Source organism: Phaethon aethereus, assembly GCF_964289735.1.
Source record: "Phaethon aethereus genome assembly, chromosome: 3".
NCBI classification, from domain to species: Eukaryota; Metazoa; Chordata; class Aves; order Phaethontiformes; family Phaethontidae; genus Phaethon; species Phaethon aethereus.
Window position 1 is genome coordinate 65713000 of NC_138576.1, and position 288358 is coordinate 66001357.

The 288358-nt window shown below is 39.9% G+C and overlaps 3 protein-coding genes across 14 annotated transcripts; 1 reads left to right on the forward strand and 2 right to left on the reverse strand.

Annotated features, from left to right (window-relative positions):
- Nucleotides 1-47331: 47331 nt before the first annotated feature.
- PDE7B (phosphodiesterase 7B) lies at nucleotides 47332-224638 on the forward strand. Its single transcript, XM_081998225.1, has 13 exons — nucleotides 47332-48296; nucleotides 108698-108758; nucleotides 188496-188579; nucleotides 201786-201937; nucleotides 203208-203271; nucleotides 204920-205015; nucleotides 206709-206809; nucleotides 208327-208458; nucleotides 214733-214824; nucleotides 215893-216037; nucleotides 218041-218137; nucleotides 223775-223855; nucleotides 224400-224638. The coding sequence occupies exons 1-13, from the start codon at nucleotides 48276-48278 to the stop codon at nucleotides 224615-224617; spliced, it is 1344 nt and encodes a 447-aa protein (XP_081854351.1). The 5' UTR covers nucleotides 47332-48275; the 3' UTR covers nucleotides 224618-224638.
- A 28534-nt stretch (nucleotides 224639-253172) lies between these two features.
- On the reverse strand, nucleotides 253173-263818 carry MTFR2 (mitochondrial fission regulator 2; the record flags this gene model as incomplete). The annotated part of the gene is made up of 8 exons (XM_081997643.1): nucleotides 263125-263818; nucleotides 262351-262482; nucleotides 261859-261963; nucleotides 261506-261630; nucleotides 258696-258904; nucleotides 257234-257534; nucleotides 254779-254965; nucleotides 253173-253271 (listed from the first exon to the last, which is right to left on the reverse strand). The coding sequence occupies exons 1-8, from the start codon at nucleotides 263185-263187 to the stop codon at nucleotides 253173-253175; spliced, it is 1221 nt and encodes a 406-aa protein (XP_081853769.1). The 5' UTR covers nucleotides 263188-263818.
- Nucleotides 263819-270865: 7047 nt separating this feature from the next.
- BCLAF1 (BCL2 associated transcription factor 1) lies at nucleotides 270866-287125 on the reverse strand (the record flags this gene model as incomplete). 12 transcript variants are annotated; one of them, XM_081997274.1, is made up of 10 exons in its annotated part: nucleotides 270866-271140; nucleotides 272847-272993; nucleotides 276546-276726; nucleotides 277878-278053; nucleotides 278767-278851; nucleotides 279982-280087; nucleotides 282812-282981; nucleotides 283094-283240; nucleotides 285249-286148; nucleotides 287022-287125. In XM_081997274.1, the coding sequence occupies 10 exons, from the start codon at nucleotides 287123-287125 to the stop codon at nucleotides 270877-270879; spliced, it is 2280 nt and encodes a 759-aa protein (XP_081853400.1). In that variant the 3' UTR covers nucleotides 270866-270876. The 12 variants fall into 12 exon arrangements, with proteins under 12 accessions (XP_081853400.1, XP_081853394.1, XP_081853399.1 ...); XM_081997268.1 differs by having other exon boundaries at nucleotides 283094-283765; XM_081997273.1 differs by having other exon boundaries at nucleotides 278767-278848; nucleotides 285249-286154.
- Between the last annotated feature and the right edge of the window lie 1233 nt (nucleotides 287126-288358).

Below are 288358 nucleotides of genomic sequence, written 5' to 3' on the forward strand. Positions count from 1 at the left end.
CCCCAAATGTTCAGCCCGCTGTGTGCAAGCTGGGTGTTTACAGTTCAGGACTATGGAGGAGGAGGAAATATTTTGCCTATTGTTCAGTGACGTCAATGGCTTCGCTCCCAGTCACTTGAGGGATGCTGGTGCTTAGCAAATGTCAGAACACTGCTGCTACTGCGTGTGCCTTACAGTCTGCTTGCAGGAATTTAAGGTCTCTCCTTCAAGATAGATCCAGTTGGTAGATGAGGTGGGTGTGAAAGGCAAAGAGCAACAGCCATGGAAAGCTGTCTGCTGCTTTTTGCATGGGAAAGCATTACATGCTAGTTTTTATTGTGGCGTTAATACGGCATATTTATTAGCATAAAATGCTGAATTTAGTATAAAACTCTCTTTTGTCCTGCACCAAGTTCTTCCTTCTCACGCTCTCTTCCTCTGTATTAAATCAAGGTTCTAAAAATAACACAGAAGACACTGACAATTTTGTAATTCATGAGGCTATATAGTTAACTCAACATCTGACCATATTCTGTGTTTTTCTGGTGTGCTCTCGTCATGTATTTTTGTTACCAGATATTGATTACTGATTTGCAAATGTATTTTGCTGAAAATTTTTTAAGCTCAGGGCTGATGTTTTTTTTAATGCATGTTTTGTGAAAGTATGCCACAGTTGATGTTCCTAAAGGGGCTGCAATTGGAAAGCCATGCTTCAACCACTTTATTTGCAATAAAACACATCAGAAATTATTTTTGGCAAACTTTGCTGCCTATATTTGTGACTGAAAAATGGATATCTGCAGCTTTTGTGTATGTGTGCAGGAAACTGGGTTTTTAGAAAACACTGAGAAATTGTTCCTTGGTGTTAGTGTTTTATGTTAAGTTTCTGTAGTTGAAATTGAAGAGGTTAGTTTCCAAAAAAAAATCCATAATATGTCTGAACAGAGCTGTGACTCTGGATGGGACCAAAAGTTCAGCCTACTAATTATCTTGATGTGAGACCCCAGATTTGTTTCATACGAATGAAATAAGCACCACGAGATTCTGAGGGTTTATTAAAGCTTATAGTATAGTGTAGCACTGATACTTTCAGATCAAGGGAGAATTAAATTAAATTAAACTGATACTGCCATTTTGTAGGGCAAAAGGGGGAAGGCTAAGAGCAAACAACAGTGAATACAGAGACTAGCACTGGGGTTGTAGTGGGAAATAAAAGGGTGAGACAGTATCAGTGCCTTCCAGGTCTTGACTTAGCCACTGATCATCATCCATTGCCTACAGGGATATATAGAGTCACAGAAAAGAGGCCGTAAGTAGCCTGCTTTCTGTGCTAAGAAATAACTTGTAGATCATTTGAGTTGATATGAACTTAAATCTGTACACTTTACTTTTAAGTTGCTTATATGTATGAGTCATTCCTCAATCAACAGAAGAGGGCCTTACCCCATAACACTTCTACACTGAAAGCAGTAAGAATTTTTCTTGTAGACAAATGAAGAATGAAATTTTTTTTTTTAATAACATCTATTCAAAAAGTGTCAAAAGAATGTAAGATTTCAGAAAAGATGCTCAAAGGTAAGGAACAACACTAAAGTACAGATTTCCCATAATTTGCTTGCTTCTGCATACGTTTTATAGTAAGACTTTAATTATAGGATCAGATGATTCCTTTTTTTACTTCTCCTGCAAAGTGGTTAATTTTTCCTCCAACCAGCCTGGACGTCAGCAAAGGGAAGAGGCTAAGAATGCAGCTATTTTCCTTGATCTCAGTCCTAGAGTCTGGTCCTACAACAATCTGCAGAAATTCAGAGAAAGTGTTGCTTTGGGTATGCTCAAGGCAGGCAGAAGTTTTAGAAACTTAAGCTAAAGAGCTCTGTCTAGTCTATTTTAAGCATACATGAACTGCAATTTTTCAGATGTTTTCAGCTTGTCCAGTTGAAGTGGTTATTTCTTGAGGAATAAAAAGACACCAAGAGAATTAATCTACCATCTTATTGCAAAGCGTGGAGGACAAAAAGATTCTGAACAAAGCTGTTGTAAGAAGTTTTAAATACAGGAGGAGACCATTTGGTTTCCCACATAATTTTATTACTTAAAACCTCAGTCCAGAGATAATAGTCAGCAGAGAAAATTTCAGCCCAAACGCTTAAAGATGGAGAGATTATGACAAAGAAAGTGTTAAAAAGCCAGACTGCATACTGTATTATTAAAGTTAAGGTTTAAGAGGCTGAGGTACAAGCACAAGATGAGGTAGGGTAAGGGAGGGGAGTTTAGAGTCTCTCTTTACAGTTTAGGTATAAAGCGGGATGGAATGTAAGGAAGGATTTTTTCCTCTTGGTTAGAACACTTTCAGAATGGTAAGTGATAGAATAACTAAGAACAAGTGTTTGGACAAGATTTTTCTCAGTTTCTGGATGTGCAAATATTGCCCAAAGCATCACTTCTAAAAACTAGTCTCCTGAGGGCTTTATTATCTGGGTACAGAGTTTAACTGTATTTTTGTTCAGCTGTAGGTGTCACATTGTGTTTATACAACAATTTTGTGCACAAGATAGGGGAAAAGAAGGGGAGGGGGGAGGGCACGGTGGTTTCATTTTTATGCCAGAATCCTTGCAAAAGATCAGAACTGCAATATTGTTTTCTTTTGTCAAACAACATCTTTTCCCATAAGATTTACAGTTCCAGTTACATGTAGTAGATATTATGAATGGTGTTTTTTATACACATGAATTTATAGGAGCAAATATCTTCTGAAAAAAAAATATACCTGCTTTATTTGTTTGCTTGCACAATCTAAATCACCACTCTTCTGACTTTCTCAGATCCCAGGTGTTTTGGTTTTGCTTCATTGATGTATGCTGTGTTTTTAAGCAGCACACAACTGCAGAATATGGCCCAACAGACAGCTGTTACTAAAGGGGTTGTCAAGCCACCCAGACCAGAATCCTTAGTGAAGAGGAGGATAATCAAAAGATCAAATATAAATTATTTCTTCTGATTGACTGTACTGGGTGTGGTCAAGATGATAAATACCTAGCAAGATTTCCAAGTATTCTGGGAAACCTGTTTCAAATCAGTTGAATGTTGGCTTCACTATCCAGATACAGAGTAAGGGAAGCCTGCAGTAGTTTCCTGCTGTTATTCCAATCTTTAAAAATGAAAACAACTCCTACAGGCAAATTTGTCAGCATCTATCGAGGTGGTGTCACCACCACCTCTTTTTCAAGAATTGAGTGAGTAGATTATGCCTGATGAAGAATGGTTGGTATATCTTCTACAAAGTGCTGCCCATTTATTCGTGAATCCTTCATCAGCTTTTGTACCAAAGGCAATAAGTCCTAGAATTCTGCTTTCTCTGTTAATCACAGAACACCCTGGCACTTCACTTAAGAAGCATTTGTTACAATACTCAAATATACTCAATTTTTTTTATAATACTCAAATAAAACTCAAACAAATAATCTTTTTGTAGACCAAAGGCTCACCTTTTTTTTTTTTTCTACATGGTCATCTTACCTCATGGATAGTTCTTAGCTTTGGACAGAAATAGGAGATTAAAAGTCTTTCTGAATTTGAATCGTCACTGAATTAACATTACCACAGTCCCCCAGTAATTGTTTCCTGACTTTTCAAGACGTTTTCAGGAACAGGGCATCATCTAACCAGAAGGAATGTAGTATCAAAGATTATGAACCATAATATAAAGCATGAAATGTAATACTTACTCATCCCTAGAGGCTTTTACATAGATGCAAATATATAAAAATATCAAATTAATGTAAAATATGCCATATCAAATTAACATAAAATACTGCTATGGTATATATAGTTATAATTATGTTCTTCTCACAGGTAGGGACTATAAGACCCAAGAGATCAAAGCCCAAACTATGCTTTGCATTTAGAAATCTTTTCTTAACAGCCATGTACAGAGACACGCTCAAAATTATTAGTATAAATAAGAAACAGGTGAATGTTGAAATACTCTTCACTTAACCTTGATTTGTTGTCCCCCACTAACCTGCAAACAGACATCTGTCTGCCTTTCATCTTCTAAAGGAGTTTCTAAATCAGACTTACATTTCCTTTACTTGTCTTAAAGATTTTTTTCTAACAGCATCAAATAGCTGTTTGCCAGATCTCAACTGTAACAGGGAGGAGACCTGTCATCACCCATAGGAAAACGATGAATTGTGTCTAGCCAGAAAATGAAGTGAGCATTTTCTTCACATGATAAACTAGTTCTTGGCAGAGGTAGTTTTTCAAATAGACAATATAGAATGAAGAGTATGTCAAGAATTCTGTTGTTATGATAACACTGTCCCCTGTACACCAGGTTTACGAGTTTTTGGAAGCAAAATGTATCGCAAGCCTTTTGGAAAAAAAAAAAAGAAGAAAAAAGGTGATTACATCACTTTCTGCTTCAGTAGGGGTGGGTAGGGACAGAAATGAAGAGTTTTGTTTCCTCCCTTCTTTCCCCCCTCCCTCTGCCACCTTCACTTTTTTGCCTTCCCTTCCCTTCCCTTCCCTTCCCTTCCCTTCCCTTCTCCCCTCTCTCCCCTTCCAGCAAGACTCCTGTCTAGTGCTGTTCCTCCATGTACTGTGGTTCCTTCGTTTTAAACTACTGCAAAAATATTAAGAAAATCCATTTTAAAATAACATATAATGGCTAGCTCAATTAGTTGTTAGGATAATATTCATATTGTTAGAAAAATAATTTTGAAGTACGTGAAACATATGGAATGTGAAAATCTCATCTGTTGGCAATACTGTTAAGTTAGGTGGTCACTTTGGTGGTTCCTGTGATTGTAGCCCATGTTTTGGAGAAAATCTGGGAATGTGACATTAGATTCCTCATAGTATTTATCTACATCCACCTCTTGACCTGTTGTAATGGCCTGGGCTTTACTTTTCAGGCCCCTTGAGAATTGCTTGAGGGTAGTTTTTTCCAAGAAGATCTTTTGTAAGCTCCACTACATCATGTGTAGAGATGGCTCACAGACTGGACTTGCCAGGAAAGCAGAGGACCATTCTAAGGTGGGCATTTCTCTCACTTGAGCTCAGATTGAAGACGAGCTTTGCCTTTCAGAACAATTTCTTCAGTAAGAGAGTGGTCACTAAGGAATAAGCAGCAAGCTATTTTCATGAAAAACAAATGGACATGAAATAAAAACATAGTGAACCTCTTCAAATAAAGGAGGCCAGTACAGTCCTTATGGGGAGAAATAATGTCACTATTTAATGTCATATATGATTCTTAAACAAGCATTATCATAGGTTATTAACATTAAATATATTTATAATAGTGTCTCAGATCTTCTGGGAGTCCCACTGTATTTTACAGGCTATTTCTCCATCACAACTGCAATGCAGTGGGTGGAACATTACAGCTTTCTGCATCCAAAAAGGTACACAGAAGCTTTCAGCAGAATACTGTGTGCAAGGAGGACAAAAAACCCCAAGCTAACAATCAGATTGGAAGCTGGCAAGGAAATATGGAGGGGGAAGGGAATAAAATATGCTTTTTAATTTCTAAATAGTAAGATGTAGTTTTACTCCTCCTCTGCAAGGTAGCAGCATGTCAGCATGACATGCAGGTTTCATGTCAGCACACTAGCCAGGGGATCTTCAAGTAACTGGGTTATTTGAGGGGGAAGAAAAGGGAGAGAGATAAAAGGAGACTGGAGGAGGGGAAATTTGGCATGTTGCTAATCCAGAAAAAAGCTTGGGAGAATGGTGCACGTTGGAAAGTACCTCCCCCCCTTTCCAGGATAGCGTGGGGAATGGGATAAACACCAGATGCAACACAAAGGAGGGAAGCTAATGCCTGGAGGGAATGGTGTCAGTTGATACTTGAAGGGGGTAACTGGTCCAGAAGGGAGCGAGCGGGGAGAAGTAAGACACAATACCACACACAAAAGAGAAGCTGTTAGAGTTTGGGTCTACCTCTTGGCGAGAAGACTTGCTAGAGCATAGGGACAGGGAAGGTTCTCATGCCTCGGGTAGGGAAGTTTATCATAAGAAAGGGTGTTACTCCAGGCTTGGCATAGGAAATGTCCCCTAATATGGAAATGGGTGCAGACAATTGTGTCCAGGCTCAGCCTGGTTTGAATGATGAGACCACTGTCAGCATGATGGAAACTCAACTTTGGAGGGACAAAAAGGTACCCCAAATTTGTGACTGATTGGGACTCTGCTCTATCAATTTTGGCATGAGTGATCAGTGACAGGCTGCAATGCTGAACCACTTGGAGATGCTGGAAATGCAAAAAGTGGAACGAGGCCACGCTAAAGACCAGATATTCATACAATCCCAAAGCTGGGGAACCTTTTCCCCTCACACTCCCAAGGCTGTATGCAAGGCTAAGGGGAAGACACCAGGACTGCACTGGGAATTGGGAGATGACTTTGCCATCTATGCCAGATGTAGCATGTAAGCCCAAGCTGAATAGATCTCTACTGGCTGCCATAATTTAAATTCTTTCTGTAAAAAACTGGATGATGCAGCTCTCATGTTAACAGGATCAAAATTTTACGTCAGCCCCTTTACTTGCCATCCTAAGCTTAATTCAGCAATGGTCCAAAGGAGAGAGGAACCATAAACTGCCAAGTGCTGTAATCTCAGTAATTTACAGCCATTTTTAAATTTCATTTTTCTTTGCAGAAGATTTTTATCAGTTTTATGTTTCTTATACATGTTTTTGTAGCATTTACTGCCATAGAAGTAGTAGTAGCAGCAATAATATTTGTATTATACTAGTGCCCAGAAACTGCAGTGGGGGTTGGAATATGTGTAAATACCAAAAAAAGCCCCCACATTATCTTTTCCCTGAGAAATTTACATACTGAATCTTATCGCAGCTGAATTATATTTCATCCATTCTCCTAAATCAAAATGCTTAATAACAAGTAAAGAAGTTATCCCATAGTTACAACAGGATCCCTGTAGTGCTTCACTCTCTTTTTCAACTCTTTTTCTCCTGTTCATTTGTTGTCTGCAGCTGAATTACATTGCTTTTTTCAGCCCATCCCAAGAACAGGTAGGATTCTCTTGCCACATATAACCAGATCAGCACAGAAATCCTTTTTTTTTTTTTTTTCTGTGTGAAAGCTCTTTTTCCTGACTGGTGAATGAAAAAACATCTTACACTTAAACAGCACTTTCAAGTTCTTCCCTACACATATGATACACTGCTGTTTCTTGATAGCCTAACATGGGAATTGGCACAGAAATACTTTGTTCTATTCCCCTTGGTGAATTATTGCCTTTGAATATTATCTTATTTTCCAATGGAAGGGTGGCTGGGTATGATGCACCCCCAAAACGTTATTTCACACAGGATCTTTATGCAGGTTTTTTACGTAGGAAGCCAGGCTGTGGCATATAAGCCTGTCAAGTTCTCACAGAGGATTAGCAGAGCTGTCACATGTGTAGAAAAGATTGATGAACTATGTCAACATGAAAGGTATATCAGTCCTCCTGCCTCCTAAGCTGCCACATAATCAATATTCTCCTAGTCCCCTCTTCCTTTTCTGATGGCCGTTTAAGGCAGCACTGTCTGCTCAGCTGTCTGCTGCTTCCCTTTGGTGACTTTAACAAGGTGCATCAGGATGATTTTCTCTGGATAATTGAACTCTTCTCTTACTGCATCTACTTGTGGTGAATGTGTGAGTGGCACAATTTTTCTGCATCTCCCATCAGTATTTGTGATTGAAGAAAGGACAAGAATGAGGCAAGGTAAAGATGAAATTTCACAGACCTATAATGACTACAGGAGTGTTCAAGAAAGGGAGAAGAATCTCTGCCATTTCACCTCATTTCTCTTGCTGCTCTGAAGAGGCAGCAGAGGTGAATGATGCTGGTGGGCAAATATCCGCCCGATTGCATCTACATGCAGGAATTTCTTACACTAAAATAAGTCCATTGAAACAGTGACCAAATCAAACTGAAGGCAGGACTAGCATCAGTTAGCAATGAGATTGAAAGATGAGGAGGAACAGGTATTAAGGATGGAGGGCAACACAGAGAAGCATAGACCAGCTCTCAGGTGAAGCTCTGAGCAAAGCAGCGAACTTGACTGAGTTAATGAGGTGTTTATTTTGCAAATAAACTCTTTTAGTTAAATTTAAAAACAAGGAAGCTAGGTATATTCAAGATCCATCACACCTCAGCAAACATGTGTGTGCCGTTAATGACAATGACGTAACTGTTGGGCTGAAAAGGTTGGGCTTGGTGGCCTGGTGAGCCTGAGGAGCTGGTTTGGACAAACAGAGGCCAAACCTGTGAATGAATAGAGCAGAGGAACTTCAGCCCGGTGAATATAATCTCTCTTACTGAGGAACTGCTCAGAGAAATCTAACAAATAAATTTAAGCAGGGTGTTAGTAGATGGAATAAAACCAGCATGCTATTAATTTATTGTCTTCCTGTAAATACTTCATTTTTAATTTTAGAAATTAACCATATTTCAGCAACATTGAACAATAAGACTGTCAATTTGCCACATTCACCTCTTTCATACCTCCCAAAACCAGATGGAAAGAGCAGAACCCAGCGGGTGTGCTAGTTAAGCGTAGTGGACAGATGTTGCGGTCTAACCTTAAGACGTACAAGAACCACACTGTTCCAGCTCCTGGAGAGGCACAAGGCTGGAAAGCAGAGAGGTTCTTATAGCAAGATCAGCCGTAGGAAGGTGGAAAAGCTACACCTATAGCAGATGAACTAAAAGGATGTGTTCTATAGCTGTTACAATTTAAAGAGGATCATGTACTTAAATATTCTTTGAACGCCCATCCAAAAATCAGCATGCCCTTGGCTGTACCTTGTGGCAGGATTTGTTTCTGAAAACACCCTTAATCCCTAGTGAGCTTGATTTGATTCTGAGTTAAGTATAAAGGGTCCTAGGATCATACAATATACTTTGGCTGTTGAATAAAATTAGGATTCTCTGTATTTTTTATTTTACTGGTGTGTAGGTGGTAGACAGACTTTCTGACAGCATTGATTCAATGGCTTTTTCTAATCCTACAGGTGTACATATTACGTTTCTAAAACAAGTATTTCTACATGTATGCACTAATAGTGATTTTTTTTAAGTTTCTCTCTGAAATATGTGTAGATAGACTATAGTGGTAACTCTCTTTATTACAAATCTTTTTTGACAGCAAGAGTCTGAAGGAAGTATGACTGGACAACACTTTGTCTTGTTAGGCATGTACAAATTTGTTTGGTTGCTATGACAAACGCTCCAAAGCCACATGCGATGCTGAGCTCGCATAGTGCAAATGATAGAGAGCAAGGTTGAATAAAATGAAGGAAGTGTTTATTAGTCTTCAGTGTCTTTCCAAAGCAGCCTATCCTCACTTTGCCTGTTTTCTCCATCCTCTAAGATTTCTTCATCTGACCACTGTGGAACAAAACTGGAAAATGTCTAGTGTGTAATACAGAATGAGCCAATATAAATTTAAGTTAATGCATAAAACCAGGCATGCTGTCCTTTCTCTCCCCACAACCTGGTGCTTTTTTTTTCCAGCACTGCTGGAAGAAGAATATTTTTTGTTCGTCGGAGAGACTTTTTGGTCCATTCCCATTTCAAAGTACTGAGTGTATCTTTTCGAATAGTCAAGTGAGTCAACTTGTACAGATAGTTAACTATTTTCTTATGCTCTACGAAAACGTAGAAAGAGTCTGAAGACCAATTTACATATTCACATTCTCAATAAGCACAAGTTTGTTGTATTAATAGAAGCTGGAGAAAAAATCCAGTAACTTCATTTAGAAAGAAGGTGGCCCATGAATTGAAATGAAAATAAATTGAGGAAAATTGGTTTTCTAGGAGGCAAAGTTAACTATGCAGTAGCAATCCTTCACAATGAGCAGATACTCATAGCTTTTGTGTATAAAAAGAAAGGTGCAAAGGAAAACATGCCAGAAAACCCAACAAGTCATCAAGTCTATAGGGTGCAAATATTCCAAAACTTGCAGACTGAGTTGGCAATTTCTGCTCGTAAGGTAATTCAAGAGTGGAATATCATATGGTGTTAACTGTCAGGACTGAAGTGCTTTGGTAGCAATGTGTGTGGGAAGCCTGCACAGAGCCTGCTTGCAATGTGCCTAACAACCAAAATTGTTTTGCATTACATTCACCCGCAAATTGAAAATATATGCAATATTTATTCTAGTATAGTTTTTGGCATAGTTTATGCCTCTAACACTTTGAACAATTTAAGCAAGCCTGGGGATCTTATCGAGGGCAGTAAATTAGAACATTTTGTTTGTAGAAAAAGGATTTGCTGTACTCCACTGCAAAAGCCAAGCCAAAGTTGAACTATGTCCTTTAAAAAACAAAATAAAACCTTTTCATAAGATAAACTGTCTCCATCTAGAAAATAGTTAAATAACGACCTTATTGACAGCAGCTGAACAAACTTGCCATAGAAAAAAACGTAATTTTCAATGCGTTTGCATTAAGATTTTTACCCCTATTTTACTACATTATATAAATATATTTCTAAAATGTATACAGACCCTCACTGGTGTTTGAAAAAACAAACACAAATCTTGGAAACATCTTATAATGATTTCAAGTTTTTCAGAAGTTTACTTTTACAAAATCTTGAAGTATATATAAACCTTTCTGTCCTTTTAAAATAATATGTATCTGGAGGTATGGGCTATGTTTTAGACTGTGAAAATAAAAAAGATTTTGGCATGACTAAAACCTTTTCGCAGTTTGGGTGGACATGGCCGTTTGAAGCTATTGACAACAAGCACTGCAAGCTACAGAAATCCTCACTGAGGCTTTTAAAATAATGAAATTAAGTTCAACCTACTTCTGAATATAATTCACTGAGGCCCTTTGGCGCTATCACAGAAATAGCTTTTTTCTCCTCTAGTTTTTGTCCAAGCTGTTGTCTATCTTTTCTCTACTGTAATTTACATTACCCCCGTTATTTGATGTGTTGATTTTTATGAAGCCCCTGTGAGATAGAGAAATACTTTTATACTGTCATTATGAGGGAACAGAAGCATTGTAGAGCCAGGCTACTTGCTGGGTTTTTACAATATGTTTTGTAGTACATCAAGTTCACTCAGCATTAACTAAATCCCAAATGGAGTAAGTCAAACATTGCACGATTTAGGGTAATCTAAGGAAAAAGCCCTTTTTTTTCAGGAATACACAAAACTTTCTCATTCAAAACCCTGTTTGGCAAAAGCTACTATGAGTTTGTAGTAAAACAAACAACAACAACAAAAAAAACCCAACAAAAAAATAAAAAAATAAACAGCTAAAAACTACAGCTCAAACACAAATCACCACTTTTGTAGTATAAATTGGTCATCCCTAATGTTAAAATTCAGAGCAAAAGCTGGGAAAGCAGGATCTCCAGCAGATCAAATTGTGAGCATTTGTTCCTGGCAAAGAGACCTTCTCAAGTGGAAGCAGACACCCAACAGAAGATGTAGTCTTTAATATTTTTATCCTGACCTAAGGCTGTGTTAAGTTTACATTCCATGAAAGGAAAAGCTAAGTAATGTAAGAGAAAAAGGCTGGTATGTTCTGGCTTCGTATTCAATTTAAGGAAACATCATCCTCAGTATTTAATTTGTATCCCTACTTCACGTGGTTCTAGATATTAATATAAAGATTTCTATTTTCTGCATTTGTTTTCCATTAAACATCTGTTGATATCCAGTGGCAGAAATTGAGGGTGGTGTTGCTCTCTGTAGCACCCAGCAAGAGCCTTCTTCTGCGGATGTTGCTTCATCTTTTAAATTAAGTCCAGTCAGAAGAAGCAAATGGCAGTGCTTCTCTCCAATAATATGGAAATCAGGATGAATATTTCAAATGTATTTGGATTTATTAGACTGTATTTTATTTATTTGGTTGACCAGCATTTCCACGTAGAAAACCCAGCAGGACATCAAATAGCTCAAAACTGTGGTGCTTCCTTCCAAAGCTAGTTTATACTGCTACCATCCAGCCATAGAGAAACCTAGACAGAATGAGAAAAGAAAAATGGAGAAGCTAGCAGCAAATTAAACCTGATCTTTCTTTGCATGTTTCAAACAAGAGTGCCACAGAGAAAAAATCACTCACGCATTCTTGTTTAGTTGTTCTTTTTCTACATTTTCAAACATCTGTGAAACATTGTTTCTCTGTGTTATTACTATGATTAAATGTGTTAAGCAAAAAAATAAGTTTAAAGTGCATAGTAAGGAGCGACAGACATTTGGAAGCCACTGGAGTCAATATCTATCCTTAAGCTGATGTGTTTTGAGATTTAGAATAGTTTGAATCATTTATTGTAAATGGTTTATTTAGACAAGGCGGCAGCAACTTGGAGAAGTACCCAAGCTACTTTGATGTGACGTAGCTTGAAGACCAGTGGAAGCTCAGCTATGGCACTACGGTGCTCTGCATGGGCTAATTTATCTTGTTCTTGGCTGTTTTTTTCTTTAACACCTTCTGCAATGATCCAGATTTTGTTTTAATGTTCTTGTTAGTCATAATTATTCACCAAATAATTTATGCAAACAAATTTCAGCTTTTGGATAGCTTTTTCTGTGCTTGCTTGCATGAAATACAGTATCGCATACTGAGTCACATTATTGTTTTTGTCCTCTGAGTCGATACATGACATTGCTACAAGAAAGCCTTAATAAATAATGAATAACAAGACAAAATGCAACCAATGCTCATTTATGTAAACTTTTGAATTGGTTTTGGGACTCACAACTCTTCTATGAATAAAGTACCAAGCCTCTGAATAGCACTACACTATAAATACATAATAAATACTAAATAAATAACGACAAAATATTCTGTTTCGGTGAAACCTTGTCACGCTGAATGGTAAAACTCTCACTGATTTCCGTGAGGTGCGGCTTTTAGTGTGATTCATAAAATACTCACTAGGCCTTTTTGTACCATTTTGCCAATTTAATGACATCATGATTCACTGGATTTTTATGATTTGATGGTATAGCACAACAGTGTTAGCTGTAATACTTTTACTTCTAATGAAAATTAAGAACATGCTAAGAGACCTTATTCTTCTAAAAATTTCAGTTGCCGTTAATAATATATAGGACTGGATCCTCTAAAATCCAGTCTGGAGTTGTTTCTTTATAGGCTTGTTTGCTTACTTAACTGTCTTTTATTGACAACAATGGCAAAATCTCAATGTAAAGAAAAATCTAACCTGACCTGATCTAGGTCTTTCAAAACCCTATAAGGAATGCTCAGCTGTTTTGTTATATATTATTGCAGATAGAAGATTAACATAGCTAAGCATTTGCTATCAGAGCTAGCAAAAAACTTTCTTCTTTTTTGCATTTTAAAAGGTTCCAATTTGAGCTCTAAAATCATAAGCCAAACTGAGAACTGTTTTTTTAGCAAAGTAAGACAAATTACCAAAGTGCTAAGCCTTAACTAACATTTAAGCTAAATCAAAATGCCAGGGCTTTCCTATCAGCAGCGCAAAGCCAAGGATGGAAAAGTGGCTCATACTGAGGAGTGGGATGTCAAGTTCTGCTTTGGAGTCAAACCAAGTTCTCTTTCATACCGTAAATGCCAGCAGTTCTGCCCCTTTCCATCATGTGGTTTGGGGACAGCCAAGATGGGTTTTCACTCCCTCTGCAGAAACAAACACTTCCTCTAAAGGCAGGAATCACGGTATCCCTGCTTCCTAGCATCAGGAGCCAGTTCTGTCTTGGAGCGTTGTGTCTCCACTTAATTAGCAAAGTCAGAAAGGCCCAATGATACCTGGACCGCTACAGACTTCCAGGTGAAAATCCAGAAGATGAGGCTATCTGTTGAAACATAATCCTCTCTATTTCCCAGTGCTCTGTCAGGAGGATGTCTAAGTAGTCTGGAGTCTAAACAAGATGACTGAGTAGCAGATACATGCCAGGAGATGATCTGCCCACCTGTCCACAAAATGAAAGGTTTACACATAGTGGGAGAGATCTCTGAAGGTACAGATATGGCTATAAATGCCTAAATCAGTGGTCTTCAATGAAACTCCTTTATGCTTTGTAAGTTTCCAGGAGTTAAAACTAAGCGAACTTAGAGAACCAAAGAATATGGCAAAATATTATTTTTTTTCTCAATGCTAAATACAGATCATGCACTTGCATTTTCTTAAATCGTGGCAAAACATCTGTAGATATAATTTATCTGTGACACCAGATGTTATCTATACTCTGAGTATTAGGTTTCAGTGACACCAACTGAAATAGTTGGTTGTAAGAAAATGCTGATTCCTGGTGCAAAGAGAAGCAGTCCTGTTTCTGAGTAGTAAGCAGCAGTTAGAGTGGTGAGAGAGCTGGGTTCTGTCTGGATCTGCATCTTTGTGGTCCTTACTCACAGATCCTACTTTCCAGGAGAAAGCCTTCGCACCCAGGCTATGGGATAGCTTGCTGCTCCTTCTGCATCGTGCCGTGGTGCGGCCAGAACACAAAAAGAAGGGGTCTGGCAGGGAAGCAGCCAATGTCAAAGCCTGACACCGGTCTTGCAGTCTGAGCACACAGCTGGCAAGGAAAGAGTCCTCTCGTATGTCCTCGTCCTCATCCTCGTCCCTCTCTAGTATGTGGAAGACCGTGACGGTAATCACACGTTTCTAGCTGTGCTAGACTGAGGCGTGTTCTGAGCATAGGCAGCAAACTGAAGTCTTCAGAAAACTTGGGCACGGAGATGTCTGGGTTTTTTTCCATCCACCAGAGATTTTTGTTTGAAATCCTTAGCACCTAAGGCATTTTTGCTGACTTGGTCTGGACAACAGTCTTAGTTATACGGTTTATTTTTAGGTAGTCCTGCAAGGCGCAGGGAGTTGGACTCAATGGTCCTTATGGGTCCCTTCCCACTCAAGATATTCTATGATTCTATGACTTCAGATGCCTGAAATGGCTTTTTAGCTCCTCAGCTCACTGTTGGATCTGTCCCTAATGTCTAATTTGATAATACAACAGTAGGTTCTCACATCTGAGATTTCCATGTACTTAACATATTGGCTTGACAATAGGTCAAGAAGACATAACTTCTGTAAGAAGCTTGGGAAAAGAGAAGATAACTGAAAAATTCCTTAGGCGATTTGGCTTCAACGTAACTTACTGATTATAGTCAAACAAGTAAGAAGTTAACTCATTATTAGCGTAATATAGTAACAGATAAGCAAGGACGTTATAATCAGCCCACAAATATTCTTAAATAAAAAGTGTTTGGAAAGCATTTTGAAAGTCTCTGATGTTAAAAGTTAATTAGTCATTCCTTATTAAAATATGCAAATTAAATGTTAAAATAATTATTTAAAATCACATGTTAGGAACAGAAGGTGAGGCTAGAGACCATATTTCATCTGCAAAGCCTCGTCAGTGGATGAAAAATACTGCAGGAAGGCTTACTCACTGTCTAAAAATCAGCTTGAGAGAAATAGACTGACAAGTATGGGAAATTAAAATCTTAAGTCAACTTGAGGCAGATCTACCAGATCAGTCTAGACTAAAACAAGAGTAGCACTAGTCCTCTTCTCTCCAGCTGTGTAGACATCACTGCAGCAAGCCTGGCTCCTGCCAAGTCTGTGGTGCAGAAATGACACTCGGAGCTTGAAAATGTTCCCTTACTGGTTCAAGCCAAAAGTGCCTCGGGAGCCACTGTGACATTCGGAGGGAAGCATCTTGCCTGTGCACAAGTTTGGCTGGACAAGCTGTGAGTCAGGCTTAACCAGTTTTTAATGGTATATCTTGCGTTTTGCCCCAGGCACCTGAAAAAACCTTGAAGCTCACACTGTCCAGGTCAAACCTGTAAGTCTGGAAAATCTTTTTCACTTGTCTGAACTGTTAGCAATAGTGATGGTATAAATTCCCACTTTTCATTGGGGAAAGTAACTGACAAGAAATCATTTTAATGAGGGAGTTTGAAAAGACTGCTACTGCTTTTGAGGGCTTTGATCTACTCCTCTTACTAGGTTACTAATAGATTAACTGAGGACAAAGAAAGTGACTGTAAAAGTTGTGATTGATTAAATGTTACAAATATCATTTGCTATAAATTGTGAACACACATCATTTAAACTTTTGGTGTTTTATTCCCATTTTCACTGCAGAATTCCCTTAGTAGTCATGTTTTTTAGTGCTTCATCCAGAGTGCAACGTCTTCGTCCAGTGTCTTAAGTGTGCAACGACATACTATGAACTGGATATAGAGAGTGCTCCAGAGTAAAATAAAAGAGGATTATCATGATGTTCAGCAGACACCTGCCTTTCTTTAAATGTAAGCTTCATTCTCTCCTTTTATCTCTGAGCAATTCCTCTTGTTGACGATCTTTATGCCCTTCTATTCCTTTTATTAAATACTGCTTCCGAAGAGTTGGCACTCAGCCTTATTACCTGCCCTAAGTCCTGTATCTTCTTTGATGTCTCTGCCTATAGTTTCTAAGTTCTTGTTGTAGCAGACTTTATAGTTTTCTCAAAGTCTAGAAAGCCTTTGATTGCAGCAATATAAATCCAAGATAACTTCACTAACATTATGTGTAGTCTAAATTCTCACCCAAGCGCAAGCTAACCTGATGCACACAACTGTCAGGAAGACTGATAGGGTTGAAAAGATGCATCAGGTACTGTGCAGCTTCCCTTCTCATCCTGTCACGTGTGGCATGAAATTTCGGGGGAGGGTTGGCATTTGCATTCGTCCTCTGCATGTAAAAGCTATATGATTTCTTTCCAAAGGGTGGAGATGGGCTGTAGACACATGCACACATGGTTTTTTGTTTGGAAGTCTGCTGGCTGGATTTGTAATTTGACTAGCATTTTTGTATTAGAGCAAACTTGGAAGGAGAGAAAAGTATTTGCTTATTTTCTAGAGCAAAAACATTCAGTGACTTGGTCCAGTTATATCCTGTGTTAACCTGTCTTCTTTTAGCTTTTTGTACTAAAACACATGCTTTTCTGTCTGTCTCACCCCAGAGCCCAGTGACATCAGTAGAATTGTTCTGGATTTACAGCAGTATAACTGAGAACAGAACTTGGATCTGTATCTAGTTCATTCAGTCTCTCATTGTAACAAACTTCCAAGTTCATAAATAACCACTGTTCTTCAAATCCTCTTTCGCTAATCCTCACCGCTCTGTTTATTGAAGTATCCAGAACTATACTTAAAGCAAAATTAATGTGTGGGATATTACTAACTTTGAATGCAACTGAATGAGTTAAACTGTGTGGAATTATTCAGATACCTAAAATGTAGCAGTGTTTAAGTAGCCTGGTGTGTTAAATTGTTTGACTTTGCATGCATGATTATTTTAAGGGAATGTTGAGTATTAATACTGCTGAAGTTATTGGAAAGTAAGATTCTCAACACTTCTATCTGTTGGAGCACTGGATGCAGATACTTTGTTGTATTTTTGACCCCAGTACCTAACATGTGAAGTCAAGCTGGAGATGTTTAATAAGGCCAGTTTCACATTATCTGTCAAATAATCCAGATCATCTGTTCACTTATGATTAATAGCAGAAATCTGCAGTCATACTGTCCTTGTTGTTCATTTCTATATTAATTTCTAACATACTGTTGGTTACTATTTTCAATAGATATATTTTGTGTTTCTCTCTCTGCTGTATGTGGCAAGTTGCTTTTTTCTTCTCAAAATTTATTGTATTTTCTTCTTTGCATTTATGTGTTTCTAATTACCCTGCCCCTATATATTATTTATCTGTCCTTGTAATAATCATAATAGTTGAGTGTCCACTGTACGAATTTTTCCTTTCTCTGTCACCAAAATCACTTTTGACTTATTTTTATGCTAATTTTATTTTAACATCCCTTATCCATTTCAAACATCCTTACCTGAGCTTAAATAAATAAGAATATAAAAATTGCCCTGCTGGGTCAGATCAATCGTCACCCATCCTAATACTCTAACGGCAGCAGGATGAGGGAGAGCACCTGAGCCTGGCCACATCCAGCCATCCGCTCCCCTTCTACTCCACCATTACCCTCAGCTGTTGTATTAGGGACGTTAGAGGTCACAACGTTGCCTCTTTCTCATGTTGTTTACAGACCTGTTGTCCATTAATTTGTCTAATCCTTTCTTATACCTGCTGAAAGTGTCTGCCTCTGCAACCTGATTATGTGGCATCTTGAAACAAATGTTATTTACTACTTGATCTTGTAAGAAAAGGATAAATCTGTGGTTTGCTGTTGGTCTCAATCTTGCTGATTTGATTTGATCAGAAGAGACGTCACTCCACTTTAAGGAGGATACCAACGAGTAACAGGTCATATTTGGTCCTTACACATGAAAGTTATCTTGACGTTAATTACAATAACAGAGAAAAGCAGTGATATCAAAAACATGAATTATGATTTCACAAAAGCAGAAACATAGTGAGTTTGAAGAGTGATTATGTGAGCATGAGACTCTACATAATACCAGCGTGACTAGCCAAAGTATATTATTAATAACAATCTTGCCTTGTTTCAAGACTTGCTCCATTGTGAAAGCCTCAATCTAATTAGATTATTAACCAGTAAATTTTAAAATCATCAGCACATGTGTATTCCTTCTCCAGCCTTTAAAAATTATCCAGCCTTTACACTCCTGTAAAGAATTCAAATGGCACAGGGAATTGAAATCTCACAGCATCTAGAACAGGAAAAAAGGCAATTATTGTATATATTTCTGACATTTAACCACTTATACAGTCCTTCCAGTATAGTTTCTGCCATTATATGCTCATTCTTTGCATATAGGTGTTGTGTCAAACCCAATCAGGATTTCATATATTTGACAATATAATCCTGTCACCTCTTGACACTCCATTAATGGGACTTCAGTTACAAAGCCCAGCATTTATAGCTCATATACCAATTTTAAAGGCACTCTAGAATTGCATATACATTCCTAATCATTACTGTTACACTTTCTTTGGTGTATGGTGTAAACATAGAGTTGTATCAACCCCTTGGTAACTGTGTAGCCTGTTGGCATTTCCAGTGCAAACCAAGACTTGCAGTGTTCCATCATACTGCCTTTTTAATAGTTTTGGAAATGTACCCTTATAATTTTCAATTACAATGAAGACAAAATCCTTGCTCCATGTTCTTTGGACACTTAGTTCAGAGGCCAGAATTGTATTCATTAAATGACTAGTTAAATGCAAGGTAGAGAATTAAAGACAAGCAAGGTACATTCATCAAAAAAAAAAAAAAAAAAAAAAAAAATTTAAAAAATTGGAGTCATTATAGACAGAAGGGAGTAGCATGTGTTCAAACATCAAAGCAACATTCCAAAAATTTCTGTAGAAGAATTTGTGCTTCTTGAGCCACAATAAATGATTATTACAACCAAAATGAACTGCAATCTCCAATATTTGAGGCCATGTATTTTTATTATTCATTTTATTAAGAATCTCCTCATAGTACATGGTTCACACAGGTATTCTGACAGTTAGTTGTCAGAGCTAATAGGACATTCTGGGATCTGAGCCCCTTCAAATAGGAACAGTTTGATATGGCTCAAGGATCTACCTAAGATGAACAGTTCATAGGAGTGGAGCGTTAGATTAATCTCTTCTTTGTCTTCAAAGTACTGTTTTTAGATTAAAGATCATGAATGACATTGTGAGAGTAAGTCTGAAGAGAAACAATAACCAAAGTTATCCAGTACATACATTTTTTCTGTCTAGGTTTACCTCAGAGGCAAAAAAATGTTTGCATGTTACACAGAAAAAATACCACTTTCATAGTACCTTCTGATTTCCAAGAACAGCAGCTGCTGTGCTTCCTTCTCTGAAGTGTTTATTAAATGTTTGGATGTGTGGACCAACACCTGGTTCCTAGAAGATCCAGAGCAACTTCTGTTTTCAGTGTTAGATTAAAGAGGTAGGAATGGGGCAGTGACTCATTTCTGTGCTTGTGGGAGCTGATAACAACGGCAGCAGAGGAAAATAGAAAGAAATGTTAAGGAAAAGAACATTATTTCCAGCAGTGGGGAGGGGAGCCTGAACCTTTACATCACTTCGCACTGCTGATGGAAGGGAAGTGTCCAACTCTTTCATTACTGTTGTTGATGGTAATTTCCAGCTGTCTCTGTTAGCGTCCCAACAGAGCAGAGAATCATCAGAAAAGGCTGGTTACAGGTTGCAAGAAGCCCTTTCAGTCACCAACAAAGAGGATCTAGAAGTTGTCTTGGAATGCTACAGAACCCCAACAAGACAGGAAGAAAAATGAAGCCAGCATTTAAAGGAGTGAAAAAAATAATTCAGGCAATAATAGGTCTGGCAGACTAACATCAATCCTGGGAAAAACAGTGGGAAAGCTGACACAAAACTCAATTAAAAGAGGCTTATATAAATTATACTCATTTATATAAAATGATATTAAAATTATAAATTATATAAATGGTATAAAATTCATAAAGAGAGTATCTGGACAACAGGACTTGTCAAATTAAGTGTTTTAATGAGCTGTTAAGTTTAGCTCATAAAGGTAATGCTGTTGACTGAGTATGCTTATGTTTCTGTGAAACATGAGACCTGATGTAGAATAACACTTTCTGCTAAGAAGCTATGAGGATGCAAAGTTAATGTTTTACATGTTAAATGCATTAGAACGTGTGTGTTAAATGCATTTGTGTAAAATGCATTAGGTGTGTGTTAAAATGGAGTTGTAAAACCCGTCTTTTTCATACACTGGTTTTCAAAACAATTCTGATTCAAAAACCATGCATGAATTTAAAGAGCAAAAGGACCTTATGTCAAAATCACCACAGATATGTGGCTTGGTGTTTCTGCTTTTGATTATATGTCTATAACAGTACAGCAGGCACCCTTCCAGTCAGATGTATGTCACGTGTGTCCAAAACATACGTCTAAAACCATGCAGCTCTGTATAAGGGATGAAAAAGAAATGACCACATTTTAGTTAATGCACTCAAGGAGTGCTGCAAAATAGTTTGGTCCAGTCCTAATGTTGCTTATCCCTGGGTTTTTCTGTTTCAGAGAAAGGAGATGCCATAGTTACTGCTTAAGATGGCAGCTAAATACCTATACTAAAAAGATATGAAAATTACGTTGTCTCTTAGTCCTTATGAACTTTCCTGCAATAGTATTACAGGGTGATGAATATATAATATGGCTTTAAGGAGATGTGATTAAATAAGTTAAAGAGATGGGGCTGAAGCAGAAAACTCTCCTCATACTGGTCCTTTACTGTCAGTGGGTTCAACTTATTGAAGTGCTTTTTTTTCTTTTCTCCTCAAACCACAGTATTAAAAGAAGAAACTCCAGAAGGGAATTCCAAGAAGTACAAGCTAGGAAAGAACAAATTTGGTCTTGGAAAATTTGCAAGTCATCCTTTTTCAGCAAAAGCAAAAGGCTGCAACTGTCTTTTAGCAATAACAGAAGTCACAATAGATAGTGGGAAGTACGAATGGAAAATCAGTTTTAAGATGCCTGTGTGCAAGTCCATTGGTACAGCAGTTTCTATATTCCACAGTGAGATTGACTTGACTGTGCCTTACATAGCATAATATTCAAAAAGATTTATGCATTGCACGGTACAGAATGCAGCAAATATTGATATTTAGCCAGTGATGATGGTGAAGCCTAAGGTAAATCATGCCAGATCTAAGCCAGGCTTCGCATGGTGCCTGGCTTTACATTAAGTTTGTGTATGTGAAGCAATAAGATTGTCCTGGCATTACTGCTTGGCAGTTGCAGTAACTTTAGGTATCACATTATGTATTTTCTTTTTCTTATATGTGCAGTTGGTTCCATTGGGCTGGATTTGCCTTTTTCATCCCTTACAGTTCAGCCAAGCCAGACCCTGGCTTTAGCTCACTCTAGTTTATTTTGGCTACAGAGATCTTTATCACCCTGCTCAGGTAGCTGGCTTGTGTTACCCAAGGGAATGGCCACTTCTAAAGTAACAGCCTGTAACTATTGCTGGGACAAATGTGACAGAAGCCACCAGAGCCACAGTAAGGACGCAAGGACTGGCTGTGATTTTGTCACGACACACACGTGGCTGACCTGTGAAGACCCTATAGGAGTGAACAACCAGGTACGAGTAGTTACGATGTAAGAACAGTTTTCATTTTTTGTATAAACCAAGTTACAGATCAACTTGCAAGTTTAGGCTTTTCGTCGTCATTTGTTTTTTTCTTTTTACAGAAAAAGTTCCACTTTATGTATACGAAGGGTGATTAACTATTATAGATGTTTGCCTTTATGCAGACAAGACCCATTGAAATGATACAGATAGAACTAAGCTATAATGTAGAAGTCACACTAGAGAATTTAAGGCCCATCAAATTATAGATACTAGAAATAAGTAACAAGTAAGTTAATAATCACATTGCTGATTTATTCGGAACAAGAATATAACACCCACCACAGACTGCCAGACGGTATTTGAAGACCTACCAGTTAAGGACTTTAAAATGCAGCTCCCTAGTCAGAAGGGCCCAAATTTATAAAGGGTAGAGCAGTTCAAATACAAAGACATGAAATACATTCCTTGGTTCTGAGTTGCTCAAATAGAAGGAGCTGCAAAATTCCTGCTGCAGAAGGGGCTGCAGTTTGCCTTCAGTGCATGTCGATAGCCTCGAATATATCGACATGTCACCTAGCACATAACCAAGGGAAGTAACCTCGTATGTCTCCGAAGATAGTGAGGGCGTAGTCGTTCTAGTTTCATCTACACCGAGGCTCAGTTTGGCTCCAAAAGGTATCAGAGAAGAAACGAAATGGAGGTAGAGAATTAAGCTGTCAGGACAGCAATGGACTCCCTCTTCTTTTGGTCTGGCTGAGCCAGTTCCAGGTCTCGGACTGCTGAGCGATCCCTATGTTATTCGTGTGCCGGCGTTGCAACGCTATGCCTGTCACAGCCCCCACCCACGGGGCCGGGAAGGGGCCGTTGGTGCAGCGTTGCCAGCCAGGCAGCCCGGCCGGGCCGCTCGGCTCAGCTGGAAAGGCACCGGGTTCCCTCTGCGGAGCTGGGAGCAGGCACAGCACCTCCTGCCGTGCCTGGCACCCTGCCTGCCCGAGCTCCCGAGAGGTGGCACAGGGAACTTGTGCCCGGTCTGCTTTGGCTGCCTATGGGAAACAGACAAGATCCCAGCAACAGGTAGCACATTTTGAAAGCTGGCTCTTATTTCTTTAGAAGAACCTAAAAATAAATAAGAATAAGATTTCTCCTTTTACTGTGTGTTGTTAAAAGCCTTTCTCAAACGAGCAGTTCTCAGAGCACATTGCGTAAGTCTTCATATTGTACTTCCCGTCTGTTCTTACATGTTTTCTGTAACAAAATAGTTAAGAGCGCTGATATTTTAAAATACTATTTACATGAGGTAACAGTCTTGCAATGAATGGGTCTGTTCACGCCTCAGACCACGGTTTCTTTTTTTAATCTCTCTGCATATTCAAGAAATTAGTTATGTTGGATATACTTGGATCACACTGGAAGCGTTTCATTTGAAAACCCAAGAGGTACAAGCTTTTTCTTTATTAGTAGAAGCTGAGACAATAGAGAATAATGAAAAGGCTTGTATATATAATCATTCTGTCCTTTGCCAAACAACCTTCCTTGCTCCTTACATGGGGTACTGGGAAAAGTTGAGAACAGTCTGTGAAAAAACCAAAACCAAACCCAAAACAAACACCAAATGAAGTGAAGGCTATCTATACATTTTGCTGATACAGAAATACATTCATAGATGCCAGTAGACCATCTGCAAATTATTAACCAGCCATCTTATGCACTTGATTTCCATCTATTACAGTTTAGCAACTAATCCAAAAGTCATCATTCTCAGCTACAGTTCAGGAAGAGCTGAAGAGCAATCCTATCTGCCAAATCAAAACAACAGGAACACTAAATCCTTACCTCTCCTCCAGGAAGCAAAGCAGCACTCATGCAGAGCTCTGATGCTCAGCCAAGTTCCTTATATCGAGATTTTATCTGGTAGACAGGCAATGGAGGAATGTTCAGATGTAATCAAAGACATTTGCTCAAGTCATAAGCTTGTCTTAGTATTGCTGGTTCTGCTCTTAAGTAAGCAAGGTTAATTTTCAGTGTAGAAAACAGTTTGTTTCCCCATCAGAAAGACTTAACACTATTGACAGGCTTTATAGCATAACTGCCAGACTGAACAGAAAGATAAAACCTGTGCTGGCATGGCCCTGCTGGTTATGTTGGAAAACATTACCTGGAGAGACTGACCCATAAAAAGTATCATGAACTTCATATTGAAGATGTGGTGTTTGCAACTAACTATTCTGAAATGTTTGTCAGAATAAATTTCAAGCTAATACAAAGCGAGGAATAATGCTTTAAAAATTGGGTAGTACTGTACTGTTACTGAGAGTTTGTGGTCTTAAGCAGTATGGATGACCAGGCAGTCAGCTTGGGAACATTAATTACTTTTTTGGTGCAAATTTTTTTAGAGATAAGCATGTAGCCCATAAGTTTTGTTCAAACCTGAATCTGTGGCTGAAGTGACATGTGTGGCATGAAACAGTATATTAGAGCTATTACTTCTAGTAGAATGTCTTTCAAAACAATTATCGTAATATGTATGCCAAAATATTATATCCTTTATCAATCACAATTTGTTTACAGTAGTAAATAATGGGAGAAAATACATTTTTTCTGTAAAGAGTATAAGAAGACTAAGGTAGGCTTTTTGGGTGATCAGGTGTTATCAAGCTCTTGATGACCAAAAGTTTTTGTAATTTACACAGCTATTAAAAGCAGCAAAAATGACAGAATTTGACTTTCCTATGAGAAATAACAGCATCTAGCATCATGATATAATGGAGGTACAGGGGGAGGGTTTTGGGGAAGAAATGGTATTATGCAGTCAGAAAGTAACCTTATTATTTCTCCTATAAGACCAGGTCTGGAATGTTGATATCTGAATAGAAGTATTCAAAACAAAGACTTAAGTAAGATAAGTAGTAAGATAAGTGCTGCACAAAAGCATAATATAAAAATCAGCCTACAGAAATTTTCTTTAAAAAGCTGTTTGTGGCAAGTTAATTAGTTTAAAGCTTCATTAAGCCATATAAAGCATTCCAACAACTCCTTGCACGTCCTTTTCTACAAAGAGTTTTATATTCCTACTAGATCCCAGAACAACAGATTATCCTCAGCCTCTGTGCCAAGTGATTGATTTATGTTCCATTGAGTTAATTAGCATACAAGGCACCTAGGTTGAAGTCAGAATTGAGTACTATTCTGCCTATATTGTGATTTACTAGATATTTGACAATATACTAAAGTACACAAAGTTAAGCAAAAAAAAAAGGTAGTTTCATTTAAGATGATACATTTCATTTAATATACAAATAGCAGACATAAAGAAAACTTCTTTTTTTACTAAGAACAGCTGTTCTAAGTTAGATCAAAGTGCCATCTACCTAAATTAGTATTTTGAAACATAGGAAAAAGTAGCCTATTGACTGATGCAGAAGAAACAGTGACCAGGTTAAGCAGTGAGTCTGTAGACATTTGGAGACACAAAAGTTCTCTATCACTTGAGCAGCAGTACACATTTTACCCAGTCAAAATCTCTTTTTGTTAAGAAAACAGAAACCAATACCCGGTAACATATCTATCATATTCCTTCAAGTGTCAAGTTACTTACATCTTTAAAATAACATCTACTGATTTGCCCAATAGAGACATAAACTTACCAATCTGTAACCTTCTCCTAGATCACCCCTAAAACCACTTCATTAAATAGCTGCCATGCTGGTTACCTTCCAGTCATCAGGCACAAAGCAGTTCTAAGCAAGAGATTACACATCACAGTTAGCTTCAGCTGTTTCTTGAGTTTCTTCAAAACTCTCAAGCACTACCACCTGGGTCTTGTGATTTGACAAAATAAGTGTTAATAGTTTGCTCTGTAATCTCCTTTAATGAGTTTTCAATTTACATCAGATAATCTGGTATTTCTGCTGTATAGAAGCCCTGCAGTATGGGAACTCTCTCAAGCTCCTCCATAGTAAACCCAGAAGCAAAAATTTCCTTTAGTTTTTTTTGCTATGGCTTCATTCTCTGTGAGCACTTTAGGAAATTTTACAAAAAGTAAGTTTTATTAATTGTATGTTTTTTGCAAGCTGTTTTTCAAACTGCTTTTTGGCTTAATCATTTCACAGCTGAACATAACGTAGTTGCTCCTAAAAACATACAGGTATGTGGTCTTTTCAACAAATAGCATGTTCATCTGAAGCTGCTTAGATATTTATAAAACTGTTGTTTAACTGCCAAACATTAATACATGCTAGGGGTTTCACGCACTATCAACAAGAGGAAATTTTTCATGGCATATGTCCATTTATAAAACATTGGAAAAAAATTAAAAACTGGATTCTGATGGTACAGAGAATAGTTACCATAGCTTGATGTTTCAGTCCCTTCAGAAAATGATACCTGGCTGAAAACAAGGTTAACTTACAAGCTAAAACACTTGGACATTGAAGGAATTTCCGACTGCCCCAGGTTATTTTTTTTTGTGCAGACTGAATATTATTCAGAGCTAGACTCCTACTAATCAGTGACCAGCCAGGATGCATCTTGTCTGACCTTGTGTCACAGCATGGCTGATGGCCAGCATACGGCCACTAACAAGCCTCATAAGCAAAAAAGCCAACAGGAAGTCCAGACTTCTTCCTTTTCTTTGTTTTTGTTTTGTTTTCTGGTTTGGTTTGGGGGGGAATGTTTTTTAAGAACAAAGCCTAGCTAGTTCCTCTTCCCTGGAGCTTCTCCATTGTTGCTTTTCTGATGAATAAGTATGGGCCATCCCTGTTTGAGGTCACTGGCATTGCCCACTGAGCTCCACTTAAATCACTTTTGTGAGTAAGAAAAAAAGTCACAATTTTCCTCTGTCCAAAATTCTAGTAATCTGGGGCAAAGAAAGTATGTATATCCCAAAATATATCCAGACAGTAAGCCAGCATATCTGTAAGAATTGGAGACATTTGGAAGGTCATGAGGAGGAGCATCACTCATGCACTCCAAGAGAGCCGTAAGTCCCACTTAAAGAAGTTTTAAATAAGGCAAGGCTAGCAAATATTAACCCTGCAATAAGAAGTAAAGACCAATCCTATATTAGTTTCAAAATAGGCACAAACCTAGTTCCTTACTCTTCGGTTTTGTCCATAGATGTATTCAGAGGCTCCATTTGTTCAGAAAAACATGTTACTGGAGACATGTTAGATTTTTAACTCTAAAGAGGGAAATAAATATTTTCTTCCTGAAATTACAGTTTGGTGTCGGCATTGTGTCCTATCAAGGCCAAATTATGATCAAACATCACTTTGACAGTTAAAAAGGTCTTCCCAAGTGAAACTGGTAGGGAGGTAAAGGGGAAAACCTCAAAGATGAGCACGATGCACAGCATAGAGTAGACTATTCTAATTCTTGCTTTTAAACCTACCTTAAAATCATCTAGTCATCATCCTATCAGCCACAAGAGAAGTTTTTATTTAAAAGTATTTTTCACCGGTTCATATTATTACTTGTATTGTTACAGGATGCAGGGTTACCGCTGTTCTAATAAATTTAACAGAGGCAGGGCTCAAGCCTGTGGGATACCTGTGCTATCTACCTGAGCGCGTGCTCCCCAGCACGATTTGACCCGTGACAGCTGCTGCCCTCATTGACAGCGCACAGACACGGTTAAGGTGACAGCGCAGACCGCAGATTGTTTCCGCGAAGCCCGCAGGCTACCGCGCTCTCGTATTTAACAAGGCGAAGGGTGAAGAGTGTTGCTGTCAGCACATGCTGTGCTTGCTGCCTGCACCAGGGAATGGGCTCCTGCCTTGCTTCGTCTACAAGCATACCAGTAGCCCAGGGGCCTTAGTCTCAAACCAGTATCTTTACAGGTTGAATGTAAAGATGGTTTCTCCACCACAGAGCTACATTTTAGCACCATGCTCATGATCTACTAATAACTGGTACACAACAGGGCAACAGAAGTTGAAGTATCACTCTTCCATCACTTCTGTATGACCTATGGTATTTCTTTTGGAAAACCCATCTAATGCCTATTTGAAGACTGCAGATGATAGAGAACCTTATATGTACTTAGCCAACTACTGATCCCACATCTAGATGGGAACCTGAATCCAGAAAACCGCTAAATTTAATTTTCTCTGAAGCAGTTCAGGCATTCCCTGCTCATTGTAGGGGTTTGGACTAGATGGCCTTTAAAGGTCCCTTCTGACCCAAACCATTCTAAAATTCTGTGATTTACTTTCAGAAATGTCTCTTCTGTAGAGGTGCTTACCAATCAAGAACAAATTGCATCTTAACCCAGCTAGTTGATATAGGAAAGACTGGGCTTTTTGAGCCATGGCTTCCAGACCTGAAATAATTCTTGTAGAACTATTCTGAATTCTTTTCAGTTCGTGAATCTTTTGTGTCAGTTAAAGGCCAAAAGCCTTTATACACAATAACACAACAATCCAAGAGATTAAATGTGTTCTCAGGTAAACCAGAGCGGTTTGAAAAATATATGCTACTTCAATAACTACAAATATTTTATATTTCTATTCATTTGCTGGTGCTATTAGTGAAGTGGTTGAAATCTGATAAATTTCTTTTTACTTCATTTGAAATAGTTTTTCCCCAGTCTCCCCACAGATTCCCATTTAGCAAAGCATTTATACTGTATTTAGGCGTAGGTCTTGTATTCAGATGTTTTGGGGGTTTTGTTCATTTTCAGATGTGTTAGTCCGTTTTTTTTAATAATGATGTTTTGGCTTTGTATCAGTGTTTCCTAGACAGGTTCATTTCTGATTTCAGTATTTCTTTGTTTGTGAAATGTATCACTTTGTGCCTGTGTGTTGCAAACAATGTAATTTCCTGGACAGAACACTCATCTGTATGTCTCACCTTGTTCACTGTTTTGGATAAATCACTGCACCGCTGTGCCTCTTCCCCAACCTGTAAAACACAAAGCCAGTCAGAAAGATAATGTTTAGATACAAGCATCTCTGCATAGCTTGGAATAAAAGCAGTATACAAAAACTAGATATGATGTACACCAGGGAAAAGAGCATAGACTTATTTACAGGGATTTAAAACAGACCGTGGTAGTCAGAACACCAGAGCACCTCAGATTTAGGGATGCTATGAACGCCCATGAGTTCCTAGTTGAACTGGCTTTCTTTCTGTAACAAAGTTGAAACTGGCACTTTTGGCATTAAGAATACATTCTTTTTGTAGTTATCTCTCCAATATGTTGTTTTTCACTAGGAGCTTTGCTGATTTAACGAAAATGTATTAACTATTTCTCATTGTAAAGATCAGCTCAGTTCAGCATCTGATAACTCTAATTTCTACATGAGCATGTCTCATCATCAGGAGCCATAACCTCATGAATTACGGGTTGACTGAATGGCTTAGGCTGTGAGATAAAGAAAGGAAAAATTTCCCTCGTGATTTTCCTCAGAGACAGGATAAAATCACAAGGTTTGCAGCTGTATTCTACAAGCTGTGTTCAGAGTTGCCAATTCCAAGGAAGGATTCCTCTGGTGCTGTGGGTATAGTCACAAATGCAACTCTAAATTAAAAGCTCTTGAATACAAAACTCTAGACTTGGTTTTGGTGATGCAGGGTGATTGCTGTATGTTGGGGCAGCCAGTGCATTAGATATAAATGGAAGGATTTATTCACTTTGCCTTGAGGGGAGTGGGTGGGATTTTTCTTTTTTCCTTTTTTTTTCAGAGGTTTTACAGAGTGATTGGCTTAGTTACGCGTATTAACTATTGGCCAACGCTTAGACACTGCCAGTCTGCCCTTCCCAGCGCATGATATGTATGGTATTATGTTCAGAGAGAGTATTATATGCAAAAGCAGCAAGCTTTCTGCTGCCTCGTGATTTAAATTCTCAGCTATGGTCTTCCTGCTTCATTGCTGCTTTCTTGAAAATGATACTCAGGATGCTCACAGAAAGCAGGTTTCATGCTCAGATAACATCGCTAACTGCCATGATGGTTGACCCGGATACAGAGTTTACGAGGGGTATGGGAAGATCGTCCTGTGCTCCCTGGTTTGCTCACCTGTGCAAGGGAGGCATTTGTTTTGCACATATGCAATTGTTCGATCGTCAGATACATCGTAAGGAAGGGACAGAAAGAAAAGCTGTGGTTATCATCTGACATTGTCGATTGATCTAATTACAGCTTTCAGTTGCATACCTGACGATATGTACTTTTGTTAAGAAAGGTACCTGATTCGGGTACAAAACATAATGAAAATACGTCTGTTTCTAGTTAGCTTAAAAATCCTACCTTTAGTGTAAAAAATGGAGCGTAGAGGGTATATTAATTAGCAAGCTCATCTCAGAAATGTGATTGTATTTCTTGGAGAAAAACAGCTTACCTAATCAGAGAGTGTCAGGAAAAAAAACAACCAACCAACAGTTCAGAAGGTTGGTTGATTGTACTCCTTGCTCTGTCTAGAGGCTGCCAAGTGTGAGTCATGGCACCCATGAAGTTGAGTGCATTGCATTTGAAAATTAAACTGCTGTCAGGCAAATCGTGCACTAGCTCGGTACTAACAAACTTCTACTAAGCGTGCACTGACAACACTCAATTTAAAACTGGACAACCTCTCAAGACATGATGGTACATAAGGAGTAATATGAGCAGTTGATATGAGCTCCATGAACATACTGCAGTCACGCATAGAAAAGGGAGAGAGAAAGGACACCATTCCATTCTCTGTGTTTCTTCCCTTACAAAACATGGTTGGAATCTGCATCTTACAGTTTCCCCTGGCAACTCTCTACTATCACAGAATACAGTGTCCCAAGGCTACACTCCATTACACTGCACCATCTTTTCCTTTTCTCTTGCTCTGCAAGCTTTAATGAAACCCATCAAATTTGCACAAGTGCCCTATTTACTGTACAGAGATTATGTCAAAAGAAACAATATTGGCTTGCTATTAATGCCTAAAGATTGGCAAACTATCATGAAAGTCAGTTGCTGTGCAGCTTGCTAAGTGATGGCATGTATTGCTGCCTTCCCTAATTACAGCAAATCAGATGTTTCCTGCTGTGGAAAACAATACTAATAAATTACTAACTTTTGAGTTTTTAAGGGGAATAGCATATATTGAGGATCAATTGAAATAGAGCATTGGAACATGAATTTCTGTAGATGTTTTATCATCAGTTTATTATAATGTGTATTTATGGATAGATAAAGAAGGATTTGGGTGAAATATTCAATCTTTTAAGTATACATGACTGATCAATTGCACAGTAGTAGCTTTTTTTCAACCAATTCAGAGCTGAACTATATTCAGAGCTGAACTTGTACACTGTTTTTTTTCATAGGCTTTTCTCCAAGACTGGTCTGTTGATGAGTTACAAAGAAAAAGGAACATGTGATAAGCAGTGCAGTAAGGACTAGTATACAGAGTGGTAGAGATAATCTACAAATAATTTGCTGGGTGCACACAGATAAAAGGAGTTGACATTACCACAAGAAAACCAGCACGAGCTTACCTCTATGTGAGATCTCAGAACTCCCACTGAAGACAGTAAGAATATAAGCCGTTTCTGTGTGCATGCATATTCTCTTTCTGAGCCAGTAGTTCCCTAAGACATGTTCTTACACTGAGGGATTGTTAGGACATCATGATAACACCCACGCACACTTTTTGCCTAACTTCTGCATGTAATTTCAATGGCTCTAGCTTTACATCGAACAACTCCATGGTCAGTGTGACAGCCTTTGGCTCTTTATAAAGGATGTCACTGATTTCCTTCACTTGTCACTTAAGTAAGAAGAAGGGTGGATCAATCAATCACATCTTTACAGAGTAACATTAAACAAGATAACTGTTGTTTAAACTCCTTTACAGTGTGGAATTCAGCCTGAAGAAGTGTCTTCTAACAAAAATCCAACCGGAAAACTAAAAAAAACTAAAAAAAAAATTAAAAATCTCCTGCTTTTTATTTTCCTGAGGCTGAATTGAAAAAGTGAAATACAAATCATGCTTGTGACTGCATGCTTGAGAGATTGCCTATTAAATCATGACTTTGCCCACACAGCTCTGATTTTGGTCTTGCAGCTCAGGGAAGGAAACAGAATTCCATGAAAAAAACTTCAAGGAAGTTTCTTTAATACATATGCCAGCAGCAAATCATTGCTACATAAGAATATAGTGAATACTGATTTCAGGCTGTGTCAAAACACATATCCACTTCTGCTGGAAGTTTCTAGGCAGAGGCCTCCCCCGGCCTCTCTGGAAATTTCCAGCCAGATGCAGCAGTGGGTGAGTTGAGGAGAACCTCAGTACGCCAGGCTCAGCGCTGTACTGAGCTTCTGCTGTGCTCTGCTGATCAGAAACTGCTCAGGAACTACAGGAGGAGGGAAACCTTCAGGCCTGTCTGGGAAAACATCAAAAGAAAAAGATTCCCTTTGAGCCTGAGGGGAGGATTTCTTGGAGGTTTTGTTGGAGCATATCAAGGAAGACTCCTCTAACTGCTGAGCAGTCTCGTTTATAGCCAGGCTGATGCAAAGTCCCTAGAAGGACCAGGAGATATTTATTCAGAGGGATTTGTAGTGACAAAATCACATCTGTTCAGTTCATTTTGTTCCCATCAGTTTCCTGTTCTGTCACCATCTTTATGATCAAGTCCTATGTGTTTGATCTCAAATATCTGTGGTTTACTTTAAAACCAAATGATTGTAAGATTCTTTACAAACTTCATACATAAATTATTTCAGTACCATCAGCATGGAAGAAGTCTGAAATATCTTCCTGGCTGCTTTTATTTAAGGCAGTTTTGACGTAAATGACATAGACTTGCCTTCTTTTGCAAAATTCTGTCTCACGTTTCCTTCCTTTGCATTCCCCTTTAACGTTTTCTCCCATCTCTTTCTCTGTCCTCTGTCGAGAGAAGTCAGGGTGTCTCATATCCTGTTCTCTGAACAATGTTCATTTGCATGACCTCTACCACTCTTGATTGCTGTAATGAGTGTCTTTAGTAATTATCATCATCCTGTTCTATTTTTCCAGAGCAATACCCACTTTAGTGAGTTTCAGATTTATAAAACATGTGTTTTACTAGCAAAAGCTTAAATACTTCCTCTCGTCCTGAGTAATGCTTGTACACACCTCCTAGTAAACCAGTAGCTTTCTCCAATGGTCCTGAATAAACTTATAGTTGACCGGATGGAAGTGACTCAGCTGAACTGAGCACATCAGTCAAAGTGAAGCATGTCTTACCATCAAAGGGGTTCACACTTTTGTTGAGCTGATGTATAAGGAATTTCCCTGTGCCTTGCAGCCATTGACTTTACAGCCACTCTACAGCCACTGACATGATCACCTCTGCTTTACTTAATAGGTATATTCAGTAAAATGTTGAGTGGCCAAAGAATTAATAGAGTGTTGAATGTGCATGCCTACTACACTTTCAAATGCTTTCTAACTACTAATTGTGTAAGAAATCCTTATCCACTCAGAAAGCTCATAGTGCAATAAGAGAATGTAGTAGGGAAGTGCAAGAAGAAATGACTGCTTCTTACTGCTGTTTTGTGAGTTGCGGACCAGGATATTACAGTGATAGGTGCTGAGCAAAGAGAAGTAAAATGTGTGACCCTATTTTTGAGACAGCAAGCAGTTTCATGTTGTTGGTGGTGTGAATGGGACATGCTTTTGTTTTGAAACTATTTTTCAGTATTTTAGTAAATTATAGACAAAAAATTATAACTCTGTTCCAGCCTTTTGACATTACTAGTACACACTGAGTGTAGTTATGGCTGGGTCCAACAGTTCTTTCCAGAAAGCAGTTGTCTACAACAATGTGGATGTATTGTCTGCAAGAACTTCAAAGGAGCCACTGGTTCCCCAGCTGAATCCTGCCACTCTGGAAGATGATGGCTCCTGCCAAGCTGCAGCTAGTGCCATCATTCAGAAAAACAGCCACTTGCTCTATAGACAGCTACATGGTGTTCTTCCAATACCTAAGTGGCTTTATGACTCATCACAGTATGTCATAAAGTCCCACTTCACATGTTGCATATAGATCTTGTCTCCCTGGATGCATTTCTGTGATTCTCGTGTCTAAGGCGGCCCATTCTTCAACAGGAGAAACCATGGGCAAAACCATTGTGGGCAGTTTGAATCTGTCTCTGTTGACATGGCCTAGCACACATGACAGCACTCACTTTCCAAACTGTGGTGACTTGTAAATTCCTTTTTTCTCTAGATTGGAAGTCAGGGAGAACCAGAAAATGTTATGCTTCTGCTGGAGAAGGAGACAGCAAGCCCGTGTTTGGCAAACTCATGATTTGGAAATGTTGCCTCTGGTTCTTGAGACCTCCAGGAATTACTTGTGTTTCAGAGAACAGAGACTAGCTCTAATTTCAGATCTATATAGAAATCAGGGAGACCTGACTGTCCACTTCTTCCCATCATACTTCGCTATTTGTCCTAGAATTCCTTTCCACCCAATTCCATTTCCTACAGAGCTCTGGATCTGAAGGTGGAAAGGCAATTACAAAGTTATGCAGACAAGTGTGAGCAGCAGGCCCCTGAGGGCTTGGGAGGTGTTCCACCAGTTGTTCTACAATGTGTGGGAAGCCTGGGAAAGCACCATAGCATCCGAAGAAAGGGAACCAAGCAGTGGTATGAACAGATACATCTGGTAGGAGTAGGAGAAAAGTGGCACGGTGAGCAACAAGGTGGGACCTTCCTGTAGTCATGTAATGGACAAATTCAACTCCTAGGCTGAATCCAACACATGAGCCAGATTTTGCCTCCTCTGTCTGCTGATTGGTCTTATTGCTCCTCTCCTTTGTCCATTTACTACAATAATCAAAGACACTTTTATTGTCCCCGAATAGCAACTACATAAGAGATTCATTGTACGCAATGCAACTAAAAAAGTTCAAGCACAATACATGAGCACAACTTCTGATACAGGGATGGTGGCAAATCCTGGACAGATTCTTTTGCTCCTATAGCTCTTCAGTAGCATAGAGATGAATGACATGCAGCAAACCTCAGAATTCAGCATTGTTTCTCAGAAATACGCTCATTATTTATAATGCTGTATCCAAGTTCAGCAAGGCAAGTCTCTCAGGCTTTTCGTGTTTGGGCAGAAGATGCTTTCTCATGAGATTTCTACTGCTTCTGCACTCAGTCACAGTGGAAACTCTGTCTCATAACTTTTCAGTCCCAACAAATAATAAACACAAACTGTCTGATATTGCTTCACATTGTGACTAAAATATAAGGCCCTGAGTCAGAATTCCTATTTTTTATACAAACCCAATCTTCAGTTCTCTTCTTTAACATCAGTGTTTCATCCAGTACCACTTTTATTCCTTAATACTAGTTTGAATAATAATTGTAATTGTTTATTGCCTCTATCAGTGTTTATGTGGTAATTACAAATGAATCTAAGCAAGACAGCAGTGAAAATAAAAAATGCAGATAAAGACATGTTGGCATACAATATACAGGTATAACACTGTCTTGTTTTAAAGAATCGCTCCTTCAGTCGATGTCAAATATTTTTAAAGGAAGTTTAATTTTGAACTAATTCTCTTTAAACATGTTCTAACTTTGTGAGAAATTATCGTGCTGTCCTCTGACCTTGAAATTCCAGGGATGGGATGGTGCAGCTGACTAAAAACTAAACAAGAAGACTTTCACAAAACAATGCTTCCGCAGGATGACTAACCAATGTAAAAAGGAATCGTTACTTTTATGCATGCCTAACATATTGTCCTTTCTTAGGAATATGTAAAGATCCCTTGGATTTTACAATGGTGAATAATGTCATTTTGAACAAGAATAAGAAATACATGGATGTGTGTGTTCGTGTGTCTGTGAGTATACAGAGATGCAGTCCAGAGAGGTCTTTGTGTGTAGGTAAGGAAGTCTAAATTGGAACTTCAGAAGTAAAAATCACTGTTCGTGTTAAGAGATCAGCCAGGTTGATTAGACCAATGTTTCACAATCCTCATCAGACAACTGGATATCTCAGTGTGAGAGTGGTTTGGTTGCTGCTGTTGTTTTAACAAGGCATCAGCTATCAGATCTGATCCTCATTGTGTAGCCGAGTTAATCTCTGAGCATCATTGAGCTCATCTCCTTCTGTGCGCCAGTGCAGGCCACGTGCTCGATTTTTCCCTTAATCTGGGTCATATTTAGCCTGTTTATGTATCTCATGGGTAAGATGTTTTGCCTTTAGGATTTAAAGTTAGACACACTGGAAAGATTTAGGACCATGTGAAAATATGTCTCTCTTCTCCTTAATGCCTGTTGTTGATGAAATTTTCTCTCGTTTCTGCTCATTTTTGTTCTTCAGTAGTTTCCATTCATGTCAAGTTTGCCCTTATTAGAGATTGGTTTGTTTCATGGTACTGAGTGATCTCAGTCATCACAGAAAAATATCACTTAGAAAAATATCTTAGATAAAGGGCAAATTGCACTTCAGTGCAAGTGGCTGGGGTTCTTTAAGCATGACAGCTGCAATTCCTAGCATTTTGATTCCGTGTTTTCTCTTATCTACACAATAACCTGGAGTTTCAAATGCAAACCAATCTGCAGAAGCACAGGATATGTAGCCATACCTGGCAGTTGCATAGAAGAGAAATTACTTTTAATAGTTTCTATTTAGCTACTATTTTAATATGTATCGACTTTTTGGAAATGGATTAAATCCCCTAGCTTGGTTTGACCTTCATTCCTAATAGTTACTCCTGGATAATAGTCAAAAAAACATATTTTCAGGTGTTCAGCAAACTTTGTGTCTCTGAAAATGAAATTCAGACAGAAGGACCATGAGAGACAGAAATCAGAGAGTACAGTACACTGTGCATACCTGAGCATTGTAGGAATCTGGGAAGGGGATTGCATATTTTAAGAGTGCAAAGCAGGGACACCAAGTGCCTGGTTTGTGGGCTGGATCTGCAGAAGTCACAGGGAAAGAGTTCTGCTCATAAAACAAAAGTGTGTGTGCAGGAGGAGGGTGGGTCAGATGCAGTAACATGGAGCATTAATTGAGGTCCTGTTTGATGCCCTTAAAAATTCAGCCTAAACTACTCTAAAGGAGAGCCCTTTACTCCAAAATCTAGGGGCCCTTGGTAGCTGTGTCCTATATTTAATGTAGTTCAGTGGCTGGGTGCCACAGTAACTTTGTAATTATTGCTGTGCTAAAAAATGCCTCTAAGGCTAGTTAACAGCAATATTTGTATTGTCAGATTCAGTGTGTTACTGTAGTAGTTGTTATTCTACCCTATTTTGGACCACATTTGTGTCATCAGAAATTTAGATTGAATGCATAATGCACTGCACATAGTCCTGGAGAAAGCATACTACTTATTATTTCTTACATCTAATGTTATATACTGCCTTTAAATTTTTGGAGTTTACTTTTGTGATGTCCTCCCAGCATTATCCACTGATAACTTTTCTACATGAAAAGATGGAAAAGCTGGGTCCTAAGATTTGTAACATTTTATAGGAAAGGAACCAACTTTTCAAATCATCATTTACGTTTTTGTTTTCAAGTCTGGAATAGATGTATAAATAAGATAGAATTAACATAAATAAAATATAAGCATTAGGTAAGTTAATCTGTGCCTATAAAAGCCCATTGACACATGAAAGCAAATATTCAATATTATATGTAGTCCCCCATAATTTCCAGTAACCTGGGTTTTTACTTATCCTGGGATTTAAATCAACATAACTTATTGATGCATGATATAGGTGAAGGCAGACTGCTGGAGGAAATGCTTCTCCTGGAGGTCACTCTTTTCACATCAAGAGCAACTGGATTGTATATGAAGCAGCTCCAAAAAGCACATCAGTGCAAGGGAGGCAGCCTCCAGGTGGTAGGTAGGCTGAAGAGCTAAGAGAATAATGACTTCCATCACCCAACTTCATCAGCTGGTCACAACACCAGGGGGAAGTTATGGTCTTCGTTAAGGTCTGTGAAGAAGTGGATCAGAGATGCTTGGAAAAGAGGTCTGAAAAAGGAGGAAGGCAGCTGACAGAAAATCAATGATTTGTCCTCTGTCAATGTTGCCAAGGCAAGTTGTCTCAAAATATATTCTGTAATTTACAAAATTGCAGATGCTTGGCACAACATCAAAGCAACCTGTATTTGTCCTTAATGGGTATGCCTTCACAACAGGGGCTGAGCATGTACATGTTTTGTGTCTGTGGTGGGTTGACCTTGGGTGGACTCCAGGTGCCCACCAAAGCTGCCCTATCCCTCCCCTCCTCAGCAGGACAGGGGAGAGGAAGAATAACAAAAGGTTCCTGGGTCGAGATAAGGACAGGGAGAGATCACTCACCAATTACCAATATGGGCAAAACAGACTCGACTTGGGGAAGTTCATTTAATTTATTACCAGTCAAATCAGAGTAGGATAATGAGAAATAAAACAAAATCTTAAAAACACCCTTCCCCCTCACCCCTCCCTTCTTCTTGGGCTTAACTTTACTTCCTATTTCTCTACCTCCTCCCCGCTTCAGTGGCACAGGGGGACGGGGAATGGGGGCTGCGATCAGTTCGTCACACGTTGTCTCTGCCACACCTTCCTCCCCAGGGGGAGGACTCCTCACACTCTTCCCCTGCTCCAGCATGGGGAGACAGTCCTCCATGAACTTCTCCCACGTGAGTCCTTCCCACGGGCTGCAGTTCTTCACAGACTGCTCCAGCCTGGGTCCGTTCCCCGAGGTGCCGTCCTTCAGGAACAGACTGCTCCAGCCTGGGTCCCCCACGGGGCCACAGGTCCTGCCAGGAGCCTGCTCCAGCCTGGGCTTCTCACAGGGTCACAGCCTCCTTCGGGCATCCCCCTGCTCCAGCGTGGTGTCCTCCCTGGGCTGCAGGGGCACAGCCGGCCCCACCAGGGTCTTCACCAGGGGCTGCCGGGGAATCTCTGCTCCAACGCCTGGAGCATCTCCTGCACCTTCTTCTTCACTGACCTGGGGGTCTGCAGGGCTGTTCTCTCACATATTCTCGCTCCTCTCTCTGTCTGCAGTTGCCATTGCGCAGTTTCCCACTCCCCTCCTCCCCGCCCCGCCCCAGCCTTTTTAACTCTGCTCTCCCAGAGGCGCTACCACCGTTGCCGATGGGCTCGGCCTTGGCCAGCGGTGGGTCCGCCTTGGAGCCGGCTGGCACTGGCTCTGCCGGCCACAGGGGAAGCTTCTGGCAGCTTCTCACAGAATCCACCCCCGCAGCTGCCCCGCTACCAAAACCCGGCCACACAAACCCCATACTGTGTCTTACATAACTATTTTGCTTGTTTATCAAGATTCTGAACCTATGTAAGGAAAATGTGAAGATTAGCGTGACTGAAGTGTCTCTACACTGTTGACACTGAATGTATTCTCCGTAAGTACATCATCATAAAGTATAGCAGGTGTAATGCATTCAAGTGAATGGTGAACTCCCATTGACTTCAATCAAACAAAGATTTTATCCACTATCATCAATACATTTTGACTGTTTTCATTATTTTTACCTACCTACCTACCTACCAGAGGACCTGTGGCCCCGTGGAGAGAGGAGCCCAGGCTGGAGCAGGTTTGCTGGCAGGACTTGTGACCCCATGGGGGACCCAGGCTGGAGCCGTCTGTTCCTGCAGGATGGCTTCCACTACCTTCCCCCCTTTTTTTTTTATATATTGTATATTATTGTATAAATGTTATTGATTGTACATTGCTACATATGCTTTTAAGTTTGCAGACTGTTTTACATGGATATGATGGTAGCGTAGTTAGGGATGTTTTGTGTAAGATGCTAAGGAAATGGAATTTTGTGACCCCAATAGTGTCCTTCCTCTGTGTAGAGAAGTTAAAAAGAGTAGGTTAAAAAAAAAAAGGTGAAAAATTGAGACTCAAACCTTGCAGTCTGGAAGAGATTGAGATCTTAGATCTGCGGAGAATTTATGACTCTTATGTTTGTAAGAGAATTTGTCCCTTTTGCTTGGCTTGGGAGTGTTTTCCTGTTTCTTCTGACTATACTACTTTTACCACTACATTGGCTAATTTCAAGTAATGAAACAAAATGATGAAATGCTTGAAGACTTCAGTGAGTTAGGATTACTACTCAGTCTGTGTAGTCATTGTGCTGGCGAGGGGCACCAGCCATGGCAATGGCGCTTTACACCGTACACTTACTCTTCTTTCACTTTTTCTGATAAGCACACAAAACAGAGGAATGATTTGTGTTCAGTTCTGCATATTAAAGACATAACCTATCATGAAATAATTACAACTTTGTGGAGCACACAGGGTGTTTGAAGAGAGCCCATTTAATGTTTGCAGACTCTATGTGAACCCCGAAACACTGGGGTGGTGCAGGCTCTAGAGCAAGATGAGGAGGAAGAAAATAAGTAGACAGTTATACAACTGACTGGCCAAAGCATCATTCATTTAAAGCAAGTACTAGTTGATGAGCAAAACCAAATGATTTTCACTAATTTTTATTTGCACGTCTCAAGGTACTTTTCACCTTAAAGGCCCATACCTGCTGGCTTACACTACCACATTTCAATTCAACAGGGTAAGAAAGTAAATCATTAATAGCTTCATGTGAAAGCTAAAATTCCCTTCAATAGATTAAATAATTTTGTTCCAAAAATGTTGGCCTCAGTTTCATGCAAAATAAAATTGAAATAAGAAAAAAAATCTTCAAATTCTGAAAAACATAATGAAATGCCAAAGTGATAAAATTGTTAAAATAGATTGAAATTCACTTTATTCTACAAAATCCCCTCTACAATATAATTTCAACTTTTGCTCAAAGATTTTCTTAAGCAATAGTCAAGTCCTTCTGTACCTAAAATTTTATAGAAGGCAGGAAATAAACAGAGAAAAAACAAGAATGAAGCTCTTTGTAGTTTATGTATGTTGAAGTGAAAATTTAGGAGCTATGTACCATTTTCCCCAGTATTTTTCTAGAAAACATATATCTCTCTGTTTATCTGTATAAAACAGTGGTGCAGTACAAATTTTTAAATATTAAAAAAGAGGTTTTGAATAGGAAACCACCATATTATTATTTTTCCTACCTCTCCTTACTTGTTGGCCACAGTGTATAAGATACTCAACTGAACAAACAAGGATTTTATTTTTTTTTCTTGCAATACTCTTTCACTTCCATAGTTTCGCTGGTTGATACCTTTCTGAAACTTTTTTTAACGCTTTATGCAGAATTGCATCTGGTTTGTTTTTCTGCTGTTTCAACTTCCTTTCTGGCGTAGAAAAACATTGCTTTTCATTTATCTCTCCTTTTTCAACTGTCTTAGACACCAGGAGCCCCATGAAAGAATCCACTGGCTGAAAAGGAACAGATAAACAAAAAAATTTCTTGCACAAATTAAGGATAGAAGAATCTGGAGAAGTATCAGCAGAAGTAGTATTAAAAAGATAAAGTTTTGGATATGCTGATCTTTCTGCTTTTTAAGACTGCAAATTTTCTCTGAACATGTTTGGATTTTAGGGGGAAGTTGTGCCACCTGCCTATGAGTGATCAGGGTGAAGACAAAAGTACTCTGTGCTGGCCAAAATAAAAGAAAGTTTGTCACCTTTCAGGTAAGGGAAAACACTAAACTTTTCACCTTTCTGTTCTGAGTTTTCCTGGGTTTGAAATCAAATGTCATATTAGGAAGCAAACAAATGTTTTTGCATATGGTCTGATCACTAAAGCAAATATGAGTCATTCACCATGAGCTTTTCTCACCCTTCTTTTTCCGTGCCTGGGAACTGCATGTCAGCTTCATCATTCCAGATAGTGAAGTCCTTTGTGCCTATATACAGCTCTAAACAGAAACCAGACTATGACTAGACCCCAAATTAGTTCATTATATTCATGTATACAGTTATTTTTTCATTAATTCTGGAGTCATGACTGCTGAAAATCAAGGTCCACGCTGTATTCTAGCTCAGTGCGCCAAGGTAATGAGCATTTCAAACTCTCTTCCTCATGCTTTCACCCTCCTTATATGATGCTTGTTGATCTTATCCAATGCTGTTTATGTGAACTACCTAATCCATAGATGAGAAATTATTTCCATGCTCTTATGATAGAAATCCATTTTATTAGAGATCTTTCCCATTACTGAAGTCTATAAACAAGTATATAGAAGTAAGTAGAGATGTTTTCTAAAAATCTCATCACATTATATAACTCCAAATGTTCTTAGATTAAATGAAACCAAGTTAAAGTTCTAGAACATTATTCCTTTTCTATGGATTTTAATATACTGGCTAATACAAATTTTATAGAGCAGTAATGTAATGTATTAAATCTTTCTAAACCACAGAAGTAGCCTTCTATCTAGGTACTTTCTCCCTGGCCTTGATAGAAAAAGTACCAGTAATACATAGATAGTCATAACTTGTTAATCTATTGTTACTTAGGGACTTTCATGTCCCCAGATCAGAAAGCACTCTTTACCTCTCCTCCTGTGTAAATATCCTTCTTCCTTCAGTACACTACTTGCCTAAACCCTAAAGGCACCTAAAGCTCTGTAGATACCTAGTTTTCCTTTTCTGCCCTGTGAAACAGGAGGCTGTTCACAAATCCACAGGGCTGACCCTCTGCCCAAACGGCCTTGTGTTCTCCCTTGTCAGGGAAATGTCTGAGGTCAGCCCGTATTTCCTGGGAATCCACTATCATAGCTGGGCTCAGATCATAACTGTTTTCCACAACTGTTTTCCAAACAGGTTCCTGAACTGTATTTGAGTTGCAGCAAATATTATGAGAGGGACCTTTCTCCCTTGCATATGTCCTTAGCTTTGTACTGTCCAGGGAGAGAGGAAGCTAAAAGAAACACAAATATATAGAAAGATTTTTTTTTTTTTTTAACTCAGCATTTCAAATTAGAGCAGATGCTGAATAGAAAGGAGTTTGGGAATGCTGATAGGGCATAGGGGACAGTTTGAGGAAAGTTACTTCCCAGAAACAACTGAATTTCCAGATCATATTGGAAAAGATTTCTGACAATAGGTAGGTAGGGTCAAGGCTAGAAAGTCAGACAGAATAATACATGGATAAGTTTGTGGGAGCTGGAAAGTGTACCCTTGTTGCAGACCTCTTTCTCAGGAACAGTGTAATCTTGTTATGACAGCACTTTGTCAGATGAAGACAAGCCCAGAAGTCTAAACCAACACACCAGCTTTTTGGTTCAGATAAATGAGGTCTACAGTCATATCAGCAATCTGTGTCCTCCTTTTGGGACCACCTCACTCTGAATAACATCATGCACTTACCTATCTCCACGCTTGTGTGAGTTAGATTGCCCTCTGCATCCTGGCCTTGGGTCATCCCAGGCCACCCTGAACCTCATCTGATCACCAGCATCTTCTGACAGTTACACAGGCTGTCTATAAATACACTGAAAACAGTGCACAGACCCCAGGTGAAGAACAGAACCATAAGGGAGTCTGTTCCACAGGCGGTGCACCAAGGGTGCTTCCAGCCATTTATTGCGTCTGCAACGAGATTAAAAAGTTAGCTGAGGGCATTAATTTGTAAATAAACAGGCATAGGACATCCACATGTAGTCACTATCCATCCATTTCACATGATTCAACCTGGAGAAATCTGCCTTAAAAATTTCCCAACAGCAATATATCCAGTGTAACATATAAACTCACCTTCATGAGTAGTATATCTGTCATCCTGGGGTGATGACAGATATACTACTCATGAAGGTGAGTTTATATGCTACAGTTCCTTGACACTATGCTTCCTTGACTGTGGTTGTCCACTCGCTCCTTCCTCTCTTTACATAACTACAGAAGGTTGTGTTTCTGCGCTAGTTCTTCACCTTTATTGTCCCCCGACAAAGAAAGATGCAATAGACTTAGCAAAGGACGAGTTTCATCACAGAGTCTTCAGCATCCTCAGACTTACCTGTTCATGCCCTAAGGAAAAGTAGCAATACCTTTGGGAATTACTGTAACATCTACAATCTTGCATTTCAGAGCATTATCAGGGGCAGCTGAAGGATGTGGAAAGGAAGAATCGGTCAGGCATGAACTCATTCAGCAGTGGCAGCAGCTTACAAAGTATGCATCTTTTTCCACTCCTTATTCCCACACTCTAAAACTACTATACTGCCTCAGATGCCATTGACAGCAATATGAAGAGCGATATAAGGTCCCGTGCTAGAGTCCTGCCGAAAGATTGCCAGGGTAGAAATTAAGGAGGTGGCAATAAAGTGAGAGGTACCTTAGGAAGGAGGCATCTTTTTGCCTGTCTGTGCGCAGTGCCTGACATTCTATCATGTGCAAACACAATTTTCACTGGCACTCAGATGAAATTTTTTCTTTTTTAGGTTTCAGGGAGTATGTCTGGGTATAAGGAGTATGGTTTGGGTGAGGCAGATTAAACAGTCTCTCTAATATCCAAGTTCCCTTCCAAAGACCACAACGGAAGGGTTGAAGATTTGAGAAGGGGAATGCCATCCTGCAGTAGGAGACAGCATGTCTTGGTGTGCTACCTATGTTGAGAAGGGAAAGTAGCTAAAGACAAATAATAAAGTGCCTCCAGTGCTGAGCCAAGACTATAAAAAGAAGTCAGATGAACTACGTAGTCAAGCTGGACTGCTCAAAAAGGCAGGCTCATAAATTTGAGGGATTCCCAAATGTACTCTGAATGCTGATTCTGGAGAGAGTGAACAAAGGTGTGAGTCCAGCTCAGCCCTTTTTCCAAGTGCTGCATGACAAAAATCTCCCTTTATGGCCAAGTTCTGTGCTTCAGACAATCCTGTTATTTGCTAACAAAGAGAGTTATCCCCTTGATCTGCCTGGATCTGCAGCTGATCCCCCAACAATACCTATATTCTTTTCCTTTGTGTTATCATTCGGACTTTCAATATGTGTTTCCTGCTGCATTCTGAAGTTTTGAGTGAGATATGTGGCATAATCTCCTTCACCTTTTTCCCTCCTGTTGTTCCTGAACAAGCTGTGCTCTTTGGTATTAGTATTCCAGTCACATATTCACATGCCTGTACCCTACCAAGTTTCTGTTACGTCAATTAATTTGTAATTTTGATGTTGCATTATGTTTTCCAGCTCCTTCTATTATTTTCAATACATTTTACATCAGAATAGAAAAATCAAGGCTGAGCATCAGTTGGTTTGCTTTCTTCTTCTTCTTCCTCCAATGACACTTTTTAAAGAATCATAGAGTTTTAATTTTTTCAGCTTTTTGTCTAGGCCACCGTCGGTCATGTTTATTTGGACACTCATGTCACCAGCCTGACAGGATATTTTAGCACTTATCTGATCAGATTAGCAAATAAATAAAATTTTTCCTTCTCTCTCGGTTACATGGAGCCCATTTCTTTTCATCAGTCTTTCCCATCCCATCATGGAAGCACATGGTTATGCTGAGGAAACCAAGGTCTTCCCTGTAACACTGTGCACAGCCATGCATTCTCTTTCCCATCGTTACAAGCATATACTCATTTGAGATTATCTTTGTCCAAGTAGAAACTGCAATCATAAGTGCTTGTAGGTCTTTCCATCTTATCACCCAAGAAGCACCTACATCACAAAAACCACAGTGACCACTTATTGTCCCAGAGGCTGAAGTAACCTATAGATTATTTAGGAGAGACACAATACCTATCTAGGGCTTTGTGCAGAAATTGAATGCACCAGGACCCTAAATCATGAAACACAGTGTAATATTATTAATAAAAGATTGATGCTAAAATGCAGAAAATTGAAAAAATTGCATCGGAAGAGACATTCAGAAATACCCAACTCATACCTCTGTACTCCAGTGTAGGAGTATATCACCTATATCAAAACTGCTCATGAATGATGGTTGCCTAACCATACTTTTAAAAATAGCCAGTAATAGGACACTACAGACTATCACAGCATATCTATTTCAGTATTTCACTCTCCTACCTTTAGTTTATCCTATGTCAAACAATTTTTGTCTGTTGCAGTTTACTTGTTCTAACCACAATGAATTGGAGAAAAATCTATTCTCCTCTTCTTTGCAATTTGCCTATGACTATACTGGTGAAATAAACAAAGCCAGAACACAGACCCAAATGGTGGACCTTGATTATCTACAATGTCATGTTCCTAGAACAGGCCCTCACAGAGTTTGGGCATTGCTTTTATCACTTCCCAAACACAGTCTGAGGCTTATTACCAGCTCAGAAGCAGCTATGTCATCGTGAAGGCTGTAGAAGACCTTAAAGGCCAGATAATGTCTCCATGGCAAAGAATAAACTCTAGAATTGTTTTTTTGTTTGTTTGTTAGACAAATGTACCCTTTATATAGCTAATAACTTATCAACTCTCCTTTTTTGGACTACACCATGTCAGTCTCCACCTTTTTTCACAGATTCCAGATCACTCTCACTGTAACCAATTTTCAGCTGACATCCCCATAACTGGTCCCTGAAGTGCAATTCCCAAAGTGCAATACTCAGCTGCCCCCTCATAACGATGCGTGAAGACGAACACGATGATTTTCTGTATACTACAAATAATATTCCTATTTATGCATTCCAGATTGCTTCATACAGTTCTCTAAGTACAGCCAGATGAACTTAATGAGCTCTAATTGATTTTGAAAATCTCTAACTTATTTAATATTTCAAATACATTATTCCAGGATTTACAACACCATAACTCTTTGCCTTTGTTGCTGAAGCTGATTACATTAGTAGTGATAGCCCAGGCAGACTTTTCATTGAGAAAAAAATCATTAACTATTTTGGCCTCTCTGGAGTAACATTTCAGTGGCATTAGCTGGTGGTCATGGAGAAACTCCTATTACTTCTACTGTTTTTGTACATGTTCTGTGCATCATTGAGAAATTTCTTTCTGAAGAGTTGTCAGCATATCCACCTTCGAAGGCACATATATGTGTTTTAAAATTAAATGTTAGGCTGTTGAGACTCTTTAGGCATGAACTGTGCCTCGCAAACCAGTGTCTTTGAAAGGAATCCCTAGAAGAGCAAATCGGTAAAATTAAAATTATGGAGGTAACTGAACAGTTATCACTGTCAACGGACCTCCTATCAATTATCTTGTGCTGTTGTGGCCTCTGTTGCCCATGCCTAATTGACCTTGACATACGTTACTTGTTTTTTAAAGCTTCAGCTGCATAGCTTCTCTGTTGACAAAGATGTGGTGCTACGGGAAGCCAGGCTTTGCCATTGCCCCCTGCCTTTTGACATGGACTTTGGTATGAAATAAAACCGTGGGTGGTGGTCCACAGCAGAGCTCGTAGGCGAGCACCACTGGGCTGTGCTCTGGTGGTGGAACGGGTGTTTGCCTGGAGCAGCAGGCCGTCAGGGTGACTGCATTGGTGACTGACACGGTGATGAAAGAAGTTTGCTAATTTGCAGTCTAGCTAGTGCTGACTGATAAAGGGATGTGTACAGTAGTCTCGGCCTTATCTCTTTCACCAGGTTTACACTGGTGTGACACCACTGAATTTAGAGAAGCAGTTCCTGATTTACTTCAGGGCAAGGGCAGACTCGGGTCTGATTTTGCACCACAACCCTTACAGATAACAGCTCTCACTGGGAAACATATTTGGCATATTTAGGAACACTTCAATATATATAAGCATATTTACAGCCTTTCCCTCCCATTTTGTGAGGATATTTCAGATCTTTCTGGTACCGCTCATTATAAAATATTTCTAAGCTAATTCCAGGATAGATAAATCATGACTCCGCTTTCTTCCGAGTAGGGTAGCCTGCCTAAATCACTGCCACATTCTTCCCATAGCAGTCGTTTAAAATTAATAGCACATGCAGAGGAAAAACCGAACCCTTTGACGTCACTCCTGAAATGAGGAAACATAAACAGAGGAGGCTTCACTCCAGCGAGCCGGCAGTGCGGGCGCGGATTGGTCTGCTCGCCCGCGCCCGTGGCAGTTGACAGCACCTCCCAGCCCTGCGCGGCCTTCGGCTGGCTCGCGCAGGCAGGCAGGCTGCAGCGAGCGCGGCTCTACCCCAGCCCTGACACTGGCAGAAAAGTGCACTCTCTCCCCGAGTCTTTTTGCTCCTTAAGGTGGTTTTGTTGGCTGGGTTGGGGGACTTGGGGAGGTTTTCTTCTCTTTTTTCTTTTCTCTCCTTTTTTTTTTTTTTTTTCATTTTATTTTTATTTTTGTTTGCTGTCGTTACTTAATTCTATTCCTAACCCTGGATGCAGTTACTGGATTCTGCAGTACAAGTCTTCATGAACAAGCTGCACCGCTTAGAGATTTCACGGCATTCAAAGGTCACAGAACTGCCACTATGGTTAAATGTCTTGTTTAATGGTTGAGGTATGTACAGCAAATCTAAAAGAGGCAGCATGATTATTTTTGAAGGGGAACTAAAATTGTGAGGGGGAGAGGGAGATAATACTATTATTTAGTGGAAAAGATTTTTACTGGTGATTGTTACTACAGCAACCGGTTTTTGAATTTCCTCCCTTTTTCTCTTTATTCAAACTAGATGAAAATTTTAACTTATGTTGATTTAACCATTTGATGGCGAAAGAAGACTGCAGAAAGAATCTGTTGTTGTAGTCCTTTCTGACCCCACTGAGGAAAGCGTGATTGCTTTTTCTCTGTGTTTTCCCACTGCTCTGGCAGGAGAGGAGACCTGGCACTTGGTTGGCTTAGATGAAGGGAAAAGAAAGCAGAAACTCGTTCTTATCCTGAGGGGGCTGTGAGTTTCTCTGAGAGTTAGAGCAGAGACAGAAAGAGTTGGAAATAAACAGATCAAGCAGAAAAAAAAAATCAGACTCATTTCTAGGACTACACGTACCACATAATTTTTTCTTACTACATGCTAAGATTGCTTTACTTGATTTGGGTTCAGAAGTTCAAAATTAAGAAGCAGCCTGCACTTTGACTTAGAAGCAGATCCTCAGTGGGAAGGGAGGGAGCTGATCATCTTACATCAACGCCAGTGTTCAGATAGCTTTTGCTGCTTAAACTGAGAAAAGTGGAAATTTGCTTGGAAGTTGAGGTAATGTAGCCTGACATCTGTTTGATGGCATACAGGTTCAATTCATATTCAAGCTGGTGATCTGCCTTGAATGAGTATTGCAGCATTACAGTGGACCTTGTGTGCTGCAGGAAATGAAAGAAACTGCTAGCATAAAACTAACATTGTTTTCAGGAGTGTGATTCTAAAATACAAGAGGAGGAGCCACTTGTCAGAGCTTGTGTGTGTGTGTGTGTGTGTGTGTGTGAGTGGTCTTAAAAATAATTTCAGCCAACACGGCCGATTTCTATTCTTAATTGGATTAATATACAGGTGTGCTCAATGATTAGCAATCTTCATATTTTCTCATTTTATGAAACAAGACTTTTTACAGCTCTCTTTGAGGTGTTGCTGTAGATATTAACGCTCTGCAATTCAAAAATCTTTTAGTTTAACTTTAAAAATTATACCCCAAAAAAACAATTCATGTAACAAGGAACAGAACATGAGCACACCCACCTCATCCAATGCACCTCAAAGGGTTACAAAAATTAACTACACTAGGCTGAAGCACGCTAGCTTGAGGACTGCAAAAATATTAGCTCTGAAATGCAGAGGATGTGATATGTGCTGTGAATGGACAATTGCTATTCTGCAGTGCCTAGTGGGAAAACAAGGACTTTGTGTATTGCAAATGCATAACTGCAGCTCCTCCATTTCCTTCGCTGTATCTTCACCGATGACTGCAGAAACAAAGAGGCTTGTCACAGATAAACTCTTTAGTGCCCCATCTCTTTTGAGATACTGGAGGATATTTTTTCATATCATCCAACAACCCGAAGTCCAGCTTCGTTAGTTGAGCTGTTATTCTGTAATCTACATGCCATTCTGTCCTCCTCAAAGTCCTGCGACGTGAACTGCCAGCTGTTTTCAAAAACTAAAGCACTGCTTTTCTAGCCCCAAGTTTAGAAAGGCTAATATAGTATTTGTTAGATGATTAATTAGTAAATTGGACTAAGGGGAAGCCTCAGTCTAAAAGGGACTACAGCCTGTTCTGTAAGGAATAACCCTGTAACTACATGAAGACATTCAAGTTTCCAAGAGACAATCTGTAAGACATTTGTTTATATTAATTTCCTAGAATTAAATTATTCATTTCTTTTGATAAACCTTTTTTAGAGAAGCCTAGTTTTTAAGCTCTGTAATCTACATTCTGCTCTACCTGTGCTTTGCAGCAACTGCTACAGCTCACACTACTAGTAAATATGCTAAGTGGACTTCAGCTGAGGAAATGACAGTGTTTTTCTACTTTAGTAAGAAAAGTTTATCTATCTGCAATGCTTTCTCTGAACATTCTCAATTCAGCATCAAGAACAAAATGCAATTTAAGGCTGGCCTCTTTGCACTGGATGAAACACTTACTGACATTTGCAGTCAAACTGTCTCTAAAAAAAGTCCGTATTGCAGAAGTTTCATGTGATATGAATGGCTGCTCATTCTGAGTTTATTCCTGTAGAGTTGTCACCAGTGAAGTTCCAGTGATTCCAGCAGAGTAAGGCATACTCTGCTGAGTCTGATCCAATGTATTGCCAATCACTTTTTTAAATTATGAAATGTTTAATTTTGTAAACCAGTATATAAATATACCATTCAAACAGCAGCTGTTTCCTCCCCTTCCTCCTGTTTATGTGCTTTTCCCTTCTGAAATCCAGCCCTCTGCTTGCCCTTACCAGACCTCTAGGTAGGTCATTGAAGCAGACCGATTTTCCAGTGTCTTCATTGCAATTATCAAGTGTAATTGAGACATTCAATCATACGTAATCCCTTTTCACTCACCCCTTGGTTCTTCTACCAATAGTTAAAGCATATTTTAATGAGAAACAGTCTGAAATTTGTTATTTTATGATGTATATATGGTTTTCTTGTAATTTTTCAGTCTCACAGGGAAAAAACTTCTCTTGTACTGGTAATTTCCTTTCTAGGAGCTGTTTGAAGCAGAAATACCAGCTACTAACCAAGCCATTACTGTCAGCAGACTAAAATCTGACACCTCTTCATTTAATCGTAAGAAATGTTTGAGACCTAATCTGTCCTGTAATCAAGCTCAATATATGGCCAAAGCTCTTGATGCAGTTGGCTAGCAGAAAAGCAAGTAATTTGGGGCAGCCAGGAAGACATTCCATCTAAATGAACATTCTTAGCAACTCACTATTGTTCATCTTTTCTCCATTTTCATGCTTGAAATTATTACAGCGCTCCATGTGTTTGTGACAGGGTGAAAGTGAAAGGGACAGCTGGGGTCCTACCAGCTGCCAGAACAAAATTAAGTGTTTTGTAATGAAATGATGGTTCAGTATTCCTCCTCCCACACTCATATCGGGTGGAAGATGGGACTCTCTCTGTTGGAATTATAGCATTCATTTTTGTTGTTCCTCAGCCAGAAAGCAGGCTTACCCTTGCCGGGACATCAGTTTTTACACTTTCAGGGAAATGTTGGCCTTACATCTAGCATGAATATTGCACTTTTCAGTCACAAGTTTCAGGATGTGAAACTGATGTTATTTAGAGTTTATTCCCTGGGGGCACTGGGACACAGAAGCGCAGCCTAAGTGTCCAAAAACAGTTCAGAAGTTCTGATGCTACTTCTTTCTCTGGCCAACACAAGGCACTTCAATTTAGGCAGCTGAAGATGAGCAATGGTAGCTGAAAAGCTGGGCCACAAAGCTGGGCACCACATATGCAAGCACGTGAGGGTGGCTGGTAAACTTTTTCTGTGGTTTGAGAGTAAAGAAGTGGAAATCAAATAATGTGTGTTCTGATAGCAGTAGGAATTTGTCAGGTCTGAAGTATTGGCTTTGTGTCAACTCTAGAGAGATAGAACATATTTGTTGTATTTAAGACAATTTATATAATTAATTTATAGAAATTTAAAATGCAAAGTCAAATTCTCAAAGATGTTTTAGCAAAAAGAACTCTTCTGCATCTTCCTGAAAATTGGTTAGAGCACTTCTTAATTTTATTTTTACTGTTCTTACTACAGCACCACTCCAAGAAAATGGCATTAGAAAACAATATTTGAACTGCTGAACTTATAACTTCTGTTTTCCTGTAACAGACTGTGGGATTCAGGAGATATATTGCTAGGGTTCACACTGCTTAGATCTGGGCTAGTGATAGCTATCTGTTTTAAAGCCTCCAATTTTAAAGTAGAAAATTAACAAATCAGAGCCAGATCAGATAGAAGAGAGAGCAGCTCCAGAAGCCAGATTTCAGTGGCAAAACTGTAAGTGAAAAGTTTGGGACAGAAACAATTGTCAAAAAACAACAATCAAATTATTTTAAGCATTTCTTTTGCACCCATTTAATAGTGTGGTATCTGCAGTCCCTCGATGCTGTAATTTTGGTGTACATTTTTCACTTGTTCTCTTCTTAAAAAGTGAAAAATCTATAGCTATCATTTTATTATGTAAACAGTGTTGAACTATAGAAATTAAAGTAATGAAAGGGGCCTATTGAGTTTGATTTTCTTATTCTGTTCTTCCTCCCAGTGGAAGCTGTGAGTGAGGAGGGATGAGAACTCAGTTTAGCTACTTATTTAAGCCACATAGTCTTGTGGTGGTATATGATATGCTTCTGCTAGCTTACTATCCAGCCAAATAAGACATCCAGGTTGCCTGGATGGATAAACACAGCTGATGATCTCTCCATCTTAATAGGTGAGGATGAGCAGTTAGGGTTCTCCCAGTCACACACAGAGACAAATTTGCTACAGTTTAGCTAAAGAAGAATTGCATGCAGCCACAAACAGCAAGATTTATTTCTCTTTGAGTAGCTTATTTTAAAAATAAGAAACAAATATTTAGAAGAAGATAGTTGCAGAGGGTTGGTTGTTTTTTTCTGTAGCTGGTAGGTTTATATTAGTTACCCACAAAAATTTCTGGTATGAGAAAACTCACCAACTAATGTCTCACTATAGTGTCTGTTAATGCCAGCAGTGTAAGATTTTTAAAAGTAGAGCCAGAATCTCCTGTCAAACTAAGTTTAGCTAATTGTCACAGAGAAATAAAAACACACTTGTGGAACAACTGCTGTCAGGACCTGTATATAATTTTCTACATGGTTGTTCATAGCAGAGTCCATGATACTAACCCATCTGCATGTAGGAAAGATGTTTTGGAAAGGACGATCATTACCTTTCCAAGAATAAAGTGGGAGGTAGGCATGTTTTGACTGAATATGCAGCAACTGGGAGATGGCTCAGAGAAATACACATCTGTAAAAGTGAAATTAAGAAACCTCAACTTCAACTAGAGAATTCATGGAGGATGATATTGAGCTACTGTATAATCACTTCTGCTCCCTTTGGAAATTGCCCTTTGTTCCTTCTGAAAGAAAGGGCCTGTACTTTCATGTTCTTGTTCTCTTTCTTTGCCCCTACCCAACCTTTTTCCCATAGTACACTTCCTACAGTGCTTTTGAGGGCTGGCTAAGCTCTGAGGCTTGTGCTAATATGCGGTGGCAGAGCTACCATTAGTGTGCAAGGACTCATCCCTTGGAAAGAGAGATGATTCCCAGGTGGTTGCTGTGCTTTAGAACCGAACACATACTGACATGAGATGCCTTAGTACTTTCCCAAGAATTCAGCTCTCTGGATCCAAAGGGTGTAGCTATTTTCCCCTTTATGTATGATGATCCTGGCACAGAGTGAGAACCGGGACCTCTGCTTAGAGAGCCCCAGAGGACGGCATCTGCTTAATGTTTCTGTAGAAGAGCACCAGTTTCCACAAGAAACTGAGGGTGTAGCAGTGCTGTGAGCTTCACTTCTGTATGCTGCTGCACACTGAAGTACAAGAAATATGGGCAACACCTGACATTTGGTTCTGCCTTTCCCTCAACTTACCCCTTATACGTGGCTTTAAACCTCTGAGAAGGTTAGATAGAATGAGGACTTGCTGCGTACCAGTCTTCTGGGAAGGAGGAGAAGACCTCACATAGACACCCCGAGAGAGATGAAAGCAGATGCATGAGGTCTTCATGCAGGAAGCACACTTCTGGCTTTGCGCTAACTGACAACCATGTTGAAACAGGCTACTGCCCTTCTCTGTTTCAAATGCTGGGATATGACTTGGCTCTGTAGTCCTTATTCATAGGCATTTCTGTTTCACACACTGCCATAATATCTCAGTGTCTATTAATAACAATGTTCAAGTGGCATCAGAACGGCCATCATAAATTTAATTAGGCAGTGCATCTCTAGTTTAATCAATATGGTCATTAGAAGACTGTAAGACAGCCAGGAAAACAATAATTACTCCTGATTAATACAGAAGAACTTGCATACATCAGCAAAGAAGAGGGAGCTTAGCCTGTTCAAGGCTTGGGAGGACAGAGAGTTGCTTTCTGCTTTAGCAGATCTGAGGACACTGTTACAAAAAAAAAAACCTCTTGAAAATGTCCTTACAGTACTAAGTGGAAAATAATATACTGTAGAGAGAGAACTACTATACTGAATGTATATTTTCCAAATTCTAAAATTCTGTTATTAAAAAAACCTTCATTTTCTTGAACAAACTGTAAGTGCCAGCTAGAAAGATAGAACTGGAATGTATTTCTTCACCAAGCAAATTCCTTAGGTGCACAGTTGCTTTGTTTTTGTAGGACTGCTTTAAAAAGCAGGACGGTTGAAAGGTAGAAAGAAGACTCAAATTGGATTGGTGTGTGAGAGTGTAAAATGGCATGGTTCCACTGAGATTAATAGGAATCCATCAATTTATATCTGTGAAAGATCAGATCTGCTGAGCTTTCAGGTCTTACAAGCAGCCCTTCTCTTCACCACTTAGATCAAATTTTAGGCTCATCAGCCCTTCGCCATACCTATTTCATACCAGTTTTCCACGACTTCCTTGGCATTGCAGTAGCATCAGGCTGCTTTTGATGGCTCCTCAGAAGCTGCGATGCATTGTTTCCCTTCCACCAGCCCCTAAACCTCCCTTCTCCCCTTCCCTTTAACATAGAAAAAAAAATGTTTACCAGATTTTATTTGAAATTACAACCTCACGGTTAACTTTTAGCTTATGTGCTAGTATCTACAAAACCGTATATATTTGTAATACAGAGGGGGCTGATTTTGCTTGTTTTCAGTATAGACCATGATCTGCTTCAATGACACAGCTGTGTAAGTAATAATTTTAAAAGCTGAGGAATAGAAAGGAAATAGTAATTTTGTTTGGGGGCCAACATGTACTGCACTGTATCACAATATGTTTTTCATGTAGTAAAGCTGTAACATCCCGTGTCTTTGAACCACGAAACTATATCTATAATAATAATATGCACTACCAAACTATAACCTCTGTAATAGCATGGTAACAAAAACCAGTGCAACATGAAGATGTTGAATGAAGTTTGTGCTATATATCGTCATGAAGGCTGAGACAATTGGTCAAGCTTTCAAAAAAGCTCAAATTCACTTTAGTCTCTGGACGAAACAGCTGGATCTGCTGTGCACGAGAGCTTGCCGGGGAGATGTTTTCCCATTCTACCTCAGATAGAAGTAGCCAACAGCCTGTGGTTAGCGCTCTCGAGAGAGCATGGGAGAAAAACACTCAAGCTCCCTCTCTGCTTGTGTTGGCCTTCCTAGGGTGAATTCCCACTGCAGTGTCCCCCAGGGTTCGAACCCTGTGCTCAGGGGGCCTGGCAGAGCCCACCGCCCGCTGACCCAGGCTGAGCCCAGCATGAACCAGAGCTTCCCCGCTTGCTACCGGCACGTGAACCAGAGCTTCCCCGCTCGCTGCTGGCGTGGCACACAAAGGTTACTGCAGGCAGATCTCCACCTGCAGCTCCAGGAGTTCTGCCCTGAACCCGAGAAACCTTTCTAATGGGCGTTTGCTCCAAATAAGCACCTCCTCCTGAGCAGCTTTTGTTCCAACACATTGTTGATTACAAGAGGAAAGCCCGGGTATATTTCCAGGGAAAAAAAATCTCACCGCTACTGCAGGACTCCCACCCTCCTTGTGAGGACTGAGGGGCGCAAAGACTTTGCTTGCTTTGGGTGCCTGCTAGTGGGCAGAGGTGACAGGAAATCTGGTTCCAATCCAGACACTATTTTGAAAAGTCTGCTTAGATCTCTTTGGTTTTTAGTGCCTGAATTGAAAGCTCAAAGGTCCTGAAGCCTTGAATTTCTAAATCTTTCAGCAATCCTCTTCTCACCCTCCTCCCAATAGACCTAGTACTACTTTTGTTTCTTATTTTGAAAATAAGCATGCTTTATTTATGTGATAACTATATAGTGCTGAAGAGGTTATTTCTTCGTGTTAAGATTTCCTTGTAGTGGTTACAGTTTTTTGTCTGTGAAACACACTTGTTTTAAAAAGAGGCTTGCACATGCACCACAGATGCATTATTCTTCTTCTCATCCTTCCCCCAGATTTAGCCCTTTAGGGCTTCTCTAGCAGAGTAAAGGAGTGTGGGATTCTGCTTCTTTTTTATTTTTTGTTTAAACACCATAACAAATATTCTGTTAAATCCAATAATATGAGAAAGGGAGGATTATAATATTTAAACATGTCAGCTGTCAGCAAGCCTCTTGAGGGACAGCCTCACATTCGTCTGGACCACCTAATACGCAACTGCCTCTTGGTCTCACTACGTTAGAATTTTTAAGTTGTTATTCACAGTTCAGTTTTAAAACCTGCAGAGCATCACTTGGCTAATCCTTTTTTAACTTTTAATCATGTTTACTACTAATGTGAACAAGCCTGAGTTGACTTCTGTTGTTTTCTAAGTATTAGTAAAAACTATTACACATTTCATAAAAGAATAAAGCAAAAAACATTTAATGTCAACCTGTGTTTGACATTGCACCTTTTTATGATAGCTCATGAACATTAGTTTGCAAATAAACAAACCATTCTCTAAAAAAAATCTAAAGGTCCAGATGTTTAAAACATAGAAAAAAATTAGCAGGGAGGTCTCACTGCTATGTAGCCACCCTTTGTCATCCGTTGGCAGTACTTTGACAGTTGACCTTCTTCAGCTCTGATTTTAGGAGAACTTCGAAAGTATCTGAGCTACTTTCTCAATTTCTGGAGACATTTTTTGAAAGATTATATTAAAGGGGCATTTCTCCTTTTTGACTCTCCATTAGCCTCATTTTCTCCTGAGAACACTTGTCTAAAAATTACCTTTTCACCACACTGATTTATAGGTTCTGGCACGGGAACTAACGCTGTTTCTCCTAGTAGCAGACAGAAAATTAGTCACAATCTGATGTTAACAACTTCTACATTACCTAAACTGTGTTACACTTTATTAAGTTCAACACAAGCAAATCTAATGCCCTTGAACAAACCAGGGAGTCCTTATCCATGTTGCAAATATACAAGACAGTAATTAATTTTTAAAGGCACTATGGCAAGTCAGCCTCTGTGGCAAACTAGGATCTGAATTGTGATACCACTGAATTCTGCAGAGAAGTGCCACTTGAGTGCAGCAGAGAGAAAAAATTGTTTTAGCTAATTTACATAAGAAGACAAATATGAATAACACTGTCAACACAGTTGCTCTTGTGGTTCCTGTTGGGAGATGAGATTCAACATATTCTACCCTCACATTTGACACACTACAGATTTGTCTATGCTGACAACAAATAATCTGCACTTTACAGAGTGAGTGATAAGGTGGTTCTGAGGTATAGGATACCTGTAGATTTTAGCAACAAGATCAGGAAAGCTTTTATGAAGAGTCAGTCTACCACTAGATGTTTCTACCAAAATCACCAGTGGTGGTGTAATCTTCAGCTGGTCCCTTGAATTGCCCTCACTGCCTTTCAGAGTCAAGCACTTGCTGAGCACGCAGGTGGTTTGCTAATTCATGTTCCTCTGCATCTTGCTCTTGAACCTCAGGCAGTGTTCCTGCGGTCCTTCTGGGCCGGAAGAGGAGCTCATTGGAAAGTCCATCATGTAAAAGGGATCGGCCTTGGTCTTAGCCCAAAACTGATGAAATTGAGTCAATCTAAGTTGTGACATTATCATGTATGGTATAAGAAGTGATAAGACATTTTTCATGTGCGCAATGGCATTCACTGCTCTAGAAGAGTCTAGTATAAATGGGTATGTTAATGAAAACTATAATTTAGAATGTTTCTGAACACATTGATGAATAAAGAAAAAGCTGGTTTTTTTTAAGAGGGGCTTTACAGTTACTATTTTTACAAATAGAGGCATAGAAACAAAGCTTTAGTTTGACTTGGTCACTCCAATACTTTTCCTTTAAATGATGATTCTGTTAAGGACCAAACTCAGAATTTGCAAAATTATCCACTTCTTTAAAATGCTTTTGGGATCTCATTTTGGAACCTTGGTCTTGCTGGAGCACCTAATGCTCCCGTTGGCCTTGCTGTATTTGTGAGGTCCTCAGAAATTTTTGAAGCAAAATGTCAAATATGTTGCCTCAGCCATGCTATGGTAGACATCAGCAGAATAGTAGGACAGAGTTTTCAAAAGGGTTGGACATTGTAATACTAGAAATACCCAAATGGTTACTGGCAATAATTTTATTATACTATTAATTTAAATTAAAAATAAAATTAATGCTATTTGCACTTTGCTAGGAGAGGTAAAGTTATCTTCAGATAACCCTCTACTCTGTAGAAGAACTGGAGGATACATGCTGGGGCAAACAATTTACATCCACCGCTGTTCAGGAATGTAACATAATTTTGTCTAACTCATAAGCATATGTGGTTTTTTCTCCCTTAAACTCTCGAGCTTTTACTTAATGCAGTATTTCCTCTTCTGTCCATATTTTATATTACATTTACAGCAGCTGCTTGCTACTTTACTAACTTCCCATTCTTTTCTCACTTTTTTTGAAATTCTCTTTTTTTCTTTAGAGAGTAGAAAACCAAAGACCAGAAAACTGACTTATTACTACATTTAGGGATAAAGGATTTTATAGCTAACTAAATAATTTTTTAAAATAAAAATATCAAAGGAAAGAGAATCTTTTGTCTTCTGATTGTGGACCATTACAACCACACTGTCCTTCTGAACTCTGAGCAGACCCTTACAGGAAGCCGATGCATCTTAAGGCATCTTAAGGCAGACTGTAGGCAGGCATTTGGGGAAGGTATATCCGCAGCTCTCACAAAACATCAGAAACATTTCTGATTATGACAGATAACAGAGCAAAAGGGAGAAAGGCAAGCAGAGATGGTCTCAGAGGCTTTGGATCCCAAATAGGAACATGATATCATGTTCAGACTCATACCAAATGAAATGCTAACCTAGGAAAAATTGTATTGAGCTAAGAGATTATTTAAGGCTATTGCTCTATGTTGTGTGTTGCAGTACCAGCAGAGTATGAAAATGTTGTATCCAACACATTAGTCAGACCAGTAAGGCTCATTTAAGTAAGACATCTCCATTGCCCACAGATAGAAACTCAGGAAACACAAATATATTAAAGGCTACTTCTTTGAAATGGCTTCTCTATCTGTGCATAAATATCTTTTAAGAGTTGGAGATGGAAACTTTTGTCACTCCAGATTTTCTCTGACAATTATTTTTTATTAACTCAGAAATTATTTAGTGCTTAAATATTATATTTAGGTCTTCTATTCTCTGTGTATGAATCTAGTTATTTGACTGCAGAACAACCAAACATTTGTATAAGCAGTTTATGTTTCCATAGTCTTCCACTATGGAAATTTGCCATTTCATAGAATAAATAATTTGTTATGGAAAATTGCTCTGTGTCCTAGGGATTTGGAGTTCTTCCTAAACTAAGGATAGAATGACTTCAAGCATGTATTTGATTTTTTTTTTTAATGATAAAAATCGAGGGTTCAGTTCACCTACCATATGCACACTGAATGCTAACTGTACCCTCCTCCCGCTGAACCCAAAGTTCAGACCCTTTGCAGGGTGGAATCCTTACATACCCTGGAGCTATGTTCCCTATAGGCACCCCCACAGCAGAAAGTGCTAAACGGTCTGATCCCATAGCTCTGCTAACAGCGCACCTTTCCTCAGCTCACTGGCTACATCCAAGGCTGCATGGATTTTGTCATCTCTGACCCAAAAGCCCCGGCTCTGCTTCACATTGTGTGGGCAGGGCGTGGGCAGATAGCGAGCAAAAAGGTGGAGGAGGAAGAAACAGGAAAGGGTGGATAGAGAGAATGACGGGGGGAAATTGCACTGTGTCTTGCTATCTTAAACATCTGTAATAATGCACCTTCCTCCATCCAATACGGACTATAAAATTGCTGATATAAAGTCTATTCCATCACTGTTTCTCCTTGTTTCCATCAAGTCTTGATCTTTTGACCACCAGTATTTCTATATTGGCTGCCTATAGAAATATTTAATTTGTTCAGTGTCATGGTACCCAGGGGCTTGGGTTCAGCTTTACACAGATTTCTTTACAATTGTTGACTGCACAATTCTGGTGATGTAAAGACTGTTTCCAGCATCAGGATAAAAATTGCATAGGAGACATCTCTGTGAAATTCCAAAATGAGCTGCTAAGAAACTGAGGATTATCATATTCCTCAACACTTCTTTTTCCAAGTGCAGGGTATATTTCTTCCAATTTTTCAAAGAAATCATCACGTATTTAAAAGAGAATAATTAAGACAACAGGTACTATAGTCCTCATTTATGCAATACTGGAAAGTATTCACCCTTGAGGATGAGGAATAAAATAGAAAAAAATCTGAGAAAAGTGTCAGAAATTTAAAGATTTGACTTTTAGAAACAAGAAGAAATGAGGATCGTTATTTATTTACTCCAGAACATTTATTAACCTTACTAGCTCACCCTGTGACATCTCATTACGTGTGAATATAAAATTATGGCAATTTTACTCAATATGTGAAAGAAAAATCATGATGGTTGTACCTGCAAATAATGTGTTCCACAAAAACAATAACATGGCCATGCATCTTTTTTCTTATACAGAATGGTGATTTTAAATACTCTGAATGTTTTAGATCTCTAACGATGTATTTAATCATGTGAATAGTTTTGCCTATGGGAGTGTTTGAATACTGAGCAAATTCCAATGTCTCTGCAGGTCTTGACAATACCAGTTCAGAGTACCAGCAATTGATTATTCAATTATTATAACATTTTTAGAAATTCTATAAAATATTTATTCAATGGTTGTTTTGGAAAACTGGCAGAATATATGTGTCGATTAGAAATATTTGTATATTCTTCTGAATTTTATAACAGTATAAAAAATTCTAATTATGAATTTTTTGTGAGTCATTATATACAGATGTGCAAAAAAAATTAGGATCTGTCAGAAACTCACAAGATGAAAGATCAGATCTATGACTGGATGTTTAACCTGTCAAGTGGTCCTGAAAAACTGGATGGTATCAAAAACTTAGTAGATATAAACCAAATTCCCTTGTTATACGTGCAAGGACAAGTCTGCTTGGCTTTGTGGTAATCTTCCATGTATGGAAGAGGGTTGTGTATTTTACATAAAGAAAGTAATGTTGTTTCCAGTTTTTTATTCAGTTTATGTCTGAGTCATAACAAGAAAAGTCCTGCTCTCCTGTTTTATCAACTGGCCTTGCTGGTTTATGTGTTTTACGTAAGTTCTATGTTAATATTCTGGCAACTAATCCCTACTGCATTTTATTTTGAAGAGCCAAACCATCGAACAGTTCACGTCTTTCTGGGATCTGCCTCATTCTTAATGTCTTCCCTTGCTATCTTTTATTCTGATAGAACAAGGTTAACACTGCAGTTACGTAGCCTTCACCAGACCTCCCAACAAACGTTTGTTCAGATATAAATGAGTTTGGCAAAATTATGTCATCTTCTTGTCACTAGCACATCAGCAAATCAGGCTACACCTCTGTGTAGAGTCCAGCTTCTTGATCATTCTGAAGAAATCAGTACAGATTTAAAATAAATTTGCCCACAGGCACCTGAAATTATTGTAACTAATGAAATGAGTTCTAGAAACTGCAGCGGTTGCTTTGCAATTGTCACTTAGCTCTCACTTGAAATACATACATTCCTCCCTCACCGCTGCTGTAGCCTTTTTATGCTCGTGTTAACTCCTCTGATGGCATCTTTAGCTTTAAGTGATTGCCCTTTGCATCTTCTTGGCACCAAGTTATTTTCAGCAAGCTGTACTCACGGTGCTGGCAGCCATCCCGGGGAAGCTGCTCTGCCTCGGTGGCATTTGGTACATGGGAATTCCAGAGTAAGGAATGGGCAAAGGTTACCCTGTGTTTTACATCGCTCTCAGAAGCATCAAACTAGACTATTAGTGTTTGACAACAAACATCGTACGAGGCCTCTAGGCGTTGCGGTCTGTCTCATTCCGTATTTTCCCTGTTGTACCTCCGCTCATACCAGCCACGTTGAAGTATTACCTGTGCGTTATGCTTGAAATATCGCCCTGCGATGTAGGAAGTCTTGATAAAAGATGCAGTTTGACATAGAATAGTTTAAATGCTAGGAAATAGTTTAACTGCTAGGAAATGGTTTAACTGCTAGGAAACAAACCAAACCTCGATAAGATTCGGATAGTCGTATCCTCAGGCCTTTGCTGTTCCTGTATCTCAAGAGACCGGTTTCAGCCTGGAAGTTAGTCTCACTGTCTGTTCCAAAAGCAGACAAGCAGCAGCTTTTTTTGCACAGCAAAACTTGTCATTCTTCATAAACAGAACTATCCTCTCAAGAAGCAATAAATACACAGAATAAATACGCACATGTATCTGTTGCCACACAAGAAAAAAGGCAGGCAACTCAGTTTCCACCGTTTCATTTTTGTAGTGAAGTTCTAATTGTACTTCTGCCTGCTGGAAGTTTGGTCTGCAGGCCTGTTTGGCTATGTCTTCCGCAGACTCCTGAAGGCTGCTTGTGAATCAGGTGCGCTCCCTGGTTTGCCCGCCTCGAGACCATGGCTGGATGAGAACCCTGCCTGGCTGTGCCTCACGGTGTAGGTAAGACGTCACCAAACGTGCCACGTGGTGCCATCGGTGGCCTTTGTTAGCCCTTGCTGGCTATCCCTGGGGCCTCTTCTGCCCATGGTGTGGGTGGCTCGGGCCTGCCGATACACCAGGCTGTACCACTGCTCTTTATCAGTAAGTGTCTGCCTAATATTATTGAGAGGTTTGGGTTTTTTCTCCTGACGGGATAGTGAGTTAAGATGGTCAGTCGAAGAATGTTGTTTACTGAGTAATCTCAGAGATTAACATTCATTAAAATGAGGATGGAGAAAGGAATCAATAAATCAAATGACAGAGGTGAATACAGAAAAACTGCCGTTAAGTCAGACCGTACTGGTGATTCATCTTAGTACAAACTCAATAGACTTTGACTCATACTTGAACCTTCGATGTTGATCCTTGATAACAATGTGTAGAAAATCACAGCTCACAATCTTAATTTTCTCAATTTTAAATGAGGAAAAACTTACCCTCCTTTCATTTCTCAACAGTACCTGGAAAGGAGTTTGTTCCCTAAAATATGAAGTTTTCTAAAAATTGTGTGAAACTATCTATGAGAAATAAAGATTTAGAGCAAGTACGTTAATATAAAAATATTGTAATTTTAAAAAAAATATTTATTCAAGTCAACACTATGATTAGCTAGGCTAGCCTTCCTGACCTACTTAGAGATCTTCTTATTAAATCTTTATAAATGGATTTGTTACTTACAGCAGAAAGATAATTTAGAATGCAAATGGGAATTTTTACATGAATGAACTGAGCAGAACTCTTGTAAAAACGAGTATCGCCAGGCGTAGGTTCAATACTACAAGAAAAAAAATCACTGATGCGTAACATCCTTCTCTCGTACAACATGCAGGAAGCCTGAAGCGCTGATTTTCAAGTACGGGGTGAAAACAGCTTACAAAATCAGATGTATCCATAACATCTTGTTACCTTTGATTTTCTGTATAAATCGTCATCATGTCAAATTAGCATTTCCAATAGCTATTCGGGAACACTTTCTCTTAACTCGAATACAAATGTCAGGTGGCCACGTGGCATTTATCAACAGCTTGCTGCAAGACCGGGCCACAGGAGCCATCTATTTCAAAGCTGCAATGCTTCCCAGTAGTATTTGGGTTCTGCAGAGAGTGTTTGTCCTGCTTCTTTTGCTTCATTATCTTTAAGATGAGAAAGTTCATCTTACTGTGAACAAACTATTTTTTTTAATATAGTCTTCTTTTAAGTGAAGGGTGGACTTGAGAACTAGCAGAAAAGGGTATAAATTCCAAGTAATTTTCATCTGAAGGTATATTTGCTACTGGAAATGAGGGAGAAGGAAGCTGTAATACATTTGTGATGTTTGCAAAAGGTAAGGGTAGTATATTCACATTTGAAAGTATGAATTTGTGTTCCACACGATCAGGAAGAAATCTTCCAGCACCAGCACCAGCATGTATGGCATCAAGTTATAAATGGATGTTTTGTATCTATGTGAATAAGTCAAAATTACCTATTCCTGGTAATCAGATATCTGATTTGAAGTTTTTCTCATCCGGTATGGCTTCTCTTAATGCAAAGTTATTTCTCTACTGGACAGCTTAATTCTGACATATAGAACTATTTGTCAGATAAAGTGATTCTACTACTATATTCAGCAGTAAAAATCAAGTAACAGAAACAATCTGATCAACGCTTTTGTAGACCAGTGAACTTTTCTATTGTGACAAAACGTGTTTTCCTTTTTTTACACCACATTTTGTCAAAGATTATCTCTGAATTGTTTCATGATATCATAACAAAGTCTGGCTTTCCTTTAAAATACAAAACTAAAGACAGACTTGCATGAAAGACAAGGGAATATTTGTTTTCATTAAACATTTCCTCCTATGTTTTCATTCTATGTAATTACTTGCATTATAGTTATGCCTGTTCCCCTCTACAATCTCCATTGTGCTAGCTGCTGCGTAATCAAGGTGCCACACAAACAAAGACACCAGTTTGGCCATTTAATTTGAAACAACAGTCAAGTGTAGCAACTGAAAGAGGAGAAGAAATGTAAGCATACAAAAATAAGATGAGATATTTGAATTGTTTCATAAGTTGATATCTCGATTTTTGTATGTTAAAATGAGCTGATGAAATTTGGAACTTTTTCAGATGTTACATTTTTATCAGTGATTTAGATGTTACCCTTTATATTTACTTCATAACAAAAATATAACTGAAATTATTGGTCCAAGCTAACAAATGATTTCAAGGAAACGTAGAAATTAATATCTTTAGTTCTTTAGCAAAACAATACAGATAATTTAAACTTTTTTCCCATAGTATTTTGAGGATACGCTGTGATACAGCTGCTGCTGCTTTCATTAGTCAATTTTTGTTTCAGTGCATCTTATCCATTAATTCACATTCAGTAAGGTACCCGTTTGCTAGTGGGCATTCTAGGTTGCCTGCGCTTTGGTATTTTTCTGGCACGTCCATTAGTATACTATCAGAGTTCAAAAGGAACATGATAGTAAATGTTTCAAATCTAACATATGCTTTCATTCAGTATTTATGCTTTTAGAAGATGATTAGGAGCTCCATTTGGTATGATGTTCCAAATAATTTCTGCTACAGGTAATTTGAAGGCCATGTTTTGTTTGTGTGCATGTATGTGCGTGCACGCGCCCAGGCATTGTTACTTGCATCTCTTCCCAAGATGCTGAAATTCCCAGGGAAGACCCATTGTAATTTGCACATCATTTACCTTTACAACTTCTAATTTTTTCAAGCATGTCTGCTGCCTATGTTTGCTAGATTTATTCACCAAGGAGAATATTTCTGGACCCATTGATTAATAGCTTATATGAGAGGGACAGGGTTATATCGAAGAGACATAGAGAAGCAACAGCTGCATGTGCTCTGCTCTAATAGCCTACTGCTGTAAATTTTTTTATCACTAATAATGAATCTTAACTTATAATTCAGAAATTTACATCCTGAAAACCTCTAGGACTCTTAACCAATACAAATTGACATTTACTACAAGTAAGGCAAAAAGCCCAAATAGTTCTCTGTTTAGGAACAGCCTTGGAAAACCTGGTATATTGTCTCCATCGACAGATGAAGTAGAAAGCCTACATTTGTGTGGCAGACCTGCTTAAAAGTCTGCACTGGAAGATGAGAAGCAACATGTCATTCTGTGAAACTGATCTCACACAACACATTCCAGGTCCCTTGTTACAGTTATCTTTAATTAATATTTTAATTAAAGTGTATCAAATTAATGTAATGAGCTCTGTAATAAATCTCCCGTGGACTACGAGCCAGAATATCACAATAACCATGAGGAACTAGCACAACAATAGGAACCAAAACTCTGCAGAACTTATTAAATCTCCTGACATGTCCCAGTCTGCCCTGTTCGATTAATACAATCGCCTATGTGATTTATCTTGATCAAGAAAGGGCAAGGAATATTTCAACAAGATTATTTTACACTCCAGTAATGTGGAGCTCTATATCTATTATCTCAATATAACTGAGTGCGATTTGTTCTGTTCTCAAGTAAAAATTATTGTCCTATTTAGACAGTTTCTCTTTTCTAAGCTGATTGCTACACTGTGCTTATTTCCCATTGTTAGGAACCTCTTCATTTGACTTCAGTGTGACTAGTCAGCCAAGAAACTTCTTACCAGCATAAGAAATTGAGAATCTGGATGCAGAATTACAAATAGGCCTGTGGAAATTGTCAAAATGTGGCATTCTGACACTTCTGTGTTGTGGCATAGTCATTTTTGGTAGCTATACACTAAAAATATACCTACATGAAACATCTGAAGGAAATCACACATCTAGGTGATGAATTGACTGCTTAACTTACTTCTTAAACTTCGTCATAAAATACAGATTAATTGCATTTGCCAATTCTTGGCCACCTGCTGGCAATAATTATCTTGTGTTTGGTGTTGAACTTAGGGAGTATTTTTTTTTTTTGTAACTCTGTTAGGGAATGCCGCTTATCAGAAGCTGTAAACATGTTTCTTTTCTGTTTAGCAATTAAAACTGGTTCGGCATTCAATATAGTGGAAGTGAATGAGTATGTTTTGATTCATGTGTTGTCTGTATGTGTATAGTCTGCTGAAATTTTAATTTAACACTGGCATACTTTGGAACCTCATCACGCTAATATCAGCAACAATTGAGATTTTGTTATAAACTTACATAGCTTACTTAAATTTTCTGTCCAAGTTTTTACAATGTGTTTTTAGCAATAGAATATTTGAACCTTCCAGCTGTGACTACGTATTCTAGTTATAAAAAAATTCATAAATCACAAGGCTGAGTTGTTTGTACAAGGTTCTGTGTAAATAGTGTTTTCTGAAATAGTCAACAGATTAGTTGGATGCTGATTTGTGAAGTGTTTCAGTTTGACAAACTCAAAATACTCTAAATGTGTTGATCAAGCTTTTCAATACATGTGTATGACAAATTTTTTCTTCATTGTTCTAGTGCAAATATTAGTTGTTGTTATAACACAGTAGCAGCAGGAAAAGAGAATACAGTGAATATTTGACGTCAGACTTGACACTAACAGTGACAGACTTACTCGTTCTTCATGACCCAGACTTTTAATACTAGAGCTGTAAAAAGCTTTTAAGTCCCATATGTCATATTTGTGGCCCTTACACAGCTGTGTTTGTCACCTTGAAGAATCTTTAATTATACTACACTTGTAAACGTGTATTTGTCTCCTGGTTAGTTCATTGACATAGATAAATCTGCTGTGATGAATATACAGTATAGCGGTATCTCCTTTGTTTGCCAGAGACAGGAGAAGAATACAGTAATGCTACAAAATAGACAAAATCATTCCATAATAAGAAAATGTATTTTCTAATTTTCAAGTTAATAATTTTTAGTACATTATTCTATGAGCCGTTCTTATTTCTTTAGGGTAAGGTTCTTATTCTCAGCTGCAATGTTATTTGCAATTTAAGAGCAGATCCAAAGCCCATTACAATACAAGGGAAGTCTCTTTTCAACTTCAGTAAACTTTGAATTAAGTCTCTTGTCGCAGCATTTCTCACAGCTTCCTGGTGGGGAAAAAGTGCCTGCTCAGTGTTTATATTGCTTCTTACTAATAGTTGTCATTTGAAAATGAAATGTAAATATTGTCATTTACCATATTTGCACGACCTAGTAATAACATTATGCTAGGCACACCCATTTCATGTGCCACGCGTGGCTGCATTAACACTGATGGTTGCCACGTAACGTTTTTATATTTCCGTGTAAGAAGTGTAAAGAGTGCCCACGCAAAAACAAACGGGCTCTTTACCTGTTGTTTGGGCCCGTAAGGTCTTACCGGCTTTGTTGTACATTCTTCCTTCCATCACGTTTCAATATCACTGTTTATTTGAAGTAAGATTTGCAAAAGGGCAGAAGGAAGGATCTCTACTGCTATATCATGAGTGCTTGGCAGTATTTGAAGTTTTGCGTCTACATTTATACACCTTGCCTTAAATAGGAACAGGAACATTGAAAGGGGTTCATGGTCTCACATTTTATAAGAATTAATTCTTTCAGCCACTTCTATTTCTCTGTTTCTGTGTGCTTGAGACGTCTTTGAGAAGGTGCATATTTTATATACATTTACGGGCTACTTAATGCTAACAACAGGGCTGTTACCCTGATATATGCCCAGACACATTCAAATGTGTACTATGGATTTTATTCTGTATAACAAATACTTCTACGTGGCAATCAGTATGTGTCAGCTGTCCATGCCTCCATCTCCTTCATGTTTTTTATACCTATAACATTTAATAATTTATCCTCTTTTGGGATTTTATGAAAGCATTCTCCTATATTTTCTCTGAGATTTCAATTTCTTGTTCAGTATTGTTACCATAATATTTTGTTTGCTGGGCAGGCAAAATTCCTTTGTCTTCCTGGATTTTATTGTGAAATTGTTTTTATCCTACTTCCTCTCCCATATCTTAGCTACGTAAGTAGTCATTTTTTACTCACCTAACCTGGCTTGTAACTTCTTGAGGCAGGTTAGGTACACAGGTCAGCTAATTGGTAGTATAATGTCATTTGTAAAATCTGAGTCAAAGCTGTATCCTTCTAAGGTTCAAGAGGCATAATCTTCACAGATGACAAATAAACATGATCCCTAAATTGGAGCATCCTCTAGTCTGGTTTTCCCAATTTTAAATGCCTAGGACTTAAATTCCCAAATTACTTGTATTATTTAGAAATTTGTATGTTAAAAAAACAACCCTTCTTGATTTCTAGTCCAGAAGAAAATATTTAGACTTTTTAAATGAAGGCACATCAACTGAATTTGGGCCCTGAGAAAGTAACGAATATAAATTTATATCCAGCTTGAAAAAACACGTTTGAGGCACTTGTAAAGCTAATGGATATCTCATCTTGAAATCCCTGTTGGTGCCTTTTTGCATCTTTATGAAAGAAAGTAACAATCTGTCCCTAAATGGGGAAGCGCAACTCAGAAACACTGTGGGAGCAGCGGGGACCGGATGATGGTTAATCCTCAGCACCGTCACTTACCTGATAAATCAGGCAGAGGTCCAGTGGAAAAAAGACAGGAGGTTGTGGAGTTAGATTTTTCTCAGAATACAGACTCACAGGAGAGTGTGGAGGGGTGTGGGGTTTTTTTGGTTTAGCTGACGTAAACTAACCTTTTTTTTCTCTCTTTTAAATGCTTGGTAGTACAGTCAATGTTTTTGTAACAGAGAAAGGAGGACAGATTCCTGAATTTTTAAAGGAGGGAAAAAACCTCAAAACAGCCTTAAGAAAAAGTGTTTCTATCTGTTATGGATGCGATTCAGCAAATCAGCAGTAGAATCATAGACTCATAGAATCATAGAACAGTTTGGGTGGGAAGGGGCCTTTAAAGGCCATCCAGTTCAACCCCTCTGCAATGAGCAGGGCCATCTTCTAGCAGATCAGGTTTCCAACTAGTGTCCAGGTTCCCAATACATCCAGTAGAATAGCTTCTCATCTTGCATGGAAACAACCTCCAGACAAAAACAAAGGTAATTTTTGAAAGACTTTGAAGATATTGTTGATAACAGGATCAAAAATGTAAGAGGGTCTCGTAATTCCACAAGGGGAACCTGAAAGTGGACACCTTCAGCTCATAATTCTAGTTTTACTAGCTGCAGCTCACAAAGCAACAGCTGCATCTACATTGCAAAATACCTCCCACACATACATACACACACAGTGTTTGCACACAATACTTATTTTTTTCCTTTAATGTGTGGGAATAAATTAGAATCTAAGATCTTACTGTAGAGAAAGTGTGTACTGTTTAGTTTAAAGGGGTAAAGATAATACAGCTCCCATAATTTGATCATGCGTGTTGCAAATGGAAGAAGGAATTCTGCAAAAAGAACCATCCCAGCAAATCCAGGTAGAGTTTTATTGAAATCGTTGGGTCTATATGATTCTCTTCATAAGATTATCCTCTTCTTATGTTGCCCAGTGGTATCTATTAATTAGGAAAGAGACTGCATAAGCAGAATTGGATGCTATGAGTGAGTACAAATGCTTACATATTATCCTAAAAAAATTGTACGCAAAAAAAGCAGAATCTGGAAATACTTGTAGCTAAGCTTTGTTACGAACTCAGAAGTATGGGATCTTGTTTGCTGTCTTTGCTCTCTGAAGAAGTGGTCTAGAAATTTCTAGATAGGATTTATTAATAGTACCTGATTTTTTAAGTTGGAAACACTTTGAAAATGTATGTTGATATTTTCTCATCAAAGTCATTAGCCCAGTATGTTTCCAAGAATGGCTCCAGTCTAATTCACTTTTATTTAATTAGTTCATCCATTGCTGCTATCTAAGCACGTAATGACTGCAGTTTAACTGCAGAGGATGGTTGGACTTTTCACTCCTTCTAGCTGTGGTACTCTTTACTGTAGTGTACTTACAAATGCAGTGCAAAATCATGTCTCCCAGACTACTGTGCTTTTAGTTCAACTAAAGAAATTGTTCTCATCCTCAAATTGGACAGGTTTTTTTCTTTACAAATTTTTGTTTTAGCAATGGGGCAAAGTACATGCAGTCTGCAATGCTTATTGGAGAACTCTGTTAACAGTATTTTATAAAACACTTTCAGTGCTAGTAGGATGTTCCCTGAAGATCTTCCAGTACGAAGTTTCTGAAGAAGAAACACTTTAGGATTTGTGGCTGGCAATGCTTCTTCAGATGCCAGGGAAAACATTTCCTTCTTGATTTTACAAATGCTGTATGGCTGTTTTAAGAAGCCTCTAAACAATGTCCGTTGTGGATTTAGACTGAGCAGAGCTTTATGAACTCACCCAGTTCAAAGTAGCAGTTCAGAGAAGGTTACTATTGATTTGCAGGATCCTGGCAAGCATAAATGATTCATGTTCAGTGGTACTTGTCCTGCTGTAGATTGAACAAACAGAATGAAATGTACACCTCCTTAAAGGTATAAGTTAATGCTTCTGGCAGCCCACTGTGTCAATCAATGTGACTGGCAACTTTAAATATACATTAAAGGTACTTTGCTCTTGTCTGTTGAAGGAAATGTTGTCACCTTCATTGTTTGTGACAGCGTGAAGAGACAGGGTACTCGGACACACGAATGGAAAGTCAGGTACTGCAGTTTAACTGCATCTCTAAGTGACACAAAGAGACTCAGTAATGAGGTGGACATAGCTCTCTAGAAACAGGAAAAGTTCCTGCTCCTTTAGGGGAAAGAAATAACAGAGAACAAGGTGGAATAATCTGGGAACATATGCATTATTCATCATTCAACTGGGGACAAAGACACCTTTTCCTTTGGAAATCAACCAGAGAACTGGAAACAAATTCCCCTGCAAAGGATCTGTGTTACATATCACCCCATTCGTAATTGGAAGGCAAATTTAATTGGAAAAGATGTTGGAGAATTTGTTTTGTTTCCTAACATCTTAGACTATAACACTTGCTACAGCCGAGAGTGATTCTGTTCTGCCAGCTCAGCCTTAGCCATCTGAAGTTGGCTGTGATTAACCATGCAGGAGTGTGTCTACTCAAATATAGAGCATCTGTACCGCCCTTCAAGGAGACCTCAGCTGCCTGTACCATTAGTAGGTACTCAACATTTTTTGTCTAAAAGCTTGGAGGTCTTCACAACATCATATCAGAAACACAAATAAAATAAAAGATTAACAACAACAACAACAACAAATTATTTAATTACCCTGCTCTTCTCCATTTATCCACTGAGATCCTAATGCACTGTTTCAGGAGAACAGTCAGGCTATAACTAAAAGGAAATCATGTCATACATGCCACTCAGTCATTTCAAATTCGAAAGAATTATAGTATAGCATAATCCTTGCTTACTTTAAGACTGAAATAACATGTGGTGGGAAATACAGTAGCACGAAGGATTTGAAGAGTCTCTTTGTTCAATGTAATTTTGCATCACCATCATTTAGAAATGATCTGTCATTGAATGACGCAGCAAAGATGATAGCAAGTGAACGGGTAGCTGAAATGTCAACTCCTTGCAACATACTGAAGTTTTGTACTCATATTTGGAACTGAAATGGCATTGATTGCATTAGCAGATAAGGTTCTCCTAGCCATGATGAAAACTGGTTTGACAGAAGCTTTAAATGTCTTTGATTATGAACCATTTCTCTATTAGAGATGGAATGTTTCTTCTTGCCAAAACACCTTCAGAGAGGCATAGAGGGGTTTTTTTCTTCCGCCAGGGACATTATAAAGTTATCCAAGGTCTGTCTTGTCATCTTTTCTGTTCAGCATGAGCTGGGATCCTTAAAGGGGTTTTTTGAGAAGGCAGTCTAATGTGTGAGTGATATCCCGCACTGTGTTTCCATTTTGTCTTCTTATCCAGTTTACATCTTGATTGTCTACCCTAGTGCTTAAGGTCTTCATGAGAACTAGCTGACTGAAGCACAGCTGAGTGAGACTGAAGTGATTTTGGTGAGGTATGTGGGGGACAGATGCAGGTGATAAGGTGAAGCTAACATTTTCTGACTCAGGCAGTGCGTTTAGTTATTACTCACATGTTCACAAATCAGAGATATTGAGTCCTCACTTACTGACATGGGTTGAAAGAAATCTTTTGCCATCTGTGTATGACCAGATGTTTATGACTTTGTTCTTGATGTGTTGATCCAATTCCCATGACTGATATTTTTGCCATTCCAAGGCTACACTCTAAGGCCAATTTAAATAGTGAAAATAGCATAGAAGGATATGAACTTTGCATAAATTTGCTTTGAAGTTGAAGTAACTTCAAATTATTTTAGCAGGATTGAATTCCTAGGTTTTCATTTTGATCTTTTTTCATATAAACATATTGCCTTCACTGCCTACAGAATTTGAACATGAAAACAACTCTAATTTAACCTAAGGAATTATTTTCATTCTGGTTTAAGTATGAGATTTGTCTTTGGATGTCTGAAGCTTATCTGATTTTTCCAGTGATTAGGCTGGAATTTTTGGAGTTATTTCTATTGCTTTTTTTTGGTTTTAACAGGACAAACAATTAATTCCACATAGCATGAACATTCACATCCACTGAATTTAAGGAATTGCACTATGAATTTTATGATTGAAACTGATGTTCAACAGTGGCTGAAGCTAATTCTTGTGATGGCAAATGACAAAAAAAGGTCAAAAATGACAAGAAAGTTAAAAGATGAACGATGGTTCCCTAAATAATCTTGCGGTACTCTAGTTGAAGTACTTAGCAACAGAGGAATTAAACACAAATTCTGGGTATGTGTTTAGCAGCATAGTTTATGATCATTGTAGGGTTAATCACTACTTTTTAAGTTTCCTTGCAAAGTTGGCTTTCCCTTTCATTCATCTCTGTCCTGTTGTTTTCACGGCCAGTATTTGTACGGTTGCACTGCAGATTGCCTTAGGTTTGTTTTGTTTCTTTCCTGATTCATCATCATCTTCTACTTTCCAGGGGCTACAGGTGACTGCCAATCAGATTTTCTGAGAAATGCAGGGAGTTCCTCTTTTCTGATTCCTCTTTTCCAATTCTCTTCTAAGAACTACCTCCTCTTTTACTTCCTTTCATATAGAATTTATGATGAATCTGCAGCACCCTCAAATTTACCCACATTCCCGCTTCCCATTTTCTGTGCCAAATACCAACCTTAGCTGCTTTGTTATACTCAGTACGTATTCTTGCTACTGCATTGGGTTTTTCCTCGCTGTTAAATTGGTATTTTCAAATTCAGCCAACTTCAGCAGATATTGTGCCATAAGCTTTTGACACAGCTCCTTCCATTTGTTTGGCAGCATTGCCCCTTCACACTAATTCTTGTTCACATTTCTCCCATACCTTCACTTCTTGTACTACTTTTTATTTCCTGATCTCAGTATTTTCTTCTTTCTCTTCTTTTTCTGCATTCTGCATTCTACGTCAGTGAGATGTCATGTCCATGTATTTTGCAGTGTAATAAGCTGATGTGTGCTTGAAGCAGAAGGTGGGGAGTTTCATCTGCTGCTCTTCCAGGTTTCTCCAGTTTTAGTATCACAACAGAAAGTTCCTAAAGCTCGGCTTACAGCAGCCTGTCTCTCAACCTTGAGCAGTGCTACGATTAGTTCCAGGAAAACGTTTAGTTTCCACATCCGTATCTACTGTAGTGTAGCTTTCTTTAAAGTTGATGACAGAAACAGTTGATAATTACTCAGCCCAGCTTTTTTGCAACTAGAAAGAAATGGCTTCAAGATTTGTACTTGTTGACAATTTCACCCTCTTTCCCCAGAACACGTGTTTCAGAGACACCAGTAATAGAAATGAAACATGGGCTGTAGCAGAGAAATTGCTTAAGAAGTTGGTTGTACCTTTTCATATTCGGCTTAGTGATTAATGCGCTTCTCTCAAGAGACTCACAAATAGGCCATGTTCATCTGTCTTCCGTTCTGTGGCAGCCGTGTGTTGACGGTGGGGGGAAAGTTCTGTAAATAAACTGGTTTTATGGTGCACTTGTACAGCTGATGCCAGAAATGTCATGTAAATCCAGAAACAAATATTACTTACAAAAATCATTTCAAGCCTATATAAATGAACTGCCATGGTAATTCTGAACAGTTAAAGCTAAAATAATGACTTTCCAGGAAGACTTCCCCGGAATCAAAAAAGAAGAGACTCCCCTTCCCCCAGACACAAAATTAAGCACTGTCTAGGACAGTGGACACTGTCTGTGGACATTGAAAGATATTATTAAAGTACAACTGAGGATGGAATTTGGCCTTGATGTTTTAGAGGTTGTCTTCCCTACCTTAGAATTTGGTAACGTGTTAAAGAAAGAGGGAGAGGTAATGCTCGGTTTCCCCCAAAACTGTACAGTAAAAATAATGGTGAGGCAGCAGAGTTAAGAGAAAGGGAAGTACTTTTTCACACAATGTGTAATTAAATCGTGGAACTCATTTCCACAGGATGTTGAGGAGGCCAAAAGTACAAAAGAGTTCAAAGACGGACAAGGCAAATTCATGCTGAGAAGATCTATTAAATGCTGCTAAACAAGATGGCCCAGCTGCAACCTGCTCAGGAAATCCCAATATTGCTGAAACGGGACAGCTACTAACCAGAGGAGGTTTACTCTCTCTTTTCTCTGTTTCTTATGGTCTTTACTTCAATATCAGAATTTTCCATGACTGTTTATTTTCAACAAAAGGCAAACTCTTTTTAAAAAAATCACCTCTTTGTTATTTTTTTGTGTGGCCTACATGGAGGTGGACAGAAGTAGGCAAAGGATCCTGTCTGTGGCCCATGCATAAACATAACTGTTGGTCAGTCTAGAAGCAGACCGAGTGATTAGCTGCTAGTTTGCAGGACTTTGTATAACGATGTGCTGTAGATAATCACTAAATATTCTAAATGTTCATGTTTATTTCTATAGCTAAATAGTTAACTTTATGTAGCACAAAAAAAAGTTGCTGAAGGAGCTTTTAATAGAATATATCATTTTCACACAACACAATGCTCACTGTTATATTTTGATGAAAGATTTTGCTGGAAAGGGTCTGTTTTCTTTTTTTCTTTTTACTTCATCAGAAAACTGAAAACTAAAACATTTTCTGTCGCAGGTGGGAACCAAACTAGTTTTGGCTCTTCTCAAGGAAAGCTCAGAGGAGTGCTGCAGTTGAACTGTCCAGATACAGAAATCATGGCAAGCTCCCACCTTTGTTTGATGCTTGATTAATTTAGTTAATAGGAACTCTTCAGATGCAGATATATTTAGATCTGGCATAAGTGGTTGCAACTCCTTGTAACTCCATAGAGCTGCAGCTGCTTGGAGCAGTTCTGAGCTGGTCAGTGCCCTCCAGCATAGCCTACCCCATGCCTTCCAAACACTAGTTAACACTTTGGTCACCAGATTTACACAGAAGAAGCCAGCTAAATAAAATATTTGTTCAAAATAATACATAGCTATTATTTCCAAATAAGAAAAGGAGACAACTGTAAAGAGGTGTTATTAAGAGTGACCGATGTTTTCCAGTATTTCTTTCAAAATCATGATTTTGGCCAATGATGTTTTTCACAAAAGACTCATTCTAGGAAAAAATCTTCTATTTTGCAAAAAAAACATTGCCTGTAAAGATGCTTTTAAATTTTCAAGACTTTATTCCTTTTTCCTCATCTCTCCCCTTTGCTACTTGGTTATCTGGAAAAGATGGGAGAAAAAAGCAAAGCATGATAAAACAAGATAAATTATTGAAATAATGGTCTCAGATGCGCAGTTCTGTTTGGAAGAAGTTGGGAAAAATTAGGTTTTCTGATTGTTTACATTTGCAAAAGAAACACAATGGCACTTCTTAAAAAACAATTTTTTAACTGAGTAAAGATTTTAAGTCTTTTCCCAATAAGTAACATGTAACAAAACAGACAGGTGATAGATCAAAAAATGCAAAATAATTTGATATGAAATTATTTTCTTCAAAAAAAAAAAAATTTCAAAACTTTTGTTTGAGAGGGGAGGAATGTTTTTAACACATTTTAATCATCTTCATTTATAATTTGTTAGTGGAATAGTGGAAAAATCTTAATAGTTTGACAAGCTCTGGACGTAAGGTTGCTAACAGCTTGTTTTTCTGTTTATAAATTAACTTTGAAATATTACATTTTATTTAATAATTTTGATTTTTAACAATTCAGCAGATTTGTAAAGTGACGAAACCAAGCATAACACTTTGTGCTATTGGAGAAGAGCTAGAAAGTCAAAGATCCAAAACAGAAACCAGTACCACTTTGTTCCAGTTGTTTAACTATCACAGCTTGGTGTGGCACTTTCTGATAAAATTCCCATATTATCAAAAAAATCCTGGAGGTTACAGTAATCACAATTCTTTACATATTAAAGAGCAGCATTGATTGTGGTTTTCTCTTGATTGTATTACTTTAAAAATTCTGTACCTTTTTATGTACTGCTTTATAGATTTGCCATATATTGTCATATTCAAACTCTCAATGGCATGTGAGATATCCATACAAAAAGATGGTGTGTATGTGTAATATAGACACGGGCAAACATGTGTCTGAATATGGTATGCAAACGTGATCATAAAAATTAGATTTCTTTGTTTATAGGCCTGACTGGATAGCTGTCAGCTGGATTGTGTTTCCACCCTTTTCTGGAGTGAAGTTAAGTGGGGTCATTTTGCTATTTTCCTGATTAACAAAGGAATAGTGACTCCAAAGAATACTGCTGCTTTGCACAAGAGCTCCAATTGTTTCCTCTTTTCATTTTTTTCCCCCCTATTGTGTTTTGTAGAATATATTTTTAATTGACTTTTCCGCTCCTGACTTGGAGTTTATAAATTCCAGTGTTTTTAATTAGAGAAAGTTCTCCATCCATATAGATAAACACACCAGAATCATTTTCGCACTAACTCTTAAACAGCAAGTAGTTACGTGAAAGTTCTTGAATCACTTGGCCTGTTTCAGTCTGGGTGATTTTCTCTCATGCCTACCCAACCTGTCCTTGAATATCTTGTAACAGCACCTACAACTGCCTTCCCTGGAATTCTGTTTGGCTGACAGGTCTTTTGACTGCAGAGCACTTCTCCCTGCTTTTACCCTATTTTTCTCAGCCGCTGTAAATTTTCTGCACGGAGACAGTTTCCCTTGGCTTCAGGGATTTGGCAGAAACCTGGTGCTATGAAGTGTTTCCCTTACTGGGGTTCCATCGTGTAACAGTAAATGTTGTTAGATGAATAGAATAAGCACCATCTTATGCCTCTGATAAACAGCTGTGCTCAGCAGCATTATTTTGGTACACCCACGCAAGATTTCACTGTCATTGTCAGAGTGGGCAGGCACACGCTTTTGGACACTTCACCTCTAAGAAATGTTTCGCACAGTCCTGCTTCCATCCAGCATGTCTGTGGTGGAATAGTGAGAAAGTCTGACTTGGCTGAAAAATATTAACATCAGAAATACCTAGAATACACATACCTCTGCTACCACCAATTCTTTGTCAGAACAGCCATCACAAAGGAAAGTCTATTGCATCAGACATTTAAAATGGAAAATATGCTGGAACATGTTTTGTAGCAAACAATCTAATGTTAAATTGAAAATAAACCAGTTTTTACTATTTCTCCATTCATACATTTCAAAATTAACTGCACAGTTCACTTTTTTTACCATACCAGTTATGCCGCTTGAGGATTTCTGCTATACTTTGACACTTGCCTATTAAGATCCTGAAAATAAATTCTTAGCAAATCCTGTATACTTAGTGGCTGTCTTCTGCACAGACAGTGCTCTTTTGCATAAAGCTTTACAAGTTTTCATTTATTATGTCTATATACAAGTTAATAAGATTCTTCATCAATATTTTATTTTCCTATTAAGATTTCACTTTATGGCAAACAATCGCTTCTCACATATAAAATGTAAGTACCATACACTTACCAAGCCCTCCCCATGTTCTTTCTTTAACATGGAAGCACTGGCTCTCTAGCATAGTATTTCTGCTACTAGAAGGAGAAAACAGTCTATGTCAAGGCTCATAGCCACAAAAAAAAAGGACAGATCAGATTTGAAATCATATGCTATGATCGCTTCTGCTTGAAACTAGATGGGGTATGTCCAAGCTGTACTACATTTAGGTGGGAAGTGAATATGTTCAAATGTTGAATAATTTTTCTGGCGGGCTTTATACTTTCTTCTGCAAATATTTACTATAGAAAATTTCTAGAGCTGAAAAAGCAACATTGGCCAATTTATAGCAAACCAAAAGTGTTCCTCTGACAACAAGAAAACACTAGAATTAGAAAACATGAAGGACAGCCACCTGTGAGTTTTGTTCCTGTCAGTCAAGACAGGGAACAGTCCTTTTTGTAAGGTTATTGGAAACCACTTCCTAGCAAAAGTGTGCTGAAAAGATTTTGGGGACAAAACTTACTCCGCTAGATCACGTTTCTGCCTCTGTCATATTTTAGCTATCACAGATCTTCATAACAAAGAGCAGAAAAATAATTTATTCTTTCACCAAAAATGAAATTGTGACAAGTAATGGGGTTACCTGATACTGATAGACATACTAACCCACTTACAAATTTGCCCTATTTATTGTATTGTTGGGCTCTATAAAATTTCAGGTTATCTGTTTAGAAAATTTTAAAACTGTACTGTATACACTTATTCATATTTAAAATGTGTGTAAATGATGCAAGTTGTTTCTGTTAAGGCACAATGTTGGAGAATGGATTAGTTTGCAAATGTCAGGTGGATAAAATCTTGGTATGTTTATATACTGAATATTCAGGGGGGATGTCCTTCTGAAAATTGCGTTGCCAGGTGTCACTGTTTTTTTTTTAAATGGATGAATAGGATTTTCTTTAAATTTGATTGACAGTTTTCAATGTCTCCATCTACACCAAGCAAAGAGAGTTTTATTAGGGAAAATGGGGAAGGTACAATCATGGGACCACAAGTCAAGATTACTGCTACTTTAAAGAGAAGGTGTGGCAGATAAGGTATGCTGTGGTAATTAAGTCCCCAGCTGTGCAATATCCTGATGATTTCTTTTACAAAGCAACACTCTGGCAACTTGGCCAGCCAGATAAGGAAATCTCTGGTTCTCCTAGATGGGTGAGATCTTGCAAGAAGGAATCTGAAGGCTCTGCTAGAGATAGAACACAGGTATCAGATGTACAGTGCATGTAATTTTATCTGGTGTAGCTTGTTTAAAAATAACATAGGTGCTTTACCTTCACTGTGATAAAGTTAATTAATTGTTTATCTTATAACTTTGACTAATAATCAGTGTGGTCATGATCTGAAGCTGTTACACCTATAGTGCAATTTGTTCTTACAAGTTATAAGCAAGGGAGAGAAAGATACAGCTCAGACATACTTTGGAGGGTTCTGGAGTGGTGTCATGGGCCTCATATTGCAGTGTAAAACCTAGTTTGGAGACTGGTGATGGCACCATCACAGCTGAGGAAATTGGTTTATTTTAGCAGATGGTAACAAATATCTCACTGAGGTGCACTTTGGAGGACAGGGTGAGGGGTTTCTGATTCACCAAAATTATGCCTTCTTTGGACAGAGTCTCCCTCTCAAGGAAAAAGTCTTCCTGATTAATTCAAATATCATGTGATCAATAGTAAACTAAAATGCAAACTAAAACGTTTTTGGAAATCCAGGTGTTATTTCAATGAAAATTAGCCCCTTTGCCACACCTTTTTTTTAAATTTCATTTTGATTTTGGATCTTGAAGTCCATTTGTGCTTCAATCCAGACAGAAAGGAGATGATCTGGGTTGAGATACAATGTCTTCATTTGTTTTTTGCTTCATCTATAAGTAAAAGACAGATATATGGTAGCAGGCATAAATTCATGTGCAGAAGAAAAATGATTGACCGTGTCATAGTACATGGATAGAGATTTGATTCCCCATCATAAAGAGCTCACTGTAAAATAGTCCAGGCAGTAGCAATAGTACATAGCAGCCTGAACAACAAAAAAAAAATAGCCATAAGACTTACAACTGATAAATTTACATCTAGAGGCTAGTCACTTCTCTAAACATATCATGTGTACTGTCCTCTTTGGTTGATCCAATACGGTGTGCATTTCTTCTATATACTATTATGGTAAACCATCAGTGATTAGAAGCCTCTGATGACAAAGCAAATAACACTTTTTGAATCTACAAGGTATCTTTTATCTAAGATTTGTGGTGTTTGTATATCAATAATTAATTAAGACTGAGAACATTTCTGGGAGAAAGAAATTTCATCCCAAATGTGTAGACATGAGGACAGAATCGATAATCAGCAGAGCCTCCCGCTCTTAGATATAGAAGTATATACTGTACTGCTTTTGCTCTTACATGTTCTATTATATCTAAATAGTTGCAACACCACGGCTCCAATTAACATTGCCATCAACTGAGTCCAGAAGCAACATACATATCTATACTTCCATATATATCTTTTTTACATTCTTCCTGTTACCATATTTTTAACTTCTGTGTATCATTAGGTGTTTTTGAATGAGGTTAAGAAACATTTAAGTCATAAAGGCAAAGATTCAAACTTCGTGGCAACAGCAAACTTGACAAGTTTGAAGACAATGGCAAACTTGACAAGTTTGAAAGCAATGGCATTTCCTTGAAAAAATAATAAGGTTTAAGGGTGCCTTAATGCCAATCCATCACAGATGTATTACATGGTCTTTAATGGCATTACATACTTTTTGACATTATTTAGCAAAGATTTATTATATATTTTTATCTCAGCTTTACAAAAGAAACAAAAATTCCAGCCTAAATTGGAATCTGTGTGGTCTGCTGTCAGGGCTGAGACCTGTAATAAATTGGTGTGAAGGTAACACTGGTGTACTTTTGTCATCTATGCAAAATAGACACAGAAGTTGTATGAAATATTTTGCCAAAGGTTTTTACAGTGATTTTGCTTACACTTTAGAGATGGGTTCCAAGTCAATGCTTAAAAGGGAATGTATTATAAGGCCTATGTGCTCTCACTCTTCCAAGATTGCCTCTTCGTTCTTGACCTGCATTTTTTCTGATTCTGTACAGCTTAACAAAGTTGAATCTAATTCTAAGCATCTGTGTCTTCCCTCTTTCTTCCCCTTCTTTATAATGAAGCAAATTAGGTTGCTTCCTCCTTGTCCTCTGCAATATGTTCACTTCTACCTGGATGATTTCTTTATGGACACATATAAACACATTACACCTGAGCAATTGACATATCTGTGGGGAAAAAGAAAGCCTTTATCTATTTATTTAATAAGTAGATAAAATTTACCCGTTCAAGAATACAATGTGTTGAGGTGAGCATCTCTTTCACTGCCTTTTGCTAAGAAAATCATGCATGTTGTTTGAAACCATCCCAGAAAACCATGGGAAGAAACTTCCATCAGCAAGAGTCTAATGAGATGTGGGATTTCTGTTGAACTTTATGTTCTAATAAACAAAACTGTGGTGCCAGTAGCCACAGGACAAGAGTTTTTTCTAAAAAACATTATCATAAATGGCCCGTGTAACTACTTTTCCATTGTTAGGCTGTCATGCCAAACAGTGGATGAAATGAACACAGCATAAGTTTGCATCCAACTGAGAAATAATTTTAAAAGCTCCAATGATTTTCATAGAGAAAAGAACAAGTGCTGAGTGGGAAGCATCGGTCCTAGCTAGGTCTTGTTTTCTGTGAAATCTCACTGGTGACCCAATGCAGCTTGTTCCTGCCCCACAGCTTGCTTGTAACTCCACAACTTTCACTTAACTGTTACTTATTTGTGTTCATTTCTTTCGGATCGATAAATTGGGTTAACTGTTGTAGTGAGAATGAGCAAACACTACTGTGGGAACGAAACTGTTAACTACAATTGCAGAAAAAATACATAGCAGAAGCTTGCAAAGTCTTTGTGGTTTATCCCAACAACATAACTGCCTCATGGTTATTGGCATATCTCCCAACTTCCAAGATGTTAGCAGCAAACAAAAGTACAGTACAGCTTTATTTTGTGAAGTATCTGCCGTGCAAACATATTCTCACATGCTTTACCCAGTAACACATATGCAGCATGGGAAATGCAAGTAAAATAATGTTTTACCAGTAACATTTTAGTTTTATTGAAGATAATTCTTTACAGCATCTTCCCAGAGAATAACAGGGTTGATTTGACCAGCAGGATCAGCTGCTGAATGCTTTAAAATATCAACATTCACCGTTACTCTACAGTTGGTTTTCACAAAATTTATTTCATATGGATTGTGTTGCTTATAGGAACCAAGTGCCCATGTATTGTGCAACTGTTCTTTCCCATGATTAATAAACAAACAGTCGGGGCTTTTTATTCTAGTGACCTCTTGTTTATTTCTCTCTAAATTATGTATCTCTCTGCCCCACCAAACTCTTCCTTAAATCATTTCCCCAAATGTGGCTGCTTAAAAGTTGCTAAGTAGCTGTTAAAATGCCTGTGCTGCCCATAGCTCTAATGACTACTTCTGCCTTCTCTTTATCCTATATAATAATTTTGCATCTGAATCTTCCCAGAACATGGACTTCTAGCAGAAAAATATCTGAAAGCATTTCAATATGCTAGTATAAAGGGCTGATTCTCTTCAAATAGTTTTTGTGAGGCTTACATAAACTGAGCCAGTTATGTAAACAGAGACAACAGCACTTCCAGATAGCAAATAGGATAACTAACAATAAAAATAGCTCTTGAACATCATCCTTTTCATAGGCTTATGTACATATGTCTGTCCAGGGTGCATAGTGCAACCCCTTCTACTTATTAGTTGATCCTGCCTCTACTGAGAAACTGAATAACCATATTTTTGCATAAGCAGTGAGAGACGTTAGAACAGCATCGCTGCTATATTGTAACAAATGCTATATGATACCCTGCTAAGGGCCTACTGGTAAGAGCAGTGATTTGCTGTGTGACAGACTGACATCTTCTGCCTTCCCAACCATCAGACCACATGCTGTTTGGAGTATGGAAATGCTCCATATGACCTCTTGAAGGTGTTCTTCTTTGCCCGGTACCATTCAAGACGGAGTGGACCAGGGCCAGAAATAAGAGTGAGCATGGTTTTCTTTCTTCATGGTTTGGACAATTGTGTTAGGAAAGCAAAGGCCAAAGAATCTGTGGCCTTTGCTCTCTGGACTGCTTATATTTATTGGTCAACAGCTATTTAATGCAAAATACAGAGCAGAATTGGGAATCCAAATCCCAGCCTTTTCTTTCCCTGGTGAGAGTACCATGAGTACCAAATATTGCGCATTTGCTCTCTACCTGTTGCAAACCAGTTCTTGACTTTTTACTTCACAGTCAGTCCACTTCAGTAGCTGAACTGTCTTTGATATCCTGAGCTAGCCATTAACTGCAGTAAAAGAGGGGGCACTCACATCTTTCCATCCCCTTTTGTGACACACTAGGCAGCCACACTGGTTTTGGGCAAGATATGTAGGTATATTTACATATTCCCTAAACATAGACCTTTCAGGGCACATGTGGGAATATCTCATGATGGGAACATCAGATGAGATATTCTCACATGGGACAGGCAGGGCTTTTCTGGAGATGACCCCATCTAGTCTAGTAAGACCAGCTGTTAAAGTCACAGCTGGTTTGTGAACAAGCTCTAAAAAGTTACTTTCAACAAGTTTCATACTTTGTCGCCACTGTCATTTCTCAGAAATACCTCTATTCAAAGCTGGCTTGGCAGATTACTTTTCTTCTCCTTCCCTTCCATGATCAGATATAGAAATCTCTTCTTCTTTGAGGAAGATCCAAGTTCATGTCAGGTTGATGTTCATTTGTCAGTAAACCCTTGGAGACAGGCAGCAAACTGCTTAGCAATGATAAGTATCCCCAAAAGTGCATCTTTAAGCAGAGAGGAAAAGTTGCCGTCAAAAAATTACGGAGCAGGGGTTTTGATGATGGCACATTCAAATACCTGAATTGCAGCTGTTCTACCTTAGCACCTTCTGTACTTTTGTGGTCTGCTGCAATTTCTTTAAACAGTAAATGACAAGACATTAGTTTCTGGAGCAACTTGTGTTCGTTTATATCCAAGTTGGCAAAAGAGAAATAGGAGATTCAGGTAGTGAAGAAACAAGAAAAATGTATTAAGGAAAGGAGGGAGGATGACAATATTAGGAGAAAGTATAACAAACTATACACAGAGGAGACTGAAGTGAAACAATTCAACAGAGAGAGCTGGGAAATGACTGCAAAGCTGTGGAACAATAGGAGAAGAAATATGTCCCTGAACAAACATGAACGTATAACATTACACTAAATAACAACAATTTTTTTTCAACTATTAAATTCCTAGATAAATTATTATAGAGGTGAAGGACCCAATTTGTGTCTCCTGCATATTAAAATTATAAGGTAAATTTAACCGACCTTTTAAATCAGAGGCGAGCTGTTTTAATAGCAAATTGGGTCTAAGCAAGAAAATAATGTTAGGTACTACAACACAGGAGTAACGTTAAAAAAGAGAACGTTTGGGGAAAAAAATCTGGACATTTTCAAAATAAAATATTCATTTCCCCCGATTTTCCTCCTTTTCTAAGGCTTGATATGGAAAAATTAAGAAACACTGAAAATAAAATCTTTGCAGCTTAAATATTTTATCATCTCAGTGATTGTGAAAGCATTACAGAGCAATATTGAAAATATTTTTTTTATACTTGAACCCTACAAAATGTTTTCTATAAATTGCAAATAAGTTCTTCAAATTAAGTTACTTCTAGTATTGGATAAAAAATTTTCCATGTATTATCAGCTAAATTTATTGTGATTCCTTACTCAAACTTAACTATATTCTAATGACTTCCTACAGCCTTTTCAAATGGAATTTTTTAGCTCTTTCCACAGTCTTTCTTCAAGTGCTTATTTGTGTATGGATCTACCCAACAAAATACTGCTAGCCAGAGATTTTTCACTTCATTATGGTCTTGTCTGACTCATCCAGCTCTGATGCTTTGGATGCCTGGCAGTAGAGAAGTCAGAACACCACCTGATATTTTAGTGAATCCTGATCTGCATCACTAATCTTTTTTCAAGTCTGAGCTTCATTGAACATCTCAGAATTCCCCACCTGCCTTCAAAGGCTTCTACCAAGGGATTTTTTTCACCTTACAGGTGCTGTGTGATCCTTCTTTCAAAGAATTCTTTGCTGTTTCTGCCTCTTGGATAGGTTTCACCACCAGTGATTTCTACACTCACTACCTACAGAGGAAGAGGAGCATGTCCTAGGAAGTGCTCTGTTTACAATGTCTTTAAGTACTACATTGCTCCTGTATGGCAGTGTTATCCTGGAACTTCATATTGAAAAAGTCCATGAGCTTCTCAGGCTCTGACAGAATGAAAAAAAACTATTTAATTTGGTTGGTGCCTCTTCTGAATCATTCAATGCCTCTTTTTCCAGGCAAAACAAAAACCACTATTTTTTTCACAAGAAGCAGATCATCAGAGCAACAAGACAGCACTATAAATACCACTGTAACATCCCACAAGCAGGAGGTAACACATGAAGACAAGCCTTCACCTCAGCTTTTCTATTGATTCTGAAGTGCAGCAACACTTACCTAGGATTATCACCTTCTTCCAACATCAGCTGGATGTCCTCCATCACACTGGGGATAGGATAATTTTTATTAAATGCTTCTTACTCTTAAATTCTTAAATTCAAGTGCTCTTTATTTTCTGTGCCATAACTTTTCCTTCCTAATGCTGAGGGTTATTACCTTAGGTTAGGGTGATCACACATCCATCCCAGGTACTCCCCATCTCTCTATAAGATATTGACAGAGTGTTCCTCCTATTTTGGTCTCTTCCACCCTGGAATTACTTGGCAGAAAAGCAAGTGTGTTGACAGGGTTTTGCTTTTGCTTTAGGCCTTAGCCACTAACACTTCACAGCCTTCCAGCACATAAAGGGGCCCTACAAGAAAGCTGGAGAGGGACATTTTACAAGGGCGTGTAGTGATAGGACAAAGGGTCATGGCTTTAAACTGAAAGAGGGTAAATTTACATTAGATATAAGGAAGAAATTCTTCACTATGAGGGTGGTGAGGCACTGGAACAGGTTGCCCAGAGAAGTTGTGGATGCCCCAACCCTGGAAGTGTTCAAGGCCAGGTTGGATGAGGCTTTGAGCAACCTGGTCTAGTGGAAGGTGTCCCTGCCCATGGCAGGGGAGTTGGAACCAGATGATCTTTAAGGTGCCTTCCAACCCAAACCATTCTATGATTCTGTGAAATAAAAATTAAAACTTAGCTCAGTGATGAGCTTGGAAAGGTACATGTATTTTTTTTCACAAGTCCCAAGTTCAGGATGCTATCATGATTCACTCCTCTCAAATAATTTGCACATCTCAGTCTACAAGTCATGAACCCTCATATCTAAATCCAAGTTTTTGTATTGGAAGGATCTATGCAGGAATTAAGACCACTGACAGTATCAGCTTCTGGCATTCACTTTCTTGAGCATTCATGATATTTCCCAAAGCTTTGGACCCAGCTTCTGCCTACTCAAAGGTAAGAATGATGATTTAGTTCTGTCAGCATATTTTGTTCATTAAAAAATACTTCCTTATTCTGAGTTTCAAGAACTGTGAAGCCTATACCACTACCTCAGTTCCCACCTCATACATTTCTGGTCTTGTCCAGAGGTTGATATACACTTTCAAGAACTCTTCTGCCTGATCAATAATGAAACAAAAAATTGAATTCACTACCTGAGTTTCCCTTCTTCATTTTGTCTCTAAGATTTCTTACTTGAACTGGGAGAAGAGCGTTCTCATTTTCTCCACTTGCAGAGTATCTGGGTGTGAACTGCAGGAAGAATTTTCCAGCGTTCTTCCTTACTGATACCATAAGGTTTCTGTAGGATTTCATGACTGTTCCTCCTGCCACACAATTCCTCCTCTACAGAACTCAGGCTGTGTCCCCACCTATATGATATCCAGTCATTCTCCTACCTCTTTTCAGTGAAGGTGGCCTTTCCAGCAGTTATCTTCTCATCTAGGAAGGTTTGGGAGGTTCAGGCCTGTTTGGCAGACTCCCTATATGACACATTTTGTAGGAATGAGGCTATTCTCCTGTATCATCCCCTTTTCCTCCTTAAAATAGTGTCAAAATTTCATCTCCTTGAGGATTTCAGCTTGACACTACCCCCATGTTTATAGGTTGGACAGCCAAACACATGCTGTATGTTAGGTCAGTCTTCCCTTTCTAAAAGGAAAAGCATTCTGGGAAACATCTTGGATTTGCTTCCAACTGGAAACTGTAAGATATTAGTAGAAAGCGTCTTCCTGGCTAACTCTGTATGAAGTCTACTCTTACACTTCACTGGTGAAATGCCAGAGCTTAAATAGTGACCTTGCTTATGCAATGTCCTCAACCCTGAGATGTGCAAAGCTGCTGCCTGGAGCGCTGGTCACCCCTTCACCAGCTTTCATGCCACTGCTGAAGTCTCCAGACACCATGCCACCTTTGAAGAGCAAACCTTCGGTCTTTATCCAGCCTGAGATGCCAAGCACTTCCTACCACTAAATAGCGATTCATGGAGAACATTGGCTGCATTTTCCAACAGTGAAAATTGTACCTATAAATGAAGAATTTAAAAGTCAAACTTCCTCATCTTTTTAGCAATGCGTTGTCAATATGTGCACTCACAATCCATTAACTTATCTCCCTCTCTTGCCAATCTATACTATTTTCTGGAACTATTAGAGTTCAACGAAAGAAAGAGGTAGGGACAAAGACAGGTGTGCGGCATTATCTGCAAAGTGACTGCATCCTTCTCTATGGATATAGTGATTTTTTTTGTGTGTTTGTCAGCAACTATTACAAGAATATGCTTGTAGAGAATATACCTCAAACGACAGTGGTTGTGGGCAAGTAACTTTTCACAAATGTTTTATCTTTATTTATACTTTTATGCCTTCCTCTCACATCATGTTCATTCTATCACATTAATATCAATGCCTTCATTATGGACAACTTATTCTAACTGTAAAGAATAAATAGTAACATAGACATCTTTGCAGATTTCAGTAATTACATAAAAGTTTTCATGAACAGTCCACCATCTTAACTCTAAAAACTGTGATATCTATAGCCAGTAAAAATAATGAGTATTCAAGCAGCCTTGATGTTTTTTTAGGGTAGAAGCGGGGTGTGCATGACTGGTGAGATCGTTAGCGCTATAACCTGAGAACAGATAAGGAGAAAGTGAGCTGGGTAAATGAAATGATTTTTAGAGCTTACATCAACTTTTACAGAAAGTATTCATGAAAGTCAAACTGAATTCATATTGGTGCAATTCTGTTGATTTAGGGGTGTTAAATTCAGTGTGAACTTAGCCTCTCCTTTGTGCCGTATTAGCTACCATCAACAGCTGGCACCATCCTAAACTCTCAAAGGAGTCGTAAATCCTTCTACCTTTGAAGCACTTGGCATTGCAGGGAGGCTTCTCCCTCTTGGCCCTTGCTGTAACCCAGAGTGTAATTCTACACTGATTTACACCTTGAAACTTGGCTATGAGGTATTTATTACTCTCCCACCAGCTAAAACCACTTTGGCTTTGATGAGTCTCTGCCAATGGAATTGGTGCAGAGGATTTAAACAACAGGAGTCAGCCGTCTCCTGGAGAGTCACCTGGCCATGCTTACTTGTTTTAAAACACAGAGGTCATATCATAACAGCATGTGTAGCAAGAAATAACAGAGAAGACTGCCTAGTGTGAGTATTAATGAAATGAAGGAGGAGAGCTCACACCTTCTGGACTGCATACTTTCAAGTTGGATTTGGACCAGTCATATGTTCCTGTGCTGATAGCAGTTTGCAAGTGCTCAAATGCCAGCAACAGGCTAGCTTATTCTGAGACTCATTGAGCCAAATGGCCTAAATGGGAGATATGCAGAGATTATAACTACATGTCTGCCCTCTTAGACTCTCAGGATCAAAAGCCAGAGACAAGCTTTCTGCAATTCCAGCTCCTTTTAATGCATTTGAGCCAACATAGAGAAGGCAAAATGGAGCTTTAAATTGCAGGATATTTTTGTTTTCTGGAGGGAAGGGTTAAGGCAACCAGCTTCTTGTCTCCCAGCTCTCACTGTTCTCCAGGGAGGAGCAGGGTTTGCTGCTGCTTAATAGGCATAGATTTTTCTTGCTAGCCTCTTTCAAAGCTATCGGACAGAAGTGTGCAGTCAGCGGACCATGATGCCCCTCTAAGACTTCCTCCCAGCTGTCTGTAACAGTAGCAATATTGTGCCCTGCTTAAACAGCCACCATTCATTCTAGAAGCTCTGGCTTTCCCCGTGCTGTGAGCCCACAGTGAATTCCTCCACACGTGTATAAATATCACTATAGTAGTCACCGGTAAAGGATTGTTACAATTCAGATAGGTATTCTTTCGCTTGATAGTGCTGTTTTCACACACATTTCCTAAGCAGCTTCCTTGGGAGCTAAAACCGTCCCGGGTCGTCACTGACGGGAAAATCCGTGCCACCCTGTGCACGCAAATGCAGCAGCTATGCCAGGGCGTAACACGCAGTAGAAAACAGCAGCAACTTGTAAGCTGTCTGTAAACAATAGCCTTATACAGGGGCCCTCAATACAATTTCTACTGAGAAAATAATTAATTAATTGCAAGGCTGAGCTACCTATAAGCGTCTGCAGCCACGGTGCAAAAGCTGCCCAGAGAGCAAACAAAAACATAGGAATCCAGAGCTCGATGGGCTGGTCTGTCCCCAGCTCGGTGCCTGGCTCGCCTGCCTTCTTTTCATGTACCATACACTGCTCTACAAACATTACTTTGCAAACATTATGTAGGTGGGCCTCACAACATCTCTGTGAGGTAATTAAACACACAAACCTCATACTGCAAACAGGGAAAGGGAGGCTCAGAATGTGGCTTTCTTGCCAGGCTTGCAGGGAGAAGCAGTCTCCCAGTATTTCAGACAGTTTTGGGCATTGTTCATGAGTGCTTTTTTTCAGCAGTTGCGAGGACTGGGCTAATCCGTGGGGTTTGAGTTGATTCACAGCAGTATAACCTGCAGGTGGGCTTGGGCTCACTCAGTTTGTCGTTGTGGGCTGCTTTTAATCTGCGGAGAGGGACACTTGCAGGGTGCTCCATTTCATCCTTGAACGGACCCCCGAAGTATGCACTACAAACAAAACCGCCACTGACTCTAATAACAAAGCGAGACTGCACTAACAGCTCAGCTGCAGACACCTACAGCTGGGTCAGATAAACCCCACTCTTTGGCTATGCCCATACTAATAAATAAAGTAGTGCTAGAAAAAAGTCCTGGGATTTGTCAACTGTATCACTAAATCGTTAGCAATAACTGGGTGCAGTTTTGGCCAGGGCTGACTAGGACTTTTCCAAAGAATTCATGGTGTGGTTTGAGGAGTTCACACTGGCCAGGGACACAGTAGCATTTTGGTTGCAGCCACTGTTTTGGAGTCTAAAAGGATTTAATACAATGGATGTGAACTGTTCTGTGCCAGTTGTCCTTAAAGAATGGTCCCCGATATCTTTAATCTGCAAGTATAGACAAAGCCTTTATATCCAAACTGGAAAGTTCAGAAAATAATGATGTTTTACTAAAATCTATGCGAAGAACTCTTTTCCAGATAACACTGTCTCTGATGAAAGCACTGATCAGCTCCTAGAAACTGATGCAAAAAGTCTATATAGCAAAGTATGAATTATTTGTGATTATGAGAGTTTTGAAAGTACTTTTCACAAAAGCATGAATTTAAATTCCTGTTTCAGGTCCTTATACTTATTCTAAATCCTCTCCAAAGACTGATCTGATCTGTTGTTCTCCACTTCTGCACTACTGCAGGGCTGGTGCTATCCATCACTTCTTTTGCTCTTCAGAAGGATAGTTATACATTATGAACCGAAGAACTGAGGCTGTAGCTTGTTTGTGTGGTCATGTGTAAATTTGCACTTGGTGTACATCCTGTATACTGAGCACAACATTTTCATTTAATTTTGAATGAGGTGCAATGAGGTTTGAAAATATGTTAACCCTTTCTGATTTGGAAGAAGGTCAACATATCTGGTAATTTAAGTGTTCTGGAAGCACAGTCCAGATTAGATATGGACTGATCAATAGAAGTGTTTCTTCAAAGGTTTGTTGATGCTCTCTCTCTTCTCTGGGAGTAAAGTTGCTTTTTTTGTGATGTTGCATCGGATGAAGAGTGTTCTGGCAGACTTTGAACTTATCAGTGTTTTGGTATGAAGGCTATTGGTGTCCTTTGTTAGTTTCCTCTGCAGGAGGCGAGGTAAGATAGTTCATTTCTTTTTGCTGAGTGACAGGTATCAGGTCCCCCAGACATGAGATGTAAGATACAGGTTGCCAGGATTCAAAACTATGGTTAGACAAAATTTTCAAAGATGGTCAGAGATAGCTTTAGAGATATACTTTTGTGACTACTGCACTGTGCCTGATCTAGCTACAGAGGTCTGAGAATTTTTTAATAACTACTCATCTTTATAAAAGAAGCCCTGAGTTTTCACTGTGTCCTGTGGTTTTCGCAAAGGTTGTTGGAGAACCTCCCAACAGCCTGCTTTGCCCATTACCTCTTCTTATGGGTTCTCAAGCAGCCCTTGCACACTCCCGATTTTCCCTTTAAAAATACTATATTAATCCTTTATGTAGCTGGCTGGTGGGTGGAGACACTCATGTCCTGGATACTTGTGGCTAAGGTCAACAGAGTAGACAAGGTTGCGGTATTTCGTGTTTGTTTTGTGAAAATGTTCAGGAACAAAATTGTAAAATATTTATTTTATGTATTGTTTCAAGTATTATGCAAAACCAATAAAAGTAAGTTGAAAGAAAACATCAGCATTTCTGATTTTAAATATCAAAGGACAGGAAATTCTCCATCCTTGATTTCCCATCAGGGTTATAGTGATTTACTGTTTTGAAATTCCCTGCTTTAGTGTGATATAACATGTAAAGGATAAGCAGGATGACATTGATTTCAGCTTTGTTTGGTTCCAGTCAGACCCTTCATAGTTATCACACCATTGTAAGGTGAACATCCGTAAACTTCCAAAGATATCACAGCCTTTTTGATACTGGATTAACATCCTTTCCATGGGAAAGACACATTTTTAATCTTTTTCCAGGCTTCTGTGTTATTACAATAGGCTTTTTTAATCCCTTCTACATAGTCTTCAGGTAAAAATAAATGTGCTATCAAGCAATGTCGAATCTCCGTATTGAGAAGGGAGGTGGACTTAGGACAGAGTTTTATCTCATGGGAAAAAACAATATACTTCAAAATACTAACAAGGCTGGCCCATGTCACATTTAAAGATGCTGCTGTTAGTGAGCACCACCACAGCAGTTCAATAGTAGCTAAACAGCTAGTGTCTGGTAGAGGTGAACAGGCAGCCTTGAGTGAGGGGTTATGTCATTACAACAATGTCCAGAATGCCACTGACGTGTGATGGCTTCAACTTTTTTGTTGACATTCAGTGATGAACAGGACCTGTTATTTAACTTACATGTGGTTAAAACAATATAAGACAGTAGTTTTATTCAATGATGGTGGTTTAGGAGCTAGTCAAAGAGAGGAGAGCTGCCTTTCTGCTCTACAGAAAAGCAGGGTTAAGTCTTGCTTAGGATCTGGGTTGATGTGCAGATAAATCAGGTGGCAGCCATGGGGGATGCTGAGTGTTGCCCACACCAGTCCCAGGGGCAATAAACGTCTGTGGAAACTGGAAATTCTAAGCAGCACTAGCCCAGTGTCAGGAGACCTCCTAGTTCAGCTGGAGCATGATTTCCAGTGTCCAGAGAGGGCTGTCTGTCACCTGGAGTTTAATTTAGCAATGGCTGGAAGCTGAGCTACTCAAAGAGCCAAATTCTTATTTTACAAGAATTAGATTTCTTGCAAACTATTTTTTTTTTTCATTTACAGAATCTAATACTGCAATGGATGTTTCCCAATGTACTGAGGAAGGAGGCCTCAGTCGGTTGTGAAATACCACACTGAACACAAAAAAAAAAATTGAAAAACCCACACAATAACTTTTTTATCCTTCTCTTGGATTACTGTACATCGAAATGGGAAGATTAGTCTTATTTAGGGATTTTTTTAACTTAAGGAGTTTTTGTTTGGTGATTGTTTTCAAAATTAGAATCTCTTTGGTTTCAGTTTTATGATTTTTTACCAAGTCTGATTATTCTGAAACAGACACTTCATTAGGATAAACCTTTCTATGTTTCCCCTTGAAGCGAAGTCCTGAGGAGGCAGTTTTCATCTCTGTCCTCATTCACATTTTTGTACAAACCCAACCAGCTTCATGCAAGATGAATGTGTCAATACTAAACACAGAACAGACCATCTGACATGCAGAGCTGGCAACGCTCGCCCTCTCCTTTAGACGCGTCCTCGCGGTTCCTGTTGCTGTCGATGTGTGGTGCCCACTGACACTCCGGGGATTCATCCAGAGGCTTCCAGCTGCGGGGGGGGGGGCGGGTCGTGATCAGCTTTAGCTAAGGAATTGCTGTTGTACCAGCCAGTGTCTTGGCTCCTTCTGCAGATCAGAGACAAATAGAACCTCTTGTATGCTCACCTGTATGTGCTGGATTTACTTACATGCAGCATCATAAGGAAAAATGGTCAACAAGCACAGGGCTGAATTAATAACTGTGGTCTTCAGTCACCGAGGTGCCTTTCAGAAATAAAATCTTTACAGTTTTTCTGATCTACTGTGACACTTGTTTTCAAAATAGCCCCCCTCAAAGCTGATTTTTCTGGCCTAAGTTTCTCAGTTGACTTTATGAGGTGAGAGTGCTCATCAGTCTGCACTATTAGTTCCTGTATTTACTCATCCATTACTCAACAAGATAAATGTAGTCCTACTGTTAATGTAAGAAATAGTACACAGAATTAGAGGCAACTGGAATGTTACTCCCTGCTCTTTCAGTGGGTTGGCGACCTTTAGCGAGTTTGTGTAATCAGTCCTTTCCTCCATTTCCCATCTGTACAGTATCTAACTGCAAAACTTAGCCTGCCTCAAGGGTAATGTTAAATAATATTGTAAAAAATAACTATCATAACAATGGAAAGAACTAAAAAAAAAAAAAAATCACAGAGCCACCAAATGTTTTCCACGTGCAGAGACGTGTTAAAAACTTATTGCATTGTTTGTTTCAGTCTCAGCATGAGATCTGCTGCAGTCGCTTCAGTCGGTAGGTTAGCATTGCATTTCCAGCATTCAAGTAATAGAAATGCATCTGCATCCATAATACAGATGTGTCTGAGCAACAAGAGTTTAGATCCAAATGCAAATTTCATGTGTTTTCATATAAACAGGAGGTACTTCAAAACCTCTTTTAATTGGAACCTAGCACATTTCCACTGAAAAACTTGTTTACACTGAACAGTATTTTCGCCTGGGTTATTAATTAGGGTCATGTGGCATAAAAAGAACAGTAGCTTTCAGTTTTAAAATAAAGTCAACCAAGATAATTAGATATAACTTCCTTATTTAGGTATTATGTAAATTCTGTTTCAAAATAATTTTTGGAAATGCCAGGAGAATAATTTTAAACAAAGTTTCTAATTGTTGCTGTAAAAAAAAATCATTGTTCTTTCTTTGTAAAATGATATGGATGTACCACTTGTAGTATGTGCAGTTTTATCAGAGTCATGTGGCTCAGGTAAATTGTAATATATGGGAAACCATGCCTTGTTTGTGAAGAATGACAAGTGCCGTATGTAAATACTAGAGACACCATAATAATGTACTAATGTTTTAAAGAGAATTTTTAATAAGACAGGTTTTCAGATTCTGAGGAGGAAAGTGCTTCTGCTCCTTTCTCTCGATCACTGCACTGCACAACTTAGAACTTACACAACTTAAAATCTCTTTAGGGAAGTGATCGTGCCCCTGTACTCGGCACTGGTGAGGCCGCACCTCGAATACTGTGTTCAGTTTTGGGCCCCTCACTACAAGAAGGATGCTGAGGTGCTGGAGCGTGTCCAGAGAAGGGCAACGAAGCTGGTGAGGGGTCTGGAGCACAAGTCTTATGAGGAGCGGCTGAGGGACCTGGGGTTGTTTAGTCTGGAGTGAGGGGAGACCTTATCGCTCTCTACAACTACCTGAAAGGGGGTTGTGGCGACAAGGGTGTTGGCCTCTTCTCCCAAGTAACTAGTGATAGGACAAGATGAAATGGCCTCAAGTTGCGCCAGGGGAGGTTTAGATTGGATATTAAGAAAAATTTCTTCACGGAGAGAGTGGTCAAGCATTGGAACAGGCTGCCCAGGGAGGTGGTGGAGTCGCCATCTCTGGAAGTGTTCAAAAAAGGTGTGGATGTGGCGCTTCAGGACATGGTTTAGGGGACGTGGTGGCGCTGGATTAATGGTTGGACTTGATGATCTTGAAGGTCCTTTCCAACCTTAGTGATTCTATGATTCTGTAACTTCTAAAGGTACCACTGCTTCACACAAAGTATAATTCACTCAGCAACCTTTACCTCCAACAAATTATAACTGTATTTTTCTACTTCATTATAAGCATTATGTTATATACAAAAGTATATCATAAAATAAAATAGGAAATCTGGAAACATTATTTTCCCTACTGTTTTGTCATTTCTTTAAAACTGAGGAAATAACAGGATTTACCATAGCTTCAGAAAAGGTGTTCTGTTTACTGTGAAGAAAGTGGCATCTTTTCTTTTAGTTGTTTGTGAGCCTCACAGCTGTACTGTTCTATTCATCTTGTACTCTTCCCAAGTGGTCAATTAGTCCTAACAACTATGACCAAAGCGGTATTAAAAACATCTTTTTAATTCCTTCACAAAAAATGCAATGAATCTAGAGTTGTTAAACAGTCCAGGCTGGCCTCTATAACCAAACGTTCTGGATATCCCACATGTCCTGGTGAGAACATTTGCAATTCCCTCATTTCTGCTTACCTGCCAGCCACCTTGCCGTCATGTGGCAAATGGGAGAACATTTCTTCTGTTGTTCAAATCCAGCCTCTAACATTCAGGATTAACACTGACTTTAGAGTCCAAATGTACAGTAGATGTTTACACTTAGAGTCAGCTAAATACTTCTAACTTTAATTGATGAAGAGCCAGGCATCCAGGCTTTCTCTGTAATCAGTGGGGTAAATCAATCTCTAGAAATTTCCATCTCTTGTCCTTTATGAACTTAAAAATCTAGAGGTCAGTTCCCTCAGAGAAGATTCAAAAAAGTCCACCATAGTTATAAATATGATGTAGATGTTAATCGTTTGGGAGTTTTATAAAACAGATGTTCTACCAAAACAGAGATTTAATTTAAAGAAATAACTAGGTAGGACATTCAGTACCTTAGTAATTGTCTGAAAGTGTACAGGGAGAATGATTCTTCTTGAAGCCTATCATGTACAAATTGGGAATTCAAGAAAAAATTGAAAAACAATAGATCTTAGGAGTTGTTTTTCAATCCCACCTTTAACATAAGTACGTAATAACAGTCAGACTTAAATAGCACAAGACAAAAACACATCAAAAAAAAAATCTTTTGAAAAGAAAATGTTACTATGTACACTCAGTTTTCCCCGTGGGGGACCAGGTAAAGAACAAACTATATATGGCAGATACTAGTCACATTATTTAATATGCCTACTACAACGAATTCAGATGTATAGTGATGAGGTTGGTAACAGAGACTGAATAGAAATGATGTCATGCATATTAGTCAGAATCAAATTGGTTAACACTAAAAATCAAAGGCATTGTCTGGTTTTGTACAGATGGGTAAGAGAAATATGGTAGAAACTGCACCAGCAATATGTTCACTGTGTTGACTTTGGCTGCTAAAAGTGTAAGATATGAGCAAAACCAGGCCAAAAGGCGATGTAAGATTATTCCCATAACGACAAGAGGTTAACAGGTTAACGTTTTTTTCTTCTACAGCTGAAGTACAGTTGTCAGTTCCCCTCCCGAAAAGCAGTATCTAGTTGAATAGGGAGTAACAGGATGCATGGCCTTGCCATTTTTGCAAAATACTTGAGGTTTACTGCATACAACAAGAGGGTATGTCTGTTCTGTTCAAGAGAATTTACCTTCAGAAGGTAAATCCAGATGAAGGGAGGGAGTCACATTCAACAAAATCCTTTTCTAACCTTCATTTAGCTCACATAAATAGTAGGTGTTGTCTCTTCTTAACAATGCCTCAAAGAATAGTAACTATTTCCTTTTTCTTGTTTCTATGACAAAGAAAGCTGGTTCAGTACAGAGGCATTCTATGAAATTAATTTGTACCTTGCTTTTTACTAAATATGACCTTTCTCATATAATGTGCTCTACTTTATGTTGTAGCTCTTTAAAGTGTGAGGTATATGATCTTATTTTTTCTGCAAAAATAGTTCTTCACAATCAAGTCTAAAATACTTTCACGTTTCTTAGTGATGAAAACTGATTAAGAAAATGAAGTGTGGCAGGTAAATTGTTTGCAGTGGGGTGACTTACAAGGTCTTTTACCCTCCGATACGCTCAGCATCTCAGGATTACACATGGAAGTGAACTCTATAGTATCATTCCAGACTTGTTTGAATACCTGTTCGCAAAACAGGATTATGACAGTCGCAGATAGCTGTGAAACTATGATGGCTTTATTTTCTCTAAACTGGTGACTGATGGCTCAAAAAGACTTTGAGTGCAGACCTAGGGGACGTTTTGTTCCCATGGAGTCAGTTTGCTGGTTTTTATTCCAGTTGCTTCTGCCATCTAAAAAAAAGCCTCTTCTGAATGAAATGTTTTTACAGTTTTTGTATGGGGAATCAAGATGCACATCACTTGGGAAGACCTTGGGCCTGCAAGAGAAGGAGGAAGCTATATGGGCAATTCCCTGTGTAAACTCTTATGATGAGTTTTACCACAAGTAAAAAACATTTGCAGGAGCTTTGTCCTTTTCTTTTACCATCTCAAGGATAGGCATAGGTGTAGTCTTGGCTTAGAGATTATAATCAGAATCTGTTGAGAAGTGAGAGAAAAGAGCAGCTTTGTGCAGCATTTGCCAGCAATACACCTGTCTTGAAATGATGCTTTCACACATTAAAAAAAAAAAAATTTAAAAAAGACTCTAAAAGAAAGTCTCTGCTTCTGGGAATTATTTTCAGGGAGAAAATTAGTCTTTTTAGCATGGCTCCAAAAGACTGCAACCTTGGAAATTAATATATCCCAAAACCAAGGATTTCCCTGTATCTTAAATACATTCATAGTGATTATTGAAGTAGCATCTAAATGTTTCCTGACAATAATGGCATTTGTATGGCTCCAGATATGTTATTAATCCCACTTTGAAAGTTGTCAAAAAGATATGTTAGTGTATTGATGACACTTTCTTTTAATGCAGAAAATGCTCTTCCCCAATGTCTAATATGACAATTTTTGGAATACAAATGTTTCCTGTCAAAACAACACTTGCTGTTTTTTAGCTTCATATGTTCTACATGTAGAAATATGGTGTATGCTGGCTGTACTTGAAGTTCTGAAAGTCATTTTTGCAGTGCTAATGTTACTTAGTTTTTTGTTTGATTTCATTTTCTAAACTGCGCTCATATAAGAGTACTTCTAATTGATAGTTATGACTGTAGAAGCATGTGTTAACAGGCTAAAATAGCACCATAGATGCCCATTTTTACAGTATGTGTTTGGTAATATGCTGGACAGATGCCCATAAAATTTTCTATCTGGCCATTGATACAGGAAGATTGAAGATAGTACTTACATATTAAGATTGCTTACGGTGGCAAAAGAGTTTAAAAGTAAGTACGAGGCAGGAGAGCTCAAAATGTTTGAGAAGGATAACCAGACTCAAATTTTGGAGTAAAGCTGTAAGTGGTTGGTGATAAGCTCAGGAGGTACATTCTGAAGCAAGGATTGCATGTCGTGACACATTGAAATCGGCTACACAGCTGATGAAAACAAGGCTTGAGGCCATTCTTTGGTTGCATCATCTTTGCACAGCAGTTGGGCCCAGGTTTCCTTAGGGCATTGTGTGACAGCACAGTGTTGCAGAAAGGGGTTTGTTCACACAAAGTTTTATTTGCAGAGTTCCTCATGGATGGCAGACTTCAAACACCTTACCTTAAACAAGTTACCTTAGGGAAAGATCAAGGAGAGAAAGGGTGCGAGAAAAGAGAAAGGGAAAAGCTCGTTTTTAATGGGATGACCAATTCTGCAGTCATTGTATAGCTACCCATGGGACCCTACTACCTTCATACCCCAGGCAGTGTGTGGTGCACACGTGAGGGACTAGGGAAAAGTAGTTTCCTGCCTTCTGCCTCTAGGTGCTCTATTTTCACTTCTGCTGAGGCTGTCCGCTTGACCAGACCTTCCACGTGTATGTTCTGAGGTTTGTTTGATGACTTCTAACTCTCTCCTGCCTGGTTTGTTGGTCCAGTGCTAGTTCTGTTACCTAAGTCTGCGTCTATGCCAGAAGGTGAGTGAAAGCAATGGACTCGTGAACACATTACCTAGTTGTTGGTATACTTTTGGCATGGGTTGTTCTCACCAACTCCCATTCCTTAAAAATGAAGTCCTGGGAAGGGTGAAACAGGATTGCTTCAGTGCATGCCAATGTTTTAGGGAACCAAGAACTCCCAGCTCTTGAGAAGTAGGTGGCCAGCGGCACTTGATACCGCTCAGAAAGTGGCCAGGGAGACCATCTTATTAGGCTGGAGGAACCCAATGCCTGTGTCACTTTACCAGCACTCAGTCTTCTTGTCCTTCCTGAGACTGTGCTTTTGTATGCAAAGAACACGGTATGTGGTGGGCATACACAAATAAGCAGGTGCCAAAATTCCCCCCGTGTTGCTCTGAACAGCCTGAGGGGACTCTTCAGGAGATTCATTCTCCCACAGACCTTTGATTTGCTTCTTGGAAAGAGTGGTGTGTCAGTTGGTACTTCTGAGGCTTTGACTCTTCCTTTGATTGAGTAGATCAGTGGGAAATATGTGAGAAAAGTATATAGTTGAAGTTGAGACCTAAATTTTCACAAATTGATCCTATATTTTCCTCCCATTAGATTTCAAAACAAAGTGAGAGTTAAAATGGCAGTGACCATAGAAAGCAGCTAGGAGAACAGCCCAGCTCTGCAACTCAGAGGAGGAGGAAAGGCAATTATGTGGTCCAGAAAATGTTTAAATACAGAGAACTTTGATGTTTCACATCAGAGCAACAATAAATAGAGACAATGAATTTGCCTTTTCCCTAGTATTGATATTTTCCTCCCATCTTCCCTCCTACTTAGAGCTGGTTTTGTGGTGGGAGGATCCATTACGTAATCTACAGATGTTTTACATTCTTTTAAATGTAAACTAGAAAATGAGCTGTAATACAGATTCACCCCATGAGAGTAAAAAATTAGTCTGCTCTCTAACATTTCTTGGATGATGGCACCCTTTGGAACATGCCTACAAGTTGTGCCTTGCCTGTTAACGCACACTCAACTGTGACTTATTGCTTATTAAAACCCAACATTTTTATTGCTTAGTAATTTGAGATTTGGCTCCCAGTGCCCATGTTATGAACACTTAAAAGTAGAGATGCCATATTGAAACACTGACAGATCCTCAGGGGGGTCAGGGCTACTGGCGCCTCCCTAATGAAGTCACACACTGTTAAACGTTTTTTTCCTTAACTGTAGAAGCAAACAAAGCAGTTAAACTGCTATATCCATTTTCCAGCAACATTAATCCATTTCAAACCACTCTTAACCATAGTAAATCACAGGTTTGTGAGAAAATGAACTGCCTAAAGGTTCACCTCGGGCTATTTAGGCCACAAACAAGTCGCTGACTACTGGCAACGATGGTTGGTTGGGAATTATTGCTCAATTTAGTTGTAATTACTTATTTTGCTGTGTCTTCTGTTCAGCCTGAACAGTAGCTGAGGGTCTACAGCATGGTAAATTCCAGAATGAAATACATTACCAAGGTGCTGCTGGAGATTGACAGTGATAGTGTTAAACGGTTATTTGAGCAACGTGTTTTAACTTCCTGGAGGGAAGAGAAACCTTCTCTTTCACTGGGAAAGCTTGGAAAGAGAGGCACTCTCAGAACAAGTCTGCCCAGACATAGCTATTCTGCTCTGCAGAAAATCATCCAGATGTTAGTAGAACCTGAATTTTCAGTTTAAGTATGCCTCAATTCTGATACTAAATAGGGAAGCTGGAGACTCGACCCATGAAATATGGTATAGCTGCAATGTAATAGTAGTAATTTGAAGAGCAGCAAATGTAGCATTCTGGCTGTAGTAGTATTTTAAAAGCAATTGGCAGTATGCTGTGATTACACCACGTTTATAAATGGGTGGGCATACATACAATACATACCAGTTCAAGATAAGTGTACTTTTTGCAGCCCAATTTAGTGGAACACAACTTGCCAAAGGTAGGCCTAAATTTTCAGCTAAGTATAAGGTTTTATCTATAATCATTACAGGAACTGTTAATAAGGCCCAGGGAGGCAATACGTAAACAATCACAATTTTTATAGATCTTGGCCAATTTCATCAGCTGAAGGATTCTAGTGGTATTTGCTACGAATGGGATTGTTTATATATGCAATTCTCAAGTTGTATTCATTATACACATACCTTCATGTAAGAAAGGCTAAGCAAAGTCCTTAAAGAATTCCAAGTTGGCAATTCAAGGTCATATGAATGGGGGGAGATTTTTGCAATCATTCACTCCAGAGAAAATTGATCAAATGCAGGCCTGTTAAATTTAAAATAAGGCGTGATATAGAGAAAAGAAGCTTTTGTCTCTAAACAAATGAAAAACAATGGCTTAATTTCCTTTGCTAAGCCAACAAAGGCCGTGGGTAAATATTCAGCAAAATTCAGAAGTGTTTGACATTTAAGTGCATCTCAAGATTACGCAGAGTATTGGTAGGGAACTTCCTTGTTTTACATAAACATTGATTTAATCACTAGCAGATATTATTACCAGGCTTCCATTTTGGGGGAGGTGCTTGTGAAAAGGCTGCAGGCAGGACAGATTATATATGTCAGTCTGCTCTGGTAGTTCCTGTACTTTCTTTTGTCCCTGTCAGAGAGGAGAGACAGAACTGGAAATGCAACAAGTGTAACAAGGCATTGGAAATCCTACTGCTCCTATGCTCTGATATTTCATCAGCATTCAGGATGAATCCACCTTAAATCTCCTCCCAGGCAGGCTGAAGACAAAGAGCATGTGGCCTGACTCCTCGTGAAATATTGCCCTTCATTTTCAGCTATTTATATGAGTGGCCAGTTGTTTTTATAAAAGATTGCTAAGACTAAGAAGTACTGTTGCTTTTCACACTAACAGACTTTACATCTATAAATCCTCGGGCAACCAGAATGATTCTTTTACATACTAGAGGACTTCATTCAAGTACTTTTTAAAGGTGATGGAGGAAGGAACATAACAGGAAAACAGAAATATGAACAACAGTAGCATTTTTTTGCCTCTGAGATCATCTGTTTTTTCATAGAACCATAGAAGGTGTTTGCCTTAAATTCTTTTAATCAGTTGTGTCTATGAGTATACCTTTTAGCTCTGATTTCTAAAGGAATGAGAAATTATAAGAAGTACTCTGGAAAAAAAAAAGGAAAGAAAAAACTCTTTTACCAAACAATGTTGTTATGTAGAATCCACTTCCTTCTACTATGGGTAAGAGCAAAGCATATTAACTTAAAGTTACTTTAAAAAAAAGAAATCAGATGGATTCTTAAAAAATATTTGGCATGCAATCAATGTGCAGTTAACACATCTCCTCTATTTGGAGGTATAATAATCCCTGTCACCTCCTGCAAAAAGAAAATTATGCAATCTTTATTGTCTTGTTTGCCTGATCATGCACATCAAGCACCTCATTGATTATTGCAATATTGGAAGAGACATATATGTTGAACACTGTACTCAGGACATGCAGAACAGAGTGAAGGATCCTATAAATACGGTTCCTACTCCAATAACCTTGTGACTAAGCTGTTTTTTCAAACTTGGATGTCTGCAGCTTTAAAAGGTCAAAATTGTGCATGTTCAAATTTCATGCCAGAAAAACTCTTATTATATTTTTAAAACAGTAAACACTCTAAAATTATTAAAATAGTTAAATGTCAATTATATGCATTTAATTAGAAAATTAACATGCCACTTACTGCAATTCTCATGACAAACACTTTCAGATCTTTACTTGCTGAATTTTGTCATAGGTAAGAATTTAGCCCTATTTATTTCAATTACATGATTTGCATCTCTTTTTCTTAAAACGTGTAATGATTTAATTTACCGTACAGATAGAAGTTGAATAGAATGACTTCAAAAACATTTTTTTCATAGATAAAGTTTTCTTCATAACATATAAAAAAAAAGAAAAAAATAAGGGCATATTCTGTCTGGGGTATATACACCCTGTTTATTGCTACATTATCTCAAATCCTCAGATGCAGGTGGTGTGAGCCCAGGCATGCTAGAAATGGAAATCCAACCTGCGAATGATCACGTAATATCGGAGAAGTAATATGAGATGCATTGCTGCATTAGTACAACTGACTAGAGTAGATTTTCCGTCTGCTCTCTGCATGAACTTTTTTTCTGCCAGTTGTGCCCTACTTTTCTGCAGTTTTACTTACACTGTTTTGGCACAGGGCTCCTTCCAGAAGTCTTCCTATTTTCCTGTGTGCTCCTCATAGTATCTTGCAAAGAGGCCGTCCTGCCTGAGAGCACCCTCCTCCAGCAAAGCCGTTCACAGTGGAGGATGGTGCCTGGGTAATATGGTATTTCCTTTTTCCGACAGGTGGTACTGGGCCATCATAGCCAACCAGGCTGGCTTCAAGCTCTCCAATTTACTTATCTCATCAAAGGACCTGGGTTCATGTCACATTTCTTCCATCTCATTTCATCCTTATTCTCTAACAGCACCTCTCTCTTTTTTCTCTTTGTTTTTTTAAGCTCCACTTTCAGCTGCGATTTCATTCAGTCTCTTTTTCCATGGGGGACTTGTAAGTCCCATTCTACTTTACTACGTTTCAGCTTCTGTAACAGACGCAACATCATAACGTGCATCTGATCTCAAAAAGGGGACTTGAGAGTAGATAATTTATTAATTTATTTTCTTATATAAATATAAATAATTTATCACATGTATAATGAATTGCAGGGTGCAATCCTATGTGGAAACATATTACTGAAAATATTATTAACTGAAAGTAACTATATTTTCCTCTTCTCCAGAAAGAGAAAAAAAAACACAGGAAAAAACCTCACAGTCTAGTTCAGAATTCAGTGGTTCGATAGATATGAAGGTATAATGAAGATTTGGAGGGGTGAATTTTACATGTATTTACCCACTTCTTTGTTAGGTCTGACCACTTCCAAACACAGCAGTGTTTTAAGATTTTCAACAACAAATCCTCTCTCACTTCAGGGGAAGTGAAAACCAGTGGCATTATTTTCAGCTCTGTAAACTCACCAGCCCAACATCCCGGACCACATATAGCAGAGCCAGTCCCACCAGTGCTGTAGTAGCCCTAACCATAAAGCACAAACTGAGATGTAAAATATCCCAGGCTCAGGGATCATTTAGAGCCAAGAATACGATTTATCATATTTTTAGCGGGTGAAATCTTGGAACTTTAATGAGCATCAAATATATGTCAGGACTATGAATCCAACCTCATCATAGATTTCAAGAAATGAAGTTCAGAGGCAGCTCTCCTGTTTGAGTTCACTGCTCTTCCTAATGGGATAATATGCTTGGTCTTTACAGTTCACCATTGATACTCTCACTTCTCTAAAGTGGGAACAGAAAACTGGTATCTTCTTCCTGACCTGACTCCTATGAATACGGCTAGGGCTGCTCGTAAGCAGCAGCTTCTAGAGGCTGTTTAGCCAGTCTTTAGAAGAGATGCCCTATTTCTCTCTCAGATTCCCCAACAGACATACATGGTGTTCTACACGTGTGCAATAGGTCTGCATACGCAGAGCAGATACGTCCAGGGTTATTCTTCCTCCTCTCTCTGCTTTCTGACTGGTTGAGATTAGGAAGTAGAATAGTCAGCATCTAATGACAAATTCCCATTCCTGCTCTCTGATGGATCCACTACTGACTCTGTAGACAACTTAGAAACTTTTGGGAGAGAATGAGCGGCTGCTTTGGGACTAGTTTGCAAATGGATTGGGACTGGAGAGACTCTTGGCCTCATCTCTCAGTACCAGCCCCAATATACAAGCAGGCGGAACAAACCCAAACCAGAAAGGCAAATAAGCCAGGCCAGGAAAAGGACAGGAGAAGCTTTTCCAGCTCTGGCAGGAATTCACAGCAGTGGTGGCAAAGTCTCAGTTTAATCCTAAAGATTAAATCCTGAAGTCATTCCTTACTTCTTGTTCATGGAAAACATTTGCTAACAGCAAAAATTCCCAAAAACCTCTATTTTTTTGCATGAGCAAAAATGAGTCCCTGCTGCATTTCTGTGCCACTTCACATCTCCAGGATCCAACTAAGTCTTTTTCAGATGCTCTGAGCAGTTTGGTAACAGCTTATTTTTCATCCCATTGATGTGTACCTATGAGCTTTTGCTGGCATCAGAAATGAAACTGCAGCAGAAGCTTTTTCTCCTGGTATTTCACACAGCTGCAGTGGTAGCAGTGAAAAATCTCCGAGGCTGACTGTTGCAGCATGGTTTTCAGCCAGTTCTGTGGGTTGCAGGGGTTAAGGGAATTCAGAAAAGGCTATGAACTTGTATACAGTTATCTGAATCTTACTTGCAAAGTTTTCAAAGTTCATCCATCATCACAATGCATCCTGTGGGATGTTAGTGGACTCCGGGGAACATTAGCCATTTTCCCAATTTCATAAGACTAGGACTGGTGAATATTGTTAGATATTGTAAGACATCGTTTGCCAGCCTGAAATGTGATATTTATATAAGTATGGAACATACTATACGTCTGAGGGACTAAATCAAAAATAACCAAAGGTTTTCAAACAGCAGTATAAATTCAGGGGTGAGGTGGGCAGCGAATTTTGACATGCTTTCTTATGTCTGTGTTTGTTTAAGTATACTTACAATCATGAAGAAGAAGCTGGGAGATTTCTGGAAAAGATGCCCCTATCTTAACATTCTTCAAAGAATAAACAGCAAATTTCCATGTTTCCTTGCAGGGAGCCGGTATAAGAGCATTCGTAAAATTAACTTTGAAATGCTGGGAGTTGTTTTTCTTTTGCAATCTTTCAGCAGTATGTGCTCCCACCTAGGAAGGTTAATACAAACGTCTGTTTTCTCTTTTTAGATGTACTGATATACGAATAGACTCTGTGTGGGAGATGGGCTTTTGTTTGTTTGTTTGTGTTTATTTTGGTGTGAGGGAGGTGAAGGCTATTTTAAAAATAGAGAGATCCAAATGTGGTGTTCATTTATGAAGCTTTTGCTGTGTTTCATCTTCTTTGAAGCTCTGGGGTTTTTTACTTACCTGATTCTTTGTAGATTTACTATTTGTTGCAAATGTCACTTTTATTAACAAAAAAAAAAAAAAGAAAAAAACAGTACTAACCACTTTGTCTTACATAAGAGAGAAAACCACAGGTGCTGAAAAGGGGAAACTGCGTAAGAGAGAGAGAGAGAGAGAGAAAGGAAGAGGAAAGGAAATGGATAGTTCTCAGTGATTTTTCCAAACTTGAACCACTGTGCTTTCATTCTCATTTGGTCACGGATACCAAAAGCATAAACATGTAGACAAGGAAGCACAGGCCACTTTTACCTATAAAATATGAGGCTATCCTTAAGCCCCTATCATGAGCTTTGAGTGTAGGGATACAAAATTGAATCTTTTTTGCAGCACCTGAAGCAACCACTACTGAAGTGAGCGGGATCTGTACACGGACTGACTTTAATTGGAGCTGGATCAGACCCATGAACCACAACAATTATGTTTCTCCTGGCAGGTTAACTGACATGCATGTCTGTATAAAGGACTCAACAATAATGTCTTATCTTTGAAAACAACCCAATATTTCTCTATTCTGATCCTAACTCTAACAATGTTCCTTCACTGTTTGTATGCAGACAGAACATCAGCCCTGATAATATATCTGTACATGTGAATATTATTTTTCATTAACAAAACCTGTTAGCATAGAGACATAAATTATTAGCACCTTACAAAAAACAGTTTTACTCATAGGTGTTACAGAGAGTTCAAATTTTGTGAAATGATAGCTTTCCTTAATAAATATTTCAGAGTTGTGGGGTTTTTTAAAATAAGTTTCTTTTACAGAAATACAAACTATTGGATCAGCGTAGCTGTTTGTTTTGTTTTCAGATGGGTCATTTCACAGATGCTGTTTAGGATGCAGCCATGTGACAAACCAGTATACTGGGGAGGGCTGCAATGTCTACCAGTGGTAGACGAAGCCGCCTGTATAATTGGATCTGATGGTAACAAACAGTAACATGGATCAGGCAGTAGCTTAAGCCACAGATACGATAATACATGTTACCTTGACTTTTTCTTGGTGAACTCCCTGGAATACAGTCTTGACCCATCCTTGCACATTAGTAGCATCCATTCTTCCTGAAACTTTGGGTACTTGAAAATCTATTGATTTCAATATTTTTACAATGTGTCTTTGAACACGTCTAGTTCCAAACTATAAACAGAGATATCAGAGGACAAGGAGAGGGATGCTATCACCGAGACTTCAACTAAATATGTCTGTCTGTTTTTTTTTCCCAGTGGTGCGGAGAAATCTCATTTGATAGTCCTGACCAGAATGCCAAATGTGTTCGCATGCTAGGTAAGAGTAAGAGTCTTTTCCCCTTTTGATACAAGAAGTGTGTAGAAGTATATTTAATTGGGGACTTCTTCTCAAAAGTACGTGATAATGGTCATGATGATTCACAATGGCATTTACATAGCTCATCCACATGTAGTCCTCATTAATATATTCTTCATGGTGGATTTTCAATTCCTGAAAAAAAGTGTGTATATATATATTCCAGTAGTGCCCATCTGCTTAGATGAAAATATAGCTGTACCAACGCTATAATTGTAACCTCTGATGTACTCAAGTCCAGAACTCATATTCGAAAGCTGAAAATCTGTACTTTGAAAGAGAGTATCAATTTCACAAATAGGTATCAAAAGCCTCTAGGTCAGACCTTCAGCTGCATCAATCAGCAAAATTTCAATCACTGTGGTTTTACAAATTTGCGTTGGTGTAGCACTTTGCCCATCATTTGTAAAAATTAATATTAAGTAGAAGTGTTTATTCTTTGAAAACAATACAGGAGTGTTCTGCTATGTTTCATTAATTTCTGTGACCAATTTTATTGTATTTGCTTGTTTCATCTACAATGCTAGTACTGAAACATTAACAGCATGGCTAGTATTACTGTGAAAGACAGTGAGTAAGTGTCTAGAAACCTAAGAGATAATGTTTACTCAGAAAAAATGAAATCATGGAACTCTTGCAGGATTAGGCTTTAAGTTCTGAAGACCTTTCACCTTCCAGGGTTGAGATAAATGTATGCTGTAAATTAGAGCATTGCATCTAGTATAATGTGACTGAAATAGTCACAATTTTAAAAACTGCAACTGGCAATGTCTAGGAACTTCATTCCCATCTGGGTGCATAGCTGTGTTCTGTAATAACAGATTATGTGGTTTGTTGTTTATATTCATTAAATCCTATTGTCACAATAGACTATAATTGCTGCAGAGGAAATCTGTCATGCTTATAGTGCACAGATCCCAACAGATGAACTGACACAATGGGCCATAATGATCTGTTACATCAATGATCCATGGTTAGAGGTTCTTAATGGAACAAGCTGACAGAAAAGATACACTTGTGATCCTTTACCATGCCAATTATAATCTGCAACTTAAATACCACTGAGTTAGTAACACTCTAGTTCTAAGGAAGTTATATCCATGCAAATGTTGTTATCCATTAGGGGGGGAAAAAAAAGAAGAGATGGGAGAGGGGAGAACAAAAAAATGACCTGAAGATTAAAGTCTTCTGTACAGGTTCATTCATCACTTGGTTTGACATTTTTATAACAAGTCAGTCCAAAACTGGGAGGTTGGAATCACCCTTAATGCAAATGAGTCTTTAGGAGCAGTGAGCAGAACAAGATCTTGTTTCCATTACATATATTCTTATCTATGTCTTGTAGTATATGGAAGTGCAAGAATGAGAACATATGCTGTGCTCTGTAATGAAACTGCTAGGAATGTAAAAATGACTCCAAGGGGACATGCCAAAGGTGTGACTGGCTCTCAGAGGTTACATCTCTTGTATTTAAAAGTATTTTGCCTGCTATTATTATTCTTCAATATCTCTAACAAATTAAGGACTGAAGTGTCATATGTAACACAGGATATTACATTTCACCCCAAGGTATCCCATGTCATATACAGAGCTGAGATTATTCTAAGTGCAAATGAATATCCCACAACTGGGTCTGTAACAGGTATGGGAATTAGAAACTAGCATTATATGGTTGCTCTGAGGGCAACTACTAGAGACAAACTCCACTGTTTTGATTTATCACAGAAACGTGTGTGCTTCTGGTAGTGCTACAAAGCCAGAGCGTGTCCATTCTCGTACCCCTCCTTTCATACTGAAGTCTGTACAGAAGACCAGGAGCCAACAATCGTGCAAACTAGAAGGTCTAAGACTTTGTGCTGAATGCATCATGTCGTGTCCAATTTCAGATTTTACAAAGGAATTGAATTTCCAAGAGAACAAAAGACCAGGTTTGTCACTGATCAATGCAAAGCTGACGTTATAACATCTGCGGGTCTAACTAGTGAGCAAAGCACAATGTGCCTTCAGAGAGGGACATCTTTCTTGACTGTGCAGTCTTTGAAATATGCTGAAACAGTTGTGCTGTCATTTACTGTAACAGTAACACAGTGCTAACACAAATCTAGAGGGCAAGTCCCAGCAATTGCAAGACGATAATTACTTAGTAAGAAAAAAAACACAGGACCCTGGAGTACTGACTCTATTTCTCCAGGGATCTTCGACGCAAGACCAGTCCATACTTGGAACTGTACATTATCAAGCAGTACTCTAAAATGGTAAGAGCTGGTTCTGTCAGAAAAGGCCTGTATCTGGGTTATACTAGTGGTTCTGGTTTAGCTTCAAATTTAAAGGTTTTTAGGAGTAACACTAGGCTTGCTAGTGTGAGTCCACATTCCCTGAGGTAACATGGATGTTGTGGTTTAACCCAGCACGTAGCTAAAACAGCCACACAGCCGTTCATTCACCACCCAGGGCAGAATGGGGGATAGAATCAGAAAGAAGGTAGAAACGTGGGTTGAGATAAAGACAGTTTAATAGGAGAGAGAAAGAAAAAAAAGATGATAACAAAATAATATGCAAAACAAGTGATGCACAGCACAGTTGCTCATCACCTGCTGACTGATGCCCAGTTAGTTCCTGAGCCACAGCACCTCCCCAGCCAACTCCCCCAGTTTATATACCAAGCATGACTTCGTGTGGTATGGAATATCCCTGTGGCCAGCCTGGCTCAGCTGTCCTGGCTGTGTCCCCTCCCAGCTCCCCATGCACCCCCAGCCTGCTCGCTGGCAGGGCAGAGCATGGGAAGCTGGACAGTCCTTGACTGCTCAGCAACAACTGAAAACATCAGTATGTTATCAACATTGTTTTCATCCCAAATCCAAAACACAGAACTGTACCAGCTATCTGGAAGAAAATTAACTCTATCCCAGCCAAAACCAGGACAGTGGCCTATGTGGATGAGGCTCTGTTTTCTATAAATGTTGAGGAAGAGAGGTTTGCAGTGAAAATCTTATTCTATTCCTATCTTCCTGATGGAAAACAGGAAATAATAGATAAAGAAATGCCTAAATGCTTACAATGGCTATAGTGAAAGTAGGTAACTTTTCAATGGACTGACTAGATATCACTCAACCTGAGGTTAAGAGCAAAAGATCAGTTTAGTGCCTCATCTTTCAGCATTGGAGTGATGGATGTTTATAATCCAAGTGTGAAAAATAACTTGAACAACTAAATTAAACGGTCACTTAGCAGTGCTTCCTGAGGATATAATAGATACTATGTGCTCTGCCCAAGATATGCTAAATATCAGTGTAATTATGTGTACTAAAGTTCTTACAGAAAATTATGTTCTCCCTCTTATGCTTTTTATTGTGCTTGTTTCTTCACACTTCTATGTGTTACACTAGTTAAAGCAATACAACTGTTGTAACTGTCACAGAAGAAAGCTGGTCAGTGGGCCACCTTAGCCTTCTGAAGACCAGTGTTCACGTCCTAAATCTATCACAGATTTCTTGAGCCTGGCATTGGCTAAGGCTTTAAACATCCCTGCACATCCACTGTCCTTTGAAAGACGGGAAGAGAAGTGCTTCCTCACTTCTTAGGAACAACAAGAATAAATTTATAAGTACAAGGAGAAGCTGAAGTACCGTAGTAATGCAGGTCATAAAAATACCACATTGCCGATAAAAGTGTGTTGTCAGAGGTTTCCCTTGAATCTCCAAGTCTCTCCGGAGCCACCAGTAGCTTACGAGCACTTCCAGTGCAAGGCAGAAAATCTGCACTGGTCTGCTTAAATTGGAGCTCGTATAAAGTTAGTGAGGGAACTCAACCGTGACAAAGTTGCTAGATAATGCTGAACTGGATGTCAAAAAGCTTTTCCTTTATGCTACGTTCTGGAAGTTAGAACCCTGGACTGCTCATGCCCTTTACTTATAATGATTTCGACTTTAAAAAAAAATGATAGCTGGCACAAAAATTGAGCGTATAGCAAGGTACTCACTATGTGGTTATTACTCCAGATATTCATATTATGAAGCGCAGAAGGGAACTATCCCTCTCCCTAGAGCACGCACTGCTATTTTCAATGGCACAACCTGTGGTTAATTTTTCCCATATGTAGACAGACATATTCTGGGCTCAGACATGACACAATGTTGTATCATGCAGAGATAATTGGGTTAGTTTGCTGTGAAAATTGCTGGTTGGATGCCTAAGCTAATTAATTCTGCTGGGAAGAATTGCATACTAGCTTGGAAGAGTCCAAAGTTAAGGCAACTTAACTGGTTCTCACATCTTAACTAGCTCATCCAAAGCTAACTCAGTAACCTCTACATGGCAGAGCACTGAGTCTTATGAATTTATCCTGGAAAGAATAATGTTCCCATATCAGGCTCTGACATTAGTACAGAAGGAAAAAGGTCTGCCAACTACAAAAGAAACTTCAGTGTATAAATAAATACCAGTTTATACAGAATAGATACGGTTATCCTTATATTTGCTGTATAGAAAGTGAGCAGCTGCACTCATCATAACACATACAAAATTAAATGATCCTATCAGTTTTAATCTGTTCAACTTTAGTGATGACAGTGGAGTAAGGGGGATGTATCATAAAAGCAAATTATGTAGTTTGTTACTGTAGTAACCAGTCTGCCACTGCTGGATTTTTTCTCTACTCCTTACTGAAATGCTGGGTAGATTCTGAAGAGGTCACATCTCTTGCTGGCCACCTCTGCTGTCTGCAGAGGTTTTTCCAGGGGAAATGTGAATTGCCCTCCTTAAGGAGCTAGTTAGTAAGATGAAAACACAGCTCCTCCAGACACCCCATGGCAAATGGCTGAGGTGCTTTCTTTTCATTATTGTAAACTCCACACAGACAGGAATAATGTGGGTGAGTTTTGTTTCCCTTCTGGTGTAGACTTAATCCTTGCAAAAGCAGGCAGATGAATTCTTGTTTGGAATAAAAGTAGTTTCCTCACAAATAGCCATTTAAAATTCATCCAAGAAAAAAGCAATCAAAAATTTAAAAAAAGGTGGGAGGCGGCATCTTTTTTTTTTTTTCCCCCAGATTACTAGAACATAACTTTGTTGCTTTGGGGCAAGAAACTTTCACATTCCAGCATAGAGAGGTGCCTACCGCCCTCCCCCCCAGAAAAGCTGCTCTGTGGCATACTTCCACCCTTTATTACCTATGGAGAGTTATGGTTAAAGCAATCAGCATTTAGCCATGAAATGAGTTTCATGGATCCAGCTTCAGTCTTGGTGGCTCTTTGCCCACAGCAGAAAACCACCACGCTTTTGAACAGAGTTGGCAGCCACAGCTTAAGAGAGAGAGACATTACTGGAATAACAACTGTGTTGAAAGCCAGGACCGAGGGGTACTGGCAAGACTCTGGCTGGCTGGCCTCAGCCTTACATAACCATTGAACTCACCTTCACTGGGAAAGAAAAAAAAAATCTATTACAATTTACGTTGAGAAACCTAATCAGGTAAATAAGCATATAACTTAGTGGTAAAAATAAATATTGAAGAATAGTTAAATACGTCAATTTGCCCTGAAGTGGAGGGAGAAAAAGAAATGAGGCAGCTAGTCAAATGGTTCTGCACTGGTCAAGATTTACAGCTTTGCAAAGCTTTCTGGAGCCCTCACTGACATCATTTGAAATGTGACCCCGTATCTCTTGCACACGCAAAACTTCTACTGAAACTGATAGCCATGCATGAGCAATGGTGTTCTAAATAGCCAAATATACAGACTATTTATACCGCAGTCATTCAAAGACTGACACGTGCAGACAACCTTATGCAGACTGAGTATTCTAGCTATGCAAATGACATGAAAATAAGCACATGAAGTAATCGTTGTAAAATTAAGCAATATGTTTATGGGAAAAAGGCCTAAAATCTACAGGGACGGGCAAGAAATCTACACTCATCACTATGCTGCCCGTCAGGATTACTCAGAACTTTATAGCGGTGGGAGGGGAGAGGCTTAGGATGTCTGCTACAAAAAGATAGGCTTCTGTTCCATGAGCAGCTTGCAACACAGGATGAAGGGAAACAGGTTTTTTTCCACTATAAAGCAATGGTGTGAATGCATACAGAAAGATAAAAACTATGTCTCTTTTTGATATCTTGTTAATGTAGATAAATTCAAATCTAAGCATATTAGCCCACGCTATAAGCTTTTCACTTACATTTCATACTGTAACTGCCAATGAAAGACTCTTTACCAACAATTTATTCTGATGAGAACAGTATGATGTAGATAAGATTTCTGGAACAGTAGTTCTTCTCCAAAGAAGAGTAGACAAAAGGTAGAGAATTTTAAATAACTTCTAAGGCTTTTTCCTTTTTTTTCTAAAATATCATTCCAGTATATTAACACAATTCAAAAAATAAGACTTAACTCCTGATGTTGCAACTATATTTGAAGACACATTAAAAAAAAGTGGTATCTCTGTGACCTTACCACCGTTAAAATAGAGGCTTATTGCTCCTTCATGTCACTTAACACCTCCTCCCCCAGTTGACTGTCTCTTCCTGGAATGCAATACTTTCTAAATCTCACCTATTTTCTTCAAGAATGCTCATGATTTGTTTGCCACAGTGGTACAGAGAAGGCTAAAGACTTGGTGCATCTCCCCATGCTTTATCTGGAAGGCCCCAGTCAAGATGCCAGGCTGCCTACGTTTGAATGTAGCTTGGAGACAGAAGCGGCAAACCAGTGGGCACAAGGCCGCAATAGAGACTCCTTTGTCAAGGAGTTTACAGTGTACACATGCCGTCATTGTGCCGCTTCATCACTGTGTTATGGTTTCATGCTAAACAAGTAGGAACTCTTTGTCATCATGAGATTTGTGCCCAAAACCACAAAGAACGTAAATACTAAATCCATCTACTAGTTTCACGACTATTTGATTATTTTTGTTAAGAAACTATTAGAAAAATAAAATAAATTGAAAATTTAACTACGCATTTCTTAAAGCAGAGAAACAGTTGCTTGATTGATTTACTGAAGATGATCTCACAATTTATTTCATGGTCTTTGTCACATGAGTTATTGCTGATCCTCTGTTGGAAAAAAGATTTCAAGTGCCTATTCAGTCTGCTCCCTCACAGTTTGATTTTTCCTTGTGCCTAACCTCGTGCCTAAACATGGACTGCATTCATGTAATTTCCCATCTTCTTTGTCCAAACTGTTATGAGTGAGAAGTCTTCACCCAAATTACTTGCTGTACAGAAAATTGCTGTGACTAACCATACTGCTGTAGTAACAGTCTCTTAAAAAATGGGAAGGGGGGAAAGGAGCAATTATTAGATCTAATAATTGGACCAAATTGGAGAAGAAAACACTTATCCACAGTTTTACAGCCAGCCATACCATCATGATAGCATACGTGTAGTAATATCTCCAGATGTAAAATTTCAAAACTTAGATTTAAATAGTTCAACTTTATATTTTGTGGTTTGAGCTTATCTCTAGCAATTAAACTTTGTGTCTTTAATTGTTACTTGGTGATACCTTGCAATTTCACAGTCTAAAGCTAAATGTTCTTGCTGTTCTGAAATATTGTTAATAATTTTACCATTCTTACTGAGAATTAGGACAATATTATTTGTAGGATTTTTTTTCACCTTTAGTACAAAAAGAAAAATCCACAAAATCAAACACCTGCTGTTCTTTGGCTTTGCAAGCTAACTTTCCTTGATGGCTTTAGCTTCCTTTTTCTTTTTTTTTTTTTTTAATTATCATTTCTAATGATAATCTGTTGTTTTCTTGTATGTCTCATACTTCTTAAAGCATTAAGTTGATCTCTTAGGTCACCCCTTGATCATCAAACTACTTAAGCACATATTTACCTGTTCTCACTGAAGCCAAAAAATGCATAAGCTGAAATAAGGGTCGGTCACAGTGTCTAGCACTGTGCATGCTCAAGCCCCAATCTGATCCAAATACTTGAGGCTCTGGTCTTATGAAATCATGGAGTGTGACTGAATATTGGTAGTGAATTACAGGAACTCGGTTGAGCAACAAGAAACAATTTCTGAATCTCAGAGCGCCGTGTGAAGAGATTACTGTATTTTCTACAGAAAAGTTCAGAGTGCTCCTACTGGATTTCCCTTATAGGGCATTTCTCTCGATCTGCAGATGAAATAATGCTGAAGATAGCTGGGACACGATTCGTCTGACAGAATGTCTGTAACCACCTGTTAAAAAAAATTTTTTTTAAGCCTACAGCCATCATCTAATCTTCCCTTTTGTAGCTGAAAAGAATGAGAAAGAGCTACTTCCTGAAGACTCAGCTCATTGCAAAATAGATGTCTACAACTGGTCTGACGAACCCTGCTCAGAAAGTGCCTGTTTCTCCCTGTTGAGTGCTAAGGCAGCTGAAGTGTGGATGTGAGCAGTTAGAGGAGATGAATCTTACTCCTGGAGTACAGGCATTGTTTTTCATGGTGTTCAAAGTTCTTAACTTTAAAGTATGGGGGATACCAGGCTAATCAACCTCATCTGTAAGGTAATTTATTGGGTTTTAATATAAGACCATTTTCCAGGTTTTCAGCCTATTTGTAGTAATGTAGATAGCAAACTGTTTTTATTAATTGAATTCTTTCCCTCACTGCCATTATGAAGTCTTATTTTCTCTCTTTCGCACCCTGTGACATGGCTACAGGACCTTTTCTGACATCTGAATAGTTGCTGAATTTTAGTTGAATAAAGTAAATCGAAAGCATGATGAAAGATTTTTCAGATGCTTACAGGGTCCAGATTATCACACTGTCCTGTGGGTAGAAAATTTGACTGTATCATGAAATGTTTGGCTACAAAGACTAAATTCAGCCATTAATATATTAAATATGGTTTTCACTTTCAAAACATTTTAACACATTTCATCCGTGGTATAATTTTAAGGAGGGTACTCCATAGCCTCTCCTTGCAAAGAGTATGTCTACATTAGTGTTTTAGGTCAGATCAGGACTGTGTTTTTGAGGTGCTATCCCAAGTTACTGTAAACTTTGGTTTGCGTTATGGAGGAGTCTTAGAAAAGACAAACTGGATTACTTTCCCTTGAAATGTGCTCTGCACGCACCTCTAGTGCATTCTAGCTGCTACTAGACATTTACTCCATGGAAATAGATTAGAAGTAGTCCAAACCAAATCCTCCAAAGCATATAGAGTGCAGACACTGGGGCCTCAGCTGTGGCTGTTTAACTCAACCAATTTGCTGCTCTTGTGCTACCTGCTCCTTGTGCTACCTGTGAACCTTGCCAGGGAGTGAACACCGGTCGTGACTTCAGATCAACAGCTGCTCTCACAGAGATTTCTGTACCCACACATTGCCTTTGGGACCATTCAGGTCAGTTAAGGTTTAACTGAGGATGCATAGGATGTAGATAAATCATAATTTATGACAGATTGTAAGTGTGTGTTTTCCTGGATATTGTTTGCCTACTTCCAGTACATGTGCCATCAAGTTGTGCGCGCAAACTAAAACTTTATCAGGTGTTTGTCTTATACTCTAAAATGAGGACAGGTATATAGGGAATGGCAAATGTGATTTAGTCCAATGTGAAATACTATCCTTTTTGAAGCTTAAGGTAAAGTGCCTTTTAACCCTAGGTCAGGATTTCAAACTGAGTTTATAGATTAATAGAGAGCAAATTAAATGTAACAATTAAAAGGAATTATTAATATTCCAGAGCTTTGTTTATTGACAATAGTGAGATCCTCACATTTTATTCATGTATATACAAGACAGTACGGTAATATCTTTTTGTTTTATAACAGTAAGTGTTAATGAAAGGAACTCAGAGATACTGGCATTATACACTTTACTAGTAGATGTTTCTAGAAAGCAAAGACCACTGAATTGACTTCGCCATCTGAAAATGGTGTAATAAACTGACTTGTATATACAAACTGAATTGTATAACATTATCATAACAAAAAACATATTACCATGCTGACAGAACAAGAGAGAGTTATTTCCAGTGTCTTTCAGCCAGTTAGATAACAGTATGTAAAGACAGCCCATACAGATATAAGTACTTTTGTCTTATTGTTGTCTTTGTTACTAAATACTGTATGAAATCTTGAACATCATCTTAAAAAGGCGGCTGCGCATTTTCACTCCATGAGCTGTATTTCAGGTTTATACAAAAGTAGGAAGACAAATTTATAGTTAAGGTGCATGACTGGGCACTTTGTCAAGTCCCAGAATGTGCTCTGGCATTTTGATCATTGAGACAGGTGTTTGTCAAGAGATAGGTCATTGCTTGTATAAGAAAAAGACAGAAATTTTACCTCCCTCAGCTCTAACTGCCTTGCAAAGATTTTCTAGTGGAACTTAATTTCTTTATCTGTGGGTTTCCAGCCTTCTATATTCACAAACTTGGGTCAGTGTCTGCCATACAAGAAAATCATTGTTAAACTGGTATTATTTTGCTTTGCTTTGGGAAACCTCAAATGGAGTTCCCAATACACCCAGCCATTCTGTGAATATTGAATTAAAAATGCCATGAGACTGCTCCTATGGAAGGAGTTGTGAAGATGTGAAAGTCAGCTACAGGATAGCATAAATTACTCGAGTCCCTCGTTAGTAGCTACAAGATGTAGCTACAATAGCAGTCACTGACAGAGCTCTGTTGGAAAGGGAAGATGAATGGCAGATGCTCCATTGTAATTCCTTGCTATCAGCAGAGAGCGTAACAACAGGCATTAATCCACTGGTTTAATCAGCGATAATAATATGTCCAGGGAGCTACCACTTCCAAGGCGCAAGTGCATTTGCTGTCATTGTACATTTGTCCTAGAGGGCTCTTTAGGCAAGTGCATGTCATAATATTTTAGGAGCCAAAAGAATGCGAGTTCATGTGACTTTAATTATCAACATATTTCCTTTTTCTTAAAAAGAAGGAATGGAAGCATCATAAATCATGATGTCTAATCTCATTTATTTTCTGTTGTTTGAGAACAACATTCAGGGCTTTTGAAGTCTGTGTATTATTTGTTTCACGGGGAAAAATGACATTATAATAACCCTCAGAACAGCTTAGAGAGAAAATTCTGTTGGTTTTGGATATTTTTATTTTAATCCAATCCAGTTACTCTGTGCCATGAAGGAATCTGTGTTTGGTTTACGCAGAACCATCTTAGATACCACAGTTGCTTCAAATTGTGCAGCTCATTGAGACAAAACAAAAAGTCTCTTGATAATTGATGACTGAATAAACAAAGAGGAAACTGGAGGCAGATGTGTGCTGGAAAGCTTTCTGAAATCCTAGGATGGGATGCGGAGAGTTTGATTTTGATCTTAATCAGAAGCACCACAATTCTCTCTTCACCCTGAACATTTCCTACTTGACATTTTTTGTTCTTAATCTTTGTTGGGGAGGGCGTCGCTGATGTTTAATTTTAAGTGAATTTCCAGTAGTAAATCTAGAAAGGTTTTAGGCTGGCAGCTGTGCAGCCTCAAGCCCTCCCTCTCCAAAACAGGCTCTGAAGAGGGAACAGCATAAATCCGTTTAACACTGTCCTGCCAGAAAGCATCTTCCTCAACATGGAAAGATCATCTGCAGGAATTTCTAAGCTACTAGCACCTTTGTCCATCTGTTTTTTATATTCTGGCTGAAGCTCCCTCAAGAGTAACAAGATGTGCTGTAGGATCTCATATTATGGACACATTTAACTCCGGCAGTAGGAGCTAAACCAGAAGTACAGGTTCACACAGGCAGGGCCTATCATTTAGCTCCTGTCTTTATTTCTGCTGCCGCTATGCCTGCTTCTCTTCTACTCAAAAACTTCCATGCCCTTGATAGCAAGTAGGCATCTAAGCTGGCTGGAGGAAGAGATTCTTCAGAAATGTTTGACAAAAATTGTCATCCTAAAATTAGACCCTGTAATTACATTTCAGTAAAGGATGAAAACTTGAGACCCAAATCCAATAATTTTTAGTGGAAATTCTTTGGCCAGTAACAAGCTTTAGATTCAGAAAAGCTGCTGCATTGTTTTGCAGCCACGGTGCTGGAAGGTCTGTGCACTTCAGTCTTATGTGGGGTGTGCATCACTGTGTCCCTCACTGAGTTACTCCAGCATATGACAGGAGTTCCTGGTGACACCTCACAGCAGGTTCAGCTTGGCTGAGTAACCTCAGTCACAGATGAAAATGGGATAATGACACAGACACACTAACACTCACCTGAGGAATTCCTACAGCATCTCCAGTATTTCCAGACAGAAACTGAAATTTTGTTTCTGGGAGAAAATAAGCACTAAATTGCTCTGACAAACAGAAACAATCCCCATGGAATTCAGAATCTTTTTGATAAAAATATTTTGAGGCCAAAAGTCCAGTTTTCTACCATGTTTCTTGACTGAGTTTATTCACTTAGAGCTAATAAGTAAGATCTCTACCCAAATGCAGTGACCCTGATTTGTGGTATTAACTTATCTGACATAAAGTAAGACGGAGTTGGGTTAACACATGGATGTGGATGACATATTGGGAGCAATGGAGCTGATGTAGAAAGTGCCTGTCAACTGTAGATCAGTGCTATTGTGTAGTTTGTGACAGTCTCCTGCTGATGGAGAGACTTGACAAGATATAAAACTCTGCTCTTAATGCCCTCTGCTCACTGATGATCCCGTGGCATCTCTTTCGTAAGAGCAGCTATTACAGTGCACTAAAAAAGGACTTCTACAGTTGTAAAATGAGTAAGTTGGTCTTTTATTCCCTTTAATTGTTGGTGCAATGTGTGGCAACACGTTGCTCTAAATTGGATTTCATTGGGTAAGGGAGAAGAATGAAGGAGGGTTTTAGTCATCCTCCCTCTATTTCAGGTTGGCCAATGCAACACCTGCTCCCACATTCCAGGCTGCTTTCTCCCATGAGTACTGGTGCACAAACACTTGCCAGTTACTCTTTGACTAGGGGAAAAAAAAAAAAAAAAGCTGTTTTTAATCAATTTTCCCAAAGCTAGGCCATCAACATGAGCGCATCTGTCTTGGTAGAAGAGTTTTCTATCTACATTTTCCCTGTCTGCATAAAGCTACCCTAAAGTGTTGGCTGGTGTGTAATGCAAGACTTTGCAGCAAGTTATTTGTAATTTCTCCCAGGCAAAATATCACAGCAATTTGTGTCTGAGTCTCAGAGTGCCTGAGACGTGCAAATGTCAATTCAATGGGGGAACTCAAATATGTATCCACTAAATAAAGAAGCAACACTGGAACAGGGAATTGGCAGGTTCTGTCTTCTATAGTTATTAAGTATTGAAACAGTCACTCCGGTCCCAGTGGGGCTTTGAAAGCATCTGGATATAGCTTATCAGCCAATTAGAAAAAGAATATGAACAAACTAATGACAAACAGTCCCTGTTCACTTGAAGACTCTCACTCCTGCATTTGATTTGGCTCACAAGCACCTGACCAACTGTTAAACCGCAGAGAGCTACTGTGAAGCTAGTTTAAATTTAAAAAAAAAAAAAAAAAAAGACTGCCTTTAAAAAACAAAAATAAATTAAATTTTAAAATTACAGCATAATCTGCTCCAACTAAAATCCCACACTACTGAAGAAGCATTCCTACGCTGTGGTCTCTCAACCAGGAGTCCCCATGAAAGCTGTGTTACAAAATCCAAGAGCAGACTGTGAAGCACAGACAAGATGCCCATTCTCCTTCATCTGAGGTGCATGTCATAACCATTAAGCTACAAAGCCATTTCACTCTTGCACAGACATACACAATGAACCTTTAATTCTTTTTTGCATAGACAGGCTGTTCCTGCTCAGCACACCTAACACCGCAGGCAAAGCGTTCTGCTGAGAGCCACAAGCTGTGGAAGAAGCATTCCCCCCAGCAGATGATAACATTTAATCTGCCCCATCCCTCGCCCCCCGCTCCATGTTATGGATAACCCATGTAAATGCTAAACTGCTATATAAAGTCCTTGCACAGTTTTATTGTTGTATAAAGAAAAAATATCTCTTTTTCTCCTGGTCCTATTTTGTAATGGTCACCACTGCAGCTTGCGACGAGCCGCAGCCTGTATGTACCTGGCATGTGCTGAGAACACCGACTGGAGCGAACACAAGGGGACTCCAGTAGATGAATGCTTCATATCTGAATGCAAATAGGGTGGAAACGTGAAAGCAGCAGTGGCTTCTGAACTCTGCCCCAGTCTGAGGTGCTTTTGAGCATGCTCACACTCAGATCTTTCACACACCAACTGGGTTTTAAGGTTAAAAAGCAAGGAAGCAAAGCAAGGAATTTGCACCAGGCACAGTGCTGAAGCATTTTCAATGTCAAACAAAAGCTAAGTGGGAGTTTTCAGGGTCTTACCCTTGGATTTAAGCACAAAATCCCATTTGGAATTCCTAAATACCATTTCAGGAACATTTTTTGGATCTAGTCCTTAACATCTTGATGACCTATGCCATGTTCTCACATGCAGTAAGAAACAGAGATTGGTAAATCTCATCTGTAATATCCATGCATAGCAGCTGTACGCTGCTTATAATCATCAACATCCTTTAATTATTAATAAAAGTTTTATTAGCCATGAGTCAAAAGCTTCTCTTTTTCTGGCAAAGGGCTGGGAAGATAATTATTCTTTCTAGCAGTAGATGTTTTTAAAGCAATAACCCAAGTTTTAAACCAGATTTAAATATATTAAATACAAATCCTCAGATAATTAACACATTATATAGCCAAGTTGCTAAATACATGATATATCAAATAGCCATTTCTATTAAAGAATATCCCAAACAATTCTGTAATGAAATTCATGCCTTGTTTTTCCACTTTATAGAGACTGTTCTTATTCTAACACAGCACAAGGTTTTACTGTACAAACTTCTTTCATGTTACCTTCTAATCTATTCCTAGGAAGCATTTTAACAATAACACTGGTTGTTCTAGTAACAATTTTCAGTCTTTATTGTTTATGGGTTCTAAGGCTAATCAGAAATGTAACACTTCACTGTGCTTGAGAGTGATTGATCCCAGAATATAAAAGACTTTTTTTTCCAGTGGAAGACGTTTCTGTCTTTGTACTTTCCAACTACCGGCATTAACAAGAACCTGGAATGAAATCAGTGCAAATCAGAAATATGCACTGAAAATTTCTTATATGTATTTGCTGCTGTGTCTCTCACAGGAGAGACTGTCCCTGCATTCCCCAGCTACATTATCACACACTATAAAGGAGGAAGTGCAATGAATGCAGTTGGTTTTATTCCCCCCCAGGAGTTCCCTCTGGTAGAGTATGTCAAAGTACTCCCAGCCATCAGTCTGTCAGGTCTGCTCGGATGTTTTGGAAGACAGCGTGCTCTGAATGGGAATGTAACAATAGCAGGCTGATTTTTCAGCGGCCAGCACTGATAACTCCGATAAACAGTCTTCTTGAGGTAAGAAGTGACGCATATCAGAGGTTCCTGCCTTAGACGCCAAGGTTATTCGTCATGTAATTGGATATTGTTAGAGAAAACCATAATTATCCCAGATTTAAAGGCATAAGGCCATCTAGCTGATAATATGTGGTCAAAGATAATAATTTGCTGCTGAATCCGCTTTAATCTTTCCTATCCATTTACTTTTAAGAGATGTGACCTAACCAGGTCTTACTTAAAGAAGGCTGTGACTGACTGGCTTCATGATTATTGTTAAATTACAGACCTGGCGCTCCTGGAATTTCATTGCTATGGTAGGGTAAAACTTAGACTCTGCTAATTCAGAAATCTGGGAAGTTATCAGCTGACAAAAGCGAGGAACGCATACATCCCCCGGCAGACGTGGAGGTCTACTTCTAGCTCCAGCCGATAGAAAGCATCTGTAGTGAATACCTGCTATTGCCATCAAGTTCTGCCTACGCATCGGCCTATTTCACCTGACAAGTGCAATAAAAATTCCAGCTGATGTACAGGTGGGGTCCATTGTCAGCTATGCCTGAAATTGCCACTTTCAGCTGACCCTGGGCTGCCCAAATGATGGGAAACCTCACAAGACCTAGGCAGTCTGCTACTCCTGTCCTCACCTACCTCTTGTCCCTGCTTTGCTCTCTGGCTGCTCAGCCGTCCCTCTGCTGAAACTGTGTTAGAGCTGGGTCCCAGCAGCCCTAATCGTCCCCTTGGAGCTGTAGTGGGAGTTTTTATCACGTCGTCCATTGACTAACTCAGGACACTCTAGGAAGTAGCTGGCTTGGCCGCCCCAGTGTGCTGAGGCTATTAGTCATCTGGTGGGTTATCTCCTGCTTCCAGGAAGTCAAGGACTATCACATCACAACAGGTTTTATCTCCTGCCCCCAGGGAAGCAAACACATGAAAGCTCACAAAGTTATACCAAACAAAGTCATTCCTCTGGCTCGGGCTAGCTGCAGATCCCCGCAGCCTTCTCCCTTGCATCTCCTGGCACCAGAAAACTGATATACCTGTTCTCTTTCAATGTTTTGCTCCATCCTGTGATAGGAAGTCAGATTCCCTACCGTACTTTCTCTCTCTTTCATATGCTAATGCACGCTTTTGTGTTTCTCATTATAAACATCCACAAATCATCCACAAAAACATTACAAAACCTTCATTTTATACCAATCCTATAGGCTACCTCTAAAGATAGATTTTTGTTTGAATAGCCTCTCGGTTGCTCATTTGCTTTTTCGTATTCCTAGCATGCCAACCATACGTTACAATACTTTCTTCCCTAAAGGCAGTACAAATAAATGAGGCTTTGGCTTTTCTCCAGATGTTTTCCCATTGTTAACAGGAATATCTGTTTTTAGACCCTTTCCCGTTTTTCCGTAAAGGTAGCCTTATCTTCTTGATCCATCAGTAACAGTTCGTTACTGATGTGGAACTCAGGCTCTTTGAGGTAGCCTTTCCTGTAATTACTGTTTCTGCCATTAACTGTCCCCTGAAACTTGGGCTACCTAAATTGGATTTGATATAATTCCTTAGGCTTATACAGGGGAAAAAAATTCTACTGGAATTCTTTGGAGGTATTTAATTTTGTTGTCTTACCATTATGGAATAGCTGTTAATGTTTGTAAGCTCTTTTCCCGTCATAGCCTGCATAAGGAAATAGATAACCCTGGCTGAAGCTCTAGATTGTTTTTGGTGAGTGAAATGGGAAAAAGTTTGTAAGAGACTGGTACTGAGCCAAAATATCAAGACTCATATAGATCCTAGGCTTGTTTAGTCATGTTTTATGCATAGATCCAACATATTTTCATGCGTATTTTCCCATACATAGATCCAATATATTAATAAATTTACAAAAGAAATTATGAAACTTTATAATTTAAAATCTCCCAGTTCTAAAGCCTTTGACTATATTCTCTTACTCCATTAAATTATTGCTTAAGAAAGAATTTCATCTAGGAAAAGGAAAGAAGGCAAAAGGCAATAAGCAATAGGCATTGGAAGTGGTTGAAGAGTACAAATGAGGGATCTCAGCTTTAAGCAAGGAATTTTTATTGCACAATACTGAGAGTGGTAAATTCTCTTCACAGATAGTGCATAGCATTGCCAGGGGAGCAGCGTGCTTTCTTCTTACCACTTAGACAGTAAGAATGTTTATATCTGAGGCTTCCGGACAGTCAACAGAAAGGCATTTTGAGAGCTCTTTTCAGCTCATAGTATAGCAATTTAAATACCTCACATGAATCAAATGAGCTATTTCTGTTGGTTAACTAAAAGGGAACCAAGGATGACAAGCTCAAGAGTTTCCTCCTCTGTGAGGAGGAATAATAATAACAGAGGGTAATAAGACTTTGAAAGGGCTCACATCTATGAAGAATCAGATGTCCAAGACAGTTTTCACCTGTCTGCTCAAAACCTTCTGATGCCCTTCTACTGAGGAGTCATGTTTAAAAACAGCCAGGTCTGATTATAGAATAATTTCTATTTTAAAACACTTGAATTTTAAAACACTTGATTGCAACTGGTATCCAATCTTTTTTTTTTTTTTAATTATCACAGGTAATTCAGACAGAAGCGTAGAGGGGGAGTTGCCCATTGCCTGATATTTATGGTTTTAATTCTGTGCATGTGTGGGAGTGGGTGTGTTTGCCTTGTCTTTCTACCTCCGTACACATACCTACTCCACATACATGAGCATTAGTGGGAGCGGGTTTTCTAGAATACATACAATGCTCATTGTGCAATACTAAACAAATGCAAGGTGTATTTGCAATGTTACATATTGTGTATGTAAAAGGTGTTTTACATGGTGTAAGAGAGAAAAAACACTAATTGAACATGCTCCGTGAATGCAGGTAATATTCCATGACGTGTGAAGAACTAGTCCAGCCAAGAAACATGATACCACATATTTAAAAAGGAAATTTGGCTTTTTAAGGAACGATGATACCTTTTCTTCAGCTGTTATATTTTTTCCATCATAACTCAAAACCTCAGGCTATAATTTTATGATACCAACGTGCAACATATTAAAAAGAGATACTTCTTAGTCAGATGATACTTATTCATTACTTCCTGAAAATCAATTCATTTTGGTTGCTTCTAACTGGGTCATCTGGAATCAGGACACCCAAATCAGCAGTCCTCCTAGAAACCTGCCGCTTCTAGGTTTTAAAATCTACTGATTCATAACGAAAGGGAATTTAATACATTTAAATGTTTGTTAGTGTAGCACAATTGGAGAAGTTTTGTGTAAATTCTTAACAAAATTCAACAACAAAATTAAACCAATATCTTCTGTAATGTAGAAAATAGCATAGGTGAAAGAAATGCATGAAAATTGCTTACGGATATTCAGAATGACAACTTCCCGAATTCTATTACTGCACATCAGTTCTGCTCAGGAACGAGACACCACTAACTTTCAGATGGGACGGGAAGATATTTTTCCCAGCCGAGGCCACACACAGTTGGAGCAGAAAAATCACACACAGGAATTTCTGCCTCCCTGCCTTTTTGCTTCACACCTCTTCATACAAGTTTAGCTCATGTTGAGAGCCATTTCAGCGCTAGCTCCTCTCAGAGACGCACACCCCTCCTCCACTTATGACGGAGAGCGAACTGGCTTGCCTCCGCTTCCACAGCACTTCTTGGGTATTTGGGTGGGAAGGCGAGGACCCGCTGCAGCTGACTGCCGTGCCATGGCACGCAGTGCTGGCGACAGGCCAGACAGGGCCATTTCTGAGCACGTCTCCTTTCCAGAGCATGGCGGTCTCCGGCCGGGCCCACGGCTTTGCCCAGCACGGGCCAGGCTGCAAGTGCAGGCTGTGGCTGCCAGCTGTAACCATTCAGTTGATCCATCAGTTGTGGTGGGGTTAAAATAAAAAGGGTAATTAGGTAAGCACACTGCCCTGTGTTAAATTAGGTGACTTGTCCTAAACAATAGAGGGGATAAAGTAACTGTGGCCTTTGCTACTTGGGGCTATGAAAGATGAGTCTTAGAACTGGTCCTTATCCCACTTTTCTGACCAACATATTGCTTTGGTGGCAAGAATATTTTAATTTTTACCTCGTAATATATTCAAGTTACATAGATACAAATAGCGTTTATATCCAGTCCTTTTCAGCCACGTTCACACTGAAGTGAAGCCATGAGCAAACAACAGAGCTTATAGCTATTACCATAGTTTGCGGCCGTCCCCTCAACTGACAGCTCAGATGTTATTGGCAAGACAACACAAATAATAAAAGAAAAAATCATGTTCAAATGCGGACGGACAAAAACACATCTTTTAAAAACACTTCCTGAGAATAAAAGCAACTACAGACGCAAGGCAGTTTTTGTCAATCATAAGCGGACCAGACAATAAGACAGCTGGACGTATCTAACGCCTCTTGAACATTGCACCTGCTGAGGACTTCAGGGGTGGTGGCAAGTACTCCACCCCTGCCCACACCTGGCCCAGGGGAAGGCTGCTCACACGTCCCGCAAGCCGAGACGCTCAGGCCTGCAGGTCAGCTGGGGAGAGAGCCCTTCCCAAGGCCAGGCAGGGCTGCCAGAGCTACCTGGTATGACTCAGGCCCATTGCGAAGTGATGAACTCCTACTCCACTCCCTGAAAAAAACACCGCCGTTTCTGAACCTGGCTAACAGTGTTACATTTCAACATGTATTTGTTATTTGTACTGTCTTGCCGATTGCACTTGAACCCTGAGGGTGACCAGATAGCTATAAATCTTAATAGTCCAGAATAACTACGTTTGAGACAAGATCCTTAAAAATACATGTAAGTATTAAGAAGAGGTATAAGGCCTCTCTTACTACAGTATACTAAAGGTTCATTATTCCTAACGTTTATGTTTGCTTTCTTCCTCTGAAGAAAGGTAACGTTATTCCCATATCGCTCATAAGAAAACAGTTACAGCTATACAATGTGGCAGGTATAAGATGCTACAAGCCACTTAGTTCTGGTTTCCTAATCAACTAACATTCTCCAGTGCAGCATGGTGCTTTTACAGCTTACATCCCTGGACTTCTTTCCAGAGAAATCAAGGGGCAAGAGGGAAAGGAGAAGTAGGCTCCAGATCTCATCCCAGCACTGAGTTGTCTCACATCGCAAACCCTGGAACCAGGAGTGATTCCTGAGTTTAGGCAGCTTAGATACAGCCAAAGTGACTAAAAATAATTTCTTAGTATCATGCAGGCAATGCGATCGACCAGGAAGCTGAATTCAAATCTGCTCAGAAAAGAAAGTACATCGCTTGTCAAGAGAGTGTGTAATGTGTGGCAGATCTTTTGGATACTCTTGAGCCAACATCTGTAGAGATATAAGACCATCACAAAAGCACAGTTCATTTTCCTTATTTTCCCTGAAGGACTGTATAAAGGAGAGAGGAAGGGAGTGAATGCCATTAATACAGTAAAACCCCATAAATAAGAATAGATATTGTGAAAATTGATGAAAACAAGACTGGTTTAGTTATTCCCTTAACTTATGAATATTCATGGAGCCATTACCATTGCTGGTTTTTAGGGCTTCAAAGTCTGAATTTGCAAAATCTATTCTTTTCAAGCAATACTGGTGATATGTTTAAATACATAACAGGCAAACCTCAAAAACTTTGGTGAATCCCTTTTATAAAAAACCAAAACTTCAATTTATCTTAGCACCTTGGAATTCAGACAGAAAATGTCAGATCAGAATTTTCTCAGCAGAAACTGAGGCACACAGTTGACTCCAATATTTATTTATTTAGAAAGCAGTGGAACTTTTTGAACCTCAAAACAAAAAGAAGGAAAGTTTGGTTGTTTGGGTTTCTGCCAAACTTGTGATGAACTCTACTAAGCAATTGTTAAACAGCAATTGTTATAATTTAGGGCATTTGGTCTGTGCCAAATGCTATTCCACTGTGCATTATTGTAATTTAGGAAGCAAGCAGCCTACCCAAATATCAGCACAAAACTTGGCTGGTTCAATTATCTAGCTGTTTTCCCATATCTCCTCTTTGAGTCAAAGACACAGGCTCCGTGATAACGGTGATTCAGAGTAGGCAGCTAATTTGGGTACACAAATTTGAATTGTACCCTTGGTGACTGTCTCATTCCTATTTAAGTTAGTGGCCAAGCTGGGTATCTGAAGTCAGTATTGTAAAAGTCTCCCTGTTTCTTACACTGACCTTTGAATGATAATTAGGACCTGTCTGTAACATCTAGTAAAACAAGGCTCCAACCACACAGACATCTGTTACCAAATTGATCTAATCCAAAATTATTTGTACGCCCACATACACACTGAGGTATATTGGCATTTAGTAATAAGGAAAAAAAAGCAATTAGGAAAGTTATATTTGGCTTTATGCTGCAGGGAAATGACAAAAATAACCTAAAATTGATGTACATGTTAAATAAAACTTCTATTTGCCTTTAAGATTTAAATATATAATCTACCAAGTTAATATTTTTCATCTTATCTAGACCAACTATCACCTGCTTAATAAATGTCTGCTTTTTTCATTATCTTTTTTATAAAATAAAAGTAATTAGCCACAGTAAATAGCTACTGATGGCTGAATGTATGTAGTTCTCTTCTACCATTCACTTTCTCCTATTTACCTCTCCATAGTTTAACATTGCTTCAACAGGGAAATTTCTGCCAGTTCCTCTTACCACAGCACATCACGTCCCATTGGTCCCAGCCACAGGAAAGGGCATTAAGTGCAGAGCTGCTAAGGCTGGTTTTTTTACCACCATCAGTTCAAAGATATTTGAGTGCTATAGAGATGCTGGCAGGTCTTCCTCTCTCTTCTGTACCACATACAAGACACCTGCAAGCCATTGAGGTCTTTACCCAAATGCATCCTCATTCCTGCATTCACATTGTCTGCTGCTTGCTGTTGCTTCCGCACACTTTCAGGCAGAAAATGTTCAATAAGACAGCTTCAGCAAGCTGAAATTCTTTCAGGGGAGTAATTTTGCCCCAGAAAAGGCAGCAATATAATTTTTTTCTTAAAAAAATTATTTTTATTAACACTTTTTCTATGAGGGAAAGTTGCTTCTCGTTTCTCATTTTGGTAAGAAAACAACCTGTGTTACATTCTGACCTTTTCTGTTAATTTTCCTTTGCTATTGTTTTGTTAATTTATTTAGACTTTAATATTCTAACATGTTTATTCAAGTGTTATTAAAATACCAGATTATAGGATCTGTTATTCTAGTGCAATGTTTTGAAGTTATCTCAACAGAATACTCGCTACATCAAAAGGAAAAAATATTTTCTCAGAAGTAATTTACTGCAAATTTTTAAATTCTGCCTGATGGATATTTGGTTATAACTTCTAATTTCTAATAAAAACAAAGTCTGACATTTTCATAAAACAAATTCTACTTTCCAACTTGCTACTGTTAACATTATTTTTTGTGTTAGCAATTGTATTCTGAACTAAGGAACCATGCTTTTTAAAAGAAAATAATAAGGAACCAGCAGGCAGTCCCAGATGAGCATGCACTTCTGTTTTTGCTGTGACTAGAAAAGGAAGTTTATGTTCATGCAAAAATGAGACTTAAATAACTATTTCCTATTGGACTTACACAAGCACATGGGATGGCATAGTTGGAAACCTGAGATTTAGACATTACAAAAACAGCTGATGTGGATGGCAAATGTCAGCAAATGAGATGCAGTTCATTTTCCAATTCACTGGCATAGGAAACTAGTGGTTTAATAGGGTGATAGGCCAACTGATGTTTGATTTTTTTTCCACTCAGTCACACAATCTGGTAAAAGTTACATCACTTCCTTGCACACTAGCACCGCTAAATTGTTTCCTGTGTTTCCTTGTTTCCAATGTTCCAGCTGAAGTTGGAAATACTGGAGGATTTCTTTCCCTTTCTGAAAAGCCAAAGTTAATGGTGGCTGAAACCAGTTTCACCTGGTATTACTTGAACATTGACATTATACTTCAAAAATAACAGCAAAAACTATGCAATGGGTTTCATTGAAGCGCATCAGAAGTTCCTGATAAAAATAACATAAACTATTTTATTTATTTAGTATATGCATAATATTCCATTAAAAACAAGGCAGCATTAGCAAGAAGATAGACTAGGCCATCATTTGGACTTTTTTTTTTACTCTGATTTTGGGACACAGTAACAAACATTCTGTAGCATCTCCACTTTTCAAAGCACTCCAGGTCATGAACAGAGCTCTACAGAAAGTGAATACAGAACTGGGGAGCACAGCTCTCCCTGGCAGTTCAGTGCTCCCTTGAGCATGGAAATTTTCTTTCCTTGGCTAATGAAGACACGCACCAACCTCCTTCAGTCAACTTCTCTGAGTGTAATCAGAACTTCGCAGACTTCAAAAAAAGGGTGACACTTTGCCAAGCCCATGCTTATACAGCGAAGACGATGCCTGTTGTTCTAAGGATCTGAGCTTGGTTTCTGAATTAAGTATCTTCAGACTGCAACTGCGGCTGGCAGAAAATGTTTGTGGGAAAAATCACTCTTATGTTTAGCTCTCTCATCGCACCCAAAGGTGGCTGAAAATGGTTTTGTTGTTGTTTCTAGAGGACCTCTGTCAACAGAAGGCAAGCTAAAGAGAGTAACCCACAAGTCTTAAAATTGTGAGATTAAGTAACCAGTGATGTCTTGTAATTGACTTGGCATACAATATTGCAGACCTTAGAAAAAACAGATCAAGCACGGGCAAATATAGTCCCTAGTATTGAACAGATAATGAAAGGGAGACAGAAATTTTGTCATGACTACCCCGTCTGAAAACTTCTGAAATTGCATTGCTACTGATGGAAAGAGATGTTTATGGATGTCTATACTGTGACCAAAGCTCACATTTTGATGTGTGGCTAAGGTGTGGGAAATAATCTGTATAAAGTACAGAATTTGCATGACCATCTTTACAAAATAACCTCTTTTACTAAGCTTTTGATCAATTAGGGATTCTTTTTAAATAATGTATCTTACAAGTACTGTGTATCTAAATTAATATTACTATCATAAAATCTGTGCAGATCCCTGCAAAACGATGTGCGATTGCCTGGATTGAAAAAAAAAATCGGAACAGATATCTTAGGAAACATTGGAAAACATTTATGCTTTTACATATGTCAGGATATCTTGGAAAGCATACTGCACCTGGAACTGCATTACTGAGAGCAGCCTGCCCAAGTAAATCTGAGAGAAACAGCTTTTCCAGAAAGCCTCCCCTCCATCGGCAGATCTAGTGGATGCCTTTAACCAGTCATAGATAGGTTTTCCTCCAAGGCTATCTACTCAGAGTTTTCTTCTTTCTGCAGCTTTATCATCAAGACTACATTTTGAGTAGAAGCTGTAGTGAAGAAAAAGAACCGACATGTGTTTGCAGGATTATCAACGGGGCTTGATAGCACGGTAATAAAATGCCAGCACAGGGGTGACAGCAGAGCTCCAAAGCTGCTGACACTGGTGGAGCTACATTTACACAAATGCATTTGTAAGAAACTCAAAGAGTTTGATTACAGTAAATATGGCCTGATTTTGCAGTCATGAGAAACTAGGTCAGAGGGAGCTTAGTTTATCACTAGGATGTTTGTGCATCATTGTTAGACCTTTCCCACGACTTCCCAGCTGTATCTCCTGTCCATCCCCAGAGCAAACTGCACTCACTGCTGTCATGCAAGATGCAAAGCGGGAAATGAAGCCATAGCACTTCTGTGAGAGGGAAAATAACCCCAGATTCAGAGCACGCACATCATCAGGAAGCTGGTGTGCAGACAGAATAAAGACACATGAAGTGTGGTTTACAGCATGAGCATAAACGTGGAAGTAGTACTCAAGTACCACAGATATTTCATCCAAAATACACATCTGTATTTGTCCCGTTGTAATTTAGTGGCCTAGGTATTCAAGCTGGCCAAAGTATCAAGCTTATTTAGTCTGCAATCAGAAAGTCCATGGCATCAGGAAAAATCCAATTCAGTTGTATTACTTTACTTTTGCCTTGCAAATAGGAATAAATTTGGGAGAGGTCTGCACCAGACCACATAGCCTGTGCCATCCTAATGCTCATTATAGGGTCTAAATGGGATTATGCACAGAGATAAATTCACCAGTGATTGTCAAAGAAAAAAGACAAAAACTGAAGAATAATGAGTAGATACTCTGCAATATTAGTATGTGCAGCCATCAAATATCTAACGAGTTTAAAAGGTTAAGAAATATATATTAATTTTATACTAAATAGTGCTGCTTTTTCTAGTCAAATATTATTTCCTCTCCACTTTGAAAGCTAAAAGGAAAAACTAAGTTATCAGATCTTGTGATATCTGATGTACGAATGAAGGAGCAAGCCCTATTATTCCTCTATATTTATCATTATATTTATGTCCCTTTTATTCCTACTGTACTATGATTTCTTTGACAAAAATTTAAAGTAGATACAACTTAATGCAGATTTTTCAGCTACTTGCTTTATTTTTATAATTTCAAATGACAGGAAAAGACAAAATCATAGTTGCAAGTCTTTCCCATATACCATAAGGGACAAGGATACTACAGGCTACAGAGACACTCATGTTGTCTCAATAGGGTAATAGGTGAAAGAAGAAACATTTCAAATGTGGCACATCTCATCTTTCAAACTGCTGCCATAATTTTTGGATACTTACATCCCAGCTGAGAAAATATGTACGCACATGCTCAGCTTTATAGACAGCAGTAATCCTTTTGCATTCATTAAGACTATCCAGTTACTTAATATCAGTTATGTATTTAAGGGATATGCATCTCTCATCTGGTTAGTCCCTTCTTCTACTCAGTCTTTTTTTACCTATTTACCTTCCTACAAAAAGGAATCCTACAGGATGCTGCAGTTATTCTTATTATAGGGTTATTACATAAAGATGACAACTAGCATTTCCACTGTCTCATATAATAGGTTATTATTTTCTGCCTACCTGATTTCTACCTACATTTTCAATTAGATGCAGTGTTCTTAACCTCCCACTCCATTACCCTAGTTCATTATTAAGCATCCCTTGCAAAACCATCGCAATGACCACTGTGTAACAGCTTCTTTTGGGATGGCAATGAGTTTTTCTTAAATCTCTTGACTTTACCTTGGCTGAGATAAATCTCTGTTGCATGTAAGAATTGAGAGAGGAGGTAAACTAACAGAGTCCATCAGACACATTGTGTGACACAGTTAAATATAGTGTTGGCAATTCCCTTCTTACTTCTTCAGCTTACCATTTTCTTACTATGGTTTATTAAGGTGAGGTGAGTCTATTTGTTATCTGTTATTTCCTTTAAAGCCAAATAGAATTTCACCATGTACTGTGGGAAATTTTAAGCACCAGACACAGTATGCTGAACTTTTAATTTTCCAAAGCAGGCAATGGAAAAATTACACAACCTCACTGTTTCCAATTAGTTATGGACTTCTGTTTAGTCCTTTACCACAAGCATTTTTGCTTAGTTAGTAGTACAAATTGTTAATCATAAAAATGTGCTATCTCACATGTGCTAAGAATGAAAAAGGAATTGGCTCCTTGCCCTATAGGCAATCCTCACTACTCCGTTTCCAGAGCCTTTTTCCAAGGAGTCTGATTTACTGATGACAACAACCAAAAGATTACCGTGAACTCATAGAATACCACTGCCTGTCTTCGATGTTTCCCAGTAGGTGAGGCTCTCAAGGAGTGATACTGTGCGCAGCTCAAGCAGTAACAAAAAGTGCATCCTTTCCCTTAGAAATGCATTTCACTACTCCTGACAGTGAGATGGCAGCGGATAAAAAAAATACCTACAATGTACCTTGAGTATGCATGGAAAAAAATGTTAGTAAATTGTTAAGAATTCATAGTAAAAATATTAAAATAATGTCAGGGTTGGGAAAAAAGTTCTGAGATAGAGTTTATAGAATTTAGTATGTCCAGTCTAGAGCAAAGAGATAGTAACTGTCCCAAAATAAATACAAAATTATTCATATTTAATAAAGTAATGGCAGTGATAGAGGTAACCAAGAGTAATTGTTCTTGTTAGTAAGAATAAAATTTAAAATAATAGCCCTCTGGAATGAGACAAATGTGGGGCAAAGAATAAGAAAACTATACTAAGATTTTTAAAGCAATGAAAGAATCTTTCCAGGAGGTCATTAGAAAAATTCTTGCAAGCTCTGCATAACTCTGCCGGCTTATGTCCCTTCTGTCATATCCTCCAAGCCTCTTAGGCACTTTGTTCCCTTGTCCCTTCTAAAAGTTACTCACTCATATTCTTGTTTTCTCTATTGCTCATTTTGGGCTGCTCTGCAGCACCTTTTTTATTTTTTTACTTTATGTATAAGGACTGTGCCCCAGCATTTGCAATCAGAAGATTTTATCTTTTATCTTCAACTCACATCACACCTGAAGCCTTCTAAAACTTGATCCCTTTGGTGGTATCATCACTTGGTTCTGACCCTAGGCAATGGCCTAGCCTATTTTCTCTGTAGGACTGTGCGACCCCAAGGACAGAGGCAAAGGCATCATTTTCATAAGTGATTACTGCTTTAAGATGATTCTCTTAGTAAGTGCCATCTAAAAACAAGTGCTTTACACTTTGTAAAAGTCAGTATCTGATAGTCTTTGAAACTGGTCTCTACATTTGGAGTACTTAATGTTTGTTAGTCAGTTTTGAAACATTTGGTAGTTTTCTTCCATTTTTTTAAAATAATATACTGTATAAACAGACAATATCAAATCTTTTCAAGTATCCATTTGGGTACTTACTCTCAGTAAGTTGTGACACAGCAAAATGGTCTGGGTTAGCTGAAAGAATACACGAAGTTTCCAACAGTAATGAATCTGCCACTCTGCTAATTTATGTGCCATTTTTTCAAACATCGGCTATCAGATAGAAGTGACAGGACTAATAGAATATAACTTCTGCTTTACAATCCTCTGTTAATACAGAAGGGCAAAGATGCCTGTACTCTAAGGAAGCTGTCAGCAAAGTTGCAGGCTGGAGGTCCCAGTATCACTTACAGTCCTGGCAAGCAGGAGGTCATTGCTTGGAGGATGAAGCTTGGGGAGGGAAGCAAAAGGAAAAGGCTGGGGGGTGGAGGGGGAGAATCAAGGATCTTTCTTCACCATTCTTTTTTTACAGCTTTTGTCTGTCTGGACTGATTTGTTGTGGGAGAGCTGCTGGAGACAGTATATTTGGCACAGGACAGGGTAGCTCAAAGCCAAAAGGATGGTGCTATTGCCAGTTTAAACCATGGCTTTTCTTTTTTTTTTCTCTTTCCCCCTCCCTCCTTTTTCTTTGAAGGAAGGAAAAGAAAAAAGGGGAAGAAAGGGACTTGCAATGAAAACCAGAGCAGTGGGTTAACGACGGCCCTGCAGGCTTCAGTAGACTGGGAAGATACACGAGGCACTTCCTCTACCATCTGGCATGCAATTCTGCTGCTGCTGCTCTTAGTACATAACTTTGGAGTGAATAAGCAACCAAGTAAAACTTTTTAAGAGACACCAATTATGAAACTCACAGCTATTAATCTGTCAGCTTACTCCCTTTCCTTTTCTCCCACCACAGTATTCCTTTCCTCAAGTCTTTTCCAGTTCTCGTGTCTACCTGTGAAAATAAGCACTGCCTTGTCAGGTTTCAGATACGACTCCGTTCACCTTTTCGTTGGCATTGCTTCTCAGGATGAATGAGGGCCAGAGCTAATACATTTATATTTCTCTTGTAATCAGTTAAGCTTCTTTGAGTCAGAGAGAAATTGCAGTTAGTAGTGTCTAGAAGGGTCTAGAGCATGAGTCTTACGAGGAGCGGCCGAAGGAACTGGGGTCGTTTAGTCTGGAGAAGAGGAGGCTGAGGGGAGACCTTATTGCTCTCTGCAGGTACTTGAAAGGGGGTTGTGGTGAGGTGGTTGTTGGTCTCTTCTCCCAAGTAACTAGTGATAGAACGAGAGGAAATGGCCTCAAGTTGCACCGGGGGAGGTTTAGATCAGATATTAGGAAAAATTTCTTTACTGAGAGAGTGGTCAAACATTGGAACAGGCTGCCCAGGGAGGTGGTGGAGTCACCATCTCTGGAAGTGTTCAAAAAATGTGTGGATGTGACACTTCAGGACATGGTTTAGTGGGCATGGTGGTGTTGGGTTGATGGTTGGACTTGATGATCTTGAAGGTCTTTCCCAACCTTAATGATCCTGTGATTCTGTGATTCTGCAGTAGCAATAAAGCCATCCACCTCTGTTGAAAGATTTCGTTCAAGTCTGGCTGGAAGTGAGAATGCAAAAGAGAAGCTTTAGGTGAGCTGAGCTTGCTCAAGGATTGTTTAAATTGCAGTCACAAATGGCTGGGTACATTGCTGTGTAGGATGTACATGTTATGTACATGTTACGTTTTAATTCTGATGGCTTTTCTCAAGTGCAATAAAAAGAGTCATGCTGAGGTTACATCTTCAAGTTGGGTAAATCATCACAGCACAAGTGAAATCAGGGAAACAGAGAACTTGCAAAATCTGAGCATTTTAGCTCTTAAAAGTCTCTGAGAGCAATGCTACAGCTGATTTTTGATGCTGAAAACCTCATAATCAAATATATATCTCCCAGGCTTTCCCGCGAGCAGCTCTTATCTGGCTCCATTCTTATAATAAAAAAGACAAAAGGAAAGTCAATTAGTAACAGCAAAATCTTGGATGAATTAAGGATAAATAATCACTGAATTGTAGTACAGCTGTGAAGCACAAGTTTAGTAAGAATAAGATCTATTAATTTACAGACATACCCATTAATGCTAGGCAACATTTTTTACACAATTTATTTTGTTTCATTTGCAACTGCTGATCCTGAATTGGCCAAAAAGCAGGGAGGGGGAAGAAATTCCAGGCTATCTAGAGCAGTTGCTTTCATTTAACACTAATTTTCCCAGAAAAAATTACATGCTGTATGTCATGTTTATTACGTAGCTTCTTGAAATACTAAAACTGTAACACCAGTTTCACTTTGTTTTTTGACTGGCCTCCTGCTTTGCACCTGTAGGACAGTAAGTGAAAACAAATACAATTAATGCTTCGATTCTGACCTGCCACAAGGCAGGTACATACCCAAGTGACCCAACTACAGTGGGCACAAAACTTTTCACAATTTTAAGGATATCAAAAGGTAGTGTAGATTTTGAAAACTCAGAAGATTGCTATTGATGCTATCAAGAGGGTTGGTGGTGAAGTTTGTTTAAAGACCTATATGTTCAGCTATTCATCTAAAAATTGGGCTGGGCATCTGTGCATTCTCTTCCAAGATACCTGGTACTTTTTGCATCCAGTGAAGCTGGAAATGCCAGAAGGATAGCCTTTCACACTACTCTGGCACTTCTGCTCTTTGTCCCAGAAGGGAGCAAAAACTACAGAGGTAAAGAAAGATGAAAAACAATAACTGGGGGGGGGGGGGGAAGTTACTGCAACTCCTTGTAGCTCAAAACTGAAAAGAAGTAGTTGGGCCATAAGGTTTAACTCGCCCAGTAGGCAAGTAGTCTTCTAAGTCTTTTGAACTTCAGTTGCCTAGTTTATCCCTCTCTAACAGGAACAACATTGCTTTAAAAAGTAATTGCACAATACGCACTAATATGAAAAACCTAAAATATCACGAGAAGCCATATGAACTTAAAACCAGTAAAAATTGCCTTTCCACAGAATTCTAACCACACATTGTATGAATGTGTTCATGCTTGTGCTACTGTACTGCCCATCATCTATTTGTTTTCTTTGTTCTTAACCCCTTTGTTCCAAGAGTCAGGATATCCTGATGCTAAGGACTCTGCAAAATAACAGTACAACAATAGTATAGTACTTTGGAAGCACTTCACAATTTTCAAGACCTGAAAGTGTAGTAGGCTAATAGTACAGCACTACAATCTGTAGTCAAAATAGGGCTCGTCTTTTCAAAGCGTTAGAATTGTCTGTCTGAGGCAGGAACATGAAGATAAGCACGATCCTAGCACAGGGGAAACAGCACGCTGCCCCTGCTGATCATGGCATGAGGAGGAAAGGCTTGTACACTGTTTTCTACACATAAGGGTGTTTGTTACTTTTCAGTCCATTTTCTTGGCTCCTCTTCCTCTGTAAACTGCTTGTTTGCCAGTTTATTTTTCCATCTGAAGAAAAGGCAAAATAGTGAATGTAACCTCAACGTAACAACTGTATTAACTATGCCTGCTAGCAAATATTATGACGCCCATTAATCCTATCAAATAAATCTTCTGTGATTTGACGAAAAACTAAGTGCTGGTGCAAAAGCGCAACTCTCCAGCCCTCTGTTGTACGCTCTGTAAACTAATGGCTAAAGCACAGACCGGCAGACTAAAAGGGATATATTGAATAACGACGAAAGTTCTGAAAAGCGCAGGGGAGGGAAGTCAGGGAGCCGAGGGAAGGGACGGCTGCTGCTGCGGTGCCTGACCGAAGGCAGCCAGCAAGCTGACCGGCGTCTGCAGGGCCCCGGCACACCAACTCATCGCTGCGGGAGACAGAGCACCCGCCCGGGCGGCTTTGCCTTCTTTTTAAAGATTAGCGATGAATAATTGCCTTCTCGTTGGAGTTTGTGAGTGATCGCTGCCACCAGGCAGTGTCCTAACGTGAACCCATTCAGGTGGAGCTTGGCAGCCAAAGGGATGAAGGCGCAGAGCAGACCCCGCACCCTCCCCAAAACCGTCATTTTAGGAAACTCGTTCCTTTCCGATCCGTCAAGCGCCGGCGCTTTCGAGGCTCTTCTGCACACTTGTTTTGGGTACTTTCCCCGGGCTGGCGTCCGACAGCGGGGCAGCCGGGGTGCACCGCACGCCGCCAGCGGACCCCTGCCCCGCTCCCGGCCCTCGCAGCCAGCGGCGGAACGCGAACCACCGCCGTTGCCCCAGAACGGAGGGCAGCCGAGGTTACCGCGGGGCTTGACTACGCGGTCAAAACCCCCACCGGCTCCGTAGCCAGCCCGGCGAGGGCGAGGAGGAAGGCGGGGGCTCCCCCATGGCATCACGGCAGGGATAAAGTCAAACCACCTCCTCCCTGCCCTCCTCCTTAGCGCACGGAGGGGCGAGAGGGGTGGCTCTGCCCCCGACTGCCGCTGCCGCGCTGCGCCAGGCCCCGCGCCGCCACCATCACCAGCGGCCGGAGCCCCCGCCCCCGGGACTCGGCGCTGCGCCGCGCCGGCATGAGCGGCGGCTCCGCGCCTGCCCGCCAGCCGCTTCGCCCCGGCTGCCGGCGCCTGGCGGCGGGCTGAGGGCGCGCAGAGGGCGGGCGGCGAGCGCGGCGGCCGGGGCCCGGCGCTCCTTCTTCCGCGGCCGGGGCCGGGAGGCGGCGGGACGCGCCCCTTGCGCGGGGCGGTGGTGGTGGGCGGCCGGGCGCCCCCGCCCCGCTCTGGATGCCCATCGCGGCCGCTCGGGCCGGGGGGTGGCTGCGGCTCCCCGGCGAGGGGCGCGGGCCAGGATGCCGGTGCTGGAGCGCTTCTTCCCCGCGGCAGAGCCGGGCAGGCGGAGGAGGACGGGGGAAGAGCCGATGCCCTTTCCCATGGGCAGCCTGCCCGGTTATCAGCAGGGGACCCTGGCCTGGGACTTGCCCGAGATGATCAAGATGGTAAAGCTCGTTTGGAAGTCCAAGGGCGAGCTCCGCGGGGCGAAGCACAGAGGGGTTTTGGAGAGCGAGGATGCCCTGGGCGGTTCGGCAGGTATGTTTCTCCCGCCCCGCTGCTCAGGGGAGCCGGCGGGGGGGGGGCGGGGGGCAAACGCGGCTGGGGGCCGGGGGTGGCGGGGAGCCGCGGCCGGAGCCGGCGCGGCGTGGGGCAGAGCCGGGGGGGCCCGGGGCTGCTGCCACCGGAGCAGGGCGGAAAGGCACGGGGCCGCGGAGCGCTGCGTCCGGGTGCTTTAGGCAGCTTTCGCCCTCTCCCCCCGCGGACACACACGGACACAGACACGCACACGCGGAGTTTGTGCCGGCTCTGGAAGCCGGGTGGATTTTCTGACGGCGCTCTCCCGTGCAATCTGTTGCGCGTTTTTATAAGCGGGGTGATAAACGCTCAGCTAAAAACTAGAGCAAGTAGCTCCGCGGCTTTGAGGCTGACCTCAGCCAGGGCAGCTGGGCTCGGTGCCGGCGCGGGGAAGCCTCTCCCCGGTCCGCACGGAGCTCCGCAGCGGTCGAGGGGGCCGGGGGCGGCGATGCGGGGCCGGGAGGCGGCCGTGGGGCCGCCGGGCAGCTCGGCCGCTGCAGGAGCGGGGGTGGCTGCGCCCGCCCCGGCACTGAGGGCTTCCCCGGTTGTTTTCGCTGTGGCTTTCTAAGGGCTTGGCCTCTCCTCTTAACGCCGCCAGACTTCACCCTCATTTTTGGGTGTTGCTTGGCTCGTTTCACATGATCTTCCCGTGCTTCCCATCTGCAAAGCGGAGCGACACCCTCACGACTTGTGTGTTGTAAGCTACCAGTATTAAGAACTTGAGACCCATTCTTGTGTCTCTTCTGCCCCATCCCACTACTTTCTCTTTGCACGTGGCTAAAGAGCACACGCTTTTTTTATTAACTGTATAAATCTTGCGTGTCAGGTTTTTTCCTAACTCACTAACAGTCGTGGAGTTGTATGGCACCATATCAAATGCTTTATTGAAGTCCAGGTTAAGCTTCTTGCGTTTTCATTATGTAGAAATGAGTTGTCGTGTTAGCATGGTACTTGTGATTAGCTGATACTGCATCTTATCCCATGCTCCGCAGTGCTTGTGGTTCAAAACCTCTTGCCTTCTGTTGGAGGCAACCTCTTGCCTCCTTCAAAACCTCTTGACTTCTGTTGGTCAGGCTTATAGGCCTACGATTATCTCAGTATCAGCTGATAGTTTTTTATTCCCCTGTCATCGTACTACCGTGACTTAATAGATTTACTGAAACTGTGTGGCTCGTTCCTTCAGAACTCTGGATTATCTCATCTCTGCAACCTGGTCACTAAACTCTTTTGGTGCGTTCAGTCTTCAAAGATTATGCCTTCATCTTCTTTTGCTGTACCCTTTATCAAGACCTATAATTTACAGTATTTTGTACCAGAATAATTTAATTTCTTATGTAGCATAACTTCGTTGCAGGTATTTCAATATGCATGTGTGTGTCTGTAATCTCTGTGTGTGTGTAACTGTATATATAAATGTGAATAGTAAGTATCTGTGTCTCACTTTTGGATACCCACCAAGGCTGGCTGGTTGGTCATTGTATGTCCATTATGTTTGCGGTTAAGCTAAGAAATGCATGGTTCACTTCTGCTTTGGAAAAGGGAAGATAAGTTCTCAGGCACCAAGGAAGACGTACAACCTGCCACCCCACTCTTTGGGAGTCACTTCAGTTTAAAAGAATAATAAGTAAGAGTGTTGTGGATAAAGAAAGGGGAGGTCAAATTGCTCTTTAAGACTTGGAGCAAATCAGCTGGGAATGTACTATGTATGTAGTACATTCCCTACTGTGGGAATGGAGCCAACCAGGGAGATTAAGGTTTGTGTGGTGAATGGTGAGTGTTCAGACCCTAATCCAACAGAATTTAAGAAACACTGCATTGGTTACACCTCATGTATGAGTAATAGTGGTTTTTCAGTATGCTTGTGTTATATCTGCTGAAATTAGTTTCATTAGGTAACAATGAGATTCGCCTTCAGATTCCTGGAGGCAACTAAAAATGTGCATGAATGTACAGAGGCAGATTAGGCCACTAGCAGGATATGAGTAACTTGCATTTACTCAAGTGGCTATTACTCGTATCCTGTGAAGGGACAGTCCTTTTCTTGGTGCCAGATCCTATTTCATAAGCTCAGTTGACTTGCACCAGTACAAATCAGAGCAGAAGATGACTCTAACTCTTAACATTTTAAATACAAATCATCAGATGGTTTGAGTGAAGCAGACCTGGGTTGCTGGTTTTTCCTCCTCAGCAACAGTCATCCCAGTGGTTTTCCCTCTTGTGGTTTCATTTTAGTCACTTTTAAGTACATTGGAGTATGTGGGAAAACCCGTAAATGCTGAAATCTAGTATACTTAAATAAGTGCAAAATCAAAGAATGCAGAAATGGGAAGAAAAGATAATCGTTTGGAAGGATCAGTAGTATGAGGTACTCAGCTTTGTGTTTGTATGGTGTTTTGTACCTGTTTGGCTCCTTTAAAAAAATAGATATATGTAACTCGCATCTTATAAGGAGGCAGTACTTCAATAGGAAATCAGGTTTTCTTCAGGTGAAGCTAAAGCAAATAACTTCTGCTCAAGGTACTGCTAGCTAGGCAAATAAAGGTTGATTGTTCAGTAGTAGACTTCACAGCACTTTCCACCTCAAGGGCTTTCGTCATTTAAATTTGTAAGTGTTCATGTGATAACTCATGTTCTGTTATCACATCCTCATGAAACTATTTTGCTTACAGTAGAAGAGGAGGAAATAGATACGGATTCTGGAAGGAAACTGTCAGGATTTCTGTCTTGCTTGATCATGTTAATAGAGATTTAGCTAAGCAAATTCCCTTATCCTAGCCTGAGTGATTGGACTCTGCTTTGGGCTGGGTTTGCAAAAAGGAACAACCCTCTTAACCATAGGTGGTGAGAGGGCAAGAGAGCTGTATCTGCACATGATGTCAATTCTGTGGATGGCGATATCTTGGGGACTCGTATAGCTGTAACTCATACCACATTCCTCTCTCCTGAGGTAGGAGTAGAGAGCTGCTACAGAGCAAAGCTGTCTATGTGTCCTGGGCTCTCAAATAAAAGAGCTATATCTGGGTCTTTCATCTTCTTGTTCAGTACTGAGAATAAGCTAGTCGATCTCCCTGCAAAAAAAGTGCTTGCGGTACCTCATGCAGCATGTAGTTGGGATGAACGAAGAACCCAGATCTCACAGAGACTGCCTGCCTGGGGTTTCTAGTGATTTTCTCTTCCTTCCAAAGCAGTAAAATTCACATCTTGAGCTCTCTCTTGTTCCTGCACTGCTTTTTAAAGTTAGCATCAGTTAAGACTGCAGACCTTTCTCCTGCTCCTGGCCTGCTGTTGCTTAGTAACTCTTCCCCCCCCCGCCCCTTGTTTCAATCCCTGACCAAATCAGCACAAAACTGTGGTTTGGTGAAGACTCTCTCTGGCTGTGCCAGAAGCCATTTCACATACTCAAACTGGCCATGTGATAGTAAGAAAGTGCAATAACGGAACATAATTAATTTGAGAAGCTTTGGGTGGGAAATGGATATAGTTCAGTATCATTCCTTACAGTGTTTTAAATAGATCATTTGCAAGCCAGTGCTTTTTACTTGAATAAAATAACAGTATGTGTTGATATTATTACAACTGAATTATTCAAGTAATTCTTAATTGAAATGGTGTTGATCTCTAGGAGGGAACTGTGCTGTGTTTATGACCCTAACTTTCTTGTCACCCTCTCCTGGAGTTCAACAGCAGCTTTGGAGATTAAACAGACCTGGTTGGGGAATGGGTATGGGTCTGCCTCCAAGAGTCTTCCTTACGAGCATTAGCAACCCCTTAAATTTACAGTGATCATCCCAGGTAACTCCAGCGAGGCTTTCTGTACTGTTTGAGTCTTGCACATGTGCAGACACCCAAGACTTTCAGAGAAGGTGCAGTTGTACTTAGAATTATCGAGGTCCTTTCAGACACTGATCTCTGTGGGTTTTTTGAAATAACTCTGAATGTTTTTTTCCACCTATCTCTTTCTGTCTGTAGATGTTTTCTCAGAAATGTAGGTTCTGATTCATGCATGCATCATGCTCATTGTTAACCGATGAGTCCCTTTGCCGCGAGGAGGAAAAACAAGCAGTACCGCACATCACTCCTATTACAGTTTGCTGCTGGGAAAATTTCCCCCAATTATTGCTGTGTCCGTTTACTTTTCCTTTTCAATCAACAGTCTCCTTTCCCACTCAGTAATCTATTCAAACTTCTTGCTGTCATCTGACCTGATCTTGCTCTTTTAGACCTTACAGCTGTGTCCGGAGCAATCTTCTGATATACCTGTTAGAGAGGTCAGTGTTAAATCATCTTCAGTAGTTGGTTGAAGGTCTTCCCCAAAGTTGTTCACAAGACCTCCCAAAGACTCAGTTCTTCCATGATATCCAAGGAAACATGCTGTGTAACTTCATTCTTCTTTTGCAATGAACAACTTTTATCATCCAGTGCAGTAGCTTTGCTGCACATGTTAAAATAAACTTAATGCTTTCCCATCCCATCGTTACTTACAGAATCACAGAATGATTTGGGTTGGAAGGGACCCTTAAAGATCATGTAGTCCAATGGTCCTGCCATAAGCAGGGACATCTTTCACTAGAGCAGGTTGCTCAAAGCCCCATCCAGCCTGACCTTGAACACTGCCAATGATGGGACATCCACAACTTCTGGGCCACCTGTTCCGGTGTGTACTTGCTGAATCATGTTTAGCTGTGACGTCTTGAAACATGTATTTTTAGTCCCACTGCAACAATTAATAATCATAAAATGCTTAAAATCTGAATCTGTGAATTACTGAGAACCAAACGGGGCTTTGGCTAACAGCTTAGAAAGCTCATCATTTTTTGAAGTTGGTGTTGAGCATGTAGGTGCCACAGATGTAGATCTCAGCAATAAATAAAACACAGGAGCTATCAAATGGCATTGTCTTAGCATCTGACGATTCTCTTGTCTTGTTCCTTAGATTGAAAAGAGCTTCATTTGTGTTCTACCGAGAGATGCACAGAGGGCAGAAGGGCAGCTTGATGCATCTTTCTGAAGTTAGGGGGTTTTTTTTGTTTGTTTTTGGGGTTTTTTTTAAGGTTTATGTTGAGACTTGTTAAATCCATTACACTTACTAGGGACAAAGAATGGAAATTTGATAGAATCAAGGCTACCTGTGGCAACCTTGATTGCTCTCTGACTGTTGTGTTGAAACTCCAGCCCCTGAGAAATAGGCTCTTTTATATTCTTGTGAACAGCTGGTTAAATCAGTGGAACTGTGTGTGATGGTCTCATTAAGAAACAGTGAAATTAGACAGTATGCGGTACCACTTCTGTAGTGCGTGTGTGTAGACAGAGTGGTAAAAGACTTAGAATTCAGACCACATCTGTAGGTAGTGCTCTTCAAACATAACTCTGCAGTTTATTGGCTGAACACAGGTTAGTAATGCATGTAATTTGGAGTTATTTTTTTCCAAAATACTAATTGGAGAATTGGATTCAAAGATTTAAAAAAAATCATTTTGAGACAAGAAGTCATGGTCACTGTTCAAATTCTGGTCCTTTTTTAGCACCTAATTCTTTATTTAGAAGTATTTTTAAAATGTACTGTAGAATGAAAGGTTTAACTGGTATTAAAAGTCTTTGGTTTTGAACATGTCATAATGAGCTGATGTGTCTGTCAACCAAAGTCTCTGTTTATTTTGGGGGTGAAAATTTTCACTCAACTCTTAAGTGCTTAACTACTCTCTCCTACTTCATTCTTTTGTAAATTTTCTGCTGTGGATTTGTTAGGGTTTGAGGATATTTGGCAATAAGAGCTGGACCAAGGGTAAACAGTAAAGAAGAAATAATCTAAAAATCTCAACAATTTCTGAATGGTCTTCCAGTTCAGCCTTGCTGGCACATTTTTTGTTTGCTTTATTGTGACTGTTGGAAAACAAAATTTGTTTGCAGAAATACTTGGAGAAGCTCTTTGAGCAGCTGTTCAACTATGTACAGCTACAACAGGAAAAAAAAGAAGAGTACAATATAGAGTTAAGAGTTCAGGATAAAGTTAGCAGTTAAAACATAGTTGTCCAGTGTGGATGTTGGCCAGCATGCAGAAGGTAATGCTGCTGGTGTGCTAGAAAAGTGACAGAGGTTTTATTGATATGTCAATTCGGAGACAAATCAGAAGTCTGCTAAAAACTATAAACACAAATAAAGGAAATTCTGGTGAGTTGTAAAATGGTGGTCAGATCTGTTGCTTTCATTAAAGCTCTTCAAAATATCAGCAGCCAAGGACATAGCTTTGTATATAAAAATAGTGTTTCTAAAGGACAAGCTGCTGCACTATAGTGCAAACAGGCTTTTTGATGGGGTTTTTTGTATGCTTGTTTGCCTTGTTAGGGTTAAAGCTGATAGTTTTCTTTTATCTTTGGTAAATTGACTCTTAAGTGCTTTATACTCTGTGAAGAATTAAACTGATAAACGGCTACCAGTAGAAAGCAGTAGTGATATTAGCCATGCCTGCCTAGTGGTGATAATTTTCTGTATTGCTTAAATGTTGCGAGAGAAACGTTTAAAATGCACTGTGAGAGTCTTGATACTGCATCTAACTTCCAATGCTTCTGAATCAGGAGTAGAGCATTGTATGCAACGTGTTTGCTATTTTAGCACTCCTTCATAACAAACTCACAGCTTGTGGTCTATCATACTTCTTAAAACTGTTTGCTTGGAGATGTGCATCCCAGGCAGCTTTCTGTAGTCCTGCTTCATGAAGTGTGAGTTTGGCTTTCCAGGCAACACACGGAAAAGGGTTCCCACGTCACCATTTTCTCCACCATGATCTATCCTGACTCCCCCCCGCCCCGAGCTCTGTGTTCAGGATATGCTAAACCCTCTTACTTAGGATTGCTCGCGTGCTGCTTAACTGCTGTCACATTTCCAAGGGGCATCTTTACGAATGGGCGAACTTGTGTGAATCGGAGTTGTACTGCAGGAGCTCCCGGGTGTCAGCTTCTTTAGGTTGACTGAAAAAACACAACTGACCTCAGGCTGTTTCTTCACAGCAGTTATGCACCCGTTTCTGGCCATGATGCTGTAAAGCATGCTAGTTCTCCTGTCTTCCCTTGGTCTGGACTAAAAAGTGCAAATACTTAAAAGAAAGCCTCTTGAGACTTCCAGCTTGAAACATGCTTTGACATTTGTTAAAAATGTTTTGTAAGTCATCCTAAACTTGTTCAAAAAGAACTTTTTAGCCTGCTTAATTATGGGATACATTACAGTAGCTTTTAAGTACTTGACTGGTTCTTGGTGTAGACTTGCAAATGCAAGACAAAAATGTTTCAGCTCTTGATTTTTTTCCTCAGCTTGCAACATAAAATTTCTTCTGTCACCATTATGGCTACAAACAAACAAACAAACTCTATATAAGAGAAGGAGTAAATCCTTCTTATTAACCTCCTGGATAAAGCATTTTTTCGGCTCTTCTGTGGACAGCCAACTATGGTTTTCCCTCTCCCCTCTCAAATCACTGTAAGACCATAAAAGTTCCTTGTCTTGACCTGTCACCTGCTAGGAAGAGGTATCATCCTGTGAATGTTCCTAATGCCGCAAAGCTGAACATGGTGCGGTCTAAGGTGTATACAAAGAGGAAGGTGAAACACAACAAGGGTTTAGCAGGCTCATCATCAAGAGTATTGCTGTCAGATCTGCCCCTTATGACAGTTAGCCATAAGGCGGCAAAGCCCTACCGTTGCTCTTCGAACAGAATATCCTGAAATTCAGGCATCCTAGAAGTTCTGTCAGAAAATGAAATTTTTTAGATCAGAGGTTGCTGGCAGTCCTCGTGAGTGCTGCCCTGTGGGAGCACTCCCCGCTCTGGGGAGCCGAGGGCCTGCTCCAGCTTCACTGAAGCTAGGGAGAATCTTTCTGTGGACGTGAATGGGTTTTGTTCTGAACTGGGATGTTCAGTGCTACTTCTAGGTGAAACCCAGTGGAAGGTGTGCTCTTAAGTGTCTCTTTATACACAGGAAACCATTTGGAGAAATTGCTGTAAACTTCCCCAGCTCTGATCCCTTCTGAGAGGGCAGTGTGTAAAGCTCCACTTCCCTTGGGAGACTATGAGATCCTTTCCTCTGTAGCCAGCTCCGGCTTGCGTGGAGGTAATGCCCTTCAAATATCGTTATCTCAGTGTTCTCCTGCTATCCCTGACCTAAGATAAGGGCAAAGTATTGACTCTAAGGCCTACTTAGCAGATGCTCTGTGCAGGTGCAGTTAGAAATGAAGCGGTATGCTGGAGGGTTTTCAGAACACGCTGTGCTGTGGCAGGCATTGCTTCAGTCCCCATTGCTTAAGCTCCGCCTTGAGATTGAATGTTTTGTTTTCAGCTGCGGGAATTACAGATCAGCCTGAATAACTCTAAACTAAGCACTGCACAGTAGTGTTTGAACACTGCTCTTGGAAGTTAAATTGTAAAGTAGGTTCATTGAAGTAGAAGGAATTGGTTTTAAGCTTGGTGGAGCTCTGCTCCAAATCGTCAAAAGCTAGTGTGTTGCACAGATGTGCCAGGTGAATATTCAATTAAAAATCATACAGAACAATTGGAAAATGCAGGCACAGAGCATTTCTTAGGCCCTCAAAACATTGACAGGTGCAGAAAACACCTTAAGTACACAGTCCACTAGCCTGTTTTTAATAGCTGTTGGCTAAGTTCTTCCTTGTCTAATAAGAAGTGCTTCTCTGAACAAGCTTTCCATTAGTTAAGATTAGCAGCAATTAGTCTTTGGGGGATTATCTATGCATGTATCTTGATTATCAGGAGACCGGGTTCAGTGAAGCACCCAGGTGCTCATCCAAATAGCTGTGTGTTCCAAACTTTGCTTATCCAAACATCTTCCAAACTGTTCATGTGTGCAAAACTTAAGCTGGAAGTCTTGTAATTATAGGCTTTCATGGAAGATTTCTTATTTCCTGCTTCCAGCCTGAGTGGATATACTGCAGGAACAGCTGCCTTCACAGTAATTCGGCAATTGCATTTCTAATTCCAAATGGAGCTGGGCGAATAAAGAGGTGAGAGAGACTGGGCTCCTATGAAATGCCAAAGAGGGTGATTTGATCCAGCTTGGGTTGAGTGTGCAGGTTTCTCTCATTAAAAGAAGGGGCCAGGGAGGAAAGAATTCCGTATGCCTGGCTTGCAGATTACTTTAACGATTCAAATGATGTTCAAGCACATTAACAGCAAGAAACAGAAAACCGTGTGTGAGAGATTCTGAACTTTATACATGCTGCACAGTTACTAGGCTTGCTTTCTCTTCTTCCTGGAAGCACTAGTGAGCACACGTTTCATGCTGTCATTTGGGAACTAAGGCTAACTGAACAAATTAGTACTGGCAGTAGCTCAGGGCCTTTCTTGAACTCAAGTTCAGTGTGTGTAAAAGAGGTGTGTTGCTTTCCGTGACCACTGGAAAAGAGACTAAGCAGAGAAGAATTTACTGCACAGCTGAGAACTGCAACCCTAAAATGGCAGAGGAGCAAGGCTTTTAGGTGAGACGGTGTCAGCATACGACGCTTCCAAACAAGGTCAGTTTGAACATCCTGCTTAGAGTCAGCAGGCTGAAAGCTGTGAAGAAAGCAGAGCAGCAAGGAGCAGCGGGCACTTAGAGGAGACTAGCGAAGGATAGGAGTTGGAAGGAGAGAAGAGGAATTTCTTTAGTGCTGTTCAGTGCACTAGCATGTCTCACCTAAGTTTCATCCCGAGTTCTTTCCTTGTCAGTCATGAATAAGGCAATGATCACAGCTGTGTATCAGCGCTGGCACAGCTTTTCCCCCACCTTTTTTTCTGTCAAGTAGTCCTGCTCTCTTATTGGAAACCGTAATTGCAGCTGTGGATCAAGGGCATGGTGACACAGATAAGCTGGGCTTGATGCAGTGATACAGCTGTGCATTGACTCTCGGAGACTTTTTTTAAGGAGCATCTCATGAGTTGTGAATTACCAGCTTTTCCTAGCTTCATGCATCTCCATCAAAGTGACAGAAAATAGCAAGGGTAGCAACTCAAGTTATGGCAGTGTGAGGCTCATGTTGAAGACATGCTGCAGGCATGAGGGTAGAGACGCTGTTACAGGACTGCACTAGCTCAGCTTCATGAGTAATCAGAAGGTTTCGGTATGATCGCTTCTGTTTCTTCCTCAATGCTCGTTAACTTACCATGGTAGAGTAAAAGGGACAGTAGGACTTAACTGGCTAGTGCAGATAACATACTGCAGGCAAGGTAAAGTGCAGCAAATAATATTAAGGAGCTTAAGACAGAAGTGTGCTTAAAGACCCTATTTTGGCTGGGGACCAAATAAGAGAATCGGGAGGAAGGGACTTTCCTGTCTTAACTAGAATGGGGTGTCTTCACTGGGTGGTCTGCATGGCTTACCCACTTGGCATGCTCATGAGAAACGTATGATCTTTGACAAGATTTCACAGGTCCTTCATAGGACCTGGACGCTCAGATCTTCATTAATAATTAGGTCTGAAGTTCTCGTTCATTAAGACGCAAGTCTGACTTTAAGTGCCTAAGAAGCTCCCTCATTAATGTCAAATAAATGCTTAAGTTACCTACAGAATCCAGTGTTCTGGTTTTCTGAGTTGTAAGATGGGGTCTGTAAAATGTGGTCATCTACTGAAGGTGCGTAACTATTAAATCATAATTACATTAAAGAGATGGAATTCTGAATAAAGTTATAACCTCTAACTAGGCAGACTCTGCAAGCTCATTTAATTTCCCAGTGGAATAGCAATAGAATACATCTTCCCTTCCCCCATTGCCAGCAATGCACATCATTAAATATATACTTAGTAGCTGGCAAAACAGACTAAAAGTTAAACTAACTTTGCTAATAATGGTCTGGAATTCTCTTAATGAAAATGCAAGGTACCTTACTTAAATGTTGGCCCCATGACAGAATCTGCAATACAGGCTTCGCAAGACTGTCACTAATCTTTTTGTAGGTGCCCTGTAGCCAAAAATGTGCTGATGTCTGGCTTTGCACAGACTGGGACCTGGGAGATTATATGTTTTGAATAGGATCAAATGACTAGAAGGGGAAAGCACTCTATACTTAGCTGTCTTGTCATACAGACAGAAAAATGTTTTGCATGTGACCTTGTTAACAGCATGAGTTAAGAGCAACACTACAAAGTAGACGCAGAGCTACTGAAGCTTAGATCGTAATTGAGAATCTGTGTTTTTCTGGTCATCTGCTGAACTCTTTTATTTCCTCTGTTCTCCCATTTAGCCTTAGTGACTTCCATTTTCATTCTGACTCTAGATCAGATGAAGAGATGAGGGTGAGAAAATGTAAGGCAGCTAGAAGATCCAGTCTCCTGGTCCGGTTCTCCTCCATGTTAGAAAGGCAGAGCACCCATCTGATACAGGATTTCTTTTTCACCATCACTGTCAAGTCCTCCTTTTCTCTTAACAGTCATTTGTGTTCTCCTTTCCTACTGAAAAGCCTGTCCTGGCGTACTCCTCAGCTGCCATGCCTTTGAGCATCTTTCCAAATTACTATGACCAGGCTAACTACCTCACTACAAATTAACTTTCTTCTGTCGCAATGCACACCTCTGTCTTCAACTTAACTGACTCCCACACCTGCAGTCTTATTTGCCTCTTCTCTATCTTTAGATAGCCTTTTACATCTTCCCCTCCTGCAGCGTCCGCCTCTCTGCGCAGCAGGTTTCCACTGATGCTTCTTTCAATGGAAGATTGGCATCCCCTCATCCCGTATCCCCCCGCCCCTCCTCGTTACAGGCAGAATTTTATTTACTGCTCCTTTCCTTTACCAAAGGACAGACCTTCTTTATCAAGGTAAAGACGACTGTGTCCCGTTGGAGTCTGCAGACAGTTAGTCTCCCCTACGAATACAGCTTTCACTGTCACTGTGTGAACGGCTTGTGAAATGCCTCCCAAATACCTAGGCCCTAGCTCAAGTCAATAGAACTCCTGTTTTTCTCCTGGTATCACCCCACACCTTCTTTTAGTTAGTGTAGATGAAGCTCCTGGGACAATTGTCACCATGCAAAGGCACGCATGCTACCAAGCAGCAACTATTTAAATTATGTTAAATAAATGTTTCTCAGCCAGGAGGTATATATTCTTTGCCCTGGGGGAGCTTCTCTTTCACCTTTGTCCTGCAGGTGAGAGTAGGTACCCAAACTTAATTGAAAACCTTGTTATATTCTGGATCTTGAACTTTGCAACCACCAAACCCGTATGGCTTGTAGGGATCAGCAGCTTTCCCAGGTGAACTGATAACGTGCTGCTAGTAGAAGCTTGTTTGGCTTTAATACTGTTGCTCAGAAGTTCTGTTCCTGTTCCCAGAAACATCTTTTTATTAAGAGAAGGGCCTCAGCCTCCTGTGAGCAAGTAGGAAATACGACAGCAACACTTTATATCCATCCCACCTTGCTCCTACAGTTGGAGGCTGATAAAATAACACAGGACCGTCTAAGCCACACACAGGCAGCAGTGGAAGGAGCAGAGATCAAATAATATGAAGCAGCATGATAGTAAAAAGAAAAGCATGTAAAAATATGAATGCCAGACAGATGGGTTGTGGGGGGGTGTGCAACTAATCCATGGGAAATCGGAACAGTTGGATGACTGTTTTAAAATCTTTTAAAGTGGGAAAACAGCAATTTAACCGGACCGGATAAGGAGAAAGCAAAAATAAGCCTCACTGAAATGAGGAAAGAATGGCTTCTTAGACATTATTTATGTAGTGCTATAGGACATCAGAAATCTAAGTAGCCCATTTTACTTGAGTGCTGTGTAAGTCAAAAACTTCTTTGAAAGCAAGGGTGTGTATCATCTTCACCGCAGACTGTCATCCTTGAGGATGAAATAAGAAAATGCTTTCTTTAAGGCTTGATATGGGTGAATGCAGATGTCTGGGCTGTGTTGGAAAAACTTATTAAAGAAACAGGGCTGTTGGAAGGTGGCTGGTGTACAGGAGGCAGCAATGCACAAACGAGGTGGCATTCTGTCCTTTGGGGACGAGAGTACTTGTTTTTTGGAGGGCAAAAGGAGGTGGAAGAATTAAAATGTTTTTTTCTATTACTTCTCTCTCTCTGTTATCAAACGTAGTATCTGCAAACACAGAAGTTACAATGGAACCAGGGAAAAGCTGGGTAAATATTTAATTTTGCTGTCTGTGTTTACAGGATGTTTCCACCAATTAAGAAACATGGGGGAAATTATGAAAAAAAAAAAAAAATGAAAGGAGCTGCCTGCCGGCTCCTGTTCTCACGCCTCGAGTGGGGTATCTTCCTGCTTGCTTTGAGTGGAAAGCCACACCTGAAAGCATGACCAGCTGAGAGAGGCGAGAAGTCAAGCTGGCAGAGCCACAGATGGGGATTATCCTAAATCCCCAGTGACAGGCTCTGAAAATGCAACCTGCAAACTGTTACCGCAAGAGATGGCGTTCAAAGAGCCATCTCCACTGCTTGAAAAGATGCTTAGGAGAGGCAGGAGGAGGATGGGTGACCACTGCGATGGGTTTTCCGTATATAAGTCTGTTGTAAGAAGCAGGTTGGGGGAGGGATCTGACTTTCTTCTGTTTCCTTTCCAGCTACTGAAGGCATGAGCTGGTTTACAGGAAAGGTGCTGGGGGGGGGGTGGGGGGGTGGAGGACAAAGACCCTGTGTGTAACTTAATGCCTTCTGGGGGAAGTCAGCTGGCATTCAGAGCTCTTAGATTCCAGTGTGCAACAGATCAGAAATGAGCTTGGAGTGTCAGCCGTCAAAACACACACAGAAACCACTTTAAGGAAGCATGAATTATGCATGGGGCACTCAGAAGTCGCTCCGGGCGAGCGGTGTTGACGTGTCACAGGTGAGCTGTGCGTGGGATCGGCGGCGGCCTGGAGGTGCCGCCCTGCCGTGTGGCGGGGGCCGTGTCTCCTGGGCTGCGGGGGGGGTGGAGGCGGAACGCAGACCTGCGTCTCTGGCTCGGGCTGCTCAGCGCATCGGGGCTGTAGCTGTACGGAGCTAAGCGGGGCCACAAACGTGGAATTAAAAGGAGCGGTGGTCTTTCCGTATGGATGCGGACCCCTTTGTACCGCAGAGTTAAGCAACTTCAGGAAGGAGAGATTTTTCGAGCCGCTGGGGTACCTTTCCAGGAGCTAATAACAACTTGAAACAGAGCCCAAGCCCTACATGCACTTTATTTCGGCTGAGAGTGGCAGCTTTTCTTACTGCTGTAATTCGACAAGAAAAAGCTTATAATCTTGTCTTTGGGTTTCTAGCTTTGAAACTGGACGGACTTAAGAGAGCCTTCGTGTTAGTTAACAGGTAAGATAAGAGCCAAACCCTCTTCTCATTCTGAATTGATTTTGCCATCAGTGCTGATCTCCAGTTCAGATATTGTTGTGCCTACTAGTGAGGTGAAAACAGAGTTTGTCTCATAGTGTCCTATACGGTTCACCTCTAAAACCGGCCTGCGGAATGTGGGTGCAGATGGATGATAACTTTGGAAACCACAGCAGTAGGTTCAAGTTACTGCCCCACAAGTTCATTAGGTTAAATAGCTTATTTTGCATTGAGGGAGGCTGGGAGTATTTGCATGCTAACATCACAGAGCTAGAGGGATGGTACCTTCATCAGCATGGCAGTTACTTCATAAACCAATATACACGTCGAGTACCATCACTTAATCTTCTTTACACTTGAAGGTTGGTGACTGCCTGGAAGACCTTGCGTTGTTGAAAGCAGTGGCCTGTTAGCAAGACCAGCTACCAGGATGGTTGCTGTAACAGAACAGATTGGGCCCCATATTTTGTAACCGACTCAACTCTTCCCAATTTCCCAGACTGGCAAGTGAACCAGAAGGGAAAGTTTTTCACCATCTGACCCCATTTTGGCTGCTTGAGGCCCAGTAAGTCATAAAGTATAGCCAACATTGTAGGAATCACTCTGCTGAAGCTTTCACCATTCCTCAGAAACATTTAATTTACTGATTTATAGCTTTCAATTTTTAAAATGTATATTTTTCCTTTCTCAAATTTTAAAACAAGAGTGAAATAGCAGGTGGCCAGCAAAGCTGACTTCTCAGGTAAACCAACACAAAAATCAGTGTTGGTGTGCTATTGATGGAATTAAATAGTGCTCATCCCCACAAGTTCATAAGTGTGTGTAATTCAACTCATCAAATACTTATTTACAATATCTCTAGACTGCTGGTCTGCAATTAATGATGCACGTTATTCTATGAGTTCAGGAAAAATGATCAAAGTTCAACATACTTCTTCCCTTCATGTTTATCCTGATGATAATTAAAGTCTTTCAAGTGTCACTTTACTAAAGCTTTCCCCCTCCTTTCCAGTAAGGCCCACTCTGCTCTACTTCATGCTATCGAATGGGAGAGAGGAGCTGAGCCTGCCAGGGTGGCTCGAAGTTTCGTGAGGAGCTGAGGCATGATTAGAAACGGGGAATGGGAGAGACCAGGAACTTTTATGTGTCAGCGAGAAAGTATGGGAGTTTTAGAAGCAGTGTGCATGTGGAATTTCAGCACTTTTGAAGATCTAGCTTCTGTTCCTAAGCATGATAAAGACTAATTGAGCAATAAAACGTGCTTATTGGAATTGGCTATGGTGTTATCACTTGTACAGGATTACTAATAACGGGATGAGGATTTTTTTCCTCTGCAGGGAAGAGAAATTAAGACATATAAAATACACCTCATAGTATAGTCACAAGCATTTGAAATGCACATATGTACCATGTCCTTTAGCTTCCTTCTGACTTTTGCGTTCATAAAACATTTCCGCAGTTCTGGCGAGGCCGGGAGGAATAAAAGTGCGAACGAGTGGTAACTTCGCTGTCACTTGTGTGTGTCAGTGCTGCTTTGGGTAATTTAAATCTGTGGGGTCTTGTTTCTGAAGCGTGGGTAAGCTGTGTCAGGCAGGGCATTCTGCTCAGTGACAGTCTTGGTGGCTCAGGGGTAACTCCCAAAATAAACAGTGCTCCCCATCCTTTACTGTTGGTACTGTTGTAAAACCCGATCTTGGAGGTTGCCCTACTGTGCAGCGTCAATACCTGTGCCCTGTCGTGCTAGGCACAGTACAGATGGAAACAACCCCAGAGTTATTAGCTTCCAGAAAACTGAAAAGAAAATCTAAATAAACAAATGCAATCAATGGATGTGTTTGGAACCGTTTTCAAATAACGACTATGATTTGTAAGACTAACCACTTGCTCAGCAGTAAGTAGTTGTAGAACTGGATTTTAAGGAAAGACTGAAGGAAACCAAATTGCTCAACTGCCACAAATATCCTGCTCTGTTCCTGTAAGAGAACATAAACCAACAACTAATAAAAAAAAAAAAAAGTTTTATTAACTGTTGGAAGAATTATTTCTATCAGCATTTCCCAGTAAAATTGAAGTGACTTAATTCCCAAACTTTCTTTCAAAAAAGGCATTTTTTTCAGGCTGTTGGAAGTTGGCCACTAAATGTGTCTGTAACACATTAGGCACTGTTTTTCAAAACACCTTGTGGACTGCTAATTGGGGTTTGCATAATACCGCAAAATTGCAGGCATTCCTTTGAAATAAGTAGGAATGAAAACTGCTTTTCTGGGGTAAAAGAAAGAGGAATTTTTTATTTTTAACAAAAAGGCCTAACAAAAATCCGTTGTTTGAATACGTTATAATTATTGTTTGCTTTTTTTTTTTCCCCCTGAAGAAATTAAAATCATTTGAGGAAAAGTTTCTAAGCAGTTTTGAGTTACACGAGTTCAAGGGGGCCTTGTACATACAGTACTACTGTTCAGGCCAAGAGGTAAACAATTATGAAATGCCTTTGAAATGCAGGGTTGGTAAGGCTTTTCAAGGTTATGTATTCTGTCACTGAACACAACAGTAAGTTATTGGGAGCAGCAGTGAGTGATACTTACTTATGCACAGATGTGCAAGTGAAAAAGTTACGAAATTTAATAGCTCAGGGTCCAAATTCTTAGTTATAACACCCTGTTGTAAATCTGATTTATCCTATAGGGACTGGGGCAGGGTCAAAAAAAACCTAACATTTTTTTTTCTTTAGGAAATACACTTGCTTGGTCAAAATTCAGACTTATTCTGCAATTTGGCTGCTGAGTTCATATGCATTTCAGGCCTGTCCCTCCTGCAGATCTGGAGCTATACTGGGTTTGGGCCTGAAGGTGTGTTTAGGGTACCACAGGATCGAACCAGGGCTGGCACAGAAAAGCATTAGGCTGCATTCTCTACTTCTGTCCTTTCTAACCATTGGATCAGTCTGAGCTGTGAATCCTTTTCATGCCTTTGAATTTTCAAAATGTCAGTCCAAGCAAGCTGATTTTGATAGTTTCCTAAGTGCCCAACAACTTAGCATGACTGGACGCGGGTAGCAACTCTTATGAAGGACAAGCTGGAGAAAACCAGTTTCAGAGCACGGCCAAAGAGCGGCTGGGCGCGTGGGAGCGCCAGTCCTGTCCAATTAACTCTTAGTTCTGTCCCGAAATTCTGAAAGTGGAGTTATAACATCTCATCACGCTCTGGGTGACATACTCAGCCTGAAAGCATGGAGATGATATTTCCAAATCTGCGTCGCCTCACTGCATGATTCGGTGTGACGGATGCTAATAGAGTTGGAAATTTACACTGCATTTACCAACGAGAACAGCCTCTTATGGTCAGAAGCTCAGTGCAGCAAATAATACTGTAGCTCAGAGAACAAAGAGGTGTTGGGGAAAGGAGAATTTTTTTTGTTTCGAGTGTCAGGTTCGACAGTACTTTTGTTTATATCTACTAAATACCTAATGCTGATATCTAAGATGGTATTTCAGGCTTGTATAAAGAAAGCTTTAAATGAAAAGTACGCGTCCTTTGCATTAATCAATTACACAAAAATAGGAACGAAAATTACATTTTGTTATATTTGAAGCACAGGAGGAGGCAGCAAGGGCAGATTAGCAGGGCTTTTTTCAACAGTGCCTGTGTATGAAATAAACAACTTTTGACAGGAAGATTACGAAAACTGAAATCATGAAGAGAGAAACGCTGTTGCTAAATGGTAAGCGTGAATTCATCTTATTTATCCACCTTTTTCCTTCTGCTTAAGCAGAGAGAGGTTCCAGGTTCTTGGAGATTTTAATCATCTCATAGCTGTCGAAAACTTTGTCACCTGCGCAGTAAATGCGCATTTACACAACTTAGTGGGTGGGAGAAGCCCTGCCTTCTCATGCAGTGCCCCGTGGGCTCCACCGTGCTGCCAACGGTGCGGAGTTCGTGCAGAAAAGTGGCTGGCGGTGCTGAATAGGTTGCAGAGGAAGGAGTGTCCGGTGCTGTGTATTTTTAACTTTATACATCTCTCTTGAAAAGACAGGCAGGCTTACGAAGGAAATGCAGGAGGCCAGAGGTGGAAAAACATCCTGATGAGGGAAAAAAATTCGTTATTCTAATGCAAGGTTTTGTCACTGAGCCACGAAGTTCAGTAAATAATGATGAGTGGTCATAGGTATTTACTAAGCGTAGAATTTGCTTTAGATTGAAAACAAGAGCAGGAAGAATAAAAAAGTCTCTCCAGAAGAGCACAGCATGCACCCATCTCTCTTTGCAGCCCTGATGAGAATATTATCATCCTCTCCATACAGTTCTTGTGAGTGTGAAGGTGAGAATCACAGAAAATAGTCACATAACAACTCAAGCTTTCCTTCCCTACAGTTCTGTCTTATTTTCTGTCATCTTTATACGACACTACAAAGAATGATGTACGTAATAAAAATACTTGCGGGTTGAAGTACTTTGTTCATTCGCTTACTATTTCTGTAGAAATATATCTACTCAGAATTACAAATAACAGAGGTGCTAGCGATTGTAATGAACTGGAGATAATATGTCAGTATGTCAGCACTTTTTAAAAACTGCCATTTCTGTCATAGAGCTTCAGAAAAATCCAGAAGAGCAGAGGAACGTAATTGTTTGCTGTCACAAGAGGTGCCTTTGCAAAATTTGTATTGAAATGCTGTTTCCTGTTTCCCATGGATCAAATGTATTCTGTTCTTGTGTTTCTTATTTTAGACCCACTTCTTAGAAATTGCAGGGGGGGACCCCAAAAGACAGATAAACCACACACTGAGAACAGTGTCTTCTGACACCTGGAAGAAAGTTTTCTTTGTTGTTTGGGTTTTTTTCTAGTGCTTTACTTATTTCCCTTACAGTTTCTGGGTTTGGCCCACACTAGTTGAAATGTATGCTTACACAAAAACCTGCAGAGAAGTCTTATCTTAGTATTAGTTTGAGGCCATGAAAGCTGTGAATCATACAAGGCATGCTTTCGTGATCTTTGACTGGATTTGGACCAAAATAAGTGGTCTGCCTTAGCAGTCTGCCTTACGTATGTGGAACAGTCATAGCCATAGATATTAATTTGTGTGCTCGTAGAAGAATGTCTTAAAGTAATTTTACTCCTGATCTGAAGATGGTCAGTTTATTTAAATTTATTATAGCCTATTAAAGTTCTTTACCTAAAATCTAGTGGAAACTGAACAAAAATACTGTGAGATGGACTATTCCCTCAGTTATTTCCAGTCCAGCCAAAATGTGATTTAACTTTCTTTGTGACTCTGCTGAGACCAAAAATGTTGCCTTTCCAGTAGCCTACTCCACCTAAAGGCAAGAAATTAAAGCAAAACCGTATCTCTGGCAATGAAAGTTGTTCATTCTAGCACTAATTCCATTAAGGAAGTAGAACTTCATCTATATATGAAAAGGCACTGAATATCATCTAGGTGATCATAGCGTTCCTCAGTTAGCTGTAAATTGTCATATTGACTCAAACTGCACTTTCCCTCCACATGCATTTAGAAGATCCTTTCTTTACTCCCTTACTGTTGAAAATCCTCATTTTCTCTTGTTGCATGTAGCTGCTGTGCAGGTGCAGTGAAGTAGGAGTACTAGAGACTTCACAAGAGTAGTGGTTTTTACATTTACTTTGTGGAGCTGAATTTGGAAAGACAACAGCAGCCTTTAAATTAGTATTCACTAGTTTCAGATAGCAAAGATTTATAGATTTAGGCAAGCTGACAAAGGATGTTTTCCTGTCTTGCAGTGGGTTTGCACAGCCTGAAAGCATCTCACATACTGCTACTCAAGAATGTACGGGACGGTAGTTAATGGACTGTGGTAAGCTGTAAGTTAGTAAATATTCAGATATGGGCACCATACTATGTAGCTCAATGAATTTGACCACAATTATTATATAATTACTGTGGTCATGACTGGTTTCCGAGTTATGTCTTCACAAAGCGTAGTTGTGTACTGTTGGTTGCTAGGGATTTAGTTTAATTAGCCAAGTTTAAACACAGCTTGCTATGAAAAGCAAATGTTTTAGGACGTTACGGTTTTCCTAAGGTAAGACTGGGAAAGTATGAATTTACAATGAAAAAGCATAGTGAAAGCTAAAGAGTTCTTGGGTAATATCCAGAAAATAGGTTTCTGCTGAAAACCTATTTAAGACGTCTTTTTTTCCTTTGGTGCTGTTGAACTAATAGCCTTTAAATCCAATTAGTTTTGTGTCAGATAAGATGTGAAAATATTTCATTGCATCCCTTCCACAAAAAATAAGGTTAATCTAGTAGAATTTTACACATTATTCTAAACTACCCCCAGCATTTAATATAGCTAACTCCTTTCTATACAGCTTGTCCTGGAGTTGTAGACCTAGAGAACTTTTTTCTTGGTCACTAGGGGTCAGTGATTCAGCTCCACGTTAAGATGCTTGAAGGTATTGAAGCTACCTATGCAAGTTCCTGCTGTAGCCAGTGGAAATCTAGTCAACTGAATACTTCTCTAGGCTTCACCAACTCATGGCTCTGACTGTAATGGGAGCTGAGATGTGTAGCTCACATGCAGATGCTTGCATTTAAGTATTCAAAGTAGGGAAATAAGATTCTCTCAGCCTTATTAACTTCAATGAAGTTAATTTCTGATGGTCTGATCTAGAGTCAGCTCATGGTTTCTTGATGGAGAAGGCAAAACTAGATTTGACCACTCCAGGAACAAAGTCACAGGAACTTGTATTCTGTCCTGACCTTTGATGGCAGCGGAGCTCAATGTTTTGGTGCCAATAAAAGAAATTCAGGACAAGGAAGGTTGAGAAGGACCATGCAGAGGGGTGGAAGCTTTGGGAGAAACAGTTGGGTATATGGAAAACTGGGCTGGGAGAGCTCAGAGGGATGTAGGGGCTGTGAGAGGGGCTTCCTCTATTCCCCAAATTGACCTACCCAGAAATTTTATTGGAAGGCTGGCATTGGGTCCCTGGGGCCTTTCACCTCAGTAGCAGCTGGCAATGAGTCAAACACACAAGAGAATCTTCGCTTCTAAGGCCTTCTTCCCAAGGCTGCCTTCATTTCTTACATCGCCAGAGTAACAGCAATGTAAGAAGCGCTCTCATAGCCCCAGAGGCAATGTGCGTTGCAGGCCTGGCCCTCAGCCTGCCCGCCTGCTCTGCTGCCAGCGCCCATGCTCCGACAGCATAAACGAACCAGCAAGAGGGCAAGCAAATACAGCCCTTGTTGCTTACCCCAATCCCTTCCCATGGCAGTTGAAGGGAAAGGGAGCGGTTTTTCCCCGTCCTTCATCCTTTTCCTGCCTGAGTCCCAGAAGAGTAGGTCCAGCAGGACCAACACACAGTTGCGATGCAACACACTACACAGCTGCTTTGCCTGGATGGGCCATAAGTGGCTTGTCCCACTGCTGTCTAGAAGCTTAGAAAATTTTTTTTTTTTAAGGATTTTGGCAAAAATAATTTTTTATAAAGTTCACAGGATCTGGAGGTTTGCTGTTTGGCTAACGCTCTCGTCTCTTGACCTGTGCAACTGTCCTTCCGTTGGTGTGATGCTAAAAAGTAAAAATAGGAAAAAGTAAAAGAAAGAACAAAAGGAAATTTTCTCTCACCTGAGTTATGTCTGCCTATCACTTAACTTCTCATGAAGTAATTGTTAGCAGTTAAGGCATGATTTTGATGTCTCTTCTGAATACTTGATGTGTGTAAATGTTGACCATGATTTCGGACAGTTTCCCGATACTGGCTAAATGGTGTTCTCCTTCTATGTGTGCAGGCATTAAGGAAACATCTCTACCATGTTGGAGGTTTATAGTTTTTATTTTTTATGGGTTAGGGAGGTGTGTTTTTTTTAAAAGACCTGTAATGAATTACAGTTTAAAACAGTTCTAGCCTTCTGCTTTTGTCTTGGTCTCTCTCCTCAGTACAGAATAGTATCACCGTATTTTCCCCACTTACTTTGGTTGTTAGGGACAAACTTAGTGTTTGATGTAGTCTGAAGCTTCCAAGAACTGTTTCTTTAATTTTATTTGAAAACTCACTACTGGACAGATGTTTGGGGTTTTTTTTTTTCCAAGTAGCATGTGCTGCTCTTGATAGGTCCTTATGGACAACATGGAGCTGCTGGGAGTGAATCGCTCTGGTCAGTCACAGCATGGCCAGTGGTGGCTGCAGCTGTTCCCTTTTAGCTCCCTTTGCGTGATTCTGTCCTGATCTGCAGTGCGATCCTCAGGAGTAACAGAGAGCGTCATCCTCTGGGCCAGCAGAGCCCTCAAAGCTCCCTACTAATCTCCCTGAGAAGTTCACCCAACAGTGTAAATGGCAGTGGTTGTTTTATGACATGGAGACTTGGCTACAGGGAAGTGAACACAAACCAACTTATTCTTAATTGCTTTTTAAAGGAAAGCAGATTTCCTCCGTAGTGATAATCAATGGGACTTGTGTTTGGAAGAAAGATGGATTATTCAAAATTAAACCAAATCTGCCCAGGGCAGATTTCCAATGGATCTTACTCCTTTTTAAGTTCACTTATGCTTTCATAAGTAGTTCCTGAATAATCTTTAGTTAAGTGTAAACTAAAGAGCCACCCATACTAAAAAAATCAGCCAAGGTCTAAATTTGCTTAAGGAACAATTTTAAAAGCCCTGGTCCAATTGTGTCAGCCAATACATTCTTCTTGTGTTTTAAGATTTTCCAAACTGTTCAGTTTCCATATCTAAATGGCATTATAAAGCACTGTCACATGTATTTCTTTCAGAATCTTAATCTTCCTTAGAAGTCAGTGCTGTCTTTGACTACGCTTGTCAATAAGAAATGCAGGACATAACTTGGGTCTCTGGGGTTTCAGAAGATGTTCTTAACAAATCTGTTGCAAACACCACCATAATGCAGAAGTCGCACCCACCAAGAAGCTGTACCTGCAGCCTGGGTTCTTGTACCCACCAAGTTCAGGTCTATGCCATGTAATCTAGAAGAGCTCCTTTGACAACACTTATGGGGGCACTTATGCTACATTTTTTTTTGTCTGGTGTTTCATAGGCATGTGTACAGACATGATGTTTTAGCTCCATGCAGCTCTGCCAGCTTACTGTGTCATGGACCAGCGTTTCTCGCTCCTCTGACAGCAGGACTGGTGTGGGAAGCAGCCTACAGTTTGAGCACCTGCTGCTTCTCCAGGCTTGCAGCTGGAAATTGGAGGCAACTCATGGCCCATTCTCTTTCTGACAGTTTTCAGTTCTGCAGAACTTAAAGCCAGTTTTGGCATGTAATCCTCAGAAGTGCACTTTATGAAAATAAACTTTGGGTTTTTTGAGAAACACTAAAACCGCATGAATTAAAAACATCACGTTCCTGACTTTCCAAGTGGAGTGACAGATTGTTCCACCCCATCCTGGTGCCATTGTCAGAGAAGAAGATTAAATGCTTCACTTCTCACGATGTTGCTTTGGGTGCAAAAAGAAATGCAAAGTCTCCGTAGCTAGAACTTATTAATGTCAATTCTGTAATGACAAGATACTTCAAAATTACTGTCTCATGTCCGTTAGAGGTTTTCTTCCCCCTTTAACAGTCTCCTTTGTTAGAACATGTTTACAGTAAGTACTCTTTTAAACTAGAATTTCTAAAAGGATTCAAAGAAAGAAAACAGGGAAATTACCTTGACATTCAGTGACAGCTGTAATATCATGTAAATCATTACTAATGGAGAACAATTATGGAGGCTCAGAGTCGACTGTAATATATTTTTCACAGAAAGGGGGAAGGATGTTGGACCTACTGTAGAGCTGTGAAGAAGTAATTACATATCATCTTTCGTACCTAACAAATGAGATATTTTTAAAGATGTCACACTATCCGTGACACGCTCAAGAACAACATGTTCTAGACAGTGGGGTGTTTTGTTTGCATTTGCATCTTTTAGAGCGGCCATCTGTACTGCAGCGTTTGCATGCCTGCTACATATTTTGGGCGTGCGCGTACGTTACCATTTTCATTTTGTGCAGTTGTTCAGTAACCTGTTACTGGGTACATTGCAGACATTTAGCATCCGTGCTGTATACACTGACTGCTATCTGTTGTCTTGCTTCAGCCAATGTGTAATTTCTTTTTCAAAGTGCCGCCTTCTCTACCTAGCAATGTGACCTCCTCAGGACTAATACTTCCCATAGAGGAAAGACAGCCTATTTCTACAGTGGTATTTATACTAAGGTCTGAGAAGGTTTAATGAAATTCAATAATTTGAGGTTCAAAACTCTAGTGAGAGATAATTATCCATAGCTTATGAAGATGGAATAGATGCTATTTGAATGCTCCCTTGCTTCAAGGACGTAATGCCATTTGCTTCTGGGTATTGTGTTCATTTTCATCTGATTTTTCAGTTCTCTGTATCAGCATTTCCCTTAGTTATGAGTGGATTTTAGTTAATGCGACTTGTCTCCTGCCTCTGCCTTACTGATTGTGAAAAATTACTGTAGGGCAGCGTGCATTGACCTGATAGATGGAAAGCTTCAACTGCACCTGCAATTAGACTCACCTTTTATTGCATCCAAGTGGAAAAAGAAAGTGACACTAGGACATGGCACTTACTCTGCCCGTTTGTGGACTGGAGCCCAGAACCAGGAGCTGCCCCTCCTTTGGGCTGCATTGGGAGAATCCCAAAATTCGTGTCCAGACCTGCACCTTGCTCTCTATGTTGTAGTGATGTTCTGTGTCATGGAAACTCTGAGCTATGTTGTAGGATCATTTACGTGGCCTGAGTATAAATACAGGACCTTTTTCAATTTCAATATTAATTTGCTTTAAAACAAATCACATTTGGGCATCAAAATGGTTTTCATTTGTTCATCTGTTGCAGTCATCTGAGCACATCACTTACCTGCCGGTTGTAAGGATGATGAGTGTTGAAAACCTGAGGTGCCACCCTGTTCTCCACCTTTGTCCTGAAGTGCAGAAGTCCCTTGGAGACTGAAACATCTTAGCTTAAACTAAACCTTTTAATTAATAGTTGGGTAAAGGGTGAGTGATGTTTGATATGAAGGAGTTTGGACTTGATGGTTTAAAAACCTTGGATTCTCATAAGTCTGTTTCAGTTTCCAGCATTGGTTTCCCATCTGTGAGATGGATTTTATATTTAACAGCTACATGAGAATGAACTGAGCCTAGATTACATTCATGACTTGCTTGCATTAACTGGAAAAGGCTAGTGTTCTTCCTGTATTTTAGACTGGCCAGGATCCATCTGACCATTTGTAGAAGGCTTTGCGAAGCAGAGCAATCCCTAGCAATACTAGTTGAAAAAACTGCATATTTTGTGATCTTAATCACTAGTCACATAAAAAATCTTCAGTGTTTCTTGAAGACATAACAGGGTCAGGGCATATGTGTTTTCTTCCAGTTTATCCCCAAACATCTGTTTTCCCAGTGAATAAAAGTGTAAACAAGTTTATTTTCCTGACTTCAATCTTTTTGTCAAAGTCTTTCATCTCAGCATTGTGCTATAAAAGAAAATTTTGGGAAAGGGGCGTGTTCCTGAAATATTTATAGTGTTTAAACCTTTGTTTCCCATGATAAAAAATTTAAACTGAAATAATTTTGACTAGCTTATCAGTTCACTGCTGTGGGAGACAACTTAAAAATCTTTAAAATGTATCTATGTATTTGTATTTAATTTTTCTTCACGCTCTGCTTTTCTTCCCATTGGAGGGTTGTTCAGGCACCCGGCTGCTCAAATGCTACACCAGACTGATTTAATTCATGGCCAACTTTGCCACTTGTTGCTTTGCCAGTATAGCCTTTAGAGAAGTCCTGGATCGTCACTGCGCATTAATAGTTTGTCGTTAGAATAATTAATGTGTGCAATCTGTCCTGTGGTTTAAAAAAAAACAAGGGCAAAGTACTTGTGTTTTACTCCTGAGCAGAATTGCCCTGTAAATGTTTCTAGTAGCGATGTTCACTTCACTGGTTCTCCTTGTTGCACTGATGCCAAGTGATAATTGGGAAACTGATGTGTCCCAGAGAACCCAATTTGTACCAGACGGCTTTTGTTTCTTTTCAGACTTCACCAGGGCTGCCACACAAATATTTGCAGCAGTAAAACACTGGAGGCAGTTCAGAGGCAGGAACTTCGGATAATATAGGGAAGAGTAGAGATGACTTGGCCAAGCTGAATACTTGTTAGTTTAGTTACCATTCTCTCCAGCTGTTACCTTGAATTGTCTCGACTTCTAGCCTAAGGTGAGACTAGCGTGCTCATCTTTACTGGTCTTGCTATCAGGTACATCACACATATTGTCTATTTCAGGGTTTTAAAGCACATATTTTTAACTGTGGGAGTTAAAAAAAAAAAAAGATTGTGTGCTCTGAAGCAATTACATTCTAAAAATCACTTCATGCATGAGAAACTTCACAGATTAAAACATGGTGTAATGTCTTATGATGGCATGTTTTCTGAAAGATGCCAAATGCCCAAGTGGAACCTGAGAATGTTTTATTTTTCAAAGTCTTATAAATTACTGGTGTAAATCTGCCTAGCTCAATAGCTCCAGTTACAAAGTATTAATTCAGTGTCATGCAACTGAGATGAGAGAGTAGGGGAGGGAACTTTTGTCACAAGTTTTGAATTATTTCTGCAAACATACGTAGTGAATTTCAGTCATCGTGTTGGTTAGAGGAAACTTGCTCAAAATTTTTTCCCACTGGTGACTAGTTGCTCTTTAGACACCTCTAGGTGAGAAATATCTGGGAAACAAGATATATGCATCCTACATAGCAAGATTTTGCATGTGCCTCAACAGTTTAACAAGTACATGCAAGAGGCTGTAAAGCTACTACAAAATCAAAACACAAATAAAATCTGCACAATTAGAGAGCGACAGGGACTGAGACTTGGGACACCCCCACCCACCCACCTGCCCGCTGTTGAAGACTGGACACCTCTCAGGGCCAAAAAACCCCATTCATGGGCTCAGAGAACATGAGGCTAAATTGTGGTGTGAAATGTGTCCCTAAAACTAGCAATGACAGAACTTCAAGTAGGGTCTTATACATGAGAAGATAGGGTTTTTAATAGCAACCATATTCTCGTCAGGAATTTGGCAGCCTAACCGTTCAACAGCTCTGAACGGAGGTTCACACTTAAGCAAGATTTCTTGCAGGCTCTCTGGCCTATCCCCTTCCTGATGCAGCTGCATCAATATTAAGTGTCATTTTTCGGTACTGTCCGAACCCAGAACGTACAAGGAGGCATCAACAAACAAACAAAATAAAAAAGGTGGGGGAGGAGAAGAGGGTTGTTGTAACTTTTCTCTGCGTCAAAAAAATTCGACGGGTTGCAGATGGGTGCCTGGGCACAGACCTCCGCTGGGTCAGAAGGTGCTCAGCGCTGCGCCTGCCTGGGCTGACCTGCCTGCGGAATGATGACCGCAGGAGGAGACAGTTTGAAAAGCAGCTTCCCCGAAAGGCATTCAGGGGGAAGAACATGACCTTACAGCAGGCGAAGATTGTAGGGTTCAGGATGTTTTTTCTGCTTCCCGCCCAGGCAAAGATGAAAAATAAATTGACATGGCTACCAGAGATGGTCTCAATACGTTAATCTCAGAAATGAACTCTCTCAAAATCTTCAGCGGAAATAAGATTTGGTGGGATTAAATGTGATGTAGAAAGAATGATTAGTGAGGCCAGTGACCTGGAGAATGTGAGTAAATGTTGGGAGCAGAAGTCTCAGAGATCCGTGAAAGAAAATAGTAACTTAAAAATCTCCCAAAGTGGAGCAGAAAGATCCCGTTAAATGTTAAAAGCAAGACATTTTTTCCTTTCCAGAAGCAGAAACAGCTGCAGCAGTAAAGAATTGCACAGAGCTGCCTGCAACTCTGCTATCCTCTACTCTCAAACAGGCCCAGAGTCATGACATCGAGTTACAATCCCCAGAATGACACAGGTGGAAGAGACTTCCGCAGGTCTCCAGTCCAACCTGCTGGTCCAGGCCGGCTCAGCAATTAGGGCTTTAGCCAACCAGGTCTTAGGAACCTCCAAGGATGGAGACTGCACAGCCTTGGTGGGCAACCTCTTCTTGAATTCAAGAAAATTGAAGACAGAGCTAGAGTCCTCCGACTTGTGTGGGAGGACATGAGTGTTTCAGGCATTGTCCCAGGCTACTTTAGTGAAAAGTAGTCTCTGGCAAGTATAGTATGATGCTGGTCTCTCAGATTAGTTGCCCAAAACCATCTGAAAAGGAGACCACTGCTTGGGTGAGGAGAGGTTAAACATCTTTGTCACCAAGCTAGGCTGAATTTCCACATGTTGGGAAAAGAAGGGGAAAAAAAAGAAAGGAGGAAAGGACCGGGTGGGTGGGATGGACAACTGAGTGGTTAACAAAGGTGGAAATTGACTGGGCCTTCCTTGCTATAGTACATTTTAAGGCAAAAATGTAAAGGAGAGGTAAAAAAAGATGAGGCCTTATTAGAGAGACTGGAAAAGTAACCTGGGTGATGATTCCCTCTTGTTTTCATCAATGAACTTCCTACTACAGTTGGTGACATTCAACACGTTTATAAAAGCGTTGGCCAGGTTTATGTTTATGAGAGGAGTGGATTTATGTCCTCAAGACAATCAAAGGGTGGATGCTTAGTAAATTATGGTGGAAAAGATCAACCAATAGAAATTATTTCACTAACTGTTAAAAGGATGAAAAGCCCTTTTTTATATGAAGCAAAGACAGACAGATGTATTATTGTGCCATTATAAGACATGCCTTTGTAGAGTGGTCTGAAGGAGATACCTGAGAACATGAGGACTACTGCTATGTGCAGTCCCCTCTCCCACAAATATTGGGGGAAATCTTTCCTGAGCAGTCTGTGTTGGGGAGGAAAGGCAGTAGGCAGATGACAAGTCTAGCCCTTGATCAATCTAGATGACTGATAGCTACGCAAAGTAGCATACAGAAAAGTTAGCAAACTCATTACAAGGCTTGTTTCATCAGTGCTCTTAAGGAGGAGAAACTCCTTCCTCCTGGAAGAAAGCAAAGGTATTCATAGTACCATTAAAGAAAATAATAGACTGCTAGTCAGCTGTACGTATTTCGTTCATGCGAATTGACTAGTGCTCGCTCCCCCCATATTGACAGACTAGTAGAGTGTTAGGTAAGTATACCCAGAGCGTATGGATTCATGGTAGGGAGACAATTTCAGATAATAATAGAAAAGCTCTGCTAGGAGCTATACAACGCAGAATAATAACAGGTAAGTTATCTGATGGTCTCCTGACAAAGAAAATGCCACTGAGCAGCTCAAGGGGATATTTAGAAACCCTGTATTTAGATAGAGAGCGTGGCTTTGGAGATAAGATGAGACCTTGCCTTTCTGCTGTGTGTAAGGGGCTTTAGGCTTTTGAATTAGGGAAAGGAATGTCTTTAAGCTGTTTAATTAAAATGACAGGAGCCTCCATGGTGTCTACAGCTACAGCAGGAGAACATCTGTCTGCAGCACTTAGGCAGGAACTTCCAAACTAAAGGGCCGCTCACAGATGGAGCAGATAGCTTGCCAGGCAGATGATGTAGGGCTGTTTATGCAAACCCACTTTTCCTCTTAAAAGTATAGAATAGCAAACACATATGGTTGGCAGTCTTTGGTTATAAAGTTAATTATGGTAAATCTGAAATGTTAAGTGTCTACTATTTTGAAAAAATTACTCTGTGAGGGGAAAAACCCCTCAAATTCATTAAGTAGGGTGAGAATTCCTACTAATGTGGCAGAAAAAGACAAGGTCTTTTTGAAAGTTCATTATACAGTGTAAAATAATAGAAGCCTTTCAAGAATGGGTAGAGATGAAGCTTTCTTGGGTGTACAGACTATCTCTCAGTAAAATTAATATATTTCTACCACCTGTCCTATTTATTATTTTTGTTTAAGATTAGAGAATTAAGATTGTTAAAAAGTTTCTTCTCAGAATCTATCAAACATGTAAGCCTATTTTGGCCAGGGAATGTATTGCCCTGCAAGGAGCAGGATATGAAATCTTCTCAAGATATTTGAAGATACCCTATGGGGTAGGAAGGATTTTTCAATATGTTTATTTTTATTGCATGTAATGTTAATATTTATAGAAAAGTTCTCATAACACTGCGTGCTCTGCAATTGATTAGATGGCATAGGATTTCAAGAAAGCTAAAATCTATTTGATTACAACAGAAAATATGGTAAGACTTAGAATGTAGAATCTTGGGTAAAAAAAAAACAAGGAAAGAAGTTTGAAGTAAACAGGGGGGAAAGATGTTGAATAGTTGCTTTTCATCTCCCTGCACTCCCTCAACCCTTTCCTAACTGTTGTATAGAGAAAATATTTGTACTCTATGGCTACTAGTTCTCTCTATGATCATGCGCATTTTCTGATGATAGTAAGTAGTGCTGCAGAAGTTGTTGCCAAAGGTGCTTCTTTTTCCAGTACCTTGTAGTTGTGGAGGAAACTCAGATAACAGCCTCTGTTTACTATTCCGGTTTAGCTAACCTATGCTTTTCTCTGAGAAGCTCATTTTATAGAAAAAGAAAATCCAATATCCTGCCTTTTACAACTGCTAGGCAAGGTATTGCTCAAAGCAATAATTTCCTACCCTACCAAAACCTGCAATTTGCTAAAGCATAGTCCAGTTTCTCACAGAAATTAGAAAAGTCAGATTAGACCAATAAAAAGGAGCGGGGGTAGGATCCCTATCTGAAGGACAAACATTCTGTAGCCAGAATCTTCCGAATTGCAATAGATATTAGTGTATAATATCATATTTTTAATTTGTATGTGTTAGTATGTTGAGATTAGACACAAGGCTTACTTCTTACTAACAGTTACATACATTCCATTTTAGAAAGCAAATATTAACCAATTTCTTGCAATTTCTGTCTGTTCCACTCCAGATTTTTACCTGACTGGGGGGGAAAAAAAAGATAAGTGAATTTTGGATCTATTTTTTGAAAAGAGTATTGGTCTCTGCTTAGAAGTGCAAGGTGTTACTGCTTGTTCTCAGGGGATGGAGTTCTCTGCTGAACCAAGGTCTTGAATAGATGGGATTTTTTCAAGTTGTAATTTCCAGCTCGGTTTCTGCTCTGAAATGTCAGGACTCCTCAGTAATATGCAAACAGAATAGTGTGTCTTTATAATTATGACAGGACCCTGTCTGTCTGAAGTTGTTTCCACACACACCTCCAGCAGCTTTTGTTCTTTCACTGACCCCAGTCTCTTTCACCGATGCTGCAGTATCTGCAGAGCCGGCAGCATCCCAACACATCTGAAACAAAGTTTTGGGAACAGCGACTGCTGCCCCTGTGCCAGGGGACTGGGGGAGCGCTGGCTGGGCTGCCCCTTCCATGGAGGGCTCAGGGCAACCTCGTCCCTTTCTTGTTACTCCCAACACCGCCCCAGACCAACACGTTTGCTTTTCCAGGAGCCCCAGGGATGGCGTCTGTTACTGGAATAGGAGAATGAGCTCAGAGAGAAGATCAAGTAATGGGAAGGTGACTGGAACCCCATCCCTGTTTCCATGGAGTTGAAATTATTTTCCTCTTTTATATACAAATGAAAAGTCAGTTCAGGAAAAGTGAGATTTGTCTTTTTGGGTGTAGAAGCAAGACAGACTGTTCAACTCCTTTGTGGGGAGTAACCCCTTGTAGCCACTTCCACCAGCCCTAGTGCCCATGAGATCTCTCTGCCCAGCAGCCATCTGAATCCAAGGCTGCTGAGACACCTGGAGATGGGCCAGTAGGTCTCAGAGCAACTGCAAGAGCCAACGCAAGGACTGAATGCACCAGTACTTGATACCTGAGATCTGGGAAAAACTGTTCTTCCTAGGTTTAGGAAGAAAGCATTTGCTGAGCTTTATTTCATAAAAACAGAGAGAATAGGAACATCTCGTACTGAAATAGCAAACCTGAAGTATGATCTCACAGCTGCAGTATACTTGCCACACAAACAAGATGGTGCTGGAAGAAGTTACTTATTTTTCTCTCTGATGATCCCTTCATGCTGCAGTGGATTCTGTTGCATTCTGGAGAGATAATTACTCAGCAATTAGGTTTTGGGGAGGAATAAAACAGAAGGGTTACTTTAAGGTGAACTGGAATATACGTCCTTTGTTAGGCACACTTCTGTCTGCTGGTAGAATTTTAATCAATGTTTTTCTCCATGTAGTTGATTTAGAATCTGTGTTTGAATATCCATGAATACAGTGTGCATTACCTTGCTGCATTTGTGTGGGAACTAACTGAGCACAGTGTTTTTCCCAGTAATATACATCTGGTATTAGAGCCTTTTCCAAAACATTAGTCACTTTTACAACTATAGACAGAATTTTATGACATTCTTCAGTAGTGTGATAATGATGAGCTGATTCTTACAAATCTTCATGGACTTTTTCTTCAGTGTAGAACCAACTTAAAATTTGGCTTTTTTAAAATTTTCAAGTATTAAGGTGTTTCAAAGGCTTGGTGAGCCAAATAGACAAATATTTGAGGAGAGAAAGTTCTTGTGAGTTTTCTAGCAAAAAGTTTCTGAATTGCTTTTCTGTAATAAATTCAATATCTAATTTGCAGGACCTTTGCATTATATATCATTTGTAAGTAGTCTTACCAGTTAAGGTTGGTTTTCATATAGTTCTTGATTTTTCTTTGATAATCATTAGCTAGTGAATATACATACTGTTAAGGTAGAGTCTAGGAAACCCACAACTTTTTTCTGGATGTTACTTTAAGATATACTCAATGTTTATTCAAGCTGATCTATTTTGAGGAAAAAGACAATACTCTTACTGCTTTTTCTGTGTTATGTCCTGCAATTCCCAGAACAAACAAACAAACAAAAAAGGAAAACAAATTAACAAAATCTCTGCTTAATATGAATTGCACAAGAGTATGATGAATCGAGAAATAGTTTTTATATGCCTTCACATGCACATGCCAAAAAAAGTCTTTGCCAGAGTTATTCTCTGTTAGAATTTACAGAGGTTTGTGAAGAGCAAAGAGCAAATATTGAAGCGCTGTCTTGCTCTTTCTCCTTTAAAATACTATGTGAGGAGGAGACTGAGGAGCTGGATTGTGCAGAAAAGGATCTGTTCAATGAATATCTAAGACAGAACTCTTGGCTTGCTAAGCTGTAATTTAAAGGTAAATTTTGAGACAAAACAAAATTAAATTATTGTTTGTACAGTTTATTATTCCTTTGGGGTTTATAAAAACATCTCCAGTATTTTTTGCCTCCACCCAAAAAAGTCTGTTTGTTTGCTGTCTTAGAAGTTCTGGATTGCTGTTTTCCTCCTCTTTCTGAAAGACTTCAGCAATTATTTGAATCCCCTAAGAACATGTTAGAACACAGGAGACAAAAGCCTCAGCTTCTGTTTTCAAGCGCTAGCTGTGGAGAAAAGCAGTGTTGCAGCATACACTGCCAGTGAGTTGGCATTTCTCATGTAAAATTGTTTGAAATAGTCATATTTTTGGTGTTGGTTTGGTTTTGTTGGTTTTTAACATTAACAAAAAACAGGGACAAAATGCACAGGGCTTTTAGTTAACTTCAGCTAGAATGTAGATAGCACAATTAAACATGTTTACTAGTGATGCTTCTTAAATGACAAAGTAGTTGGAAGACATGGAAGAAAGTTCTTATGGGGTGTCTTGGCCTCTGGGAGGGGCACGATGCCGGCACACTCCGGACCACCAGCCTCCCCGGGAAGCTGCCTCGCTGGCTCCCGTGGGCGTGGGGTGCTTGTGCAGGGCTCCCGGTAGCGTTCAGGGCACTGACACAAGAGAAAAAAGCTTTGGCAACGTTTACGCCAGCAACGGGCCCGAACTGCAGACCTGGCTTCTAGGTGTAGCTCCAGCGTAGTGGTTCTTGAATGTGGACTTCTGCCTTAGGCCAGTTAGCAGATTAATTTGTAGTACAATTTTTACAATGTTGCTTCATGTTTCTGTCCACTCATGGTGGTTTTGGAAGATTATTAAACAAACATGTATTGATGTAAAGGTTGAGCAGCGGGTAGCTCACTGTCTGAAAACCATGTTTTTTCCCCACTTCTTGTAGAAGGACGTACAGAGTAGGAGGAGGGAGAAAAACACTTTCCCTCCTCTGCTTTGTCCATCCTCCGCAGGAAGGGGCCATGCGTGATCCGCTTCTGCCCAGCCTTTCCTCCCAAAGGGTGGTGTTTGGTGCAAGTCCCTTATGTGACATTGCCATTCCTGACGTGAGTATCAAAGTGAAATCAAGGCCAGGTGTACGTAATCATGGGATGAGGGAAGAAGGTGGTGATGTAAAGGATCGTAGAAGGGGGCTCTGGTTACAGTAAGCTGTGTTTAATCCTCTCTGCCTATCTCGCTAGTTGTTTGTCCTTTCAGATAGCAAGGGTTTGCAGTTCCTGGAATAAGGAGCTGGAATAGAACCCCATATTCACCAGAACAAGGCGGGCGGAGGCTGCCGGGCAGCAGCTTGCGTCTCTGACGGGCTGAGCGAAGCCGCGGTTGCCGCACGTCTGCTGGGGAGGAACCCCCAGTGCCAGCTGCTCCTGCGGCTGCTTGGCGTCCCGGGCAGGGCTCAGCCGTCGCGGCGGAGAGGAAACACAAAACCAGGTTCTGGGGAAATACCGGTCTTTGCCAATGGCAAGCAGATAATTAGATGTGTTTATCAACTGTTTTGTAATTACAGAAATATGTAGCTGATTATTTTTCTTTGAGCCAGCTCATGCCTACCTCTCTTAAGAATGTGCCGTGAACAAAGAAGGTAAACTGCTATTTAATTGTACTTTAGACAGTAAATATTTAATGCAACTGAACCATAACAGTGAAGAGGGCACAGAGGGTAGGCTAATGTTTGAGTAACATGAGATTGATCCAGAATTTTCTCTTGTGCCACCCTTTTCTGAAGTTTTAGATTTTAAAAGCGAAGATTTTAATAGCAAAGATGGTCCAGATCAGTGATCTGTTTAAGTTCAAGAGGTAGCATATTTGCTAAATTCTATCTGGGTTGGGATTCTGGATTTGGTGTTTTGGGGTGTTTTGGATTTTTTTAAGATCCAATCAGTTGTTGGAAAAATACAGTGTAAAAAACAGGAAGAGAAAAGCATTTTCCAAGAAGTAGAACAGTCAAGCTTAGCTTCCACTTTATGCAGCTTTATTCCTGTATCTAGCATCAGAATGAAAAAGGTTCCACTCCAAATAGTTACATTATCTACATATGCTATTTTTATTTTTTCTAAACAGAAAAACATTCTTGTAAGAAATGTTTTTTTAATAAAAATCATATTTTCTGATTAAGAAATATTGCATGATAAAATGTGGGCTGGCTCAGGAAATACTCATCTTGAATAGGCAAATAATACTAAGCTTACCTGTGCTTATTTTGGACAAAGTTCTCTTACCTTACTGTTCAATAATTCACTGAGTTATGGAGGCATTTGTATATTCCACAGGGAAACTAAACCAAATTTAAAACCAATAAGAAAGAAGGTTGACAGCTATTTGCCATAGATACTGCTTTTAAATACAGAAAAGAATTTATTGCAGTATATGACATACAAACAAAAGTCAAATCATTAATCTCAAACATTTGTTCCTGCAGTCTTGTGTGTAGATAAAGCTCTCAATCAGACCAAAGCTTCAGGTGGTGAGGAGAGTTTTCTCCTGCAAGATACTACAGGCACCTTCTTGTGCTGCTGAGCCAACGCTCGGCACTTCCTTCTCCTCCTTCCCCCTTTCCTTGCTCTCTCCCAGCTGTGAAGTCTCCTGGGGCAGCCCCATCGGAAGGAGTAAGTGGCCAACACTGCTAGGCTTGCTCGCACAAAGCCACACAGTACTCCAGCCTCAGGAGAAGGCAGTGAGTAGAGGGGAGGCTGAACTACCAAGGAGTCAAAGAGAAGGGGAGGAAGAAGAAGGGTCACACCCAAGTTAGGCATATACACATATATATATATATTTTTATATATGTACAGTGCAGAGGGGAGTTGGAAAAGAGGAGGTGAAGAACATGCAGAGACTAATGAGGAAGGATCATCCTGTGGTTAATGCACAAGATTAGACTCATTTACTTTATTGTGTCTCACCTCTGAAGTTGTCTCTGTACTAAGTACCGCGAAGGGTTTTGGAAGCACCGTACGATCTTTAGACAGAAGTGATAGACATGGGGAGGCAGGCTGAATCAGCAGAGACCGAATCTCCTCTTGTGTGAGGTGAATGGCAGCCATGTAATTCCAGCACAAAATAAGAAGGGAGCAAATCCCAAAGGCCTTGTACTTTTCCTACTCGGCTCCTCCACGGCCAAAACTGCCATTCTGTAAAAACTATTGACAGACTTTAGGTTTTGGCTGATGTTAAGCGTTTCAGAAGTACGCGATGTGTTGCTATCATGGCAATTGCTGTATTACCACTTACAGTTTTGAACGTCTATCTTTTGTAGTTTCATTGGAATGGGAGGGTGTAGATATCTCATGGGCAAAGCTGTGGAAATAGGCAGGAATTTTCCTAAGTGTCCCGTTAGGAGCTGAAGGCAGATTTTGGTTTGATGGCATGAGTAAAACTCTCTGCATTCATTGTCTTTGAAGGCTGTCTAACTTAACTGTTGCTAGCACGAAAACCTGAGATAAGGAGTGTTTGCATTGTGGCCATGCAGAAACCAGGACCAGGACTGCAGGTGGAAAATGCGGTTGAACCACTGAGGCCCTGCATTAGAGAACTTGCTGTCTACACAACACAAACAAACCACAGAAGTGGAAAACTGAGGCATGAAAAGCAGGCGATTTGTTCCATAAGAAACCAGGAAATGAGCTCAGAGTTTATGATTGCCATCCTGTGTTTTAATTCGAAGAGTGCCCTCTCTTTCTCTCTCAGAAATAAAAAATGTTAATCTCAAATTATTGAACATTTCCCAAAAACAAGCTCCATTTGTTCTATTCCACTTTGGAATTACCAACATTTCTCTATTAATATTTATGTAGTTATATCAATTATTATTTTACATAAATTAATTATATATAATATATCAAATTTTAATCATTGGCTATGTTAGGTACACATGGCTTGTAGTATCAAGCAGTTGCTGCTTGTCTACATAATAGTGCCTGAACAGAAAAGGAGAATACCTTGTGGCTCAGGTAACTCATCGATGTGACTCATAAAATGCATGTACGCACAAACAATGTTCTTGAAGAAATTATAGAATAAAAAATAAATATTAATTTAAAAGATCACTTAACAAATATTCTAGGTGGGTGAGAAATGAGAATGCAGAACAGTAAAGCAAACTTGCTTGAATAAATGCTTGACAGTTACCTCAACTTTCTGTAGAAAAGGAATCTATTCTTCAACTGTAAAACCCTCACTGGCGCATTCAAGGAGTCTGGTTGTGTTCTGACAGTGGAAGCATTGATAATGCTCAAATCAGAAGTCCATGTAATAGAATCAGATGTAGGTGTTTGAGAGAATTCAGTCTAAAGTTGCAATACATAGGCAAATGCAAAGGGGTCTCTGAAAGAGCAGCTATGTCTAGAACATTATTACAGTTAAGAACATATAATATGTAGTTTGGATAACTTAGAGTCTGTGTGTAACTACAAGTGAAGAAATTCGTATCTTTTGGACACTGGCAATAGAAGTAGCTTGACTTAATGCACTACACATAGAGATCTGAACTGTATACCTCTTTTTGGCATTAGTCTTAGGCAAAACACAGATTATTTGTGCTGCTTCTTTTACACAAAATGAAAGTCATTATATTAAATTACTTAATCTATTTTGGCAAATTTGTGTATATGGAGTTGGAAGCATACAAGTCTTAGAAGTTTGTTATTAAATACTTGTTTATTTTAGTAGTTGGGAGTCTGGCAGAAGACTAGAATCCAAAAAGTACGATTTAAATGGCTAATAATGTGTTTTTATTTGTGCTGTAATTTATTTGGGAAGGGCATGGGAGTAGCATGACAGTAAGATATTATCTTCAAAGTTGCCATGGTAATGCAACCTACTACCTGTTGCTAAGATCATGCTGTAGCTGTTGTTATTACTTTTATTACAGCTCTTTAACAGTTCAGGATGTATGCTTTAGTTTTTAAGGTGTTATTTTAGATTCCATTCTGTATGTGAGAAAACCAGTAAGTTTTGCCACTTCCCAGCAGGGCTCTAGAGCAATAGCAAGGGTAGAAATGCAAGAACCTGATTCTGCTAACATAGCTCCCATCCTCTAATGGCAAGTAATTTACAAGCTATCTAATAATTTAGGAAGACAAGAATTATCAGGATAGTTCAGTGCCCTATCTATATTAATATCCCCCTTCCCTGGAAAGTCAGTGATCAATATTTGGAGACAGAAAAGACTAAAAGCCCCAACAGTAACGCAGTATAAAAACTTCAAAATACAAACAGGTAGTTCTTAGCACTAATAATGGTAACATCCAATTTATTAAGAGGATCCTGTCCACTCCAAGTCTGGTGTCCTGATCCAACAAAGGTCCCCCGATCCTTGGACCTCTGTTCCCACCCTGAACCCTGCTGAGCAGCGGTGGTATGATAAGCCTCAGGTCACCCAAAGTGCTGCCGTTCAGGACCACAGCAGCGGTGAGACTCTCAAGATGCTGTCAGTCATATGCTGGGACTTGTGAGTACCACAAGCTGCAGGCAAGGATGGGAATTGTAAATGGATTGTGCAAAAAAAAAAAAGCAGAATCACGTCTCTTTCTAGGTGCCTGTTTTCCCGGGTTTTCATTTTCACCATTTTACTAGTGGGTTCAGCCCCTTAGATAGTAGATGCTAGCTCATTACAATATAGTTAAAGCAAAATATTTACCAATGTCAAGATGTCTAAGCTGATCCTTTCAGGTATGGAGGTGGTGACAGATTAATTCTGTCTTCTGCACTTAAAACACTGTATTGATACAAGTCTCTGTGCTTTCTCATTGCATTCTTTTTCCAAGACATGTCTCCTGCTTTTAGTTCAGTAACTCTCTATTCTTTCCTGCTGGATACCAACATTGGTCTATCTTTTCTTCCGCATATGAAAGCCATTGGCTGAACTTTGCAAAAATTCGTGCCGGCAAACTCCTGTGTCTAATTTCTCATGTCTCCAAAATGAAAGTTTGTACATGAGTCAGTCCATGGAATTTGTCCATGTTCTTATACTCCCTTTCTGCCTTTGTGTCCTGTGGTTTAGCGCTTTATGTAAACTTTTTTATAAACTTCTGTATTTTTGTCTAGAAAATACTGATAGTTAAGTAAGTATCACACAGTAGTATCAAGGAGCTAGTTATTTCTTTTTATAGAGAACAGTAGTCCAATAACCATTGCGTAACAAGTGCTGATTTCTATTTAACTGAGCTGTGAGGTAATACTACACAGTACGAGCATACGCTGCATGTGTTTTGAGGGTGTGCCCACATTGGTGTGAGCTGCAGGTGTATGCATCTATTGAATTTATTACAAAATAAATAGTAACAGTCACAGAGATAATCACAGTGAAAATCATGCTTAGAGATAAGAGGTTTGGTGTGGTCTTGGCTGTCTGAATACGATCCTCACAGGTAAGGTCTCAGATTCTTCCCAGGGTATGCTGCGCTCACATCTGTGGCACCTAATTTAGGAACAGAGGTGTCTCAGATTCAGCCTGCAGTCAAAGTCCAACACGTGCAACCCTGAGAGGCAACTCAGTCTCTTTAAGTGTTAGTCACTGGGTAGAGGCACCTACTCCTCTCCACTGACTTACACCTACAAGTACGTGAAATACGTCTGACCTTAAGGCAATAATTCATAGCCCGTTATCAAACTCGGAAACAACTGAAAGCATTTCCAGTGCAATGTAATGTGTTGACGTTTTGGAAAGCTACCTTCTTTAACACAAGAAGGATTGTCTAGCCTAATCAGCTCTGACCATTTTTTCAGTTGGAGGTAGCTGCTTAGTTTTGCAGGCTCTGCATTTGCTCGTGCAAGAGCAAACAGGTCTGTGAAGAGGATAATACGGGTCCTGCCTCAGTGTCTGAATTTCTGATGATTGTTGTTACCTGGTTCTCTATGGCAGTTTTCTCATCCTCTTGGATTTCAGTTCTCTGCGAGCAATTTTTCCAAAGTCTGCATGTTGTAATGTCTTTGCCTCAAGATATTTCAGGTCAAAATCTTTTCTCCAGAGTAACTGATGTGGTCTTTCATGGTTTAAGGGAGGATTTCAAGAGTGTCTATAAAATACTCATTTACCTTTATACTAGATCTTCAGAATGGACCAGCTGTTAAAGGCATGTCTGTGGATCCTAGGGTCTTCCTCTGGCTGTTTATCCAGATAGGCTATGCATCAGTGCGAAAGCGAACTTATCAGCACACTTTCAGCATTGGGGAGAGTTTTATGAACAGATTGCCAGCTTCTGTTTCCTGCATTTTACTGATCGGCACAAGCAGTGGCGGTAATACTGTTTAAGAGATTAAGATACAGCTCTATGGATTTTGGTCAGTAAAGAAGGGCAGAAATTACCATTCACTCCAAAACACAGTTCTGTAAGAAAACAGAGGATGAGTGAAATGTTTCATCTGCAGCTGTTGCTGGTCTGGAGATGGAATTTTGAAGAGTTGAAATTCAAGTAAAAAAAAAAACCCAAAAATCACTCATTCATGGGGTAGGACCCCTGCAGGGGAAATGAAAAGATTTTCTGTGTAAAAAACACCTACAAAACCAAATGACGTTTTCTACACCATCATTTTCCCCCCTTTTTACAAAAAGGGAGTACCAACAGTTATCTTCCTCTGCAGAGCGTTTGAAGTGAAACTGCAGAATGTATTGGATGTAATTACTGCTAAGGACCTCATCTCTGTTACTGTTAGGACTGTTACCAGAAATAGCAGAACCATGCATTGTGTGGCACAGAAAACCTCATGTTTTGGAATATTTACATGTTTAAAAATTCAGTCCTTACAAATGGATGAACTGAGGTGGCTCCCCCAGTTTCGCCTGCTGGAAATGAGGCTCATCCTGTCTCTCTAACCTTTAATGTCAGTCTCGTTGTGTCTGCTCAGAGGAAATGCTTTTGTTCACTGAAAATCTTACGCACATGAGGAAATCTGCGTAAAATGCTTTCTGCAGACAAGAATTTACAGTGCAAATTTTTATGGCACTAAGACAACAAAATGAAAATAATCCAAACAAGTACAAAGCACCATGAACAAGCATTAGATGTCTTCAGAAATAGTTCCGGTACTTGTTCTTGTTACTTGTTTTTAACCTGACTTTTCATCTGAGTGCGCTACTTTTTACACAGCAACATTTCCCTCTTTTAGAAAGCTTTCCACCAAAACCAGAATGATGCTTAAAACATCAACAACTCCTCTTCCTTCATCTCAGGGCTCCATGGACTCCATGAGAGGCCTTATTACTGCCACTCGGTTTTCCATGGAAAGCACTCAGCCACTTCAGTATGTGTCCTAAAGCAGTCAGCTTAAGAACTCTTTGGATGGAAATTGTAGAAAAGCTTAACTAGAATAAATACTTGTAGCCTCTTGTGAATTTGCTGTGGTATTCCTGACTTACCACACGGAGCTGTGTACTAAATAAAATCAGTAATTTAGTGGCTGGTCCTAACTTCTGCTGCAAGAAGCTGCTCTGTTGTTTTGTCACAGCTATGGCCCTGTTTTCTCTCCTAATTTGTTGTGCTTGCTCAGTGAAATTGAATCCCACGTCATTTCAGGCAAGTCTTGGAGAAGCTGTTTTCCTCGGTGCAGATGGTTCTTTCCTCCAGATGTGTCAGGCAGCTAAGAGCTGCCTCATTTTTTTCTTAACCCTTCTGCCCATCTTGAAATCACGCTGGCGCTACGGCCGCAGTACTGCCGTGGTTCTTGCCCTCAGTCTGATTTTTCCGTGACTGTAAGCTGTTGTGCGTGGCGGTCACATCACGTGCTTCACAGGCTCCTGTTACCTAATGTAGGTTTCTCTGGTTTCTTTGGTTTGTTGTGTTGACTGTTTGTTTTAACAAGGACGAAGTGAAATTCAAGTCCGTGGTGGCTCCCGTTTGATGTCCCCGCTGGAAGCTCTTGTGGCGACTTGGCTCTGGAGAGAGTGCAGCCCTTCGTGTTTGCGGCTGCAAATGTTCCAGCCTTGCATCTTCAGCCCAAAGCAGCCAAGGAGAACCTGTACCCTTGCCGTTTCCCTTCACCCTGTTTGTTTCGCTTGGGAACACAATGAGCTGTCAAAATTTCCTGCCCTGTTTCCACAGAATCCTTCCTTTTGCTCCAAAAAGGATTATTTATCTAAAACTGCTAATTGCATAAATTGTCAGAACAATTGTTTAGCTTGATTTTAAGGTGGGGGGCAAAGAGTTGTAAAGGCCTGGTGGCCTGATGAAAGCCGCCCTCAAAATCCTCTGTCAAAGCGAAAAAGAAGGTCTGCTGTGTTGCATTAACAGCCCTTTCCTCTCAGAAATTAGAAATCATGTGGTATGGTGTACATCTGGTGCAATCCCTATTTTTACTATCTCTGTTGAGTATACCTAGAGCTAATTAAAAGTAATAGGGGGGAATATAAGTGTTTTCCAAATAAGTGAGCCAAGAAAAAATGGAGGAAGGCAGGTGTGGCTGATTTAGCCCACCACCACTTCCTAACTAATCGTTCTCTAATGATGGAGGAAGAGACTAGGTGGCACCTGGTGAAGTATTTTGAAATAGCAGATTCATGAGGTAGAGCTACTTGATAACATCTTTGACTCATCAGAAACTTGCCTTCCCTGAGGGTAAAGTTAATAATCCTCGAATATAAGGATTTTAGTGGCTTTTACTAAGTCAGCAGAGATGCAGATTTATTCTGCACATAGATTCCGATAGTGCTAGAGACAGCGCAAATTATTAATATCCGTAAAAAATGTAAAATGACACAAATAGCCAGTTGGAATCATCTGTAATTTGCCATGACTTCAGGGCCTCAGCTTTGCTGGTAAAGTGAAACTCATTCACATTTTCTTAGTTTGAAGAACATAGAGCTGGTAGCAAGTTTATAGGTCATCTTGCATAGTCCTTAACTGTCTCCGGTCATCCGTCTGTGTGTATAAAGCCCATGACATCATCTGCTTCAATTGTTTTCATCTCCTCTTTCAGAATGATGTTCTTCTGATCACCTAAATGGTTCTTTTCCCACTCTGCTGCTTATCCCCCCCCCTCCAGGGGGATTTTCCTTTTTATGAAATGGCTTTTTAGTGTCCTGATCATCTTCCTAGAGGTCCTTCTCTCCACTTTTTCCAGGAGGAATTCAGCTTTCTCAGAGACAGTATTTCAGATGAACTTCTACCAAATGCTTTGACTAATGGCATAAATTCCTCCCTTGCAAGGTAGTACCTTGCCTCAATAGCGTACACGCATGTCTGAGTTGGCTAGTCTTTAGTTCTGTAGGAGACATCAGCAGCACCAAGAGAGGAAGCTGGACTACCAGTAAAATGAAAGTGGAAGCTGCATGTAGCTGGGCCATGGAGCAGCTGGGGCAGAGAAGGTGACAGTAGCAGTGAACTTTATTTAGAATACCTGTAGCTGTGGATATCTGGTATCTCCCAGCTTTGTGTTACCAAGTCTCACTAGTGCTCTCCTCATTCTGCATCAAGATCATCAATAAAACAATTTTAAGACCATTCCCAATCTGAATCTTCTAAAGATCATGCAGTAATTGTTCCCCAAAAAAAGTTTCCTTTCAGTGCACCTTGTTACCATCTTACTTTTAGTCTTTTCCAACTTCAGTTTTCATACTTATCTCTTCCCTTCTCTTTCACGTTTAACAAAGTCCATGAAATGCACCACAGTATTGATTTTCTCCTCTTGTCTACAAGTTTGCTATTTTATTTGAGGTAATTAAGTATCGAGTTTTATCTTGTATAATCTACTTTTCATAAGCTCACATCGTGTTTTCTTGTGTGTTCCAGTTTTCTACCTACCTTTAGTGTTTTCTTCCTTTTCTTCAGAATTTGGGGTCATACTATTAAGGTCGGAGTTAGGTAATTTTTTTGATACGTAACTGTGTATGATTTTGTTATTCTCTAGTACTGTGGTACCTCTCTTGGTCTGATAGATACATTAATTCATGTCCAGAAAGAAAATCAGTCTTTCTGGGTTTATAGTATCATATGTCTTAGGTGTATTCAGATTTTTGGAGTTTGAATTTCTCTCTTTTTTTTTTTTCCCCTAAAGTATCTGTTGATTTAGTCAGGAGTGACATGTTTATCAGTGTGTTAATGCAGGGGATTATTTGCAGTTTCTTGTTAATTCATTGGCGCATACAGAAAAACAAAACCCTCAATCAAGGCATGCTCTGAATTTACACCCGTTCTTGATTTGCTGACGCTCGTATTAGTGACGAGCTGAAGCCTGTCTGATTTGGGGGGGGTTTATATAACGTGTAACCATATGCTTGCCGTTCTTACCCTTGCTGCACGAATCAGCCAGCCTGATGGCTCTACCTGTGGCGGAGAGCAGTGCTTTGAAGTCAGGGTGCTGCGTTACGAGCTCTGACTCCCGGGTGCCGATGAACCCTGCTTTGGTGTTTCACAAACTCCCCGCTTATTTGCTCCACCCTTCTGCCCTTCCACAGGAGGATGGGTTTACACACCTCCGTTGCTACCACTGGCACGTGGTTTTAAACTGCCGATGAAGGTAGAGCCACGCTATTACCATACCTTTGAAGAGCAGGCAGAGGTGCCTGCCCCTCGGGAGGGGTGAGTGGGGTCAACAGCAGCTTGGGTTGTTCGGGGCTGGCTCCTTAGAGCCGGCAGCTGGCAAGCGGGAGCTGAGTACAGGGAGCACGTGTTCTGTCTCTGGAAACAAAAAAGCAAAGCGAAAGTAAGGATGAGAGAAAACAGATTTAGATTTATAATCAAAACTGACTGTCTTTGAAATATTCTTAATTTGAGCGCACGCTCCTCCGTCTTTCGTACCTCTAAGGACCCCTAGAGGGCACGGAAGTTTTTCTCTACCTCAAATATTTAACTTAATAGTTCTACTTGGCTTTCTTCCCTTAAACATAATTGTATGCACATTTTAAGTGAATATTAGATAGATAGAAAAAAATAACAGCATCTAAGTAGGTCCTTCTTTTATGCTGCAAGATGTTTTCTTGTTTTTAAACACGAGCAGTAGAAGCTAGCACTAGCAGCCAAATTCTTGAATTGTTTTTGTTTAGGTTAGTCAGATGCTATATTCGTATCCCAGAGGAAGCACAGTTCAAACTAGCTAATAATTTGTAATTTTATTGGCAAACTTTGAGAGGCCTACAGTGTGGGCTGGCTGCGAGAGTGCAGTGGGCATGCTTTCGGTGCTATGGCCTGTGTTTCTGTAGAGGAGGAGCTGGCATTGTTGGTGTTGTGAAGAACTAGAGTGCTCTAACCTGAACCCCTAAAATTCCAAAGTTCATCTTATTTAAGAATTCTTAATATTTTGGTCTTGTTATTTGCCTGTAAAGAAACAATTACATTATAGTCCAAGATATTTAAGGTTATGGAAATGTAAAAATGACATGTGCTTCCCACTACTTTCTATCTACTTGGGGAGAGGTTTTGCAACTCTCAGTCAACCTGAGTAGCATTTTTCTCCTTAAATGAGTTTTGCCTATTTCGTCAATATTACATGGTAAGTCAGGTACTAATCAACATGAATTACAGAGTGATACTAATCCTTAGTATTGTGTTGTCACGTTATGATATTTAAATATACATCCTAAACCTCTGGAATAACGCTTATCTGAGAACATCAGGTTTCACTTACATAAAGCAGCTTTGGTATTTTGAGGAGAAGGCTGACATTTTCCAGAGTGCTCAAAGAGCAGAAAACAAAACAACACAACAACAAAGCAGCCAAACAAACAAACAAGCAAAAAAAAACTTTTTTAAAAAATTGTATTTTCTTTGGGGATTTTTTCATCAACTCATGATTTTGAGACCAGTCCCACAGATTTGGAGGTCAGTTGGACTGTGAGCCTAGTCCCAGGTTGAGACATTTGTGGGTGATGTCGTGACGGTCAGAATCCAACTGGTCTTGTCTGGGGAAAAAAATGGACCTCTTGACTACTCCTGAAGCAGTGAGAGTTTACTTACTGGGCAAGAAGCTGTTCAATAGGATAAACACGAGGAGGTTTTGTGCCTTTGTTCTGATAAGAGGATCAGCTGTACTGCTTTACCCAATTACCCAGGGTTGTCATGGGAGATGATTTTTTGGACCTTAATTTTTTCCCACTGGAAGAGTGTAACGTCATCACTTTGAACAGAAAATAGGTCTAGATCTAAACAGCAGAGAAAGGCAGCTGCCCCATCTAACATCTCTGGGGATTTTGTGTTTTGCAGGAGATGCACGGGTGAGAGGTCAGACAGGAGTTCTCTCCGAGCGCCGTGGCTCCTACCCGTTTATAGACTTCCGTCTTCTTAACAGTAAGTGCAACCCTTCCTTCAGATCTGTATTTAAAAAATAAAAAAATAAAAAATCTGTACTGAAAGCCTAGGAACCAAAGTATCTAATTTCATACGTAGCTATAGTTCAGCTGTCTTCATACAGTCAGCATTAGTAATTCTGTAATTCCCACCCAGTGTTTGACTGTGAAATGTTTTGATTGTATGAATATTGTCCATAATGCTGAGTCTGTTAAGTAAATACAGTAGTGCCATGGGGTGTGCTGGCAGGGAGGGCAGGGGGTGCTTCAGAATTAAAAAGATAAACCTCTGTGTCCTTTAGCCTTTTAGCCAACAGTTGGAACAGATTTATGTGAGTCTGTTATCCGGTCATATAGAATTGGCACAGAAGGGGAGCATGTGACAGCACTGACCAGTGGTTTACAATAACATTAATTTTTCCAACAATTAGAACCCAATCCAAAGCCCCATGGAGTCTTCTTATTGACGTCAATGGATTTTGGGTCAGGCCAGCAGTGAACATCTGTTAAAAATAATCTTAACCTCATTTTGATTGAAGTTATTTTGCCACTGTTGTAAATAAAGGCAGGCAAATCTAAAAGAAAAAAAAAAAATCAAGATCCTGGTGTTTTTTTCACCTGATGGATTCTCCATACTGGTACAGACCCATTAGCCAGTGTGTAAAAAATAAAACAAAAAAACAGAGAACTCTTAATCTTGGGCCCTGTAGCATTGAGCCTGGACCCTGTGTTAACTCCAGCGTTCAGACGCAGGCAGATCTCGATGCGTCCTCGTGTAGTGCACAGACCACTCCATGTAACCTGTGAAACAAAAGTTATTCACGGTCTTCACCAAAACTGACTGAAACTTCTGACACTTTGTTTAGTGACGACCCTTTTAAGCTTCTAGCGATTATGCTTTTCATTTAAAAGCAATTATCAAACCAAAGTTTTACATCTCCTTTTTGTAACTGCTTTCCTGAGTGCCTGGGGAAGGGGAAGGGGAAGGGGAAAGGAAGTTGCTGGCAGGGAGAGGGGAGGAAGCCCAGCCGCAAAGGGTGAGGTCTGGTTGGGAGTCAGGAGAAAAGAGGGGCTGATAGGAAGGGGAGAACCGGGGCTCTCATCGGCTGCATTCACCCACGTTGGCAAAGTTACTGCTGCCTGCCAAAGCTCTGGCTTTCAGTCTTGCTGATAAAAGGTATTTTCTAGGTCCTAAGTCCATTGGGGTGTTTGCAATGGCTGAGATGGAAAGGCATAAGGGGTAAGATGGGTCCAGCAGTTTTCCCAGGACAAAGGGAGTAACGTACTGGTTGAGCAGAGCTCTGAGGATAATTTAGTCCTGGCTTGCCAGTGAAAGATGTGAAGAAAAGCCTGCTTTAGGCTAGCTGGAAATATTACTGTTGATGCCCTTATAAAGAGTGGGAGACAATAAAACACTGCTTTTCATTCATGAAGTGAATATATATTCACAATCGAGTGTGACTAAATCAATTATTTCCTTTTAATTTTGAATGCATACACATTATTTAAAATTCTCACCATATGTTCTTTCTTCTCCCCAGTTAAAGAAACCAAAAACTTTTCAGCTCTTTTTTCTGGCAATAGGGCTCTCGCTTTTATTCTCTGTCGATGAATCCTGCCATCCTTCAGATCCTGCTGCCTTCTGGGAAGTGCTGGTGCTTCCCGTGGGCTGTCTAGGGAGAAATCCATGGCGAGAGATGTACTGGTGCATACTCAGCCTTTGCTCATACGTATCCCCTCTCCGGGGACTGCTGAGCTTAAAAGCGGTGCCTCCTCCTGCTCGCACCTCTGGTCCCACGGAGGTGGGGGCCTGGGGTTTTATGTTCCTGGCTGCTCTGTCCCAGGGACTTCTGACATTCTTTCTTTTTACTGCTTTTCCGTAGTCTGAAAGAAGCCGCTATGGCTGGTCATGATCTCTCTGTAAGGAAAAGCAGTGATACTGATTTTGGTTTCCCATTGTTTTCAGCTTTTTATGTATTTATTTCTTTCTGCCTAGGGAGTGGTGGTGGCTTCATTTTTCAGTGCAAAATTAAGTGAGATTTCTAGGCACTTGACTACAAATTTTGCAGTCCTCGGTGACCTACAGGTAACTGAAGGTGCTCGGTGTCAGACCACGCAGATAATGTGTTTTGCCAGGAAGTAAACAGACTTTTATATTTGTTCATGTACATCTATCTGTCAAATCCATTTCTGCTGTGCATACCATATAAGCAGCAAAACCCATGGTGCTGCACATCCTTTTGAAAAGAAACATATATAAATGTCACTGCTGCAAACTTTTTTGAAAAGTGCTTAACTAACACTTTACCGTAAAATTTTTGCACCATGTTACGTTTGTTTGGGGGTGATAACTGACAGGCAGCAAGTGTACACTTAAAACTGTTAAAGTAAGTGAGGGCTGAGGCAGCGAAAATTTTATGGTAAATATCCTCAGAAGTTACCAAAAAATGCAGCATAAACATTAGTTCAGCTTCTCACTAATTCAAACAAACTGAGCTTAAATAGTGATAGTTCCCTCTACCATCTGAAGTATTATTCCAAATAATAGTACCACCCTTGTTTTAAAGGAAGAGAAAACACTGAGGCTCATTCTCGAACAGAGCTGACATTCATTTTGAAAATTGACATTTAAAAAAAAAATTCAGGGCATTGCTATTTAATGTCAGACTAAAGGTTACTTAAATGTTACTTATTTTAACATACTTACAAATTCAGTCAAACTAGTGGATTTTTACCTACTATGGCTATTAAGGGTTAACACTGAGTAGGCCATATCTTTTGTTTTTTCTGGACTCCTGCAGTAAAGTCGCTGTGTAACTTAAGACACCGTTAAGTCTCTTTGGATAGGAAAACTTCCTGCGCTCTGAAAATGGGATCTTCTGTAGCCCTAATCAAAGCCAACTGGATTAACGTTGGCTTCTTGCTGTTTGAGCTAACGTCTGTGATGCCATCTACGCATTTCTCTGGTGCCGCTCCGCAATACATAGAAACTTAGGGAGTGTTATTTCACCTTGTCAGTGCCAGGCTGTCAGGACCGTGAGGATTTTGCAGGATGCTGTCTGGAGGGGATGCAAGGCTTTAATATCTTCCCGTCTTTTCTCTGCCTAGTTGCAAGCTTTCCTTGAGGTGTAGTTGCACTGGTGGGTTTTGGGACTCTTAAGATGACTCTGGAATACAAAGTTGAATGCAAAATATCCCTGTGTCATCAAGAACTCTTTGATTCTGCGCTGCGAGGAGCGTATGTTTGCCTCAACCTCGAGTCAGTCTCTGCAACTTCTGGAGACGTGACCAACCAGGTACTTGTTTGTGTTGACGGTATCGAGCCAGAAGCTTGAGGGGAAGCTACGTAGCAGCTCCTCTCCCCAGAGAAGCTGCAGCAGCCGATACTTGTTAGCCAGCCCGGTGTGAAGACCCCCAGGAGGCAAGGCAGCCATCCCTTTTCCCATCCTGCTGTAATAAGGCAAGGGGACCACCTGCTCCTGATGGCCGCAGACATGCCCCAGAAAAAAATAAGCTGGACATGGCAGACTTGAAGCTGCATGTTCGCTAGGGTGCTTGTGGACAATTATTCAGACTTTACAAACTCCTAAAATAAAAGATAGAAATGTTGCACAGCCCTATAGGTTTATAGGAAAATGGGGAGAGGCTTTTCTCTTTGTGCAAGTAAGGCATTCCTTAAAATGGGAGCAGCGGAAAAAAAGAAGTGGCATTAGACACTTATTTTCCAGAAGGAGTAATGGGATAGAATAGGCAAGTGTTAGGTGCCATCGAGCAGCTGAGTACAATGTGTAAATGATGTAAGATCGATTCCAAACCAAACCTCACAAATTTTAGGAAAGTTTGACTCTGAACTGGGTAGCTCTAGCTTGTAACTGGACCTAACACAGGTTGAAATTAATGATGGCAGTTTATTGGCACTTCTGTATTTCTGTGAATTAAAAGAACATTTTTGTGTTCACAGGACAGAAAAGGAGTTAAACTGAATATTTGCAGGGTAATAACTTAGAATTTGAAATGCTTTGGCAGTGAAAATTAACTTGATCCAATTTTCCTTTTAGCAAAGTATAGTTTGGATTTGAGAAATAAAGGACCGTAGGGTAAGGCAACAACAATTTAGTTCTCTGATTGACAAACTTGCTCCGTGAGTCATTGAACCAGATCTCACCAGTGACTAATATGCATTGACTAAAATAGATTTCATTGTCTCATGACAAGTCGTGCTGGTGACTGAGATGGTACATTTCTTCATTGCATTAACCAAAAGTTTGAGGGAATTCTTTGTGATAAATCTAGAATTGTAGGTAAGCATGCAGCAATAACCAAGAAGACCTCACCCTGCTCCAATTATATTAGACGCTTTGTTTTATTGCCAGATGAAATTAAGTAGCGTAACAAAGTAACAGCTTACATCTGAGATGAGTAACTTTTTATTTACAAATTTGCTTGTCAAGCTTTAAGTCAGAACACAAGGAGATTCTTCAACAGCAATTCTCCAATTCCCATCTTGTTTATGCTAAGCTTTTCTCTGGATTGAATTTTTGCTTACAAATGAAAAAATTATTAGCCTCTAATTGACTATATTTAAATATGTCTGTCATGGAGGAATATAATTAAAATTGTTTCTGCTTGCATTTTTAACTTTTCCTGAAAAATTCTTCATTAGGGGCACTTTGTTTTTGTCACAGTATCAGTAATACCATTGCTTTCGTTATCTTGCACCCCCTTGTTTTCAGTAAGCCACCCACAGTATCCCAGTGTCTGATAGAATTCACTTCTCTATATATTAATCCAGGAGGGATAACAAGGAGAAGGAAAGGATGTAGTATGTGACCTGCTAAGTGGAGTCTCTGTACCAAAATGGTGTTACCCAAGGAGATTTATGTTTCCTTTCACCTTGCACAACAGGAACATGGAGTGGGATCTGAGAATATCTAAAAGGTTAAAACATGTCCGTAGACACTCCAATTGGCATATTACCTAGGATCTTGGTATTGTCATGCAGGCAGAATTTGAGTTGAAAAGAACCCCACCTGCTTTAAGCTTAGTTTACCAAATTACGTTAGTATAGATTATATACTTTTAGTACTAGATGGTGATAAACAACGATATTAGGTACCATTCAGTCTCTGTCCTTGATTTGCTGTCTGATTTGAGTCAAACAAAATACTCTGGTTTTCAGTTCGTTTGCAAATAAAGGGATGCTGTGCAGGCATGTGATGAATTAGGTACTACCAAAAAGAAAAAGTGTTGTCAGGGTTAGTAAGGGAAGATATGAACTCATGAAAAAGTCTCCATCTCAAAGAACCAAAGTCTGTGGACGTTTGAATCTGTGGTTTCTGCCTGTCTACAGAAGGGCCCATTTGCAAAATTCACATTCATTCTTGGTTTTGGATTTTGAACAACTCCAGGGCTTTCAGGTAGGGCCCATCTCCAGGGAAAATAAAATGTAACCACAGCCACCAACCCAAAACTGAACCATCAAGTAACCTGAACCCAAATGAGTGAGGTTAAAAAGAGTTTGGTTAACTGTCTTGTTTTGTTGCCTTTGGCTCGAAAAAGACGTGGGAGTGAGAGATGCCTTTTTAGATATTTCTGACCCAGGTTAAATTAGGACACTAAAAGTCTTGGGAGGAAGTTTCAAGGGCTGATTGGCTTACTCAGATCCCAACTCAGCCCATGGAGATGAGTCCAAAGTTCCATATGGTTATTAAATTAGAAAGGGAGATATCTTACAAGGTCTGAATCGTTTCTACATAGTACCTCCCTTAGTTCCTCATGGATAAGCACATCTAAAAGATACTCATCAACATCCTGAAGGCACACAGGCTTCTTAACCTGGCTAGCTTGTGTCTGGTTTGAATGGGAAGAACACTTCCAGAACTGAAGCCATCCTATGGCCTTGCTTTCAGTTACCTATTCAAGGAGGAAGAATTGGGATTCGGTTAATGTTTCAGCACAAAGATTGTTCTGTTTTCTAGTAACGCTTCACTATATTCAAAAATTCTTCCTGTCATTGGAAGCCAGTCTGGTTCCTCCTTTTCTTCAAGTAACAACAAAATTTTTTTTGTTCGGGGTATTGTTTGGGTTTTTAAGTGTTTCTAAGAGTTGTTATCTGCAAAATTTAATAACAAGGTAGATTGAAAAGTATATTCTACTTCCTGCCATTCATGGTCCTTCTATAGCTTTTAACGCTACATTTGTAGAAAATGAAAGCCAGAACGTAAAACTGATTGATGCATGTGCCCTCATATGCTAACAAAATACAGCAGTTTGAGTTATGAATGCTCATGAGAGCAAGCAGAGAAAACAAAAAACTTGATGTGCTTCACACACAAAGTCTTAGTGAACACTGACCTGATCATACAGGTTTGTATGTACTTTTTTTAATACAGATTTGGGATCTGGTTCAACTGAGAATGTCCCTTTAAAAGTTTAAATGATGCGTGACCCATTCTGCCACCCCACCTTCTTTTCCCTGATTAGAAAAGGGAAAGGGTGTACTGAAGATAACACTGAGGATACTTTCCAAATGACCAGAGGAAAAGAAAGAACAAGGAGAAGGGATCATTAATATGATAAATGAAAGTTGGGTTTGCTGTTATTACAGGTTATGTTGCTTTTTCGCAAGGGGAGTGAAGGCGGAGGGGATGTACCATTTCCTGTTGGAGAAACTATAATCAGCTATAGAACATTTGCAGTTTTAGGAAGAAAAGGTCCTGACTGTGCTACCGTGTAAAGATTGAAGTGGCAAAGTGAAGGTTCATATTGAAATGATAACGACTTTTTGGTGAAACGGAACACAACATGCTGTTTCCTAAAAACTTGTAGGAGGCTGAATAAAAGATGCCAAGATGTTTGCTTGCATAAAGATGATTGATGACCCCAGTAAAGGCTGCAACTTGTGAAGAGAAACACATCTAAATTAATCTTAAATTTGGTTTTAATCTATTCCTCTTCCTGTTATTAAGGCTAATACTCTGTTACCTAACTGGCCTTTGAAAACCTAGTTTCTCCAGAACTTGGTGTAATTCAGTATATAGGTGGGATAACTTGCATAGTTCTCAAGTTCTGTAGTCTCTTTCAAGTGGTATCAAAAGGAATGTATTTTGGGATGGGGGGAAACTTGCCAACAAGAAACATGTTCTTCATGATGCCAACAATTGTGCAGAAACTTTATGATTTGGAAACTGAGTGTTACAAGCCACCATCACCTCAAGGGTAATGTTCAAAGAGGAGCAAACCCCATAGCAAGGTGACCTAGAAAGCTGGTGTCCCAGAACCTCTCACATTTCATTAACTACATCAGCCAAAGAAGCATACAAGCACCTCTTTGGCAAATAGGACTCTGCATTACTTTTGTGCGCTTGGTGCAGGTGGTTGAAGAATGGAATCTTGACTCAAAGCCGAAAATCTCAAAGGTATTTTGTTTTACTTCTAATTTTCTGCTTTTCTCTGATGTGTTCAGAGTCCCCCTCTTTTTCTCACAGCCTCTTCCTAATTGAAAAAATATGTTTACCCACTCAAAGAGAAATAATACAGTTGTAACCCATGTGAACAATGGCAGCTAACAAAAGGCGCTTGACCTCTAAAATTGAATCTTACCAAAAGTCAAGGAACAAATAATTTTTTAATACATTAGAGAAGCAAGTGAAAACAAAATGTTTATAACACAACTTTTTTGGATTTGAGACCGAAGTCTCAAGAGGATTTCTACAGTTACAAAATTTCAGTGCAACACTTGTTTATCTGTAGGTATTCTATAGTGCAAGGTGTTCATCTCTGTCTTTTTTTAGTTACGGTGACTAATGTCTGCTCAGATGATAGGATTGGTATTGGCGCAACCTGAGTATTTTTGCATCAAACCTGTTTGTCAGTTCCTCATGCCAGCCGCAGATGATTGAGAAACATAGCTGGGATGCACATCTGAACTTCTTGGTCCCTCTACACTATGCTTAAAGCTTTCAGGCAACAATTCTTTTACATAAGTTTCTGGTTCTTTTGTTCTTGAAAACTGCAGCGTTTCCTTTCTGAAGGATTTTTGAACTGCAAAGTGCAGGGTAACAGGAAAGCCTAGACAGTGCAGAAAGAAGAGGTAATCTGTCCTTCTGCTAGTTTACCAGTGCCTTCTCCAAAATTCAAATTTGAAATGTTAAGTTTGGAGTTAATTTTTAAGATTACCTGTGCCAGTTCAGCTATCCCTACTCATGCTGCTGTTGGTTTTTGGATAATATGGCAAATCCATAATGTAAGAAGATACTAAGAAGGCAAAGCATTTTTTTTTTCTATCATCAGTGCTATGCGCTCCTCCTTATAAGAAAAATCTAGCAACCAAGTCATGCGATGAGTATGCCAATCAAGACTTCAGTAAAGGTGATCTAAATGCCTGGCATGATTTGACAACACAAAAAAATGAACAATCACCTATTATCCCTCATAAGTCAATTACGTATCTCTTGAGCTTTCAAACTAAAGCATTCTAATCAGCTGTCAAACGAGGAACCAGTGCAGGAAATTGCCTTCGTAACATATGGGACCAGAGACAAATTGTTTCCCAGAGTCCTCACTGTTTGCAAACTGTCTGGACAGTAAATTGCTGCTCTGATCCTCTTGCCTTAACCTGCAGATACTCCAGCGCTTTTCTACCAGTCCTGCCTGAGTCGTCGGGCATACAGTTGTACAGAATGTCTTTGCGTACTCAGAAGAGGGGAAGGGGTATTCGGAACCTTATATGAGTCAAAGGGAGGTGCTTGATGACCCGTTTTACGTGTGTTAGTTTTATTCTGCATCCATTTGGAAAGGAGAGGAAAAACATTTTCTGTTTCTTAATCAGCTGGCTTTTGAAAATTTATAAACCTGTTGCTATCGTCTCATGCTGCTGAGTGACCTGTTTTTATTGTACGCTGTGGTGCAATAAAATGAAAAAAAGGTGATACTGTGAAGGAAAACTCCCAGGCCTTATTTGAATGCATAGCCAAGTTTGTTTATTTTGAAAGAACAATAGCAACGTAATGAATGTCTCGTGCAGACTTAAGTACATCCTTGTCCAAATTTGATTTATGTGATCGTTTCTGGGTGTTAACTCAGCCATTGTTAACATAACCTCCATCATTTTTACATTCACGCTGCCTGTGGGCGCGCGCTTGCGCCGCAGCGTGAAAGAAATCTGAAAGAAAACCGGTAGCGGTTCCTAGTGTGGGAAACCTCTTTCCCTGAAGTAACAGAGGTTGGGGTGTAGTGGGCTGTAGATCTTGTCAAGGTGAGCAGATCTGTGTAACTGGAGGAACTTTGTTAGGAAAGAGAAGGCAACCATTGATTCCTGTAGCTTACTAACCTCTTGAGGGCCACGTGTAGTATCCATACGTCATCCGTGGTCCGGTAGCGTGTATACATGATGTGGCAATCAAATTACCTGAGGAAAAATGCAACTACTTTTCCTGCCAGCCGAAACATGTCAGGAGATACGCTGTGAGCTCAGGCCGTCTGTGTTTTTGAAGGTAGAGGTTAAGCTGTGTCGGGATTGCTTACACGGACGCTTCTGTAAATCTGTATGTAATTCATACGACATGTATATGTGTTTGTAATGCATGCAATAACTTTGTTCACTATACAAAGAAGGGATTCTCCAACCACTGTGCTAGGCAGTAACTCCCTGGGATATGAGAATGTGCCTCTTTTAAGAGATACAGATGATGCTTTTTTTAGGTAAACAAAACATTCAGAAGTTGCCACAGTGATTAAAGATAAACATAGTTCTCGAGGGAAGTTTTATGGGTATAAACAAAAGACATTTTTGTTCGTCTTACACGTTCATTTTGAAATTGCACATAATTACTAAATCCTTCCCATGTGAGCCTTGCAGCTTGTGTTCTTTAACTAGATAACATAGCATATGTTTTAATACCCACAGTCCCACGATTGAAGTTCAGTGATATCTGCAATGATGTTTTTGATTCACCTCTAATTCAATTTAACCTGATCAGAAATGGCTATCAATAACTCTTTATGTTTCAAACTCTTAAGTTAGTAAGTACATCAGATGTCATCATTAAAATTTAAATTGAAATTTACAATTGTCAATAAAGAAGTGCTATATTCAGTGCATTACTGTAAGTCATTCACATAAACCTTTAATTAAATCTTAAAACTGCATCTTGATTTTGTGTCAGCTGGTGGATCCCATATGCTGGGAACGGCTCTTCGCTGCTGGAAGATTCAGGTGCGACTGCTGAGCTGAGGGCAGAATTTCAGCATTTATTCATCTGCTTCACTTTTTGCTTTTTTAATTGTCCTTTTTCTCTCAATTTCATATGGCTGTGCTTTTCCTTTTTGTTTGACACTGACCTTGGGAAGGGAAAGAGAAAACACTGATGAGATTATAATAGTTTGGGGTGCATTGTGCTCAGAGAGGGGCATAGTCTTAGTCCATTTTTATGCAAGACACCATCGTAATAAGGTACATTATTGTGGATGGTTTAGTAATCTGTTAAGGGTCATAGCAACCGTCTGACAAGTCCTGTGATTTACGGCCAGATCAATTATTGCTGAAATTACCTAAAGAGTGTGATTTCCACATGATATCCAGTGTTTGCGTGTGGATAGACTGCAGTGCGGGATTCGGGCTGTTCTGTCAAGAGCCCAATTTTGAAAATACATTTCCTACTGTTCTTTATCAGTATTATGAACTCCTTCCTTTATGAATGAAAATACAAGGCAACGGATTATTGTGGGTAATCTTTTTTGCATAATATATTGTAATACAGTGCTCATCTGAAGCAGCAAGTCATGTTTCAAGAGGCGCTGTCTGCCGATGATTAAATTTTGTTTGAGACCCGTAACAACCATACAGAGCAACGTGACAAAGCAGTGGCAGCAAGTTTTGGTGCCAATTTTTTCAATTCAGAAAATATATTTCACAATAAGAAATTATTTATTTCAACCTGATGTGCTTGTGGTTTGGTAAGTATTATTTGTGCTACTGAAATCGTCTGGTAATCCAAAGGATAAAACAACCACTTCTTCATAATCCAATGTACAGCTGTTTGCTGGGACTCAGGCCAAACCTTCACCTTCAGATCATCCGCAGCAACTCTACCTGTGAGTTTTAAAGACAGTTGAGGGGAACATAGCTGGTAATTTCAGTCATCTGTCTTTAACTGAAAAAAACAGGTATTAGGTAGAAATTAGTTGGAGCAGCTACTCATTTTTAATGTACAAAAGGAAAGTTTTTCGTACATTAAAATTTAAACTCGTCACTTGAAAGCAGTGGCATTTTGGGGGCAAAGATAGAATTAGGAAAGTTGGGAAGTCGAGAAACAGCCGACACAAGTTTAAAAAGTGAATTAATTTAAAGAGTGTTTTGTTATCCAGGAATCAAACTGAATGCCAGCCGCTTCTTAGCAGCACTATATAAATGAAAAGAAAGGCGAAAACAAGTCTACTGGTTCCTTCACATGCCGCTGTCACTGGGTAACTGTTAGCACCTACGTTAGTCACTCCTCCAATGGGCCATGAAATTGTTCCAGCTTTTAAAACGTGTGAGAGAATTAAGGCAGGTGCTGGCACATCATAAATGAAAATCTAACCTTCAGGCTGGTACAGTAGTGACATTGTTACTGTTTGCATTCTTGAAAACACATGGCTTGTCAAGTTGCAATAAAATTATTTTGTGTTTTTATATGATTAAAACTCAGTGGGGTCTTTGGGCTGCCCACAAGAAGTGTGGGACTTACAGGTCTAAGAAAATATATTCATTATTGATACTCGCTATGTAAGTATATATTTTTTGTTGTTACTGACTTTGTGTTGCTCCCAGATCTATGATCCAAAAAAAACTTAATGACTTCTCTGAAAAACCTCTCAGAATAATACTACTCATAAAACCAGTGTACAAAGTCATATTTTAATTTCACAGCAGAACAAATGCTCAGCATTTTTGCATGAAAAAAAATAGCAGAGTGGAGAGAGTCATCATCTTCAGTCCATGGGTATTTTTCCTGAGCTCTTATTTAAACCTGAACTCCAGTGAATTGCTGTGCAGCTTCTTATGTTGAGCAGTCCTTACTGTTCTCTAAAAGGAGTGCTTCATCTTCAGTTTCTTACAAGGTTCCTCTTACGGATAAAACTGTGTTGAATCTTACTACTTTCGAACAGATGTCCAGTTTCTGTCGTCCCTTTTTCCAAAACTTATAACCAGACTGCAGTATGAAAACATCAGAACTGTACGTGAGATTCTGTTAAAAGTTCAGATGAAATTACCTAAGTCGTTATCAGTTTTAGGAAGCCTGCATATTATTCTTGCGAACAATAAAGTAATGTAATTACTCTAATTACTGATATAATCACTATATAAATACTGCCTTGGTTTTTGTGTCACATTTAGCCCTATATGAAAATCTCCTAATACAGCATTAGGGAATTAGAATTATCCTGGTACTGAGTGAAAAGAACATATTCTGTTGTGTAACCAGAAATGCATGTATTGCCTAATTCTTTCTTACTTTCCTAATTGTAGAACTGAAGCATTTTCTTTGTTTGTAATTTGCCTTAATATGTAGGAAGGACAGCAGACAATACAATAGGATTATTAACCTATTCTTACTTCTTTCTCTCTCTTCTCTCATTTTCCAAAAGCGGGTCATACATTTGTGCTTTCAAACTGTATTTTGAGGTCTCTTTTGGTGTCACTTTTTGGTTTTATATCCAAGATCACCTTGTATGCTAGCGCTGTGCAATTTTAATATATTCCAGTGGCACTCCTGCAAGGTAGCAAGGGCATGCTATTTTCAGTTGTACAGACGGGGAACAGAGGCACAGAAGAATAAGAACGGCTTCCCCGTACCTAACTCTGCCTAGTTAGGATCCTTAGGATCCTTCTAGACATCTACGGTTGGGTGATATATCACTCCCCCCTCCAGTGACTTAGCCTGGATCACATTAAAGTCTGTGGCAGGCAGTGTACCGAACTCAGACCTTCCAAGTCCTACATTACTACTGTGATTGCTGGAAAGCATTTCTTTTCTGAAATAACTGTATTATGCTGGAGTCTAGAGATTTGAATACTGCTCCTTCATGTGGATTGGCAAGAAGCATGAACTTTATGATTTTTCTATCACTATTTTAAAGTTTTTGCTATTTCTCGTATTGAATAATTGAGAATGTCGTCCTTCATCTTGGGTTTCATGATTTCTGTACTGATTGCTTTTCATAGATACTACACTCTCAGGGGAAATTGGCACCAAGAAAAAGGTGAAAAGACTGTTAAGTTTCCAGAGGTATTTCCATGCATCACGGTTACTGCGTGGAATTGTACCACAAGCCTCTTTGTACCTACTGGATGAGGACTACCTTGGGCAAGCAAGGGTAAGACAGGTCTCCAGATCTCCATTTCTTTTAATAATATTCCAGAGAGTGTCAGTTTTGTTTCAGTCTTCAGACGAACAAATGCATGGCTGATCTTTCTTAAATGACCCATGTTACTTGCCTGCCTCACAGCAGACAGATTGTCCATTCCTCTTTTGTGGTTACAGTTTTAAGGGCTTAGTCTCAAAGCAACCAGAAAATGTCTAAACCTATTCAGCATTTTCAGATTCTGTCAACTGGAATTATAATCTGGATTTATTAAAGGATGAGGGATCCCTGGCTGAGTTACTGATTTAAGTAAGTGCAGCCTTGACACAGGATTTAGTTCATCCGCTTGCAAAAAGACAGCTGTCTCTCAGCTGGTGTGGAGCAGCTATTAGGCAAATAGCTAGGAAATGGGGAAAGGCAAAGGCTGGGAAGCAGGGAGTATTCACTGAAAAGAACTTCACAATAATCAAAATAAAATTCTTTTATTTTGCAGCTCTTATGCTTGCTTGGAATTATATTTTTTAACAAAACTTGCACAACTGATGGCATTGGGATTATGTGCCTAGGCAATTTTTATTCTCTGCAAGAGAAGATTACGTGCCAGGTGTTAGAAAGTAATTAAGAATCCAGAACTGGTTTGAATATAGAGTAAGCAATGGGAGTGAACATTCATTTCATTCACACATACGCCATTGTAGGTCATACAGTTAGTCTAGACTCAGTCTCTTGACTGAACTGATGTAGCTGTAAAAACACTGTATATGGTGGTAATGATGAAATCTTCTGCGTAGCTGAGTGGGCTTCACAGAAGCACTGTATCCAAGTTTATAAAAGGAATTCCTGTGTATTGGTTCGTTTAGCAAAATGTAATTCATATTCACCATGAGAACTACTACTGTGTTTTACTGAAATAAAAACCTAAGAGAGTTTGTATTGAATTGATTTGAGGACATGAAAGAACAACAAAAAACTTGTGCAGTAAAAGGGAATATTTTCATAATACTTTCTTTTATATTATTCCATGTTTTGAGCTCCATTTTGAAGGTATTTTTAATATCAAGTTCAAAACCTCCTCAGTTAAAAGTGCAAGTGATATTTTATGCAGTATAGCTAAACTTGGTTCCCAATATCTGATACTTCAAATACATCTCTGTAGTTTTCCCGAACAACACTTAAAGCTGCAGCAACCAATCCTGTGATTGATTAATGTGGAATAATAATTTCCATCTGCTTTACAGTTTGACGTACCAGTCATTTGCCTTTTCATATTTGTTTTTTCTAGCATATGCTATCCAAAGTGGGAATGTGGGATTTTGACATTTTCTTGTTTGACCGCTTGACAAATGGTAAGTAAGTAAACAAAAATGTTTTAGTTTAAGATCTCTCGTATTTGACTATTCTAGAAATCCCTAATTAATTTATTGCTTTTCCAGTTAAGATTACAGAAGAGAAAGTGGACACAGTTAACTCATCTTAAAATCATATCCTTGAATGTTTCCAGATTTTTCCCAGAATGTTCACAACTGTAGGATAATGCTTAAAGTGTGTTTTTGTATTAATCTAATCTCATACATTTGTTTTGGTCACCTTTTGCTTTTTTATTGTGAAGTGCTTATTGGTTTCAAAGAGGTGTTAAAGTTTCCTTTATCTAGGAAATTCCAAAGGTACTTCAAACATATCTATCAGATACATTGGTCGATAAGTCTATAATCAGCCAATTCCTATCAACATGAAATGCTTTTAACCAAAGATACCCTTGCTTCTGTTCAGCAGCAGAATTTAGGAAAAGTCATTAAAGACAGTAAAAACCTGTGAAGCTCTTTGTCTAAACAGATGCCTGTAACATCCGCGCCCCCCCCCCCCCCCGCCCCAATGTCTAGGCAATACCTCTTGATCGGGTAACTGCTGAAGAGGATCATGATCACACCTTTTTCCTTTCCGTGTTGCTCATAGGAATGAGATCCCTCATTCCTCACCCCCGATCTAATCAGGTTTGGCTGAGGCAGAAGGTGTAGAAAAGCTGGTTTAGAGGGTAATTCAGCTGAGTGACTGGCAGTGAAGAGTGGAAAGGACTGCAAATGGCAAGGGAAGCAAAAGCATAATTCTTCTAAATTACCTTTCTGCGCCCCTGCTCAGTAGCCAAGTCCAAATAAGTTTCCATGTCCTCTTCTTATGTATATTTATTTTCTTTCCTGAGTTACATTAAATGAAAAAAGACTCCCTTCAAACATTGTTTATACTTTGTATGGGTTGCTTGGGTTGGGATTTTTCTTCTTACTTTTCTGGAAACATTGCTGCTAAATTATGCAGTGCAAACTTTTTAAAATACTGTCTGTATGTATAGTTGATCGTATAACACCAGTTAGGCTCAATTTCGCCAGTGTTCCCAGTATTGGATTCACAGTAAAGGCCAGTGTAATATTATAGTTGGACTTGAGACCGTAAATGCTGCGACTCATTTTTTCCCGTCTGCATCATCATTATGACATGCAATTGTAGCTGAGCTAGGTACATGAGTTAATTACATGTTTGTACAGCCATGTGTAAAATAAAGAATTTAATTACAAACTGCTGATTTCTCAATCATTAATTAATTAGTACAGTATGGCAAAGTGAAGTGGCAGAAGAGCCATTCTCCTTTCTGTCAGGAGATAGACCTGATTATGGAGGTGATGTGTTCACAAAAAAGCCTGTCAAAAGATTTCTAGTTAAAACCATGTCAGCTGGCTTTCTGTGTCATGTTAAAACAGCAAATGTGACTTTATGCCATCTAGACACACTCCTCTGGTACAGGTGTAGCATCAAATCTTTATTATATATAGGAGTAATTTATATCAGCTACTTCTGAGTATATGTGTGTCATCTGAAGTCATATAATGGGAGCTAAGGTGATAGGAGCTGACTAATAGTTAGGAAATTACCAAGATTCTTGGCCTCGCTTGGTTTGTAACTACATATTAAGTGAATCTAAGAATTGTTCCTTTCTGCTTTTAGGAAACAGTCTCGTAACACTGCTTTGTCACCTCTTCAATGTGCATGGACTTATTCACCATTTCCAGTTAGATATGGTTACCTTACACAGGTTTTTAGGTAAGTGCTCACCTCAAAGCCATCTTTAAATGTAGTTCACAGCTTAAGTAGGGCTTCAAAAAAGGCATTGGCTCGGTCAGCATATCTATGTAAAATATGATTGCTGCAAATATTTCAGTAAAACATTTTCTGCGATATGTATTGGCACGCACTTTACAGGCACTCAGGTACTCGGTTCAGTACCTGTTTAGTCAGTGGAGGGACTTCAGAAGGCTCTGCCTTGGGCTGAAGCTTCCCAGTACCACAATTGCACTGGTGATTTAAAAAAAAGTATGTCATGCGGAGATGTGGCCAACCGAGGAGGCCCACACAGACAGACAGACATTGCAGAACCTACCCGTGCACAGCACAATTGTGGTGCAGTGTCATTATTTTAGTGACTAATAGACCACTGAGACTCAGGGCAGTTAAAAGCTTGTGTGAAAAATTTAACAAATTATATCAAGCTGTCTGCGCTGAATAGTGTTGATGAAAGCCCCTGCTGCTGTTACTGCCAACAGAAATATTAGCCCCATGCTGTCAGTGAACCAAAAGAAGAAATTGGCCAAAATCAATTACTTTTTGCATCATGTTTTGAATGCAGCTGAATGCCAGTTTGTTAGGCTGTCAGGCAGAGTTGCCAAGGCAGGGTCTCTTCTTTAAGACTACCTAATTGTCGCTTCTGGAAAGCATTCCTCTGGTGCGGAGGCAGACGAAATCTCCCTGCCGTTCCGAACTCCTTTGAGCAGCCACGAAGTGGATGCTCAGATCATTAGAGCTGGTGGTACTCGGGGCTTAAAGTATTACCCGCTGTAACTTCAGATGCTTGTGGAGTTGGAAACAAACCGAAGGCTAGGACTTTCTTTGGCGTTCCCCATGCTGGAGACGAGTGCCATGGGAAACTTGCCCATTACCTTTCTGTTTGATTAATTTGATAGTGTCTAGGAGAGCTCTTTGGGCAAGATCACGTGCAGCTTCCAGTGTTCACGTGGAGTTGCCCTGAGACCACCTAATGGTGCAGGCACTGCTGCAAGGAACAGATGAGTGTGAAGTACAACATCTCGATGATTTTCTGTGTGAGTGAAAGCTGAGAGTTAAAAGGTTGGCGCTCCTGGTCCAGCTGGACCAGTTCCAGCACCGCAAACTAAAACAAGAGGGACTGGTATCTTAAAACGAAGACATAGATGTGCTAAAATTATCACAGAAGATTTTGCTCCGAATACCCCAGTGCTGTATCTTTTGATTCTCTGCCTTGGACGATCTAGGAATGCCTTCGACTGTAGTTAGTCACTCAAATAACAAATGATGCCAGGACATCAGGGCCTCAGCCCCTGCTGCTGTAAAATAGGTGGTACTGCCTTAATGACATATTACTCTCCTATGACAGCAGCCTGAGTAATTACACTCCGTTGTGGATAAATTTGCCTCTCTTCCTTATTTATTTTACTCCTGAATGAGACCCTTCACTAAGGCAAGAAAGAGTTGATTTATGAACTAGACCCAGTGTATCCCCTTGAGCCTCACAAATCCTTTCATGCATTTTTTCTCTAAAGGTATCCCAATAAGAGCACCGGTCTAAGTAAGCTACAGATATTTGAAGAAAGTCCCTAGGCAGCTGACTGTAAAACCTCAAATTGTATTTTAAATCCAGCTCCCACTTGTGGCCATGGCATTCAGAGACAAAAGGATCTTTGTTTTCTGTTTTGGTTCCCAGTTATGGTTCAAGAAGATTACCATAGCCAGAACCCGTACCACAACGCTGTCCATGCTGCTGACGTCACACAAGCTATGCACTGCTATCTGAGGGAGCCCAAGGTAATGACAACCTTTCACACTGATGTTGCGTTCAGATAATTCTCAAATTTTTTTTCCTAGGATTGAAAAAAATCCCAAGAAGCTATTTTTAGATAGCAGAAAATGATTACATGCTGGAAGTCAGCAACAAGTCAGTAGCAGAATCAGCTACAGATCGCAGACATTTCAAACAAGCTGCTGGAGTCACTTCTCATGACGTAGGCGACGTACCCAAGCGCTGTCGTATGAGCTCCAGGCAGCATGACCGTGGGCACCAGCCACCCGCCAGTGGCTGCAGTCCTCCCAGCAAAGCCAGCAGAAGGCAACACATGCCCCTGCCTTGGTCACCCCAGGGCATAAGCCCCTCACATCAGTATTTCAAAATAGGAAATTCGGCAGTGCGACACCAGAAAGGGGAAAAGGGTCCCTGCGACTGGGTGTGTTGCACGGGGTATCCTCTGCACGAGTGAGCAGCAGCTGTTGACCGCTGCAGCGAGCCCTCGCAACGAGAGGGTGTGAGGTTGCTGTATGTGTTACTGGAAGGCGCAGTATATGAATATAACTAATATATATATATAATGAATACATATATGAATATAAATGCTGAGCCGCAGTATAAGATTATAACTAATCTTTCCTGGTTCGACCTCAGTGAAGAAGGGAAGTTCTGCTAGAATTAGCAAATTGTTAGGCCAGAATATAGTAACGGTAAGTGAGGACAGGAGCAGGCCCCAGCTTTCCTCTATTTCCATCTTCCACAAAGACCTGCAAGTCAGAATCCGGAATCTATACCGTACTGCTCCTCATTTCTCATCTCAGGATCCTGCTTTCAGCTCGTAGACCTGTACTCTGTGCAGCTCATTGGGCTTTTAACAACTACCTCGCTCTAAGAAACAAAACACCAAGACTTCCAATTTTTTTCCCAATGATAACAAAATTTACTGGTGAATGACAAGCAGTATAGAAGAAAAAAATCTGGGTGGGTTTTCAAACTTGGATATCTGAAGTTAGAAAGGTAAATTATGTTCTCTAATAAAATACCTATATTTGAACTGAGATATCTAACAGCCAAGTTTGAAATTTCAGAAGTTTATAAACTCTGCATTTTACAGCACAGTGCCGTACTAGAAAAATGAAGCCCGGTGTATTGTTGGTATTACTAAATACCATGTGAGGCAGAGATTTTATCGTGTATGCTAACCTGCTAGTATACTTATTTACTTTTTTAAACTTAATCTTTTAGTCTATGCTCAAGCACTTCTATAACAACAATCTTTATATTGCCATGAATGATAAAGAGATAAGAAATACAAACTGTAATAAAATATGAGTATATCGTCTGATGTCTTTATAGATGTTTGTTCAACAGTCACCTTAAAACCATTGTTGACAAAATTTATTTTATATTTGACATTTGTGTACAAATGCCTGCAAAACTGAGTAATGCCATGATGTCACCTGGTTTGTTTATTTGCCAAAAGAAAAAAAAAAAGTGTTTACTGTTTATGTTTGTGTTGTGGTTAACTTGCGTGATTCAGCTTGCCAACTTCCTCACCCCGTCGGACATCATGCTCGGACTGCTAGCTGCTGCGGCTCATGACGTGGATCATCCAGGAGTCAACCAACCCTTTCTGATCAAAACTAAACACCACCTTGCCAGCCTGTACCAGGTAAAACTGCTCATCAAGTTGATAATACATAAAATGGTGTCAAGGAGATTCTAAGCAATTTTCAGTGAACTTCAATGCCAAAATCTGGCACTGGGGGGATATTGATCAAATCAACCTGCACTTTAGAGTCTGGGCAACTTCAGTTAAGCTCCTCACTGGGTGTCTCTTCTTACAGCAAAGCTGATACACATGAGAAAGAAGGTGGAAATGTCAGCTTTTGTTGAGGACATTTAAGACAAATCAGTTGCCTGGGTTATTTCTGCTGTAGATCATCTGGGGTAAAGAACTGAGGCAGGAGATTTAAAATCACAGCAAGACAATTTGTACTTCATCTTCCTTCAGCGAGCAAGTAAGCAGCAGGCATGTTCTAAACTGGCATTGCATTAAAAGAAACTTTTGCTTTGTGTGGCTCTGGTAAAATTAAACAGTTAATGAATACTGCTATTTAAAAAAAAAAAAGAAAAAAAGATAGAGAAAACCAAAGGAAAAGTTGTAGATATTTACACAGACGTGCCCAGAGATATAAAGAACGAACTTAAAAACAGCCACTGTAGGTCATACCACGGGCTGTCTAGACCAGTATCCTGTTTCTAAGAGCAGTCAGTGAAAGATCTCAGAGAGAAGCATGAGCCTGGGATAAGTACAGAGTTGTTCTTCACCTGGTATACATCCTCCCAGCTCTGGCAAACAGTAGTAGACGACTTCCTGAAACAAAAACACAGGCTGTCGTGTTCAGTAACTACCGATGAACCCATCCTGCCCTGATTTCCCTGATTTTTGTGATCCTTTTTGAATATATTTGTGGTTTTGGCCCATGGCAATCACTGTAGCTCTGGATTTTATCTGCAACTGTCCTATGTGTATAATCTTTGCATGCATGTATACATTATTATGTATGCACATCTCTGTTGTTTACATTATAGCTACATGTACACAGCGGACAATGCTGTAAATCATTTTGGTTTCACTAACCATAATTCATAGCTGATAAATGGAGATGGTATTGATTTCTAGCCTTTGGAAGAGTCAACTTTGTAATAAAGTGTCAGAAACAGAATATCCCAAGCTAAAAATTGTTCTTAACTGATACATTTCTACGCATACTTAGCAAATCAAGAGTTTGCTGTGATGTGTTTACTACTTACAAGAAAAGAGATTCTTGTTTTCCCCTACTCAAGCAACGTTTGGGTTTTCCCACAAGAGGTAGATTGTGTGATGGTGCAGCTGTCCTGCCCTAACCTACAGGAACGGGCTGGACCGTGGGAGCTCCAGCCAGGGCACAGTGATGCTCAGACATAATCACTTAAAACTTTGTGCCTGGCCTCATCACAAGCTGATGCAGCTTGTTAAGTCATACCTATACGTGTCTGGTACATTTTGCTCCAGTCTTTTCTGAATGTCAGGCCAGTTGAGTGAGGAGGGAGAAAAGCCAGAGGACTAAGCCAGGGGACTTTGGGAAGATCTTTGAAGAGGAGTGGGTCGAGCCATTCCACAAAAACCCCGGTCCTATGAAAAGGTATAAACAACTCCTCCTCAAATTAATAGTGGGAAACAGTAGTATATAATTAGGCTGAAAATTCAAGCTAATCTGAAAGAAATGTAGCTAAAATAAAGTATTAGTGTCTTGGAGAGGTGGTTTCTGCTCAGCTAACTGGCCTTGAATACACTTTCAATGTTGGTTAGAAAAGGCAGTGACAATACAGAAAATGCAGTCTTTCAACAGCAAATGTGATTTTTAAGTATCCTGTTTAGGGACATTCACTGGCAAGTTTGGCTTATATTATTCTATCTGAAATTGGTCCCAGATTGTTTCCAAAGATTTTAGTGTTATACAGTACATGGATGCCAATAAAAATAACAATGCTGGAAAAAAGTCTTGCTGAAAACATTTTTAGTCAAAAATTTAGATTCAGTAAAGAGTCTTTAACACAATAGATTATATTCTTCTCAAGATTAGTGCTTTAACATGTGCTTGAAACTGAAACAAAAAAGTTCTAGGGTTTTTGGTTTTTAAATAGCAGAGACACGGAACTGCTGGGACTAACCAGAAAAATTATCAAATGAAAGTAAGTTTTAACATAACTGGCAGTCATCTGACTACTGAGACTAAGGATTATCTGTTTATGGTGTCTCTTTGCTCTTGATTGTTTGTAAATTGAAATTCGAACTTTACATTTGAATTATTGGGCAAAAACAGTTGGTAAAACAAGGTCATTCAGTATTTGACAAAGATGGAAAGTATTTGACAGCTTCTGAAGGGCATATATGAGGAGAATAATGTTTCAGGAAGATCAGGTGTCATCACCAAGGAGCTCAGAACTTTCAATATTTATTTTCAAATTAAATCCATATTTTATGATGGAAGGCATTTTTTGTAATGTGTAGGGTAATTTCCACAAGAAATTTTTTCCATTACACAAGAACTTTTTCTGTTTTCCACAAAAATAAAAGTGCCTCATTCAAGTCTTAGCATTACAAGGACAGATGAGAGTGTAAAAGGTGACAGGAGGTATCTGGAAGTCACTTCTTCTCCTGTGAGGAGCACCACGGTGCTTCTTGTGTGATGCAGACTTTGCTTCTAACTGTCAGTGGCCATTAAAACTAAAAATAAATGTTTCATTCTTGCTTGATAGTCATTGTCTTAGTTCTCTGTAGTCTTAAAAATCACAACTATCTCAAATTCTGGTTGATACGTTTGGCTTATCCAACATTACTTCTGCTTCTTTTGACTGAAAGCAGTATACAATTCAAGGTTGCTCAGCCAGATACAATCCTGCCTTGTAGTTATCCAAAACTCCACATCAAACTTAACACCAGAAAAAGTCATAGAATCATAGAATCTTTGAGTTGGAAGGGACCTTTTAAGGTCATCTAGTCCCAGCCCCCCGCAATGAGCAGGGACATCTTCAACTAGATCAATTTGCTCAGAGCCCCGTCCAACCTGACCTTGAAGTCATACTGCTTTTTAAAAAAAAAAAAAAAAAAGCCATTTTACTGAAAACTATTTATTAATTTCCTAAGAAAACAAATGGCATTGATATAAATAAAATGTTATTGTTTAATTTCAGTAATAGAGAGTTGAGATCTATCTTTGTCTGGCTCTTAAATGAAGTGTAATAGTTGGGAAGTCTGGAATGATCACATACAACATCTGTAGTACAAAACAGGTTTCAGAAATCTATGAAAGAACACTTTACAACTTTAATATAGATTTATATAAACTAGAATTAGGAAAATGTGCTTTGGGCATCAGTTATGACAGTTCCACTTTGCAGTCTTCCTTAAAAGCACCATTTTTAATTAAAGTATCATTTTCGAGTATTTAACATTGTGTAGTTAAACCAATTGCTCAATGACTAAGAACAGATGACCAGACTGAAAGAAATTTAGATCCCCTTCCGCTCTGAAATAAAATTGAAGTTCTCTCTGCACCTACTTAAGAGCAAGTCTTCCTCTCTTCAACTTAGTATCCTTTTCCAAATGCATACGTCAAGTGAGGTGGTTTGAATGGCTCAGGGAAAATCACAGATTGGAGATTTTGTGATAGTTTTGGTGAAAAACTTTTGTTTCCTCACAGTCCTGAAGTCTGTGTTATAGCAATCCACTAGTTTTAAGCAGTAGATGTGACAGGGGCTTCCTGTCATGCAGCTTTTAAAATAAACCTGTGCTACTCAGTTTTTAAAAAAATAAAAAGTTATAGGCAGCAGAGCTGAGAACCCATCTACAAGCCAGCACATAGACTTTTCCCTGCATGGGTTATCTCCCCATCAGCGTAGGCAATCAGATAACTCATGGCAATTAGTCTTAATAAGGCAGTAGAGTGTTCCTAGGTGGAATAGCTGACTCTTGGCAGCAGCTTCAGGGAGTCTGGCTGCTTGCATTTAAGAGGAGAGTCATACGACTTCATGCTTCGTTGTCACTTGTTAACTTGACCTTTCCTTTTCCCTCCTCCATGTACTTTAAGTGTGGGAAACTAGGCAGCAGCTTCGGTTTAAGTTCTCCCTATAGCAGGAGGCAAAGAGTAGAAACTTACAGAACTGGAAATGCTCTGGGATGGATACCCGAGTTTGCTTTTTCATTTGAGTAACTATTAGTTGGATGCAAGAAAGTCCTTGGGTGCCCACACGCTCATCCGTGCATCCGTGCAGCGCAATTCCCCGGTTGAGGTGGGTGCTGCTGAAGCAGCTCCTCCCAGCAAGTAACGCTGCTGTGCTGGAAGGGACATGGGGGCACAGGGTGCTCCGAGGGGCATCGCCCCAGTCGGGGTGTTTCAGGGGTGCAGTGGGACCGGGGCCACAGGAACTGTGCACGCAGGCGCTGTCATTTTAAATGAGCGTAAGCCTTCCCAAAAGCCAAAGGTGACAGTCAGGCAGGGTTTCTCTAATTTACCTGAGGGCAGGAAGATGGCAGCCTGTGGACTTGGGGTGACTGTTGGGACCAGGATTCAGCTCTGAGACTGGGGACGTGAAAGAAGCAAAAAAGCTGGTTATTATGTCCTGTTCTATTCCCATATTTTTCTTGGTCAGAGTGTAGGGTTGCAAAAGTCCATCCTGATGTATTTAAGCAAAAGGATAAGAGGGATATTTAAGTTGGCTAATGAACAGAATTGCTGTCAAAAGTAATTTTGATACTGCATAGCTGATCCTGAGTTCTCCAAGGAGAAGGACTTAGTCTTTGCATGGTTGGAAAGTTTTGGGGTTGGTTTTGTTTTGTTTCTTTGTTCCCCAGTATCTGTGCTTTCTGTTAGGGAAACCAAGCAAACAAAAAACAAACAAAAACCCCTCAAGAAATACCAAAGCAACGTATCAGTGATTGTGTGAATTCAAAAGCAATGGAACATACTAAAGAAAATATTGTAATAGGAAATCAGTCCAACTTGCACTCTCACCTTTGTACTAATTTTTGAGCGTGCAATTTCAACAAAAACACTGACAAGATGATCAAAATGCAAACCGGATCGTGGTTACTGGCAATGTTTAGTGTTTCAACAGTCGTTAGACATGACAGGAGTACAGAGGAGGACAGGGAAGCCTTAGGGAGAAAATAATGTTCAGTCCCTCTTGGAGCAGCGGGAGCCGCGCGTGACGTCCAGCAGGAAAGGCAGCGCTAACGCAGCTGCCCCACGGAGCCGGGGGGCTGCGCAGGAGGGAGCGGGAGACTAACAGTGGCTGGAGGGAGGGATTCTGACTCTGGTTCCCCAGTTGGCACCCAGATGGGGTGGAGTCCTGGTTCTGCTGCCTGCCCGAAAGGTCTGGTTGTGCTGGGGCGGGGGGGGTGATCCAGTGCTCACCTACTGCAAAAGCCATAAACTGCCCAGAACAGGGATCAGATGCCATAACTCCCCTGAGGGTCCCTATTGCTAGGTGACGGTCTTCTTGTTCACACTGCGCGCGTTGTTGTGTGTAACTGAGGCCTCTGCCATTCACTGGAGGGGTGCTCTGCTGGGCTGCTCCTCCGCTGCAAGCAGCTGTTTTTGTGAATTGGAAGAATTTTGTTAGAGGTTTCTGAACTGGTGACATTTCTGAGGCATTCAGTGGTAGAAAGTACTTTGTGAAGCGAGTGATGACTGGCAAATGCATTGGGCATTAGGATAGTCATATAAAGTCATCAGACACAAGATATTCCATTTGTTGTAATTTACAGACAACCTAAAAAGCTTGGTTTCTGTTCTTAGGAATTTTTTCCAACCTAACTTTGGTGCCACTTAGTTGGAAGCAAATGAACAAAAAGGACTCAGAATTTGTTGCAGACTAAGTTGCTGAAGCCTGCGGGCGCTCAGTGATACTGATACTCCTCTTGCTTTCACTGAGCAGCTGCAGGCAGCTTCCAGTTCCCTGACTCCAAGGGAAATTTGGCAGTTTAGTTTTCCTTTTCTTGTCCACTCTGCATTCAAGCTGTAGAAGCTGAGAAGTTCAACCTGGCATCAGCAAGAGGTAAAAATATGATTGTGCACTCATACTTAAATTCTTTTGCCAATAAATCTGTTAGAATGCAAGCTACCTCCCACTCCGATGAGATTAGCTCCTCTGTTCACAGCAGGACTCAGAAACTGTAGAACAACAAGACTGTAGCGCTGACCTTAGCTAGAAAACCTGGAAGCACAAGGTCCTTAGCTCTAGAAATCCAGACCATTTCCTCAAATCCAAAAGGTGGCTAAAAGGCACACATTTTAGGCTCGTTACAGCACTTCCAACCAGCTCCAGGCATCATGTGATGTACCAAATCAGGTATCTGTACTGATACCTGCCTAATCCTTGAATTTATTCCTCCCTAGAATGTTTCAGTGCTAGAAAATCATCACTGGCGATCTACGATCGGCATGCTTCGAGAGTCACGGCTCCTCGCCCATCTGCCCAAGGAGGTGACGTAAGTGTCCGCTGGGGGACGTGCATCGCTGAAACTAGTCCGTGGCTTCCATCACTCTTCTTAAAAGGAGACTGGCAAAGAGGCCCAGGCTTCAGTGGAGGCTGAACCTCCTGCCCTCTCTTGATGCCAGTATGAAGTCATGAGATAAAGTTATACAGCAGAAGTGTTTTCTAAGACTTTGCCACTTCTGCAGCACTGGAATGGCCACTGTCGGCGCCGGGAACATTGGGAGTCCCAGCAGGAACGGACCTTTTCAGATCAGTTGTTGGCATTTTTAGTTTTACATAGCACCAACCAAATATGGAAAGATTTAGTGATTAAAAAGCATGAAATAAAGAAAAATTAAGGAGCTGGTTGAGTAGCATTAAGACTGCTCAGGACTTCCACACCTGACTGAAGAAGTGTGGTTCAGTCTTCACTGAACCAAACCTTTGGGTGAGGTAAAAAAAAAAAACCCAAACCAGCAACATGAGCATCTTGGCCAAGTTCATGCTAACTTTTGATCTGCTGGTTTTGTGCAGTGTTACTCCCACAAAGGAATGAAGAGTGAGCCAATGAACAGCTTGCAATACTGTTTTAATCATAGGTGACCTTACCAAGAACATAAACGAAGTTACCTGGAAGCAATAAGCTCCATATCCCTCCAGAAATCCCTTGCATCAGACCAACAGCTTCAGTCCTATTTCAGAGGGCTTCAGTTCTTTACAACTTCAGCTGCAACTTTAAAGTTGCTGTATCCAGCACCCAGCTTGAGCACCTGAAGTAAGAAGTGAGCATTTTTCTAGATGCATCATGCTGCTGTCTTGGGGTTTTTTACTTCCCTTGCACTTTTCAGAACAACTTAGGCCAACAAGCATTTTTCTTCTACAGTATCTATTCCTCCTGAACCCGTTTAGGCAGCTAGAACAGTTGTACCCTGCAAAACCCAGCAGAGACTGACCAAACAGATGAGACTGGATCCACAAAGAAAGAGGAAGATTTATGCTAGCTGTGGTCCATAGCAGGGTGTTTTGAGCTATTAATGTTCAATGGTTCCATGACTGAAGGGGCTTGTTTTCCTTATTGCAGACAGGACATCGAGCAGCAGTTGGGCTCCCTGATCTTGGCAACAGACATCAATAGGCAGAATGAGTTTTTGATCCGTCTGAAATCTCACCTTGACAATCAGGATTTGAGGCTGGAGGATGCACAAGACAGACATTTTATGCTTCAGGTAACTTCAAAAATTATTTTTCCACTCTTGCATTTTATTCATTTTTCAAGTCGCAGTATTTCCTAGCATATGTTAGAATAGCATACGATAGTGTGCCTGGACATCAGTGCCTCCTTACCTACACCATAAACACATCGTTTCAGCCACCTGGTATGTCAAGCAAGCAATAAGGTGCCTCCAGTATCTCCTTATGTAATTTCCTTGAGTTAAAAAGCTGTGAATGCAATAGAAACAGGAGAGTGTCAAATGCTGAGATAAGCTATTAATTATTTTATTTCCAGACCACTGCATCTCTTGCCAGGTGATGCTTCGATTGTAGTCTCTCTTCTGGCAAACGTCGCTTCACTGGCGTTATTTTCTAGCACCGGGCAGGAGAGGCCCCTTGTCGCTGTTCTCCCCAAGACAGCCTGACATCGGGTGCCCGAGTCCCGTTCCTGCGACGGATGCTCAGAAACTGCCTCTGCAGAGGCAGCTGTTGCCATGGCAGCAGGCGCTTCTCTAGTGGGTCTGCCCAGCAAATGAAGAAGCCATGCTTTATTTAAAAATCAAATAGATACAGGCTGGCTCTTCCAGCTAAGCTGCAGTCATTAACAGGCTCTTCAGAATAAACCTCTACCTATTAAAGCATTATTCTGATTAAAGTAGCTGCATATACATGCTTCACTGGAGAAATGACACTAATTTCTCTCTTAAATACATAAAGGAGTTTAAGTAATCGTTATCATTTATAAAACAAACATCTACATGTTACCACTTTGTCGAGGTTACAGGAAAGGTGACAGTTGCAGGGAAAGAAGTGCTGATCTGTTAATTTTTCCCCCTCCAGCAGCGTGGGAAATGTAGTAATGTGCTCGCCTGTCCTCCATCAAACACGGTCTTCTGTCAGATGCCTGCGTGGACCATGCAGGGCAGGATGACGGGTTTATCATATTTCTGGACAGATTAGGCAAGAAAGTTGTGCAAATGCCAAAGGCAGAGGGATTAACAGATCTCAACTATGGGAAAAAGTTTCTTATGCCCTTTCTTGAAGACAGGAACTAGGGCACAGACATGGTGAGCTTTACTCATCTGATGGATTAGTTGTGGAAGAAGAAAAAAAAATATCAAGAAATCTTGATTGATCGGGATAAGTTAAAGAATGTTTGAGAGGTCCTTGTAATAGGCAGTAACATTAAGGCTAATCAATTTAATCCAGAGAGAAAAGTGACCTGGAGACTTCCCTCTTCCAGTTCACGGGTCTGAATTTATACAGGAAATATTTCTTATGTTTTCCTCCTGGGTGCCAGAATGATTTCTGACCTCCGTCAGGCTAACTGGCTGTGTTCAATCTGTGAAGAAACAAGGCACATGACATCTTGTTCCAAGGCAGTAAAACAGACAATTACACAGTTTACTTTTCTGAAGCAGTTACTTGATTTTAAAAAACTCTTGCTCTCCTGTACTCATTCCCCTGCAAAGCACTTAAAAGTACTAGTTAACTAAGCGAAACCAGGCCAGGAGCGGTGCGGAGAGCCCCGTGCTTAGCTTTGTAAACAAAAATATGCCGATACTAAGATGAAGTGTAATTGAAGTGAGATGCAAGGTCACTCACCGAGACCGCAGAGAAACGATGCCCAAACAGTCCTACACCAGCTTGGCTCTTTCCCTTGCTTGTCATCAGTCGTGGATGCTGAGCCAGGCAGGCAGCGGGAGCCAGCCGGAGGCTTTCGTTGGCTTATTCCTTACAAGGAGTATCCAAAAGACTTTGCAGCCTTGGAATTTGGCCCTCCTCTTGTTCTCACTACGCTCAAGCAGAGGGCTGAATGAAAGTTTTGTTTGCGGCTTAAATAAATGCTCTTTCTTCAAAAGGCGTGTTTGGGTGAGGCTGGGTCTCGAAAAGGTGATCTTAACCCTTCCCGGCATCGCTGGTGGGGCCTGGGAGTTTCGCAACTGCAGATTTACTGCTGAAGCACTGCTAGACAGTAATTTCTTCCCTCACCGCTACCGTTTTTCTTTGCTTTCAGATCGCACTCAAGTGCGCTGACATTTGCAACCCTTGCCGGCTCTGGGATCTGAGCAAACAGTGGAGCGAACGGGTCTGCGAAGAGTTTTACCGGCAAGGTCAGCCCCTTGGCGCGCGGCGGTCCCCGTTCACCTCGGCTCTCCAGGCGTTTTGCGTGGCGCGGCAGGGGTTCAGCCTACCCAGCTTGCCGTGGCATCTCCCTCGGGAACGAGCTGTTGAAGATCTACTGGCCTCATCTGAAAAGGGGGAAGGGGTGGAAGAGCAGCAAGTATTTCTGCCCTCACTGCTCCTGTAGCGTTATCAGGCAGGAGGGAGGGCTCTGCTGTGCCTCGGCGCTCGCATTCGGCTGGAGAGCCCATGGCTGGATTCTTCTCTGAGAACCCATCAGTCACCATTAGCTCTTCTGAGCTGGAACGGCCCCAGGGCTACACTGCACCAAACTCCTACCGCTGTCCGCTGCGTTTTATCTCGCTCTTCACGCTCCCGCTACGGCTCCGATGGGAGCCTTCCCCTCGCTGTTTCCCAAATTTGACGCGTTCTTCTGCGCACAAACGCAGAGAAGGGGTTCAAACGCGGTTCCCAGCACGCCGGCCTCTTCTAACGCTGTTGAAAGGGCCGAAGCAGGCAAGCCAAAGCTCGGCTAGGACCTATTGCAAATGTTTTCAAACCCCTGCAGAGAGTGCAGGCGGGCAGGGGTTTTTTTAAGCGCAGCAATTACACCCTTTGGCTCTATCTGCATAGGCAGGGTCATGCTGTGCGACAACACAGGGTGCAACAGAGTTTAATCACTGCTAAATTCTTTGTTCGGCGCATCCTGAGAGCTGAAGGCAAGTGGTACAAATGCTGGAAGAGAGCACGATGAAGCTCTCAATCTGTTTAAAATTCTGTGCTACAAAGTTAAGCCGCATCCAGGCTGGTACCTGGTACAGTTATTCCATAACATTAACAAACATTAATTTTCAGCCAATGTCAGCTTAAGCTGGTGAAATGTCTTTGACTTCGATGCTTTCGAAGCGACATAAGCAACTTGTCAGATGGAGGTTTATTTAGTCACATTCAGCACATGAGGACAGGGCCCCAGTTGCGTGATACGTCGCCTTTAGTGTATTGATGGACCATGCTGAGAAGGACGGCACTCTCAGCCCTTACGAATTTAAGCTTTTTCCCTAAGACTCAAGATTTATTAGTATAACATCTAAAATAATACAACTCCGAAAGGAGACACTGGAGCATATGAAACCAGTTAGAAGCGTAATAGGGAGAAAAAGAGCGTTTCATGTGGGAGAATATACAGGAACTGTGGTCTGACTGTATAGTCCTGGTAAGTGATACAAAAAACAATATTAAATATCACGTATTGAGATACCATTGTCACGTAAAAATATTATTGTAGACCTCTCTACCTCCTTACACACAGTGCTGGGGCTTGAAGGTATTTTTTTGTTACTAAAGTTAGCATTTGAAAACCATAGCTCCTTGTGCTTTGATTTTTAACTACAGATGAGGCAGATAATCCCACAGTTAGTTAGTGCCTTGTTTACTCTTCCTCCTGTAACACGTACAAACTTTGAACATTTTTGTACGAAACATTTCTAATGCCATTTTAATAGACTCAGATCTTGATCTTCCAGTCATCTGGTGCATCTACACTACATCTATTAGCAAATAAAATACACAACTCGGGTATGTTTCAGGGAGCACCTGATGCCTCCGGCAGCTCCTAACACTTTAACTTGTTCTCGAACGGGTGTTTTGGAAGTCAAATGGGAACACAGGGTAAATAATGCAACTTGGTATGTTTATATAAAACTGGCACTGGCAAGAAACAAGTTTAAAGAAAATGGCTAATGTTTAAGTGCCGTTAAATGATCAGTTTCTCTGGTGAGGTTTTAAAATTGCTTGGAAGGTTTTACCCAGCCTGAAAGTCTCAGCAACTAATTCATGCAGTTCCTTTTAAAGCAACTTGAAACATGAAAACTGGCTATCATCATTTAAGTTGTTTAGCATGCAAAGGAAAATCTTACTTTTGCCAATTAAATGACTCGTCGAAGATAAGATGATGTTGATACACTTCAAGCCAAACAGGTCAACCATTTTGAACCCAGAATACCTGCAGAGGGAACATCACTGGAGTAAGAAAGACACTGGTTTTTTTGGTCAAAGTTTTTTGGAGGGGGTAGAGGGGAAAAAAATCTCACATTTGGAAACATGACAAACTGTTCTTTTGTCTCAGTTTTGCTGAATTGTCCCTTTTGATTGTTTGTGAAGCTAAAAACGTTTCCCTAGTATTTTGTGCATATCTAATTAAAACTGAAAATACTCCCCTCACATTTAAGAAGCAACTGTATGCTGCAGCGAGAAGAAAGGCAAGGCTTAAAAATGCACATGGTATTTTATATGGGGTTATAGTGCCCGAGTGGCACAATAGCATTTAAGTCAAAACAGTCTATTAGTGGGGAAAAAAGAACTTTTAAACAAAAGCAGTAGATTTAAAGCAAATTTATTCTTTTTGGATGGAATACAACATTTTGTCTGATCTAGCAGGTCAGTCTTATTTATGGGAATGTTTCTTGTAACTGCCCCTCACTGCATCCTTATTAGTAAATCAAATGGACCAAGTATTATTGCCTGAGGGCAAGTGCGCAGCTTAGCCTGCACACAGCTAGTCTCCCTTCCCTCTCATGCTGTAGATAGGAAAGGGTCTGTACCTCATGCAACAAAGAGGGTTTGGTGGGGAATGTGACGCTCAAGGGCAGCCTTGGCTGCAGTGACATGAAATGGTGGAGTTCAAGATCCTCGGGGCAGTGGAAGGGGCACAGCAAGCTCACTGCCCTGGACTTCAAGGGAGCAGACTTTGGCCTCTTCAGGGATCTGCTTGGTAGAGTGCCATGGGATAAAGCGCTGGAGGGAAGAGGGACCCAAGAAAGCTCGTTGATAGTCAAGGATCACCTCCTCCAAGCTCAGGAGCGATGCATCCCAACAAAGAGGAGGTCAGGCAAACACACCAGGAGGCCTGTATGGATGAACAAGGAGCTCCTGGACAAATTCAAACACAAAAAGGAAGCCTACAGAGGGTGGAAGCAAGGACAGGTAGCCTGGGGGGAATACAGAAAAATTGTCTGAGCAGCCAGGTATCAGGTTAGGAAAGCTAAAGCCCTGATTGATAGAATTAAATCTGGACAGGGGTGTCAAGGGCAACAAGAAAAGCTTCTATAGGTATGTTCGTGACAAAAGGAAGACTAGGGAAAATGTGGGTCCTCTCCGGAAGGAAATGAGAGACCTCGTTACCCAGGATATGGAGAAAGCTGAGGTACTTAACAACTTTTTTGCCTCGGTCTTCACCAGCAAGTGCTCAAGCCACGCTGCCAAAGTTGCAGAAGGCAAAGGCAGACACTTGGAGAATGAAGAACCATCCACTGTAAGAGAAGATGAGGTTTGAGACCATCCAAGGAACCTGAAGGTGCACAAGTCCATGGGACCTGATGAGATGCATCTGTGGGTCCTGAGAGAACTAGCAGATGAAGTTGCTAAGCAACTATCCATCATATTTGAGAAGTCATGGCAATCTGATGAAGTTCCCACTGACTGGAAAAGGGGAAACATAACCCCCTTTTTTAAAAAGGGAAAAAAGGAAGACCCAGGGAACTACAGGCCAGTCAGTCTCATCTCTGTGCCGGTCAAGATCATGGAGCAGATCCTCCTGGAAACCATGCTAAGGCACATGGAAAAAAAGGAGGTGATTGGTGACAGCCAACACGGCTTCACTAAGGGCAAATCATGCCTGACAAATTTGGTGACTTTCTGCAACGGTGTTACAGCATTAGTGGAGAAGGGAAGAGTGACTGACATCATCTACCTGGACTTGTGCAAAACATTTGATACTGTCCCGCACAACATCTTTGTCTCTAAATTGGAGAGACATGGATTTGATGGATAGATCTCTCAGTGGTTAAGCAATTGGCTGGATGGTCGCATTCAAAGAGTTGCGGTCAATGACTCAATGTCTAAGTAAGTGGAGACAAGTGGCGTTCCTCAGGGGTTAGTACTGGGACCAGAGCTGTTTAGTATCTTTGTCAGCGACATGGACAGTGGGATCAAGTGCATCTTCAGCAAGAGATCCTTCACTATGAGGGTGATGAGGTACTGGAACAGGTTGCCCAGAGAAGTTGTGGATGCCCCATCCCTGGAAGTGTTCAAGGCCAGGTTGGATGGGTCTTTGAATAACCTGGACTAGTGGAAGGTGTCCCTGCCCATGGCAGGGGGGATGGAACTAAACGATCTTTAAGGTCTCTGCCAACCCAAACCATTCTGTGTTTCTATGATTCGTGCAGTAACTAAGAGCGTACCCAGGCAGCATCTTGGAGAAGGCTAAAAATCACAACGGATGAATGTGTCACACTCACAAAGTGTTTGTTTAAAAAAAAAAAAAAACAACCAACCTTAACTTACTTACAGCAATCTTTGCATGGAGTACTGATTGCGTGGGGAAATGCAGTCTCTCCAGCAGGACAGGTGGTTGCTGTCTGGATGGCAACAGCAGCTTCAGCTGGAGCGAATGAGACTCCTGAAGCTTGTTTTCTGCTGAATTTCTGCTGAATCCAGCTGGCCTGTGGTCCTCCGTGACCACTCCAGCATATGCATGATCATTGCTATACATTACGCTCAACTACATTAAAAATATCTTGGCTGTGTATGGAAGATTGTCTTGTGTGACCATTTCTGCATCTGCAGGAATAGTTCCTACTGACTGTTTACAAGCATCTTCTCAATGCCAGATTCATTCAGTTCTGCAGCAGGAGCAGTCTGAGGTGGCATCTGGAGTGAGCAGATCCCCCATCCAGGCTGTTCTTCAACAATTTGAAACGGAGCCCAGGGCCAGTCACAGCAGGCACTGCCTTGTCTTCAGGGCAGTCCCAGATTGGCACCTGGAGACCTGCTGCTCCAGTTGGTCGAACACTGCGCTACGAAGGCGGCTAGGAGTTCAGCCAGCTGCGTTTTGTTTCAAGTCTGTCTGCTGTCTCACGTCAGCCCTGTGCAGACGACTCCCTGCGGGTTTCCTGTCCCACCCAAGGAACTGGTGATACAAGCTCAGCACAGCAGCACTGGCACGGCCCTGGTACCCAGCTACACCACAATTAGAAGACAAACTTTTAATTTCATCCTTTTTTCCACATTTGTAACTTGAATTCCATAGCTCTTGGCACACGAACACAGGTTGCCTGAGCCCGTGCTCTGTCCCGTTTGTTCGTGCAGGCACAGCTGTGGGCTGCCAGGCTCCATCACACTGCCCTTTAGCAATTTCCACAAGCACGCAGTAGCAACTCACACTACAGTACTAACAGAGATGCGTTTTTTCTAAAATGTATATTCTGCATTTTTGTCGTAGGAAGACATTTGAACACTGAGTAAATTAACTAGAATGTCCTAAAAATCTTTCATGTGAGAGAATCTATTTTTAAAATTAAGGTCCTCAGAACATGTAAGTGCTCAGATTTAATGTTCATTCAAAAGTCACCTTTCCTTAGAGATTTTTTTTTTTTGTATGCATTCTCCGTTCCTCTGATACTAAAACAAAGACCAAAAAATGAAGATATTTAGACATTTAACACGGTCGTCACTGGTGCAAAATTCCAGCTGCTCAGATCCACACAGTTGCAGTTACTGTAAGGGTGTGACATAGGTGTGGAGAAGAGGTATAAGTGGCAGCAAATTATTTTCTCTTCTTTCTTTTGCAGGTGACCTGGAACAAAAATTTGAACTGGAAATAAGCCCCCTTTGTAATCAGCAGAAAGATACAATACCAAGCATACAGATCGGTAAGTATTAGTTTCATTCTCTTCTCTCCATGTTTATCTCATCTCAGTATGGCACAAGCTTAAAGAGAAACTTTTCTTTTTTTTCTTTCCTTTCCCCCCAGTCTCGTTGTTTTAATAGTAAGAATTGTAGGTACCATAAGACTCATGATTCACATTCTAAATACAAATATTCAAAAAGAAACCAATCCAAGCCAAAATTCAATAGAAAGACAAAGGAGTCATTGCATAGGGAAATAAGGGGTCATTCTAACATCTGTGGAGAAAAATCACAGCCAACACACGCGATTACACACGAGTTACTTTCTAGTCTGAAATCTCCTCAGAGGAGGATGCTGTCTCTCATAGATTTTACTGTTAAACACACAGAGCGAGCCACATCTTGTCAAGTGCGCTGGTCAAAAATTGTGCATTTGAAAAGGAGCTGATGGCTGCTTGAGGCGGCGTTGTTATTCCTCATCAGGGTTTTGCCACTTAGGCTCTATGGGGCAATGCACTCATGGATTGAATTTGTTCCTCACCTGCTGTCCTTCGTGTGTTTCCCCAGGGTTCATGACGTACATCGTAGAGCCACTCTTTGAGAGGTGGGCCCAGTTTACGGGTGATACGCCCCTATCTGAAAATATGCTAAACCATCTCAGGAGGAACAAGGCCAAGTGGAGGAGTTTGCTCCACAAGCAGCACAGCAGTAGTAGGAGCAATGACCACTCAGGTCAAGTGACTGGCAGCCAAGAACAGACTTTAAACGAAGACGAGACCCCTTAGTGGCAGCTTTGCACTTTTCCGTATAGCACCGCTGTCAAGACCGCGGAGAGGGAAGAAGCGGCAAAGCAGAAGCTGTAAGGGTCCTCACAAACAAGCCCGCAGTTCTGCTGGGTTCCTTTCTGGATCTCCTTCATGTTCCTCTCCCCTCTCTTCGTTCTGCGCATGCCTGACACCATTCGTCACTTCTGATCATGAACTGCCTGAATGTGGAGTCCCAGTCCACAGCGCTGAAGCTGGGCTGGTTTTGGCTGCCGCAAAGCAGGGAGGATTACTGAGAGAACAGGAGAGACAGAGGCACTCTCGGTTATATATTCATTTACCACGAGTCATACTGTGACATATGTATATAGGCCCAGGGCGCCATATGCTTTCCATGCTGGCAGCTGGGCTGCACATCAAACCACCAGCATCTTCAGCATCCAGAGGACACTGGCTGAGTGAGACAGTGCTCACAGAGGGCAGAGAGAGTCTGGTTATTTTAGCAATTAAAACAAAAACCTTTTTAACTTTTGTATTCTGTGCACTAAACAACAGATCTATAAACCTTGGACTGAAGTTACTCTCCGTATACACAACTCCAGTGTAACAAGGCTCATTTTGGTAATCATTTTTATGCCACTTCTTTGCATAAAAGACAAGCATCTTCTCCTTGCAAGGAACAATATTCCCTCGCAAACAAAGGGTAAGATGTTGTACAGTCTAAACCTTTGAAACATGAACAGATCTATCTTTTGAGTACTGTTTCAAGTAACATGTTTATATTCATATGTGTACATTTTGTGTAAATAGAAAGCGCTACTGATTCCCATGCCAAAATACTGGAGTACTGTGGGATTGCTACCTGTAAAAACATTGGCACTGTGAACAGAATACTGTTAGTTTTAATACAAGAGAAAGCATTTGTAAATATGGTATAGAGTTTATTAATATACACCATTGTTTGTGGATAAAAGCCTTAACTTTTAGCATCCTTCATCTTCTGATAGCTGCCAAAATCATATGATCACAAGATACGATTCTGAACTGCCTTTCCACTATCCAAGGTGTATCAAAGGTCATTAAGGAATGAAGTCTGGCAGGATAACTTCTTGAAAACTTCAAACACATTCCATATGGGTCCGTGTTGTTAATCCATGGCACCTTACACATTCGGTCTAGGCAAATGCTTCACAGAGCCTGAAGTTTAAGTTCAAAAAAAACCAAAACCAACAACACCACTACATAATTTGACAGTTCAACCTGATTCAAGAGTGTGAATTTTTATGAAATAGCTTAGTGATGTACAAAGCACGATATTCTAATAGTTCTGGAGTCCAGTTGTTTTCTTGAGTGATGTTGCAGTGTCGCTGATTTTTTCCCCACATTCCCTCCTTAGATAGCCAGCATCGAAATGCATTTGTATTTTTCTTTTCATTAAAAAAAAAAATAATACTTAACTGACTTTTAGATCAGTCTCACTCAATGAAGGGAAAAAAAGTGCGTTGTAGTCAGACTGTTAAGAAAAATCCTAACTGTCATAGCAGCTGAGGAATTTTCTATGGTCTCATGTTTGTGAAAGATACATGGCCTTCTCTATGCCATAAACAACCTCGGTTCAGATAGTCTTTATAAAGCTTTACTTAAGCTTCCATCATTTCAATGAGATTGTATGCTCGGACACTACTGCATTGCACCAAAGCGATCATCCCCTTCTCTGCCCCCAGAAAAATTAATTGCATTCAGGTAAAGTGTAGTGTTGTTGTAAACCCCCAGTACATCAAATCTGTATAGCTGTTTTCCAAAAGAAATAGCAGATATGGCCATATAATCATGTTTGGATGTGAATATCTTGCAGAGGCCAACAAAGAGAGAGCTATTTAAGTTGGTGTTTGAGAAAGATAATACTCATGAAAGTGCAAGGGGACATATAATAGAATTTTTCTCAATTACAGAGACTATTGACTTGATTAGACAAAGTGTTCATGCTCATAAGGTGACTAATATGTTTAAAGGAAAATAAAAAGCATAAGTTTTAGTAAAGGATGTTTTACTCTAATTCATTGGACACGTACCTTCAGAGAAATTGAAAGCCAGTGCAGTAGGGAGGTGGAAGTCACTGAGAACACAAAGCATCCTGGGAGGGATATTTTTCTTCTCCTCTACTGTTTTGTAAGCTATAAGCAGTAGCAAACATTCTTCTTCCTCCCTCTTCTAAGTGGGACTCACCTATTAGAAGTACCATAACAAGCAAAGACAGAAGGTTGTAGTAGGATAAAATTATTTCTAACTACAGGACATAAATGTCTTTTTAACCACCTGATAGTGGGGGCAGGAGCATCACCACTTTGCAGCTTTTTAGGTGTATCTTTCTTTCTCCAGATTTAGGACAATTATTTAGGACATTACGCGAGCAGTGTAATGTGCTGCTGAGAAGCACTTAAGTACATACAAAAGGATATGATTTCCCTTGTTTTATCTTTTTACTGAGAAATAAAAACCATTTTCCATCTAGTTCAAAGAATTTTTTTTTAAGATGTTCTGAAGTTTACTTAAAAAAGCCCAGTGTCTAGCAGCATAAAAAGCTTGACAGATAGATTGCTGAGCTGCTTCTGAGGAACTTCCAGAAAACAGGTCCAACAGGAAAGCTTAGGTACAAATCAAGTTCTGTTATAGCTACAATAAAACCAAGACCTATTCTGTAATCAGAGCCTACAGGGTCCATTACAACTCAGTGCTAACCAAGTCAAAACTTCCCAACTTTGAAAAGCTGCTCTTAAAAAGAACAGGGTGGGGGGGGTGTTGTGCACATAACATACTTGCTAGATTTCAGTCGCCTTGTTGAAAGACAGAATGCTTGAAATTGGCTCAGGAGTACCAGAAGTATTTCTGGAGCCACTCTGAACCTAAGCCATGACACAAGACTGGGTCTGGGCCAGTTTGCCTCAGGTGCTCTAGACAAAAGCACGCTGAAAAGTTAGGCTCTGACAGCAGAGTCACTGGGGTTTGCAATGCAAAATGCTACCCTTTGATTTCCCATACAGGCAGCCAAATCGTACCCAATACAGCCAATCCACCTGCACCAATGCTCGGTATACACGGCTGTGATATATATTTGGTATCTAGTTTGGAGGATATTTCTGTACTGGGATTTCTCCCCAGGATGGCAAGAGAATGCTAGATGTACAGAACACAAAGACATCTATGCAGATAATGCAGATTTTTATCATCTTAGCCCTATGAGCCACTTTACAGAGAGCCCTTGTAAATTATTTTCCTTTCTTATTGGGCCAGAGCAGCTAAAAGATTCTAAAGTTTTAAAATTGAGTTAGTTTTTTCATATAAAGAAGCAGAAAAGTGCTAAAAGCAGGAGCTTAAAACGCTTTTATGCCCCAGAAATAACAATTCATTTGATTAAAATCTAGTTTCTTTAAATGCAGATTTCATACCATCAAAGAGGCAAATTCTGTATAAATAACAATAATAATAAAGGAAAGTGGTGATGATTGAAACTTTTAGGCTGGTTAAAATAATGCATAAATACGCATTTTCATTAACTAAGATTTTTACCCACCTTCAGGTTTTTAGGGGTCAATGTTCCAGCCACTAGCCAAAAGGGGGGAAAAAAAGGACTATTAAAAATGTGTACCTTTGAAATACAGAAACGAGAGGAGTAGCTGTAAGTAGAGCCTGGGGGGAGGAAATCTAAAAAATCACATGATCTGCAGTTGTATCTAACTTAATCTACAACATGGGTCAATTATTTTTGTATAAACTATTAGTTTTCATGAAGAAAATCAAAGTCTCCCAGTCAGTGAGAAGGCTGCTACCACAGTAAATGATAAGCCTGTTTTCATGCTGCATAGCTATCTCACTAGCTTTTCCAATCTGTGGTTGAAATTTCTATTAAAATTTCCAACAAAACAAAGGCAGAATGCATACTAGCCCTTCCAAATAGGCTTTCCTTGGAAAGGAGAGGCACTCAAGTAGTTTTAATTTTATTTTCAGGTATCAGTCAGAGTACCAGCCAGAATTTATAGCCTTACATTTTAAGTCACTCAGCTGAGTTGTCCATAAAGTACTCCCATTCCCCTCCTGACACCACCATCCCCCGCTCATGGCCCACAAAAATCAATACTTAAATTTAAATTAAGATCCTGCAAATCCAAAAAAATCCACTCCAAAACACAAACAAAACAAAAACCCAAGGCAAGCTTCGAGCCATGAATATCTATCCAGATTACTTTGATTGGTGCAAACTATTATTCTATTATTTGTTTCTATAATCCATCCAATATTTTAGGTACATAAACTTTTAAGTAAGTGCAGAGTGTTAAGTTTGACTTGGATGTAAAATATATTCTGCTTATCTTTGAATTCAAGATTGTATATGTCATGTTTATTGTAAAGCATTTTATATATACATATTCACATATCTTATACAACTTTATGGGCCAAACACTGGTCCCACCAGCTTCACCGGGACCAAGAATCAGCCCCCATATGTGCGTATATATGCCATATGCATCATTCTGAAAGGAAGCACTAGATTGTGTGAAAATGCTGTGACTGCTATGCAGTGATGCCAAGAGACTTAACTGTATCTTTTTTAACATACTGCTGTAAGTATTCATCATGTCAAAGAATGACAACTAATAAAAAAAAAAAAAAAGAATGAGGTGTCCAATGTTCTTTGTTAAAGCCAGTTAATTGAAAGCATCTCCTTAGTTTGCAGAACACATTCTGGTTTGACAAGGCAGCAAAAGTCCTGCTGCATCCATCCTCCCACTGCCTCTCCTTCCTACCAGCAAAATAATCACTTTCCCAGCGCACTGTTTCCAAGAAGAACTTTTCTCTAAATTTACCCTTAGCATTGCTGTAGGAATTTAAATGGAGTTACCAGCAAGGAAAGTCTTTCCATATCTTTCTCCTAAGCATATAGTAGAAGGATTTTCAAAGCCCAGGGAAAATGTTTCCCTGTTTAAGTATTTAAAGAAGAGGGAGTTTTCTTTTACTATTGTTTCAGTTCCAGTAACTAGTTCTCCTTAGTTTCATTGGTCAGTTTTAGTCTCCATTTTCTCATTTCTCGGTTGCGGACAATGTTTTATATATATGTATACAACATGACAGAGGCTTGTGAAGTTTAATTGAAAATATAGGAAATACTGACTTTCTACACCAACAAATATTTCTAAGTGAGAAATACCTGTCATCATTGACAGACTTCCACCACTGCAGGGACTCTTCTTGACTTTGATACATTTCTAAAGCCAGAATTTATTTGTACCTCAAAGTCTTCAGTAACAACACGCACAGGTTTGTGCAGAGCAAATGCTATAATTGAACTGAATATAGGAGCTGGAAATAGATTTTGTTTCAGTGTTATTTAGCCAATATTTTAAATTCACTTTCTTAAACAAAAACCCCACCCTTCAGAATCAGAGCAAAAAGGTGTTTTCATGTGTCCCCTGCATGCAAGCTGAATTGCAGAATGGATTCTAGACTGAAGCCCCTTAGAGATCTGTTCTATATATGGATGGAGATGTGATGGTTTCTCCAGAAGTTTTACATAGTCAGCATTGGAAAACCACTCACAATTTTCCAAAACGGATTTAGCAGTGTTATTTTTAAGAACGGCTAAGTCAATACATCTTTCTACTCTGCACAGGCACTATCTGTACGGATGTTTAATGGTTCAAAACAAATAATGTAGACTAGCATGCTGAAATGTATCACTGAACTTAGCAAAAGAAAAATTAATAATATGGCAATTTTTTTTTTGTCCTGGACAAAGGCTTAACTGTGGTTTTAAAGCTCAGGTGGAGAAGCTGGGAAATATAACTGTTCATTAAGAAAGGAATCAATACACCATGCGACAAAATTATTTAGGTGACAGACACTCCTTTTCCCTAAAGGTGAAGGAGGCAAGGTCTCTCCAATATCCAACACAGTCCAATCCTCTCCAAGCTAACATGGGTGTAGTTACAAAATATGCTGGTTTTAGCAACAAGGCAGGCTTATGGTGTTCCCACTCCTACACCTCTTGATCTTTCAGTGATGTTGTGTACAGTACAGTCTCAAACAGCTGTTTATGGACAGAGAGACAATGAACCACAGAATAGAGAAGAAAGGGCTTAGATTGGCTCTGCCACTGAAACCAATGGCTAGTTTGGGTCTGAGGAAGAGTTCTACTAAACATCATGCAACAGCTCCATCCATGACAACTGAATTTTACTACCAGCAGCAGCACTTCCTAAAAGCTACCTTGGGTGTCTATGCAGGGCCACATAGACCTAAACACACAAGGAAGTGAGTATCACAACAGCAGATGACTTTCATGTCAGAAACACAACACCTTAGAGGGAAAGAGTTGAATCCTATACCCTACGGGGTTCTAAATATATTGTACTAGATTAGGAAGGCGACCTGGGTGTCATAAGAAGTTGTAACTGAAATGGAGTATTAGAATTCAAACAAACAGGGATAAAGAGGAGTTGTGTTATTATTGCCACCTCTCCTACCCCCTGGGGATAAATGCTACGCCATCATTTTCATACTAATCACCCCTTTCTAGAAAGTGCAAGTACAAGAGTGGGAAGTGCAAAGAAGGGTGGCAAAAAGCATTCTGAATCACTAAAAACCTCCAGAAAGGAGGGACAGGGGAAAAAAAAGACTGTAGCTTCATTAGTATACCTACAAAAAAAAAATTAACATTTGGGCAGATACAGGTAAAACAAAGTAAAGTAATACATGTGGAAGTTGCTGCCACAAGAATACATTAACCTTTAACAACATAGCAAAACTTAAAAGAAGATTGAACATTTATATGAACCAGAAGAAAATTCATGGTTACAAACCATGGTTACAACCATAAATACTACTAAAATCATAATCTTGGAGAAAACATACTGTAAGATGTAAATGAAACTATCATTTATAATGATACTTTCATGGCCTACTTATGCAGGTCAGCAGCTGTTACATTCCACATCCAGAATTTTCATTCGTATGCACAGAGGATTCCTATGAGCTTAGCTCATACACAAGCATATTTATGAAAGAAACATAGCTACCAAAAATTAAAATCTAGAGCTACGCTACACATGTATTTGATGCGCAGCCTAATTTTTATAACAGGACCTACCAACACCTGGAGACAAACTCGGGGCTAGTCACTTCAGGCAATCAAAATCCAAAGAAAATAGGAAGTACTGAAACATATGGTAGATTCAGGGACAGATTCAAGAAGAAAGGTAAAATACTGGCCCAAAGACCACTCTTTTGTATCTTTCATGTTTTGCATTGGATAAATATATTTCAATTCAATCTTTAGAGGGAGGAGAAATATATATATGTGTGTGTGTGTGTGTGTTGGTCTCTTCTCCCAAGTAACTAGCGATAGGACAAGAGGAAATGGCCTCAAGTTGTGCCAGGGGAGGTTTAGACTGGATATTAGGAAAAATTTCTTCACCGAGTGGTCAAGCATTGGAACAGGCTGCCCAGGGAGGTGGTGGAGTCGCCATCCCTGGAAGTGTTAAAAAAAAACGTGTGGATGTGGTGCTTCGGGACATGGTTTTGTGGGCATGGTGGTGTTGGGTTAACGGTTGGACTTGATGATCTCAAAGGTCCTTTCCAACCTTAATGATTCAGTGATATTAGTATCATCACCTGAGAGACCAAAACAGAAGCAGAATTACTTCATTTAAAACGTAGTTTTGCTGGGATTAGGTTCCATGTGTACGACAAGTACTTCCTGGACGTTGCCACTGCTCTCCGGTACCTATGCACAACACATTTCCTGTCAATGTAGCAAAAAAATCAACACCACCAGTTCTACCATTACTGCAAGAAACATTAAGGAGTGGCCATTTGCACTATATGCTTTGAAGTACCTTTTATCAGCACTAATTAAGATGCACACACATGTATGCTAACTGCCCTGATTCCCACATTAAAGAGGAACATTCCTCAACAATGCTGCGACCTAAAGACAGCCTATGCAAATACAGACATTAAACAAACTAAGAAACATAAATTAAATAAGCCAGTGATGATGTTGGATGGGTACTTCAGCTACTCAAAACAGCTAACCAACATTGACATATTGTATGCCTTAGGTGCATAAAGGTGGGTGCAAATTTTTAACATAGCAAATACACTTCTGACATTTACCTTCATTATAGACACAAAGATAATATACACACAAATTATATTACCTAAAGGTATTAGTGGACTGAAGTGAAGACACCTGGATAAGCTGCACAGTCTACTTCCTTCTGCACTCAACCCTCACAATCCCTCTGTGCTTGCTGTATGAGGAGTCAACGTCTGGACATGACTAAAACTGATTATCAAGCCCCCATTTTTACCTTCTTAGATCTCTTGCCCCCCATGCTACCTAATTACAGTCAGCTTCTTGAAGACACCAACTAGTCACAAGTGAGACAAAAATAATTTATTTTGGGGAAGCATGGTGTTTGTTTAGTATGTTCCCAATCATATGTTACATTCTTTAAAGAGCAGAGCGACTCCCCCCTCACCTCCGAAAGAGGGAGAGAATTCTTCCTTCTCTGAGATGCTCTGGATTGGGCTGGAAGAGAGAAAGGTCAGAGACTGCAGGGTATTCCATGTAAGAGAGCTATAGCAAGAAGCTCACAGCTCACTTGGAGAACGCAGCAAGTAAATAGAATTCTCATGAGGCTTCACTGTCACCTAGGCATGAGAAGGGCCTAAGAGACTGCACTGCAACTTGGAAAGGTACTGAGTTAAGTGGAAGCAAGCACTCTCATGCAAGGGCACAACAAGCAGAAGTTACTTCCAACACCCATTTTATTTTCTGTCTTCGTTGGTCATTTCTGAGTTCTCCTTAGTTAAAACTATGGAGGTTTTATTGTAATAAATTGTAATATTGTAAATTTTATTGTAATAAAACCTGGCTTTTTGATTTCAAGAGAAGCATTTTCCCAAGGCTCAGGTCAGCTTCAATTCCTGTCACACTTTTATTAAGCACATTTTACAACAGCATGAAACTTGATTTTTTTTTTTAATAGATTATTGCATATATTTCAGTTTCCCATTTTTAAGGATTCATAGTCAAAAATATTACCATTAATGTTTGCTTAGGAAGGAGTGTAGGAAAAGTATCTGGACTTCAGCTTCTCTTGCCAAATCCTCCAGCTGCCCAAGACCTAAACGTATCATAATATAACCTCACATTACCAACACCCTTCATTTTCTTTCTGAACAGTTCCACTACTTAGGCCTACATGTTTGCAGGCTTTGAAATATAAACTGCTAATAAAATGATCTGGCATTTTGACTATTACCACTCAACAGTCACATTGCACATGAAATGTTAGCTAAAGGTGGAATTTATTTACTTGCACTGTGGTTACACTTTGGAGCAGTCTAGTTTTAGACCAGGGCCCCACAAGGGACACCAGTACTGCCCCCACCTCAAGTGTTCACAATAGACAGAATAATAGATACACGTTACTTCAGATTTCAAGCAGAAAACCACCACAGACCCTGTAGAAAGCTAGATGTGAAAAGAGAGCATTTACTAATGATAAAATAGCTAAACTTCTACACTTTTGGGGAAAAAGTTAATTGATCAGCTATAAGTACCTTAAAAGAAACTGTAAATTTTGCTGGGTTTTTCAGGGAAAGAGTTTATCCTTCACCAATCCAACTGCTGCTCTTTCTTTCTAGTACCTCAGTGTCATTAATTTAAAGGGAGAGCTTACATCACCACTCTTGAGTTACTTGACAGCTTTGAGTGTTTGCCTGTGGGTGTAAATTGCTCTCAGAGACATCTTATATAATAATGCAGTGTCATTCTTCAGCTGGCACAGTACAACTACAAACTTAAATTTTACTGAGACCCATAACAGTATAGAGTCTTCTTAAAGCTCTGAATATCAGCAAGGAGCTTGCACCTTCAAGAGAGGCACAGGCCTGCTGTGAAACTAAAAGTACTTTTGAAATGTAAAAGATATAAATATCTTTAGTAAGAGCTGGTCTCTCTGTAAGACAACCTATGGTAAATACATTAGAAAATAAACATACTTCAAAATTTCCCTGCATAAAATAACGTAAAGGAGAGAGAAGGAAGGCACCATTGTCAAAAGGTAACTCAGCCAAGAAGAATCTCATAGAAAGTTCATCTGATCATATATCCAAGACTTGAGCTTTTTCCATCCAATAAGCCTTGATCACCTAGGTATCAAAAGCCATAGGAGTGTTTTGTTGGCTTTGTTTCAGTCCATAGTTGGTTCACTGTAGAACTAGCTTTGGGTTCTACTACAGAGAAGAAATAAATAAGAGTCACCACGTCCCACTGTGAATGTCATGCTCATCATTGAAATGCATGAAACATGCTCTCATTTAAATTATTCTAGTTTTCACTTCCTGCTACTGGTTAGTATCATGTTTCTCTGTCACAGAAAGAGGCTTTTAGGACCTCTTTTTTTCCTCTTCATGCATTCACAGACAAATCGAGTCACTGCAAGGAGATTTTCTGTTTCTGAAAGAATACAGTAGCAAAACTCTAAATTTGAACAAAACTATTTTATAGTTTTCCTACTGACTGTAGTAGAATGTACTCTCCTTCTGAAGACCTAATGTACTATGGCATTATCATCATGGCTTTGTGCTATCATTCCCATCTTATTTCTTTCTCACAATGTAATTTCTGTTTTTAATTATCCACAAATTTTATCACTTATTTCATTAGTAAAAATACGAAACTGCATTAACCTAGAACCCTCATAAAAATATTTTCTTTCAGTTATTACTATTGTTTGCCAGTTAATCAGTTCTACATCCATTTAGTATATACTTTGAGGATAATATGTATGCTATGTTTTAATTTACACTACTACAGCTATTTTTGTCAAAGGTGATTTAAAAGACCTATTTTCTAATAAAGTCACATGAGATCATGCCTGTTATCTAAGTATTTCCAAATCTGCAATAGGATCCCATCATACAGACTTTTTGCCTAGAATTGATACATGCTAATTGACCTGGTTTACCCCACTTTTCTTAAAAAGAAAACTTAGATGCCACAATAATTTTCTGAATTTCTGGATTACTCTAAGGTTTATTCAAAGTGAACATAAAAGGCCGGATATGCCCTTCAGCCAACAACTTTAGAATTTGCAGATTCAAATTGCTTAACTAGCCGCAGTTTAAAGCTTTTTTTTTTCCTAGCAAGCAGAGTTTAACTTATTCCTCCATTAGAGAATTTCTTTAGTAGTTAATTCGTGATACTACTTTTTTTGAAGTAAATACTTTTCACTTTTCCTAAAATCTATGCAATTCATGAGACTTTGATTCATGTTTAAGCAATAGAACAGCAACAACTTCCGAATGAAAGTGCCAGTGACCATTACCAGGTGTGATGTTCCCAATCCTCAACTCGTATCAGGTCAACTACTCATGATTATTGTGCTCAGTCAAGGTCTGGCCACATATCATTTTCTTCAAACCTACTGGCTGTCTTTACGGTAAGGGAGACCTGTATGCTGGAGAATGAGAAAGGACTTAGTCCTACCATCAAGAGACAACCTCCTTCATCCATGACTTTTATTACGATAGAGGCAGTGGGGGGAAAAGGGGAGCACAGGGAAGAAAAACATTGTCTGTGAGTTTGTACAGATGTGTAGAAATAGCACACATTTCTGTGGGTTCCCCAGGCAACTACCAGCTTAGAGAAACTTGTTGACATGCTCTTCTCCTAGCAACAGCACCAATAGCTTACAAAGCACGAAGAGGGATCTCCCAAATTCTGTTTATTTAGCTTACCATATGCTCATATTTCTTTCTTTTATTTGTGACCTCAAAATTGTAACTCAACATCAAAAACCATGATATCGGTGACAAACTAGGTTATAGAGTAGATCATTTGGCAGAGATCAGTCTCACCAGCAGCCTCATCGTTCTAACATACTAAATACAAAGCATACTTTTCAAATCTTAAAGAAAAGGCTATGCCACCACTGAAAAATAAAGGGTATGAAGGTTTACTAGAAGTTTTGGAAAAAAAAAAAAGACCCTGCAGAAACATAACAAGTAAAACCTTAATATAATTCATATACATGCAGACAGTGCATATGAGAGGAATAGAAGACATAAGAAGCAAACACAACCAGATGAAAAATATTTAATGGTCAGATAAGGAAGAGGGGATTGTTGATAAAGCCCACATTTCACCTGAGTCAAACCAAAGCCCAACTTCAAACTGGCTATTTTTATTATCACAGAATACTGACTTCCAGATTACTTTCCCACTGTACATGCTGGTAAGGCAGCTCCTAACTTAACAAAATTAAAAACAAGAACATTGAGCTTGACCTCTATTCAGAAACGCTTCCTCACAAGCCAGGAAAGAGCATAACAAAAGCAGCCCAGCTTATCAAGCCTGCCCCAGTAGATGACAGTCAAACATGGTATACCAAAGTCAAGCAACACACATAGTAGAAAAAGTATAATGGAAACAGATGACTAAAATAATAGCCAGACAAAATTAAGAGAATACACCTACAAAAATCAGTATTCTAAAGGACAAAAAAAACCCCCTCATTTCAGTAGCAGAACACACAGCCATCCTCACTGATCCATATTGCTATTTCGGAACTTTTAACACAGGTTCCTACAGCTCTATCAAAACAACAAGACAAGTACTCACAGGCCGTAAACTATAAGGTGACAATGCATCAAACAGCCGTAAGGCAACAGTAACACATGCAGAAGCAAACTAAGCTTACTTTTAATTTTTTTACTACTCCTTTATACCAGCAGCTGCTGCTCAGTGGCAACTGCCGCCCAGCAGGTACAGACGCTGTGTTACAGCATGAGAACTAAAAAGTAAAACAGAGAAGCAGGAACAATCAATATAGTTTAACTTTCCCTGTTAAGTAAAAGGCAGAGTACTAATGGGGAAGCACAGACGGCAAGAATAAATGCACAAGCTCTCCACAGCTCAAGGCGATAGGATAGGTAAGATATTCCCTATTTAAAATACCACCTTAAGTTCCACTCCAGCAACCCTAATGAAATCGGTAGCAATGCAGAAGCATTACTGAAGGTTGAACTTTGCCCAACCTTGCAAACATACACTTACTCAGCTTTATGAATGCACCCAAACTCATTCAAGTCATTGTTTACATGTGAAGAGCAAAGGATGTGTATGCTTACAGGAGCAGAGTATAATCTTTCATCTGAAAGAAAAATGTGAATTTTTATGCCAGAGGGGCCCCCTTAATTTTTAATCAGCAACCAGCAGCATATTTTCACTTGTTTAACCTAAAAGTTATTTACACAAATCTCTGCAACTTTGTGGCAATGCTCTTTATGTGTGTACTGCACCACAAACAGAAATTTTCTCCGATAGTCATTTTATGTGGGAAATGAGAGGATATTTCTTCAGGAAAAGCTTACTGCCAGATGAAGCTCTTTAACTCACTCCATAAAATCTTCTGTCTGTTCTGCTAGATGTTAAATGTTTAGGAAAATTAAGTAGCAGATTTATTTCGTGGATAAGAGAATAAATTACCCTGGTGTTGACTTTTTACTAAGCCAAATACACATAAATATATATGTAACACCAGTAACTTAGAAGCATGTACCTCTACAGTTTAGCGAGTACCACTAAAAAGATAAAAAGATAAAGGGATTAAAATTTTGCTGTTAGATCTATTACTGACAAAGCAACATTACTTTTAAATTTAAGATTTGCAACTAAGTTCTGGTATAACACTGCTCTCTTGTGGTTAAATATATGCAGTTCATCTGCAGAATATATCAACTATTTACATCAGTTATTTTCAAAATTTTCAAATATATTTTATTCTAAGACATTTTTTGCTGATTAGAGGTTTACTGCAACTAGTGTCAACTCCACCCCTGCATGCTGTGCTGCTGCCTCTGTTACCTGAAGAGGGAATTTAGGCTCCTGCTTTTGGTTCTCTGACCCGTTGAAATTAAATGCCTAAATTAGCCTTAAAAAACCCCATATCAATACTTCCATCCCAATAACTATCAAAATGAAAGTCTGAACACTCCTGCTTACATACATAATCTGCTTTTAAAGCTTCCTTCAGACTTCTAGGCAAATAGCCTGAATAAAAATGTAAGCAAAAATTAAAGTGTAAAGCGAACTAGAAACATAGCCAGAACAAAAGGACCACACTGTTTTCCTTCAACACGGTGGGGGGACAGAAACCAGATTTCCACCTCCTAGTGCAAAAAATTACATTTAAATAAAAAGATCTCTTCAGCAACACAGGTTTTAGAATATTCATTTTTTGATAGGATGGCAAGTTCAGATTCCTATTGTAGGTGCTTCCATCTACATCTGAATGAATTAGGATTCATATTCACAGTTAAGTGATTTTCAGTCATTTCTTTTTAGTTCTGTTAAACACAGGCCAAGATCATTTATTTATAACTTTGAGATGTTCTAATATAAATTAAATAACACTGACATTTCAGTTAGTATCAGTTACCTTATAGAAGATAGCTATTTTATTAACGCATGCCCACAGATGGACAGGCAAAACATTTCTCTGAATAGTTATAGATACAAAAAGTACATTCAAAACTTATTATAAATAGGAATTATTTCTGTCGGTGATTGGTATTGAGAGCAATTGTTTCTGAAGCACAAGAACTTGTAAGTAATGTGGGCAAATAATACTGAAATGGACAAAGTGTTTTTCAAGTGGAAGGACAGCTGTCTTCTTTCACCTTTAACCACAACATAATTTTAAATATTGTTAAAACTATCACAGCAGTTGACAGTGAGCCCCTAAACAAAAAGGTCCAAAGTGTAACTATGGAATATGATGTGCATCATTATAAACCACCGAAACATTTACAAAAAAGAGAGGAAAAATCTTGTGAGACTCTTCCAGATTATGCCTTTCACATTTGTCAGTCAAATTGCAAGAAACAAAAGCAGAATTACTTATACAGATACAAGCATCCATCCATGTCTTGTTTCTTTTTACATAACTCAAGTTATTCTTTCTCACAATGCATACATTATTTTTATGACCTTATAAGATTCCTCCTTTCCTTACAAAATCTCTTTTGTACTTACTATCCAATATCTGTCCTTTCTTGCTATACTATTTAAAGTAGCTTCTGCTTTGTGCTTCAACAAAGTATTTTGAAAAAATAATGAAAGATTTCCCTCTTTATACATTGGTGATTTACAACAGGTATCCTATTCCTTCTAGTTAAGTGACATGCTTCCCATCCAAATCTTCTTTGAAATGAAATTGGACAATTTAAAGTACACTGAGTTTCTCTGAGAGAAGCTCCCATAGGTACCACTTTGAAATTTACCTACTTCCAGTTTCTCAGAGGCAGAACTACAGTTGTCAATCAAGGCTGGCACACTAGCTGACAAACCAGGTTGTTCAAACATGCTTTCTTGTAATAGCTCCTCTCTTCTTTTTAACCCATTTCTTTTATCCCCTGAGGATTAATATTCTCGCTTAATAATCCTGACACCTTGAAAAGAGAAAATCTTGAAGGAGAAAGTGACCAAGACAGTCTGACTATGCCAACATAAGAAAAAGTGTGAGATAAGAGAGGTTGGTGAAATAACCAAATGGAATAGAACTGCAATATATATTGTAAAAATATATGATGTCGCATATAAGCAGCAAGGTGAGAAAGGAAAAAATCAGTACGTTTATTGAAGAAACACTACAATGGCTCCACAGTTAAGTTATACTAAATTACAGAAGTACTGCAAAGATATAACCAAATAAAAAGCACATATCCACCTTGTGTAGATTTTATCCACAAAGATTCTCAAAACAGCTTTGTAAGGAAAAAGAAACAGAAGTATAAGCTGTAAAATGAAACTGAGAAAGGGTAGCATGTTTTCAAAACACCTCTAGAGATAGAAATCAGTTTAGTATTTTAAAACCTAAAAATGACAAAAGCAAGCATTTTAGCAGGAGTTAGTGTCCTAATACTTATTAACTGCCTTGTAAATCTTTTAACTACTATTTAGACTCTACGAAGTCAATTATGAAAGTTTACTTTCCACGTACTTTGAAAGAATTTGGTAAATAATGCCTAGACTTACACTTCAAAGAAGTTTCAAGAATCATTCTCCATATCTGGCAATAATTCTCCCAAACAAGATAAAAGGCAAAAGAATGGCCTGTGGGCTGACACGTGAGAAGTTTGTAAGATGGCAGGCACTAGCACTGAAAAATAAAGAATATAAAGCAGGATAAAATAAAAACATGTATGTAAGAACCTGCTTGCTTTTAGAGTTTTGGTCACCGTCAGTTTTCAAATTCTAGAGGTTTGTCATTAAAGCTTTAAAAGAACCAGCAAGCCTTCAAAGCCATGTCAAATTCCTAAAGGAACTGCTGCCCACATCAGTTCTCTTCAAAAAAAGTAGTACAGTTGCCAAGACATTCTTCCTGAACATAGCAGCTTTTGTATATTGGGTACCTTATTCTAACTGTGATTTTAAAATAAGCTACTGATACATTACATTGAAGAAATTAGATTATAGAATCTTAATGTCTAAACAAATAAAAGAATTACCAGGTTATTCTTCAGAAATGCCAGTGAAACTATAGATAAGACAGATCTTTTACATAGCAGTACATCCTCAATGCCAAACGTGTTTCATAGTATGCCTGAGAAAGAAAAGAGTTCATACTAATATTAAGGACAATGTTGTTCAGAAAAAAGCGCTGCGTTTTCTCACTTAGAATTGTTTTATCTTAGAACAACTGGAAGCTGTTAAATCAAGTCATGCTCTTGAGTAGGGGCAATATGAATGTCAAACCTTCAGTTGTTTCTCTCCTCACGGTGGGCTCATACTGTCCATTTTGACCATTGGAAAACTTCCGGAAGGCTTCGTTTTTCTGTGTGTCTTTCAGCCACGTCACAGCAGTATGTTAAACATTGGAACAGAATCTGCAAACTATTCAAGTTTCACACTGACACGCAACAACAATGCTCTAAAGAATCATACATGCTTAATTCATAGATGATTCAGATAAACTTGGAAGGTAATACAGATGTAGCTGAAGTCAGTGTCACTATGAAAAACATATTAGTAGATCACATGGGGATCTATTCTGAGATTCTAGGACAGGAGTTGGAATCATGAATGCCTCCCATTGCCTAGAACCATGATAAACAGATTTTAGATAAAGCAGAAGTGAAATTTGGCTGAAGGTCTTAACATTGGGACACCACGTACTTCAATATCCTTGCTGGCAGGACTTTCCCCAAGGCTGCCAATTAGTAAGGCAAAGGCTAACTTGTTTAGCAGGAGCCCTTTGTCAATTAGGCTTTTGCAAGGGCCCCATATATGATTTTACTATTTAGGTAGGACTAAAGAAATATGTCACTGATTCCTGAAAAAAGGAATAGACTGAGGGCCAGGAATACTGTTGCATATTCTCTGCTGTGCTTCCCCCCCGCCCCAAACTTTGTACTCCATGTCTCAGACACGGATATGACAGATTAGGTGCAAAATGTCCCTTACAAGTAGTGGCTATCTGGACAGGTCTTGTATATTATGGGAGTTTGTCAAACTGATATTCTGACAGTTCAGGTAATTTTATTTATTAGTGTCCTTGTAAGGGGAAAGCTAACTGATACAGAATTTTAATCTCTTAGGATCTCCTAGGGAAAAAAAAAAATCTTTAAGAACACTTTTAAACAACTGCATTGTACTTTCCCTTCTAGCCCTGTTTACTCAAAATATTTGAAAGATTGAATCTTGTTTCAATTTTATCAATTGCAAAACTGATAGATCTTTTGTAGGTTTTCTAGTGGGGAGGGAGTGAAACCAACCAAAACCAATTTTTATTCCAGAGATCTCCCTAGAAACTTGTGAAGGAAGAAATCCCACCCAAAAATTAATCAGGAATGGTAGTAAAATAAATTTTCCAGACTTCTTCAGTGACAAGAAGGCACATTTCACAAGATTGGGAGAGGACAAAGATTCAGGAAAAACTGCTATATTGGTCTGCTGGAACATATTGCTACTGTATCTTGAAAAGCTGCATTGCTAGTGAGTCAGGAACCTTATGTAAATAAGGTTATTTATGGGTAAACAGGGCATGGATAACATTAGAGAACCTCAAGTTGCTTCCAAGTCATTGATAGAGATGTTTTAGTCAAAGAAAAGAGGACAACAAAGCTAAGTTCCCATTAGTTCTGAAACGGAGAAAAGTCTCCTCTGCAGTGGGTACTAACCTTTGCATTAGTTAACACCACTGTCCAAGTTTTACAACTTGTTAGTATTGAAAAGTGTCAGATGTTACCAGATGGCACCCACAGACTTCAAGGTATACCAGGGCTCAATGCCCAACCTAATTTACATCTAGATAAAACCCAGAATCTATTCTCATAACATGTGTAGGTGGTACATAGTTGAAAAATCATATGGCCCATGACTTACTCTTCCCTAAGGAAGCAGATCAGCTATACAAACTACATTACCACACAATTCACATCAGACCGACAGAAAAACACAGTGATAGTACCCAACAACCTGGAGAATCACTGTCCTGGTTTCAGCCAGGATAGAGCTGGTTTTCTTCACAGAAGCCAGTGTGAGACTGTTTTGGATTTGGGATGAGAAACTGTTGATAATGTGCTGATGTTTTGGGTTGTTGCTGAGCAGTCAAGGACAGCCCAGCTTCTTGTGCTGGCCTGCAGCGAGCAGGCTGGGGGTGCATGGGGAGCTGGGAGGGGACACAGCCGGGACAGCTGACCCAGACTGGCCAAAGAGATATTCCCTACCATCCGACGTCATGCCCAGTACATAAACTGGAGTTGGCCGGGGGGGCGGAAATCGCTGCTCGGGGACAGGCTGTCGATCGCCGGGTGGTGAGCAATTGCTGTATTGGGCATCACTTGTTCTTGTACATTCCTTTGTCGGTATTATCATTGTTGTTTCCTTCTTTCTTTCTGTCCTATTAAACTGTGTTTATCTCAACCCACAAGGTTTTTTTTTTCCTAATTCTCTCCCCCACCCTACTGTGGGAGGGGGAGTGAGCGAGCGGCTGCGTGGTGCTTAGTTGCCGGCTGGGGCTAAACCACGACAGTCCTTTTTGGCGCCCAACGTGGGGCCCGAGGCTTGAGATAATAACGGTTGCAGGTCACAATATCAGTTTATTTGATTTGCATGATGCTCTCGTCTTTGTTGTACATGTTAAGGATCGGTGTTGGTCTCTGCGGGCTGCTGTACTCGCCTGCGAGTTTTGTTTTTCGAGCACTGACCTTGAGCTTAATGTGGTATCATCTGAACTCTGTACTAAAGCCGTTACTGTATTTTGGCTACAGTCTTGTGGAGACGATTAGCAATTATACTTCTGCCTCTGAAAGGCTTTCTATGGAGGAAATGCAGAATGATACCTTTGCTACCCTCTATCATAACGTTTCCTCCTTCATCACAGTAATTTTTCCGTATTTTGAACACCCTTGGGTAGTTATAATACCTCTATTGCTACTTCTGGGGAACATTGTTTCGGTTTTGTCTAAGGTTGGCAAGCAATTTAAGAATATCACCCGGAGATCTGCCCCAAGGCTGGATAGTTATGAATGGCAGGGTGTGTGGAACAGCATGGGCAAATGCCTGGGGCGGTGGGCACCTCCGGTGTTTTGGAGCTTCACTCCCGAACAAGTGCAGAATCCTGATAAACTAGCAGAATATCTGGAAGAAGTATGCTGTCAGCCTGGCAGCTCCAAGGAGACACAAATCATTGCCATGTGCTGGGGCCTGGCCCATGCCTACCGAGCTCTATTTAACACTGTGCAAAGGGGAGAGGGGCTCTCTGGGTCTGATGGCAATGTGGCAGGCACTGTGACTACTCCAACCCCTGCAACAGGCACTGTAGCTACTCAGACTGTTGCAGCTGAACCAGAGAACCAGCCCATCCCAGTATCAGTTGCCCCTGTACAAAAGAAGAAATCTTGGAAGCGGAAGTCAGCTCGTTTAGTAAGGGAGGAGGAAGATTCTGCTAAGAGGGAGGCAGAGGAAGCGAGTGAGGAGGCAGAGTGCTCTGAAGCAGGGCCATCACAAGGACTGAAGAGGGAAGAGAGCAGGTCATCGCTTGAAGAGGAGGAAGAGGAAGAACTCATAAAAGAGACGGTAACTACCCGATCTCTATCACTGAGTGAATTGCGAGATATGCGAAAGGATTTCAGCCGTCGTCCAGGTGAGCACATTGTCACCTGGCTGCTCCGATGCTGGGATAATGGGGCCAGTAGCCTGGAATTAGAGGGTAGGGAAGCCAAGCAGCTGGGATCCCTTTCTAGGGAAGGGGGCATTGACAAAGCAATTGGAAAAGGTGCACGAGTCCTCAGCCTCTGGAGACGACTCCTGTCGGGTGTGAAGGAAAGGTACCCCTTCAAGGAAGATGTTCTATGTCACCCAGGCAAGTGGACCACCATGGAGAAAGGTATCCAGTACCTGAGGGAGCTAGCGGTGCTGGAAGTGATTTATGGTGACTTGGACAATGGACAATCATCCAAAGATCCAGATGAAGTCAATTGCACGCGACCTATGTGGCGGAAGTTTGTACGGAGTGCACCATCATCATATGCCAACTCATTAGCAATAATGGCCTGGAAAGACGGAGAGAGACCAACGGTGGATGAATTGGCTGGCCAACTCTGGCAATACGAAGAAAGTCTCTCTTCCTCCCTACGGGCCTGCGTCTCTGCTGTAGAGAAACTGTCCCAGGAGTTCCGGCAATTCAAAGAGGATATGCCCTACCCTCCACCCGTACGGACCAATGTCTCAGCCATTAGGAGTAAGCGCTCTTCTGTTCAAGAGAGAAGATATAGAGGATACACACCACGAGCCACCCTGTGGTTTCAATTGCGTGACTATGGAGAGGACATGAGGAGGTGGGATGGAAAACCTACCTTGACCCTAGAGGCACGAGTACGTGAGCTGCAAGGGAAAACAATTACAAAAGGGCGTTCATGTTCCTCCAGAAAAATCGTCGCTCCACTTTCCAGTGGGCAGTTCCCCAGAAAGAATAGAAGAGCTGATCTCACCTCTGATCCTCTTGAGGGGACTTCTGATTCCTATTTACAAGAAGTGGGTAACGAGTACTATGAGCAGGATTAGAGGGGCCCTGCCTCCAGCCAGGCGGAGGAGAGGGATAACCGAGTTTATTGGACTGTGTGGATTAGATGGCCTGGCACATCAGACCCACAGGAATATAAGGCTTTAGTGGATACTGGTGCACAATGTACCTTAATGCCATCAAGCCATATAGGGGCAGAACCCATCTGTATTTCTGGAGTGACAGGGGGATCCCAACAGCTGACTGTGCTGGAGGCCGAAGTGAGCCTAACTGGGAATGAGTGGCAGAAGCACCCCATTGTGACTGGCCCAGAGGCTCCGTGCATCCTGGGCATAGACTATCTCAGGAGAGGGTATTTCAAGGACCCAAAAGGGTACCGGTGGGCTTTTGGTATAGCTGCCTTGGAGACGGAAGAAATTAAACAGCTGTCCACCTTGCCTGGTCTCTCAGAGGACCCTTCTGTGGTGGGGTTGCTCAGGGTCGAAGAACAACAGGTGCCGATCGCTACCACAACAGTGCAACGGCGGCAATATCGCACCAACAGAGACTCCCTGATCCCCATCCATGAGCTGATTCGTCGGCTGGAGAGCCAAGGAGTGATCAGCAAGACTCGCTCACCCTTTAACAGCCCCATATGGCCAGTGCGAAAGTCTAATGGAGAGTGGAGACTGACAGTAGACTATCGTGGCCTGAATGAAGTCACGCCACCACTGAGCGCTGCCGTGCCAGACATGCTAGAACTTCAATATGAACTGGAGTCAAAGGCAGCCAAGTGATACGCCACCATTGATATTGCTAACGCGTTTTTCTCGATCCCTTTGGCGGCAGAGTGCAGGCCACAGTTTGCTTTCACCTGGAGGGGTGTCCAATACACCTGGAATCGACTTCCCCAGGGGTGGAAACACAGCCCTACCATTTGCCATGGGCTGATACAAACTGCACTGGAACAGGGTGAAGCTCCAGAGCATCTGCAATACATTGATGACATCATCGTATGGGGCAACACAGCAGAAGAAGTTTTTGAGAAAGGGAAGAAAATAATTCAAATCCTTCTGAAAGCTGGTTTTGCTATAAAACAAAGTAAGGTCAAAGGACCTGCACAAGAGATCCAGTTTTTAGGAATAAAATGGCAAGATGGACGTCGACAGATCCCAACGGATGTGATCAACAAAATAACATCTATGTCTCCACCAACTAGCAAAAAAGAAACACAAGCATTTCTGGGCGTTGTGGGTTTCTGGAGAATGCATATTCCAAATTACAGTCTGATTGTAAGCCCTCTTTATCAAGTGACCCGGAAGAAGAATGATTTTAAATGGGGCCCTGAGCAACGACAAGCCTTCGAGCAAATTAAGCAGGAGATAGTTCATGCTGTAGCCCTCGGGCCAGTCCGAGCAGGACAAGATGTTAAAAATGTGCTCTACACGGCAGCCGGGGAGAATGGCCCTACCTGGAGTCTCTGGCAGAAGGCACCAGGAGAGACTCGAGGTCGACCTCTCGGGTTTTGGAGTCGAGGATATAGGGCATCTGAGTCCCGCTATACTCCAACTGAAAAGGAGATACTGGCAGCATATGAAGGAGTTCGAGCTGCCTCAGAAGTGGTTGGCACTGAAGCACAGCTCCTCCTGGCACCCCGACTGCCGGTGCTGGGCTGGATGTTCAAAGGGAGGGTCCCCTCTACGCATCATGCGACTGATGCTACGTGGAGTAAGTGGGTCGCGCTTATTACACAGCGGGCTCGAATAGGAAACCTTAATCGCCCGGGAATCTTGGAAGTGATCATGGACTGGCCAGAAGGCAAAGATTTTGGAATATCACCAGAAGAGGAGGTGGCGCGTGCTGAAGAGGCTCCACCATATAATGAACTGCCAGAGAATGAAAGGCAATATGCCCTATTTACTGATGGGTCCTGTCGTATTGTAGGCAAACATCGAAGGTGGAAAGCTGCTGTATGGAGCCCTACACGACGAGTCGCAGAAGCCGCTGAAGGACAAGGTGAATCAAGTCAGTTTGCAGAGGTGAAAGCCATCCAGCTGGCTTTAGATATTGCTGAACGAGAAAAATGGCCAGTACTCTATCTTTATACTGACTCATGGATGGTGGCAAATGCTCTATGGGGGTGGCTACAGCAATGGAAGCAGAGCAACTGGCAACGCAGAGGCAAGCCCATCTGGGCTGCTGAATTGTGGCAAGATATTGCTGCCCGACTAGAGAATCTGGTCATAAAAGTACGCCATGTAGATGCTCACGTACCCAAGAGTCGGGCCACCGAAGAACATCAAAACAACCATCAGGTGGATCAGGCTGCTAAGATTGAAGTGGCTCAGGTGGATCTGGACTGGCAACATAAGGGTGAATTATTTATAGCTCGGTGGGCCCATGACACCTCAGGCCATCAGGGAAGAGATGCAACATATAGATGGGCTCGGGATCGAGGGGTGGACCTGACCATGGACGCTATTGCACAGGTTATCCATGAATGTGAAACGTGTGCTGCGATCAAACAAGCCAAGCGGTTAAAGCCCCTCTGGTATGAAGGACGATGGTTGAAATATAAATATGGGGAGGCCTGGCAGATTGACTATATCACACTTCCACAAACTCGCCAAGGCAAGCGCTATGTGCTTACCATGGTGGAAGCAACCACCGGATGGCTGGAAACATACCCTGTGCCCCATGCCACCGCCCGGAACACTATCCTGGGCCTTGAAAAGCAAGTCTTATGGCGACATGGCACCCCCGAAAGAATTGAGTCGGACAACGGGACTCATTTCCGAAACAACCTCATAGACACCTGGGCCAAAGAGCACGGCATTGAGTGGGTGTATCACATCCCCTATCATGCACCAGCTTCCGGAAAAATTGAACGATACAACGGACTGTTAAAGACTACACTGAGAGCAATGGGTGATGGGACATTCAAACATTGGGATAAACATTTAGCAAAAGCCACCTGGTTAGTCAACACTAGGGGATCTACTAATAGAGCCGGTCCTGCCCAATCAAAACTTTTACGTACTGTAGAAGGGGATAAAGTCCCTGTGGTGCATGTGAGAAATATGCTGGGGAAGACAGTCTGGGTTACTCCTGCCTCAGGCAAAGGTAAACCCGTTCGTGGGATTGCCTTTGCCCAGGGACCTGGGTGCACTTGGTGGGTAATGCGGAAGGATGGGGAAGTCCGATGTGTACCTCAAGGAGACTTGATTTTGGGTGAAAATAGTCAATGATTTGAATTGTATTATGTTAATTGTTACACAATACAGTATGTCATTACTACTATGGTTGCTATCTACCATATCGATGGTATTACAGTAAGAATCACCCAGACTGATGAAGAATGAGCTTCACCGAAACTAAGCAACATGCAGCAGTGATGGAACCAGAACTGGCTTCAGCAGCTTGCGCCCAACAAATCCCTCGAGACCGACATCTTCGACTTGCAGATCATGGACATGGACCGTGCCAGATAACGATCCAACACCACATACCATCTCCCCTGCCCTGAGAGACTGCTATGATGGATGAAGCCCAGAGTCATGGACTGAATGAACTACACAGACATTTTAAAGTGATGGCCCATGGACTAAGAAAGTGATATCTGTGTGTATATATTAAAAGACAGGAAGAGTAATAATGAATAATTGGAATGTATTGAAAGTACAGGACCTGGGCATGACGTAAATGGTATGGAATAAGGGGTGGATACTGTCCTGGTTTCAGCCAGGATAGAGCTGGTTTTCTTCACAGAAGCCAGTGTGAGACTGTTTTGGATTTGGGATGAGAAACTGTTGATAATGTGCTGATGTTTTGGGTTGTTGCTGAGCAGTCAAGGACAGCCCAGCTTCTTGTGCTGGCCTGCCAGCGAGCAGGCTGGGGGTGCATGGGGAGCTGGGAGGGGACACAGCCGGGACAGCTGACCCAGACTGGCCAAAGAGATATTCCCTACCATCCGACGTCATGCCCAGTACATAAACTGGAGTTGGCCGGGGGGCGGAAATCGCTGCTCGGGGACAGGCTGTCGATCGCCGGGTGGTGAGCAATTGCTGTATTGGGCATCACTTGTTCTTGTACATTCCTTTGTCGGTATTATCATTGTTGTTTCCTTCTTTCTTTCTGTCCTATTAAACTGTGTTTATCTCAACCCACAAGGTTTTTTTTTTCCTAATTCTCTCCCCCACCCTACTGTGGGAGGGGGAGTGAGCGAGCGGCTGCGTGGTGCTTAGTTGCCGGCTGGGGCTAAACCACGACAGTCCTTTTTGGCGCCCAACGTGGGGCCCGAGGCTTGAGATAATAACAGTTGCAGGTTACAATATCAGTTTATTTGATTTGCATGATGCTCTCGTCTTTGTTGTACATGTTAAGGATCGGTGTTGGTCTCTGCGGGCTGCTGTACTCGCCTGCGAGTTTTGTTTTTCGAGCACTGACCTTGAGCTTAATGTGGTATCATCTGAACTCTGTACTAAAGCCGTTACTGTATTTTGGCTACAGTCTTGTGGAGACGATTAGCAATTATACTTCTGCCTCTGAAAGGCTTTCTATGGAGGAAATGCAGAATGATACCTTTGCTACCCTCTATCATAACGTTTCCTCCTTCATCACAGTAATTTTTCCGTATTTTGAACACCCTTGGGTAGTTATAATACCTCTATTGCTACTTCTGGGGAACATTGTTTCGGTTTTGTCTAAGGTTGGCAAGCAATTTAAGAATATCACCCGGAGATCTGCCCCAAGGCTGGATAGTTATGAATGGCAGGGTGTGTGGAACAGCATGGGCAAATGCCTGGGGCGGTGGGCACCTCCGGTGTTTTGGAGCTTCACTCCCGAACAAGTGCAGAATCCTGATAAACTAGCAGAATATCTGGAAGAAGTATGCTGTCAGCCTGGCAGCTCCAAGGAGACACAAATCATTGCCATGTGCTGGGGCCTGGCCCATGCCTACCGAGCTCTATTTAACACTGTGCAAAGGGGAGAGGGGCTCTCTGGGTCTGATGGCAATGTGGCAGGCACTGTGACTACTCCAACCCCTGCAACAGGCACTGTAGCTACTCAAACCCCTGCGGCGGCCACTGTGACTACTCCAACCCCTGCAACAGGCACTGTAGCTACTCAGACTGTTGCAGCTGAACCAGAGAACCAGCCCATCCCAGTATCAGTTGCCCCTGTACAAAAGAAGAAATCTTGGAAGCGGAAGTCAGCTCGTTTAGTAAGGGAGGAGGAAGATTCTGCTAAGAGGGAGGCAGAGGAAGCGAGTGAGGAGGCAGAGTGCTCTGAAGCAGGGCCATCACAAGGACTGAAGAGGGAAGAGAGCAGGTCATCGCTTGAAGAGGAGGAAGAGGAAGAACTCATAAAAGAGACGGTAACTACCCGATCTCTATCACTGAGTGAATTGCGAGATATGCGAAAGGATTTCAGCCGTCGTCCAGGTGAGCACATTGTCACCTGGCTCCCTACTGTGGGAGGGGGAGTGAGCGAGCAGCTGCGTGGTGCTTAGTTGCCGGCTGGGGCTAAACCACGACAATCACATAGCTCACTAAAATTTGCAGATGCTTCTGAAGTCCAGCACTAGATCCTTGGTTTAAGAGGTACTAAGAAACTTGAGAGATTTCCCTTCCAAAATGAAGGCACTTTAATTCAAAATTCCTACTGCAAAATGCCCTTGTAAGCCAAATTTGTAGTTAAATGATGAAACCTGGAGAGAACAGAAAACACATACAAAAGGAATCCAAAATAATCATTCTTCCTGAAGAAACTGCTGATCACATAAAGCAATGGAAGTAAAGGAGACAACTACTGTATCCAGAGCTTCACAGATTCAGCCTCACAGCAAAAATTCCATCTTCACGTTTGTCAGTCACAACAGAACGGCCACAAACCCTGAAGTGCCCTGGATCTAAGAATGCTGATATAATACAGGAGATAGCTTGCTCCACCTCATAACACTGCAGATACTGAGCAAAAGGGAGCTGATTCATAGTCCTTATGCTCACCAGGACTCACCTGCCTTCACATCCTCTTCTGCAAGCACTGCATGGAATTCCTTCACTTGCTCCCCGGCTGTCCTCATATATTAGAGACCAGAAAAGGGGAGACTTGCTAAGTATAAGGCCAGGCTGGGTATTCTGTAGGGATTTCATAGCAGTTGGCATGTTTAGGTAGAGAATGCAGCAAATGCTTATTTTGAAAGTGGAAAGAAAGGGAAGGTCAAACTCTTACGGACTGAGAAAGGAATGGGAGAATGGGATAAAGTTCAATAATTACTGAATTAAAAAAAAACCCATCTAGAAGACATGATTTTAGAAGCATGAAACTGCAAGTCATTTAAGGTCCATTTTTTGTCAAAAGACAACTTTTAATTTTAAAACAGAAGTATGGGATTTGTAGAGTAATCTCTTACAACTGTGCAAATAAGACTCAGCAGTAAGAGGGAATGCAGCTGCTAGTTTACTTTGTGTAAGCAGGCAGGGAGACAGGAGACATGCAGGACATACAAGGGACACTGTCCACAGTCTAACTGATAGGATTTTTGTTTCATACATCAGGATCAGTAGACAAAAGATTAAGTGAAGGCAGCTATTGTAAGCAGTGGCTCATAATAAATTCGTAAATAAGGGACTCCAAGTACTCTGGCAGGAAAAAATGTAAGCTCTATTTTCATTCATTTTAGCTAATAGAATTTATTTAAGAAGTTGTCCAGTATGATCAGTTCTTAAGATACAAAAAAAATTAGTCTGCAACACAAAATGCCACTACCACACATATCTATGATACAAAGAAAGTTTTATTTTATAAACTGTTGTGAACAAAACAGGCTTTATATGGAGAAGCCAAGGAAGAAGTTAATGTTTATTTACATATGGAAATTACACTATATGCTAGCAGGTCTCTCCACAAGGACTTTTTTTATCTCAGAATACAACTTCCCCATATTATAGGCATTTAACAGACAACCTGCAGTTTATTTACAGCACAACAAATTTTCACAAACATTAAAGTTTATCTGCTGACCCAAAATAAGTTAGAACACTGTTTGCACATGGAATATGGAGTTGCATCAGCAAACTGCAAAAGAAAATTGAGGCAACTATGCCATTTTAATGAAACAATATTAGCTACCATCAATTATATACAGTCAGTTATCTATAACACACTAACAGAAAGTTTACACTTCCTTATCATTTACACTGAAGTGCAAACAGAGTGCACACCTCAGCTGCCAATAATTATTTTTCTTTCACACACACTTATTTCCTGCATTTCCCCAGTTTCAAACACACTGCTTCACAGCAATAAAAACCTTTTTTTGGTCATGTGCATCACATTTACAAGTTTGCCTGCTGGGAATCTAAGAAGAAAGAAGCAATTTTACAAACCCCACAACCCAAACTTCAACAGCATAGGAGAGACATGTTCTAGAGCACATTACAGCAGTTTCAAAGCAGACCTGCCACTTACATGTACTAAGAAGTTTCCTCAGAAGTCTGTTAAATATGAGCTCTCACTTTACATGTTGATGCCTGTTTAACTTCATCAGTTCTTATAAGGCTAGATTTTGCATTTGACTTCAGACTGCAACGTCCAACCTGGGGAGATTGACAACTGAATGAGATGATGTTTACAGCAAAAGACAGTTTGGAAGAGTTGTTGCACTTCTCTTAACATAGGAAGAGTAAAATAATAAACCTGTGCAATTGCTTTAAGTACATTTATTCTTCAAAACACTCAAGCGTAAACAATTGGAGCTTGATTACAACCTCATGAGATTATTCTGCTTTAAACAGAAAAAGCCCATCTTTCTGTATTTACACATAAACATGCTGGCCTTAAGCAGTCTTTCTTCCAGGACTTTGTAATTCACCTTTTAGATCCTGGAACATAAGCTATTCCATAAACAAGCTGCTCCAGGATCTAACTTTGATTTTTTTTTTTTTTTTGGTAGCTAGAATCAAGTATGTCAGCTATAAAATGCAATGGTCTGCATCATCCAAAATAAAAACCTAATTTTCTATTTTCTAATTTTTTCTTTGGGCAAAAAAGTCAATAGGGAAATTTATTAAGACTGCACCAGAGCTGTTGACTCACTACAGTCTGTAAAATATATGCTACATTTCACTTGCAAAATACTTGTGGCAGCTGAAATTAAAAAAAAAAAAATCGCTATAGCTGGAAATGGGAAAAAACACACACCTTAATTTTCAGCCAATCAGGTAGCCCACATATAAGCAGGGGCCTTCAAAGAATGTCTGGATTTCCATGTGTTTTGCATTATTGTTTTCCTCCATTTTGCTAACAAATGCCACAGTCCAAACCTTTATTTCACTCTTAAGATATAAAGATAAGAATTGCTAAACAGAGAGACACAGTTTAAATTACTGCCACCTATTTCTATCCATCTCATCTAAGCAGTGCTGAGGTTTGTGGAAGTCTAACAAATAACCGATAGTACTGTTGGACTGTGTAAATTGAAGCAGCTTGCACAGGCTGCTCAGAATCACCTCAGTCTGAAAGCTGTCTACCACATTTTTCTTGTTCATACAAAAAACTGTTTTTCATGGGCTTTGCAACAGCATTCAGAATCACATCTCATTCTGGGTAAAGATGCAAACTGTGTGGAAATGATGCTACCTCAAAGAAAAATACTACAGCCAATGCTTTCATTTTAATTTCTGAACATATAGCACGTGTTAGTCAGACCTGTCTGTACCTTCCTAGTATCTTTATTTGTAAGATTAGTTAGTCAAGAAGTCAAATATGCTAACTAGACAGTTTCTATACATGGATACCTGCCAGTTAACATCAAGCAAATGTCCATAGTTTAATCAACTATGAGCTGAATTTTTAAAGTCAGTCTTCTAAGTTTTTCCTCTTGGCACATCTAGAAGTGTATTATCAGTCTAAATCCACCCAAAATAATCAATCTTTGAGATTCTCTGCCTTGATTATACTTGGAAAAAAAAAAAAGGCAGCTACCTACACTGATTGCTTAAAAACATTGTAGAGAAGCTGTAGACCTGTAAAAACCCTGCAACTATCCGTGAAAACAGCCATCACTTCAAGAACATAAAAACACATTCTTATATGAAAACGTACCAGTGGGATCTCTGGACTAGAAAATGGGGAGCTATCAAAAGATCGATTTTCTTTGTCCAGGGAATCATCATCTTCATCATTTTTATGTGCAAATTTCTGCTTTAGTGCATGAGTTAGTAGAGCAACTGGATCCCAATCTGAACTTTGCTTCTTTCTGGGTCTAGAAAGAGGAGTACCTCCAGGTGACCTACAAAAAAGGAAAATTGTTTCCTGTTTTTAATCCTGTGCCGAGTGATCCAAAATACAGAAATACAACTTCTGTATATACCCTACCCTACAAATCCCTGATTACCCAAATACTGTGCTGATGTTATTTTACAGCAATTCACCAAATAGGACCAATACAAGCATACCCAACAACTTGTCAGCCAGATTCTTAGCTTGAAAATACAACTTGATGCTGTTCCATAAAGAAAAATGACAGTAAGTCAACACAAAGTATTGAAGTAATGCAAATAAATAATGAGGGAAAAAAAGCAAAATGTGCAGTTTTCATAGCAGGTGTCATTTATAAGTTTTATTAAGGTATGTTTGTGGGAATCTCCTACTAACATATTTCATAACCATTGTGAACATAACTTGATTTAAGTGTCATTAACTTTCAGTTTGAAACAGTATGCCTTTCTATGGTCTCATGAGAAAGAGCAAACCTAGAAAATTCCTCAGAGCAATTAATATTTAAAGAAAACAATAAAGCCCCATTTGTAAACCACACTTAACTCAAGTTTCATTATTAAAAAAATTATCATCAGATGTGGTATAAAGGCTTCAAAGACAGTTTTTCCCTCCGAGTGAGCACTTGAGCATAAAAATATGAAAATTTTATAGGCAAAATTTAGAAAGTGGAGTTTGTGTTTCAATTCAGAAAAGTGTTCTTATCAAATTCAAAATCAAGATAGCAAAGAGATGCAAGATCAAAACAGCACCTGCAGCCCAAGACCTAATATAAATGTGGAAGTTAGTGACTAGACCAAGAAAATAAATAACAAGAAAGGCTTCCTAACCACTGAGCTATTTGGAAAAAAAAAAAAACAGAGTATTCACACTTCTGCTAGTGAAGTGCTATCTCCAGGCCAATGAGTCATACCTATTAATGCACAGTGACAGCACTGAGCTCAAAGTCTGGCAGTTACAATAGATGTCATTTAACATGAAGCCTGAAAGGATTAAGTTCACCCTTCCTATAAAATCAAGCTGTTAGAACACTTGCCCAATGTGAAAGCTGGTGCTTAGGTGGTAGAAAATGGGATCTTCAGGCTCTCAGCCTCTGAGAACAGAGGCCTTCCCCTTACAGTGCTCACATTAAAATACTGTCAGACTGCCGCCTGAAAGATTATAGCAATTTTGATCATTACTCCCTCCAACAATATAAATTCATTATTCAGCTAAGTTCTGCCTTCAGAGTACAGGTAGATTCCTAAAAGCAGGAAGAATTTTGGATGCACACCTGCCACTTCCTACTAATTATGCCCCTGCCTAACATAATGGTTGTTAAAACTGTCAACCTGAATATTTCACTTTCTTCATTTACTGTACATGGAATTATAGGGAAGAAAACATGAATAAGGAAACACAATGGTTTACCCAAGTGTATTTTATACTTGCTTTATTTACTGTGAGAATGTCATCAAAAGTGTAAAGATATGCTTTAGAGTTGCACATAGATAATTTGCTCAAGACTTGTGCTAGTTATTTTCAGGGATAAAGCTTACAGTTAAGAAAATGCTGAAATAAGAATGCAGTAAGTTTTGGTAAGTGACATTCTTCCCACATTAAGAGCTGCAAATATTCATTATAGACCCAGTTGTTCTTACATACTTTTTCAACTCAAGAAGTTCAGAAAAGCATCTGACAACCTCCATCACACCTAGCATAGCAGACAAACACTGAGCTGAGTCTTTAGTAGTGCATTTTTGTAACATGTCAACTGTGTTCACCATCAAAACAGTAGACCATTAAAAATATTTATAATCCAATTGCACTCCTGAAATACAAATTTACAAAACATTTTCAATAAAAGATATAGCATGTATTTTCTTTAACACTTCAAAGCTAGCACCAGAATACTTTTGGAATGTTAACAGTAGTTTTCTGATTTTCCCCAAGGATTTGTCCTTTGACAGTGAATCCAAAAAGTTTATTTGTTCATATCAATTTCCTGTGACTGTACAGGCAACTTTGTAAGCAATCTACAGATAGCAACATACCCACCTCCCCACACCAACCTGAGATTTGTATACTAAAGCAGGGAAACTAGTTTTAAATGCTGTGATACTCTGCATGTTTTAAAAGCATCTAAAAGCCATGTCACAAGTATCTTACACGCCAAGCTATGAATTTAGAAGTTGCCAATCTTAAATTTGTCAGCAGTAGCTGCTCATTAAATGTCGTCTCACATTGATGCTCTCTGGTGCTGCTTAAGTGCTTACTCTGATACACATTCAGTTCAACCTACCTCTCAATAGCTCGCAACTGAACTTTGTTTAGGTCTTTCAAAACATCCATCATACTAGGAATGTTCTTTGTCCTCTGGTGATCAGCACTACCAGCTGCAGCTGAATCACTGTTTCTTGCAGCACGACGTTGTTTTACAAGTTCAACTGCTGAATTCCTAGCATCAACACCAGATGGTACACCAGAAGGAAGTGGAGGCGGTGAGGGAATTACAAAGTGATTGTGAGAGACGGACAATGGTGTAGAAGTCATGGCTGGCACTGGGTAAAATCCATCGGGAGGGTTGAACTTTTTAAAAACTTCTGGATGCACTTATAAAAGAAAAACAGTTCTTTTATTTTTAGTCAGTATACCTTCACGTTTAGCAATATTAAGCAACATCTAGAGTGACTCAGTTTTAAGCCAAGATAAGACATCCCTCAAAGCACTTTCTTACACACCTCACACATTATACCACAGAAGAATTGCATTTAAAACAAAGAACATTTTTTATTTCAAAGCCACAGATTCAGAACACCTGAAATAATGGATCTGAGGTATCTTGTACTGCTCTGAGTTTCTCCATTTCTGTCTTCAATCTAAGCACTAGATAGATCAGCAAAGCAGCACTCCGACAGCAAAGCAGCCTGCTACTACATACAATTCATTCTCAATAGCCTGAAGGTTAGAATATCCCACATGAAGCAAAAGATAGCCACAAAACACGCAAAATAGACTACAATACTGAGCGCAATGGAGAAGTGATAAAAGAAGAGACAACAGAACATCTACATGAAGCACAGAGGTGCCTGAACTGTTTAAGTTCACTTGGCACAATGGACACAAATGTAACTACCTGTTACATACTACAAATGTTTCAATCAGTGTGGTTAGTCTGCAAGTAAAACAATCAAGACCTCAAAACTTCTTTTTTCGGGGAAGGCGGGGGAGTAGGGGTGGGTGGAGATGAAGGGAATATAAAAAAATAGACAAGATAGTTGATCTCCAATATGAATTTCAATCTTGGATACTCTAGTGGCTGTTAGACAAATCTATTGCAGCATTCATTTTTGTAAAAGCTTGAACCTGTCTTCCTTATACTTTTTTTTGTCCATTCTTTTGATAACTTGTCAGAAACAGTACAAAACCCAAAAAGGATAATTAATAGTCTAACTTTTCAAAGCAGTAATTTGTAGCACGTGGATAGTGTTGTTACTAAGCTCCTTCACAAACATGGAAATAAGGATAAAGATCACTTAGGATCCACTGCATTCAAAATTGGCAAACAGACCATAAGAAAGAAGGAGAAATTGGCACCAAATACTGGAAAGAGACAGAATACTATATTCTGCAAGTTTTGTTGATGTAATTTCAGTTACAGAAATTGGAAGTGTTCTCTATCAGTATCAGATAAGGCAAGCTGCGAGCAGGAACTCTAAGGCAAGAAAAGGAAAACTGGTTTGCTTCAACCCAGAAGGGCTTACTTGGTGAAATGCTTCCCAATGTCTGTGCTGAAACAATGGCAGCAATCTGAGCACGAAGAAAGGTTAGCTCTTCTTCAAGCGCAGAAATTTTCTGGAGTGCTGCTTGATCAACAACACTGTCTTTTTGCATACTGTTTTTTGAAACAATTTTTATTGAATCTACAGATGGATGCAAGTCATAAGCTGTACTTTTTCTCCATAATTCAGTCCTAGAAAGCAAAAAAAGACACAGTTTCAAAAGGGTCAGCCAGCAATGGAAATCTCAAAACTTTCCATCTGTTCAAGCAACTTATTATCATTCAGCAAGACATAAGTTTGCAAAATATTTAAGAAAATTTTACCCTTTTAACTACTCATAACCTTAAAAATATTTTAAGTCTCCCTTTGCTCAAGTACAACACAGAACCTTGGAAAGTCATCATAAAAAATAGTCAGATAATTTACTCATGAATAGATTACACATCTTAAGGTCATAATGTAGGATCGAGTTGTTATTCAATAGCTATTACACTGACAACACAGAGGTGTATCTCCCTCCTCCCTACCTGAAACAGTAGATATGAAAGGCAGGGAGAGTCAAATGATCATGAACTCTTAATTAGTCTTCATACATTTTAGTCATTCATCAAACTCTGCACGATGAACAGTACAACCAGCAAAGTTGCAATCTTTCAGAAAAAATACTGGAGAATAATGATTAATTTTAATACACACAGAATAAGAATCTCATCTTCTGTAAGCTACATATGAACACAGCCTGCATTAGAAAATTGTGATACAAGTCTCAGGTTTTAAATGTAAAAACTGTTTCAAGGCTATGCCTGCAGAAATAACCTTAAAATATAGAATGAGTGTAAACTCAAACTACCAGAATTTCATTACGAAACAAAGAAAGAAGTTAAATTCACTTTATTCAAGATGCACTAAGCTTTGTTTGAAACAAAACCAGCCCTTTTCCCTTATATTAATCATCCTTTTACTTCAAATGAGACCTGCAGCATTGCTTTCTGATTTGCCAAAAACACTTGCTCTTCACACTGCCTCAGAAGATAAAGGTCTCAGTTAGAATACTTGTTCTTGAAAAACATCCCACAGAGCCAGGAGAAGAGGAGGAAGAAGAAAGAATGAAAACAAAAGAATGAATTTTCATGGATCTATGAATCAGACCAACTGAAGAACAGCACAAGCAAGACCAAACAGGCCACAGTTCCTTTTAACGATATTCTTATTCTTCCAGTATTTTACAGCTGCTGCAGACAAAAACTTCAATAATTCAGCACTAACATCTCAGGAATCATAAGATGAAACACAGCTTTATCAAAACTTCTCTAATAAAAAGTCTGTCATTTCATCAGTTTCTTGTAGTTTCATTACCAGCAAGAAGAACAAAGATCATAAACTCATGCCCATATGAAGTAGAATTACATTGTCAAATACAGATGTAGTACAAGACAAGAGTCAAAATTTTAATCTTGGTTCTGGCTCTGACTCATCCTCTGCTTTTGAACATATCCTTTAGAGGAACAGTAACACAACTTTCTATTTCTTCTCTAGTGGGAGGAAGACTTGTATACTATTTGTGTGTGGTAATTCCTGGATAATTTGTCATTTCACAGTATTTGTAATATTTTATAATTGTTAAAATAATTTCCTTTAGCACTCTGCAAAAGCTAGAAAGAATTATATAAACTATATTCAAGGCAAGTTTTTAAAATAAAGAAATTATGTTTTTCATTCCATCAAAGCAACCATCAAGGTTTACACACATAGCTCTGTAGTGATGGACGTCAAAACGAGACATTTAAATATTTTCTCTTGTTTTCCCCTTTATAAAGTTTATCAAAATGGATAAACTAATGTAAACTAAAAAGATAAAGATAAGAATAATCCTACAGTATGTTGCAATACCCAAGTTTCCTTTAAACTCCCTCTCTCAAAATACTTTGTGAGTGAAAACAAATTAAAATACCAGTAATGCATCTGACATACTACTAGGAAATGAGGGGACTCCGTTTCAGAAGATAAGATTTTAGATAAGAATACTCTACGGAGTAAGAGTTTCCAGGTAAGCAGGAACTGTGCCCCCAAAAAAACAAAGTTTCCAGGGTTGGTCTAGCTGGAACCCTGAAGGGGCTAGGAAAAAAGAAAAACAAACACAAAACTTCACAACAAAGAACAGATGACATGTTACTTCTATTACTCCTTTTTATACTTTTAGTGGTTTTGGCTGGGATAGTAAGTTTTCTTCATAGTAGCTAGTATGAGGCTATGTTTTGGATCTGTGCTGAAAACAGTGTTGTTAATACAGGGGTGACTTCATTATTGCTGAGCAGTGCTTACACAGAGTCAAGGCCTTCTCTGCTTCTCACCCCACTCCACCAATGAGTAGGCTGAGGCTACACAAGTTGAGAAGGCACACAACAAGGACAGCTGACCCCAACTGACCAAAGGGATATTCCATACCATGTGACATCATGCTCAGCATTTACAACTAGGGGAAGAAGGAAGGGGGGTGCATTCAGAGTGATGGTGTTTGTTTTGCCAAGTAACTGTTAGACATGATGGAGCCCTGCTTTCCTGGGGATGGCTGAACACCTGCCCGCTGATGGGAAGTGGTGAGTGAATTCCGTGTTTTGCTTTGCTTGCATGTGCAGCTTTTGTTTTCCCTATTAAACTGTCTTTACCTCAACCCATGAGTGTTCTCACTTTTACCCTTCTGACTCTCTCTACCAACCGACCAAGGGGGAGTGATTGAGCAGCTGCGTGGTGCTTAGCTGCCAGCTGGGGGTTAAACCAGCACATTTACTTACCTAAGCCTAGTAAATGCTTGTCCTTCATCATTTGCCACCCACAGGATATCAGCAAGTGATGGAGCTACAGGAGCTGGATGTATGCTTTGTTCATCATTACCCAATGGACTTGGGTCTTGAACAACCTAAAAACAAACAAGCAAAAAAAGAGAAACCAGATTCAGCACATAGTAGAAGTTCTGCCTCAGCGACAGGAATTTTTAAGACAGTGCTGTAAGCATGTTGAAAACGGTGAGGATAAGGCATACAACACAAGAATTACACAAGCTAAAAAGAACAGGAAAGCAATCACTAAATTAAAAAACTAGAAAACTTAAATAGCTGATGCATATGTATAACAATAAATCACTTACCTGAAAATAAGGTCTTGGGTAGGGTTCTAAGGAAAGAATTGTCCCAAGTCTACGCACAACACTTCGAGTAGATCCATATTCCTCTTTTTTGCAAATAGATATGACCTAAAAATCAGAATACCTTTTAATCTGAGAAGCAAAATCAAAGCCCTCAGATCTTAAAATTTAAAAAGTGATTAAGTAATATTAAATTGTGTTATATGTAATTAACTATAACACAGTTAGGTTAACCTAACTTTTCAGTGCTCTTCTCAAGCTGAAAGTTCAGAGGGGCCTACGCTGGCTTTAACAGACTGGTTCCAAAACACTGCCAAGATACAGCCTGTACCCAGTATATTTTAGAGTTGCACAAAGGCCAACAAAGAATGTAGCAAGTAATATTCTGACCTACTGACACAAAAAAGTACACTTGAGAGCTCCTGCATAACTATATGCATCTATATATGTCTTGGGGAAAAAAATTAGTCAAGAAATGAACTAAGTTTAACATACCTTGACCTGATACTTCTTTATGACTGCATATAACTGCTGGAAGTGCCTTCTTGATGAGGTTGCTGAAGGAAGGCACGTTCTGACTGTACGACTGATACTGTTGATGAATACGCGAGTTTCCAAAAATATGGCCTGTGAAAAAAAAAAAAGCAAGAACTCCCAACAATGAAACCAAAAAATAACCAGGATAGCTCAGATTAAACTAGCACTCCTAGAGATACTTTAGTAGTTTCACGTAAATAAACCAAGAACTTCCTCAGAACTACAAGTTGCAGCAGTGCCTCCACTATTGACACCCATGACTAAAGAGCTGCCCATAATCTCACACTCTAACATCAGACCCCGACGCTGCAACAGTTAGCCTTTCCAGTTTCCCATACAATACCTTTCCCACGTCTCTGGAAACACAGGATTAACTGCTACTTGGGAACGTTACGGTGCCTTTCGTTTAAAATAGCAAAACGTAACAGCTGATGTTACTGATTCTTTTTCTCTCTGTTCAGAGAGAAAAGAGCCGCTTCAATGGCTATATCAGAACAGTGACGACACAAAATCCCACATGCGGGTAGCGTGTTTAACTATAGCAATCAAGCTTTCCCAGATCGACAAACCCGACTGTGCGTAAGGGACAAAACCCGCCCCACTGCAAGCATGCGGCGGCTCCCCCTTCCCTTAACCGCCACAAGCCGCAGCCAAGACGCCCCGTACTAACGGGTCTCCAGGGGCCGCCCGGCAGGAGACAGCCCCACCCCCCACCCCGCCTCAGGGTCTCACCTGGTCGGGCGGCCAGCCGAAGTACTCCAAAACCCGCCTGAGGAGATGCAGCACCAGCGCCATAGCCGCCGCGCGCGCCGCAGGGCGCAAGGGAGAAGGTCGCCGGCCCGCTCCACTCCCGCACAGGCAGGGACCGCACCGAGCGACGGCCGGCCGCCGCAGCACTTCAACCTCACCAGCAGCAACCGGCGCTTTCTCTCTTCCGCGGGAGCCGCTGGCGGGTTAGAGGGGAGCCCAGACACCTCCTCTTATACCCCGCCGGCGCCCCGAAGGCCCCTCCTCAGGTCGCGGCCGACGGGCACAGAAGCCGCCCGCAGTCCAGCCAGGCCGCCCTGGCTAACAGCACCAATCAGAAGTAGAGGCGGGGCAGAAACGAAATCACACCAATAGGAAGTAGCCAGTACTTAGTGCAGAGCCAATAAGGGAGCGAGGGCGGGCCACGGTCGCGGGGGGTGTCGGGAAGGGGGCACGTTTGAATGCCGCCCCGAGGCCGGCTAGGCGCTGTCCCGTCCCATCCCCAGCAGCCCGCCCGGGTGAGGGAGGGCGCCCGCCGGCAGCTCCGCTCCCGCCGCGCCTGGGGGCCTGGGCCTGGGCCTGGGCCTGATGGTGATTCCCAGCCAGCCCGCTAAGCCGGGCCCAAGGTCCTCCCACCGCAACCCTGGCTGAGCACCCGTCTGTTTCGTGGCTTCGGTGTCTGCCGTGTGAGGATGGGACAGGTATTTCTGCATGTAGCACTGAGGCAATTTCATATGCCAGAACGATGCAAGTTACTGTACTCATGAGAAAATGAAACTTCAGCGTGTGTAATAGCAGAACACAGTACACATCAACAGAAGAAACCTCCTAGGGCAACAGGACACGCTTGTAATCACAGTGGGGCCACGTTAAAGGCCTAAACTAGATGGTTCAGGTCCTCTATGCAGGAAGCTTCTAACTAGTTCGTTCAGAGACTTAAAAGAAAGATAGCAGCAGAGTTTCAATGCACTAAGTATCCTCAAAACACAGATGCTACTTGATGGCATCTGACCAAACTGAGCTCACTTCAAAATAAGAAATCTGGCTTTGGATACTGTATTTGTTCTTAACAGAGGCCATTTGATTTTCATCGTACTTGTCAAAATTTCTGCTGTTTTGCTTAAGAAACTTTGAAATATTCGAGAAAGCCAGTAATGTCACACAGTCAGACAGTGCTTCTATACAGAGGCGAAAAAATGTGGAGATGTTTTTCCTCCAGCTATGCAGTTAGTGTTATCTGTGTATAACTACAAGCTACTGTTCAAAGTAACACTAATTTCACCAAAGCCTTCACGAAATTGAGATAAATTTGATTATTAGACATTTTCTTTATTCACATTTACAGGTGTCTCAGCAACAGTTCCTAAACAAAATCCTCTAACTGCAACACATAGTTGCAATGCAACTGTTAACTGCCTTTTTTGTAGTTAGTATTATACATAACTTGTCACATGGATTAACTTCTCCAAGACCAAACACAAAGGAGTAGTACTGGTAGCACAAGCTGTAATAACAGCCTAAAGCTGTTTTAGGGGGCCTAGGAGAGTTTAAGCTAGTGGAGAGGAAGAGTAGGACTTTTTAATGGATATTGTGAAAAACTGTACTACAGTACTTGCCTTAAAACATATTCCTCACCTGCTCCTCCAACACCTTCTTACTAAGGAAGGGGAAGTGTCGGCACAGTGAGGTGGAAACAAGTGCCTGCAGTTCTACCACAAAGCTAGGAAGAAGCAGTCTCAAAAGCAACAGCAAAACTGAGAAATTCAGTTTGACTGCACCACCACCGATAACAAGCTACCTGGGAACTGGAGGCGCCAGTTGGGAACTCGTACAGAAATGCTTCGAGTCAGCAAGTACAACTCTGAACAGTACCGATGGGACCTGCAGGATCTCCTTAACAAAAGGATTTTGTGAAAGGACAGCTTCAAGAGACCATGAGAAGTAACGTGGGGCTTAAGACTTAATGCTGCAGCCTTTACCTCTGGAGGTGAGATTTAATTCCAAACCAAGGAAATGAATGAGTGCACAGAGTCTAAACTAATGGTATAGCTACTGGCTTTTTTTTTTGCCTAGTGAAATTAATGTCTTGATTTTTCTGTGAACTGCAGGCTAACTTCAAACTTCATAACCACACCACAAAGAGATGAAGCAGATTCAGAAACTGCTGCACTGCTGGAGAGCAATGAGTCAGAATTACTGAACACAAAATGTAGTCAAACATTTTATATCAGTAGAATGCTTGGATATTTTTCCTCACATCCATCAATGATGTTCTTTACCTTCTAACATGTGAAATGCAAAATGCACCGAAATTCCATTCACAAGTCATACAACTAACTTCAGGAGCACCTAATAATAACCTCAAAACATGGTTTTCCTTACCAAGACAGTGAAAATTCAGTATTCATGTTGAAGGACTAATAAGTACTGAAGCATTAGTTTGGATTTAAAAAGCACTCAACACCCATTTAGTTTCTGCTTCTTGTAGATCTCTGATAGACTGCAACCGCATCTTCAACTAGATTATATTTCAAGCAGTTTTTTAAATAGGTGAATTTAAGATTGTCACAATGTCTTCTGCAATCAACAAATGACATTTTAAAATAAACTACCATGAAATAAAGGATAATGAAAAAAGGATTTTTCTGATCTAACCTACAGATAGGTCTGCAGGATCAAATGCCATTATCAAAGTGATCTCTTCCCAGATTTCCCTGGACATTCAACTGAAGCAGAAAACTTAGTTCCTGCATGATGAGGCAGATTTATCTTGCCACACAGATACGACAATCCACTTTCAAACTGATCTAGGTGATACAGATTATCTATTCTAAGGTTACGATAGTTCAAGTAGATCTGGGTCCTATTTGTTAGTCTCAGAGTGATGTTAAGTTTAACTTCATTAGGACAGACTTTGACACCGCTGCCAAGTTTGTTTTGTTCCTTTTCTTGCTTCTTCTGTTTTAATATACACATCTGTGTGAGCTTTGATAAAGTGTCCAAGGAATAATCAGTTTTACATTATTAAAAGATGCACTGTACACATAAAAGCAGATCTTGCAACAACAGTATAGTTTGCTGAACTTTCTCAAACGTTAAGGCCCTTGGAGACAAGGGAGCAGAAGAGAGCTAGCAGATCTTTAAGGACTCTTTCCATAGAGCACAAGAGCTTTGGATCCCCAGGTGTAAGAAATAAGGAAAGGAAGGCACGAGACTAGCATGGCTGAGTGGAGACCTGCTGGGCAAACTACAAGGCAAGAAGGAAATGCACAGGCAGTGGAAGCAGGGACAGGTACCCTGGGATGAGTACAGGGACGCTGTCCGGTTGTGTAGGGATGGGGTCAGGAGGGCCAAGGTGTGGCTGGAGCTAAACTTGGCAAGGGATGGCAAGGCAAAAGAATAATAAGAAGGGCTTCTATAGGTATGTCAGCCAGAAAAGGAAGGTCAAAGGAAGTGTACCCCCCTTGATGAGCAAGACTGGCAAACCAGCAACAACAGATGAGGAGAAAGCTGATGTACTGAACGATGACTTTGCCTGAGTCTTCACAGGCAGTGTCTCTTCCCACACCTCTTGACAGGATGGCCTGCAAGATGGAGAATGGAGAGGCAAAGTCCCTCCCACTGTAAGAGAAGATGGGGTTTGTGACCACCTGAGGAACCCAAACATGCACGTCTATGGGACCTGATGAGATGCATCCCAGACCCCTGAGGGAACTGGGCAATGTAGTTGTCAACACTCTCCATGATATTTGAAAACTCCTGGCAGTCAAGTCCCTGGAGACTGGAAAAAGGGAAACATTGCACCCGTTTTATTAAAAGGGTAGCAAGGAGGACCTTGGGAACTACTGACCTGTCAGCTTCACCTCTGTGCCTTCAAAGATCATGGAACAGATCCTCCTAGAAGCACAGGGAAGACAGGAAGATGATTCAAGACAGCCAGCACAGCTTCACCAAGGGCAAGGCCTGCCTGACCAACCTAGTGGCCTTCTATGATGGAGTGACCACATCAGTGGACAAGGGAAGAGCTACCGATGTCATCTACCTGGACTTCTGCAAGGCCTTTGACATGGTCCTCCACAACATCCTTCTCTCTAAATTAGAGAGATAGGGATTTGATGGGTGGACTGTTTGGTAGATAAGGAACTGGCTGCATCCAGCGGGTAGTGGTCAATGGCTCTATGTCCAGGTGGAGATAGGTGACGAGTGATATCCCTCAGGGGTACGTATTGGGACGAGTACTCTTTAATATCTTCATCAATGACATAGTGGGATCAAGTGCACCCTCAGCAAGTTTGCCGATGACACCAAACTGAGTGGTGCAGTTGACATGCCATGTAGGGACAGGATGCCATCTGGAGGGACCTGGACAAGCTTGAGAAATGGGCCCATGTGAACCTCATGAGGTTCAACAAGGCCAAGTGCAGGGTCCTGCTCCTGGGTCAAGGCAACCCATGATATCAATACAGGTTGGGGGACAAAGGGATTGAGAAGGACTTGGGGGTACTGGTGGATAAAAAGCTGGACATGAGCCGGCAATGTGCCCTTCGACTCTGCTCTGGTGAGATCCCACCTGCAGTACTGCATCCAGCTCTGGAGCCCATAGCACATGAAAGTCATGGACCTGCTGGAGCGGGTCCAGAGGGCCAGAAAAATGGGCCAGAACACCTCTCCTATGAGGAAAGGCTGAGAGAGTTGGGGTTGTTCAGCCTGGGGAAAGAGAAGGCTCCAGGGAGACCTTCCTGCAGCCTTCCAGTACTGAAAGGGGGCCTATAAGAAAGATGGGGACAGTCATTTTAGCACGGCCTGTTGCAATAGGACAAGGGGTAACTGTTTTAAACTTAAAGAGGGCAGATTTAGACTAGATAGAAGGAAGAAATTTTTCACAATTGAGGGTGGTCAAACACTGGCACAAGTTGCCCAGAAAGGTGGTAGATGCTCCCCCTGCCCCATCCCTGGAGACATTCAAGGTTAGGTTGGACGGGGTTCTGAGCAGCCTGATCTAGCTGAAGATGTCCCTGCTCATTGTAGAGGGGTTGGACTAGATGACCTTTAAAGGCCCCTTCCAACCCAAAGATTCTACAATTCTATAATAACCCTTTAGTAACTGCCACTAGAGGGCAAATACTAATCCTATTTCTACACAGAGGCTGGCAAACTAGTGCAATTCTGAAATACAATTTCCTCAAATATAGTTAGGATTAGTGACAGCACTACGTTTTTACACCTTCTAGTGTTCAATGTGGATAGGGCAGATTGTTTACTACTCCCTAACAGTAAAGCCAGTAAGAGAGCATACAAAAATGACAGAATGGTAAGGGTTGGAAGAGACCTCTGAAGATCATCTGGTACAACCTCCCTGCCAAGGCAGGATCACCTAGGGCAGGCTGCACAGGAACGCATCCAGTCAGGTTTTGAAGGTCTCCAGAGAAGGAGACTCCACAACCTCTCTGAGCAGCCTGTTCCAGTGCTCCGTCACCCTCACAGTAAAGAAGTTTTTCCTCATGTTGAGGTCGAACTTCCTGTGCTGCAGTTTATGCCCATTGCCCCTCGTCCTGTCACTGGGCACCACTGAAAAGAGATTGGCTCCATCCTCCTGACAGCCACCCTTCAGATTTTTATAGACGTTGTATGGTCCTCTCTCAGCCTTCTCTTCTCCAGACTAAACTGCCCCAGGTCTCTCATCCTTTTCTCATACAAGAGATGTGCAAGTCCCTTAATCATCCTCCTAGCCCTCCGTCGGGACCCTCTCCAGAAGTTCCCTGTCTCTCAAACTGAATGAATACATTACATATGTATTTAATACAAACACCTCCGTCAAAGCTTTTTGCTTTTGCCCTTTTTTTTTTTTTAAAGACATTATGTCAGTCTAAGGGGTGAACTAAGGACAATACCACACTATTAACTCCATATAACACTAAGATTTAGTATATCTATAGCAGTCTGAGAAAGAAAACGTAAGCAGTCTTCTTGTATCAGAATGTCCTTGCTCTGGTAATTCAAATATATTACTGTCATCCTTAACATTCTGTAGGTTAAAAGTTTACTTACCACTAAACTAAGTTTGTGGGTTTGTTGCTTTTGTTAAAAAAACAGCGAAAACCCAGATTAACTTCTGCACTTTGGCTATGAAAATACTAGAAGCACAACTATTTAGAAAACAGCATTCAAGAAAGACTCATTTCTCACACCTTCTGCTAACTTAATTTTTACAGTTGAGTTGTAATTTCAAATTTACACATTGTATAAAGTGGGATACTAAAAAAATCCAAACTTACTTCCAGAGAACTGTAATGAAATTCACACTTTATAGAAAATGTTTAGTGTATCTGAAGTATTTTTACTGATTCAAGTTTTAACATATCTTGCTTTATGGGATTTTTGTGGTGTTTTTTTTGTTTTGTCTCTTCCTCCTCCCTGCCACTCCCATTTCACTTAAGGCTGTGAATATGATAGAAGATTTAAAGACTTACTCATGCCACATTACATGCCTGGAGAGGCAAGTCCACATAAAGAAATTAAAGAGGCAGTTTCAACAAACTCAAGAAAAACTGATAAAAAAGAAGCTAGACTGATACTGCCACCAATTTCTTAACTAAAGTGTTCTGTTGATGATTAAGCTGTCAACAGAAAGCTGAAACTATAATTGCTAGTGACCCTGGAAATGCCACTTGTTCTTCATACTTTATGGACAGCACATTTTTCTTGCAGTGAGTTTAAATCCTATGTTTATAAAACCTTAAAGATTGTACTAAGTTACCCTTGACAAGAGAAGCATCTTTTAATGACAAAGCAAATCACTAGGTATCCATAATACGTGACTGATCTTTCTAGACACAAGGTATAGGAATTCAGCTAGTTGCAGGTAGTTCTGCACTAACTACAGAGATGAGGGAGGGAATTCTAGTTTTCAGATCTGTTTAAAAGATTATAGCAGCAGTGACTTGGAAATAGGTTTCTAAAACTCACATTCCAGAAGGGAAATAATACACTTGAAACTTACTTGAGTATTTATAAGCGTATGTATTTCTCAGGCTACTGAAGAGTGACAATTTCACTCTCAAAGACAAAATTCTTGCTGCACTCTCTAGCATGGTGAAATAAGAATCCAGGTTTATCACTGACACACTACGTAAATGTGATTCTTGTGAACTAACGTATCATCAGCATTTTGCATGACTGTTTATACTTATACTATAACTGGATAACTACCCTTAAATACACTTCTTATAAAAAGGCAACACAGAAGTAGTAATCAGTTTATAAAAAATGCTGCTCCAACATTTCAGGTGTGCAGAGCTGTAAGTTTACTTCAGAATAAAACACAGACATAAGGGAGAATCAAAACTTTTAGAGTTGTACTTGACCATATATTTGGACAAAGCAGAATTACACTGCATATAACAAACAGTAAAATTTCTTAAAAGTTGTTACAAATATTTTACTTTCTACCTGTACGATCATTAACATAGTTTACTATATCAAGATTTTTTTCTAAAGGCTTAAAACAAAAACAATCCCTCTAAACTACTTTCCAACAGTAAAATTTAAGTAAAATGCTTACATTCATTTGACAACAAAAAAACATATTAAAAATGTTGTGTGGGTGGTGCAAGAGCCGCTCTTTCAGCTGTAACTTTCTTCCAGGGTTATTCCTGTGGAAAGAAAGAAAGAAAAGAGTCGTTGTAAACTGTTAACAACCAAACTCCAAAACCCTTTTAGAGTGACCCACAAGCACAATTATTTGATATTGCAAGATAAACTGTCTAATCTGCAATTCACCAAACTGTTTACCTTTTCATCTTTGCGTCTGTCCTTTTCTTCATTATTCTCAATCGTTTCTTCTTCATCTTCCACAATTCCATCCCCTTGATATTTGTCATGTGTCCACTTTGGACTGCTACCTGACTTTTTGAAGTTAAAACGACCTCTGCCACGCTGGAAAGTACCACGGCCTCTTCCTCTTTTGGCCCAATAATCCACACCATCATCTCTATCATCATGCTACAACAATACCAGACAAAGAATAAGGTTAGAACACCTCTTAAATGTACCCCTTAAATGTTGGTACTTTGTATCAGATTGATACTTTACATAGAAAAAAAAAGTTAGGATAACTTTTTAACAGTTCAGATCATAATCTATAAAATACATTATGAAGTATGTCCTTGCAATTCATGATGCTGTAACTAAAATCACAGCAATAAAATTGTTTTAAGAGCCCTTATTAGCTGCAGGTCTACTCAAATGTTTGAGTGTAACAAATCAGTTATCTGTCACTTATCTTCAGTCAGAAGAGAGAATTACTTGTTTTGAGGGGAAAAAAAAAATCTATGATTTTAAAGGAAGAAGCTCTAGGAATGTGCTAGGATTTTTTTTTTTTTTTTTACTTTAATGCAGAGATTGAGTTCTTTATGCTTATTATGGAAAGGTAACTGAAAGCAGTTTTCAGAAACCCTGTTTCACCTGCACAACATAAAGCAAACTAAGTTTAAACTGTTTAAATCTGACATTAACAAACAACAGTTGAGTTTCTCTGGTTAATAAGCTTAAAGTTAGCCATTTTGCTACCAGATATAGTCATACACAGTTTGGAAAGTCTTCTGACAATCATTCCATGCACTGCATGAACACTATAGACAATTATTTAATATAAGAGAGGTTTATATTTAGAAGAGTGAGGTACACTTGCTTCAATATCTACTTTTTTTACTTGTGATTTGGAAAGAAATATGAGTTATTAAACACATACCACATCTATACAAAGCAGTTTGTTAACAACTATGTAAGAATAGTTAAAGAGTCTTTTTTTTTTTAAGTTAAGAAATGGTTTTAGAGATGAGAAAGAAGTTTAACAGCTACAGTTAGTTATTTGTTCTAGCTATCATAGAAATTCTTAACAAATAGATTATCACATCTCTTTCTAGGTTTAAAGGTAAGGAAAGTTTATATACTTGTGGGGACATGGAGGACCCCTTGTACAAACATCCAAATTGTAATAGCATTATTTCTTGGATTATCTGTTAACATAATTGTGACACACTATAATGCTATAGGAGAAGGTCTGACCTTCACTACTTAATATTTTTCAGTGGTGAAACAATATCCTTAGAAGTTTGCACTGTTAAGGAAATCAACTGGAACAGAGGCTACCTACTCAGTATACCACACTACTTACTGGGTGGTTACATCAACAGTCCTCATTTCGTAACCCAGATGGGAAAAAAGCATCAAAACTAAGATGACTTCCTTTGATTATTACACTACTCAACTAAGAACAGAAGGACTGCCAATAACAGTCAGCCTACATACATCCACAAATACTGTCAGCTTTTCCTGATCTTCCACTTTTGCAGACTTCCAGCCAAATCTAAGACAAAGCTCGAATGCCATACAGACACATAAATCCAGGAAAACACAGCACAAGTCTTTTTGGTTTAAAATTTGTTTTTAATAATTCTAGTCTGAGTCCGCCTTCTTCCCCACTAACTGATGAAAGTTTTGGGAGGTTAATTCCATGTCTGGCCTCCGTTATTGCCAGCCTGACGCAGAAAGACACAAGAGAAGCATAATCAGGCACTACAACAGCCCTGATATTCTCATGGTTATGTAACTGAAGTCCCTATTCTCTACATGCATGCTACTTCTACGCTTGTAGAAAATTTCAGAAAACAAAAGCATGCATAAGATATCAAGTTCTCCACACCCACCAAGAAGTATTTCTTGCTTTTTGGGGTATATTCAGGATCCCATTCCTCTTCCTTCGGTCTCTTCTGAAAAGTAGTATTTGAGTTGCTGGGACCAGTATTTGTTCCAGCAAAGACTCCTCTGGCTCTTCCTCTGCCCCTAATTCGAAACTGATTAACCAAAACATCATTTAATTCATTTACATAAAACCACAAAGAAGAGTTCAAGTTCTCTATTACTGAAAATGTTCTTTCTGTGCTTAATTACAGTATCTGCAAGTGTAAAAAAAAAAAAGTCAAAGACTCACATATTACCTTAATATATTCAAGCATTCATTTTGAAATAATAATTTTATTAAACTTATTTGAAACACATTTGAGTTCTTGGCATAAATTCACCCCCAGCCACCAAAAAGAAATTTCCTTTGACAGCTGCTAAACCAGTGTGTTGCAACAAAAAGTCAGAAGAAGCTTCTGAAGCTGTTCACAGACAAAAACAAACAGAAAAACTGGACAGAGAGGGACAAAACTGTCAGGGGAAAAGAAAGGTCATTTATGGAATCAGTCATATTCGTTATAAGAAAATCATTCTAGAATACATACAAACAATGCAGTTTTCAAGTAAGTATATCCACGTTGTGTTACTCAAACATTTTCAATTGAGATTCAGAAATGTACTTTAGGCCAAATTAAATCTCAAATTAGTAAAGTTTTTACTTAGAAAATATGTACTGTGCAAGCTAGCCATGCTTGAAGTGAAAATAAGTGTCTTAAATATTCTTTATAATGAATTAACATGATTTTAAAATGTTAGGCTAAAAAGTCTCTCAGCAATAACGAAAATACTTAACTCAGAATACACTAAGTAGTAATACGTACAGTTCCCTCAGCATCCAAATTTTTAGCTTGTAGAAAACATTAAACAAGAGTTTATATCCTCCATTCAAGGGAACAAGAAAGGTTAGGTTGGGAAGATACTGCTAAAACCTGCAGTTACTACAGAACACTACTTCCATAAATGGCCTAGTTAAAACCACAGAACTGGGTCTTCAGTAACAGTAACAAAAACGTGACTGGAAATTAATTTCATTGGTTAAAAATAAGTATGTTCCATAAACATAGACCAAAAAAAGATACAATTAACTAACTTGGAAGAGGAGTGTTATGTACACTTAGTTTCACAAAGCTCCAATGCTTTTAACACAAAGTCTATGCTGGACAGTTTTAAAACTACTTTGAAACAGACAGACTGAAAAAACAATCCATAAAAGGCTCACAAGAACTATCCAATACACTGCAGGCAAAGGGGAGCAAGGAGGGATAAAAGAATTTCTTGGAGAATCACGTGGAAAGTGACAGACTATTACCTGAATAAAACTGTGTAAGAGCTGAAATACTACATGCTTTATCTCCAATAGCTTTGAAACCTTTACAAAACTAGGACACAAGAAGCGGGGGGGGGGGGGGGGGGAGAAGAGGGGAGTGGAAACGATGTAGAGACAAGATGACAAGATGGGGGCAGGGGGGGAAGGAAATCAGCATTTCCTCATTTCCTGGTATTAGGACCGATGAGCAGACTCCTTTTAAGAAAAGTATCTAGAGCTCTCCTCAACACTGTATTAATACTCCCCTACCCCCTCCACCCCAGTCATCTTTCAGGCAAAGAAATATGAGAAGCAAAATCCACTATGGTGTTGTATTTATGGGCTTACTTACTGCAAAGACTATCACAAAAAGGACAGAGTACATATTCTATAGAAAAGAGAAAACTCCTTTTAATTGGAACTGTTACACACAGAATTCTTTAGGAGCTGAACATTAATCACAATGTCATTAAAAGATTTTACTTATCCTCATTTCTGTATTCCTACTTCAAAACTATTCATGTTTATATACAAGAAGCCTAGAATTAAACATTACAGTCTATCAGCAAGTGTTAGTGAAAAAAATCACTGCTGATTTAACATGAAATTGACAACTTCGCTTACGCAGACGTCTGCCCTCTCCCACTGTATCATGGCTTACTGCTTTGGGGAGGATTCACAAGGAAAACAGCTTATTTACTCCAAAAGCAAAGCAATATTTACTGGAATGCAGTCACTATTAGCCTGAATTACAAAGACATTCCTCCACTAGCCAGCTTGTATGTTTCAATACTGTATCCCTAAAGAGAAGATTTGAGTCAACACATTGGCCTGCTTAGATTCTCCTGTTAGAAGCAGTCTGTTCAATAAGCCTATGTGTGACCATGTATGTCATTAGAGAACATTAACTGGGTATTACCGCATAGTCAGAACTTGCAATCACCAGTAGTTAAAGTAGCAGTCCATGAAATTTCCAATTCACATCTACTTAAATTTCATGTAAAGTAGCATCTCTCTCACAATACATACAACCTGGTTTTATAAAGCAGTAAGGCTTCCACCAACTATGCGTTTTCTCCAACTGATTCTCTTTGAGAGGAGAGGGGGTTTTAAGCTCTGCTTTTGTTTAACTCGGTGCCACCAGCTTATAGAGCTAGAAATTGTGCTGATATTGTCATATTTGATGCCTACACCATCCAAGGGCTTATACATTTATGCCACACAGCTGTTCCTTAGTATAACTATATTTTAAAAATACCAAGGAGGATATGATGCATTTTTAGTGTTAGAAATTTTGAACTTTGAATTTTCTTCTAAATAGCTACAGTTTTTTAGATGCCAGCTTTAAACGTTAACTCAAGTGGTGCATACCTCCCATGTGTTTCAGACACCCTCACGTTAGTTCGAAACTTTTTACGCTACTACAAACAATTCAAAGTATATTTACACCAAACAATGCCTTTCAGCATTAGTCTTAATCACAGGCTACGTGAAGGAATTACTACCAAAGTACAAAGTTACTCCTACCCATTACATAGCTCTGACATTTTTTCCCCATCCAAACATGGAACTTGCTTTGGGGTTCTTGTGTTGTGGGGTGATTTTTGTTTGCTTGTTTTTTTAAAGTGTTCCTTATCTTTTCAAGGCCTCCTTTATTGATGCCTAGTTTTTCCTAATGCTTCTACATTTCCCAATTAAATATCAGTGATTACATTAACATTAAATTTTTAAAATTTTTCTGAAGACTACAGTGGTCAATGTGTCACTTTCCAAATCACAATGCTAAAACACACACCAGAGCTAAATTAATTAGCTTTCATGCTCACTGTGACTAGTCCAAGCCAAAGAAACACTGGAAAACAACAAGTATACCATCTCCTCTCGTCAATACAACTGTTTAAAGGTTGATATGTATTTTTAATTATGTGCCATTGTCTATTTAAGAAGTTGCAGGCATCACACAAAGGAGGGCAAAACTAAACTGAAAATTTCAGGGGAAAAACAGAAGCTACAAGGAGCGAAGAGGTAACAGATCACAAGATTTAATCTTTTACAGAAAGGTAAATTTTGAGATCCTGTTAGGAAACAGCATAACTACAAAAGAGCAAGGAATAAGCAAGAAATCATTTTTCCCACCCTTATGCTAAGGTCTCTAATGGAATGCTAATCCGTATTTACACACCAATCAGCTGGGAAAAAAAAACAACTTTTCAGGTTTGGTACATCACATGAAAGAATTCAAGAATGAAAGAAGTTTAGCCTAAGATTAATCACTGCAACTCTTCCACATTTTATTTCCTATACTATTACTATTGCTGAAGTGTTCATAACTTGGGAGAAGAATAAGAAAGCAACTTACAAAAGTGCCTCTTGGCCTGTTGACTCCTGCAAAGCCAGAGTACTCTTTCTGTTCATGGTGGGTTTTGAACTCTTCATCTCTTTCTTTCTTGCAATCCTTTTCTTCTCGAGAACTGGATGAGGAAGAAGACGGGGAGGAAGATGGGGAGGACCGAGCACGGTCTTGATCTCTTTTTTGTTTACTGAAAAATAAAAAGATACACTGTGTGCTATTTTAAAAGTACTAGATAGTATGTAACATACTATACTAAAAGGGGTTTCTTTACATTTTATGAAAAACTATCCCCCTTCTGGTTTTAAAGTCACATACATGTTACATATTTCAGATGTTAAAGGTGAAGTATAGTTCCACTTTCCAGCCTCCTCTTACACATTTAAATGCACTAAATGTATATTATTGCTAGTGAGTTGGAAAGCAGCAGTCTGCAAACTGCAAATACAGTTTTTCTATATTTTGATGCCATGAAGAGATTGTTACTTTTAAGAACTGCCTTTCTTCTGAGGCAGAAAAACAGAAATTTAAGGGAAGAAAACCCTAAAGGCAAAGTTCTACAGTAACTTTAAATAGTTCAGTTTGCACACTGTTGAGAAGATATGGAGTGGGCTTCCCTATGTAGATGGCTGTATGGAATTAGCCAGTGGAAGAAATAATGTGGATACCAAAGTCAGAAAGTAGATGGGAAACAGGAAGCATAAGTAAAAATTCATTGTATATCCAGTACAAAGCAGGGAAAAAAGTTCCTACAGCAAGACTTTTAGTAACCCCACAGTGGTACTAATTTGACCCAATTTACAAGATTTTAATGTTCTATTCAAAGGAAGGTCATACCTGAAGTAACTCTTACCACTGCTACAACAGTATCCACTGAGATATGCTAACATTTTTTTCTTAAAAGCAGCCCACTGGCTTTAGACAAAAATAAAAATTCCCCTTCTCACCCATGTTAAAACCTAAGTATCAGTAAGATTCTCATACTCTGGGTGTTATGAGTTGAAAAAGTGCGGAATCAAGCATAACGAACCAAAGTTCTTACACAAACTGTTTATAGAAATGTACTGCATTGAAGTCCAACCTCCTGATGTAGCCTGGATAATAGGACAGATTAATTTGTCATTTTTTTTTTCAGTGTTAGCTTGCTATTCCAAAGTTTTTGTCCTCATCCACCATAAGCCGTGTAAAAGACAGATAATACATATTTGCTGTAAAACAAATAATTTTAATTGTTTAAAATTAAATGTTCCATTATACATTGAAAATTGAAAGCAATTAAGCTTAAAATTACAAAACGCTAATTAGAAGCTAAAAACCTATATAGGGACTTCAAACATTTACCTGTCATCTTTGTAAGATTTGTAATCCTTGTAATCTTTTGCAGTTTTCTCCTGCTTTCTTGACCCACTGGATTCCCTGGAACCCTTTGAGTCTCCTCGCTCTTTACTTCGCTCTTTCCTACGTCGATCAATGTCATGCCGAAGATCAGCAGAATCGCATCTTAATTTTTTATCTCCCTGAAAATACATACGTATTTTGGAACAAAATTTTGAAATAGAACATGCAGAAGAGAAACTGAATGAAAAGGTGAGTTGTAAATCAATATTCAAAAAAGCAAAACAGAATTTACCTATTTTTGAACAAACTCTTCAGCACACAAATTGACTAAGTGAACACCCTTTACATGCAATGGCTAGATCTAAAAAAAACCAAGAGCTAGGAATTTCAGTTTCAAACAAACATTCCCATCAAGCCAATGGGATATCTATTTTCTGATGCAGACATACCACAACACACGGTTTGGGAGGATTATTAAAGTAATCATTTCATCTGCTAATTTTTTAACAGAGCCCAAGCATCTCTGCAATTCAACCATACTACTCACTGAGCACCTCCATACTTTTTTTTTTTTTCCTTTCTATTCTTTGTCCTTGGGCAGTTTAGTGCCACAAAATTGGTTAAGAAATGTCCAAGAAGACAGGAAGGGTGGGAGAAGACTTGAACTTATATGCCACGTTATAAATATAGCAAAATCATGCTGCATGAACTGGCTTCTCAGTAACATGTTTAACTCAAAGGAAAAAATTGTTCCAGATGCAAGTACTCAAGATACAACAAATACAAATTTTTTTTTTGTATTTTTATACACAAACACAAAGCTGAAGTTCAGATTTAAAGGGGAAGACAATACATTAAGTTTAGGAATACAGACATGACACTTGGAACCTACTTTTTGACTTTCTTCTTTAAAGACTCTCTCTTCACCTGCTAAACGGGTATGCTTCCTCAGGGTACTTGGAGAGATGTCAATCCTCCTAAAGGTAAAATAAAGCAGTGTCTTGCCATATGTGTATGTGACTGTTAATGGCCTCAAACATTTCTGTTCAACAGAAAACTGAGAAACAAGGCATTTTTGCAGCAGAACAAGCTTTTTACATGTAAAGCCCCACCATCAGAATACAGAAGCAGATTAAAGATTAAAAACCTTGGTTCTGTTCTTTGTGAAGTATGCTAAAAACACAAGTACAGAAAATACGCAGTTTGATTTTTCACATTTTAAGTATAGCTTTGAAGATGCTGAACATGTTTAATGAGTTATTTCAAAAGATCAGTATATGTAGCCAGTTGAAAATCCACCCCCCAAAGAAATCATCAACACTATGACAGTCTGCTATAAAGTAAAAAATACTTAACAGTTAAGAAATCTTATAAAGTTGGATACTGAATATGGAGATAATATATCCTCACATGCAACACAAGTATAGTACACTGCATCATAAAACTATAGCACATGATGGGAAACTACATCTGCATGCCTACCTTCTTACCTTTCAGGCTCTCAGATTTTTCAAAAAACTGCTGTAAATTAATACACACAAAAACTAAAGTAGTATGAGATGGAACATTTCACACTGAAGAATAAAGATGCATGTACAGGGCTTCTTTTCATCTTCAAGACATATGCCCCTCAATATTTGAGCACTGCATGTGAGAAAAGTAAATATATCCCAAATGAGATACAGAGGTAGAAAAGACATCTGCTACAAAACCATAGATGAAGCCAGACTTGCCTCAGATGAGTTCTCTTATCCAGAAGGGGTTTTTGGTGGGTTTTTTTGGTATTTTGTATTTACACAGAAATTGACAAATTACTCCATACAGATTAGAACAAAAGTATTTTGGGTTCCTGCGCTTCCTGTGCACCCCCAGCCTTCTTGCTAGCAGGCCAGCACGAGAAGCTGGACTGTCCTTCACTATTCAGCAACAACTCAAAACATCAACATGTTATCAACATTTTCTCATCCCAAATCCAAAACACAGCCTCAAGCTAGCTTCTGTGAAGAAAACCAGTTCTATCCTGGCTGAAACCAGGACAGTTCTCAAAAGAAATACTAGCAGACCTTATTTGAAACACAAAGCATCTACATATGCAGTTAACATATACCTATGTATTTCTGGGCTCTTTTGCCGGGTGCAGTGTTCTTCAGTAGCTTTTTGATATGCAGTGAACCTCTCATTTAGGGTCATTCCAGCTGACTTGAAGTATTGCTCTGTTGGTTACAATAGAAAAAAAAAAAACAACACTGTTTCATTAGTTTAATTCAACTGACAGGTATTTTACTCCTGACAGAAAAAGGCAAGTAGCAGGCAAAAACATAGTATTTTCAATAAATCTATCAGGACAAGCAAATGTGGCGTTTTCCCTATTTTTACACATTCTGTAACCCAAACAAAGTAACAGTGCACAGCATCACTGCAAGTCTACTTATAACTGTGCCATGACTGTATTACATCTAATTTAAGCATCATTTACTGATTGGACTTGCTCATTTTCAACAACATTTTCCTCTAATGAAAGAGAAAGGAGCAACTTCTTAACAGTTATTTAATACTTCACCCATAAGAGAAAATGAAGTTACTTTGAGTCATGAATATTTGCAATAAGTACATTTTACTATTTGTCTCATCTTTAAATTAAAATAGTTAATTCAGTGAAAACACTTAAGAAATGTATGCTTCAGTAACTACATGAATGACCTAACAAGTCATTTCTTAAAAGGAATACAATTTCTTGATTTGAAGCTGTGATGATAAACGATCCAAGACAATTAACAGACCTATATGTAAATAAATTCATTTAAGCATCTGGCATCTTGGCAAACTTGACAACCTCTCTGACAAATTTTCTCTTTCCTTCAGAGACAGTTAAATTAGCAACAGTAAAACTCAATTTTTAAACCAGCTCAACAAATGTGTTTAAATGTAATATAGAAATACATAAAGTCATGAGCTATGAAATGTTACATATGAAGCAAGCTATCTGCTTAACAGGTCAACATACATCTGTATCAACTTACCGCCCGGCATCCAGTATTTGTCTCATAACCAACCATTAAAACTTGAAACGGCCACTACAAGGGTAGTGCCTCAATCATAATTCCATCAAACACAGGAATTTGAGCTAGCAACTCTGTTTTTATGCCATTTTTGCCAGGAAGACAGAAGGTTCAACTTTGCCTGTTTGGCATCTGTATCTTTCAACAGCTATTTTACTTTTGTAACATGGATTTTGCCATTTCAAAACACATTCCAGGACCTAGTTACAATGAAAAAGAAAACATCACTGGGCATTTTCAGCTCTACATTAATAAAGAGCTGTTCAGACTGGTCGCATCACACCAATAATGAACATAACTTCAATTTGTCAAAAGACTTACTAAAATCTGATCACAGACTACAATAAATTTGAAACTTAAAGAGAGGTTCTGCTTTCAAAAACAACCATAACTGTACATATTCCAGTAACTTGACCAAATAGGCTGTTAAGCTGTTATATTTACCAGGTATTCATTTAACATACAAAAGTTTACAGAAAAACAGTCTATTCTGTGACCAAACTGTGAGTTTTAAGAATACTATTTCACCTACAGCCTACATATGTACCATAGACAGAAGCTCTCATTGGATTGAGCCTTAAATCTCTTTATATATCAATAAAATACCTTCACAACAAATAATTATACTCTAGACAGGTTTCCTAATAAGAATTTTTTTCCATCTACATTATCATAATCTATTATTGTTGATCATTACTTTCTTCTTTCTAAGTAACTCAAAATAATTGCAGGAAATAATTTGGCTTTAGTAATTTGAATTTTGCCAACAAAAGGAGACTTGTAATGGAACCTTAGCACACACTTCCAGCACGCAAATCTTTGCAATTTTACAAGCTAAAGCATCTTAAAAAACAATGCTTACAGATAGATGTACTGAAACTAGTCACCTAATTAAGCATTTCAACATTCCCCCTTTGTTTGATGATACAGCAAAATAATTTTCACCAGCAAATTTTTCCGTATTACCTCGGTACATTAAACACACAAGAATAAGACAACAGCCCAGTGAAATAAAGTAAATGCTATGGAAAAAAAGCATTTAAAGAACTCTCCAGATAACCTCACTGAATTTTAAAGAATTGCGTATTTTTCCATCAGAAAACTTTGACAGGACATGTCACCTATCTACTTTGGTGGTCTGGGCTTGGGTGGAGTTTTTTTTTTTTCTTTTGTTTTGTTGATGGTGGTGGTTGGTTGGTTGAGGTTTTCTTGGGTGCTTATAGTAAGCAACAGCCATTACTGTTAAATCAGAAAATAATTAGTGTATAATTCATTTAAGGGAGGTCTATTTAGCCACTGCCAAGTTCCTGTAAGTGAAATTCCTGGCTCCAGCATTACAATACTGTTAAATAGGAATAAAATGAAACATCACAGTGTATTTTAGTATCATTTAGAGCATAATTTATCTTAAATATTACTTTTGTGACCAAAAAAACCCTTCTAATAAGAACCTGGAAATGAGTTCTAGGGTGCTCCAAAAGGAATGACATTGTACTTACAGTGCAAAAAGACACCTGTCAACCCACATTGCACCACTTAATATAAAATTCTGTGTTAGAGTAATTAAAACTAAATAAGAAAACTGACCAGTGTAATATGTTTAAACTACACTGCAAAAAAATCAAACTTTACATGTTACTTAGGCTCAAAAATTTATCCAGAAACATAGTATAACTGCTAGTATGCTCTACATTGCTTGGGGGTTTTTTTTAGACTAGCTTCTGTGGCTATTGTTTTTCTAATTATTTTTATGTATCTCAAAAGGAAGAAAGTCTGACTAAATCAACATTAAAAGAGGGCTGAAATCATCCTGTACTAGAGATAGTGAACAGGTTTAAATGAAGCTTTAAGACATGTATTCAGTACGATAATACATACCTTTGACATGATGAACCAACGACACAATGTGCTGAATAAATGACTCTGACGTGCTTTTGCTGGCCTGTGGCAACTTAATGTGGTCAAAGATGGATCGGAACTCTTGCTCCTTCTTGACGGAATGGACAAGTGTACTAGCAAGCAGCCTGTCTTTAGTCAAGGAAGCAGGTCTAAAATGCATCAACAAGAAGAGAGACACACAAAAAGAAACCACTAATTTAAATAAAGATGAATGACGCTGCAGGCAGGTGGAGAACCACACTGTAAAGTGGAATAATTTACCTATTGGAATCATCAAGAGGTACCGGTGCCATTTTGAGTTTAACTTCGGGACGATGGGAGTCACTGGCTATCATTTTGATCCTAAGTGGGCTCTCCTCTCTGAAGGTGGATTTTTCTCTCGCATCCAGATTCTTGTGTAGAGGGGGACTGTAATCAAAGAGTTCTTTGAGCTTTTCAGACTTTACCTGCTCAGGTGACTGAGTTTCTTTCTTCATCATTAGTCTCTCAGAACTCTTGTCTTCTTCCTTGTGCTTATCTTTTGTTGCACTAGGCCTTTCCACTACATAGCCAGTCTCTTTAAGCTTATAACTTTTCTCATCTCTAAATCCATCGCTCTCTCTATTGCCCTTGATTGATATTTTAGATTTGTATTTGGTTCCTTCCTCCTCAGCATTCCGGTGAGATGCAGTAGGAAAATTTTTACCCTGATCTGCCAGGACAGACTTTCTGAACTGTCTGTAATCCTCTGTCTCCTCTGTGTCCTCCCCTTCAGAGTCATTAAACTTTTCTTTCCCAGTCTCTTTATCAATGAAAAAATCTAAAGTTTCCTGTTCCTCCCATTCCCTTTCTCCCTCTGTCCTCCCTTTTTCTGATCCTCTCTCCTTCTGGGCCTCCTTCTCCCTGGTATTACCCCTATCAAGCAGGTATACTCTAGACTCTTCATCTGTGTACCTGTGGATAGCAAAGAAGAGACTGGTAACTCTGGATTGCATTCATTCCAGTTCACTTGCATTCCTCTTTTCTGTCAATCCCACACCAAGAAGAAGAAAATACATTCCTCTGAGCAATTCAACTTTAGCATGCAACACTTCACACACCATTAACACTGTCATTTATGTACTACTAGAGGCATCTGAAGAATATAATGCCTTTCTACAGAACACCTAGAAATTCTGTGCTTGAGTTTATAAAAAAGCCAAGTGGTTTGTTTGTTCTTTCTTAATAGGTACCCAGTTTCACATTCTCTTACACCAGTCATTTCCACATGAAATTTGGTAATTCAGACTACAATTCATTTTTGTACTTTTTAGTGAAAAGGTTGAAGAAGTACCATAAAAATAAAAGTAAATTATTTTCAGGATCCTGCACATTTCTAAAAGAATTCCAAAACCTGACAAAGGCTTAATGCATTCACTATATTGTGTACAAGCAGGGAACCTTTAGGAGGCAGCTCTCCTAACAGAGAAACACACTTACCAATTAATTATTTCAGCCACTGCCTTATCTATACACTATTTTCATATAGGTCTGAATACATTCATCAACTCCAATAGATCTAAACCCAGGGGAAGTTGTATTTTTGATCTTCCAAGCAGTGTATTTTTAGATACTAAATCACTGACTGGACAAATTCATTTAAAAGCCTACAGTAAAGCCTACTATATAGCATAGTCACCACTTTGCTCTGTAATTCATTTTGTAAGAAATCCACTGAAGTACAAGTCATATTAGAAAGGAACAGTCTAGTATCAGTAAGATTTTTACAACTTTTAATAATTACTACTGTATCAAGTATTTTAAGAGCAAATTTAAGGATTTTATGTTAATTGGAAAATATACATTGAACTTTAAATATGCTGTCCTTCACATCAATAGAATTACGCTCCCAGTATACCAAGACCTACCCTCTTTCATAAGTAATGCAAGTCAAGGCATCAAAGTTGCATTGCATCATATTGCACCACAAAATTAGCAATGGATGCTGTTTATGTTAACAAAGAAACCACTGTACAACATCTGCATTTTTAGTCTTCTGGAAGATATGTGTTTCAAACTACATACAGCATTAAAGTTTCAAAATACTTGAACAGAATTCACTATCAAACAAGCAAGTCTGATGCACTATTCCAATTAAGATTTTTCTTAACAGAAAATGGAGTATAAGAAAACACACCATAAAGGAAAAGCACAAACCAATTTTTCCTCAAAGATACATGTCCCTATCTCCACTAGCCAACAGCCAAGACTTTGAACCATCTCAGGAGGAAAAGGCACGTGTTTCCATCTCAACTCCAACCAGACTAAAATTAGGAATTTTTATTCCATTCCATTGTATTCCATATTGTGTTTTCCAAGGCACAGTGATGATATTGTTAAAACTCTACAACAGACAGTATTTTAAGAGGCAACATTAGGCTTATAATATAATTCTTACCTTTTCATAAACTTTCCACCTTTTGCAGTTTCCTGTTCGCCACCCTCAGGATAAAATGACCGCACTCGAGCCTCCTCACGGGGAGCGCTCTGTGATGGGATTGTCTTTGCAGGGCTTCTCCTCGAAGGGATATGATGCAATGGGCTATTCTGAGAAGGACTATAACGGCTAGAACCATTTCCAAGAGAACCAGAGCCAGACCTCTCAGGACTATGCTGAATGGAATGGGAATGTTGAGGTGTGTCCTTTGCTGAGTGGGCTGTGCTAAGCAAAGGGGCATCAGAGCAAGATGAACTCTGACTAGGTGGGGTGGCAATAGAAGGACTATGGGGTGACCTTGGACTGTTATCATATGCTGAAAGGCCAGGCCAAATGTCGCCAGAAGCTGCTGATGATTTATTAAAATCGTCAAGAGACTCTGATGGGTCATGTTCAAATGTATCTTTCTGTTCATCTTGTGATTTATTTTTCAAAGGGCTATCTTGCAAAGGAGCCCCTTCAGTTTTCTTTGCCTGCTTTTCCAGAGACGCACGTCTTTTGGAAGAGACAGGTGATTTGCTGTATGGGGATGAAGAACGAGATGAAGAGGACCTCGGGGACCTGGAAGATCTGTAAGATCGACGAGATCTGCTCCGGGATCTCTGGGAAGACACAGACCTTCTTTTTGGACTTCTGGAACGTGAACGGCCACGCCTAGGGCTTCGGGAGTGTCTTCGGTTCCAGACAGGCCTATAACCTCCACGATGGTATCTACCACCTCCTCCTTGATAATACCCTCTACCTCTTCCTCTGTAACCATAGGGACGTCTCATTCCTCTATTATTTCTGTAATCTCTGCGATAATCTCTAGAATAAACACGATCCCTGCTGCGAGATCGTGAATATGTCCTTGACCGAGACCTAGAACTAAAATTAAAAAGCAAGCATTAACATTTGACAATTAAAAAAAAAAAAATAAGTGCCTTGACATGAAATGTTAAATTTCTCAAATGCAGTCATAATGGTAAAGGAAGCAGACTAACAGTCTTAAAGTAACTTCTACAATATATCTTTATTTAGTATTTCTGTCTCAAATAATAAACATGTCTATAATCCTAAGGACCGTGAAGCTTAGACTTCAACATCACATGATTAAGACATTACCAGCCTCAGTGGCCTGCTGTGCCATTTTATATGAGATTATCGCCACACTGGAGCATGGCATTCAGTTCCTCAGCCACCACAGTTCACAGCATGGAACATGAAGTTACATGACCCCCAGTTTAATATGCCAGCCTGTGGACAGCAGCTGAAGAGGCAGTAAACATTCAATTCAGCCACTTCTTTTATGTGAGATGGTAATGTCCACTACTAAAAAAGATGAGGAAAAGGCTGGAGGCAACTGAGAAGACAAGATACAGCAAAGCTTATCTACTGAAGCCTGAAGTTACTCCAGATCTGAAAAGCTGCATAAGAAGTACAGAACAAGTAACAGGGAAAAAGACTGGACAAAGAAAACATCACATAAAGTGAAGGGGAGGATCAAACAAGCCACAAACCACAAAGAACCATTAGTGTTCTGAAATTATCTGGAGATACAGAAAAGATAAAAAACCAGACAAGTATTAAACAACCAAAGTAGCAAATTACACTCAAAGCAGAATTTACCTACTCCCTAAAACGAAATAAGGTCCCAGGCTCACTTCTGCCACAGCATCATGGAAGTGAAAAATAATTTCCAGACAAAAATTAGTATACTAAACCAACTTTTCATAGAGTAAGGTATCAATTTACCTGTATCTCTTTTTTCTAGAATGTGATCTTGATCTTGACCTAGAGCTGGACTGAGATCTGGACTTTGATCTTGAAGAATGCGATCTAGAGTTAGATCGACCCATTTTTCCCAGTGGATATACTCCTTCCCAAAAGGAAAAGCAGCAAGGCGGGGGGGGGAGGGGGGAACAAACAGGGAAGTGACTATTTAGAGTCCATGTAAATCATAAATGAACCAGATTTTATATGCTAAAATGGTACTATTAGAAAGAGGCATAGCATTTTCTAAATGAAAAAACTTTGAAGACAATAGGAGTACATTCATTAGTAAATTAAAAGCTCAACCACTTTTTAAAGAATTTAACATAGCTACAGCGTACGCAGTTTGTCTGAAAAGTGTATCAGTAAAAGGTTTTCCACATTTAATTGCAAACTGATCCTGCAGAAGGAGAGAGGAAGCTACAGAAAAAAAACACTTCTGCAAATTAAGGCAAGAAATAATAAGTCTGGACAATTACACATTTTAATATATTTTAAACAAAATTCTTGCTATTTGTGTGGTTTATAGTTTCCTTACATTTCCAATGCACCGATCCTTCTCTGGAAGGACTTTATAGTCCCCTACAATGTACCTTTTACATAAGCAAAGAAAAAGCCCTGAAGTATTCTGTCCAGCGGCTGTTGGTTTGAGCCAGGGGTATTATTTCTCTTAATGACATGTACTAAAGCTAATCACTCTGATCCGATTTTCCAACGGTCAATATGCCCACCCTCTGCATCTTTTTAGGTTAACTTTGTTTTTTAAACTACCTGTACAATGCATGGCCAACTTAAAGATTTTAACAACTAGTTAAATAATATGGCTTGCAATAGTATTTAATGCATTTCAGCTCAAATTAAACTATGAAAACTACAATTTATTACAAAGCAGAGAGTCCTGAAAGAAAATCAGCTCATAATTATTCTTTCTTCTTATGTACAGTCAAAATAAATACTTATAAGTGCTAACCATAGAAAAAATACACACCTTTTCCTTTTCTTTTCAGATCATTGGCTAAAACCCCACAACTTAATAAAAACTTTGATCCATTACCATTTTCTTTTTAAATTGTCCAGCTTTAGACACATTAGACAACCTGAATATAAACTGCAAACAAGTAAACACACATTTTCAGGCCCTTGTATGCTCAATATCTATATTCATCATTGCTTAATAATAATTACAAAAAAAATAGAAGAAACAAGCATGTAACTTTTGTATTGCAAACAAGCTTGAAAGCCTAAAATTATCATATTGAAAATACAAGCTCAACACAACAAGCACTTATTGTCACACGGTACTTTATATAATCTTTCTT

Coding starts and splice junctions, on each gene's coding strand:
- PDE7B (XM_081998225.1), top strand. CDS start 48,276: ATGTCTTGTTTAATGGTTGAG. Junction 188,580..201,785: donor AGACTTCCGTCTTCTTAACA/GTAAGTGCAACC, acceptor TGCTTTTCATAG/ATACTACACTCTCAGGGGAA. Junction 206,810..208,326: donor GCTATCTGAGGGAGCCCAAG/GTAATGACAACC, acceptor TGCGTGATTCAG/CTTGCCAACTTCCTCACCCC.